The sequence below is a fragment of the Phaenicophaeus curvirostris genome, chromosome 1 (genome assembly GCF_032191515.1).
Source record: "Phaenicophaeus curvirostris isolate KB17595 chromosome 1, BPBGC_Pcur_1.0, whole genome shotgun sequence".
NCBI classification, from domain to species: domain Eukaryota; kingdom Metazoa; phylum Chordata; class Aves; order Cuculiformes; family Cuculidae; genus Phaenicophaeus; species Phaenicophaeus curvirostris.
The window spans coordinates 39,321,662-39,607,131 of NC_091392.1; the positions used below are offsets into that span (position 1 = coordinate 39,321,662).

Genomic DNA, 285,470 nt, shown 5'->3' on the forward strand with positions numbered 1-285,470 from the left:
AATATTTATGGCTAGATTTAATTATAATCTATTTCCTTTTCTTTTTCTATTTTTTTTTGAGACTGCCAATATAGTTAGATTCCGTAGAAGTGGTATTTTGGGAAAATAGCTGAATTGCTGATGTCTAGTCTTTAAACTTGAAACTGATCAAATCATCATTCTTCTTAAAATTCCTGAGCCTTCAGGTGAACTGAGACCTCATTTCACATTTTTTCTTGGAGAGTTAACTTTGGCATTGTTATTTTTCCTACTGGCAGACAATATGTTTATCTGATGACACCAGTTCAGATACTGGGTCCTTTAGCATCAATGTGGATCTCATAATAAAATTCTGAGAGCTGGAATAGTGCATTGGAAAGCTTATGTTCCTATAGTAGTAACTTTGCAACCCTTTATGTCTCTGAACAGAGATAACAATGCTGAATACTTGACTTGGGCTGAATTTTTGTCTAGAATTTGAAGGGGGGAAAAGGGGTTCTACCATTTTGAGAACATGATTAAGGAAAATACTTTTGTCTCATCTGCTGGTTAGTCTTTGAAAGTAGGCTAGCAAACTGCAAGGAGAGTCTCTTGTGAGGAAAAAGAGCAAAAGATTTTTGTAATGCACAACATAAGGAGTTTTTATTCTTGCATAGAATACAGGATATGGCACGTGACAGTGTATGATTTGCCTGCTGTCTCACTGGCTTGGGGAAGGGACTTGGCTACCAGATTTGCCTTTAGAGTCCCCTCTTCTCCAAAATACAAATCTGGAAACAGAGATAACCATTCCATCGCTTACTCTGTGATGGCCTATGGGTTACAAAAGTCCCTAGGTACTGCAGATGGGCTCATCTTCTCCTGAGAGGAGTCAGGAACAAGATCGCCCTTGCTCCAGAGCTGTGTGTGGGATGTGGTGCTTCATGCTGGGGAGGACAAGGACATTTCTTTTATTTTTGTGCAGGCAGTTGGCCCTAGACCACCGGGTTTGGCCCCAGAAGGCACATGTTTGGAACTCTTAGTTCTGGGAAAAGTCTTGAAAGAGCTTAAGTTAGAGCTCACAAACAAAAAGACTGTCAACTTTAGGGTATAAGGCTTCAGAAAGCCAGAACTATTTCTCTCCTTAGAAAAATTGTGTAGAAGAACTGAGCAATCTAGCAAGAAACCATATCAATTAGAGATGCACTTCAAATGTATTAAGTGCTATAAAAGTGTGAACTTCTGTGCAAAATGGAACAAAAATTGGTTGATATTATGGTACTGATATTTCTGTGTGTCATTTTCACTTCTGTAAAATTGTACCCTGTAATGTTCTAATTAATTAAGGAGTCAGGGAGTCTGCTGATTCCGCACTACTGTCTTTGTAGAAGTACAGGGATTGAGAATTGATGTTATAAAACACGAAAAACACAGTTGGAATATTAGATGGATAACAATGGTGAACACCATTTTCTTCATTCAGATGAACGATCCGATCATTTTGATTAATCATTCTCCTGTTGTGGTATACACTGACCAAGTTCCCTGCAGGGGCAAGCAGAAGTCCAGGATATGTTCTGCAGTCCTGGAAAGCACACCTAGGTGTGAGCATGAGGCTTTCCAATGCAGCCTTTATCTTGCTGTTCCTGAGAGCGAGGATGGAAGTAAGAAGTTTGAGCAGCCAGAAAACAAGTCTGTGCTAAGATTTGTTTCTTCCTGGCAAGCCGGTGTGTGCGTGCTCCCCCAGCACAGTGAAGTTGCGCTGGCTTCAGCAAAGATAGTTATTGTGACTAGCTGGTGAGTCCTGCACTGTCCCTCAATTAACAGGGCAGGAGAGCAGCCAAGCACTGTAGAACTACTCTGTTTCAGGACTTGATTTCTCGCTTTTTTTCTTACCAAGCCTTTGATTTTCCTCCTTCTCTGAGAGGGCTGACAGTTCTCTTGTGTTTTTGTAGCACCCTCTTTCCCTAGTTTCCTGGTAAGTACACCTTGCCATTCTCCCATCTTTGCCAATACTAGAGCCTCTCCGCTTCTTTCCCCCTCCTCCCTTGCAAGTTGTCTACCTGCCCATGGTGCTCCTAGCTCTCTTCACCTCATCTCCTGTGCAAAAAAGTGCTAATGGGCAGTTTTAAATCTTTCCTCTGTGTATGCTACATCTTGTGTCTGTAGCTTGAACCAGTGGATGGTGATGCAGCTGTGTTCAAATCGCAGGGGCCAGGATGACCTGTCCTTGCTGGAGGTCTGCTGGTGGTTAATGAGCAGTGCTGGGATGCTGCTCCCAGCTGTGGCAGGTGAAGCTGGGGAAGAAGGTGTAATGCGAGTTATTAATTGTGCATTTGCTTTAGCCCGCCTGATCCTGTAACTGAAAGTCTATTGTTGTCTTGAACCCTGGAGATTAAGGAGTAAAGATATTTGTAGGTACTTTGTCACTGGTGTTCGTATCAAGAGCTATTAAAAATAATGAGATACTGCAGCTTTACTAAAGATTTAAAAGGTTCTCCTTGCATCTCAGCATGAGGCTGATCTGAGCAGCTATCTTTACAACATCCCACAGTGTTTTGTCTTTATGAGTACATCTTGTTCTGCCTTGTTTCAGAAATCTGCTCTTAGCTCTAAGGTCTGCAGTTGTTGGCCTGTAATTAGTACTGATGTTATGATGCTATTACTGCACTGGTCTGAACTGCTGGCTGTTTTTAGATATAACCTTGTTCAGGTTTTTGTTGTGTAGCTTATTGCTCTCACCATGAATCAGCAGGCCACTAATTATAAAATAATGCTGTTTTTTAAAAACAATTAGTGCAGACTTATGTAGATACCAGCTAGCCCGTATTTACACAAGTGTATCCTTATATGAAGACTGTGGTCCAATCCCAAGTTGAGGGGGGATCGTGGTCAATATTCTCTTCTGTCTCATCTGTGGGTCAAGTAGTGGATTTACACTTAATCTGCAGAGAAATCAGATAGTTGGCATGCGCACAGGTCATGTAGGTAACATTTGCCATAGCTGAAACTGAACTGCTGGTTAAGAAGCTAAATAATATTAACATCTTGTTGAGAAAAAAACCAGGTTTCTTCCTTATGGAAGACTAATACAGGAAGCCCAATTTCCTGAGAGCTTGTGTGAAAACTAGGACGTGTACTGTGGCTCAACCCTACAGCTAATGTCTGAGTTCTCCTAACTTGCATCTTCTCTTTGAATTATAAAATGTTTGCCCTCCGGTAGCTGTGGCATCCTTGTCCCAGTTAGTATTAATCACGCATTGTACAGCTTTTGTAGGTAAGTGGCAGCTTTGTATTCTGGAGATCTTCTTTGAACACCCCTAGGTTTTATTCACAAATAAAATTGCATTCTCTTTCTTTCTCAGCACTGTTGTTAAAAAGAACTTGCTTTCCATTACACCTCTCAACCAAGACCAAGAGGTGCTAAATATAAAACCCCACTGAGCCTGGTGAAGAAAAAGCTCATGCAGCTGTTAAAGATACAGTCCTTAGTTCTGCAGGAGAAACTTCAAAGGCTTTAAAAACCCAGAGAGCAGGCAACTTTACTTAAAGGTGCAGGCTGAATGAGAGGTAATTAAAGCTAAATTAGAAACAGGCAGGTTCCATCTTTGATTTTAGAATCTTAGAATATACTTAACTCAGAAAGTAAGGCACAGAACCAGAAAAATCAAACTCAAGAAGCTACTTCCAATACAGTAGCATACTAAGCAAGTAATCACAAAGATTGAAATGGGGTCAGAAAACAAAATCAAATTCACCCTAAAATAAAGCTAGATCTTGAGAAAATTTTTCATAGAAAGAGAAATACTTAAAAAATGTAGCTTTGAAAAAATCACAGGAGTGAGAGCATGCAGTTCATCAGTTATGAAGTTGCATCTGATATGAATTATTCTTTATAATTTGATAGCATTCAGAAGTATCAACAACAATCAAGCCTTTATTTTTTTCTGTAGAATCTGTCAGTTTTACCTGCACTGTCTGCCTAATTATTGCTTAAATTTCAGGATTGTTATGATGATTAATTTATTCATTGTTTAAAGAACTTTGATGTTCTGGGCTTAAAGATGTCATCAATATAAAAATAATGATAAGCACTTACACTTTAGTAATATTTCTAGATTCAGTTAGTTATGAATCTCTCTACATGTGTCCCCTTGCACGTTTGTGAAAATGTGCACATTTTCATTTTGAGATTTCAATGATTTGTTCACTGCTCTAGTCTTTTACAACTTGCATCAGAAGGAAACAGAATGTTACAAAAACTGCGTTTCTGTAGAGTGTTATTTTAAGTCTTGCTTATGTTTCAACTGAGCAAGATACATCCTGAGAGATGGCTGACCGGGGATGAAACTGCTGCATGCCATGAATAGATAGTGCATGGCAAGCTGTGGGTTCAAGTCCGTGACCCCACTGTCTAGAGGGTTGCCAGTTGTTTTCCCGGTAGAAAACATGAGTGTGTTCTGCAGGTGGATAAAGGATGTTTCAGCCCTCATGTAGAAGGTCTGTATCCAGCTGTTGGAAAAGAGAAGACCTCAGGACTGGAGTGGCTGAACGTTGTGATGTTCAGTCACAAAACCTGAAGGTGTTGTAAGTGATCTGGAGAAAATGGAGCCAGGGCACTCCTGAGCACCTCCTGCTACAGCAATCATGGCCTTATTTCACTAGATGTGATCATCCTGTGGATGATCATGCCAAGCATGAAATGCTAATGTGGTTGTTCATTAGAATGAAAAACTGCCTCACTTCAATAAGAGACCGCAGCTGACAGAACAGGAATATTTCTCAGGCAGTTTTCTTCTCGCTGATTACTGAGCAATATACATTCCACAGGAAAGCAGAAGAGAAACCCTCCTAAAAAAATTCATTATTACGTAAATTGAAGCATGGGGGCTTTTTTAAATTTTTTTTTTTAGTTCTGAAAATATTTATTGTTCATAGGGAGACAAATATAGCTTTATTAACCCTGCAGGGAAATATTGCTGAAGGTCATCAACTGTTCTTAGTGTTTTATTTCTGAATGCGTATGTGTGAAAGTTCTAGGCCTCAATGAACTTTCTTAGTGATAAATAAAACTCCTTGTTTTGCTCCACTGCATAACGTGCTTGTTTTATATGAGCTGATTCTTGTAGCTTGTTTCTAAATTTTTTGGCATCAAGGCGCTCCTGTAATTTGAACTACCTCATCCCCAACTTGAATGGCAGCTGGTTAAGCCCTTCAGCTAGTGTCTCCTTTCCCCTTTATCTCCTTGCACCTGTGTGTGTGGGAGGACAGGAGGATCAGGAGGACTTCTTGGCTCCATGTGTGCCTTGCCTCCTTCTTGCTGCCCTGTGTCCTCTACTGCAGCTCCTAGATTCCTGGGCTGGCTGGGGTTCATTGTCAGGAGACTGCCACACACTTGACTCCCCAGCCTCTCTTCTGCTTCTCCCTATGCTAGAAGGTGCATAGGGCAGAAACCCCTCCTGCCCCATTCCTGCTTGCGGCTGTCTTAAGAAGTCAAAGTTATTTTATGCCAAACCTTGCATTTTGAGTTTTTGGCTTTCTTGGCCACTGGAAACCCACAAGTGCTGTATGTGGGAAGAATGGGTCTCCTGGAGTGTCCTGAAAAGAGAAAGGCTACTGACTCCTGTTGGGGTGCTCCAGAATTGAATACTAGATGCTGTCAATCAGTCTGCCTCTGTTTCCTGACAAAATAGAGCTTGAAGATTAATATGGCACTGGAAAAAAACTCCAGCTGCTTCTTATTTCTTCAGTAGGGGGTCTATCTGTCTAGCTGCCAGGTTGTGATATGGTTGTAAGTCTAGTTGCATTGACTCATATACTCTCTTTTCCTAATGATGCACAGAGATCAATTACCCATATGCTGTTTCCAGCGTGTGTATCTGCCTTTCTTGCAGTCTCTCCTGAGGGGTTGTTGACGTTCCTGTGGAGTGTGAGAAATGGATGGGACTCTTGCAAGCGACCTTTCTACTAATCTGCGAAGAGATCCTGACAAAGGAACTGTGAAATCATTTATATTCCTTTGTAGTTTTTTGTGATATATGCACATGTGAGATTTTTCTAAAGGGGTTTTAATTTCTTTTTGATTTCTCTGTTCAAGTGTGTCACACATATTCTCATTCTCTTATGGCTAATGTGTGGCTGGGAAAACTTTTTGGTGTCATGTCAAGACTGGAATAGAGAGGAGAGGAAGCTGACTCATTCTCAGTGCAGGTAAAGGCGTGGGAAAAATATCCTGAATACGCCTTCCCCCTTTACCCTGAGGCAGTCGTTGCCTCCATGGACCAATGAGGATCTCAGTTAGACCCCAAGATATGGCAAAGAATCAGCTTGTGCTCATCTATGGTACTTGTTTTATTCACGTTCATTTGCTACCCCTCACTGTTACTTACTAGAGATGCTTACAATGAATTACATATTCTTAGTTGCTCCACTAAGGACTAAGCAATGTACAACACTGTTAAACAGAGCATCTTGCTTCAATCATATTATGCTATGTTTTGCTTTCTTACTGAAGGCTTTTGACTTTTCATTAAATTAATATACTGATGTTAACCCTATGTGGACTGGAATCTGCATGGTTGAGAGAGAAATCCTATCTCAGCCCGTATTGCTACAGATGAAACGTAAAAGTGCTCAAGCTCATTGGATTCATTTTTCAAGGGAGCCACGTGGCTGGATCTGCTGGACCATTCACTCACAGCAACTAGAGCAGGACAGGCTGTGACGAGGCCCAGATATTGTGTTTATCAGTGCGGCCGCTCCTCATCCTTGCAGAGCATTCTTGCATCATCTGGCTTTAATAACATGCCGATTGCTAGATTAGAAAAGTGCTTCATTAACACTTGTTACTTTTATTAGGTTTGTTTTGACTGGACACAGTGACACATTAGGAAATTAAAGGACTTTCTGTACAGAAACAGAGTTAACATTCTTTATCTTAGCTTAACTTGGTAGAAGCACAATGATGCCACTGAACCTGGTTTTGCAATATCTTGGACTTCGAGCATTTATTCATTCTTAACTATATGAAACTTATTTATATGAACATATTGAACAGGCTGGATCAATGGGCTGAGGCCAATGGGATGAAGTTTAAGCAGGCCAAGCGCGGAGTTCTGCACTTGATGCATGGGATTATTGTGTCCCACTCCGGACTAGGGGAAGAGTGGCTAGGAAACTGCCTGGCAGAGAAGGACCTGGGGCTGTTGGTGGACAGCAAACTGAACATGAGCCAGCAGTGTGCCCGGGTAGCCAAGAAGGCAAATGGAATCCTGGCTTGTATCAGAAATAGAGTGGCCAGCAGGTCCAGGGAAGTGATTCTGCCCCTCTGCTCTGAAGTGGTGAGACAGCACCTCACATACTGTGTTCAGTTTTGGGCCCCTCATGACAAGAAAGACATTGAGGTCCTGGAACCTGTCCAGCAATGAAGCTGGTGAAGGGAATGGAGAACAAGTGTTATGAGGAGTGGCTGAGGGAACGGGGGTTGTTTAGCCTAGAGAAGAGGAGGCTGAGGGGAGACCTTATCACTGTCTACAACTACCTGAAAGGAGGTTGTGGAGAGGTGAGTGTTGGTCTCTTCTCCCAAGTGACAGGTGATAGGACAAGAGGGAATGGCCTCAAGCTGTGCCAGGGGAGGTTCAGATTGGACATCAGGAGAAATTTCTTCACTGAAAATGTTATCAAGCACTGGCACAGGCTGCCCATGGAGGTGATTGAATCACCACCTCTGCTGGTATTTAAAAGATGGGTAGATGAAGTGCTTAGGGATATAATTTAGTAGTGGACAGGTATGATTGGTCTTCATGGTCCCAAAGTTCTTTTTCAATCTAATGATTCTGTGATCTGTAATTCTCACTTATGCTGAACACATATTTTAAAATACTTAATTCTTCCCTCATTTAATTTTTTCAGAGTCTTATCATGGCAGAATAAGAAATGATTCATTGATAGTGTTGTGGCTTTGTCTTGTGGTACCACGTGCTTTCCAGTAAGCAGATAAGTTTTGCCTTTGTACTTTGTCAGGGTAACGCTCTTGTAAGAGGTGATGTGATGCTGACTTTTTAGGCTGGCTGATCTCTTAAAAGAATTGAATTGCAATCTGAGGCATGCACAGTGTATCAATAAATAGCAGTGTTGCTGTCTGCAGATATTTCTGTATTTCTGGGGTTTGGTTTGCTTAGATTTTTTTTTGTCTGTTTCATTACTGATACTTAATGAGGGAAGCAGAATTCTTAAAGGCAGCTAGGAGCTACCAGTTTGGATCACACTGGTAGTTCACCAACTGTAGTTGTAATCACGGCTAAGTGCATCAGGGGAAAGTATAGTAATATGCAGCATAGCATGTACTTCATAACTCGTTTCCACAAAAATTACCTGCTTAACCTCTTCTATCTGCTCCCCTTTTCCCCTCCAACTGCGAAGATGTACTTTCTATGATTATTTTCAAATTTTCTATTTGTAAGCTGCTCTGCTGTTCCTGGGCTGGTCTCATACAGAATTGTTTGAGTCCACAAGTCCTGCTTGTTCCCCTGTTCAAAGCCATTTCCTGACCCTTCAACTCAGGTCGTGACTGTCTGTGTAGACTTCGGTGGCAGCTGATCCTCAGGGAGCCATGACAGATACAGGATGTCTGAGAGATGTCTGTGAAAGGAGAGGAAATATCTTTAGGACAGAAAGAAACCCCGCAAGAAAAAGCAAGGAATAAGCAGATTTGGGAATTAATCTTGCATAGCAAGGAAATCAGGTATCAAATAGGGCTGGATGGAAACTTCTTTGAGCTTTATGTTCTTGGAATTTTAATTCTGTCAGATGACAGTGGGATGCATCTCAGGCTGAGTGGAAATACCTTTGCTGGCTATTTTTCTGTCCACCAGCTTCTAGTGAAGATTTTCTTGCCAGCTCACGTTCACCACTCCTTGCTGCATTCCTGGCTGCCTGTAAGTCAGATGTTCACAGCACAGTGTTGATGTTTCACATCACCCAAGTGAACCTAAAAGGGTTTCAAGGTACTTGATATCATCCAATCCATTCAATAGCTAAGCATAAAGGCTGTGAACTTTATTTCCTCCATCCATCAGGTGACAGCTACATGTTGAAACACGTGCTGATGCAGGAGACATATGTACAAGAGGTGAGCCTGGCTGTGCTATGCAGGCTGTACACTTCAACTAGTCCAGCTGAAAAAGCCATTGAATCAGGTATTTTTGTACATTCCTGTAAATAAAAAGAATTGCATCAAAATGCCTCTTCCTTGAATGCCAGAGGGGTCAGTCAGCAACCCAAGGCGGTGTCCTCGCCCACATCCTCAGTACTCAGGACAGCTGGTAGCTCCCCAAGGCTGGCTCTGAAAGCTGCTTCAGTCACTTCCTGCTGCACTCGTTCAGCCATGCTTGAGGCTTCTTCTGATGCTTCTCCAGGCTTCTCATGCTGAGCTGTCACTCATACACACATTTCTGACTAGAGCCGTTCTCTGCAGAGCTTCACTGTTCAAGGTTCAACAGCCTTTAGCCCTTCCCTTTAGGTTTGGGAGGGGAGGAGGGATGAATACATACATTTCTGTCAACAAACATCTGTCTCTAGCTAGCTGTTACTCAAGACAGCTCTGTGTCTCCAGCTCCTTTCCATCTATTTTTTAGATTTCTGTGAATTTTGAATTTTTTGTTTTGTTTTATTTTAATCCTTTTAGGAGTCTGACTAGATTACTTGTTTTACAAATCCCTGACTTTATTAATTTCAGCCAAAATTTTTCAATTACTTCTGATGTGCAGGTTTTGATGGGTCAACTGAAACTGCACTCTTTGCAAATAAACTGTTCATTAATATACTGACCCAGTTTTTTGTACTAGTCTAGCGTCCTATTTACAGCAAGTTGAAATCATGTATTTTACCTTGGTAAAATACATGTTTCCTGTGTTTGTTTTGGTTTTAATCAACTTTCACAGATTTTTATCCGTTGATAAATTTAACCCAGCTCTCATCGCTGTCATGAAGACACTGCTGTGGATTTATGTGATGTATGTGCATCTGTCAGTTTCAGTTTGATTGGAAAAGTTGAGTATCATCAGCTAAAACAGATTTGTCAAGTGGACATGCATTAGAAATTCAGGAGTACTTGCTGAAAAGGTTAAATGAACAGGGCAGCACTAAGTATTTTCCTTTCCCTGGGCTCTCCTCAGACTGAGTGGAAGAGATGGATGCTGTCCCCCAGATGGCTGCATGTTATGGATGAAGCCATTTATTATTATTTTATAATAATACTGTGGCTTGCGATGTCTTAAATAATTTTTTTTTTCCTGAATATGCAAGGAACAGTTTCCATCTTTGATAAAGATATTTTCTACTGTCTAATTTGATGTTACTAAAACAAGGCATTACTATCGAAACGGCCTTAAATGAGGCAGTTTGTGTAAGGACAGGAGAGCAACAAAACCAGAACAATGTGCCTCTAATACATACCCCCAAACCATGAAGATTATTTAAATATATTTCAAGAGCCTAGTTAGACTTGGTATCTTTTAATTAGAAACTTAACATTGAGCTGTACTAATGCCCATTTAACTTGAACCGTTACTAATACGTTTTCTAAATACACTTTTATGCAAGTTGTTACTTACCAGTTGCTGGAGGTAAGGGGATGTTGGGGAACCATACAAGCAGTTGTAGTCATGTCTGGGACTAATTGCCCCTCAGGGCTTGGGCTTGCCAATTGCATGGCTTTTGTCGTCTTCAGTGATTTATTTTCCACAGAATCAGAGTCAGAATATACGAAAGCAATCAAGTAGGTTTGTTTTTTAAAAGTATCATCTGTTGTTTGTTTTCAGCAAGTGCCGAGGCAATGGTATCTTTGGGCTGCTACAAATAGAGTCCAGTTCTTGGCTTAGTTGAAGTTTGTGACTTGAGTGAATTGTTTCTGCGAAGACACTCCACAATATTCATTAATTTTTAGCTACATCAAAGTTTGAGGGCAGGACATACAAATTCTTTGAGACAGCATTTAGATGTATTGCATCCACTTTGCCAACTTCTGTACTTAGCAGCTGTGAGTCAGACCTTCCAAAGTAATGAGATTAAAAACAGTGACTTTCTCTTTGCCATCTGTTTTATATGTCGTCAGGTGACACTCTTGAAAGATTTTTAGCTTTCATTTGTAATCATAAATTTTACACTATTAAAAAAAATAGGAAAGCTGAGAATCTTACTTACTTTTATCTTTCTGGGACTGGGAGCTTGAGAAATTCTAAATGTTGGGAAATTTTGATAAAATCAAGAGACCTGAGAGGGCTGCAGTGGGACAATAGAGCCTCCCTTTGGTCCTGCATGTGAGCCTGCAGGAGGGCTTGCATGCCGGTGATATCAAGGGATCAAAGTTTGTCAACGGATCAAGGCTTCCTGACCCAGGAATCCACAAGAACACAAGTCAGGTGGCTGACAAGTAAGTGACACTAGGGAAACATATACCATGAGCACAGTCACCTTGGAAAGTTTGTGTGGAATCCCAGCACTGCTTGCCCATATCCTCTATATTGACTAGCTGTGTATGGAGGGGGAGATGGTGATACTACTGCCTTCTGAACTGCAGGCAAACCCTGTCGAAAATTGATTGCTTGGCCCATGTGCAGCTGTACTGTAGAGACAGCTGGTCTTCACATACTGCTTCTGAGTTATATGCCACGAGAACTTTTATTCTTGGTATAGGAAAGGTCATGGTTTGACCTAACCTTTGTCTGCGACTGTTGCAGTCTTTATCTGCCCTTGAAGAAAATAGAAGAAAGTAATACGTGAATTTCCTCTCTGTCATTGAGTGTAGGGATTTACGTGTTCTTCATAGAGAACTCTGCAACATTAGAAAAACAGTGTTTATGTGATAGAGCTCCTGATAACATTCCAAGCTGGTTTTCAACTGCTTGTCAAAGCATTCTGAGCTATGAGGGCACAAGTATGAATCCTAAAATTAGCAATAGTGGTTTGCAGTTTCTGGCCCCCACAAGATTTTGTAGCTGCCACTAATAAGGAATGAAAATCAAAGGATGCTGTTAACTTTGTATAATTCTTACACAGTATCCAAATAGGAGAATGATTGGAGAGAATGTTAATAGAAAAATTAGTCTTGCATTTTACAGGAATATGGTAGGCAGTTGTTATTTTTCTGAATTTCCAAGTTTGCATTGCATTTGGAATTGATATTTCCTAACATGATTTAAAGAAGTTGTGAATGTGATTGTACTTCTGTGATTTTAAAAATGTGATTATCTTATCCCCGGGAAGATTTATACATTGCCTAAATGACACTCATTTTGGAAGCTGCTTGTGTTCTGCTGAAACGTCATTACTCCAAGGATGAAGAATGGCATGTATCAGAAACTCAGCAATGTAATTATGTGCAAGAATTCTGCTACAGCCTTTGGTGCTACAGTTTAGATCCAGGCCTTGAGGATTCAGACAGTATTACCTTACAAGTTACCTAGCCTGACTCGCCGCCGAATCTCTTCTCTGTAGTGTGCTCCCACCCTGTGGGAAATGCGAAGGCAGTGGCCAAAAGAGCATGTGTGCGATAAAACCATTTCCTTTCAGTATTTGTGTTACAGTCTCACTTCCTTTTTTTGGATGTGAACAAGTGAAAAGTGTCAGGTTTACATGCAGAACTCAAATATACTCTCTTGAATAGTTTAAGTAAGACTTGGTGACATGTATAAAAACACAAAACGCCAGCAACCAATCATCTGGTAGTTTCGGCATTTTGGTTATGATGCTCTGTGTCCATCCATGTGTAGTCCACAAGCTGCGTTCTGGAATTGGAGGAACTTTAGAAAAGACCATTTAGAGCAAAATATGTTGACTATACTGAAAGTTTGATTTCCCCACACCCGATGATGCTTTCACTTCATATCAGCTTTTTTTGCTTATGCGCTACGTACATGCTGTTCCCATGACTCTCCACCAGCACTCTGCATGCTAACAACCAGCTACTGCGTGGTGCTTATGGAAACAGGTTGGCTAGAGGGAAGGATGTCAAGGAGTGGAGACAAAAACCACACTGGGCATGCAAAGAGGGCTTGAGAGGAAGAGGTGGGTCACTGCCTTCTGCTTCTGTTCTGGCAGATGTATATGCTTAGATGTGCAAGACATTACATTTTTTTTTAAAGTACTAGAAGGGTATAGCAATGAGAGCTTTAATATTACGGAGGAACTGAGAAGATCTGGACCTGGGCTGAGATTTCAAGTAGGTATCATATTACTATATGCTCAGAGGAATATTAAAGTGGTGAATTGCCTGTACTTTTTACTCAACCCAGTATAACTCATTGGGAAAGGTAATCTGTCTTCAGAAGACCAAAGAAAATCAGAGGGGAAAATGAGACAATCGGGCAAAGGCTGAAGGAAGCCAGATTTTTCTCAAAAAAGGGATGTCTTTAGGTAAAAGTGAGAAGCCCATACTAAAACTGCTACAGGTAACTTTATTTTAGATCTTAAAACTCACATGGATTATATTGAAAGTAGCTAACAAAGTTATCTCTGTTCTTGTACCTCAGTCCAACTTAATTGCTGGCTACCAAAGCATATAAGAAAAATAGGACCAAATCTAAAGTATTGAGGATCCTAGAAATGTTCTATACTGGAGTAACTTAGGTATGTCAGGTTTTCTTGAATGAACTAGCACTATGCACTCCCCAGTGAACTTGTTTTAAGTCAGGACTTTGACCTTTCTGTGCTTTAATCAGCAAAAATTGTATTCTTTAAGTTTTAATCAAAATTAGGTATAGCCAATGACATTGTGTAACTTTTCTTTCTTAAAAATGGGATAATAATTAGCTATTTCTCCTTGTGCATTTCATGTGCTCACGTGGAGTGTGAACCAGCCCTCCTTGAAGCTGATTATTTTGCTAGAATGGCAGATGCTTATCTATGGTCTTCATCAAATGAAGACGTAGAGAAAAACTGGAATACTATGTTCAAGTGAAGGAGGACACTCTTCCTCTCTGTTTCCATACCTAATTTAAAGAATCCAGGCAGTTCGTAAGCTGGTGAGAACAGACATTTTGCCAATGTAAATTCCACTTATGAATTGAATACCTTATGTGTAAGTGTACCATGGCGATCTGAGCCAGTTAGATGCTTTAGATATTCCTCAGAACCTTCTTTCACAGGTGACACTGTGCAGCTCAGGTGGCAAGTCTTCCTCTTGTACCAGCAGCCCCAGGCACACGGCACAAAAGTAAGTGGAGATAGTGAGTGGGCCTGTGAGTTTGTGATCCCTGAGGAAATGACCTAGAAGAGGCTAAAGGCAAGTTTAGGTGCTGCTGGACCCCTGTGGCAGCCATTTGGCTTCTTCTGAAGAGTGGATCAGATATGACTGGTTGAGATAGTCCTTCAGCTCCCCACAGGCTTACATGGACATTCACCTTTTCTGTGGCTGTTAAGATACAGGAAACCCATTTGTGTATGTTGGAGTTTGGACATACTACTGAGGAGCCTTATGAGTGCACTGTTTGCAAAAAACAGTTTGGAGACCTGTGGTAAGGCTCCAGGCTTCTGGAAATCAGCTAAACTGTCTTGGTCTATTAATTTCTGCCTTTCCAAATCCCTGAGAGATATTTTTTTATCAGACAGAGTACAAGACACAGACTCAAAGACTTGCAGCTGAATTTTGTTGTTGACTCATTGCATGCCTATTAGTAAACCATCTGCAAATAAGATAATTGTCTGTAATTTGGGTTATGTTATCTAAAGACGTCCATTTCCATTGCTAAAAAATAAGCTTAATGCACATGACACAAGGATATTGTGTAGAATAACTCACTGTAACTAACTATTAAAGAGCTCTTTGCAGGTGTAGAGCGCTTGTTAGTGGCTAATTAGCATTCTTCAACTGTACTTCCAGTCATTAGAACTCCACTGTCCCAAATGAAACCAAATCAAGCTTTTATTCTAACATGTACATAGAGAATATTTTTTTTCCAGGCATAACTGTATGTAACTTGCCATTTGCTCTCATCTAATCCACTTTTTAGCTCTTAACAGCAAACTGAGTTCAGTCTCATCTGTCTCAGTAGCTCAGTTGCTCCCAGGCTTCACCCTGAAAACATTTGCACATAATTAATGCATTAAATCTCAATTTTATTTAACAGATCAACTGCCTCATCTCAAGCAGCTGAGGGGTGAAAGCCTTACTCTAAATGTAGAGGTTAAAAGTATCAGTATACGCCACACCCAGCAGGAAGCTTTTTAGAAAAGGGATATGATGGATTGACTGCTAGGGCAGTAGCTCACTTATTGCAGCTATTGCAAAGCTACAGAGACCCTTTCTCCAAAGTAAGAATGTGCTCTGTCTGTTCATCACCACAAAATGGCATGTGCTTCATCTCTGAATATACCAAGACACACTGAACTATGATAATAGAGGATTTTCTTTCATCTTTGTTTCACCAACTGGAGACAAGTTCCTTATTCACTTACTCAGAACAACTGTCGAAAGTAGCACAAAAGTGTTGATCATTATCTGTAATTTCACTGTGATGTTTATTAGAATGTTTCACAAAAGTGATTTCCCTTATGAGGCAATTTCATGCCTTACTACTTGCTAATGCATCTTACTGCTACTTTCAAACATACAATTTTAGAAGACGTTTCCACAAAAGCCTTTTCAGTTCCCAAATTTTAAAGTATTCGGTATACTCCAGTGTGAACATTATTAGGCTTTGGAAACTCTAGATCTAGTACGTTTACTTTTAAATTTCATTTTCTAGAAATACTAAAAACTCAGTTACTCATAGCAATATGTGATTGATGATACTTCTGCAGCCTGGTGGAATCCAGTTACTTGTTTAGGCAAAAATTCCCTTTTTGAGGGGTCATAGTAGAAGCACATTGTCCTGGAAGCAGTTTTCAGTGTTTTCATATTTTCTTCTCCTTGCATGTACTTAGTTGTTTCAGCATTCATTATACTGTGCTGAAATCCTGTCTTTATAAGCTCCATTTCTAATCCAGGTGAATGCCATATTCTCATTTGCACCCTTTCAGGTGTTGTGGCTGAGCTTGTGTTTAAGCAAGTAAGAAGATGCTTGACATAGAGCTCTTTGAAATTAAAAAAATCAACCTTTCTATTTACTTGTTTTGGGCTTTATATTGAGTTAACAGCATACTCCAGTCAATTGCAAAAGCAGCACAGCCTTTGCCCCAACTTTCCCTGCCTCAAACCTAGCAGAGAGCAGCTTGCCATTATTTCTTTCATCCTTCTGCCGGTGTTTTTCAGTTCAACCTGAATGCTGTCTGATGTTTCTGCCATGACATATATGTTTTAGAGTAAACAAGGTTTGTTTTAATTTCTCTAAGATAAATTACCTGGAAAAAAAAAATGTTGCTTGAAAAAACTAATTGCACTTAGTCAGTCTAAAGCACACCAGTTAGTCTGTCTCATTTCAGAGCTGGAGGCATGAGCCTGTTGCTTTGCTCTCTTGTCAAGGCTGTTCAGAGTGAGCGCCATGGAAAATGGGTACCTGCTCTATCAGGGCCAGCAAAGCAAAGGCATAGGCCATAGTACTGACCCCATCCAGGTGAGCTCTTGTGTTTCGTGCTACAGAAAGGAGCATGCTTGCTATGCCATCTGAATTGCGGATGAGCCAGGAAAATAAACAGGAATCATTCAGTTGTGCCCGAAGCTAAACGTATAACTTATTTAGCAGTGTGAAGTTTGTATTAATATGGAAGATGGAATGGTGCACGATCTGATGCTACTCAAATTTCTTAGTAGTTCTCAATTATGATGTATGGAAAGCTAGAAGCCCCTGAACTTAAATATTCTTGTATTTTAGTTAGTCTTGCTAGGTGTACATGTGAATTCAACAAAAGAACTTCTGTGTCCACAGATGAAAGTGTATCTGTGTAAATCCTCTCACCCCTTGCTCACCTTGAACTTCTAACTAGGACAAATTGGGAAAGGACATTGTGTTGGATTTGCAGTAAATTTTGTCCATGCACATATGATGTAAATATATGTCATGCCAGACAATAGTTGTATTATGTCACCCTGATTGAAAAATGGACTGCTGTATTAATAAGCTCCTGCCTATCATGATGTTAGTCTGCACAGTGCCATTGATTTAGCAGACTTTTAAGGCAAAGATTTATAACCCCTTTCCTCTTGGTAACTTTATTAAATCCAGATTGATCTTCCATCCAGAAATGTCAAGAAATCTGCCAGCAGCTTAGCAGTTAATGAGAATAATGATCTGCTGTAAAACAAATAACAGTGAATTAAAGTACAGGTCATGCCTGTATTTAGAAACATGATGTAGATAACTTTTTTCAGCTGTTCTTAATTCTTATCCTTAAAAAAGGACAGGGATACCAAGGAGAGTCTGTTAATTGTAATTGAACTCAGGTTCCTATCTAAGTGCTCAAAGATTTTGGCTCACAAACAGGGTCATCTTGTGCTAAGTCTGCTGCAGTAATTCCAGGCCCAAACTTTTCACTCTGCTGTTCTTCAAAGATTTCTGTCCTCGCTCCTGGGATTGCTTGGTTAATCATAAAGCTGCTGTAGATTTCCTTAAATTATAGCTGAATGCACTGGGAAAGACCAAGATCCATGCCAGTTCATATCATATGCCAGAGTGATGCAGCATCTACTTCACCAGAAGCTGAGCTGGTCCTGGAAGGAGGGAGGGAGGTATCTAAACTGGGCAGATTATTGGGTCAGAGAATTCTTCTGACCTTATCTAAGCTCATCTATACCTTTTAATGAGTCAGAGCTTTAATTCCCAGTGAATGAAAGGGATCAGCTCTGAGAGCATTTTATACTTGAGTATTTTTAAGAATTCAGTCCTTAAATTCTTAAGTTATTTTAATAGTAGGATTGGAGCTCCTGAATCACTTAGACTTTGCAGTGTTGTACTGAAAATACTGTAACTCCATTTAAAAATTCATGCAACTCAGGCACTATCTGTAGAAAATATACTCTACCAAAAAACATGCATACTCTGAGTAAATGTACTATTTCTGGTTCGCATTTATAATTAGAAGGGTTTTATTTTAAAGGTTAAATCTTTGACATTTACACTTTTGGACAAACATGGAAATGAAACTGTGTTATATTTTGGCATAAATTTTAACAGCACTTCTACTTTCCTTTCATGTTGACAAAGGCCATGTTCGTAAGATTTTATTTGCATAAAAGATAAGAAACATCCCTATTACTGTACCAGGAATGACAGGTGAAAGCATGACTGAAATCAGAGGCAAAGTGCTTGCTTAGTTTGGTGAAACTGGACTTTCCTAGTGTGCTTAAGAATAAATATGTTCTTTATAAAAAATCTTGTTCTTTCCCTTAGAATAAAACACTAGAATCTCTGAAGGACATGAGTGAAAACTGTCACCCTACTAACATGAGCTTCTAAACACTGTTGGAGACATTATTGCTTGAAAAATACGGTTTTATTTGCTTGGATCTTTCAGTGTGTGAAGATATATAAGTTATTTCTCATACGTGTACTGATATCAAAACTCAAAGTAATCATTGTCCTTGCCCATAGCAGGGTGTTTGGAACTAGATGATCTTTAAGATCCCTTCCAACCCTAACTATTCTGTGATTGTCAAATCCTGCGTGGGAGAACCTTAGAGCTCCCAGTCACTTGAATAGTCCCAGCTTCTTGCTTAGCCTCCAAAAGGGCACTCAAAAGGTCTTTCTCACTTGTTTTTTAAATATCAGGCCTTTCCTGACTTTCTCTGCTGTCTTCTCAGAGCTACCAAATCAGTCATCAGCTTCCATCCCTTGCTTCCATTGGCCACACCTATCTTGATTGCTCTCATCTTAGGCCAAGGGTACAAGCTGCATCTCTTCTAACACTCAGGAGATTTCTTGGTCAGTGGCTTCATACCAGTTCAGAAAGATGGGTTGCCATTTCCCAAATGAGTGTTATTTTCTAGGGATAAAATGGCAAATGGCTGCTCTGGCTATCTATAATGCTGCCCCCACTTCAGCTGGGGTGCCAGACCAACTATGAGATTTGAGTGGTTTGAGAACATCTTCTGATTTCAGATGAGTGTTTTTCATGCTGCTTATGTCTGTTCAAACACTGTATATTCTGTGCTCTGAGACATTTCCTGACCACTCAAATGAAATTTGTGATTAATTAGATATCATCAGGTTGAAATACAGTTAATTACAAAAACAGAGGTAATTGTTTCAAGGATGATGCTTGCATGTATAATTTTTTCCTGTTGCTTTTTCCCCTCTAATTCTACTGTTGAAAAACAATCTTGGTTTTGTTTTACTGTGGAAAGACAAAACTAGAGCTCAATTGCACACAAAATGTTGTCAAATGATAGTGTGAGAAAATGAAGAAAAATAAATAATTTTTTCACTACCTCTTTGAAATCTCATAAAGGCCCCTGACACTGGTAAATTTCAAACATTACCTTAAAAGTAGAACGTTGAAAAACAGGTACTTCTAGCAAGAAATGTCTGTAATTTCTCTTTATATTGTGTGAACCTCTGTCTTCTGAATGGAGAGGATTTTGGAGATGTCCAGTGTAGTAATACACACCTATTTTGCACATTATTGCATGGAACTTCACACCCAATTAGGTTTCTCTGGTATGTGGTATTTAGGTGGTGACTGCATTTCATTTATCAACTCCTAAGTTTTTATGCACATAAACATGACAAAAGTCATGCCAAAAGAAATGTCTGCACTTGGATTGAAATGATCCATTAATATGAAAGACCAAAAATATATCAACATCATTTGTATTCTATATATATGCATATGCTAAATAATTTTGTTTTCAGAGTGGATATGTTATAGCTTTCTGACTCTGAAATAATTACAAGCCTCAGCTCTAGCTGAAGAGTTAGTCACAGTGATTTAGCTCTGCCAGTAATGTTCCGAATATATTGAATATTAATACGATGTGGGGCAACATTAGTGAAGATGGAACTGTGGCTGTACTGCAAGTTCCCTTTCTAGACAGAAACGCTCATCTTTCTGTCAGTACTTGCACCCATCCATGTGTGTAAAACTGGGAAACACTATTAAAATCAGATCCTTATTTTCAGTAAAGAACATTTTTTTTAAAATGGCTCTCACAAAAGATTTCTATAGTCTTCAGTTTTCCAAGATCCGTGTGCTAGGTCCTATACCCATCCTCACACTGCTCTAATGTCGCAGTGCTCTTGGTACTTTCCAGTGCTGTGCTTAAGCAGCCTTGCTTTTTGTAAGACCAAAATGTGCAAGAAGTGGTTTATTTTATTGTTCTGACTATATTTTGCTAATATTTTGGTTTCTTCAGCTTTACTCAAAATGGCTAGCACTCACTGCTTCTTTTATTTTCCAGTGATATTTGCAGATACTTGAGTGTATCTGTAAATTCCAGTGTGGGTAACTAAAATAGCAATACAAATAAGCTTAAATACTTTATTTGGGAAACTTTGATATTGACTTATTCATAGATGATAATCAGTGTGAGCAACAATGACTATAGTCACCACTATAAATTATGATTGGAATAGCTTTTAAAATACTTATATATATACACCTCCAAATGGGGAGAAAGATGTTAAATATTTAGAGCAGTTGCTCAGAAGACATTCCGCACTGCACAAGCATATGTTACCTTAAAATAATGAAGGTTGTTGCTCCCCATTTTAGACAAGGCAGCAAAAACAGATAACCACATCCTTGCTGTGCATTTTGTGTTGTCAGCTGCAGCTTGGGGTTACCAAACCCACTAATTCATCATTCAGCAGAGACCCGAGCTAGCTTCAGCTGTAGGGTTTCTGCTGCCAGAGGTGAACCTGAACGCTCACACACTTCACTGCCTGTGGTGTCCTATTGAGCATGTCCTCTACAGGTTTTTACTGTCTGCAGAGGCTATCTGACTACTAAGATAATGTGTGATCACATAAAGCAAGCCTTTTTTTTCTTTAACTAAAGAGAATTCATATTTTCAGCCTTTTGGCCACTGAATTTTTTAACATTTTTCCTCATTCAAGTGAGTAGCAGTTTGCTGAATCTTACAGTAGATGTTCAGATGTAGCTTGTATGCAGAAAGCTGATGATGTTACATCTTCAGTGAATTACAAGGTAACAATTGAATTGATCGGAGTACAAGGACAGCATATTTACTACAGTAGTTTTTGTAATGAAGGAAGAGAAGAATACCTGTAGGTGGCAATAGTACCGAAGCTATAGGCACATGCCATTGTGGTTTTCTTAGTTAGTTGATTAACATCAAGATAATTTTCAAGTTAGCTTTCTGCAGTTCTGATAAAATAAACTCCTTTACCGATGCTGAAGGCCAGGGCAATGTGCCCTAATGTCTGACTGCAAATCTAAGTGCCAGATTCACCACACTGTCTAGCTTAGGCAAATTCATAGATAACTTTTATTTATTCTAAATTTTGTATCAACATTTGTCTATTTATTTCTGTAATTTCAATCAGTGAGTGCTGGCACAGATTTTTTTAACGCCAGTGTTGAGAGAAATGTGACATTTTATGATTAGTGTTATTTTAATTCTCAGTACAAAAGCTACAATAATATGATCTCAAATTAAAGAATTTTGTCAGTGAACTGAAAAGATAAAAACTCGTGTGTAGCCAAAATAAAACCCACAACACTGCATGGATGAGGGCCCAAGTTCTAGGCTGAGGTTGCTCTTTTGAGATGAACTTGTGTTGCTGACGTGTAACAGCAACATCTGAGGAACATGAGGATGCAGCTTTGAGGGCAACCAATGGAGAAGTTGTGCTGTAAGCATGAGCAGCGGCACAAGGGACCCTGTCAGGGTCAGCAGTTGATGGACTGGTGCACTCTGGGTTTCAGCAATGCTCAGGACAGACAGTCGTTTTACACATGACCTGTTGTAACCCAGGCTTGCTACGGAATAGCCTGGGAAGTATGACTGACACCAGGTCTGCTGTAATCAGAGCAACGTTCCTGTGGGTTGTGCAATGCTTTTCACAATGCACTTCTTGAGTACAAACACAGCTAAAGTGTCAGTAGTTACTAATTCAGGTGGTCACTGCAATATGATGCACTGGATTTATCACGGCAATAGCTGAAGACCAAATAGGATTATAGAAATATCGGTACAAAGTAATAAGCATTTCTTAATTTACAGTCTATATCACTATTTCTGCATCATTATTGCTTGGTATGTTATTTAAAAGCTTATTGAAAATTAAGTAAGATATTACTGTGACACAAATACTTTGCATTAGATGAGGCAATGCTAACTGAAGAGAAACATCTAAGTTCTGTTTAGAGCCCATTATCTGTGGCGGCATTTTTATTAAATCCCACGAAATGGGGAGGTGATACACCCACTCAAAGTTCGAATTGCCGCTAAAGTAACTTTGTCCAGAATATTATTTTCTGAAGGAATCTAATTTATGCATTCCAAGTACTTTCCTGGCTGATTGTAGTTCAGAATAAAGAACTTTTTTTTTGCAGACATTTAACCATTACCTTCAGCTGTGAATGCCCATTGCTCAGAGGAAAGTGTCCCTGTAATTATGCCACCATTTGAACTGGTGTTTTAATTAAGGCTCTTCTGCACATCAGTGTTAAATTAGGGAATGTTTGTTGTGCACCTGAATCCGCAGACTGAAATGAACAAGTCAAAGAAATAAACTCCATGTAAATAGTTGGAGAGTTATTTGAAACAATGAAGTAGTTGAAAGTGACTAACTGAAATCAAAGCAAAAGAGAGCAAGCCTGTTTTGACTCTGGGAACAGGAGGTGAGGTGGTAACTTTGTGACGTACTTTGTTGTGCTGATTTATTGTCATTAGTCATCCTGGTCGTCAAAACCCAAAATTCCACATCTGTTGATATTGTTACTTAGATGCTTGCAAAGGAAAGTTTGTGGTGGTGGTTTCAAGCATGGCTGTCATTTCTCTCTCTGTGATTCACTATACCTGACAAGACTTGTTGTCCTAGAAGGTTAGCAAGTTCTTCCTTGACATATTTTATCCCTCTTCTTTCAATTCTTTTTGCTCTACAGCTTCAAATAGTCTTGGTCTTTAAGAAAATGTTACGGTAGTGGAATTCCACAGTAAAATATCAGGAAAAATATAGCTAAGACTAAGCCCAAAACTGGTGTGTGTAGGTCATGTGTTTAATTATTGATCCTAATTTGTACAACCTTGTACCATATGCCTACTTTTTCAGCAGTCTTAGAGTACAGATTTGTGAAGGAACAATCATTGAATCACCAGGTTGGAAAATACCTGTGAGATAATCAACCCCAACTGTACCAGTCCACTACTAAATTATATCCCTAAGCACTTCATCTATCCGTCTTTTAAATACCACTGGGGATGGTCATTCAACCACCTCCACGGGCACCTTGTACCAGTGTTTGATTACCCTTTCAGTGAAAAAATTTTTCCTAATGTCCAGTCTGATCCTTCCCTGGCACAACTTGAGGCCATCCCCCTTTGTCCTATCACATGTAACTCGGGCAAAGAGACCAGTATCCGTGTCTCCACAACCTCCTTTCAGATAGTTGTAGATAGTGATAAGGTCTCCTCTCAGCCTCCTCTTCTCTAGGCTAAACAGCCCCTGTTCCCTCAGCCACTCCTCATAAGGATTGTTCTCCAGCCCCCTCACCAGCTTTGCTGTTCTTCTCTGGACGTACTCCAGGACCTCAATGTCTTTCTTGTGAGGTGCTCAAAACTGAACAGAATATTCAAGGTGCAATCTCACCAGTGCAGAATACAGGAGAGGAATCTGTTCCCTGGTCCTGCTGGCCACGCTGTTTCTGATACAAGGCAGGATTCTATTGGCCTTCTTGGCCACCTGGGCACACTGCTCCTCAGGGTGAGCTGGCTGTCAACCAACACCCCTGTGTCCTTCTCTGCCAGACAGATTTCTAGCCACTCTTCCCGAGGCCTGTAGCACTGCAAGGAGTTTTTGTGTCCCAAGTGCAGAACTCTGCACCTGACTTTGTTGATTCATGACAACATTACGACCTGCAAAGGTTAAGAAAAATGAGCAGCTAACATATTAAAGGAATTTTATAGCAGTAGTGGTGGGTGGAAACAACTTTAAAAACCTTTCTGTGAATCAGACACAAGTTTCTGTTGTCAGAGCTCTGAACTCATTTACAGAATGATGAACTTAACTGACCTTAATTACTCTGTTGTATAATGATCGTAAAAAAGGGAGAGGCTTGGAAAACACTGCCTTTGCTCTCCTTGTATAAATTCTGGGCAAGGAATTCCTGGGTTACACAGAAGTGGAAGTGGACTTCTTTGTGTCTACGTGCATGCTTCAAATCTGTGCTGTTTTGGTTTTATTTTTAATGATGTTTTGAAATGATTGTGAGAGAATTTAAAATCTTGACTTCATTACACAGGTTTTTTAACTGCTGAGGAACCTGGGGGACATTCAGCCCATGATAATTGTGCTGGGTAATGTATATAAATGGTTTACAGAGCAGCAGTAATGTTCTGAAAATACATTGCACTTTCTCAGTTTTACAGCATGGGTGGATCCTACCCATAAGCTACAAGAGTCGTAGAGGATATCAAAACATATTTCAGCGAGTTAGACTTTTGTTTGCTACGTTACCATTTTCCAACTTATTGTTGTTCTGTCTTGCACCACCTTTGGAGAGCTGGTCCATCCTGGGCCGTGGTAGGCACAGGATTGGGGAAAAACACACCTGAAGGTTTTGCCTTCAGGTCTCTCCTTGATGAGCATGTGTCTTTTGCCCTGCTCCAGGTTACCAAAGATAAGAATCAGGGGATGGTATTACTTCTGTCAGGAGGGTTGGGCCTCTCACAGTGGCAGAGTTTAAGAGCTCCGACCAAGCCATTTATCTCCTGTCTCTTTAAGGCACAGGTGGACGAGGTGCTGAGGGATATGGTTTAGTGTTTGGTAGGAACGGTTGGACTCGGTGATCCGGTGGGTCTCTTCCAACCTGGTTATTCTGTGATTCTGTGATTCTGTGACTTGATACCTCCTCCAAGTCTGGTGATATGCAACTAATAGACCCACCCTATCACCTGCCCTAAGCTTCCACTTGCACAGCCCACTGCATCCCCCGGAGGCATGGGAGTTTGCATGCAGCAAGAAGTCATGCTTGGTGTTGCTGCACAACCCTCATGCCGCACGTCCCAGGTAGCGCTGCCATGTCTCACTGGCTGCTCTCAGCAGCTAGTGTCTTTCCTGGGGAACTTATATCAGGGGTGATGGTGCATTTAAAAACTAACATCCTTCTTGTTCTGAAAAATGCAAACATACAGGCATTGCTTGAGTTTTCCCTATCTCTTGCTCTTCCCATAATGCTGCACTGCTCCATGTCCTATTGGTTTCTCCTCCCTCTGTGTCCAGATGCTGGTGCAACTCATGGGTTAAAAATAAGTCTTTTGAATGAGAAGCATGTTTACAACAACAGCAAACAAGGGAAACAAAAATAAATAGAAATTATTTTCTGGTTCACAGTTTCATTAATGTGTTCAGCTTTTAAGGAATTTCAGATTTTTATGAGGTAAACAACCCATCGCAGGCTACACAGACATTTCGAGTTACATAAAGATTGTAAGGCATAATGAAGTGTTTGTGCATACTCCTGCTCCTGGGGCTTTGAAAGGTTACTGCAGACTGCCCTTCCTGTTGTCATGTGTTTTATTTTCTTTCTTGGCAAGCACAGATGAAGGTGAAGGTAGCAGCTGTGGTAGGAGGCTGTCCACGAAGCGGGGAAGTTTTGTTGAAATGTTTTAGGTATCTATTTCCATTCTCATTCCCACCTGTGCCAAAGCAGATGCCAAGCGCTCTCTTATTTTGTCTGTCGGCTTCTTATGTAAGGTTCATCTCTGCTTCTTGTGTAAAGGCGTCTAAGTAAACCTCTGCTGCTGAGCCTATTCCCTTGTCCCTATCTCAGTCTCTATTTTGTAAAACTGCACCTGGTGAAGGGTAACAAAATTTTCCTTTCCCAATAACTTCCCATGACAGTCCCTGAGGTCCTGCACGAGTGGTGTAACATCTGAAAATATCTGAAAGACATAGCAACAGAAAGATGGAGGTACTGCTGGTCCACCTCTTTTCCTCCCTAGATGAACCAGAGCGAATCGGTCCTTGCTGGCCATTTATCCACAGTAACTGACATTAGTAAATAAGGCCACTGGCAGGTTTTAAGAGAAAAAAAAAAATGACTCAAGTATTTATCATATATCAGCGGAGGGAACAACATCTCTCTGCTAGGTTTCACCCCACCCCACAAGTAGACAGAGTGGGATGTGCAGCTGCATGTCAGCTCCTCAAGGACACAGTAGGTGACATCTACCAGTTCAGTCTCCTCCTCTGCTATTGCTGGAGGAAGGATCAGATGTTTAACTCAATGGCAAATGAAGCAATGTTGGACTGAAAGAAGTTGCTCGCTGTCCTCCACCTGGGAAAAGAAAACATTATTTTTGCCAGAACTGCAGCTAAAACATATGGCATGCATGTTGTTTTTATGTTTTTAGGCCTCCAGTTATCAGTAGACATTTGAAGATGAATGCTTACAGGTATAAATGGATTGTTTATGTTGAGTTCTTTCACCTCAGGGAAAATTTAAAACATGACACTGCTGGATTACAGCACACCAACAGATGCAGTGGATTGTTTCAGGCAAGGTTTCATGTGTCTTGCATTATCGCCTACACAGCAGATTGCTGAGTTTTGTTGCTGTGCTTAGCATCAGTTATAACTTGCTCAATGCCCAAGTGCTTTTAGCTTCCCTTGAAAACTGGCTGCTGCCATAAAATAACCCGATTTCTGTTGTTATAGCATTTAAATCACAAAGCGTGGTCAAAACAACCAGTCTATGCTGACAAGAATTTCCATCAGTACACAGCTATGGCATCAGTCTTCAGCTGAAGGAGGGGACCCAGTTAATAACATCTCTCTTCCTTACAATTTTTTTACAAATTCATCTAAGGCATCCATCCACTGTCTTTCTGAAATGCTGACAGAAATGAGATGAGTTGCAAATTGTCTGAGGGGTGAAATTCATCCTGTGCTGCCAGTGCTGCTGGATGAGGGAAAGGCTGTGGATGTGGTCTTCCTGGACCTCAGTAAAGCCTTTGACACAGTTTCTCACAGCATTCTGCTTGGGAAACTGTCAGCCTCTGGCCTGGACAGGCGCACACTCTCCTGGGTGGAAAACTGGTTTGCTGGCCGGGCCCAGAGAGTGGTGGGAAATGGTGCAAAATCCAACTGGAGGCCAGTGACAAGTGGGGTTCCCCAGGGCTCGGTGCTGGGTCCAGCCCTGTTCAATGTCTTTATCAATGACCTGGATGAAGGCATCGAGTGCACCCTTAGCAAGTTTGCAGACACTAAGCTGGGAGGAAGTGTCGATCTCCTGGAGGGTAGGGAGGCTCTGCAAAGGGATCTGAACAGGCTGGACCGCTGGGCTGAGTCCAAGGGCATGAGGTTTAACAAGGCCAAATGCCGGGTCCTGCACTTGGGGCACAACAACCCTGTGCAGTGCTACAGACTAGGAGAAGTCTGTCTAGAAAGCTGCCTGGAGGAGAGGGACCTGGGGGTGTTGGTTGACAGCCGACTGAATATGAGCCAGCAATATGCCCAGGTGGCCAAGAAGGCCAATGGCATCTTGGCTTGGATCAGACACGGTGTGACCAGCAGGTCCAGGGAGGTTATCCTCCCTCTGTACTCGGCACTGGTGAGACCGCTCCTCGAATCCTGTGTTCAGTTCTGGGCCCCTCACCACAAGAAGGATGTTGAGGCTCTGGAGCGAGTCCAGAGAAGAGCAACGAAGCTGGTGAAAGGGCTGGAGAACAAGTTTTATGAGGAGCAGCTGAGAGAGCTGGGGTTGTTTAGCCTGGAGAAGAGGAGGCTGAGGGTTGACCTTATTGCTCTCTACAACTACCTGAAAGGAGGTTGTAGAGAGGAGGGTGCTGGCCTCTTCTCCCAAGTGACAGGGGACAGGACAAGAGGGAATGGCCTCAAGCTCCACCCGGGGAGGTTCAGGCTGGACATTAGGAAAAAATTTTTCACAGAAAGGGTCATTGGGCACTGGAACAGGCTGCCCAGGGAGGTGGTTGAGTCACCTTCCCTGGAGGTGTTTAAGGCACGGGTGGACAAGGTGCTGAGGGGCATGGTTTAGTGTTTGATAGGAATGGTTGGACTCAATGATCTGGTGGCTCTCTTCCAACCTGATGATTCTATGAAAATACATGATGATACCCTTGACAGTGGTGAGGAGCCCAATGCAGAGAGAACTCAAAAAGTTCTGCTCTGGGAGCAGTGTCATCTCTCATTTGTTTAACTTTATCACTTAAATATATGTTTATATTATGTTAAAGAACAACTACTGTAAATAGCTTTTATATATATATATAATTAAAAATATTCTTCAGACTGATATTTGAAAGATTCCTCTATGTATCAAGTCTTTTAAGTAAGCCACACAATCAAAGGAAGTTGAATGTTAATAAAAGGTTGCAGCATGAGGCCTTTCAAACTCTCCAATTAGCAGTGTTAGTGCTGTGACCATGTCTGAAATGCAACTCTGGGTTTTCTTCAGTTATTTTGTTAGTGCCTCACCTTGAAACGCTCCAAATCTCTTTTAAGGAAAGACATATTAAAAATGTAGTGAAAAGAGCAAATAGATTATCCATGGAAGTTAAGTTTTATTAAATGATGGATGTGCTATATACCTGAGTAATGGATAATTCAGTAAAATATCAGTGTGCCTTTGAAATAACCTTACAGAAGAGCTGTTGGCCGTAAATTAAATCAATAACTTGTTTGTGCATATTTCTAAAATCTCAAAAATAGTTTCCATGTTCTCTGTCAGGTGCCACGTGATCTGACAAGGTCAGCATATTCTTCAAAGTATTTGCATAAACATATTGGTGCTTTTCCAAAATCTAAATGAAATTCAAAATCCAAAGAATTAGTCCCGAGTATCCGTTGCAGCAGGTATCTCACCTACATGGTAAATTGTGTCACGGCTGCTCTGGACTGATGCTGACCAGTACTGACAGCATCATCTACAAGATCTAACTAAATTGTGATATCCCTTGTGTAGGAACCCCTATTTATCCACATAGCAGCACGATAGGGTGATCCAATTTTTGAAGATCAAAATAAATTTAATTACTATAATTAGATTTGAATCAGAGAGGTATCGTACGTACAGGAGAACTAGAGACAAATTTCTGAAATTTCTTACAGGGAACAAGCTATCATCATGTGTTTGGCCCTAGGTAGCTTTTCTACATTCATTCAATAAAATCCTAGTAAATGGAAATGGGAAGAGCCAGCTAGAACAAACTATATATTTCTTCCCACCTCCTGAGACACTGTCCTGGTGGAAGAACTCCTGCTAGCTTGCAGACCACCTGTTAATATGAAACCACTGCAGCTGCTTAGTATTAAAACTGCAAGTTTTCATACAACTTCTAATATTTCTGATTCAAGAAATTATGCTATTGCATATTCTTCCTTTTACGTGTATATATATATATCTGTAAATATATATATCTGTAAATTCTAGCTTGGAATAGTTAGGCATGCATGAGTAACTGACTGAGGGCTCCATATCCAACATTCAAAGTTGTCCAAGTGGCACAGAATTTTGGTGAAAAGAATTTCAAATTTACTAGTGGCTGAAAGCAAGTTTTTATTGCACACTTTCAACATGACCATACTAAACTACAGATACTGATGCTGCATCTTATTTAAATGACTCTGCAGAACATGGGAAGAATTTGCTTGTTCCAATCACAGGACTGATTTTTTCCCCTACTTTAATGGCTGTCCACAATTCATTGAACTAAAACCCATCAGCAATAACAGAAAAAAAATTGAGGGGATGCTTAGTTGTTGAAAACTGGTAATGTTCACACAAGTGGAAAAGTTTGTCCCGATTTCATGACATTTTATAAGTTTGTTGCAAGAATTAATTATAAAAACCAGTTCAGAAACTTCTCCAATGAACCTGCAGCATGCAGAACAAGTCCACTTATTTTTTTCTTCTTTGGGTAACAATGCACCAAAACTAGTTCCTTTCTCAAAGAAACAGCTAACTTTCTTCCACTGCCCTGTTTTACTGTTCATCCAGCAGTGCCCAGCTGACAGCTGCTCAGGATTTTGGCAGACTGAAGGCCAGAGGGTGTGATGTGGATGTTTTCCTACACAGCTCACAGTGCCGCATGTTCCCCTGCAGACAAATTGCTGTGAGCACTGAGAAGGCATAAATTAATAATGTCTGTTTATACATATGCATGTCTGTAAAATACCTAATGAATAAAGAGAAGATAGCTCAAGAAATATATTTTTAACCACTAAGTTTGCTGTCTATAGTTTTTCTTATTTCTGAGATTACCGGTCAGTATGAACACGTGTTGAAAATAGTAGGGATTTATATGCTGGAAGCGTCATTCACGGGTACCAAGGAATGTTGGAAAACTATGAGGGGCGAAATGCTCATCTGCATATCTTCACAGATGCCCGTGTGTGTGTGTAGACCTAGAAGTTACAAAAGGAAACCAGATAGCTGTATCAAGATGTTTTTGAAGAATCAAGTCAAAAGAGGTTTTTCACAATGCAAACAAGTTGCAGGGAGGTTAGCTGTAAAAGGAAAAGGTATCCATAAATGGAAAACATTCTTTGTAGGGGGAAAACCTGCTGATTTGGGGTCTGTTAGTCTCTTCTGGTTTTAAATCACCATATGATTTTGATAGATAGGCTGAATACACCTTCCTGAGAGCAGTTACTAAATAGTTGTTTATGTTTATTCTCATCTTAAGAAGAGCATTCACTTTAATGTATTTAAATGCTTAGGGACATTGTTTAACTTTGAAATGTTTATTCTGCTGCCTGTCTCCATTCACTACAGAGGAGTACAGGAATTCCTTGCTGGTATAGTTGAGCTTATCTACTTCTTTTCTTTATTAGTGAAGCAAAGTTGCGTACAGATGAGTCCTTATTTCCTACCTTATACCTTATAAAAATAAATACGTTATGGTTTTGGGGAATAAACAAATGAAGTCCAGATAACCGAAGGAAATTACATTATGAGTAGCAAGAGGAAAGTTTATTCAGATTGAATGAAGCATCCCCTGGAGATGAGAGACAGTCTTGGAAAAGTGTGTAGCTTCCCTGCTGTGTCACTTATTTTAGTTATATATAAAGATTTTTTTCCCTTTGTAGTGAACGAGATAATAGTTTGCATATTTTACCAGATGCTTTATATCCACAGATGTTCTAATGCCACATTTGCATTATTCTTGGTCCTTCAGGCAGCACTGATAGTTTTCATCTTTCCCTCATCATAATTTGAGCAGCTGGTATTATGATACTCAATAAAATTGCTGATCTTGGCTTCACCAGAAGATTTACTCTGAAGCTTCTCGCTAGGATTTTGCTTGGATGAAGCTGTTTATTACATTTCTGAGGCCTGAATGCATCAATCTGTTACTGAAGTTTTGTTAGAAAATAGTTCATTCTAAATGTTTAACAGTTTTTCTTGGGGTGCCCAAGCTTTTACATATTTCCATAAATGTTAGATGGTTTGATATTTGACTGTATCCATACTCCACATCTTTTACAAGGATAATTAACCTTTATAAACATCCACAATATATTGGTGTTAAGAGCCTTTGGATACAAACATACCTGATATGATATGACACAATTAAACCCATGGCAACTAGAAATATGATTGCATGATGAACTTTAGTCTTTACTTCTGACTTCTGCTAGGTTCTGCCTTCTGCCCCCGGGCACAACTCCCTGCCCACCTTCCATAGGCAACACCACCTCTTGAGGATTTGTGCAGCCAGTCAGATGAGGGAGCTTATGAAACTAATATGAATGTATTTTTGCAATCTAATAATTTATTTTGTTTTGACAGAGATAGTTTTCACCTGGATCAGCTCTCTGACCACCTCTCCATTGTTGCATCCAAATTACAACCCATACTTAAGATATTGGGCCAAACACAGACATTAAAGGTACATCTCTCTGCCCTGATAATACATGTGTAGCATTACAGGCTACCAGTCAACAGCTCCATACATGAACTTTGAATCAGTGACATCCAAGCAGCCAGTGGTTTTTATTGCAGCTTAAATACATACTATAAACACTGCTCTGTCTACGTTACTGCCCGTAGGCAGCTCACACCGGTTGCTTCTAGGTTTGTGTAGTAACCAATCATTTCTGTTTATGGCCCTGAAGCCTCTGATACCTTCCCATGCTGTAGTTTCAAGGCCACTGATGTCAGCCAGTGACTGCGCTTTTAGAAGGCTGCACCTGTAGGTGGGGTTGGTCTTAATCTACACAACTGGGACATATATAGAGAGTGCCCTTTTGCAGCTGCTTGGTATTGCTTTCTGTGCAGTTACAGCAGAGCTACGGGTATGGGACCAGAGCGACTTTGCTTACCAGCCAAGGCAGAATTGTGGCTTTTAGCTTAAAAATTCTCAAACCATGCTAAGGGTTTCAACGGTGTAAAACGGAACTGCTGGAAAATGGTAGGTGGTTTGCACGAAAACTTGTGGTAGAGATTAAAAATAAGTGACATGAAAAACAAAAATGAAAATAAATCTATTTTAAGAGAGTTTTTTTTCCTGTTAAGTTTTCAAAGAGTGAAAGCATTGTGATATGTTGTTTTAAAAATTAGAAAACGTGAGAAAATGCATTATTTTAAAAAAGGACAATCTTTCATTGAAAGAAATGCAAGGTTCGGGTGAGTGGTAATGAAGAATGTGCTCTTTTGTTTCACAATTGTATCAGACCTGGGTACTTGATATGCTGAAAATCATTGGAATTGGTGAGCATCAGAGTGGGTTATGAGGTTGGCACTTTCCCTTTATGTCCTGTTTTTAAAATACCACTTGTTTCCAAAGGGATTGTTTTGATTTATGTAATAGGACTTCTTCCCAGGCTGTGTTACTTTGTAGTAACTTTTATATGCCTGAGCCCTAGAACTCTTACTTATTTATGATATACCATGTTGCTATTAGAGTTTTATGTTGCTATTAGTGTTTATATATTGTTGAAACCCTTTCTACTGAGACCTAATTATGAGTGTTTCAAAACCTACATTCAATAATTAATCTTTATAAGCAGAGTAGGAAGGAACTTTCAATCTCTCCCTTTATAATGCTTCAAATAAAATTGTTTATAAGGCTGTATATACCTGTGAGAAACATGCACAAACAGAAAGAAATTTAAGGAAACATTGTAAAAGAACAGTTTTACTATTAACCCTGTTATTATTGCAGATTTTATATCTGTTTTGATTTGTAAGGGTGTCTGTGAGATTCTTGTTGGTAATGTCATGACTTTTGTACTGGGCTTGAAAAATGGTCTGACACCTGTGAAACTTTTGGCCTGAGGCGGTTACAAAAGAGAAGTCGGGAGCTGCTCATAGCTCGAACAGAGGCAATTACTTGCCAACTTTCCAGAGCCAACCAACTCAAATCCTGCTGCCAAAACTGTTTTTTTCTTGAGGCAGGAAGAGGGACAGCTTCATCATTTGGTGACAGTTGCGGCTAGCTGATGGGCTAGAGGGGTTTCAGTTTCTTCCAGCCACAGATCTGTCTCGCTGCCGCAGGGTGTCTTCTGCTTGGGCCATCCAGGTGTCTGTGGACACCAAGGTTCTCTAAGTTTCCGTTACTTAGGATTGCTTTATGTACAAATGCTTAATCAGTATAGCTGTATCAATTAAGAAGGTAAAGAAAAATAAAACTCACTCTTCATAGATATAGCTTTAGTAAGAAAAGCTCAGTTAGAATTATCTCGGAAAAACAAGTTATTAATTTTGTTCTAGAAAATTGTATTCCTATATAGCAGAATAGGAATTTTTTATTCGCAAATGTTGTATCTCCACCATGCCATTTTCTAGAGATCTCATGATGTAACGTTTTCCATTCATGGAAGTTTAGGGAAAAATTCCCCATAAATGCTGGGGCTCTAACATGTATTGCTACAGTTTCCAAAAACATTGCAAGATGTGCTGCTTCCTATACATTCCCACTAAAACTCCAAAGATAAGAAAATTGAACTCCAGGGTATCTCATGCACTTGGTTGTATAAACAAAGCAGAAGACTTCAGACTTTCAGAAATCGTCCTCAGAATTTCTTAGTCAAGAATAGCTTATGAAATTATTATTTTAAAAGGCCCAAAAGGGTGAGTATATGTTTCAAATTCAGACTGACTTTTTCTTCTTAAAACCCTATTGTCTCACTGGCTTTTCTGAACCATCTGATAGCACCGAGATAGTTACAAACAGGAATCATCTTATATCTTATCACTTGCCTCTGTGGTCAACTAGTCACATGTATAAATGAGCTAAATCTAAATTCCTGTTCGAATCACAGTTTAAATAGTCTTAACTATATAGTTCTTATCCAGGATCATAGGCATACAGGTGCTGCAGTTTGATAGTGTTCAGAATGAATTCTTCCATGCAGGAAGTTACGTAGCTCTGCCCCGTTCTTTGGGTCATTAATACTGAGTGAATTTGCTGTGGAATATGCAGAAATATGCATATTGCATATGCCTTGCATATTGAAGCTCCTTGATAAATAACTATATTTAGATGAGTAAAAGGACTGTGTTGCTGGATAATTATAAATGATGTTACACATAAATGATGTTACATAGATATTTACTTCACATAATGCAAATGTCTGTGTTGTGCTGTTTTATTTCTTTGTCATTTGCTGCCTTTAAAATATTTGTTGTGGAATATGGCACTTGAAATATTTATTCCAAATACACATAGCGGCATTTGGGCTTTTATGCTTAGCTGTTGTCAATCTTTCAAGTCACTGTCACCCAAATCAGAGCTGAATGTCATATGTTTATGTCTGACATATTGAGAAGTAAAGTGGAAGGAGCTTTCTGGTTTTATTATGCTCATCTTAAATGGGCTTTTAACTCTATTTATCTAATGGCTTTTATTAATGCCCAGTTAACCCACCAGACACCCAACTCAGCACACTTGCCCATTCACATGCTTCTAAAGGAAAGCTTTCATATTGCACTGAATTAGATTTAGCAGAACTAAATTCAGATGATTTTTAGGTGGCTGAATTTGATAGAGGCGAGGGAACACAAACTTTACGTCCCTACAACTTGCATCTCTGCAGACAGAAAGTCACTGTAGTGAAAACCAAAGAGCTGTGTTGTAACAATGCTCAACAGGAAGAGGTGTAGGCTTACTTGTATAATCATTAATTTTTCTGTCCTCCCATAACCCATCTGTGTTTTCTGGTTGACTGGGAAAGGAGTCCTAATCCTGCATTTGACATTGTCTCTTGATATGGAAATAATTGATGTCATGCATTTAGCATGTCATAACTTATACAGAGCCACAGCCATGCAATGCATTTCGTGGACAAATAAAATTGACAGGTTCCTGTCCAGCACAATCTACAATCTCTGTGCGCAACCGACAGACACAAACTGAGCTGGGATATCTGTGAAGTTATGTCTGTAAAGCAGCAGGATGAAAGCTGTGGTGTATGGACTTACAGAGTCTTTAGGAGCTCGGATGTCAGCTATCCAGCTACATGCCACTTCAGGGCACACTGTGTGTGCTTCTTGGGCAGTGGGTAGAGGTGGCACATCCAGAGACCAACTCATTTGCTCCTGGGCTATGTCTAATTTGAGGGTTTGACTTGTTTGTTTTAATTTGGGATAAAAAGTCTCACTGATGTAACCACCAGGACATGCGGTAACAGGAGGCTCAGGCAGTCTGGTTTCTGGATGCAGTCTGAATGGTTTGGATGCAAGTTCACATTCAAATTTGGAATGGGGGTCCACATTTGTGCCAACAGGCTGCAGCTGTTGGTCCTGCATTCCTCACGAGAATATCAAAGTGGCCGATTCAGGACAGACAGGCTGGATACACCTATTCCCAGAAGGGCCCCAAATCACATACTATAAGGCAGAAAATTTGTAAGCTGATGAGCAGCAACCATTTTCATTGCCCAAGGGAGAATTCTGTACTTGCCACTGCAACATGGGTCATCTTTAGCATAAAATAGTTGGGCTCCAGGCAAGTTCTTGGGTATCAGAATAGCTGTCATTCAAGTCTGCTAAAAAGGTGACTCTTCTTCACATCATTTGAAGTGGAAAACACTGCCGCCATTCTGCAGGTAGTTTGCTGCCACAGTCATTCAGCAGCAGCAATGAGGACATACGTAGTGGAAGTTTCCTAGGCTGTACAAGAACAAGGAAAGGGCTTGAAATTGGCCCATCACATAGCAAGGGACAAAGGATAGTAGGCAGGGAGGCGAAAGAAGAGGGAGAACTTCTATTATTCTCAACTGGAATTTTTCACTCACTTCTCTACGCTTCACCCCCTATCAATGCACTCGTTACATACATAACAGTATAACCTCACTAATACGTAACAGTCCTAGTTTGGGAGTTTTTTTCCTGAAAGGAGGTTGTAGAGAGGAGGGTGCTGGCCTCTTCTCCCAAGTGACGGGGGACAGGACAAGAGGGAATGGCCTCAAGCTCTGCCAGGGGAGGTTTAGGCTGGACATTAGGAAAACATTTTTCACAGAAAGGGTCATTGGGCACTGGAACAGGCTGCCCAGGGAGGTGGTTGAGTCACCTTCCATGGAGGTGTTTAAAAGACAGGTGGATGAGGTGCTGAGGGGCATGGTTTAGTGTTTGATAGGAATGGTTGGACTCAATGATCCAGTGGGTCTCTTCCAACCTGGTGATTCTATGATTCCTGTGTAGAAAATGGATACTCGCAGGGTGTCCACGGCTGCTATGTCCTGAAAGCACACAAAACATCTCTTAATGAAGAGAGAACAGTGGAGGAGGGGAGTTGATCTTAAATTTTAGTTTGATGTCTGAATGTTTTTCAACATCTTTTGAATGAATGTCACAGGTTGGCAATGCAATATCTAAGTCTCAGTGTGATCCCTTGGTAGTTTATGTTGGGTACAGACGAGCAGAGTATCCTTTTTCCTGTGGGTGTGAAAGGCTCATGCTTTGGCTGATAAAATGAGAGCTGTGACAGTGCACTCACGGATAACCGCAAGACCGACGTCACTCAGCACCATCCCATTTGCTCTCAGAAATGGCACTGACAGTCTGTCATCACGTAGACCTTTTCCCTGGAGGCCGGTTGCTAAAAGCTTTTGGAAAAAGATTTGGAGGGCATGTTAAAAAGTCTCTCGTAAGAAGTCCCTGTATCCTGTTTAGAGTACAGATTGTGGAAAAAGGGACCTTCTTCCTGACTGTACCTTTGCCAACGGACTCTTGACACTGTATGTTTAATTTCTCCCAACAAACATCAGAAGACAATACTTAATAATAGCATTTTTAGTTCCAGAGAGCTCAAGGTTCTCCAGAGAAGAAAGAAGTGCTGTGCTTCTACTTTTAGAGATGCAGTGGGGAAAGTGAAGAGAACTAAAGAAAATTGCCTAGATCCAGATATATGGTAAAACTGGAAAGAGAACGTGGCTAGACCTCAGGCCAGCCTCCCCATGACAGAATCTCTACGCTTTCCATCTCTATAAAGGTTTCCTTTCTTGTGATACTTCCTAGTGTGTGTGTATGACCCCATCTAAGGGGTTACATTGTGTGGGAGTCAGGTTTTGCTAACTAATCCCTCTGCTGCTCCTCCTCCCTCTGTTGCCTGTATGTCAGTCAGCGTAGGTAATGCATGGGTCACAGGGGGAATTGCTTTGTCTCCTGCATGGGGTCCTGTAGCAGGAAATGGGTGGTAAAGATACAACTTGTGCAATGAAGAGTAAGACAGGCATAATCTATGGAAAGCTACCCCTCTAGGGATTTATTTTTCCTAAAACAGGGCAATGCAGGCAAATCTAACACTGATGTGTCTCCCTCTGAAAGCCAAGTACAGTTGTGTGTGCCCTTGTACGGTGATCTTAAGCCTAACCAAACCTTCCTTTCCTAGTTGGCATTATTTTTTAAAAGGTTACATTAAAAAGGTAGGCAAAACCACGTAAATATCAGGAATTAAGCACTGTGGGTCATGCCAGCATGCTGAAGTGAGGGAAAGCACTGGAAAATGATTAAATTGCTCTGTGCTTTTAAGGGCAGATGGGCAGTCAGTGAGGGCTTTTGAGGTATTTGAACTTTAAAATTGACACAATGGGTGGCTGGGATGATTTAACCCTTTTATTATTAATTTAAACCATAGAAACTGATTTTTAAAATACTTTGTGAGAAGAATGGAGCACAAGAGAATTAATCTATGGGCTACCACTTCTATCTGTATCACTGTCAGTCCACCCCATTTTCCTGCGAATATCTGGAAGGATTTGCTTTAGAAGGTTGAATGTTCAGTTAAGAGTAAGTGCAGCGTCTGAGAACAGCATTTATTCAAACTCTGTGGACTTTTGAAAATAACAGTGAGAAGTACTTGGTGAGGCTGTCAGAAGTCATGTCTCTGTTTTGGTGTGGGAAAAGGGAGTTGTACAAACCAGCTGAGTGTGAGAGAAGAAGTGGAGTTGTCTTTGGTGAGCCAAGAAAAGTGAAATACATTCTGCAAACATGCTATAGGATAAGTCTTTCTGCTGCTGCTGCAGGTCAGGGAGAACCTAGTGGCACACACGTGAGGGGAAAAGAGCAGCCTTTGGCCAGAGAATTGCATGGCACCATAGTTTGTTATGCACTAAACTTACATTCTGAAGACACAGATAATTTAACTCTAACATTTGAAATGAATCATTTATTAAGACATTTGCAAAGTGCGACACCTGCAGAGGCTGCTGAGATGGGAACAGCTCCTAATCCAGCATGTGTGGAAGGGCCCTCCTGATCTGCAGGACAATGCCTTTACTCAAACAGCTATTCCTGCTCCATCATAACTTGCTGCTGAGAACAGTAGTTGTTCCTAGTTGCCTGGACCACTGCCCTGTGGTCACAGCTCCTCCAGGAACCACCCAGTGCCAGGGTTTTTGCTGCTGTTGAAGGACACAGGAGCTGTTGTTGCTGGTATGTGTGGCAGCAACTGCTCCCACAGCATCCAAACAAATGGATCCATAGGCTTGACTGAAAGGTGTGAGTAATGCAACACTGAGGTCTTACAAGACTAGCTATGTCATCCTCTCTTCTTAGGAAAGACATTAAGGAGTTCTTTGTTTGTAAATACTACTGAGCCCAACCACACATGATATACCTCTAAAGAGATATTATGCATCCCTGTCTCTCTTCATCTTGAAGAGACGTTTCATCATTTTGTGGTTAGTCTGCTGCTATTATTTAAATAAAGCTGATATTATTTAAATAATCTCTTAAAGTTTTGAATAAACTATGATTAATAATAAGCCTTGTATTACTAAAAGAGCCAAGCATTTGAAAGCTTTTCCGTGCCCCTATTCCAAGTACTTACGCCCTCTATGCTTTGATCAAGTACATCTGGCAAGGCTTAAAAAAACTCCTGAAGGTTTCTGAGGAAATAAGGATGTTTCATCCTAGGTGCTGGAAACTGCACAGTCCCCTATGGAAAAGTACAATTCTGACTTCAGTGAAACGCCAGACCCACAACATTTGCCTATTTAATTTCTTACTGACCTTTGCCTCTTGCCCTCTGGCTGATTTGGAGTCACAAACCAGCTTTCATGTCGGAACTGAAGAACTAAAGAAATTTAGTTCCCATTTTTTTCCAGCATCCTTCCAACTTCAGCTATCTTGTTCCGCTGTGCAACAAGTACAGGAAGGGTGGCAAGCCATCACCTGTGTGCAAGTATCCTGTATTAGTGTGGTTATTTTGAATACTGCATTAGGCAAATAAGGCTTACCTTAGCAAATTTACTCACTCACTACTTAATTTGTCTATGAATTTGGGATAACTTTGTAAAAGCTGGTATTAGAGTTGAAGAAGAAACACATACCAAGAAGGTGAGGTCTAGGATTTAATTTTACTTGGGAATTTCAGGTCTCTCATTTTTGAAGATATCATTACATGAAAACAACAAAGAAGCCCTACCAGAGGCAATTAACCTCTGGTAGTAGTGATGTCTCAGATTATAAGATTCCAATAAAAACGTAAATGGTGGCACGGAAATACTTCTTTCAAAGCTGCAAGCTCCCTGTAGGATAGTTAGCTGTGTTGATATATGTACGTTTACATATGCTCTTGCCTTGGGACTGTTGCTGTCTCTGACTAGAGAAGAAAAGAAGAGACTTGTGCATGAGAATCATAAAAACTGTACTTAAAAGATGAAGTCCCACTGCTGTTGCAAGGGAGTCAGTCTGAAGGAACTCTGGATTTATTTTGTGTAACAAGGGAGAAGTGGTAACTTAACTATTCTACTTATTCTAGAAAAGAAAAATGCACATTTCCTGTACAACTTAATGGGTGATTATAAAAAACAGCCTTCTACTTACGCTTTTCAGGAGTTTAAAATGTGTTAAGTGTTAGGGATTTAAATGCATTCCTCAGCATAGGTGTTCTGAAGGTAAATGCAAGAATCAGTCAGGAACTCCACTCAACTCTTAGGAATTTAAGTACACTGGCATACACGTGCCCTGGAAAACAAGTTTTCCTTGAGTGTTCACAAGTGTGGTTTGCTAGGATGCTGAAGGGTTGCTCTCATCTGTGTCATGTGCAGAAATGGAGATTGAATTGGTTGCCATGCTTCACTGACCACTTTGGAAAATGCAGGCCCAGATTATTTAGTTGGTTTGACAGAATTTTTATAGTATGTTTATTGTGGAAACCTCTAGAGATCAAGGGCTTTCCAGCAGCAGTGCTCAGCTGTGTCCACCATGCCTTATGCTACTGTAAACAGTAATAGAATAGTAGATTATAATCAGAGAATGGTTTGGGTTGGAACGGAGCTTAGAGATCATCCAGTTCCCATCCCCCTGCCATAGGCAGGGGCTCATAGCCTCATCCCACCTGGTCTTGAACACTTCATGGGGCATCCATGACTTCTCCAGCCAATCTGTGCCAGTGCCTCACCACCCTAACAGTAAAACATTTCTTCTTAATATCTAATCTAGATATCCCTTCTCTGAGCTTAAAACCGTTATCCTTTATCCTATCACTACACTCCATCTTTCCTGTAGACCCCCTTTAAGAACTGGAAAGCTAATATCAAACTCTTGCAAGTGAATGTCCTCCAGGATAAACAACAATGCTTCCGGTTTCTTCCTTTCTTTCCCCTTTGGACTTCTGAACCTTTAGAACAGGCTATGTTTTGTGAAGTTTCACTGCAGCCACAGGGCCTAGATTCCTTTTAACAGATGACCTTCCTCCCTGCTTGAGGGTAACTTCATCCAAGAGCTGCAGTTTTAGCAAAAAGCCTGAACTGAAGCAGGGCTTTCAGCAGGAGGATTTGGACTGTCACCTCTGGGAGATCATCCTTGCCAAAACTCCCACTGCTCTCTCAGAAGTGCTGGCCTTCAAACTTTTTTTTAAAAAAACAGCAATTAATGGCTTAGACCCTGGCTACATCTTGCCACCCCCACACCTTAGGCATTCTCCCTTTTTCATAGAATCATTTGGTTGGAAAAGACCTTTGAGATCATTGAGTCTAACCGTACCTCTCCACTACTATACCATGCCCCTGAGCTACTCATCTTTCTGTCTTTTAAATACCTCCAGGGATGGGGACTCAACCACTTCCCTGGTTAGCCCGTTCCAGTGCCTGATAACGCTTTCAGTGAAGACATTTTTCCTAATATCTAGTCTAAACCTCCTCTGGTCCAACTTGAAGCCATTTCCTCTCATCCTATTGCTTGTTACTTGAGAAAAGAGACCAAGACCCACCTCTCTATAACCTCATTTCAGGTAGCTGTAGACTGTGGTAGTCTCCCTGCTTTTCTCTAGCCTAAACAACCCAAAATCCCTGAACTGCTCCTTCATCATAAGACTTGTTCTCCAGCCCCTTCACCAGCTTTGTTGCCCTTCTCAGAACACTCTCCAGTGCCTCAACATCCTTCTTGTAGTGAGGGGCCCAGAAGTGAACACAGTATTCGAGGTGCAGTCTCACCAGTGCCGAGTACAGAGGAAGAATGACTTCTTTGGTCCTGCTGGCCACACTGTTTCTGACACAGGCCAGATGCTATTGGCTTTCTTGGCCACCTGGGCACACTGCTGGCTCAGCCTGAGCTGGCTGTCAAGCAGCACCCCAGGTCCTTCTCTGGCAGGCAGCTTTCCGGCCACTCTTCCCAAGCCTGTAGCTTTGCTTTTGGGTGGAACTGTGGAGCTGATGGAGTGTAAGGAGGCTCTGCTAAGGTATCTGAATGGGCTGGACTGCTGAGCTGAGACCAATGGCTTGAGGTTTAATAAGGCCAAATGCTGGGTCCTGCACTTGGGGCACAACAACCCTGTGCAGTGCTACAGACTAGGAGAAGTCTGTCTAGAAAGCTGCCTGGAGGAGAGGGACCTGGGGGTGTTGGTTGACAGTGACTGAACATGAGCCAGCAGTGTGCCCAGGTGGCCAAGAAGGCCAATGGCATCTTGGCTTGGATCAGAAACGGCGTGACCAGCAGGTCCGGGGAGGTTATTCTCCCTCTGTACTCGGCACTGGTGAGACCGCTCCTCGAATCCTGTGTTCAGTTCTGGGCCCCTCACCACAAGAAGGATGTTGAGGCTCTGGAGCGAGTCCAGAGAAGAGCAACAAAGCTGGTGAAAGGGCTGGAGAACAAGTTTTATGAGGAGCAGCTGAGAGAGCTGGGGTTGTTTAGCCTGGAGAAGAGGAGGCTGAGGGTTGACCTTATTGCTCTCTACAACTACCTGAAAGGAGGTTGTAGAGAGGAGGGTGCTGGCCTCTTCTTCCAAGTGACGGGGGACAGGACAAGAGGGAATGGCCTCAAGCTCCACCCGGGGAGGTTCAGGCTGGACATTAGGAAAAAATTTTTCACAGAAAGGGTCATTGGGCACTGGCAGAGGCTGCCCAGGGAGGTGGTTGAGTCACCTTCCATGGAGGTGTTTAAAAGACAGGTGGATGAGGTGCTGAGGGGCATGGTTTAGTGTTTGATAGGAATGGTTGGACTCAATGATCCAGTGGGTCTCTTCCAACCTGGTGATTCTGTGCGGTTACAGAATTCCAAAGCGCAGGACTTTACACTTGGCCTCCTTAAACCTCATCCCGTTGGTCCCAACCCATCGATCCAGCTTGCCTAGATCCCTCCGCAGAGCCTCCCTGTCCTCAAGCTTGGTGTCACCCGTAAACTTAAGTGATGGACCGGGGCGCTGAGGGGTTAATCCGGTTGAGGAGCAAGCGGAGCGGCTGCTGTCGTCGTGCGGGAGGGTTCGGGCACGCCCGAAGGGGCGTGCCCGAACCCTCCCGCACGACGACAGCAGCCAGGAACCCCCTCAGCATCGCAGGCTGGGTTTTTTGGGGAAGAGAAGGCAGCAGCGATGCCGGGCAGCGACACGGCTCTGGCCGTGGATAGAACCTACTCGGATCCGGAGCGGCACCGGCGCCGCAAGACGCGGGTAAGGGCAGGGGAGCATCCTCGGAGGGGAGGAGCGTGGAGGGGCTGCCGGGCTCCGAGAGCGACCTGCGGCTCGGCTGTCGGTCTAGAGGGAAGTTTTCACCTGTGCTTCTTTCGTATTCCTGCCCTAAATACTCTTTGGTCTAAGAAAAATGGAGTGAAGGTGGTTGTTGACATAATAGAAACTGATGTTCGAGGCGTATCCACAATAGAAACTCTCTGGCGGCAAGAGGGATAGAGAACTTACTCACCACAGACAGCAGTGCTGGTCATTTAATGAAGTTACTCGGTGTCTGCTGAATACCTGGTTTTGGTATTGTTTCTTAAACTCTCTGTCTAATAAACTGTGGGTAAGTGATTGTATGTGGCAGCTGGGAATGATTAGGGCTCCCTTCTGAAGTTACTTACGAGAGGGATTTTGTAGGGATGGAGATCATAGAATCATAGAATAACCAGGTTGGAAGAGACCCAGCGGATCATCGAGTCCAACCATTCCTATCAAACACTAAACCATCATAGATCATCATAAACCATCATAGATCGAGAGAAAAGGTCTGCCTGTATGTATAAAGTAAGAATATATTGTATATCCATGATGCTTAACTTTATGGGACAGTTTTTCTTAAGGTAAAGCAAGAATATTCTGTATATTCATAATTAATAACTTTAAAGGATAGTTTTTCTTGTGGTCACATAAGAATATTCTGTATATCCATGATGAATAACTTCATAGGATAGTTTTTTTTATGGTAAAGTAAGAACACACTATACATCTATGATGCTTAACTTTATGGACTAGTTTTTCTTACGGTGAAGTAAGAACATACTCTGTATCCATGATGTATAGCTTTATGGACTAGTTTCTCTTATGGTCTGTTGTCAAGTTCATCTTTCTTACTGTTTTGATGTTTGTTCGTACAATAGATGGTAACCATTTACAGGCAGTGCTTGTGACCCTTTCACATATTTAGTAGCTTTTGTGGTGAGTGCCATGCTGATGAGGGTTGTTGGCGCTCTAGTTTATGCTCAGATTTCAAATTCTTACCTAAATCCTCATACAAGTGCAAAACAAATGGTTCTTTCTTCCCATACGCTTCAAAAAAGACATGAAGAAAAAGAAGGTTGCTCTAGCTGACTTGGGATATCAGCAGAAATTCTGCTTTCTGTGCTAAGATGAGATCTTTCATGTGTCAATAAATAAGCTTTAGAGTTTGAAGTGTAGAGACTAGCTTTTTGTGAAGGAAGACTGGTTTGGGGGGATTTGGTGGGAGCATTCTTGGTTTTTTTGTTTTGTTTTGCCTTGGTTTTTTTTTCCTGTACTGTACGTTAGCCATTCTTTCCATCCCTTCAGCTCATTAATTGCCAGTGCTGGAAAGGAGATGGTGTGCTTCAGATTGTTGCTGCATAAGGAAATGTTTTAAAAATAGGTAATGCTATGCACTGTATCTTTACTACTAGAGTCTACAGTGCTCTTCATACCATCAGCCAGGTGCATAAACTAGTCATAACCCAATTAAAATTTTTTTTATTTCCTTTGTTTTTCTCTTTGCAAGTTGAACTAAGTAGTTTTTCTTCATTGTTCTTGCTGTAAGAATAATAATGCACTACCTAGCTTCCTGTGGCCAGGGGAGAAAGTTGCATACCTTCAAGATTATTTTTGGCATGTTTAAGAGGTAAACCTGAAGGCTCTGCTCTATGCTTTTAAGCAGAATAGCTAGACTATAAAGTATCACAGCTAGCATTGAGTATTACATATTGTAGTTGTGTATTGAAAAATAAAAAAGCCTTAACCTTAAGACAATTCTATGAAAACATTGGGCTTCTATCTGATTTTTGGCTTTCTTTTTGTTAGATTTAGTCTCTCCTCCCCTTCCTGCAAGCATGAGAACTGGAAATGTAACAGTAACAAGTTTGTAGAGTCGTGTGTAATTGCATTGCTCCAGGGTTTGGGCTTTACAAGTTGTGTCAGATATCGCAGAACTTGTACTACAATTTCTAGGGTTGATAGCAGCAGGTTGTATGTTCCAGGTGATGGCAAGAGTTCCACATGTACTTATTCTGGACAAACAGGAATTTTTCCTGGGTAAATTGCCTGGATAACATCAACAATCCTCTTACCACTTTAACCAGCAGAGTGGGAATGGTCAGGAACTGGAGCAGCAGAAACTGATGGTATTATGTAAGAAAGAAGCAAGAAATTTGTTTTTCTTTTAGAGAATGAATAGAAAGCATCAGAGCAGCTGGAGTTAAAGCTGCCACTCCCAGACATTCCTGGAGAAAAGCAACGCAGGGCATGAATGCAGCAAAACAGAGCTGATGAGAGGACACTCAGAGAACCTGAACAAAATAAGGTTTGCTTGTGTAAAGAAAGTCTTGGAGTCTGTTTTGTTAGCAGGATAGGGATAGCGTATAGTAAATAGAGCAAGATACACTTAAAAAAGCCAAAAGGAAAGAGAAGTGTCAAACGAATTGCCAGATCTCTGTAGTCTGTATAATGTAGGCTACTGAGCCCATTTTTTTGGGCTGGCAGGTTTTGAAGGACTTCTCCAGCCTTACAGGTTACTGCATGCATCTTTCAAGTTAATCTAAGGATTTTTCTTAGGCGAAAACTAAGCCTGCTCTATGGACAGGCAAGAAGACAGTTCCAGAATTGCAGCTGTAAATACTGTAGGGAGTCATGACCAAATTCAGTTTGCAGAAGTGCTCAAACAGTTTAGGGTAAATATAGCCTTCTGAGTTTGTGAACAGCAGAATCGGAGGGGAAGAGGATTTAAAAATTCCTGCTGCCTCTTGAAAGCTCCTTCAGTGTAAGGCAACAGGTCTGTTCTGTTTCTTCTTTGAGGCCTTGTGAAGTATAAGATACCCTGGGCTTTGCTAACAACTCTCCTGTGGACCATATGCCACATTTTGTGTAAACTTCTAAGTATCTGAAAGAGAGAAAACACTTTAATGAAGAACAGCTGAATCATTCTTAACATGGGGGAGTCATTTTTGCCTAAGGAGGACAAGCATGTTGAGGGAGGGGCTGGATTCCTGTTCTCTTCCTTGGACAAGTCACAAGAGAGCCAAGCGATTCTCTGCTTGGCAGCACAGAGTGGGGCATACTACTTCTATTGCTTGTAGTGTAAATGTATTGGTGCCTTACAGTTTCGGTATTATTTGGTAGGTATAGATTTATGGTTGTGTGGTTACCTTTGTGCTGGTAAATCATCCCTCCCCCGCTTTAAGAGCAGTACCCTTCCAGAAGACTTTTCCTACCTCTGCTTGGCAATGATATCTAGTCTCTGTGATCAGGATTACTGCAGCTCGCTCAAATGGCACAGGTAGAATTGCAAGGCAGCTGTTCAAAATGTTTCAGTTCACCTTTGCTAATGCCAGGTGCTGCAGCTTACTGTGCTTCACATCCAGTACCAGTTGACTCCTGCAACAGTTCAAAAACTAATCCAAATCTTTCTAAATTAGGACCTAAGCCATGAATGAGGTAGAACAAGTTTTGGGAACAAGAGCTGTGCTTTTAGCAGTCATACACCAAGTTCTGTTTTGGCTGGAATGTATCTTGCAGAACAGCCAAATAGCATCATGGTGCTTTCTTAAGGGACTTGTTTTTGCAGTGAGTACTGTGGAAGACTAGAGGTGTTCAGATTCTGGCTGCATCTTGAGCAGTAAGTCCATGCCGAGATCTGTGCAATTGTAATAGTGACATTCCTGATGCTCAAAGTGGCTCTTGGCAGTGCTAACTTATGCATCATTGTATTGACTTTTGCTTCTAGAGCATTGTGTCAGGACTGCCTTTCAAGGCTCTTTTAAAACTGTGATCTCTGGATGCTCACCAGGTTGTCCTCTTTAGACTTCAGAAAACTGTGTACGATTTATTTTTGTCTTTTTACTGCAGATCAGAACATTGCTCTTTACTCTTGATCTCTTAGAACAATCCTCCGTGTTTTAACAGGTTTATCAATTTATGCATGTTGCTTTGTAGGAGAAAATTCCTTTTCTAGTACAACTAAAACATTTGAGTTCCTTCACTGCATCCCATCAGAAGTCTAAGCAGTAATAGGTCCTGCTTTTAACAAATACCAGATGCTTAAGACAGATGCAGGAAGTCCTAATGATGTAATTTCATGTACATTGGAATCTATTCAGAACTTTCTCTTATTAGCGGTAGACTTATGTTTGAAATTGTAAGAATTCTTCCTTTATTTAAAAAGCAACAAAAAAACCCTTATCTAGAACAGATGTGGCTTATTTATTAACAAATAGATAATCATAATTTCAATCTGCTTATGCTTTCAGCCTTAGTAAGACTAGAAATAGATTCTTACACGATCACACACAGAGAAAATGCTTACATTAAAAAAGAATATAGAAATCCCCTTGCTTTCTAGCACTGAAAAAACATTCTGTGGAATATCTGTTATTTTCCATGTCTCTTATGATCCCTCCCATTCATCTTGTCTATAAGCAAGGCAGTCTTTTTAATAATCTCTCCTCATATTGATGTCTTTCTAAGCCTCTAATCACTTTCATCATCTGTCCTTGAATTCACTTTATTTCTTAAAATCTTTAGTCTGTTTAGAGGAAATAACATAAAGGGACATAGAAGGGTCAGAAATGTAAAAGAAAAAAGGGGGCGGGGGAGCCCAAACAAAACCAAAACAGATGAAAAAACATCCCACTTGCAGTTTTAGGAGAAAGGGGGATTTAATCTCCTGGTGTTCCTTTAAATGCAAAGATTGCTGTAGAAAAAATGCGTGTTCTGGGCTTTTGTGACTTGTAACTAAACCTCCAGATATTTTGTGCTTGAAGAACTTACGCACACTTTTCCCACAATTTGCTCGTGTTTTGACATGAGATGAAGATAATTTGATGAGAGAGAATATTAAGACCTCTTAGCACTGGTTTTAAATCCACAGTGTATCTAGAAATGTGTGAAACCTGTCAAAGAATAGGCTGTACCATACAGGAGAATTGGGAAGAAGACAGGCAAGCCGCAACCGTCATGTGAACCAAAAAATAGACAGATTAGCTGGTTAGAACTGAAGAGAACCCTGGTTTGTTCATGTAAGTCAGTAATCATGTTTTGATTATTTTGTCATTGTAGAACTGTTTGTAAAACTGTAACAACTTCTTTTTTGATAGTGCCAGAAAGGAATGTTAGGAAGTTTAGAAAGTTTTTTTGTTATGCTTCGAGTGTTTTGATTAAATGCATCTAAAAGCTAAAGGTTGATGTTAGGTGCAATTTTTTGTTGTCAAATGAAATAAGAAGAAATTGCTGCAGTACAGCTTGATATGGTATTGCCGTGCTCCCCTGATCCTGCAAGGTGAACCTCTTTGATAGAGTAATAAGCCATAAAGGTTGTATTTTCACCCAATCCATCTTCTCCCTTCAAACCCAAGAAGAAAGTTTTAAACAGTAAGTAGAAGTGGAGATGCATGCATTTTTTTCAAGGTTAAAGCTGACTTGTAGTTTTGGAAGTTTTACGCTTAGATCTTTCATAGTTTTTGCTCTCCACGTGGAAAATTAATGTCTCTGAAGATTGTACACTATCTGTTTTCCTTTACTGTGCTTTCAATTTGTTCTTGTTGCAGTGGATAGTATTGCTTGTGGGACCTGGAACATCTATTATCACGTTTTAAATGTTAGGTGTATTAAAAATAACTGGCACTGGGGGAACATTTCCAACCTTCTGGTTTGCTTTGTTTTTGAAGGACACATAATTGTCCTTCTGACAGGTTGCAAGTGGTGATGGAAGGGGATGCCAGCAGCTCTGTCATCTCCATAGGTGAGATTTTAACTAGGCACTACCTGGCGCAGCATCTGCCTTTAAGATTTTGGCTGGATTTGATGTTTAATGTTGCCCAAGCTAAAAAGATTGCCACTGCCCATTGTCTGCTTTGGGTTGTTTTGGCACAATTAGCAAGTGTGGAGCTTTCATCTTCACCCCCAGAGTGACTGGTTTGGAAAAGAGCTATGTAGGAAATGAGTTTCTGTGTAGTGTTGGGAATGGTGAAATGTAATTCTCGCCTTCCACTTATGTGTCCAGATAGAGAAACTTTGCTAAAGAACATTTGCACTATTGCTAATAAGGGTGGCAAATACCTTTTACTATTGAAAGTTTTGTGCTCTTCCCTTAGTCTGAAAGAAGAGCAGAGGATTAATATGCAGAGCCAAAAATAATCCTGCTGTTCTAAAGCCTTGACATATGTGATCTGCTATGCAACTGGGATGCCTTGTAGTTGTGCAGCTAACCTTTTTCATGCACTCAGCATGTGCAGAGTCCTTTAAGGCAGCTTTTTATATCATTGTATGTAAGCTAAGCTTTAATTTAGGGACAAGGATGAGAGTGCAGGGATGTCTCTGCTGGCTTAGGTATAAAAAATATCTACGAATTGTGAGCAGTGATAGTGTTATTGTAGAAAGCTGAAATAAGACTTATTGTTTTCCAAAAAAAATCCAGAAACTTGTAATATTATTAACAACTGGTACACTTCATTATTGTTCTGTTTAGGTGTTGCCACTGGATAAAATTCTAGAGGGCAGAAGTTATGGAAACCCCTGATGGTAATATGTTCTTAGTTACCTCTATATGGGACACTGAGATGATGGTGTACTTCAATGGACCTTTGATATGCCAAATATTTGGTATAAGTTCTAAATACTTCTCAGTTAAGCTTTACTATGACAGGCACCTTTTCCTTACTTTACCTAAGTTTAGTTACAGTTACAGTCCCTTGTAAATGTTTGTTTCAGTAGCTCTGGATGAAGAAGTTAACCAGGGGTGCAAAGAATTAATATTGTGCTTTTGAATTAAAATAAAACTGTGATCCAAGTAATGCTGAATCCATTGGAAAATTTTGATTGTCTTCAGTGGGGCCAATACGAGATGCATTAGAACAGCCTTATGGAAAATTCTATATGTATTAAATGTTCTTTACAGGACAGTAGATACTACTTCCAAATTGTATTACAATCTCATCCAGCTTGAACCAGGATGCTGTAGGTGGGTTTTCATCTTTGTTTTTGTTTTGTAAATAAATGCTATTGTAGTGGGTGGGTTTGCCTAAAAATGTAAGGAAACCTGTTTAGCTTCCGGGCAAAAGTTGTGATGGAAAGAGAAACCAATATTTATCTAAGGACTGTAACAATTAAACACTCTGCTTATCTGTTATGTGATTTTTGTTAAAGTTAATAGGACTATGGCTTTCAAAAAGACACTTGCATTTACAAGATATTACACCGTTGGCTTCTCAATTATTAAATAAGATTTTTTTTCCTATTGACTTGCTAATCCTGTGTTTAAAGCGAGGCTTTTCATTTGAAGATGAAGCATTATGGTGGAGGTTGGTGTTTTTAAGATAGGGAAGACTACAGTGCCCTGGAGTTGGTTCATATGTACTGAAGGTGTTGATTTATAAGGTGAGGCAAGTGTTGCACAGAGCTGATGGAAGTGTAAGTCCTTCATTCTTAAGAATAACCTGATATTGCTTAGAAGATGAGATGAGTCAGTGCTTTGGGGTCTGTACATTACTAGTTTTTAAATCTAAGTGAATTTCTAAGTGGGCTTTCAGTGCTACACTGCAAGTATTACTGTGACGGGAAGAAAAACCTTGTTAGGGTGAATAGATGTAGCAAGTTTCTCTGTTTTTACAGCATTCAGTCCTTTTATTCCAAGTTATTCCAGTGTGTATAGAACAGAAATCACAATTAAGCCAGTGCTCATGGTTCAAATGGAAAACAACATAAATATGCAGAATTTGTGCTGCTGCATACCAGCATGTCTGTGCAGGTGAGTGACGCCCAAAGATCAAACTGACAGACCAATTAGAACTGACTCTTTATCATTTTTCTAATTCAAGGCAGCAGAGCTTAGTAGCATACTGTACTGCAAGTGTGCCAGGGACTTATCCACTGTGCAAGTGTGTTGGATTTGGTAGACTTTTGTACAGGGGGCTGGGAAAGCTTGGGGATGAAAGAGAGTGAAAGCATTTATTAGCAGGACCTGAGAAGGATTTAAGAAAGGAGAAAAATGAAGAGGATAAGAAGATCTTTAAAAACCAGCGAGCATTTTTCCTCTGTTTGCCAGTAGGTATATGAAGAAATTTGAGACTGTCTTTGTTGGCCCTTGGCTGTTTTTTTCCCATAAACTGTTTGGATGTGATTGCAAGTAATTTGTCTTGGGAAGCACCAAGAAGCATTACAGTCTGTTAGAGCTAGATGCTTACTGCTACTGGTAAAAGAGGTGTGCCATTGTTGGTCCTTCTGTTGTGTCTTTCCAGTTAAGTCCTATCATATTCGCTCTCTAGTACACAGAGAGATCCTATGAGCAAATCTTGTGTTTCTAAAGTTTATGAAACTGGCTTCTTATGGATTTCTACTGGAGGGGCATCTTTGTGTCTTGCAATATAAATTTAATGTGGAAAAAAAGATAGACCTTTCTTTTCTATGTGTTTCTTTTTCCCTCCAAGGAACTCTCTCTTCTTACCAGGGAAAGTCCTGTATTGCAGGTAGATTTGGGAGGATGAATAAGACATGAACTCACAAAGCTCAAACTGATGAAGTAGAATCTCTAGTGACATTCATAAAACTCGATGTCAAGCTTTTGTTTGTAATTTGTTGATGCCAGAAGCAATTATATTCTTTTAGGTTTGGGAAGCTAGGCTTTGAATGCAGTAGCTTACAATTGTTCTCTTATAAAATGTTTTGACTTCTGTTGCCACTTATCATGCGTATTTTAGGTGGGATTTCTCATTTACTAATGAATATGTACATTGCACGGTAGCAGACATGCAAACTGCTCTTTAATTTTGAAGAAGTACTCTTGTAATGAAGATACACCCACTTGTCATGTTTTGAAACAAATAGCCAAGCCCTTGTTTCAGTTATTCTTGTTCAGACTTGAGAGAGTCAGCTAGAATAATCTTCATGTGCTCTGTGCCATTATGTGGTGTGGCAGGTAATGTCAGAGAAGGTTGAAGTTCAGTGATTTGCTTGAGAAGAATCTGTGTTTTGAAATGAAGTCTGAATGAATGTTAGCCTGAGGCTTTGGTGACATAGTTGAGGCTCCTGTGGCAGCTCTCAGCCCTTGTGTAATGACGGGAATCATTTAACCTCTCTGAAGACAATGTGGTTTCTCCCAATGTGCACAGGAGATGGGGTGAATACTGTGAAGGATACTTATTGCAGAATCATTAGCCATCTGAGAGAACAGTTAAATAAAACCATCAAAACCAACAAACTAAAACCCTAAACACCTCCAAAAATATTCACTGGATGCACATTTCTGCTTTCTACATCGGGCAGATTTTAAGACTCTCTGGCATAGATGCTTCTTCCCTCCAAATTGCAGAAGTCTTGTATAACTTTGAAACTGGGCATTTGCTCTGAAGGTAGTCGTGTAGGGCACTGTCTGTGTCTGAGAGGGGTGTAGCTCTTGCATGTGATCTGTCTGATCTCTGTTGATTTGGTAGAAGCTTAGAAGCTTAAATCACATAAAGGTGGGCATCTGAATCTGAGTGAGACTAAACCCATTCTAAATAGCTGTGTGGCAGTGGATATTGCAGGCATTTGCATAAAAGATGCCAGTTTCACTATTTTTTGTACATTACAGAACTAGATGTATTTACTGAGTATCTAGGCATCTGTGCCAAACCAACTTTGTTCTTGAGTAGGACTTAAAAGTTCTTTTTATTAGGTGGAAAAGCAAAAGGCTTTTCTGGCTCTCCTTCTCGCACAGTGCATTTTTAATATTACTGAGTCTTCACTTTACTTATGCATAACTGCACTGTTTTGGGAAAACTTTTTTTTTTTAAAAAAAAATCTCTCTTTTGCCAGCTTTGCCCTTATTGATAGAAACCATTGGCCTTTGGCTACACAGAGATTTGGCAGTACAGGATGTTACCTTTCCTTTCCCCTCTTCTCTCTGCTTTGGCTCTATTGTAATTATTATAGAGTACTCCTGCTGTACTAATGTACAAAAATGCATTATTTTACTTATATCGTTAAGCCAGAATTAAATTGTGGAAAGGTTGCTTTTTTTTTTTTTTTAATATATATAAAGCAAGAAATGCGAAAAAATACCAATATGTGATTTGGAAAGAAGGAGAGTAAGCTTAAGTCTACCTTACTGTTGCAGATTGCTTCTGAAACATTGCTTCTATAAACCTGTAGGACTCTTATTACTTCTGGTAGCAGTATGTGCTTCTAATATTGTTGAGTTTGGCAGTATTTTGCACTTTAGGTGTACACTGAATGGGAATTAGACCAGTACTAACATCCATGTGTTGTCTTGTGGGAGGCCTGAGGCTGCAAGAAGAAACCTCTGTCAGGGTTTTCTTATCAGCTGTGTCCTGTCTTTAGGCAGATTAACAGCAACACTGGCTAATTTGAGTGGTGCAGGGTTAGGCCTTCTGCAGATGCTATTTGTAATTGTTTCATTAACAAAACCAGACGTTTATGAACTTTTAGCATGTCCGTAAGTAGTCAAAAGAGACAAGCTTTTCGTGATGGGAAGTGGGAGCACAGAGCTACAATGCAAAGTGTTTGTGTTGTCCTGTTTTTGAGGTATTTCTGATGCACGAGAGAAAAAAATCAGTAAGGTAAGCATCAGAAAGCTCAGAAATACAGAATGTGATTTTTAAAAAGCCTAAGGCAGAAATTTTTGTAGGAATTTTTAGAACGCGGAATTGGAAAGTGTGATTGAACTTGTTTGTGTATACATGGTACTACTTAAAATAAGCTGTTTTTCTCAGTACATTTTTGTGTTGGTTTAAGGAGTTCACCTTAGCCTTGCCTACCTTACAGCAAAAGAGGTACTGATAAGACATATCATAGAGTTTGTTATTCCTCATGTGTCTGTCAGACCTTAACCTTTTTCGCAGGTTCTGCCACTTAAAATGAACCCTCCCTAAGGAGGAAAAATCTAGTTTTCTAAGACTGGGATGTAAACTTGTGTAGTGTTTGAGCATATGCGGTGAGTCTTTATTGGCAATAAGTGCTGTGTGGCAAGTTTTCAATATCACTCTTACATGTTGTTTATATGAGACTGTTTTATGCCCAGACACTGGCAAGTATTAGTGCTGTTGTGTTCATTTTGTACAGTAAATGTGGCTTAAAAAGGAGCCCGTATGGCACAGTGGCAGGGGTAGAAAGATGAAGAAGGCTGAAATTTCAAGTGGAAAGACTGTCTTGGAGTACTGCTGTTGTATTAAAGCACGTATAGAATTTGTACTCAGTGGCTCCCACAGAAGTCCAAACATAACTTAACTTGCATTGATCCTGGCCTTCTAAAGACGCATGATACTGTGTCCCAATTCCTTTGAAACTTTTAGTCTTTATAATGCTCTCCTAATTTCCTCTATTCTAAGCCTCAGAATAAGAATTCTTTAATTCCCCTTGTGCATGCTTCTTCAGCACAATCTGTCTGTGAATTCCTGAAACTGTAATGTCTTCTTTTTGGAATGTGTCCTGTATTCTTCAGTACGTAATTGCTTTTGCTGTTCCTGAATGGACATTTTTAAGAGAACGGGGAAAAGGAGGGAGCAGGGGGAAAGGAGAAATTTCTTTATCTTCAGTGCTGTGTCTTGAATCAGTGTCTGTGATTTAAGGAAGTCTGGGCCTGACACTCATCACTCCTCAAGTGTAACTGTAGTTAATACGTGTGCCTGTGACCTCTAATAATATAGGGAGCTGCAGCATTGGTCCCTGTAGCTGCAGGCATATTGTTTATCTTGCTACTGTCCCTTGCTTTCTTTCTTTCTCTAGCTAAGAGGAAACAAAAATTGTTCAGCCTTATTCCATTATTACAGATGCCGATTGAATTAACTTGCACTGAAGCTGTTAGTATTGAAACTGAAATCTCAAGTGAAGACTTGGGTTAGAATTTGCATTCTTAAAAGTGAAGAAAGTAACTTTGTGTGTAAACTGGAACTCTCATACTGTTTTAGGCTTATGGGGGTTTTTTAATGTTTGTGTTTAATTGTAGCCCTTTATTTTTCTAAAATCAATTTGTACACCGCCTAGTAAGATAGCTTTAAAATAAAACATAGAGTTAAATTCATTTGTTAATATCCCTTGCACATTGCAGTAGAGTCTTAATTTCTATTTTTAAGAAGAAATTTTTTTCTCTGGTTACATCGGGTGTAGCTTGCTAATTTTAGGTGTGTGAACTCCTCCGGGTTTAGTGAGAGAATGTTTTCATAGCTGCATGTGAATGCTTGTTTAGAATTTATTACTCTATGGTTCTATGGTGGGCCAGTAATGTTGCTTATGATGTTATTTTGGTGGCTAACAGGCTGATGGACTGATAAATACATACTTTTATTAAAGCAGGGTTACGGAATTGGAAATAGAAAAAAAATTCTCATTCCAAGATGATGTTGAACAGTGTCATGACTTAATATAGTGAATTATCAAATCTGCGTGTGTTTTATTATGAATTATGTCAAGTCACCCCACTGTTCCCACCAAAGTAATGGACTGTCACTACTTGTAAAGCTCTTTTCTGACAAAGCGTGTTCTTCATGCAACGTGTCACTCTCAAGATAACTTTTTTCCCTAAATGGACTTAAATCTCCATGCTCTTGGTGTGCTTGTGTTGCTTTTGCAGGTGCCAAATAGAGTTTCTTAATTGCTAGACGTTAATTTAATATGTCCAGTTTGCACAAAATATGCAGTTTCAGTAGTAACAATTTTAAACTTTTGAGGTCATCTTTGTTTTGTGGGAGAGGAGAAAAGAGGACATAGATGTAATTCTATTGCCACAAAATATGCCATTGTATATTTTATTTTATAGATATGTACACACACATATATACACATATAAAATTTAAAATATTTATAACCTTTCTGTATTTTATGTATGTAATCTTTATTACCTTTTAGAAAAGTTAGCATAAACAGAACTGAAGGATGAATACTGGATTTATCTTAAGAAAAAAAAAATCTGGCTGATCTTTTCATCCAGTGTTGTGTTTGTCAAAAAAAATTAGTGTAAAATTACATCCTGCGAAATACAGGGAATTACTTTTCATTTTTCTCTGGGGCTATAATTCATATCTGTTCCTACAATTTTCCATCTCTGGGAAAACTTGTATAGAATTTGTAATTTATCAACTTCATTACAAAAGGGCAAAGTTGAGAGAATAGGGGTAAGGGCTGTGAAGATTAGGAAGTTGCCATTGATTGTTCATCTGGAAGCTACCACAAAAAAATATAGTTTTATTGCTGTTGGCTCTGGATATATCCTCTTTGGGGAATTAGTGGCCAGTGTGAATTACAATAGCAGCAGGCATTATTTATTTTTACAGTATTTTAGTGGCTGTATGTCTCCTACTCCTGCATATGACACCATGATTTTAGCCAGAAGTCTCATAAATTGAATTGCCTGTGGTGTTTGTGCTGAGATTTGGTAGCAAAGATTCTATGCTGCTGTATCAGTATTGATTTTTCATAACATTAAAGAAAACGCAGAAACCCTTTAAACAGCCCTAAAAGATTCCTCACATTACAACTCTAAAACCTGTCCAGAGCTTTAATGAAACTGATGCATCATTTTTCAGATTCTTTGGGCATTTTTTTTCTCAGGTTGAAGCATGCAGATTTCCCATTGCCTCCTGGACTAACCCCTCTCTTCTTTTCCTTCCGCATCCATTTAATTTTGGACTAATAGATTCTTGGCTCTTTTCATCTCTTTAGGTTTCATCTGTTTTGGATACCTTTAAATTATTTGTATCTGTTTCCAAAGTATTTACTTTTTTAATCCCTTAGAACTAGAAACAGTATGGTCTGAATAAATAAAAACCATGGATTTTATTTTCAGCCTTTGTGCTGGAGAGAGGACTGCAAGGAATCAGCAGGACCAGCCTCCAGGAGAACAGGTGTAGGAGCACTTTGTAAAAAAGAAAGGAATGCTCCTAGTAAATACAGACCTTAGTACAACCTCAGTGATGTGGAAGGCTTTAAAGCAAAGAGATCTCTGAGCAAATTTTCAAGGAGAGAATAATGATAGGCTTAAAGACTTGGAGGTAAATAGAAAATGAAATTAATTCAGCTTTTGGTTTAACCAGTGGTGGATCCTGCCATTTTATATAGTCTGGGTTTGGTTTTTTTAGCAACACCATGTCTGCTGAATGCCTTGTGCTTGGAATAGGAGTGTGATCCCAAGTGCAAGTACTTACTATGATACCACTGATAAACAATATGTGAAGCTGGAGGTTTCACAGGGAATTGGGAAGCAGGAGATACATGGGGTTAGAGGTTGTTATCTTGAAAAGCATCTGGTATAATTTTTCTTTAAGCAAATATAATTTTGTGCTATTACATTAATATTCATTTAATGTATGTCATCCTGCACCTACGTGCCAATAACAAGGACAAACAATTGAAATCAAGTTGAGTGTGAAAGAAAAGGATCTAACTGCAAGTAAAAATAGTAAATCAAGATAAAATTTATATTCTTGAGAATAATCTTGTTCTGAACTTGCATACCAAACACACATAGCAGGAAAAATACGTTACTTATTTGGAAAGGAACCATGATAAGTTTATGAATATAACTTCAATGTTAGGAGCCAGGAATTTCCTTTGAGTCCTTTGTTTCTGTCCTGGAAATTATTTTACATGTTTCCTGAGGCTGTTGCATCATTAAGATCGGTTGAAGTGAATACATTCTGCCTGATATATTTTACAGGAGACTGAAGGCTTCAGAGGTTATGAGCCCAGACATCTTGTGGAAACAATTTTCTTCTATCCTTACCAGCTATATCTCCATTCTTGTCTGGGTTGGAAGTTGGAGACAATCTGCCCATTATCCACTGGCTGGCATGCTGATCCATCAGTAGGCAGATAGTTTAAGATTATCTACAGAATATGCTTTCTTGCCCACCTTTCGGGCCAGAAAGGTTAAGCAAGGGACACTAACAAAAGTAGAGCCGTTATAAAGGACAGTTATGGACACTGGAGGAAGCATTTTAGGGACACAAGATAATCTGAGGGTTTGGAGGTGTGGAAAGTGAGAGGATCCAGTGTTGTGTCCAGTTCTGGAATTCTCAACATAAGGAGGATATGGAGCTGTTGGAACGAGTCCAGAGGAGCCTACAAAGATGATCAGAAGGCTGGAGCACCTCCCATACGAGGATAGGCTGGGACAGTTGGGGTTGTTCAGCCTGGAGAAGAGGCGGCTTCAAGGAGATCTTATAGCAACCTTCCAGTATCTGAAGGAGGCTTACAGGAAAGCTGGGGAGGGACTTTTGACAAGGGCATGTAATGACAGGATGAGGGGAGAGGGGGGTGGTTGGAGAGGGCAGATTTAGACTAGACATAAGGAGGAAATTCTGATGATGAAGATGGTGAGGCACTGGCACAGGTTGCCGAGGGAAGCTGTGGATGCCCCCTACCCTGGAATTGTTCAAGGCTGGGTTGGATGGGGTCTTGAGCAGCCTGGTCTAGTGGGAGGTGCCCATGATAGGAGGGTTGGGACTGGATGATCTTTAAGGTCCCTTCCAACCCATTCCATTCTGTGATCTGAGAAGGTGTTACGGGCATTGCTGTAGGAAACAAGTCTAAGTTCTATATGATACCACATTGCATTGTTTTTCCTGAACTTCTGCTGGATTGTTCAGGATAATAGAGCAGACTGTCCCTGACGCTTCTCTATCAATTCAATCGAATGTGTCCAAGGGAACACATCAATTGTTCCACGCTGCTGTTCAGGCTTAGCTACAGATCAAATCTGTAAGAGGTAGTGGATAGTTTTGCATTATGGAATATTTTCAGAAATTTTGGTTGTGGTAGAGAACTGTGAGGTCCCCAATCTCACATGCGTTTCTCCACACAGGAATGTATACAGGCTGGTATTTCAGTTCAAATGCAATTATTATGTTAAACTGTTTAGTGAACAATCCAATCAATTAAACAAAATTAAGGGTAACCTATCACTAAATGATATTAAACTGAAATATATATTCGCTCTGTAGCCATGTGTCCTAGCTACTGGTCCTGATACCTTCCAGGTGTACTGGAGAAAAGTGTTATGACAGGAATTGTGCTGCTGAAATTTGTAGCCTGGGTAATTGAAATCAACCACAAATTATTGCTTAAAAATTAGTAATGCTACATTAACACATAGATGTTCTTGCCCATCGTAGTCACCAGTTCAGGCATTAAGTCACAGCGTAACAGTAGATTAATGTTCCAGGGGCATCCGATCTGTTACTAAAAAATGGACTGGCTAGACTTTGTGTGCATATGTGGTCTTTAGCAGTGATTTAGAGATGCTTCTCAGAAAATTCATACATCTTGTCATAGTAATTGTTGATCTGTCAGTTGTCTGTTGCAAGGCAATTGGGTTGCTAGTGTCTTTAAAGCAGCTACTGGTATTCGCTTTTGAACTGTAGACAGCTTGCTTAATATGCAGGCTGTGCTGAGGGATGAGGTTTCCTCTTTAGCTTCTTTAGTAACCTTAGAAGCAGATACCTGTTTGCTGGCTGTGAGCACAGTCTGCATAGTCTGATGCTGCTGTCTTTGGGCTGACCATCAGTCTGTATGTAACCAGCCCTGCAAAAGAGTACTCTGTCTGTCTGTGTCTCTCTCTCCATGGAGACTAATTTTTAATCATCTGTGGTCTCCTCTCTATTGCATTGTTAACGATAATGACACCCTTCAGAAGGAAAATGGAATTAATGTGGGATCAAGTTATCCACCTGGTGGATAACTGGTGCTTATTCAGCCACTAATCAGATGTAATGTGTGCCTTCTAACAGTGTCTGTCTCTGTACTGTGGAGCTTTGCCACACAGGGCAGCTTTATAAGATAATTGGAATGAAGTTTTCATATCAGCAGGGTAGTGATAAAGTGACAAAAGTGTGTTAATAAGGAAAGTTTTATTAATGAACTGCCCGAAATGCTTGAGTGAAGGTGCTCTACCATCTTCAGTGTGTCATGTTGGAGTTTAAAAAGAGGAAACGAGCCTTGACAGATAGTGCTCTTTAGGAGCATTGGGGAGGCAAGTTTGGTTTGGACCCAACGTCCCAGCCAGCTCTCGTACTCTTAGCACCAAATAGGTGGCCAGAGAGAGCACTGTGAAGGAAGGTAGATGACTTCAAAATGAGATGATGTGCCTTTGGGAAGGGAAAACGGTTCAAGCAAAGAAGCATATTTTGACAGCAGACCACTTTGATGTGGTGCTTGGTATTACTCAAAGTGCTCCCTGCCATCACTGATGTGCACAGTTATTCTTGTATCCACTGCATTTTGATGTGCCTGTTTCCTATCACACTATTGTTCTCTTCATTGAGAACAAGTACCACAGGGAGTGTTTGCATTGGTGCATACAGAATGTTATTGACATTTTAGAAGAGGGCTATTTCCCTTTTATTTTAATTTTTTCTACCATTTCCATGATTGCATTTGTTATTGAAAACTAAAATATTAATTTTTAGCTTTAAACAACTGTTGATCTTGGGTTTTTTTCATCCGTGTTCCATGAGTTAATTTAAGATTCACGGGAAATTATTTAACTAAATTTAGGTATATGCTTCATGTGGCAGGGGATAAATGGAAAATTCTTGTCTATGTACATTTTGAACTCTCTCTCCAAGAACACAGCATGCTCATTGCTGTTTAGTGGTTTGGGTTTTTTTTTTCCTTTCACTAGGCACAGCTGATTCTGTTTGACAGTGTTGGAGGTGCACAGTATAGTTGATGTTTCTGATAATTTTTCTGATAATCTGGATTCATCCATGCTTGCAATTGCAAAAAGCCATTGATATTAGTCAAACATTTGAAATGCCTTTCTGCACTGCTTAGCTGCCACACGTTGTGGAAGACTGGGCCTTACTGAAGTAGCTCTGATTACTGCTTCTGAAACTCTGAATCTAGGTATCTTGACAGAGCTCTAGGGGTTTTCAGTAAACTTAATTCCTTTGCATGACATTAATATTTCACTTTTGAGAGCACTGAAGCAAGAAAATCATGACCTTGTTGCTTTTTTTGGAACAGATGGTTGTGTAGTACCTCACCAAGTGTTAAGTGTTTAACACCTTGCCTAAACTTTGCACACTTTCATTAAAAAAATTAAATCTGACTTTTAATAAGTGCTGGGCTTTGCTGCATACAAGGCTGGATATTGCAGGTAACTTTTTAGCTCTGGTTCAATATTTGCTTTCCAAGTGATAGACATCCATGTTGAGTCATAACCTGAAGAACTGAAAATTCAATTGATACAGAATTTTCTTTTCCAGATTTTTCCTATAAACTTTTTTAATAGCTGATGTAAAGAGCAGGATTGTCCAAGAAATCGTTCCAAGGGATGTAAGTTGTTTTGTGCACATCCTTGCTGTCCTCTGACAAGTTGATGTAAATCTGTCATGAATATACTTAATAGAAAAACCCTAAAATCAGTAGTTTTAAAATAACATGAAGCACTCAAGCCTAACAGTTAAAGTTGTTGTAATCAACATCTGGGGGTTCTTAAATGGGGAAGTATGCACAGAAAATGGTCAACAGTGACAAGCTTTCATGGCTTGATTTCAAACTAGAGTACAATCATCTCTCTTCTGTGGTGATTTATTTAGGTATATAAGGCAATTCCAGACTACCATGATTTTAGAGTTAACTAAATGGCATTACTTCCGTTATACATTTACTGAAGAGGTAAGAACAGTGTATGGAAATCAGGCTGTATTCCATACCATTTTTAACTTATTCCTGCCAATACTAAGTAGTGGTGCACGTGGTTTTTGGTAAGCTCCATTCAGGTCATGACTGGTGGTGAACATTACAGTACAGTTGCTCTTTCACTGAGAGAGATGTGGGGCTCAGCCCCTGCTGTTAAATAATGCACTGAAAGAAATGGTCCAAAACACAGGTTTACAACATAAGGATAAAAATTAGACTCAACATGTTTCATGAAATACTGCAGCATGAGTCAGCTGCTGAAGTAAGGAAAGGAGTCTGTTGGACACCTTGAGTGTTCCCTACCGTCTTGTTGGATAAACTGTTTGGGAACCTTTGTGTCTGAGGTGTGGAATCTGATCAAAGCCTATGTGCATCCTGAGGCAGGTTGGCCACAGCACTGTAGGGGCTCATGGCAACAAGTTCCCTGTTGAAGAATAACAAGAGCAAGCCCGAGAACACAAGGCAAACACTAGCATGCCCTCTTGCAGTGGTAGTGCATTTCTTTAAAACATATCTGTGATGTGAGGAGAGTTTTCCCCTTGCTGGAGCATGTTCTCACAGCCCTATGATCTTTTATAATATCTCCATAAATTTCAGGATCTGGTGGCCAGAGCTCTTCAAGACAGACAGGACAATGCCATTGTCTCAACTCATGAACTCGTGATTAACTGGTAAACTGTGTTTTGAAGCAAAGTCGTCGTATGTGGCATCCTCCCTTCCTCCAGGAAGGAGCAAAACTGGTTTTGCAGTGTCCTCCTTGAGCTTAATATTTAGAAAAATTCCAGGCCTTCCCGCTTCACCCAGAATAGCAAGTGGTTCAGCTTCCACATGCCAAAGTGGCTGCTGTCACCATTCATGGACTCCAGCCATGCCATGGATGAGATAAAGTGAAGACCTAAGAGCCTAGGTTATGATTTGCAGGTAGCAGAATCACTCTGCAAGGTGGCAGATGCCTGTGATACTAGGCTGAGGATGAAATTTCACCTGGGTTTGGTGCAGGAGCTGTGGCATCTAAATGTAAGTGCAGATCAAGTGTCTGTGGTTGTCGGAGACACATGTTGTTTAATTTAGGCTTAAGAGGAGTCCTTGAATGTTTCAACAACAAAAGTAGTTGTGACACTTACCTTCTGTGTGCAGGAGATCACAAAATCTTCATTTTGGAAACAAATGCTGAGCAGCCTCAGGAAGCTACATTGACCAAAAAGAGAAATAAATTGATCATGTTTTAATACTTGGAACTCATGATTGGGTTGGAAGAACAATGTGGTGATTAGTTTTTGTTCTTTTCATCTCTGGCTCCTATTGCCCACCAGTGTGTCTGTGTGCTTCAGGAGTACGGGGGAAAGGCAAATTACTATTGTTGAGTATAGTAATGGCATGACTATCTCCATACAAGCGTTCAGAGACAGTTTGTCACTGGGGCTTCTCTTGCAGCTAGTGGGGCTGGTTTAAGATTTGCCTTTTTGCAGGTCAGAAATACAGCTCAAATAGTTCTGGCAGGGATGTAGACATGCATGTAGATCTACCAGCTCTAACTTTTAAATTCTACTATTGAAAATGAGAATTTTTAGAAGGATCATAAACACATAGTACCCCAACTGTGAAACTTTTAGTCTAAAAATATTTTGACTTTGCTAGACTTGCTCGTGGTAAGGGATATTGGCAGGCTGCCAAGGCTGTAAGTAGTGATTTTATGTACATTCACATGTATCTGTCTCATACACAACCATTCTGCTAGTGCATCTACTGAATCCGTTAGATTTTATTTTAGTTGCACTGTGGGATTTTGTCTGACAGCAAGTTAACTACTTGTAGCTGGGTCTCTGCATTCTAGGCTGTAACAAATTTCTGTGGTTGGGTTAAAACTTGCATAGTGCCTACAGGGTTGTTGCAGTGTGTAATGAAAAGATACATCTTCTGGAACAATGCTCTTTACAGGAGTTATTTCCAGGAAGTTTCCATTCCTTTCTTTACATATAATAGTAAAACTGTAAGAAAACTTGTGATCAGTTCTGACACAAGTTTCAACCCTAACACATTAGGTAATCAAATATCTCAGTATTGTGGTATCTAAAACATAGTAAGAACTTCTTATTTGTTACCACATGTAAACCAGAAGCCATCTAGAGAACCTGAAGAGCAGTGTTAAAATGATATAAAATTCTCATTATGCCATGTCTTAAGTTATTTACACTCTGCTAGCCTCCAACCCCAGCTCTGCTCACTAAACAAGGATGCACGTACAGTGTTGTGCATGAATCTTTAAAAATTTGTATTGTGAAGTCAATATAAGAAAGTAAACATCGCCTTTGTCACAGTAAGAGGAGTGAAACAGCTTTTCAATAAAATGATAAATAAATGACAAATAGTTGGTTTTGCTAGTCTATTTTAAGCTACTTTAAATGTGCTTAAGAGTTGTTACATGGATATACTACACTATAATGGTCCCAGTATCTGTAGCTAAGCAAATCTGAAAATATTTGAACACGTAGCTGCTCTTCTTTTGGTGAATCATTGGCTTTCAGCCAGAAGACAGCCCTAATATGCCTTTTCAGTGATATTTACTGTACTTTTTGCTTTCAGGCTATATGGCTATTGTCTAAATATTGTTAAATTACACAGAGGAACACAACACCTGGTGTATATATTTCTGTACTGATCTTTAATTTTATAATACTCTTGTTAAAGCAGTAAATGAGCAAGAAAGATAATAAAAAGCAAATAAAAAGCCCGCAGACCAAGTGGATGAATAATTAACTATATCAGTTTATTCCATAAAGTTGAAATGATGCAGCGATGCCTGATTAGTACCAGAATAATATGTAGAGACAGATTTTTTTAAGTCTGAATTTGGAAAGCAAATCTGTACCTGGAGGGGCTACAAGAAAGCTGGGGAGGGACTGTTTAAAAAGGCTTGTATTGATAGGACGAGGGGCAGTGGGTATAAACTGGAGAAGGGCAGATTCAGACTAGACATAAGGAGGAATTTCCTCACTATGAGAGTGGCGAGGCACTGGCACAGGTTGCCCAGGGAAGCTGTGGCTGCCCCATCCCCGGAGGTGTTCAAGGCCAGGTTGGTTGTGGCCTTGGGTAGCCTGGTCTGGTGGGAGGTGTCCCTGCCCTTGGCAGGGTGGTTGGAACGGGATGATCTTCAAGGTCTCTTCTAACCCAAACTATTCTATGATTCTGGGTTTCTGTAATTAAAGAAGTGACTTGTGATTTGCTCTTTTGTCAGGGGGTGGGGGTCGGGGTGGGGGCAGAGTTCCTTGCATTCATGTTTGCATGGAAGGTCTTTGGCTGGTGCAAATCACTGCAACTCATTAAAGTTTCCCAAAGCATTTAATCAATGTTTTCAAATCTACAAGCCTCTTCCCTAGCTACCATAGAATATAAGTCATTCAGGCCAACTGGAGTTGGTGAAATGTTAAGTATTCTTGATTAACTGTGCTTTTGTGTTTTGTTTTTTTTGGTTTATTTCTTTTCCCCAAACATTTGTTTTATTATAAGCAGTGTTAAGTCTACAAGAACTAATTTTTTACGTGTATTTCTGTTCAGACTTAATGCCTGTAGCAAGTGCTTTTCTTAGCTTTGAAAACAGTTGATGTTCTGAAACGAGAATCCAAAGTGCAGCTAGGTTGGTGCATGCTACTTCTGTGTGCAAAAGGTGACACCTGTAGCCTATTTCTTCCATGTACTTTCGTATGCCAGCAGTCAGCTTGGATTGTAATGTACATACCAAGAACTAGAGGGCATAAGTTCAAGCAGCTTCATTTCAGTTTGCAGTATTATTTCTTCAACAACTCTTCCTCTGAATTCAGAGTTGTATCAGCAAAAGCTTCTTGACACAGCAGCAAATGTTGTTTTGGGAAGGGAGTCTCCACAATCTAACATAGCTATTATCCATGTGGCTCCTGAATCTTTGGCCTTGGCTGTAGTTGTCAAACTGGACACATGTTGTGGAATTTTCAGTGAGGTAATAGATAAAAGCAGTCCTTAGAAATGATGGAATTGAAGTCAAGATATGACAGACTTCATGGATGAGCGAAAAGCAGTAGTGAAAGAGTGTGGGACACGCTTGAGGAACTGTTGGCACCGCTGGCCTTGTGAAAGAGCTATCGTGTGATTTATGTGCTTCGCAAACTTGTCTGGGAACTGACTATAGGAAGTGAGTGTATTTGTCACTCTGTTTAGAAAGAGTATCTGGAAAATGGTTTTTCAACGTGTAATACAGTGCAGAATTAACTCACTGCGTGGAAGTTGTAATTAGGCTAGCATCGTATGGCTAATCTCATAGGAAGCACATGTTTGAGGATTCAGTAGTGGATTTAGAGCTTCATCTGCCTGTTGAGAGCGCTAAAAATCTGATTTATATTTGATATATGCAGGTTAAATTAAGGACATGACCAAATGAGACGTAAAGGGAAAAATATTTAGACAATTTTCTAATACCTCGATCTCTTAAAATTAGTATTGTGCTTTGGGGTTTGTTTTGCTTTTCCTCTTTCAAAGGTCTGAGGTCTCCTGTGTTGAATGTTAGGCTGTTTACTACAGAATCCCGGAGCCTGTAGCCAAGCAGAACTCCCTGCTCAGGTAGAGAGTTCTTGATCAGTGCAGTGGCAGTAACTGTGGCTGGACTCCAAGGACAGCAGGACTCTTGTCTGCTTCCTTTCCCACTGAGTTTTGCTTTGTTCCTTTTTTTTTTTTTTTTTGAGCTGTTGCTATGACTGAGTATGGTGATATGTTTATAAATCTTTTACACCAAAGCCAACCATGCGGTAAAGCATATCATTTTAGACTGTCTGAATACAAACTTGAAAGGAAAATAAAAAAGAAGTTATTTAGAAAGTTCAAAGGAGAGGGAGGCAGGCAGTGTATTGATTGCAGCTTCATTTCTAATCAAATCATTTTGGTGAATAAACTGCTTACACCTCCACGACTCTAAAACCAGAAAAATCTAATATGAGTTTAGTATGTAAGAAGTAGCATTAAGAGAGAATTGGCACCTAACGATTAAGTCTATGTGCTTTTGATAAACTCTGTTTAGCTTAAATGTAAACTGAACGCATGCTATTTTCTGCTGAGTTTTTTTTCTGAATGCTCTGAATTAAGATTACAAGCTGCCTTAAAAAAAACTATCAGATTTATTGCAGTACTATATCGCATAATAAAATTATATAGGGAAGGAGGTAGAAAACACGACTGAACATCTGTATCCTGCTTTAAATGGTTCTGTTGTGCTGTAATGGCCAAAAAATACGGAAAACAAGCATACCTGAGTTGGACAGCCTGTAACTTCATACAAAAGAGTCATAATGAGATGAGTTGTAACTGTTCAACTCTGGCAGCAGCTTGAGAGGGGCTCTCTTAGTTCTCCATGGTTAGGTAAGGGAATAGGTAACTTGTGATAAGCTGAAAAAGAACTCTTAAAAATGCTCTGAATCATCTTAGGCTCACTTGGCAGAGAAGTTGATTGGTGAGCTCTGAGACTCAGTTCCTGGAAGGTCTAAGCCATAGGTGGCCGGTGTTTGTGTGATAACTCAACCAGGCAGAGAAGAAATAACATTTGCTATTGTTTCAGAAGTGCTGTCCTCATCTGGCTAACATGAGTTATGGCTATATAAGAATCTGAAATTCCTATTTGCTTAATGAAGCTTTTGTTAGATATAATATGAATAATTTCTCTTACCATCTTTGCTTAGGCAGCGTAGGTATCTTATGCTAGTTCTTGACTAGATCCTGTGCCACCTTGAGCACAATTTTGCATAAACTAATGTAGTGAAGAAGTTGCATAGAGTTGGTGTATTATATTTTATGAATCCTCTCAATTACAATATCTAAGGTAAGGGGTTTTATTTTCATTATACTAAATGGATTTTAGATTAGCAACATGTTTTTAGCAGATTAAGATTGACCAACTTGAATACAGTTTTTTTTTCTTTTCTGTGTAATTTAATGTGCTGTGCAATGTACGGTTTCTGAGCACTTTCCAGTACTCTGTTAAACAAAGTCACTACTGTTTCTTGTGTGTGATTCTCATCTTGTAGCGCTGCATTTGGAAATGGTTTTTGTGTTGGATGGCAGAGAAAAAAACAGGGTTTTTTTGTTTGGCTTTCTTTTTTTTTTTCATTTAGTTTATGAGCGCTGAATTTGTAACTAAATTTTGTGCATAATACATGAAGATATGTTCACTGAATGTGCCCTATAGTTGGAGTAGAAGGCAGTGAGCTCATAATTCCTCATACCCGCAGGAATTGATCCTGTAGGGGTTCTTTCCATTGACATTGACCCTTGACATTTTAGTCCAAGCCAAACAGAGATGGATGTATTTTAAGTTTGCAAACATCTCTGAGAGGAAAAGGCTACTTTCATTTGCCAGCAGTACCCTGGCAATACATAATGGTTACTACTCAGGCTTGTTTGAAATTACATCGTGGGTTTTGTACCATACTCACAATTTTGTGAACCTTTGTTAAAGGCAATTATTTAAAAAATAATTTCTTTCTTTACCTTCAAAACTTAAACTAATTGTGATATAACACTTTTGTTACGAAGTAATACGGTGACATAGGTGTAATTTAACCTAAGTTATCTTCCAAAATTGTCTGTATTGCTAGCTCCGAGTAATTCAGTTTAATAAACCTCACTAACTAGGGAAGTGCATTTTTGAGATATGAATATTTTTAAGACTAGATAAAAGTTTTACTGCAAGGTTTTATTACTTTCTAATTGGGTGAATGTCTTCGATTGCAGTTAGACATGCCTTCTGCATATTGGGTTTTTAATTAATTGATGTTATCTTATTGACTTGTGGAATTTCTGTGCAATGCAGGCTTTTTTCTATGGGTTGAGGTATCTTCTGTAATGTCGGTTAGTACATGAAGTGAATGGTGTATACAAAACATTAAAGAATAAAGGAAAAAAATGGAGTATGGAGATGGCCCATCACTAAGTACCAATAGTGGGTTATTTTAATTCAATAAAATTGATACAACAGTCTCAACTGAACTTGGCTGAGAGAGAATAGAATGATAGGAAAGTTATTCATATTTAAAAAACCCAACCAAACAATAAAAACCAACCCCCCAGCCTCTTTTAGGAATGATTCATGCCAGTACAAACTCATAAGCATTTTAAAAGATCGTGTGAGAAACTAGTCAAAGTCCTGTACTATAGGCAGTGTTTTAATATATGGTGATTCCTTAAAGATGCTTAACTTAGGATCCTATTTAAAATTCTTTGCAGGCTTCTGAAAGGATTTGCTCCCTTTGCAACTAACAAATAGGCAATAGGTGCACACACAAAACATCTTTCTGGAGAGCGCAGATATACAAGCTGAAGTAGTTATTCACTGTGATGTGTTGCTGATATGTGCACATGGAGCCCCTTGAAAAAAGGAGGGTTCAGGGACATCTGCTTGTAGAGCCACACATCTTTAAAATGTTTGCTATTTATGTCTTTTTTTTCTGGAAAAATTATCCTTTTTTTGTGAATTCATATGTAGTTGTAACTATTAGAATTGATTGTTAGGGTGTTAAACTTAAAATACCATACGAAGAGCAGGTTCACCAGAAGGTGCATATCAGATTGAAACACTGCTTTATTTTTTTTACATAGATGTGAGATTTTGTATGGACTAGTACTTGCTTATCATATAATAATCTTATGTATATTTTCAAAAATATTTATAAAAGCATATTTTTACATGTACATTTATATAAACATAAATAAGAAGATAGTAAGCATACAAATAATATTTGAAGGCATTTCCTCCAGAGTAAGAAGCATTACAGTTGCTCTCCAAGGTTGTTTAGTTCTGTTCATAAATGGAAAGTGTCACCTGTGACCCAGTTTAGTAGCGTCACAGCAGCAGAAAGCCTTGTTCCATTACATTTTTACTTTTCAAAACAATGTTATTTTTATTAACTTGGGGGACAGTGTTGTATTTTCTTCCAGGAGGAGGATCTGCAGAGAGTTCTGTCTGAGCAGGACACTGTGGTTCTGTTGCCTTTTAGTGAAAAGAAACTAAACAATTTTTGTTATTTGAAAAAAAAAATACAAATAAGGAAACGCTTAAAGTTCTGGAGACAGATGGTTAAATCCATTGAATCTGCAGAGAATTTTGGTGCTTACTAAACTGCAATTAAGATGTTTTGTCCCGAGTTTATTCAGAGCAGCATTAATCAGTTATATATAGTAGCTTAAAATACCATTATCACAGCACTGGTTTTGAATCACAAATGACCTGTATAATAATACACCTGTGTGATTGCAGTTTTAGTTGCATCTTGCATAATGAAATACAGTTTTGTTAATTAAAAATAATTTTAATTTTTTTTAATTAAGTAGATTTCAAAATAAACTTTCATCTTTTTTCTTTTCTGGGCTTGTCTTTTTTTTTTTTTCCTTTCAGTATATGTAGGCCATTAAGCATGGCCAAAGATTATTTCTAGTGGCACAGTCTCTCTGCAGTTCTCTACCTTTGGGTTTGTTTGTGGTATTATGTACAAATACAAGCTGTAGATATCATGCATGGAACAGAAAAATGTACTCATGTAGTGAGGCAAACAGTGAATGTTTGCTTGTGTATAACCTTTAACAAACAAAGATGCCTTGTCAAAAGATGAACTGGTTATTATGGAGAGGTAAATAAAATGCTCTTCGAATGGAGATCCTTTTCTGAAGCACATCCTGAAGTATAAGTGCAGGTGAGTGGAGGAGGAAAGGGAAGGAAAGACCTTGTGATGTTTAGCAAACTTCCAAGCTCATACACTGTCAAGGAGGGTACCAGGTACTTAATAGAGAAGCAAAGCTTAGAGCCTCCAATATGTACAAACCAGAGAGATGGGAGGAATACCAGATATGTGTGAAGCCTTTTTAAAAAGGGATAAAAGCCACAGCTGTGAGCCTTCCAGCAGTTCTCATAACAGTGAAAAATGACATCTGAGCTGCTTATTGGGCAGCCTGTGGTTGTTAGTCACATAATGGTTGTTAGCCTTTTGATTAGGCCTTCGTATCAAAAAAATAAACTGGAAGTCCTGTTCTTAGGCAGAACTGCTGATATAACAGTAATGTATATTTTTGAGATTTTTACTTCATCAGCCCGATGTGACAAGAAGCAGGGGGAAAAAGGAAGCAGCAAGCAGGCTCCTTTGACGAAGTGACTTGGTTCATGTACAGGACAAGATGTTATTGTTTATATGCTCAGGATGTGCTGCCGCAGATGCAAACGAAAAGATCTTGTGCACGATGGAGCTATTGTTTTCTTGTTTATAAATGGAAGTTTTGCAATAGTTAAAACAAATAAGAGACTCTGTCTTGGGTCTTTTGTCTGTGATGGACAACCTGTCTGAATTTAGAGTGTTTTAGCTCTGAATGGTAGTAATTCCAAAATTCCCTGCTACTATAAACTCTTGATGTTCTTGTGACAAAATAGGTTTTATATAAATGTTGTAAACTCGAAGCAATAAAAAGCCATGAATTAGATGTTCCAAAATCAGTGTTGGGTTGTGGGTTTTATTTTGGTAGATCTGTAAATCACATATTTACATTTTTCTTAATATTACCCGTATTTTGGGGGAAGGAGGACTTGATTGGTTGTTCAATATTAAGTTAGATGTGGGAGTTACTCCTCTGTAACTGAGGGCAAGAAACTCCATAATGCTTCCTGGAAATCTCTGGTATGATTGTACAGTTCCAGGAGCTGGGATTTCAGGAAATACTTAGACAGTCTGAACAGTAATGAAATTAAAAGTTGACTGTGAAACAAAGAACTAAGTGGGGGAAGTAGGTGTCCTGTTGTAGCTTTATGAACGTGAAATATATCATTTGTGGTGTGAAGTTAGACAATGAAGGTATATGAAGGAAAGCACACTCGAAATCCCAAGTAGGAGGAAATGAGAAGCATATGCTGTAACTAGGAGAATTAGTTAGTCATGGCAGGGATGTGCCTGGCTTTTCATCACATTCTCATTCATAGAAAAGGATTTAATAATTGAAAATGTATAGCAGCTGGCTTTTCAGAGAGTAAATCATAGTATTCTGGAAAATTTCATTCTTGTAACCTACTGGAACGTCTTTAGAACAAGCAAGTTTATTATTGAATGGGAGGGGAAGGAAATGCATACAACTGGAGCAGGGAGGGGAGTAAGCACTTATTAGTTCAACTCACCTTTAATGTTTCTAAAAGTGAGTCTATAGGAAGTGATATAGAAGGTCTTGCAGCACTCTTCAAAATATGCCACCCCCACACTGATTCATGGTGGATCTATTTTGAGTGATGTGTGTCACGTGAAAGGTGTGGGAGTTGCTTTCAAAGCAAGTTCCCACTTGCTTTCAGTGGGAGTGCAGGCTTCTCATAAGCAATTCTCGATGGAGCCACCCGTGTAGCACCTGGGGCTCCCAAGCATTTCCTTATATTACTATGGAAACCCAAGGCAGAAGGAACATGCACATAAAATTTGCAATTACTTTGATTTGGAAGTAGGTATAGAGATATTCTATTGACTCTTTAATGGCACTTATCTACAGAGTGGAACTGATGTGAAGCAAAACAGTTAACTGTTGGATGTTAACTGTTGCCCGCTTAAACTTAAGCACGGTAAATCTGAGTATTAGTTCATTAATTCATTAGTAATGATTTCCTTAGCTAGGACAGTGATTTTCTTTTTTTTTTTTTTTTAAACATAACTGCTTGATAATAAATAGAAAGTAGCTTACCTACTTTCATAAAGACCTGTTGAAGTTTGCTGGGTCCAGGCAAATAGAAGTTGTTTGTATTGGAATTGATTTGCTCATGTCAGTTTTATGCTGAGGAACAACCTGGAACCTGAGTGCAGTTATGACATGGGAAACTTTTTAGTGGATGTTATTGGGTTTTGAAGAAGCTGGTGTTAGCAATGAAGCAGAAAACTGCTGCTTCCCCCCATTGTTCTCGTCTCCCGTTGTTGGTTTAATTTTGAAATAGTACTATATCTGAAGACTATCTACACATAAGAAGTGACCTGGTTAATTTGGCCTTAATTCAGTCCTTTAATTAGAAATTAGATAAAGGGTTATTTCTAGGATACTCCCAGTTTGAATTGAGCATGTCAACAGGATCTGGGGCAAAATAATGTTGGTGTGAACTTGGCTATTTGGGTTGCAGGTTATACATGGATATTTGGCATTGACCAAATTAAACAGAGAGAGTAAAAGCTGTCTTTCTACTACCACCAGTACTTACGTTTACATGCTTTATTTGAAATTTTTTTTGAGAATGAGTTTGTTTTAAAGCATTTTAAACTTTTTTTTTCTTAAAATAAAATTGCAAGCACATTTATATATTTCTTGAGGTGCCTATGCTTACAGCCTCAGCTCTGTGGTGCTAATAAAAAGAATTAAAATGGAGGAAAAGACAGGTGATCAAACTGGTTCTGAGAAGGGGTGGATTCTATATCTGAGGTCTTGCCTGATTTGCTTAGTATAATACCCGAATTTTTATAATTACCAGACGATGTTGGCATTAGGGGGAAATTTTTCAAAAGTATCCAAACTTCCACAGGCTGATCTGCTTCTGTATGATGCCTTACTTGTAAAATGCGTCTCCAGCGTTTGAATATTGAAGTGTGCAAAGGGTATCTGGGATTCTCTTTTACTACCACCTGGAATAAACCCCTAACGTGTGTTAGCAACATGCCTTACAGCTTTAATGTTTGTCTTTTTGATAGGTGATAGAGGAACTGGTGATGGTAAATGAACTACCTTCTGTGTTGTTTGACTCCAGCAGCGTTTGCCAGGTGGTCTCAGACAAATTGCTCCCACTGGGTCTCTAACTTTCCTGGTGAAAAAAAAGCAGAAGCAGGGTTTGCTGTCTCCCTCCATTTCTATATTCTCAGCCGTCTGCATGATTGTTAATATGATGTTCTGAATGTAAATACTTCTAGATATTACTACTAAGTAGCTCTTTAAATAAAACACGAGTAGAAGGTATTTTGCTGTAGCAAACTGTAGAGTGATTTGTGGGGGCTGTTTTTTATAGAATATAGAGCTTAATCATTATAAAAGGTTTTGGTTTAAGCATTCCATGAAAGACTCTTATGTGTTAAAATCCAGAGAAGTACTGAATTTGAAAGAGATTGTAAATCTCTCTTCCCAAACACATTTCTGCTTTGGAACATACTGAAAAAGTAACAAAACCTCCTCTCTGTACTGTTTTACCCGCTTGTCCTTCTGTTATATGTATACTTCTTGGGAAGAAGATAATTCCTCCTGATTATTTTCATTACTGTTCCTAAACCCTAAAAGCTTTCAAGCTGCCTTAATCCTATCTTGGATGTTTGTTAAGGGATTCTTTTTCTACGCATAATTCAGATACCCCTCTAAAAGTCTTATGAGATAGACTTAGATTGTCATCATAAGCTTTTGTTTACCTTGCACAGCTATGACTGCTGATGGCAATGATGCTGTTAAGGGAAAGGAAAAACAAAACTAAAAACTCAGTCACCTTTGAAATGAGCCTGTTTGTATAAGTAGATCATGTCGTATCTTTGTGGTTCTCTTCTGTTAGTGAGACAGCCCAAAAATGTGCGCTTGCTGGAGACTGATGCATACATGCAGTAAATGACTCTTGCAAATGCTTTTTTCTCTATGCTTCTTTCAGCCACTTCTTAAGAGTGTTAAAGAAATCTATGAAATAAACGGTAGAATTCAGTTTGACACCTAAACTGAGGTGGCTGAGCTCTCACTTATTGGCAAGCTATTGACACAGTCAGTGGTACAGAGGAAGTGATTCATCTGAGCTCCCATGAACGGTGCACTTGAGAGTGTGCTGCCCTAGCGTGGACTGCATGATTTCTGGGCTCTATTCATTATGGATTTCTTTCTCTCAAATGGATCCCACTCGGCATCTTTGAGGAAGAAATAACCTTTTGTGTCTGCTTTATGTTTAGCAACCAGAGGATAAGATGGCCAATCTACGCAGGCTGTTACACGTGATCATCTCACGCATTCAGCAGTTCCTGTCCATATGGAACCCCTTTCCATCAGTATTTGGGCACATGGGTCCTTTTATGCTCTGGGCTCGTTGTTAGTGTGGCTTGCAAATCTGAGCTTTGGGTTGCCTTTGCAGAGGCAGTTTACATGTGGATCATTCTGATGCCAATAAAATCCCCGTCTTTGCTGCTGTGATTGTGTTTTCAAAGCACTATTGTACTCTGAATGCTTTGTGAATGGCAGGTTGCCTTTTACCCAGGATTCCACTTGCTGTTTCAGATGGAAAGCATACCTGGCAATTCATGTGTAATGAAGGGTTCCTAGCAATGTGTTTGTGTTCACTGCACCAGTTAGTCTGCTGTCCCTTTTGAATCTCTGGACTTTGGTTTGGGGTGGGCTGCACAAACAGCCTGGCCATACAGCCAGGGAGCTGCTTGGCTCCTTGGAAAAAGGGAGGTAGGGGCAGAATAAAGCTGCATTACCTCTGAGAGGTACCTATCTAGTCATCTGTGGTGTCTGGCTCTGATGCAAGCAAAGAGCCTGAATTGCTGCACTCCTAATTCACTGTTCTTAAAAGCTAGTCTTTGAGCAGCGCAAACATTACAATTGGTTCCCAGCTGGGTTGTAGCAAAGCACATATGTGAACTGCTCCATAAAATGCAGTGGCCTTTCCAAGCCCCTGATTTCTTCTTTCAAGATAACATCAGCTATGGTTATCCCAGTAACCATGCGCAAATTGTTTTTTCCCTGTTTTTCTTTGGAGCTAGATCCTGGACATGCCTTTGGTATTTCCTCAGGCTCTGTGCTGATGCATTGCCTTTCTTATGTTACCATTTGTCTCAGGACTGCTTCCTTTCAACTGCTGCTAATCCCCAGCTCCCTGTTAATTGTTATCATGATAAGAGAGATAGATGTATGATGTTTCTAGTCTTTTTTCTTTAAGTGCTCCTCGCTTCCAAAAATATGGCTGGTCCCAGACAGGTTGCTCTGGCTAGTGGGGTTGCTACTCTTTGTGTGTGTATATATTTTTGTTTGTTTGTTTTCTTTTGGCAGCCACAATGAAAATCTTAATCAAATCAGTCTCTCAACAACTTCTTTATTATTAACAGCTGAGTGTCCTTGTCACGTGCTGGTGACCTGAGAGTCACAGGAGGAACAATGGCATGGATTGCATTCATCATCTCTTCCCATAGCATAGCTGTAGGGGCCCTGATGTAATCTGAGGGGGATGTGTGCCCAGTCTCCTGCACGTGGGAGCATTTCAGCCCACATCACAGGAGAGTGTGCCAGTCCCTGTGGGGATGAGGTAACATCCGTGACACCTACTGACAGTCATCTTCTTAGTATAAAGAACTAGATATTCAGTACAGCAGGAAGCGCACACCGAGTGTACAGTGCTTCAATAAGGTACACGGAGAGTAATTCTTCTCATATCAAGATGACACTGTTGTAGCAAGGAGGCTTTAGGATGGGATTTGAAGTTGGACCTCTGGTGTCTTGGGGTGACAGTAGTGTTGAGCTACAAATCAAACACAAATGGATCTTTCCTCAAGATAGAAGACAGGTGATAGGCCACTTGTCTAGAGATATCCAAGTCCTCTAGTCTCTGCTTGCTTCTAATGTAAACCAAATGAAACCAGACCAAAAGCAACAACCAAATGAAACCAAAACAAAAATAAGAACAAAGCCCCAAAACAAACCATCTTCTCTGCAAGTCCACACAAAAAGACCCCAACCAAAACAACCCCACAGGACCCCCAAAACCATGCTCTGACCACAGAAAGGTGTATTACATCAAGAGAAGATTTCAAGATCCTCTGTTGCTTGACCATTGCATCGTGATGGCAAGAGGATAACTGCCATTTTGGCCCACACAATCAGATAGAGGAACATCTTGGATATGTCTATTTTGCGCCTTTGGTGAGCTCAGAATCCAGTAAGCAAAAAAAAAATACTCCTAGTAGTGTTTTGGGAATTTAGACACAATTCTTTTCTAAACTTCACTGAATTAAAGCTGACCCTACAATTGGTTTTACTCATTTCAGAAGTAGACTTGCCACACGCTAACAGATTTCCTGAACTCCAGAGCACTGCGGCTTTCCGTAGATGTATTCCCTTGATGCTATTGTTCTTTTTATCTCTATTGATGTTGTGACCTTGAGTTCCAGGAAGGCAGGGGTTGCATGATGATTATAGACTTGCTGACCGCTAGAGACTTCAGTGAGAGAAAAGACATAAGGGAGAAGGGATCTGGTTTGGGCTTGTATCCAATTATTACAATATATTTTTAGGCTATTTTGTGCTAAGGAAGTAAACACTTAATGCTGTGTAAAGGTTAGAGAGAGACCCACCCATTCTTGGAAGTGTGTACAGCTTGTCCTGAGTGACATCAGTGATGGATCTATCTTGTGTGTATATGCAGTTCAGTGATTTATTTCAGTGTAATTTTGTGCCAAAGCTTATTCAAAAATGTCTTAAGTTGTTTCAGGAAACTGTTGTTTTATACTGAGCTTTTTGCCTTTACTGAATTTGTCCAGAACCAGTAAATCCATTTAAAGAAATAGTTGCAATATGGGGTACAGATCTAGTACTCAATGTTTTCAGCTGCCTGCCTTCATTGCTTTTCCTTGCTGTATGAGTCTTTGGAATGATACAACTAACCCATGTAAAACTATTTTTGCTTATATTAAAAGCATGTTTTAGCTACCACAACAGTGTTATGAATGTTATCACTTAAAGTAATCTGTAAAAGGCATTTTTTCCTATTAGTTATATTTCTAATATTTGTTCAATTAAAAATACAATAAAAATGGAAGATAGTTTTGACACTTGTGATTTTTATCACTTTTTAAATTACACGTTGCCCTGAATATAGAATGCCATCCATGCATGTTGTGTGCAAATACTAGAATGAGATTGCATCAATAAAATGTATCTTCTGTGATGCACACATGACTGGTAGTAGGAAATCATACACAATTTTTATATATTTATAAAATTAGTTGAACCTCTTTGTAAAAATTCAGCACCTTACTCTGCTCTCCCCCTCCTACTCTGCTCTCATGAGACCTCACCTGGAGTGATGTTCAGTTCTGGAGTCCTCAGCACAGGAAAGATATGGACCTTAAGTCCAGAAGAGGGCCACTAAGATGATCAGAGGACTGGAGCACCTCCCAAATGAGGACAGACAGAGAGCAGGGGTTCTTTAGCCTAGAGAAGGGGAGGCTCTGGGGAGACCTTTTAGCAGCATTCTGGTACGTTAAGGGGGCCTACAGGAAAGCTGATGATGGGCTCATTATCAGGGAGTGCAGTGATAGGATGAGGGGTAAGAGTTTTAAGCTGAAAGAGGGTAAATTTAGATTAGATTTTAGGAAGAAATTTTTTACTGTGAGGATGGTGAGGCACTGGCATAGGCTGCCCAGGCTGCCTCATCCCTGGAGGTGTTCAAGGCAAAGCTTGATGAGGCTTTGAGCAACATCATCTAAAGAAAGGTGCCTCTGTCCATGGCAGGAGGGTTGGGACTGGATGATATTCAAGTTCCCTTCCAACCCAAACTATTCTAGATCTATGTGGCTCAATATCAATTATTTTTAACGAAGTGTTAAAGTGCAGAGCTGTTGGGCCATAGCATTGGTTTAATCCTTGGAACAGAGTCCAAGTCTTAAAGGCCAACATTCACCATTATTCTCCAGAAGAAACTGTCAACTCCAGAATTCTTCAGTTTGGATTTTTCAAATGTTCATTTTTCTTAGAGGCTGGTGAATGTGAACCTTTATGTTACCTGGTGTGCACTCGGAGCAGAACAGTAGCAAAAGAAAAAAAACAAACTATAATCCTCAGTAATATAAGGATAAGAATATAAAGTAGGAGTAGAGATTATCTTGTCTCTGAAATGGTTAAATACTTTTCCAATTTTATGGCTATATTCCCCATTCTGTGTTGGTAGCTCGTTGGAAAGCGATAGACACAGAAAGAGAATAATTTTCCTGATCAATCCGTACATGATGCATATTATTAACAGTAGGACACTATGTCTGGTTCTTGAGCCTGTATTTTAAGAGCAAAACAGGAATACTGGAGACAATTTTCAGGAGGGCCAGCAAAGCTGTGCAAAGATGAGAAAACAAGCCTTACAACAATGCTTGATGGTGTGTTTATGTTTTTAATCAAGGAAAAGGTTGAATGATGAACACTGGACTTGTATGTGTGCATAGGTCTTGCTGCAAAATCTTCAATACTATAGACAATAATAACTGTGGTAGTTGGAAATTAAGCTTTTAACGTAGAATGTCAGCATTTTGAAGCAAAGAGTAGTTAAAGCATTTCACAAATGCATCTTTTAAAAGAGACTTTAATACAGCTTTTGTCTTGTCTCTGCAGTGGTATTGCCTGAGCAATTGTACTAGTTCCCTGTGGTCTTAGAAGTCTGAAACCCCGTTATGGCTAAAGCATTTGTTAAGCAGCTTCTATAGATACGATGTTGTGGCAGCTTTTATGAACTGTACCTCTTCATCACAGAGGCTAGCATGAGATGCTAGCAGGGATGAAGTTCTTCTGGTTAGGTCATTCTTGTCTCGTGACTCCGCCATGGCATTGACTCTATATAAAGAAACTTCTGTTTTGCTACTGTGAACTACTTCATATTGTGTGCAAACTACTTCATATTGTGTGCAAACTACTTCATATTGTGTGCTTGTTATAATTACCTGCAGAAAACGAAACTGAAAGTTGAATTTTAAAAGTAAAATTAAAATTCCATTTATTTCTTTCCTCTCTCCTCAGGTGGAAAGACATGACATGAATACCCTGAGTTTACCGCTTAACATTCGCCGTGGAGGCTCTGACACCAATCTGAACTTTGATGTACCAGATGGAGTCCTAGAGTTTCACAAAGTCAAACTCAGTGCAGATAGCTTGAAACAGAAAATCCTCAAGGTTACAGAACAAATCAAAGTTGAACAAACAGCTCGAGATGGAAATGTGGCTGAGTACTTGAAACTGGTAAACAGTGCAGACAAGCAACAGGCTGGGCGTATTAAACAAGTCTTTGAGAAAAAGAACCAGAAATCTGCCCACTCCATTGCCCAGCTGCAGAAGAAATTGGAACAGTATCACAAAAAGCTCAAGGATATTGAACAAAATGGATCTTCCAAAAGTACTAAGGATACTTCAAAAGATATTCAGCATGGAAAGTCTCGTGCTTCTGGACATGGAACAGAGAGCAACAAGTCGGGTGTGCCAGGGGTATCCTTGACACCACCTGTCTTTGTTTTCAGCAAGTCTAGAGAGTTTGCAAACCTGATCCGAAACAAATTTGGTAGTGCAGACAACATTGCTCATCTCAAAAATACCTTGGATGAATTTCGGCCTGAAACGAGCTCTAGAACATACGGGGGCAGTGCCACCATTGTTGCCAAACCAAAATATGTCAGTGATGATGAATGCTCAAGTGGGACCTCTGGCTCAGCAGATAGCAATGGCAATACTTCCTTTGGTCCTACTGTGTCAGGTACCCTGGACAGCCAGGGAAAGCTTTCCATGATTTTGGAGGAACTAAGGGAAATCAAGGAGACACAGTCCCAATTAGCTGACGATATTGAGAATTTAAAAGCACAATTTAAAAGAGACTATGGCTTTATTTCTCAGATGTTACAAGAGGAAAGATATAGGTATTTTTTTTAAGTGTTTTCTTGAAACGACTTTTGAATGAGTATAGAAGCTATTTGGGAAGTGTAAATGTGGGTGTGTGCTTGTGTGTATAATATTTCAGAAGCAAGAGGAAAAAATAATTCAAATCAGTATTTGGTACCAAAATGTTCTGCTCCTTCCGATAACTGAAAATACTCACAAAACATTAATATTTCCTATCAAATGATGTGGGAGTTTTGCCCTTTGTTGAAAGCTTGTCAGAAAACTCCCTCATCTGACATTTTACTGGCATTTTGTACTATGCGAGTACTGCATATAGGTGATGCCAATTGTTTTGTAACTGTTGTAAGAGTTCTGCTCTATTGCTACTTGAAAATGCTAACTAGTCTATGGTGTTGCAGAGCTGACTTACAGCTGATAAGTACACCCTTTAATACTGAGAACCTTGTCCAAATACTTGTGATACATTGCTGTCTTGTGGATGCAATGTCTCTTTGCACCCTAGTGTAACACACAGCTGTGAGATGTAATTTTAAGCACTGTGGCACATTTCCTCTTGCTTTTGTTGCTTGGCAATTAATTCCTTTATCATCCACTGTGGGAAGTGAGATATGCTTTACAAAGGGCTTGCACCTGCTGTACCTATACGCTATTTGTCACATCACTGGTTAAAGTAAGTGTTGGTTCTTGAAGTCTTTACTATGCTCATAGGGGAAAAAAACTTGGTATGAATTGCAATGTTTCCTTTGTTTACGCTTCTTGAAATACAAGGGGAGGCTGGGTGGATCTCAGGTGGTAACATGGGTTAGGAAAGAACACAGCAAATAGCTGACTGCACTCAGGACTTGGTTTCAGGAGAAGGCAGCGTGGCCTTTTCTGACATCTCACTGCCATTAAGATCTCCAGCCTCCTGCCAGCATTTCCACAGCTAGACAATATTGCCTCCACCATTTCTGTGCCAACTGTGCAGTGTTTGCCTGTGTGTGTGTTTTAAACCAAGTTACAAACTTGCCAAAAAAATTTTAGTTTTCTGATGGTTTACTTGAAATGGTTTGCTGTGCACAGACATGCCAGCACAGGCAGTAAATGAATGGCAGGACCTTGCAGTTGTGTTTGAAAAGGGATCCAGGGAACATATTTTTTTCTTTACTGGTGAGCTGTTTACTAGCTCAAGCTTACTTATGAAACCATATCTTCTTGTCTAAATGAAAAGTGAGAAATGGAAAAATGTGAGCTGGATATCCTTAACCACTGTTTATAGTTCATATAATTTGCCAAGGATGTTCAAATACTTGCTTTTAAAGACCCACTGCCAGCGAGGAACTCTCAAAAAAGGCTTTCAGTTTGCTGAGTAAATGCTTATGGAGAGTTTCCAAAGTTTTCACCGATTCTTGTGTGCTCTGTAATGCCAATCAGATGAATCTATAGTACACTGAAAAGTTACCTTTTAAAATGTTTAATTCTTTTCATGATTTAGCATTACTTCAATAGAATGCACTAAATTTAGACCTTTTTTCCTGATAAGATATGAAAGATTGGAAGACCAGTTAAATGACCTCACTGATCTTCATCAACATGAGACAGCAAACTTGAAACAAGAGCTAGCCAGCATAGAGGAGAAAGTGGCCTATCAGGCATATGAGCGATCACGAGATGTTCAGGTATTTGGTTTTTTTTCATGATAAAATTCTAACATTTTGTAGAAATCTTGTACTGTAAAACACTCGCCTCTTTCTACATCTTTGTATATAAGGTATCTGGGGAAAGTTTTAAGTCCATGTTTTGTCCGTTTTAAGATGAAAACCCAGTAAGTTTAAATCGATGACAGTCTCCATTTGTTACAAGAGATTCAGACTTTAATCTGCTGGAATTGATGATATAGCCTAGGCAGACTTGTGGATGAAGAATGGCCTGGTTTAATTTCTTCCATTAGCAGAGGAAGGAATTGAGTCTTCTTGTATTGTGTAAAATGCCACTTTTAACGATGTTGTGACACAAACTTCTTGTTCAGTCTTTCGACAATGTGTAATCGTATCACTGGCAAGGTTTATTATAAATTGAGTTTAACGTTAAAAATCAAGAGAGAAGTGATAAATAGACTTGTAGATTTGCCAGTTATAATTTGAGTTGTAAGCTGTGGTCACAATAGCTCCTATAATCAAAGCTATGGGATATGTTTACCTCAATGATCAGTTGTAGTCATGTCTGACTTCAGTCAAAGCCAGTAATAATTTCTACAAGTTTGTCCTGACAGTATGTAGTAACGTGCTTGAGTATTTATATGCAATATAAACATTTATATAATGCTTCAAAGTGTGATCAAACAGTGAAAAATGATGAAAACATTGTTTTGTCTTACCTTGGTTTTAAATTCACCAACAACTGAGGAATGCTCAAAGACTGCCCTTCATGTTGGTTTAGATGGTGAAAAAAAAACCCAAACCAAAACAACAAACCAGCCCTGTCCTGTACGCTGCTGTGCTCACATTTCTAAAAGTAGAGTGCACTGGCAGCGGGAGGATAACCCTGTTTTCTGACTGGTATGAGTGTCAGGAACCCCCCAGGAACAGAGTGGGAAAGGGATGATACTGAATCTACTGATATCAGAGTCCTTTGTAGGTTTCAAGAAGAGAGGTCTCTTGTGCAGGACTCCTTTCTGCAAAGGCATCTTGAGGATGTCACATTGGATGAGATCCAAGCTGTCTAGCAGAAGAGCTGTGAAATGTTCACTAACTCATTAGCAAAACCATGGAAGGGTGTCAGAGACTAAAACTAATTGAAGTGCTACGTTGAAACAGCCTTGTTTCTTTTATCTCTGTACAGTTGGGCCTGTTTAAACGTGTTTCTTTGGGGGTTTGGCAAATACCATAGGGTATGTGTGTTTAAGTTGTGGATATTTTAAGTAACAAGTGAACTTCCAAGTTCTCTGTGTCTAAGGGATGGGCAGATAATTTTTAAAACACTTATGTAGCCTCTCACTGCAGAAAACTGCAGGTATCAGACTTTTGTAACTGAACTTTCTTTAAAGCAGCACAGGTTGATTTGAGAATAACTTATGCTCAGAGTGGACCAGGAAAGTTATTCAGTGTGTAGTGAAGAGCAAGCATGAACCCTAAGGGACTTTGTGCCACCCGTTAAGATCTGTCTTCTGTATTATTGCTCTTATATTACTATCACTATTGTTTATTACTAATTCATAGAACAGTGAAAGAAGCAGCATTTTGTAAGGCGCTGTGCCACGTGCTTTGCACTGACTTTGGTGCCTGGCTGGTCCCACAGGAAGCCAGTCCAACTTGTTGAAGAAACAGAGAACTGGCCCAGACAAAGAAAGCTAATAACTGTGTGCAGTCGTTGTGCTTCTTTTTACTGTGATCAGGTGAACATCTCTGCCAGTGCAAAGAAAAGATTTGGAGTTTGAGTGTGTGGAAAGAAGGGATGCTGGGGCATAATTTTTCCCCTTTACACAATGGTAAAAGGTTATGTCAAGTTGATCAGTCTCATTAAATTATAGCCTTTCATTCTGTTACATACTGATGCCAAAGTCCCAGCTTCTGCTAAAAGGGGTATTTTGGCAAGTAAGTGTGAAACAGCTGGAAATTTTTCCATGTTTCTCTTTGAGTGTGGGCTTAAGGAACCATTTTACTCAAAGACCATTTTTAGTTCACCCTCAAGCAGAAGAGTAAGGTCTGCTTTCTTTAAAACAAGATGTGAAGTGGAATATTTTATGTCATACAGAGAATCCCGTGAAAGCATCACCACAGATTCCTCTACTGTCTCCACTGCATCCTGTTCACTTGGGGTATGGATTAATAAGCCTTCATGCTGATGGAGGGAGAAGGCAATCTCTTACTGAGGACTCCATCCCAGCACTGTGTGATGTGCAGCTTTCAGCAAAAAAGTAATTTAGACCAGAGAGGTGGTGAAGACTAAGTAGTACATGTTGCAAAGTAGATTTAAGTAGTATCACAGCAAGCCTGTACTACCCAAATGTTTTCTACAGCATATGCAAAAAAACTAACTTTGATGCTGTTTTAATACAGTGAAAGTTGCCATGGCAACAGTTGCCCAGTACTTTATCAAATCAGTATATGCAGAAAACATTATCTGTCATAAATGTGAGTGCTATGATACTTTTTTCTCAAGCATGAAAAATATAAAAACTACGTTTTGGACAGAGTTGTCAGACTTGATTATGCCTAAGCAGGCAGTGATACACGCGTGCACATATAGATACACATTTATTTTTAAGAGACTTGGTGGTTCATTCAAGTTTTAGAAGTCTATAATAAATTACACTTCTGATCTAGTTGATGGATGGCTCTGCAGCCAAAATGGGAAAAGTGGTGTATGGAAAGAACAGCTGCCCTAATTCTTGTTTTCTGTCTCCAGGAAGCCTTGGAATCATGCCAGACCCGGGTTTCAAAACTGGAGCTCCATCAGCAAGAACAGCAAGCACAGCAGTCTGAAACGGTTAATGCCAAAGTGCTCCTGGGGAAATGTATAAATGTTATCCTGGCCTTCATGACTGTCATCTTAGTGTGCGTTTCTACTATTGCAAAGTTCATTGCTCCTATGATGAAGAGCCGTTTTCATATCATCTGCACTTTTTTTGCAGTGACACTGCTGGCAATATTTTGTAAAAACTGGGATCATATCATTTGTGCCATAGAAAGGATGATTATACCAAGATGAAGCTGCTGGTCTGGCCTTCTTTTTCTTGGCATTTTTTTTGTCCTCTCCCCTCCCTGTTTTTTAAGTGTTGTGTGTATACAAATTATTTTTTATCAGTTTAAATGTGTAAACTGGATGGAGAAGGCTACAAAGACACTTGGAATATAAGGTGTAAATACGTATATGTGTACTTCTTGGCAGTCACTTGCCTGTTGAATCTGGTTGTGTCTAATTTGCTATGTCTGTGATGAACTGCTCACTTATGTCCATCTTCTGCCTTAATCAAAGGGGTTTTTCCACTTTATAAACCCATACCCACAAAAGATGGTATGATGCTCTGGGAGGGATCAAAGCAACTGCAACTGTCAAGCGTGCTTCTTACTAGACTGGAGTGCGAAGAGTGTGATTAGGAGGGAGTGCAACATAATGTATATCAGCCCTCATAGACTAATAAGTTAATTTTCTCTCTGAATCCAACTAGAATGATAAGCCAAATCATACAGTCATATGCATTAATAGTTCTTCTAAACTATTATATTATACTATATATATATTAAAAACACTGTATAGATTCTAAATTAATAGAGTATGTGTATTTGAGGTTTCTAGTTTTCGGGACTAGCAAAACTTGATGCTTCTGCTAGAAACCCTTTGCACAGAGAGTTTATTGTTTGTAAATTAGACTAGTGATGACTGTTGAGCACAGTTAGTTGTTGTTCTATCCTGGCACCATTCCTTATCACACTCGGGAAATGCATAAATGTGGCACAAGGCTTCCAAAGATGAAGTGGATTGAATTACAAGATCTCCAGGCCACTTTGTAAAGGAGCAAAGTAGCAAGTAATGGTGGGTAAGTTGCCAAGCAGACCAAAGCACTCACTCGCTTCAAGCCCTGCAACCTGCAAAGGGAAAGGAGTGCACAGAAAACTAACATTTAGGTTAGCCTTTGTTAGAACTGAATTGTTGGGGTGCTCTAACTGCATGCAAAGCAGATGGGTGGTGGGACTCTGGGTTCAGTGGATTTCTTTCTTGTGTCAGATTAAGGAATGTGGAAGAAGCATGAGTGAACAGGTCCTTAGGGAACAGGGAGTTAAACTTCTGTAAATATAAAAACACTGTGCAGACTCTCCTGACAAACATTCCTGAATATAATATATTAGCGTACAGTACCACTACTAGCAGAGAAGGTTGGGTTTGTTTTCTTACTGGATTTATTTTGCTTCACTTAAGAACTGCAAAAAAAAATTGCCTTGAAATCTGCTTGACTTTCAGCCATGATGTAAAATAAGATCTTTAATAAAAACAAAACAACCACCAAAACAAACCACCACAACCAGAATTCTTCACCACTCTCCATTAAACGAAACAAAACAAAAAAGACAGTGGGAAAAAAAGACAGTGTCTCCAGTTATTTGACATAAAGTATTTCTTACTTTGAAAATAATTGTCATGACAGATTTTCTTTTCAGTTGCAGTATTTGTTATGCTGGTTTTATGGGGGGGGGAGGGAACAGGCTAAATTGATGTGTATATTTGTTTTTAATCAAGTGCAATAGTTGGTTCAGAAATTCAAAAAACCTTATTCTGAGGAAAGGGAGCAGGGGAGAGGGGTAGGGAAAGAACTCTGACATTTTATCATCATTGGATTAACAGTGAATACGGTTACTTTTTGTGGCTTCAGAGAATAAAGGGAGGACAGAATTAACTACATAAATAATTATATGACTCAGCATTTAGAAAATTCAATTAAAACACTTTTAAGTCTCATTAAAGAATGTGCTACATCTTTGAACAGAGAAACTGGGAAGCATTGTGCTGGCTTGCAGGCAGTGGAAATGAATCAGATCAGGCACACCCGCGTTACCCTAACCCAGCCCTGCCTTACTGCCTTATCTTCAGAGGAAGGTGGGGTGGAAAGCAGAAGTCCTGCTGAGAGGGATATGCCTTTATTAAGCCCAAACTTACTAATGTGTTTATCCCTGGCTGTGTCAGGAACAATTATAGTATATACACATTCTCCTGTCCCTTTATGTTGGCTTTTTTATTCTTTGCTTTTACACCATGTTCGTGGTATCCTAGAAGAAGGAAAGAGGTGTATTATGTTATATGTAACTTTCCTGTCTTAATTGCTGCATGTGCCTTGCATATCTCTTAACCCATTTTGGCACTGTATGTGTGCATTGCAACAGGCCTTTACACCCAACTTCCAGGCACTTGCTCTTTGCCTCCTCTTACAGCCAGCTCATAAACTGAGGAGACTGCTTCCACCAATGCAACTCATAAACTTTATCTTCACAGGAAGTTCATTCCACAACGTTAAAACAATTAAAAGGAAAAATTTAGCTCTTCCCTAGCCTTTACATCACAAGAAAGGGCTTCTCTTGGTTAATTTTTATGCCCTTTTGATGTGTCCTCAGATCCTCTTGAACTTTTCCCCTGTTTTAGTATTAATTGCTCCCATCTTCATTTTTGAAAAGGCATATGTCTTTTCATAGTCTGTGTTTTACATTTCTTTAGCTAATGAGCGTGCTTCTATAGAATCCCTTCCTTTCTGAAGCCTTTTCCTAAATTCTACTGCCTGTTTTACTTATCAGCCTTAAGACTCTTATACCCCTCCTTTCCACAGGCCACAAGATCATACATCCGTTACAAAAAAACAACCCACAAACCAAAACAAGACAAGAGTCCTGGTACTTGTCCTCAGAAAGCTGTGACTCTTAATGTTGTTTTCTCACTGTCTTTATTATAATCTCCCATTATTTTATTCAGTTTGCACAGCCACGTTCTGGTGTGGCCACTTGAGAAAATTCTGTCTAGCACTTTGTTAAATGGATCCTGAAGGGTCCATGTGCAAGAAAGAAATACCACCTGTTAATAATTTTTACATAAGAAAAACTCCTTTGTCTGTTGCACGGTTACATGTTTAAAGATATAATAATTCCAGTTCCAGTGTATATAGTTAAAAGTGTAATGTTGGGTAGTCTCAAGGTCATGCAGGAAAAAGGTTAGTTGTTTTTCTTATAACGAAGGAAGATGATATGTTAAAAGCTGAGGACATGAAGGCTTCTGCTCCAAGGGCATCCTATTACAATCCTGAAAGATTATCTCAGTGCAAAATGAAGGTAGAACATAAAATCAGTGGGTTTATGAAAGATTGTTCACTGTCTTGATAAAATCTGACAGGGTCCAAATTGGAAACAGAAGGGTCTTGCATTTCCATATTGGCTTTATATCTGGCAGAGCTATAAAGGCTGCATAATATTACTTGTGTATATTTAAGCAACCTTACTGGTGCATATTAAAGCAACTCTAAGTGGTAGATGGGCACAGAGCTTCTCTGGGTTATTTTTCCTGCTGGATTTAAATCACTGGAGGATGTAACACACAAAAATTTATGCCTTGTTAGATCATCAGGCTGGAAGAAAAACAGCAAAAGAGGTAGATGGTTCTCTACCTCTAGAGACTTAAAGAGCTGATGACTAGTGAGGGCAAAGCTGGGACAAAAAGAGAGATGAGCCTTTTTGTTTCTTGCTGCTGTGAATCATTAGCTGCCCCTGAAACTACACTCTAGGCAGTTTCTGTGTAGAATGATGGGGCAGCTTCAGCACAGAAAGGTTCTTCCTAGCTTTTGCCTATAAGGAACAGATACAAACAGCACTGGGATGTGGCAGTGCAGGCTACCAGCTGTATCTGTGCTTGGGATCAAGAACAGGCTCTTGGCTGGGCTAGCCAGGGCTGACACCGTCACCACTAACTTTGGTATCAGAATAATTTCCATTTCTTAGGCTAGGATTATATGAGTGTATGTATCTGGCCTGCAGCCAGAGCCTTGCTTGCTGTGAAGGTATGCCTAAGCCAACCCAAACAGCTGCAAGACTTCTCTTAATGAGAAATTTGTTCAGCTTCTCAATCAATTAACTGTGTTCTGTCAGAATACTGTTTGCCTTTGTTCTCATAAAATGCATTAGACATTCTTCGTATACTCCTGACACTTACTCATCATGAGCCTCTGAAACACTCCCACTCAACAAGAAGTTGTCAGACAGTGTCTTTTCTGTGTGGTGGTGCCTGGTAGTCAATTATTTCACTTCACCTTGACAGTAGGTCTCCAACTGAAAAGCCCTTCAGTTAGGTCTTCATACCTGTTCTTTCTGCTCAGAGGTTCCTGGAGATTTAGATTCTTGTGAAGGCTAGCACAATTTTCCTGATCGCTCCCATTTCAGCATTCAAAACTTGTATAATGGATCCCTTCACTAGCTTCAACTATAACACCATTATTGTTGAACATCCAATTAGTCATTGACAGCACTGAATGAGACCCAGTTTAAATTCCTTCTCCTTTCTACTTTATATGTGTTTGTGAAACTTCTTATTTTACTGCAGTCCTGTGATGTCTACTCGTTCTGAATTCTTAGAGAAGCACTGTCAAATCTGACTGCTTCTTATTTAATATCAAAATGCTTGTGTTATGCAGTGCCTCTGCTGTAGGGTCACACATACATATCTCCTATCTACACTACATGAAGGATACTTAAAAGCCAATGGTTTTCTTTGAACGAATCGTGACTGCTTGTCTGGGGAAAAGGAATTCAATAGGTAAAGGCAGTTTGCTGCAGGGAAGATACTTAATCCACTGACTAGAAATTGAAGCTAGACAAATCCAGTATAAGCATAAGCTTCAGTTTTGTAATCCTAAGGGTTACAAGGTAATTATTAGCTGCTGTATAACATAAGCAAGGACACCAACATTTGATCTTAAAATTGAGTTAAAATTGATGAACAAGAAATTATTTTGCGGAAAAAAATAACACACAGAAGCCTGTGGTTCGTTTGGGTGGTATGGAAATCCATTTTGGAAACCAAGCCCCTTTCCACTGTGATATAGACATTTTACTTCTGTATTCAACGGTACAACAGAAGGTAAACACAGATTAATGTAATTAAACACTTTAATTTGGATAACAGAATTTAATCACTTCTGAAAGGCCATCTAGGAATAGCAATCAGGCAAGTTTATTCTCCTCCTTTTTAATCAAGCAAATTTTTTTTTTTGCTTTTTCATTTACTATCATGCCAGAATGTAGCCTTTAATTAATTATAGTGCTCCCCTTTAAAATGCAAGAGATTATAAAAGGCTTGTTTTCAGAAAAAGTTTGAATGGTCTTTCTGATGCTGAGTAAAATCCAGCAGAAATAATCAGACAATTTTACATTACAGCAATGAAAGACTAAGGAAAGTTTAATGTTAAAAGTTAATGGAATTTCTTATTTTTGCTGGAAAAGGAAACTGAGCAAACTGAGATGATGCTGTATATAAAGATTGCATGAGGACTAGTCAAGCTATCTTGTATGGTTGATTTGCTGTATGTTTACTGTATTGAGTTGTACTGCTGTTGGAAAGTTTTGCACAAAGCCACCTTTCCTTTATACCCAGGGAGTCTGGGTCTGGTAGTACTGAGGTGTACCAAAAATTGTTATTTTAATTGGCTAAAGTTAATTGTCTCAGTGTGTGATCTACAGTGTTTCTCATACCATTTTCATTTTGTGCAGCACTGTGGAAAGATGCAACTATGAAAATGTAATTTTTGTATATTTTGTTGTGTAGTCATGACTGCCTCTAAGGTGCCATTAACATTTTTTAAAATAAAAATATTTACATTTATTTGATGATGAACATTCTTTCTTAAACTTATTTTCTGATCACTCAAACTCCTATCATTTTTTTTTGTCAGTAACAAAGTTATTCAGCTGTCAATGGCTAAGTTATTCAGCTTTAAAATACTGGTGAAACCAAGCATTCTGCTCTGCTACAGTTTTGACCCAAACCAGTAATTTGATTTATATTTACAGCTCTGACATGGGAAAACTGCAATCACCAAATGAGATATCACCATTGCTCTTCACCAGAGCTTGTGTGAACATGCTATGCAAACATAATGCTGTTGTGCCAAGCAGTTGGACTCGCTTTGGATTATTTTTTTTGAAAACTGAATTGGAAACCTAAGCTGAATTTTGACATTATTGTCAGTAATCTTGGTCACGTTGTCAAAAATGCAATACTGATATGCCTAATAGTTAACATAGCCGACATAAAGCAAAAGATTTGCTTTTCTTTTTTCACAAAGCAGAGGTCTTGTCAGCTGGCACCAGCAGCTATTGGGAATGATATTATTTTCATACCAAGAACCGAGTAGAAACAGCGCAGTAACAGCAGGTTGCTTTACAATCATGCTGTGCTTCCCGCTTCCTCGTGTTCGTGGTCATGGCATACAGTGGCTCCCATGTCACCTGCAGACTTTCCAAGGTCTTGTCATGCTGAATTTTACACGGATGCCTGGAACTCAGTCTATATTGAGGCTAACTCCATTCACAAACAGCAGGTTCGTCCCCAGTCGCTGATGACTTCTGCTGATAAATTCTGCCCACTGCTGTCATGGGCCGAACAGCCCTGCTAACACACTGGTAAGCCTGACACTAAAAAAGGCATCTCCACACCATTGGTTCTCACAGTTATTCTTAACTCTGGCTTTGAAGAGTGCATAACACACCCTTGTAACTGTTTTAGCACCCGAAGTAGAAAGGCAAATAAGAAAATACAACAGTGCTGTTTAACTTAGCACAGAAAGAGAAGGGTCATATCCAAGTAGTGGTCACTGTACAGTATTAGGAATCACTAGATGAGATAAATCGACCTTACCAGCAGTGTACACTGAAAATACTTCATGTTTGTGGGCCCAGTACATCTAAGAAACAAATTTGTATGAATGTGCCAGAAACCATCTGAAGACACCCAAGATAACTTCTGCTACTACACTGCGTCTTATTTTTCAACACCACACAGAATCACAGAATCACTAGGTTGGAAAAGACCCAGTGGATCATTGAGTCCAACCATTCCTATCACTAAACCATGCCCCTCAGCACTTCATCCACCAATCTTTTAAACATCTCCAGGGAAGGTGACTCCACCACCTTGCTGAGCAGCCTGTTCCAGTGTCCAATGACCCTTTCCGTGAAAAGTTTTTTTCCTGATGTCAGGCCTGAATGTCCCCTGGCGGAGCTTGAGGCCAGTACCTCTTCTCCTGTCCTGTCACCAAAACCTGCTTTGAACAAGGTAGTTCATATACTGCTAGCAGCGCAGTTTAAACTTAGTGATAAGTGCTTCCTTAATGCATGTGCGCCATTGCTCTGCTTGTGCTACCACGGAAGAGTATAGCAATCATACGGTGGGTTCTGCCTTGCGTGGCAACTTACACAGAGTTGATGTAATTGAAAGCAGAAATTTCCACGCTGTATCCTCCTCAGTTCATGTTTAGACCATGGACTTACTTGACAACTCATTACTTTTGTGAAGTTACTTAGCAGATCGATGCTATGTTACCTTTGATGTGCAGCCTACTAGATTCAGACAGAAGTAAAGCAGAGAGGCTGAACTGTCCTGCCTTAGGACAAGCTTGAAGTTGGCCAGTTCGAAGCTGCTGAGAGAAGCATTGACATGCTTTTGACAGAACCTATAGGACATGAGATTGCATTTGATGTAGTCATGATCCCTTCAGCTGATGAACGTGTAGCTCTAACTTATGTGTGCACCTATGTGTGCAAATTTTGAAAATTTTTTTCTAATTAGTGTGTCTAGAGTGAAGTCAGTCTAACGGGAATGAAAGGACAGTCAGGACTAAAGCTTGTAATACAGGAGAACAATATACACAAATGTGAAATCTCCTTGCAGCCCAATAAATTCCCTGTGTGTTTTTCTGTTGAATACAATTTTAATAAGTTAGTACTTTTCTGGGAAACATCCTTTTCCCCCATAGCCACAGGCACATGGTTAAAGGAGAAGGACGCAGAAGATCATTATTTACAAGCACAAGATACTGTGTGGATGCTGACCAGAAAAGTAGAGACCACAATGCCTGTGTGACCAGAGGTCCCAAACAACACATTCACCCAAGTAATGGTTTCATAAGCTGCCTCCCGCTTTATATCTACTGATGTCCTATGTGCTAAAAATTACATTTCAGCCTTACTGAGTGCAACAGTAAAATCCCCTCTGAGTTTAACTGGGGAAAACTCTCTTCATAGCACTATGGCACTTAAAAGCAATTTCATCTTCTGATTTTGCAGTGGTGAAATTATTTTCTCAGGCAATCTACACACAACAATGTACCATTTTAACTCTCTACCACAAATAACACTATACACAGCCACAGACAGCTCTGCTGCAGTTTTATGAGATGATGGAACTATTTGGATGCTTTCAAGTTCTGCTGACTTAGAGGCAGAACAGAGTTTGTACTCCCAACACTAATTCCCCACTTGGCCTCTATCCTGCTTGATTGGATTCAGGTCAAGGTGACATAAACTAAGCACGGATTAAACTACAGGTATGACCAGCAGCATGTGTGCATAGCAGCAAAATCCTTCTCTAAAGATATGCCACTGGACTATGAGAGCTTGAGGATTTGCCTAATCTAGCATGTATTTTCAGCTTGATCAACCGAGGCAGCAAGGAGGTCTAAACAAGCTTTCAAGCTCATTAGGACATTTTCTGACCATACTTATACAGTATCTTCCTCCAAACAGTGTATCTGCAAAACACATCAAAATATTTTCTTGAGCTTCTCTACATATTTTACAGCTCTTCATAGGTTGCTTTCTGTGTGAGGATGAACCTTGCTGCTCTGTGAAATGCTGATCTACCCAGAACTAATACAAGATGACATGTGAAGAGAATAAATAATTTCTAACACTGTCAACCAAAACCCTTGACATCTCTAAATGAAATCTCTTTAATTTTAGTAGAGCCCCACACCTAATTTAAAGAGTGTACCTTAAAGAGTCTTCTTTTTTTTTCTTTTTGAAAATAAACTATTGAGGTATGTAGCTGCATAGATTTCTATTTCTACAAAAAGCCTGTGTTGTGGGAGATATTTCATAAAGGGGAATTTGCCACTCTTGGAATAACCCAGCATATTAGAAAGGTTTTATACCTGCTTCCTTTAGGCACTGTCTTAATTAGAAGAGTAAGACGGACATAAACAAAGAGAAATTAAAAAAAAAACAAATCCCAATACTTGTTTCCCCTCTCTCCTCAACAGAATCGCTTCTTTTCATACTCGCTTTTTTCTCTCTCTCTCTTTTTTTTTTTTTTATTTTATTTGTCTTGTAATACTTATAGTCTTCATTTTCTATCTGGTTCTCCCTCTTGCTCTCTAGGGTCTTTTCTTGATTGACCCTCCTCTCTCCCTGCTTTGTCCATAAGCTCCAAGCACCTGATTTCTATTCCTCCTTCCTTCAGCCATCTCCTCCTTCTGCCCTTGAAATGCATCTTGTTTCTTCCTTGTAGTCTACAAGACTTCTAGGTCAAGTCCATCTGAGTCACTACAGCAGCTCTATTTTTAAAGCAAGCAGAGGTGGGAGCAGGTTTTCAGCACTGTTTCTCACATTGCTGTGAGACATGGGGAAAGATGGACACAGATGGACACTGTGACAAAGAGCATCATTACCTCCCATACTTAAGAAATGCTATCAGGTGATGAACTACAAGTAACTGACTTAGTGGGCCTTTAGGGAAACAAGTACCCTTTTTCAAGAAATGTGAAAAACATGGATGCAAATAAAAAGCAACAAGATTTCCATCATCTTGAGTCATCCTTTTAGAATAAGATTCCACACTAGAAATTATTACAAAAAGAATTCACCATTATTCAAGAAATTAGCTGGCATGAGACACCCAACCCTGTCTGTTGCTTTTAGTTACCTAAATAATTTCAGATTTAGCAATTTTTTGCTATGTCCCCTGCAGAGTTCACACTGAGTGACCTAGATTCCTCAAGTCATGTTTCTCATGTAAATTAATTGTTTTCCAATAGATTATAACCATGTAATCCCAATATGAACAGACACCAGCCCAGAAAGCATCCAGCCCATGCTACCTTTCCTGCTAATGAGGCTGTCCAAGGGAGGAAGACTTCTCTTCTGTTTGACTTTAGTAAGCAGTAATAGTTGTTGAGCTGAAAGTGAAAAAGATAACTTAAAAATGAGTAAATTTCATATAATCATAGGATCATAGAACAGTCCGGGTTGGAAGGGATCTTCAAAGATCATGAAGTTCCAACACCGCTGCCATGGGCAGGGACACCTTCCACTAGGCCAGGTCACTCAAAGCCTCATCCGACCTGGTCTTGAACACCTCCAGGGATGGGGCAGCCACTTCTTCTCTGAACATTTGATACAGGAAATAAGAGTCAATATGCAACATCATAATACTTTTTAAAAGACTTCTTGCATTGTAAAACCATGTTGAACTACATCCTTTTTTTTTTTTTTCTTCATCAAAATGTGTTTTGCATCAAAATTAAATCTCAGTTCATTTTGGAAAGTAAGCTTTTAAGTTGTTATCTTTATTATTTCAGTGTAGGTATACATTGGTACTGATGAAATGCTCTTTATATTTCACTTCAAATATTGCAAAAAATAAATAAAAAAAAATTGTACAGCAACCTCAGTCAGCTTTGTCTGCCTTCCAGTGAAGCACAAAACTGCTGTCACTGTAGCTATGGGAGTGACTGCAACATGGTTTGGACACCTTCCTATTCACACAGCTTACAGCCACCTCTAGGGGGGCTCACTGTCATTGTCAATTCCAGAGCTGTATAAAACTACTGGCAAATTAAACGATTGGCTTTTTTTTCCTTGGTTATGTGTCTGTCATCAGTAATACCCACCTTCAAAGATACTAATCAAAGCCGATTTTAGTCTTTATTAAAGGATTGTTAATCTTATTACTGGAGTGTCAATAACAGTCTGAATGATCTCATGCTTTAATCAAAGAGATTTTGGAGAGAAACTGAGAAAGTTTACCAGAAGACTGCGTTTACAGTACTTCAGTTCCTCCTACAAGCTGATTTCTGTCAGTGACCATTGCCAGGAACACCTGGAATATATTGTCTTTGTACATGACCACATAAGCCAAAGTGCTCAGGCTGGTATTACTGACTGGATCACAGCTACTCGACACTGCTGAACACAGAATGAGACACACTTTTTCCCTCAGTCCAAAAGTGACAAACTCAGGTATCTGGGTATCATTGCTGCCAGCATGTCCTCCCTCCTGCCCCACCAGCACTATGGGCTCTGTTGCTTCCCCCTTCTTCAGAAGCAAAACCACAGTGACTGGCACAGAACTGCAGGAATTTGAAGAACAGTTGCTGGAGAACATCATGCATGGATGCCCCATTCTTAGAGGTGTTCAGGGCCAGATCGGATGGGCCTTAGATCAACCAGGTCTAGTGGAAGTTGTCCTGCCCATGGCAGGGGGGTTGGAACTGGATGATCTTTGAGGTCCTGTCACCTGAAATCAATAAAAACTTCCAAATCAAAGTGGTTGCCTCACCGCTCTCATAGTGAAGAAATTCCTCCTTATGTCTTGTCTAAATCATTATATTCATCATACCTCCATATTTTCCTTAACAGTGTAGTGGCAGGCAGTGATTTAGTGGCAGATATGAATGGTTGAACTCGATGATATCAGAGATCCTTTCCAACCCGGTGATTCTACGATTCTGTATCCCTGAGCACCTCATCTACCCTTCTTCTAAACACCTCCAGGGATGGGGACTCACCCACCTCCCTGGGCAGCCTCTTCCAGTGCTCGATAACCTTTGCGGTGGAGAAATATTTCCTAGTGTCCAATCTGAACCTCCCCTCGCGCAGCTTGAGGCCATTCCCCCTTGCCCTGTCACCTGTCAAGAGTGAAGAGACCAACACCCAGCTCTCCACAACCTCCTTTCAAATAGCAGTAGGGAGCAGTAAGGTCTGCCCTCAGCCTCCTCTTCTCCAGGCTGAACAACCCCAGCTCCCTCAGCCGCTCCTCATAAGACCTGTTCTCCGGCCCCTTGAGCAGCTTTATGAGCGCACAGGTCCTCTTTGGGCTCGGTGATCTCAAAGCTCTTTTCCAGCCAAGGGGAATCCGTGACTCACTCAAACTGCGAGGGGGCGTGGCCAGCGAGGCGCAGGGGGCGTGGCCAGCGAGGCGCAGGGGGCGTGGCCAGTGGGGCTGCGTGGCCGAGGGGGCGTGGCCAGCGAGGCGCAGGGGAGAGGCGAGCCCGTATCCCCGGCAACGGTGCCCCCGCCCCCCTCCGCGGCTCCCAGCATGCCCCGCGGCGCGCGGGCCCGCGGCGGCGGCGGCGGCGGGAGGTGAGAGGCGCGGCGCCATTTTTAAACCGCTGGGCGGCGGTGGCTGAGCGGGGGTGAGGGGCAGCGCTGAGGGGAAAGCCGGGTGAGGCGCCACCTCTTGACTGGGGCTTTATCCCGCGTCGTGCAGGCCTCTGCTGTGGCCCTGCTCGCTCCTCCCCTCCTGCGCCGTCGGTTACCGAGCAGAGAGCAAAAAAAAAAAAAAACAGGAGGGGAGGTCGGGAGCCCAACCCGGGGAGCGATCGCTTTTGTTGTGTGTCCCGTGTGGTGGAGCAGCCTGCTGCGGCCCGTGCTAGCTGCTCCCGGGCTTGGGAATTACTCGGCACGGCTGCTACAAGTAGTTAGTATTGCGAAAGTGAAGTATCTTTGATTTAAGCTAAAGTCGAGTTAAGTTTCATCTAAGTTATTGTGGTTTTCTGAAAGTTAGACAGAAACTCTCTCTGACGGTGTGTTTTCTTTGAAGCAGTGTTTTTCCAGACGCTGGTCGTTCTTTGAAGATGATAACGTCTTGTGTTCAGTGTGGTCTGTACTGAGCAGATGTCTCTTCTGTAATAACCTCTGTTTGCAGCCTTTTCCCATCTCAAATGAAAGTCAGGCAGAGCTGGAGCCAGCTCCAACTCAGCAAGAGTTTAGGCTGTTGTGAAGTTCAAAATAATATTACAATTAATCTTTGGATAGTAACAAAATATGCATAAGATTTTTAGGAAGCCATAAATATGCACGTAAGTGGGAAATACATTCTGTAACCAGCTCTTGTCTCATTGCATGATTGATGGAGTTTACTCTGTCTTGTTGCCTGGGCCTGATTTGATTTCTAAAACTCCAAAATGAGTCTTGGAGAGTTTATGTCCTGGCATTTTCAGTATCACAATCCCGAAGCAGCCAAGTTTGGGGTAGGAGGAGCCTGCTCAGAGCCAGGCTTTCAAATTGTTTACATTTCTATCCTTTCTTTTCCACTAGTGAACTGCAGCTGTGTGCTGTTCGAGGGTGATAGGCTGAGAGTGTTGGGGTTGTTCAGCGTAGAGAAGAGAAGGCTCTGGGAGACTTTGTATCGACCTTCTGGTAGTTAAAGGCCTACAGAAAAGCTGGGGAGATGCTCTTTAGCAGGGACAGGGCGAGGGGGAATGGTTTTAAACTGAAATATATTTAAATTAGACATTATGAAGAAATTTTTTTAATGTGGGGCTGGTGGGGCATTTGAACAGGTTGCCTGGAGAAATTGTAGACACCCCATCCTTGGAAGTGTTCAAAGCCAGGTTGAATGAACCTTTGAGCAACCTGGTCTAGTGGTGGTTGTCCCTGCCCATGGCAGGAGGGTTGGAACTGGGTAATATTATGGTTCCTTCCAACCTAAACCATTCTATGAAAAAATTATTTTTCTGCGCTTCTGGATATGACACCTGTGTTAGCATAGTTCCTCTGACCAAGTTGCTACATCCATAAGTCACAGGAAAATTAACTTACGGTGTCACAGTGACTGACACAACTTGCTTTATTTCTGACATGCTCTTTGTCTACATACTGTAAGGTGCATATGAGACTTATGTCCTATCTGAACATTTGTATTTTTTAGTCAATATGAAAAGGAAGTGATTTTTCACAAGAGTTTTCATTGTAGACTATAGAATTATTTGTGACTGCTTGCCCAAGTAAAACTGTGAATGAAATGAAAGTTGGGGAGAGGCTCTGTGAGGGAGTGCAATGATAGGATGAAGGGGTAGCAGTTTTTTACTGAAAGAGGGGAGATTTAGATTAGATGTTAGGAAGAAATTTTTTACTGTGAATGTGGTAAGGCACTGGAATAGGTTGTCCAGAGAAGTTGGGGAGTTGGAATTGAATGATCTTTAAGGTCCCTTCCAACCCATACCATTCTATGATTCTAGTGAGCAAAAGTTCCTCGTGCGTGTTTGCAAGTCTGTTGTGATGAAAAAAGTAGTAGAAAACATACATGACATATGTAGACTAGTAGTTCTTGAGTACAACTAGGTTTGTCAACTAGCTCCCATACAAAATTTCAGTTTGATCAGTAACTGCTGTCAGTTTGACTTAGCAGTGTATGTGCCTAAACCAAAAATTTTAATCCTGTGTAAAGGTATAACCTTGCTTGTTGCTTTTCAGCTGACAATTAACTGTATCTCTAGTATAAGACAGAAATTAAAAGGGGGATATGATGTGCCATGTGTAGACATGGACACTGAAATGTACGCTTAAGTGTAGTTGGAATTTGTACTTTGAATAGTGTTGTGGAGAAGTCGTAGTAGTTTGAATGAGACTGGTATCTTCTGTAATGTAGAAGTTGTACAGATATTCTCCAAAGTTTCTGCACTTGGGCATGCAAAGAGATTGTCACTGAATTCTCTGCAGTGACATCCGAGTAGCGTTCAGATTACGGAACATCCTATAATAAAGGTTTTCATGTTGCTCTTTGATATGTTTTTTTTTCCTTATATATATACACAATGTATACATATATATATGGATTTTTTTTTAAGGTGACTACTTTGGCTGTTGCAGGTTGCTGATGATGGATTAGTAGAATATGAACTATTGAAGTAATGGGAGGTATGCTATCATGTTTCTCATATTATATATAATTTTGGTTTGCTTTTTGATCACTTGGTGTTGATGGGAAGTCTAGCCTTTCATGAGTGTGTTGCATAGTCATTTAAGGTAGGATTTGTTTCACTTAACTTTGACTGCCTAAAGGCTGTGTATCTAGTCCAAGGCTGTGATTTCATGAAGATCTGGGCTCATAACGTGTCAACTTTCTGCTCCTGAAAGGAGAAAGCCTTGCTCCTCCTCCTGCCTTTTCACTTGGCTCTTTGTTCCATTCTCATAGCCAGTACCAGCTGCCTGCTTTCACTGGTGATGTTGTTGGATTTTTCCATGAGCTAGCGTGACTCACTGACCTCATAGAAAAACTGTTGAGTGTTCTCTGCTGAAGTGTGCTGGCTTCTTGAGTTAAATCAGTTCATGGAATTGTCTGGTGAATGACAAGTCTAGGAATGGGGATGAGGAAAGGAATGAAACCTCCCATTCCTGGTGACAGTGAGCTCTTTTATCGGATTACGCTTTTACGTTAGTTCATTATCTGGTCTTATTGCAGACTCTTAAGCAGGATGAGAAGGGGTGGTGTTTGAAGAGTCACTCTCATGAGGCTGTGCTTCCTTGGAGTGTCTCACTTATTCTTTCAGGCAAACAGTTTATTGTTTCACAAACACTTGACTGACTCAATTAGAAAAAAAGAAAAGAAAGAGCGTGTAAAGAGGTCTAGAGTTCTGACAGAAGAAGTCAAATGGGTTAAACTGTATGTTATGTGGAACAGCTGTCTGGCTTTCAACAGATTCTACTGAGAATTGTACTGCTTGAAAAAAACGGCACAAGACTAAATACTGTTATTTTTTCATCAGTGGTTGTAAAATTACATTTGTTGTTACATCTGCCTGTTTAAAACAGTGTTGAAATATGATAAATTCGTGGTTTTAAGTGTGGCTGTAGTATGGAAAGCAGAGCCATGTATGAGTTGTATGTGTCTCCCAGATGAATCAACATGCTGAAATTGTGTAATTTGGTTATGCCAGGTAAGCTAGAGGGAGGCCTTGTTGTTGTAAACAACATACAATAAAAATAAAAATTGTAATATAAATAAATACAGTTGTATTGATTTATTTGTATTTTTCTCTAAATGCAAGGATTCTTACTGTGTTACATGCTTGTAGCTAACAAAAGTTAAAATAATACAGCTGAAAAGTCTTGTAAAAGAAGAAAAGCCCTTTCTGTGCAGATACAATGATGTGCAGATATAAAGCAGAGATGTGAAGTAGGTCTTTAAGCAATGTTTTTCTCTGTATGAAAATAAACTGTTGGAGAAGAAAGGCAAAACAAAGGTGATTCTTGAAAATGTGATTAAGCTACTTCACTTAGCAATATTTTTTTTCTAGAATATCTAGCTATTTTTGCTACTGAATTTGTGTTTCCTAGATTTCAGGACCCTGCACCAGTACCTGTATACATATGCCTGCACAAAATGATGTTAAGATTTCATAGTATGAATTTGGGGCAATTGATAGAAACTTGCAGTTCTGTAACATAGCAAATACATGGATGGAGAATTGATTTGGTATAGTTTTATTTTCTGCAAAATATGTTCTGTGGTTCTCTACTTCTTGAACAGATCTTCAAGAGAGCAAGAAATTTTAACTAGTGTTCCTTTAAAGTATTTCTCAATAGTTTGGATGTAGTCTTGTGTAATTTTGAAGATTGTTTAAGGTCTGTTTATTGACTATGAGCAAGTGCCGTGGCCACTAGCAGAGAAGAAATTCTTATTAGTAATATACTTAACATCATTTAGGGCTCACAAATATTTTAACAACTGGCAGTTCACTGCCAGGAATTATTTTATGATGGGGGGAATGCTTTTTATTTTTAAGGATTGGAGTAGGTTAAATATTACAAGTTGCTATTAATGATTTCAAGGAATGAGCTCTTGTAATAAAATCGCTGTGTTAACTGTATTTGTTTCACAGTTGTCACCAGAAATGCAAATCATGAAACTTGCCACAAGATGTCCCTGCAAGCCCAAATAGTCTTGTTTCCTTAACTATATACTGCTTAGGTTTTTGATGTCTGAAACAATTGTTTTGTAACTACCTTTTCCCCCCTCTGTTCTTCCCTTTTTAGTTTTAATGACATTTTCATGCAGATAAATACATGACAAACAGGTGTGTCTTGCTTTATATTTAGTAGCAAAAGCTGTAAGGAGAGAATGTACTTCCCACCTGCAGCAGCTTGAAATTGAAAGTTCAAAAGGTTGCATTTCTATTTATCTTTTTCTTCTGGTTGATATCTCTCAGAAAACACTGCTTTTTGGATGTCTTTGACTTTATATCTCTTATGCCACTTCAGAAGTACTTCTTACTCAAGGAAGCTGCAGGATTCAGACCTGGCTTTAGATCCTGTGTTCCTAATTCTCAGCTTTGGGGTACGGTTTGGTAGTTACATTTGATATCTGTAGCTTATGAAAGCAAAGACAGAGAAAGTACTACTGCCTGGTCGTTGGCTCGTTTTGTTGTTTGTTTGTTTGTTGTTTTGTTTTAAGTTTTTTTTTTTTTTACAGTGATTGTGATAATTCTGTTGGTATGCTTAGATACTCTTAGAGATGTCTTGGGTTTTCTCTGTGTACAAGAACCATCTGTCTTCTCACATAGTTTATTGTCCTTAGGATCACTGACCACTTCTCTTCATACAGCTGTTAGCTTAACAATTGAAGATGTCTTCATATTGAGTTTGGAAATCGCTGTTGTCCTTTGTTTCTCAACAACCAACAAAATTCAGGAATGACAAATAGATGCTGTATAGATTAGAAGGTTCTTCTGAATTTGTGCTATTAATGTGTGACACTGATTGTGCATATAAGACAGTCACCGAGGAGAATGTTCTTTATTCTGTCTTCTTCCCCCTCATCATCTCACTGAATTTGGGTGAAGAAGAATGCAAAGTTGTTGTTGTCATTTTGCATGTACTAGCGTGGTAACTGGTAGATTTTCCTGTGACCTTTTTTCATCTTGGTGATGGAGGGAGGAAAAATAGGAGAGAAAACTGAAGTGGAAGACTTTTCTTGACGTTATGCCTTTTAGTGGAATGGGTGCTGATATGCAATGTTTATTTTCCTATATGGGGGATAAATTTTAATCTTGCCTATACTCCAGGGGTTTATAAAATGAAATGCAAGTGTTTAAGTTGGGTCCATAAAAGATTTAAAGAGAGGAATGGTAGGAAACACTATATGTTCAGCTGTGTCTGTAAAGAAGGTGAGAGATTTGCAGTGATGGAGATTTGACATTTTTCCTATTTTAGTGTTACTTTGTACAAAGTTAACACAGTATAAACTTTGAATGATACTTTGTATGCTTCAGACCTGGAGCTTTTTAGATACTGATTCAGTTGTGCCAAAAGGTAAGATGGCAGAGTAGTTGTTTTCAAAGTTTTGTAACTTCCCTAAAATTCGGTTACAGCTCTTCTTTCCCCAAATCCCTTGAAAGTGTCAGTATTGATCAGATTAATACATTTTACTTGTAACATTGGTAAGAACTAATGAGGCATATTAGAATACTTCCTCATTTCTTAGCATCTGTTGATTTGCAGCTTTCTCACACCAATCTGATATTGCTACATTAAACAAAACTCTTTCTGGAAAGGTCACAAGAAACCACCAGAAAAACTTTGAAAATGAGGAAGTGACATGTATCGGTGATATTTCAGGGTTGATCTTTGATATCTTCTAGAACGTCCATGAAGCCTTAACTCTTCTCCAGAGAGGGCTTAGTAAGAATTCAACAGTGAGAATTATCTGCTCTTCTTCCAGCTAAAATGATGGTATATTGAGTAGTACAACTTGTTGGGGTAGTGTGACAAACTGTGATAAGTAGTAGCAAAAGCTCTGTCAGATGTCTGTGGCCTCTGCTTGAACCCTACTTAACAAGGCATTATTAGGGCACTACCAGCATCATAGTTAGATTCTCAGTGTTCAGCATAAATAAAAATAACATTTTGTGTAATCTGTCAGAGATGCTTGTGTTTATTTTGTATTGACACAAGTAATCTCAGTGTTGAAGTTTATTCTGTGCTCCTGGAAGAGCTATTACTTTTGGGGACAGGCACAATGAGCAGAGAATTGCCCTTTCGGCAGGGGTTTCTAACCTGAGTTACTGCAAAGCCAGGATTTTTCTGTACTGAAAGCAAAAGAAAGACAGGAAATCTTTGAACTGTTAATGTACTTGATTGCTAATTATATGTTCTTGTATTTGTTCAGATGACTTGATCTTCTGGGATGTCCGCAGAAAAAGTGGATGGTGTTGCAGATTAGTTATAAGTTAATTTTTGTTTCATCTTGTCCATACTCATCGTGAACAGTCATCATAAAATGGATGCTTTGAGCAGTCTCCTTCCTCCCATGGCTGGAAATAGTGATACAGCTAATTCACAAGAATTACAAAAGCTTCTGATTGATGAAAAAATGCGATGTGAACACCATAAAGCAAATTATCAGACTATAAAGGCAGAACATCTAAGGTATGCTAGTTTAAACAAGTTTCTTCTTTTGAGCTGTTAGAAGGTGGAGCTAGGTGGAAGAGATTTGTGTATGTGTCTGTGTTAGCTATTTCTGTTTTAAAGAACAGATTTAAACATTGTTCATATTAGAAAATAGTTCAAAATACTTAAAGGCATTGCAGATTAGGTTTCTGAAATACATCTTTTGCTCATAAATATGGGATAACTTTTCAATATATTGCAGGAAGTATCAAGTTCTAACTTGATATTTATATGTTTGCTTCTACATTTGTGTCTTTTGACGTTTAAAATTAAATTTTAGAGTGTAAATATAAAATAAATACGTATTTTATCTTGCAGATTACAAGAGGAATATACAAAATCACAAGATGAACTGAAGCAATTGTTAGTTGAAAAGCAGACTATACATGACAAATTTCAGTGTCTTCTTGCTGAGTATCAAGAGGAGTTGCTAGGTAAAACACAGGAGCTGGAAAAACTGAAGATGCAGGTGAGATAATTTACTAGCAGGACCATGTGTATATTTCTATTTATGTAAAATATAAATGCCTAGCTTTCTGTATTTCAGATATCTTGAAATTCACCTAACCCCAATAATGTCACTCCTCTAGAGTGACTGTTGGTTGAAATTGTTTTCTTGTTTAATCTTCCAAAATCCTACTGGTATGTGCTCTGTTAATACTGAGACCCTCAGTCTCTGTCTGTGTTGTGCCTTTCTGTTATTACAGAGAGAATCATCTGCTCTGAAGGATAACTAGATGCTTAAACCTCTTAGGATAAATGACTGGAAAAAGAGATAATTGTTTCTCTTCTTGATGACAGCTTTCTTCATCAAAAAAAAAAACAAAAACCAAAAACAAACACGAAACAAACAAACTCTCAACATTAAAGATAATTTGAATGACACTTTCTGTAACTGCTTGTTTCTAACTAATTGTTAAACTAATGCAGGACACAGTGTTAGGAAACAAAAGTGACACCTAACAAAGGATCCCAGACTCTTATAGTGGAGATGTGCCTTGGTACTGTAACTAGAATTAGTTTTCAGGGACTTCAGGGTACAGCAAACTGGAAGAAAAGCAGAATAAATTGTAGTATGTCATGGGTTATGGATTAAATTTTTTTTAGTGTTTTTTCTTGGTAGATAATTTGCTGTGTTAACCATATCCAAGAAAACTTAAGAAAATACCATGCAGCATTGAGACTAAGGCAGGGAATCTTTCTTGATGTTAGTTTCATTTCAAACCAGTATCCGTGTATCTGTTGAAGAAACTTATTTGATGTGTTTTACAAATAATTGGTTTGATATTGCTGATTTTAATTCTTTGGGGCTGCTTTACTTACTGTTTAATTTTTTCCAAACACCAATTCTTTATAGAATCATAGAAAGGTTTGGGTTTGAAGGGACCTTAAAAATCATCCAGTTACAACCGCCCTGCTATGGGCAGGGACACCTCCCACTACACCAGGTCTTTATCTTTTGTTTGAGACCACTTCTCCTTACCCTCCTACCCCACAAAGGAGATAAATCTCCTGGCAATTCAACTTGACATTTGTATTGCTTCTGCAAGTAAATACTGACATTTAAAATGCTTCTCTTATCTTCCCAGAATATTTTTAGTTCACTATTAAGTTGTTTTTTTTTTTTTGCTTCTTTAACTGCTATTTAAAATTTCTTAGAAAACCGTAGAAAATTGAGTATTCCTAAACCCGTATTTGAAATACTTAATTCCTATCACAGTGTAAATAAATTAATGTGACTAGTTATTTATGATACCTTTCTGTCTTAAGGTGCTAACGCCTCAAAAATTGGAACTATTAAAAGCACAGATACAGCAGGAATTGGAATCTGTTATGACAGAACGTTATCGGAAGCTAGAAAATGTAAGTAGTAAGTACTGAAATTCTGTTTCGTTTAGAGTAATGATTAGCAGTTTGTAGTTCCTAAAATTTTAGGAAATTGAAACTGAAAGGGGAGCAATGCATGACATTCTTTGTCTGGTACTGTTGCCCCAGGCAGTGAAGGTTGAAACCCTGGAAGAGGGAGGAGTAAGGGGGATGCAGTTCATCAAATGCAATTCATGAAATGATAGGAACATAGCATTTGACATTTGAAGGAAATAAATCTGAAAACATCTCTGATTGATGTTCTTGGTTTGGTTTTCTTTTTTCTAACTTAGGAAGTGGAAAAATACAGAACGGATTATAACAAACTTCGTTATGAACATACTTTTCTGAAATCAGAATTTGAACATCAGAAAGAAGAATATGCACGTATTTTAGAAGAGAAGAAAATAAAATATGAGGCTGAGGTACATAGAATGTTATGGTAGCTTAAAATGTGTCTGATGACAAAGCTGCTTGAACGTTGTGAAAACGTTGGTACTTGATGGGTTGTCGGTTTGACACCATTTCATAATGTAGTGTTTGTTTCCGTTCTCTTAATTCTCAAAACACTTGTATGACATAGCCTAAAGCAGTCTCTCTAGGTCTGTTCCGTGATGTGTCGCAATATTGTTTGTGCTGTTATTAGTAAGAATAGACTTGTCTCTGATAAATGACTTGTTCCAGTAGCTTTGTGAAGTTCGTTCTTTAATTGCATTTGGGATGGAATTTTAGACATTACACTAATCTGAAATTAATAAGTTATTTGAGCAACAGTGGTAAGTTTAATATTTAAATTACTTATCTGGCAACTATTCCAAGAAGAAGGCAGCAGAAGATATTGTTAATACCAGACAAGGATGCATTTTGCAGCTAAGTCAGATTATGACAGTGGTGGTCAAAATGACACTGACAGCATTGGTAACTATTTCAGTTGTATTAACTCTTGAATAAATCATTAATTTTCTGTTTCAGAATTGGGCTTTCAAAAGTGTAGCTAAATAAATTGCCAGCTTATTTAAGTTTTAAATATATGCAGCAGTGTAAATGAAGGTTGCATATGTCATTTGCATATTCATTTATGTATTTGTCTGGGAGCATGTATCCTAAGATGCCAGATTTGAATGTATTAGTCCAAACATGAGAGACAAATCAAAGCAATCATCCCTTTCAAAATCAATCCAAATTTGGAAATGCAATGCATTAAAAACAGAGCAGTTGTCTTTCCTGGAGCTAAACCCACATGCTGCTTTACAGTCTGCTTTCTTGTGAACTTGTTGAGTTTGTGATAGTCCTGCAGCTAATTAACACCCTTATTGAGAATAAAACTACCTTGAGCCTAGGGCATGACGTGATCTAGTTTCTCTCTTACAGCCTTTTTAAACTTTCATGCCATTTAGCACAAGGTGGCTACAAAAATATCCTAACTCTTAAGTGATGGCTTGGGCATGTGATGCAATAACTGTTTGAATCTCCCCATAAAAAGAGACTTGGAGGGCTTTTGATGCAGAAATTGGCTTTGCTCTGTAACTGATGCAACTTCTAAAAGCGCTGCTGCAGATCAGAGTTTGCACTAGTCTCCAAATATCAAGAGAACCCTTACATACGTTTCTTTCTCACTCTGTTGCCTTGGTAATACATTCATTCCACATAACTTATTTTGGAACACTGGAATCTCTATATTTGTTTTAGTTACAGCATCAAGATTAGTTTGTACCTATCATAATACCTCATAACAGAAAGACTGGATTTTTTTGCTTTATTTTCTGTCTAACAGGGCCTAATCATGTTGGCTGTCTTAAGTTACTAGCAGATTTCAGTTCTCTTGTGGTTAAAGGATTGTGGAATCATATTATAAGTTGGAGGATACCTCCTTCTAGTCCAATGTCCTGCTTAAAATGTTGAAGTGTAATGAGGTCAGGTTGCTCAGGGCCATGTTCAGTTGAGTCTTGAACATCTGTGATGGAGATTCCACAACCTTTCTGTGCAAGATGTTCCAGTATTTAACGATCTTCATGGTAAACTTTTTCCTAATATCTAGTTGGGATTGCAAATGTTCCCCCTTGTCTGTTGCCTCTCTTCCCATCACCATGCATCTCCTTCTTTTCTCCAAGCTGAAGAGATACTGCTCTCTCAACCTGTCCTTAGATCATGTTCTGCAGCCCCCTAACTGTCTTGGTGGCCATCCGCTGGACTTGCTCCAGTTTGTCATTAATCTTTGTACTGGACACAAATTCCAGATGTAGTCTTACAAATACTGGGAAGGGGACAAAGGATCACTTCCCAGGATCTGTGAGCTATCCCTCTGCCAAGTTGCAGCTGGTCATCTTTGCTGTCAGGGTACTCTACTGACTAATGTTCAGCTTCTTGTCCACTAGGACCCTTAGATCGCTTTCCATGGAGCTGCTTCCTAGACAGTTGCCCTTAGCCTGTGCTGTTGTACTGGGTTACTCCATACCAGATACGTGATTTGTACTTGCTCTTGTTGAAAAGGTTGTAGTTAGGCTATTCTTTTAGCTTGTTCAGATCACTCTGAATAACAGTTCTGCTTTCCAGCACATTGACCACTTACCCCCCAGTTTGGTGTCACCCACAAGATTGCTGAAAGTGCTCTATGCCCATCATCTGTGTCACCAGGGACATCAATCAGTATTGGACCCTGTATCGATCCCAGAAAGACCACACTAGTCCACTAGGCTTAGCACCACTGATTGTCACTCACTGAGCCTGGCATCCCAGCCCATTTTCCACCCACTTTATCATCCATTTTTCCAACCCATGTCTCACCAGTTTGGTGAGAGAAAACATAGTGGGAGACTATCAAAGGTATTGTTAAAATCAAGCTATGAGATGCACTGCCCTCTCCTTGTCTGCAGTGCTAATCACCTCTTTCTAGAAAGCAGAAAGTAGGTCAGGTGTGATTTGCCCTTAGGTAAACCCTGCTTTCCATCACTTTCTTTCATGTGTTTAGAAATGGCTTTTAAGATGTTTTGCTTCATAACCTTGACAGAGACTGTTGTGAAGCTGACTGTCCTGTAGTTATCTGAATCCTTCTTCTTGACCTTTTTGCTGCTCTTGCTGATGGCTGTGCTGTCTGCCTGTTTCCAGTAATCGGGAACCTCCTCTAATTGCCATGACTTTTCAATGATGATAGAGGATAGCCTTGTTCGTGATGATAGCAGTGAGCTCCTTCAAAATGCTTGGGTTCATTCCAAGGAACTGTGTGTCCAGTGGATTAAACAATCCTTAACGTTTTCTTCCTCTACTCTGGATACTGCTTTACTCCCACAGAATGCTCAGGCACTTAGGGACATCTGAGGCCCAAGGACAAGCCTTATTGGTGAAAATTGAAGAAAAAAAGGGTATTGAAGAATGTCTCTGATTTTCTTACTCTAAGAAACAAAATAACTATGAATGTAACTTCTTAATATTTTAAATGCACATTGCTACTCTTTCCTGAATTGCCAACTGCTGTACTTGTTTCTGCCTGACATCTAACCAATCTACTTTTTTTTCTGATTAACAACTATCAGATTGCAAGGCTGGATAAAGATAAAGAAGAACTCCGTAATCAGCTGCTTAGTGTTGATCCCACGAGGGATAGTAAACGTGTGGAGGCACTCTCTAGAGAAAAGGCACAATTGTGTCAGAAATTAAAAGGCTTGGAAGCAGAAGTAGCAGAACTAAGAGCAGAAAGAGACTGTTGTGGTGTGCAAGCAGAAAATGTTCAAAGAGTACAAGTACGGCAGTTAGCTGAGATGCAGGCTCTGACAAGGTCTCTAGAGGTAAGTTTATTATTTTTTAAAAAAACTGATGCTTTGCAGAGTGTAGGGAGAGTAACACTTGGCCTGATAGAATTGTCCCTGAAGTCACTGATGATTTTGCTGTTGACTCTTCTATTTGAATTTATTTCAGATTTAAAATCAAATGGTAGGTACATTGGGAGTCATGTACTGTCAATTCAAACTTGGAAGGGTGAAGAGCTCAACTGAGAGATCCTGTTGAATGATCTCATTTCTGAACACGTGAGTCATCCCTGTTTGCAGTCAGCAAGATGCTCACGTCAGCACTTGTCACTTGGCTGGAGTCAGAAACTGATGACAATGTGTTAATAATTTGCTACAGTGAATTTTTAATTTTTTTTTAAAAAATGGCTTATGATGCTCTGCTATTTCTTTAATCTTTTCCTCATGTGTCATCTTCTTTCTTGCTTATCTGTGTCTCTCCTTTCACCAACACATTACTGCAATTGTTTAGTTCTTGGCTGTTACTCTCCCTTAAGGAACCTGCAGTTTTTCTGCCCTGTTGTGTGTTTCCCAGGGTTCCACTGAATTCCTCATCTGTGGTCTTCAGTCCTTTTGTCAGTTCTTGTTTTCTCTTTAAGTAGTGAGTCTTTCCATGGAGATTTCTTGCACAGTTGCAGCATACAGATAGATGGTTCATTTTTTCCTTTTTACTGTAATCAGTGCTGTACACCTTGTGTTGCAAAACATTCCGATCACCACTTAAAAAGTGCTGAAATATTCTTAATTTGAAAAACTTTTTAAAAAGTCCTGCTTGAAATAGGTCAGTTTGGAAAAAGGCAGGTGAAATCATAGAATAGATTACCATTTTGATACTTAGTAAAACTGCATTTTATTTCCTCTCCATGATGTTGATTCTTCAGTTAATATAACTGCGTAGGCCAAAATATGATACCTTTTTGAGCACCACTTATAGTCATATTGGTGTTTACAGCCTAGTAATTTACTGGTAGGAATACCTGCCTCCTAGATAAGGCAGATTACCTCTTTCTCTTGTTAAGTAGGATTGAAAATGTGTGTGATTCTGTGCAGGCAGCGTTAGTGAAAACAGTGTGACTTCTGAGTAAAATTCTAGACCCTTGTTGTATTAGAACATATTGTAGAGTAAAGACAATACTTGTGTTGTATTATTATATAATATAAAGGGTCAGTAATCTGAAACTTCAGATCAATCGAACCTTTCAAGTGCATAGCAAGACAGCCCTGCTCCAAAGATCTTACAAATATGTCCTTTATTCAAGGCAGAAAAGAAGTCTGCTGAGCTACAGATTGATCGAATTGAGAAAGAACTGCGGACAAGTCATGAACAAAACATTCTCTTAACTAGCAAACTTCACAAATCTGAACGAGAAGTCAATTCCTTAGCTGCTCAAGTAAGTGCTATTATGATATCTGAAATACATTTTTCATATCCTGTTATGTTTAAGATTTTCTGTTTCCATTTTACATTAAGAATAATGTAAGTGTCACAAGTTGTGACTTAAAATAGATTTGGATTTTTTTTTGCAATTTCAGTTGGAAGATATAGGCTATGTGGTTTTACAGGCAAGTCCCTCCCTAAAAGAATCTCTAAAGATGGAGATTATGCTCTTTTTATTTCATTTTCTAGTTACTTTTTCTAAACAGAACAAGGCTCAAAATGGTGTCTGTATATTCATGATTTTTGTACTCATGAAAATAGCCAGCCTTATTTGATGTAAGCAAGCATTACTTTTTCACAAAATGTGTGAGGTGCAGTAGAGCTTTAAATTGATTTTTTTTTATTACTATTATTATTTAAATGGAGTTAATCCTTTGAATTGGCTGTGTTAGCTTAACTTTAGGAAGCAAGCTACACTGGAATCAACTGTGGAGATTTAGGTTATGCTAGAAGCAGGATAGTCAGGTTAGCCTGGCATTCTTTGGCTAAGGCCAGCATAGCCTGTACAGAAACATTTCTGTACAGCACCACATTGTGTCATTTGAAGTAGATAATTGTCTTGCAAGATGCTTGAGCGTCTTGGTTTTTGGGTTGGCAACAGATCTTGGAGCTTCTATTGTATGTGTATATGCTTTTTTTTAATCTTCAGGAATTTCTAGAAAAATATTAGAGAAAGCTTCTAGTTTAGGGAAAACCTGAAAGGTGCTTAAGACGTTTGACCTAATTGTTTAGTGCTTCAGCATAGGTTAGTATGGATGCCAGATTCAGAGTTTTACCTGGTTGTAAGGACTCCTCAGTTACACAACTTAGATCCTTAATGCATTTTCAAATGTGATTATTTGAATAAACAAGAAAAATCAGAACACTAGTAAACTGGTCTACCTTCAAATGTTGCAGAATAGTTACATTACTTTATGTAAATTTCAATCAGGATACTAGTCCTTACAAAATAGTTACTTAGGTAAATATTAGTTACATGCTATTTCTTATTCTCTCCTTTCTGAAGAAAATATGGTGTAAAAAATTTTTATCACAACTCTCAGTTCCTGGTAGCAAATTTAATCCCCTGCGTTTTCTTAGCTTTCTGGAGGGGCTTCAGTTAGTTCTGAACTAACTATAAAACCAGTAATTTTGTTCTTGTATATCTAGCTGAATGGAGAATGAAGCTTTCTATTGTCTTAAAGCTATCCTGCATTTCTGAATATACTTTCCAAAATAACACTAACGGGCACTTTTATGGGCATGGCAGTTAATACTGTCATAATACACCTCAAGAAAGATACAACGCAGGAGGAAAACCAGCTTCTACTGTAGTTGTTCTTTAACAGTCACAGATTTCGTTCAAAACAGGCTTTACAGTGGGCATTAGTGTGAATCATTTCATTTTGATCCCTAATCCAAAGAAAGTTCTACTTTGCCCTAAGAATAGGATATACCTATACCAATATTTAAAACCTCTTTATACAATGAGTCATACTTGTGTCCCATATGTAATAAATGGGAGAGGAAAACTTGTTAAATATTTTTTAATCAATTGTCTGTCAGAACATATTGAAGGCTGTCTTTTTGTATCACCTGGTGCTCTCTGTTCGTCTCCAGAAGTACGAGAGCATTAAAATATTCAGTGGGGTTGCTTGAAGGGAGGAAGAATTCTATCCTGCTCTATACCCTTTCTGCACCCATTCAGAATTATTCTCAAGCACAGGTGCATGCATTTGTCTTCTGGATTTTGTGCCTTAAAAAAAGCCACCTTAAATCTTTGCAATTTGCTCTGAAATGTTCTCAACTTAGTATTTAAGCAACCAAATCCACCGCGTAGTTACTTAATAAGCTACTATGTCATTCTTAGCCTTTTGCCACTTGTATATGCTAGCAGGTTGTAATGACATTTGTCATTGTGAATGGATTTTCATTATAAGAGCTTTCCTCTAAGATATTTCTCATTGACCGTGTAATTACTTCGTACAAATGCCTAAACTATAGAAAGTTTCTGTGCAAGCAGTAATTGTCTTTGATTTGATGTTCTTAAAGCTCCTGCTTTTATAATGCCTTTCAATGTGTGACACAGCTGTAGAGCAGTATTTGATTTAAAATACATTTTAGAAATATGAAGACTTGGTTTTTTGCACAAGTAGTTTTACATTCCAGAAGGTCAGGGGGATTAAAAGTAGATACCAAGTTGAATTTACTTGGGGGAGCAATTGACAATCTGGTTTTGCATATCACTGTTTTCTTAAGGAGATCAATTTATCTTTCTTTTAGCTTTACTTTGAGGGATCTTTACACGTACTTAGTTTCTGACTAAACTGTTGTGCTGATGCTTGAGTTAGCAAGGCATTAGGGTCTTTATGCAGTTTGGATCAGCTTCACAGCAAGACATTTCTAATGAGTAGTATTTTCAGAAATACCCCAATATGTAGAATGTGTAGCATTCAGAAAACAAGTTTTCAGATCCAATCCCTCTCATCTGTGTGTCTATCAGCAAGGCTTCTTATAAGAGTAACTTTTCTATGCTGTAGCTTGTAATAACTGGCTAGTTAAAGATGAAATACATGTCAATAGTCAGACAGCCTGGTCCCGGGAATATTTGAGCACTTTAATGTTTTTCAGTCAGGGAATATATAAAACTTGCATTTCAAGACAACTGGCAACTCATTCAATAATCTTCAGTGTGTGACCAGAGCAATTAATAAAGTCCTGTAATAGCACTGATTATTATTTGGGGAATCAGATCATGTCAATACCTTTAATGTGACAGTAACTACATAATTGTCATTAAAAATTACCTATAAAAGTGGATATTCTGGACTGGCTTTCAGGAAAGCAGTAGATGAAAAAAATATTGAAGATACATTTAAAGTAAGTATAATCCACAATTATTTTGTGGATTTTCTTATTAGCAAAGTATCACCTGAAAAACTTGCAGTAAAGCTGGGAAAAAAATATATTCATCTTAGTTGGTTTGGGTTCTTTTCTAATTCATAGGTAGAAGAACTTAAACATTCACATAAACTGGAAGTAATAAATGTCAAACTGGAGGCAGCAGTAACAAAGAGTGAGGTAGAAAAGGAGAGGAACAAGATTCAGAGTGAAATGGACGGTAAAATATGCAATTAATTTCTAATTTTATTTTATTTTATTTTTTACCTCTTAATTGCAATACTATAATTATTTTTCCTCCAAACATTTTTCAGCAGCCTTCACCTTCTGGTCCATCTCATAGTTCTGAAAATTCATTTTTGTATCTAAAATACCTGTGCTGTTTTGCTTGGACCGCTAGATTGAAAACAACAGCTACAGAACAGTTCTGCATTTATGTAAACTAGTGAATCTGTGACACACTTCGAGCATGATGTTTTAAATCGCATAGTTCATAGAGCTATTTTTTTCCTATTATTGCAAAATTAGTGTCTTCAGCACTCTCCTTGAAACCTTTAGGTACCATAGGGCTTCAGTGATTTTTTTTTTTTTTAATCGTGTGTCCATGGAAATGTTAACAGTTGTGAAACAAAATACAATTTCTAGCTTGTTCTTTGAAGAAAGCAAGTGATGGTCTAAGCTACCTAATCCAGGTGAGCCTGGAGGTGGCCTGAAACAGCCTTCTTGCATGAAAAGTCCAAAGCTTTCTAGTGCTAGTTATGTGCCAATGATTTAAATCACTACACAGTTTTAAAGTGAATTGTCCTCACCAGTTTCCCATAAACTCAAGCCAGTACTTTCATCTTCCTGAATCAATTGTTTCTGTTCGCTGGGATTAATATTAAAATTCTGAGGGCAACCAAAAGTGGTGATTTCTGTATCAACAATGCGCTTATGTTGCGAACTAAAAGTGTAGGACCTTGTGAAACATGAAGCTTGTACAGACAAGATTTAAGCTAACCTGAAGTTGCCATGGAATCCAGTTTGTGTCACTGAATTAGCTAAATAATCAGGAATCCTTGTTGAAGCATGTTGTCTTATTTACCAGTGAACGTAGATGTCTTGGTCACAAGTTTTTAATTTGCATCTTCTACTCATGTATATGGAGTCATAATTTTAGAATTGGCTCATTTTGTAATGTCAGAGGATTAAAATGGGAGATTTGTTATAGCATGGTTTCACTAGTAAGCAGTTGCTGTCAGCTGTAAACTTTTCCATAAAAAGAAAATAAGTTTTCCTGCTTCACATTTACATAGCTATTATGGAAACCTTTTTGTAATCCAGATACAATTGCTTAGCAGAAATTGCTTTGGAGTTAAAATCTATAATAATATCAACTGATTAATTCCTTTTGTATGTTAATAGATAAGAGATTCCAGTGTAATGGTTACTTTTTGAAAGGTTTTCAAGTGTTGCTTTTAACACTAGAGAAAGGGCATGGCTCTTCTGTTTCTTTTGGGATTTTTTTCCCCCCCATTCGTTCATTGTCAGATAAATTGTGATTTTTAGCTCCCTTTTATCAATTTATGAATACTGGATTTCATCAGATATCAATAATGGCATCTGAACTTTTTTTTTTAATGTATAATGCAGGATTGCTGTCAGACAAGGAAATTCTTCAGGCAGCTGTTGAACATCATAAGGTGCTTTTAGTAGAAAAGGATCAGGAGCTCATTCGTAAAGTGCAAGCTGCCAAAGAGGAAGCTTTTGAAAAAATTGCAGCCTTACAGGATGAAAAGTATGTTTGTTGATTTACTGCTCAACTTATAAAAGAGAAGCATCTTGAGTAAATTCTAAAAATATCATTTTTTAGCAACTAAACACTTCTGGCATTTTGTTGTGATTCTTATGTACATGTTAAATATTGTCTCAGGTTAGAACTTGAGAACAGATTAGCTGATCTAGAGAAAATGAAACTAGAACAAGATACCTGGAGGCAATCTGAAAAGGATCAATATGAAGAGAAACTACGTGTGGTACAGACGGCGGAAGAATCTAGCAAAAAGGAACTTCAGCGTTTGCGGTAGTGTGTTTTTTCTAGCCTTAACACAAATTTCTCATTTCCCTCTCCCCGCCCCCCTTGACTTTATTTACAGGAGTCAGTATACAAGTTTGCTATTAACAGACAGACAGATGTTCATTATGGCAAGTTAAACAAAATGATCTTTTTTTACGTTGTGTAAAGCAAGGGCAGAATTAAAAATGTGCCACTTAAAATGTTTGGCATGCTTTCTTTTTTCTCATCCAAACCTTTAAAAATTATGTTATTTTAATAAACATGAAAGGACATAATTTTTCAATACTTGTGCATGTTAAAATCGGGTCCGTGCTGGCTGCTGGCATTGCCCCAGCATTAGAATAAACCATTTCTCTTTCCACTATGGCAATGTATCAGCAACTGGCAAACTGGGACCCTAACACAATCTTTGAGGTGGCTGTTCTAGTTCTCAGTGAGGTTATTTTACTCTAGTATTCGTATGAAGGTCAGTATGTTAAAATGAGCAAAAGTCATACTCCAAAGGCAAACAAATCAATGTATTTTTTACTCCTATATCTATTCTAATAATCAATAAAAATGTCTTTTAAATCATTATTTAATTAAATGTATATCAGCCTTTCAACTTATGTAATATTTTCTATTGTCAGACTGATTTGTCCTGATTTCTAACATCTGTATTTTAATTAGATAAAAATAAGGATGTCTTATACAATTTTAGATTAAAAATTCAACAACAAGCTATTCAGGCAGAGGAGTTGGAAGAAAAGAAACGTGAAAGTGCTGATCTGAAACAGGTACGGTTTTATTGCATTGTTATGTTTTATAGAGAAATACAGTCTTTCCTGCAGTTGCTATGTCCAGTATTTGAAGATTAGTTTGTATTTCTAAGACTTTTTTTGCAGAGAGACAAAATGCGTGCAATAGATATTTAAAACCCAAAGTGTTCAGAAACCAGTCATGCTTCCCTGGACATTTATAAATGGATTACAGCTTTTTGCTTCGTGTGTTCTGTGGATACTAAGGATTTCAGAGCTGAATGTTGATAGACTGGTCTATTGGATAGAGTTATGCACTATTTAACTGGAGATTCAGTTTCCATGGAGACTTATAAATTGTTTCTAGGTAATGCTTTGCATTTACACTGTATCTCTCATCTGAGGTTCTTCAAGTGCTTAACAGATGTTTCGTAAATGAATAAACTAGCGTAAAGAGGTGTATTTCTATTGCAGAGTGAATTGATGGCACTGTTGAAAATAAAACCTAATTCTTTTAACCCCTGGTTGCCCATGATGTTGTTTAGTAGGTAAGAATATAGCTGTGCACCAAAGTAATCTGCAAGCTGTGTGCATTTGAAGTTCAGGGCAATATTTTTTTTTTTGCCTCTTGAAATCAGAAATTGGGGGTATTTGAGTGCGCACGTAGTAAGAGGAAAGGGAAGTCATCTTTTCTATGTGCTGGCTGTGGAGGTTGGACTTCTCAGGCTCTATACTTACTTGTTTTTGTGAACTGGTTGGTAGTGCCAGTGCAGGCTGTAATGCATTGTGCATTATGAAAGAGAAGAGTCTGGGATGGCTCCACAGCTCAGCTACCAACTGTGGTGCTCTAGTTCTGTTCAGCCCTGGGGCTTAATATGAATTTCTTACGGTCTGGGGGACACATCAATGACTGAAGACTTCTGCCTTCCTTTCTCTTTCTCATTTTAACTACAATAGAAAACCTTTGTCTAATAGTGATGTACTGTAAAGCTTCTGGAGAAGCTGTTGAGTAAGGAGAAAAGGAACAAATAAGAAAGGCGTATGAAAAGCTAGTGCAGCCAGTTGGTGTCTGCATTTTGCTCTATCCCAGTATCTCAAAATTAATTATTAGTTATTTGCATACCTTCTCAAATGGAAAAATTTAATTTCTTTGTAGCAAATTCACAACATGCAGCTCCAGCTTGCCTCGCTTTCTCAATCAGAAAATGATTTGCTGGAGTCTAATCAGAAGCTGAAGGAAATAATAGAAAGATTGAAACAAGAATGTCAACATGCAAGGACTCAGGCAGAAAAAGCTCAGCTGGAGACAGAGAAGTATTTTTTTCTTCCTTTTACCTTTACTTTTCATATTGCTTGTGTTCCTGTCACATGCATAACTTATGGATTTTAGAGTCTGAATAAAATTGGAAATTAAAAATGAACAGGCAGTAGTGGACAATTTTAAAAACAGCTCTACCTTCTCTTATGCAGTGTGTGTATAAAAGCTTTGCTTGTGATAACGTCAAAAATAGGAGTTTGCTTCTGTTTGTCTGTTGCAATTCTTTACTAGTGAAATATACCATGTGTATGAAATTAAATCTGATTTATACTGAAGTGAATATCAAACTTATTAGTTTCAGTGGATCTAGAGTTTCACATACAGCTCTTTTAAAGATGTTTAAGCAATAAGGGTGAAAAAAGCATTTAAGCATTGTATTATGCTTCGGTAATGTTTCAGGGACCCAGTCTGTATATGTGTGTGTATATGCTCCTCCTCCTCCACCCCCCCAATCCTTTTAGCTAACAGGAGGCAAATAAAAGCTTATTGAATATCTTCTAGTTGCTCTCATCAAAATTAAAAATCATCACTTTTCTTTTTTTTCACAAGCTAGACCACATACAGTCAAAATATGCTAATAAATTCTGAAGGAATGTAGGAAGTATGTAGATACTGGGATATGCACCAAGGCCTAGTTTGAGTAGGTTCGAACCATGCAAAGGCCTAAGTAGACAGCATATGTCGTTGGTGGTGTGTGTTCAGCTGGAATGTTGTCTTGGAACCATATTGATGGGAGCTTCCTGTTGTGTTGGTGTTTGTTCCAGTTGGCAACACAAAGTCTGTACTTCCCTGTTACAAAGGCGTAGTAGAACGCATGGGGCAGCAACCTATTCTCTTATGTCTTACCTCCCAAACAGACATGGTAATGGTCAGTTTTTCTGACTAGTGATGCCTGGTATAGCCTTCTCCTCTTCTGTTCCAGTGTGATTATTTGATCTGAATGTAGATGTTTTCTGTGAATGGTTTGGCAGCATGCCAAGCCAATAAGCAGCCAACAATTACTTGACTTACTGGAGTCAGCATTCAAAGTTTACCTCATTGTTGAAGAAGAGTGAGAATGACGTTAATGCACAGGTTTGAATATTGTTAGTTGCAATTAGATTGTTAGCACAATCAAATGTAAATCAGATACTTCAAGTATATAAAGACAGGAGTTGTGAAAGGATGCATCTATTTTAAGAGCCTTAAGGCATTAATCTTTTAACCTGATTTTTTCAAAGGACTTTAGAGTACAAACGTATAGAATGGATGGAAGAGAAGCATGCGCTGACTCAGTGCATCACAGAGAAAGAGGAGAAATACAACCGAGTGAAGAAAAAGCTGTGTCGAGCTGCTGTTGCTCAGAAAAAGGCATGTTTACTCCTCCTTTATGAATGATACAGCTTACGAAAAAATCAGCTTTACTTTGGCTAGCTAGAGTTGTTTTAATATGAAGAGTTTATTTGCAGTCTACTATATGTAATAAATTAGATCAGGTTCTTCAAGGTTAGCATAGAGTTACGTTGAAGTGATATGGAAAACAATATTGCAGCCAACAACTTTGCTATGATGTCATCAGAGATTTTGTGAGGCTTTTTTTGTGTGCTCATGTGTATGGTTATTTAAGAGGTGAACTGCTTGACTAGTAAAGGATGATGTTTTGGATACTACACAAGTGATGTTCTACATTTCCTTGATGGAATATCGACATTTTCGGTCTTCTCCTAAGCTTGCTTTTTATGAAATAACTTGAAAGGAAAAGCTGATTAATTGTTTGTGAAAGCTCAAGATTAATTGGCAATTCTATATGTTGGACATATATATGTTATGAAACCTGCTAGCTTTTAAGGGTGTTAAAAGTTAAAGGTCAACATGAGCAAAAAATAAAAGCACACTTTTGGTCATATTTTTACTTATTTATACTTGGTCATTTAGAGAACGAATAACTCTTGCATACAGTTGGTATTTGTTAGTACAGGATGTCACTGGCCAAGGAGTGACTGACAGCTCTGCATCTTTCAGTTACAGCTATGGATCATTTCCTACCTCTTTTGTTTCCCATCATGGGGAACTTCATTCGAATCCTTCAAACACCACAGCAGTTCTTAAGGAAGGAAAATCCTGAAAACTGTCACAGCTTAAAACAGTGAACAGTGTAGATTTTTATTTTTGCAGGATCTGATCTATCAAGGCATTACTAAGTTCTGTTTGAAATGTCTGTTTGACAGAGAAAGACTCTCAATGATAATAAACAAAGAAGGACTGAAGAGAAACTAGAACTTTTGGAAGCCATGGTAGAAGAACTAGAAAAAGAAAACCAAGTGCTAAACAGGTAATGAACTTTGCTTTTTCTTGTCTTGAAACATGATGTGTCCAAGGCCTGACTGACAAATATGAAGACAGAAGATGCGTGACGGTTTAGTAACTAAACAGCATTTTCAGCACTAGAATTCTTTGAATGGAGTCTACTTGGGATGAGCAGCTGAGAGCTTATAAGACAACTGTAGGGCTGTCTCTCTGGGGAGAAACAAGGGAAAAATATCTGACAAGATGCAGTTGCAGGAATCCCTTCAAAAGAAGGAATTTTGTAAAGCAGGAGGCGTGGCAGTGAAGCAGTGTTAAGAGTTGAAAGCACACTATGTAAAACTAAATAGAAGACAGGAAAGGAAAAGGTGTTAGAATTCAGGAGAAACAGACTTGACATCATCTTTGAAAGACAAACTCCTATTTTTTTTCTCTTCATTGAGCACCTCTGGAAGATTTGATGCAAATAATTTAATGTGGCTGCTATGGCTCACAACTGTGAATGCTATTGAAAGCTTAATTTATTCCAGGGAAATCCTACTCTGTAATACAGCAGATAGCTTAATGTGTAGAAGGACTTCTAGATGAAATGTTTGGGCAGAAGAATATACACAGATTTCCCTCCTTCTAGTTTTCCTGGTATATTATTTGCCTGTCTATGCATAATAAGCATAGACTACTCGTGGAGGGGGATGCTTCTGTGTTGGGATAATAAAGATTTTGAGCAATATGATATCTCCTTTTTCCTAGGCAGAACGCTTCCTATGAAGATTATGCACGCCTCCAAAAGAGACTGAAGGACTTGCAACGTAGACACAATGAATTCCGGAGATTAATTCTGAATCCTAACATACCGCCCCTCAATCCATTCAGTATGATGTCATCATCTGCCTTGCCTCCTGAGCCTGAAGTGTCCTTCCCCCTTCTTCAGGTGGTGATTATTACAAGTTGTGAAACTAACAAAAGGAAAGAGGTTACTGGCACCATCCTTTGTTACAGACATTAGTCTTAAGGAAGGAGCGTTTGATCAGAAGAGGGAAACAGATGAATGCTTCTAGTGATGTTCCTTTCCTTGCAATAGGATGGAGTTCTTGAAAGACAAATGATACATTACAGAATGTAACAAGCAGACAGTTTTAACCAGCTTCTCTGTACTTTGTTCTTCTGACAGGCTTTAAATAGGTTGTTCTGGGCCAGAAATACTATGGTGTTGGTCTCACACCATGGTTTCATAATTAAAATGCAGTATTGTTGCTCTCGGTTGCTCGTGTGGTTAAGAGTTTTACTTACTCTGGTGAGCTGCTCAGGGTGCAGATCTCTCTGGCTGAGGTTGACCAGGCTGACTTTACGGATTCTTGGTAACTCAGATCCTCAGCTCTGTGTGCCTCTTCACCTGAGAGGAGGAATGCCTGCATGTGTACATTTTGCTGATACTATTTGTCATGAATGTCAGAACAATGCCCACAAAACATCAAAGAGTAAAATTTAATGAACAAGGATATTTTCATAGAATCATTAGGTTGGAAAAGACCTTAGAGGTCATCAACTCCAACCATATCTGTCTAAAAATAAATCAGTTCCCCAAGTACCTCATCTTACCTGCCTTTTAAATACCTTCAGGGGTGGTGACTTTACTATCTCTCTGGGCAGCCTGTTCCAGTGCTTGATAACCCTTTCTGTGAAAGGGTCCTACCACATATCACGTGGAAGAAGAGACCAACACCCACCTCTCTGCAACCTTCTTTTAGGTAGCTGTAAAGAGCAATAAAGCTCCCCTCAGCCTCCTCTTCTCCAAGCTAAACAACCCCATTTCCCTCAGCTGCTCCCCATAAGACTTGTTCTCCAGCCCCTTCACCAGCTTCGTTGCTCTTCTCTGGACATGCTCCAGGACCTCACTGTCTTCCTTATAGGGAGGGGCCCAAAACTAAACAGTATTCAAGGTGCAGCCTTGCCAGTGCAGAGTACAAGAGAAGAATCACTTCTGTGGTCCTGCTGTCTGCACCATTTCTGATACAGGCCAAGATGCTATTGGCCTTCTTGGCCACCTGGGCACACTGCTGGCTCAGGTTGAACTGGCTGTCAACCAACACCCCCAGGTCCTTCTCTGCCAGGCAGCTTTCCAGCCACTCTTCCCCAAGCCTGTAGTGCTGCACGGGGTTTTTGTGTCCCAGGTGCAGGACTCTGCACTTGGCCTTGTTAAGCCTCATCCCATTGGCCTCGGCCCATTGATCCAGCCTGTTCAGATATCTCTGTAGATCTTCCCTACCCTTCAGCAGATGGACACTTCCTCCCAGTTTAGTATTGTCCACAAACTTGCTAAGGTTGCCCTCGATCCCCTCATCCAGGTCATTAATAAAGGTATTGAACAGGACTGGACCCAGCACTGAGCTGCCAGGAACACCACTTGTGACTGGCTTTTGGACTTGACAATTTTAGTTTTAAAATCATTAATAAAAGACAGTGAAATTACTGCTCATTCTGGTCCCTTATATGTGTGCAAAATATAATAGAGCTACTTTTGGGTTTTTTTTTTGTAATTTCAAGGAGGAACAGCATCAACGAGAGCTTTCTCTGCTTCGCAAGCGGTTGGAAGAACTAGAAACCACACAGAGAAAACAGCTGCAAGATCTTGGACCGTCCAGGGAGCGATTAATGGTGGGTGCATACGGAGGCTCAGCTAGAAACATGATCACTGGAGAAGATAATGCAGAAAGTCAGGACACCAAATAAAATGACAAACTCCATGTGCTGTTCTCAGTAGTGTATCCTTTGTGCGTGCTTTTAATATCTTGCCAAAACCATGAGTGTATGTGCCTGAATAGCATAAACTATTTTCTGCATAGTTTTCTATTTATTTTTGATAGACTGCCATAGATTATCAAAGAGAATGGTGCAAAACATGGGATGATTAACTGTTTTGAAATGTTTTTATAGAAATTATGTAAAATTTGAAAGTTAAAACTCAGCAAACAACTTAAAAAAATCAAGGTTTGGGTTGTGCTGACATTTAAAATAAAAATTAAAATAAATTTTTTTAATCAACCCTATAAAACTTATTTGCTAGAAGTTAGTGTGTCTGTGTGGAGTTTTCTGGGTTGCTGTTTTTTAAGCAATGCTGTAATCCACATATAGATTGTTATTTTGGAATTCCCAGGTAGATGGAGAATTGAAGAGTATAATCAGGAGCCTACATTTCAGGAAAGCAAGCTTCAAGCTCTTCAAGGAGTTAGTAGGACCCCCTGGGACATGGTCCTCAGGGACAAGGGAGCAGAACAGAGTTGGCAGATATTTAAGGATGCTTTCCATAAAGTGTAAGCCCTCAGTCCCCAGATGCAGGAAATCAGGCAGGGAAGGAAAGAGACCAGCATGACTGAGTCAAAACCTACTGGCCAAACTCAAGAAGGAGAGGGAAAGCCTTGGAGGGCAGAAAAAGGATATAATCAAGAAGAATAATGACAGTTATCTACTGGTTTGTGGTCTCTCTCTCCCAGCTTGTCTCAGGCTCTGCACAAGACGGCGATTTCCTGTGCCTGCAGCACCATCTCCTAAAAGAACTGTTATCTGGTTACCCTCAGTTTTAACATTTTTTTTTTCCTTTATAACAGCATCATCACACTCTCGGAGCCTTAAAGCAATGAAGTAGTTGTGCTGCTCCCGAAGGCGGTGTGGGTGTGCAGCTGGTGCTGCATCTTCAGCCTGGCTGTGGCTGGTCCCACTCCCCAGAGGCGGGACGGTTGCCAGGCACCCTCATGCCAGGGAACCTGCCAAGTACCCCCTCCCTGCCTTGGGCCCTGCAGGGAGCTCACTGCTCTCCAGATGCTGGGTGTCAGGCCAGCACCTCTCTGCCCCCAGCACCTCCTGAGGCTGCATTCCACCTTCCTTTTCTTGTGCTTCCCTGACCAGAGAGTGATGGAGGAATTTGTAATGCGGGGTAGTGACCTGCATGGCTCTGCCTTGAAGCCTGGCAGGGCTGGAACTGCAGCAGTGACACCAGCTCAGCTGACACCAATGTTCCTTGCATGCATTGCTCCAAGGTGTGCTTTCTTACTTGTAACCGCTCCAGGGAGACCTTGTAGCAGCCTTCCGGTACTTGAAGGGGGTCTACAAGAAAGTTGGGGAGGGGCTTTTCATCAGGGATTGCAGTGACAGGACTAAGGGGAATGGTTATGAAGCTGGAAGAGGGGAGATTTAGATTAGATATTAGGAAGGCATTTTTTACTGTGAGAGTGGTGAGGCACTGGAACAGGTTGCCCAGAGAAGTCGTGGCTGCCCTGTCCCTGGAGGTGTTCAAGGCCAGGTTGGATGGAGCTTTGGGCAGCCCGGTCTGGTGGGAGGTGTTGGAACTGGATGATCTTTAAGGTCCCTTCCACCCTGAACCATTCTATGGCGATTCTATGATTTTAAAGTACACAAGTTAATCAAAATAACCTCCAAATGCGTTTTATTCTAGATAAACCCATACAAACACCAACATGTATTTGTCATTTGCACTTTTTTTAACCATTCATTTTAAACAACAGGTTAACTTCTGTACAACAGGAAATACTTTACACATCAGTTAAGGTTTGACTTCAAACTAGATGACAGTAAAATAATGCTCTGTAAGCTAGTGTTAGAAAATACGCTGTTTGCCGTAGCAGTTTGCCTGTAAACATGTGAAAAATAAGTTAAAGAGAAGTTTGCTTTCCTTTCAGAGAACGTTGTTAGAATTGTTGGGTTGCTGTAATACAGCTTGAGTCAGAGGTGGTTCTTTTTGTCCGTGTAACAGTGAATTGCAAATACGGAAGGTGTGCCAATGTTTTATGTGCTGACCCAAACCTACCAGAAGAGCCACAATCACTTAATTATACTTCACATCACTTCGTGAGATCCACTCGATGGGTTACAAAGTCCCAGCATGAGTTTAAATGGTTTACTAACAGAGTGACGCTGTTTAGGAGGCTTGAATAAAAGGCAATAATCCTATTCCAGGCCGTAAGCTAAAGCTACAGGGCCTGCTTCAACACATACTTAATCTCTAGAAATCATTAAAGCTATTGTAGCAAACAAGCAGTAGTACAAATACAGAATAGGACTGATTTTTCATTTCCTCATCATATAAACACATATAGTGAAGTTCACAGGATCAGACCCACGCAAACAGATTATATTTTACAGCTTTTCAAGCAGAAACGTTGGAGCTGGTTGGATTTTTTTCTGCCTGTACAGAAGGTTACTGTTGAACAAAACTATTAGAGGTCATTCAGATGCACTGCCAGCGAACACCTGGAGTAGAGTGGAATTGCTGAGATGTCTAACTGGTAAGAGCAATCTTCTCTTGCCCCTCCTTTTATCATAATTGCTGTGCTTTTTTCATTATTTATTTGATGCTGCTTTAAAAAGTTAGGTTAAGAACAATAAAAATCAAGCCCTTAAGTACAGGTTTTCTAAGCTTAAGTGCTACTCAAGCCACGGTCCACTCCTTTAGGACAGAGGGCAAGATGGGTTGGGGTGGGATGGGTGTTTTTTTCCAGTTAAAATTAAACTTAGCATAATAGATTGTGCCAGGCAGAGAAGAGAATTGCTGAAAGTACTGCAACATTGTAGTGCAGTTTCCTGAACAAAGCCATACATTCCATCAAGTATAAAGTGTAAACTTAATAGCAAGTGTAAGACTTGAATTAAAAAAAAACCCAAAACAAAACAGAAAGCCATCACAGTATGGGTTGGTGGCTCCCCTCTCTGATATGCAGAAGGTACAACTTGTGCAATCACACGGTAGGGGGGAAGCAGACCAGTAGGCAACGTGTTTTTGTGTTTGCTTTTTTCCCCACTTTGACAGGTGGCCTTGCTTCTGCCAAAGCGTGGTTAGCAATCGCCGGCACTGGCCAGCCACGTGCCGTGGGATTGTGCCTGGTACCAGGTTCTGGTAACCTTTGCAACCAAACCAGCCAGCTCCAGTATTGTTGTGCTGCAGTCTCTGGGCTCCCCCAAAGCAGCCGTGCACGCTAATAAATTTAGAGCGCTCTGCTGCCAGGGAGCCCTGCGTAGGCATTTCTGGCTGGTCACAGCCCCAGCATAGGCTCGCTATGCTAAAAAAGGGCAATCTGTGCTATTCACAGCCCATGGCACCCTCGTCGCTGCCAAGGCAGGGGACAGCTCTTCCCTCTGCTGTGGGCCACCACACACCACCACTTGCTTCTGGTGGTGGGTCCCTATGGAAAGAGGTGGGAATGTGTCTCCATCTCATCAATGCCTTACCTCAACTCCAAGGGATGGCTGCAACCTTAATAAGTGCCTCTGCCTGGCTGAAGCAGAGTCTATGGCAACAAAACATTTCAGGGCTGTAGTGGAGGGCAGGACTGTGCTTGTGTGGGAGCAGAGCCAGAGCTACGGCTGCTCCTCCGTAGCCACTGCAGCAGCCTCTTTGCAGCAGCATGGCCACGCACCAGCTTCCCAGCTGGGCTAACTTCAGCCACTAATGCAAAGCTAAGGAACACTCTGCTTTGAAAATAGCCGAGCCTCAAACACCACCGAAGCAGGACTAAGGCAGTTACCTCCTCCCCTAGATTTGTATCAGTTTCTCATACACAGTCAGAGATAACAGCCGTCCTCCTGTCTTTTATGTATTATTAAACTGACCCTCTTTTGACAAAACCTTTGTGTGGACAACCTGAAAAAAACTATGCTGGCTTTAGATATGTGAGGCCCTTGGACATGGACGGCCAGGACTGTCAGCACTGAGGCATGGGCCACACACCTGAGTACAGGTTTGTGCACCAAAATGCAGCCATCGTCAACTGCATCACCAAATCACGATGGTGCTCCGATGCGGCGCAGCTGCACGGAGGTTTCACGTGTGAAGCTGCTCACAAATGTTTCACAGCTTATTTAAGGATGGAAAGGTAGAAATGTAAACACAGACTGATGCCAGCCTAGCGACTTTCTCCAAAAGCTTCTCCTCCTTCCCGCTCAGTGGTTGGCTTTGCTTTGCACGTGGAATTTCTAACCTAAGGAAAAGAAGTCCTGTCATGTGGCATTCAGGCTTCAAACCTCGGACTCACTTTTTCTGCTAAACACACTTAGGATAAGTGTCACTTTGGTGCTGATTTTTTTTTTTTTTGAACAGGAACCAGTGTACATTTATGTGGAAGGAAGGAAACTGCAGCTGACCCGTATTCTGAAGCCGGCGCTCATCCTCAGTTTGCCAAGGCTGCTGAAAGGATGTGGCGAAACATCAGCTTTCTCTCTTAAAAAAAAGAGCTAAGCAATTTACAAGTTCATGTGGGCAACTCTGAACTTGCAATGTATTTTGTGCATCTCCTGCAAGTTTTTAAGTAAGCAGAAAGCTTATTTAGGTAGGATTTTTGAACCCAAAGATATATGTATTCATGTACCTAAAAAAGCTGGCTGTGCCGACGCTAGACTCACTTTTGCGTGCCCATGTCTGAATATCTACCCCTGCCCGTACTTCATTCCCAAACGTAGATATCACTTGGAATGGTCAAAGTGGAGAAGAGTGTCCAAATGTTTCAAACCCTGTACATATAGTCAGTCAAAACAGTTTCGGGAGCAATAGCGCTTATTTAAAATCCCCCACAGTGATGCTGTGAGTCAGTGCTTTGCTCAAAGCCATTTGCATTTTTTCTTTTCATCAAATAAGGCTTTTACTTGCTGGAGCTGTTTCTGGACTTCTTCAAACCCCCGTTCTCGCTCGAGTTTGCTGACAATCTGTTAACAATTAGCAAAAAAAGAGAATAATTTTTTAGTGCTTATTTTACTTGCTGTTTTTTAAAGCCTGTTTTCCATATTCCAGCTACTGGCAGAAAAATCCATCTGAATGCCTGCCTAAATGTAAACATTCTTTTCTGACTTTAACACTTTATTTTGGTATTTTTCCTTTCAAGTCATTATGATTACAGGCTTTGCAACACTTCCACAAAGAATGACAGAGCCAAGCAAAAAAACCCAAACAAATCCAACACATGTTCATTGCTCTAAGTGTGAGGCGAGGCCAGCGCTTTAGTTTTACCCCAGAGCAGATTTGCAAGTGATATTTTATTTCTTTTCCTCTGCCCTATAAACAGAGGGCAATGTGCTGCCTGCCTTCCTCTAACTGTCCCACTTGGCACTGGCCCAGCTGATGGGAAGGAGCCCTGCTGCTGTCTGAAACTCTTTGCTGGCAACTTTACAAAGTGACTGAGCTCTCAGCTGCTCCCAGTCAAAAGCCAGAGGGGGAAAGAGCAGAGGAAAGGTTTCCTTTTAAGGAAGGGGTTAGTTTAGGCAATACTAGCTTCAAAAATGCAGAAATGGGTGCCAAGATTAGAAAGTATTCTGAAGGCTCCTGTGTCAACAATTTTAATGAGCTTAATAAAGTGTAGTGCCATTCTGAGCATCCTCCCAAGATTCTTTTAAGAGGCAAAGATTTGATGCCGAACCCAGATAATTTGAGATGTTAGAGATCAGAAGTGGCAGGCTAGCTAACAGGTGACTGAGAGCTGGATGATTACAGCAAGCGCTGATGCTCTGCTGCTGGGGATGAAAGGGAGAGAGGTCTGGTTGCTGGGAGACCCAGACAACCTGCTGGAAGTGGTAAGGAAGCCTTCAGGCAACATACCCCAGCTGGCTCTTATCTTTGTCCCTGCGTAGGAACACACAAGCCTCTGTTAAGGATGCCGAGCAAAATGCAGTGGAGGATCCTAGCATGAAAAGTGGAGGGCTGAGATTTCCTTAAAAAGCAGCTTAGAGGTAGCCTAAGACTAAGTGCTTTCCATTGAGAAAAGATTTCTTTTGTTGCCAATAGCAGGGACTGGAAGCTACAGCTTCTTTTCTTTAAGAGAAAGACTGTTAGAACAGAGCACAAGAGGGCTCTGACAGGAAAGAAGCAGACACCTCTTGCTGTAAGGCTGTGTGCTCCGCTGAGGTGTTTCTACGGACTGTTAAATCGAGATTCCTGGTGCTACAGCCTAATCTGATTTCTGAATCTCCAAGGAAATGGAGCGCATGCACAGGGGTTCTGACAGGCATTAGCAGATACCCTGCAAACACAGCAAAACAAGAAGTCAAGGACTTCTAACTGCAGGGAGAATTTTCTTGCTACTCTCTCTGAAACACAGTGGTGACAGCAAAGGTACACTTACAAATCTTGGGCCTGCGACCCCTCCAAGAGGCAGGGGCTCCAGCTGCACCACTTGCTCCACACAGCTCAGCAGGAGGAGCAGCCTTGGCTGCAGCACTGAGGGGCTCTGGAGAGGCACCCAGCAACTTACACACCAGGCCAGACCCTTGTTACCTTGTCAAGCCCAACTTGCAAGCCCAAGGTAGCAATTTAACATTAGGGGCTTAAGCAGGAAAAGCAGACATGCTTACCTCATCATAGTATTTCACTATGTATCTGTAGATTTCAATCAAGGCCACTTTCTCATTAAATTCATTTTCATGTTTCTAAAACAGAAAACAGTTCTGCTCAGAGACTTCTCCTTTTCAGAAATTCTAATGTGAAAGAAAATGTTGTCACTTCTCCACTATACCTTAGATTCCTGAGTTAGAAATTCCTCAACCTCTGCAGTGGTCAATGGAGGCAGATCCCTGATGGCTTTATAGTACGCTTTCACCTCCTTCTTGTAGAGTGGAATGTCTTTAGCGTAGAGAAGTTTATTTGTTGGTGCTTCCTTAAAAGAAAATATTTGAAGCCTTGTCAATTTTCACAGCACAGATTTCCTTAGGTTCCACCTCCACACAGTTAATTGCATCTAATTGTGTCTGTTCTCTGTGTGACTCACGTCTCTTTGTGGTGGTTATAAGCGAGGAATCAAGGTTATGAAATAAAGATGAAGACCAGGCAGAGGGCCTCAGTAATAGTGCATTGTGTTTCATGACAGTTACCATATTATTATTTCTATAGGCATCAGGAGCGATAAACATTTGTCCTTTACACATGCTTTTCTTTCTTATTTCCTCCTCACCCTGCTCTGGACTTGAAAGATTGTGAAAGCTGAGCCAAAGGGCTTGTGAAGCTGATATCTCATTTCCATACAGGATACGGCCATGCTGTGGAAATCTCCCCTAGGGTAATATGCCAGAGAGTCTTCCTGGATCCTGTGCTGGCAGAGGTTCCCCTAAAACTCTTTGATCCCTTCTACTCCATTTGCTCAGGGGTTTGAGAGTGTGGAGAACCGACTGCCAGCTATGCACCAGCTACGCACACCCAAAGGGATTTATTTTTTTTCTCCCTAGATGTTCAACAACCCAGGTCTGACAAAAACAAGGCAGCTTCAGGCTCATCCAAGGAAATAAATGCTGATGTTTGTGTTAGGAGCTGAAGCCCCATCTGGAAACCAAGTTTTCAGAATGTAAAAGTGGGGGCTGGTAGTTTCCTGTCACTGTTCTAGTTTAAATTCTGAGGAAAAATGACACAACCATGTGATATCTTGTCACTAGTGTTTCCACTGTGTGATTAAATGATTTAAATGTTTGTTTTCTAGGCGGCTAAAAAATGCTTTAAGATAAAAGGCTAAAAATCATGAAAGTAATTTTAGTAATTTTAGTACTAAAAGGCCACAAGATGGTGTTTACTGCACTGCAAACCTTTATCAGGTTTCAGCATCCCTTTTAAAATCGCTAATGGGAGCTGTTGTAGCAACAGTGCTTCACGATGGATGTTAAACATAGAAACCTAACAGACCGTGCTCATTTGCAGTTTTTCCATCAAGTGATTAGTTTTAATTCATGACACCTCATGCCTAAAATAAGATGTAAGTAAGTATATTATTTGTTATTTACCTTTAAAACATGAGCAGTTCCTATCATATAGGAAATTAGTCCATTTTTATATATTTTTTTTTTTTAGGTTAAATATTCCTTAGTTTGGTCTGTTTTTCTTGTTAGTATGAGCCTGAACAAATTATTTCAGCACTGGTCCAAAGAAAAGGAAAATACCTTAAGGAAAAATGAAGTACTTCAGATCTCCAGAGTTTCTGGACAATGTACTAAAGAGCTTTTAAATGTAAAATTTCTGGACTTGTTACTCCAGCAAATAATTGTTCATGTAGAAAGGGAGCAGCTGATACATGTTAAAGGAACTATTTCAAAATTCAGAGGTCTTTCAAGTATTCTTACAGCTCCCAGTAGCTTACTATGTGTGTTTTCTGCACATTGGTGTGTGGCAGACAAAATCTGGACTACTTATTAAATAATGTTAATACTTCAAAGACTTCTGTTTAAAAAATCTTTAAACTTCATTAAAATCTTACAATATCTGTAAATACACTTAAACATATTCTATAAACACACTGCACAGGAACTAACTGCAGAGAATACAAGCAGCAGTTAGCTACAGATATGGCATTCTAGTAGCTGTATCTGTGTACTCCAGTGAATTCTTCGAAATCTTGTGAGATGGAGTAACAAGGAATGGAAACACGGCTTAATTACACCACTGACAGTTCTGCCTCTGATGTCAGCAGATCCAGGACTTCATCCCTCAAATTATACAGTTGAAAAAGATATCAGTAGAGAAATGAGTGAGACTGGAGGGGCAGCATTACCTTCCCCAGTGTCTGTTCTGCTAGAGAAAAGGCATCCATGAATGCTTGTGCAATTACAGACAAACAGCCATCTATATGTGAAGTCTTCTTAATATCAAAGACAAACTGGGGATTCTTCAGTATGTTGACCCAGAAGCGAAGAGGAAGGCTAAAGAGAGAAAGAACAAGCATTGTTAAAATTAATCACTCGGATAGCACAACTGCTTTAAAATGGCAGTTTAATTGCACTGCACTCACGGGAAGCAGCACATTTCTGGGCTGCTTATTCATGCTAAGAAAGGGATCAGGAAACAAAGGCTACAGAGCAAAGACATTAGTCAGTCACACATCCATCTTCATATAATTCACAACCTGCAGCTACTTCTCCCTGAGCGTGAAGTCAGCATGCAGACTCAGAACTCCTGGCAGCTATGGTGATTTGTATTGGTATCAATTCAATATACTAAAATTAATGGGGACCACAAAGACAAATCACATCTTCATTTAGACATGCCAAAATCTTATTTTTCTGATCCCTGGTGACCTGTTCCATCTTGGCAGCTACATTTTCAGAGTACGCACAGCCCTGCGCATATTATACAAACATACCTGTTGGTTTTCCATATATGGACCACATCAGGGTCAGTAATTTTTTTGCTCTCAGCCTGGGCATCCAGAAAGTCAAAAAAGTACTTGATGGCAACAGGTGCTTTATTGTTGGGTAAACTCCAAATGCTCCTGAAGAGCTTTTCAACAACTGAATGAATTGCAACCTAAAAAGCGAGAAAATGAACAGTGCTTTTATTACACAAGAAAAGAACAGCATTTCTTGTCTCAGAGAGCTGAGTGTGCCCCTTAGCAACCACACACAGAAACTACTATATGCTTGTAGAAAGCCTCTAGGCCATACGTTATTGGCAATCAAAACAATCAGTAATAAAAATGCAACTACAAATACACCCTTAATGAGCTGCTTTGAAATGTCACATGTCCTGTCACTTCACTGACAGAAGAACCGTGGTGAACTTTGTGATAAATTGTAGGTGGAAGGAATCACAAGTTGAGCTTCCTGCACAAAGACCACATCAAACAACATCAGCTCTTTGGATACATTGGCACTGTTGCTAAAGGCATTTAGAATTTGTGACTGGAAGTAAGATGGAGGTAGGCAAAAGAAGTTGAACCAGTTTTCTAGGGCGCTGGTCTTCATGGTGCCATCTGAGACACATGTTGAACAATGTGCTCATCATCACTTCACAGTCAAGTGACCGTGGTACTTGATCTAATTCCAGGATAACAGCCTTGGGTAGCATATAAAGGCACTGAAATTAGAGAGAACTGAAAACTGGGTATTTCTGATCCAGAAGTGAAGCTATTTGTCTCACAAAAACAAGGGCTTGGTTGCCGATGAGCTCTCTGACATCATCACAAAAAATTCATAAGTAGAGGCAAACAAAGGAAAAAACTGTTCCATGCTCTTATTCTTCACGTCTGTTCTGAAGCTCAAGTTTAACTGAATTTTCTCTCAATAAGAAGGATTTAAGTGTATCCCAGGGCCTTGATGTGTTACTGGCCAGTGCAATTCACATGGCAAACTCTGCAACTGTGTCCATGTGCATGAGAGAGAGAGACACACAAAGAGATGTGGTTCTATGCAATTTCCTTTAGTGCATGGCATATGATAAGTGGAATTTCATAGTGAAGGATATCACAGCACTATTGTTCAGAGCACTACCCTACTCTGGAGAAAGAGATGATTACTTTAAAGCCCTTTAAAGGACTTTTTTTCAGAGCCTGATCTTTTCTTTTGTGCTTCATTCTTCTCCCATAAGGTATGACTGGGTTATTCCAACAGCTCCTAAGGGCTTGCATTACTTTCCACAGCTAATGAGAAGTGACCAGTCTTCACTCTCACTTTGGGTAGTGCCCCGAATTACTTCAGTTGCTATCAACAATCTAATTAAATAATGATTGATACATTTTTAAATGTGAGAAGGCCATAATCATCATCCCTTTGGGCCTCTTGTATCGCACAGTTCTTAGGGTTGTGCACAGATTAATATTTCACATAATATGCTGTTGCAAAGAGTTTTACAACCCTTTTGAGTAAGACAAGAACAAGATGACATTACCGGAGGGAGTGAACAGGGCTTATTCCTAAGGAATGTGCATTGCATAAATTAGGTAATCTTATTATAAATCCTAAGGACCTTGTTTTTTTAAAATTAATCTAGTTATTTTGGATGCTTAATATGAGACCCTAAAGGATTATTTCATTTCATGGTCAGTATTTTGTGAAACTCTCTGGGAGCAGAAACTCTGCAAATGCTACTAGAAAGTGAGGAGATGTTCTCACTTTATGGGACTCAGTGGCAAAACTCAATTTCTGTAAGCTCAATAACTACTTTTTTTTGCTTAACTTGAGAAAAAAGGTTGTGCTTACTGAGGAGATACAGAGTGTGCGTAACAGACAATTTTAGAACTCTAGCATCAGAAAACCTGAAATGTGGCCATCTTTGCAAATGATCATAATCCGTAGTTAACACAGTGATTTTTATAGGCTGCCTTTTTAGTTAACATTCGATACACATGCAGGAAGACTGTGTAATTTCTGCTTTATTTTCTACTTCTGCTGTGCCAAACTAGCCATGCTTAACAGCAGCCCTCCCTCAAAATAAGGACTTTGCAGGTTACCTTGGTTGACAGAAGCTTTGTCAGATACATTTCTTTCACTTTGAATTTTTGCTTTCCTTTGTGACCTGCTCCTTTCACATCCTTGTTTGCTTCAGAGTCTGGTAAAATCTGTCATGAAGAGATTAGAGAGATTACACAGATACAAATGCTTCTCAGTATTAAACCTATCAATTAACAGTGTACTGGCTGAACTCACCAAATGACAGTGTTCATCCGAGTAGTCCACATCTGAAAAACAGAAAGCAGAGAGCAAACAGGCATTAATGAAACAGGCAGCTCCAGCAGTGAATTCTGCTGGGCTCTGGGCTGTGCAGGACAGTGCATGGGAAGATGCCAAGCAAGCAGGCTCAGTGTTACCCTTTCCTGCCTGCAGCATGGGGGAAGCCTTTGAGACATGCACAGGTCCTGGCTGACCTCCCCAGTGCCAACCTGTAGCTTGGACCACTAAGCTAAGGCATCATCATCTGCTGCTGCTGGGATAAGCTGGCAGCAAATCACAGCTCCTCTGAAAGGAGGACAACAGACAGGAGATGAGACGATTGCACTGCTTTACACTCTGTTAAGAGTACTCAGCGCAGACAGGCTGAGGTAGGTGATTGAGAACACACAACCATGTTCTTGCCAAGGGAGAGAGCAATGCCATCCCAGTGACTTGCACCTCAGAGACGCTTCTATCCTAACTCTTGATGTCTTCTTTGAAGGTGACGTGAATTACATGCATTCTTTTGTTACGCCTGTCTCTGGACAGTGCATTGCTATATGTGACGTTCAAGAATGGGCATCAGAGAAGGGCACGTTCCCTGTGGTGGCCTCACCAGTCCACACTTGGTGTCACCTGGGCTCCCCTGTCTAAGAGTCTGCATCTTTAAACATCTGTCTGCTAAGGACTCTAAGTCCTTCTATCCTTCTTTACTTTGCCTTCTTCCCTTCTCCTCGTCCCACTGTGCCTGCCAGAGGCCCAAAGCCAGGGTAACACAGCTCTTCATGTGGCTCAGCTACACCAAAATGCCCATTTTCCTGACCTCCTATTGACCAAGATGCAACCTGTCATAGCTCAGCTCTCTGCATTCCAAGACTGTCCTCCACGAATAATTAAACAGATCACAGTTCCTTTGTTACCTGATCGCGTATTTGTCTTCTTTTTAAAAACTTTTATGGTTGCTCCATTTGAAATCTGGAAGAAAAAATACAGATGTATCTTGCTGAAACAAAAGTGTCTAGAATTCACAAAACTCTGTTTCATTTCCTCTCTCAAGACTGTGGCAGTGCAGGACAGTGCCAGTCTGCTTAGTTCTCCCCATGATGTGCAGGGTCCTCAGCAGGCAGCCAGGGCTGGGCTTTCAGAAGTGGGCAGAAGCTACAGTTTGTTAGCCTCACCTGGCAAGGTGAGAAGGTAGCAGTTCCAACAAGCTTTTAATGCTTTTTCCATTTCTTTGCTTTTTCTGGTTCAGCCCCTAATTGTACATTTTTGCTTTCATGTACTGCTTTGTGCTGCTTCTTGCACCCATCTTTCTACAGACTGCCTGGACTAAATTTTCTGGCTCCAATGCAACAGGATCTTCTGGGAAAGTGAAGAAGGGAGGGGAACTTCTCTTCTGGCCCCCTTTCTTCCAGCTCAGTCCATTCCAGAGCTTTCCTCCTATGCCCTATGGAGGTGCCATGTTGAGGGTCCAGTCTAGCGCTCCCAAGAACTATTTTCAAACTTCAGTTCCCAAGTCAGCAAAATATTTAAGCCCCATGGACTGAAAGGTCAAGATCCATATCTAGCTACCTTGGGATTTCTAGGAAGCACTTCCCCCTCCTTTCCTGAATTTGTAGTGCTGCCAGGATAGTAACTATTATCTTTAAAAGAAACTGGCAAGTCATGCTTTTATTGTCAAAGAGTAACTTGGAGAAAGAGAAAAACGGCTCCCACTAAGAAATACGCCAGTGCGCTGCTGTCAAATGCTGGGTCTTGCCAAGTGCTAGTATACTTCCCTCTATAATTACAAAAACAACTGGCCAGTTCTAGGAAGGGATCTCTGCCAAAATAATTTAAGTGTTTTTTAAACCTTGGCAGTCAGCCCGGTGTGAGAAACCAGTTTAAGCACTAAGATACTCTATCAAAAGCTGCGTCTTGTGCCAAAGAAATCTGCACTTACACTTGCTCCTGGAAAGTAAACGTGATTTATTTTATAAATATGATTTTTTGCAGGGTTTCCATTTATCATACAGTGTTTCAGAGCTCTTTCAGACAACACAGAGCACTTTAAAACCACACTACAGGTGGGAACATGCTCTAAGGCTAGCTTGTGAGGTGACACAAACACCCAGAGAGAACAAGAGTCCTCCTACTTGGCCCTGAAAAGGAACAGGTTCCTACAGGAACAGGGCTAACCAGAAGTTTACTCCTTCCCAAAGTGGCATGAGCAGTGCGTTGCCTTCACTCCCTCTCCAAGAAGCAGGAGAACAGCTCAGTGCTGATTACATACCTGCTGCTGTTCTGAGGGAGATGCACAGGACTTGGAGGGAAAGCTGTTCTTCCCTCCAGGAATCAGAAGCATTGCTGCAGTGCAGCCATGATCCAAGCCCCAACTTTGGGTTTTCTTTCTGGGACAAATGCTGCTTTTAGCACTGAGTGGAATGTGCTTTCCCTTCTTTATGATTACTGCACTGACATCCATACTTTATCTGATGTGTTACTGCAGAGGACAAACGGGGAGAGGAGGGATCTGTTCAGATCCAGACAGCATGTAGAACAGAAACTTTGCAAAACAGAAGATGTAATGGTGTGGTGCTCTGTCACTTCCTTGTTCTCCCTATAACCTCCTCCTCCCATCCTCCCTATAACCCAGTTCCAGTTACACGCTCAGATCTACATTCAGGTTCACTCTCTGTGGCTGAATCTGCTCCTGGAAAGTGTGATGCCGCTATAGGCTGAGAAATTTTGAGACTGGACAACAGATCTGAAAGCAGTTCTCTAGCTCTCTTCTTGTGTGGGAAACAGGACATCATGATAATCAGGAACTTTCTTGTCAAGGCTTGTGGTTATTCTCATGCAAACAGTAGTGCAGACCTCAGAAATAACCACATCAATAATCCTATTAGGAGACAAAAATTAGAGCAAAAGGAGCACACAAGTCATAGACACATGCAAGTCTAGTAAGTGCAGTGGATTTGTTTCTATCAAAAACTACACAAAAATGCAAACATCCCCTACTCGCACATTTTAAAAAACCATGTAGAAACAAAGCCTCCTTTTTCAAGAGTGGCTGATATTTCTGAGACCTGTACATGCTCCAGTACTATAAAAAGACTTGATGGTTCTACCTATTTTTTAAAATCTGGTTACTGTCTTAGCATTTAAGGCTGGCAAACAAACAAAAAGCCAGACTTGCCACAAAACTCTCAGCACTGTTGAATTCTAAGTTGGAATTCCTCAGGCAATGTTACTACCCTCACACTGTGTACGCAATGTTCCCTTTTCTTGCTGACTAAATACCTTCACATTCCTTTTTGCATTAATACGTGTACAAGAAAATAAACTAGATATACTAATGGTTAATGGCTCACACTTGCCACTAAGCCAATCACTAAAATGCCGCTAAGCTTCTGCCTAAAGCTTACACTATTTTGCCACTGTCAGAAAAAAGTGAACTAAAATATGTAACAGAGATACCCAGCACAATTTCCATAAAGCAGCTGCTAAGCTATAATTAGTGTAGTTACAGCTTTGCACAAACAACTGAACCTCCAACCTAACTTGCATCTGCTTGTAGAAACCACAGAGGAAAACAAGGGCTTGGACAAAGACACCCAGGGATGGCAGCGACCAACTGGAGCAGACTCGTTCGCCGTGAGCCATGACTTGTCATGTGCTTGGGAAATGCAAAAATCTGCCAGGTAAAACTAGGGAGCACTTGCAATAACTGCCTGCGGTAAAGTGGGTGGCTACTATCACATTAGACAGAAGTTCAAATATCTCATCAGATTCAAATCTATGTTGACCTTTGTTGCCTAGACTCTGACTGCGCTGCTACAACGTTCTAATTTGTACAAAATCTTTAGAAGCGGAGGGAAGTCCCATGCTAATTTGCAGATAAGATTCAAGAGAGACACAGGAAAAGCTGCACTTAAGACACGGGATGGTGACTCAAGACATCTGGGTTTACCACTGCCTCCCTGGGAGGTGAGGAGAGCAACAAACGCCCACAGAAATCTTTAAAGTGAGTCCAAATGAGCTTGCTACAGATCTGAGCAGGCTTGTACTAAGCCCAGTCTACAAACAGTCCTGCTAGGAGTCCTTGTTCCTCGCTGTGGATGGCACACTGTTTGCTCCTGCAGACAGCAACGTATTCAGGGCTGGCTCAGGTTTCTCAGCACCACACTGCTTTGCATGGCACAGACCTGCACTCATCAGCAAAACTTCTAAATTAGTAAAAGTTGATTATCATGTTAACGTCAGACTTTCAAATTCAACAATAAGGCAAAACCAAAGCTCACTAAAGGCACTCAGCATATTAACTTCATTTCCAAAATCTATCTGTAGTGTCAAAATGTGAGCTACTGTATCTCTCGAGGCAAATCATCTGCTCTACGTTTAACCCCAGCCTCTCGCCCTCTGCTTTGACCAGTGTCAGTGGAAACTCCCTAGACAGGCAATGCTGCTGCTTGTGCTTTTGCAATGTGCTACATCCAGAAGGATTCTGCCACCAGTTGCTACCTTGCGTGTTCTTCCAATGATGGACAGATGATTGCAGCGCTGAATATGACTGGTTTACAGGTGCAATTGGAAGTGGAGGGGAAAACCTATGGTACAAGTGGTAATAGTACATGGAAGCAGAAACAGAGAGATAAAGGAAAGGGGACTGACACAGGAGGTGTCACAGTTTACCTGGTGTGCTTAACCCTGCAACCCTGCAATAAGAAAACATCTGAAAAATAACAGAAAACATGACTCATTGGCAAGAAAGTTATGTTACACATTTCTTTCCTTCCGTTGATGATGCACAGCTCTCTCTTCAAGATTTTGATCAATCAAGATACTTCTGTGCAGACAGCATTTGGGAGCTGGGGAGAAACTGCCTCTCAATTTATTGGTATAGCTTCCGTGCTTACCTCGTAATGACCGATGGTATTTAGCTTCCTTATCCCATCCTCCATCACCTCTGAGGAGCCATCAATATCTAACAGTTCTCTTGACTGCTCCTCAGACATAAGTTCTGCAGGATGACAGCAACAAAAAACAATTACATCCCAATGGCATTCTCACTATACAGGTGCTTGTAAAGAAAACAACACCTAATTATTTTTTTACCAGTGGCTCCTAACTGAGCTGTTTCTCTGTGTCTTTGTGCTAGGTCACATGAGAGTGGTTTTGCACTCCCATGCTATAGATTTGTTTTCTACTGTGACAGCCTGGATGGCTTCCATTACTGCAGACAATTGGCACTTCACTTTGTCTTGGTCAAGGCAGAGTTTTTGATGGTGCTTTCACCTAATTTCACCTAATCTAGCTTTTCTGTTGCACAAGCATGCCACGGTCTTATGGTCACATTGGAACTAAAGGAATCACAAAAATCAGCTGTAGGAGACTGAGAGTATTTGTGAGGGGTGGTCAGGCACTTATGGTGGATATAAACATCAGATATGAAAGTAAATTATCCTCACTTGCTGACACAGAGTCTGAGAAGGTGAGGAAATATCAACATCTTAGGGAGCACATCTAAAAGGTGACAAATGCCACAACGCAGAATTTTTTAGATTTCATATTGCAGCACATGGGAAGTGGTATGTTAGCAGCTACAGGGCTCTATCTGACCTTGGATTCTTGAAAACCTAACAAGAAAAAGTGGCTCAACTCATCTGCTGGAATGGCCTTATTTACAGCCTGTAGATACTGTACATATCTTTGTGAGTCAAATGTGAACTATCACACAAACCTAATCTGACTGTAAATAAATTATGTTTGTGGGTTCTCCTGATGAAAAGAAACATAGGCCTCTTGCAAGGAAGGGTGGTAGGAGGAATAGTAGGTAGGGACTAAAGTACTTGGTAATTATTATGTGTCATCTTGCCTGCTGACAAAATTTATCGACCAGCTCTACTCAGGTGGACAGACCACCTTACTTAACCGGAACATATAAATTATACCTGTTCAATAAATAACATGTGTTGGTTAACTGCATGCTGAAATGCTTGCAGAAGCAAAGCAGGAGTAGTTCCAATGTTCTAACTGGTAGCAGAAATGATCTAGTATTTCTCTAGAAATTCCTTACAAAAGCTGCCTAAGCACTAAAAATGAAAGCCAAAGGTAGGAATTCCTTACAAGGAAACTCCACAGACAGACCAGTGAGCTCCATAAAAATATAACGCAGTGACACTCTCTTACCAAGGCCAATTTCATCCAGCTGAAGACCATAGAGAAAGCCATTCTTATTAAGGAAAGCCTGAAGACTCTTTTCCTTGGCTTGGCCTATGGTGTCACAGTCCAGAACATTAACTTGGATAGTTTGACAGGCATCTCCACTCTCATTTTCTGGGATTTTTTCAAAGATAATATTCACAGTCTGGGGAAATAAATATATGTTATTCTGACTTACAGGGAAACCTACTCCTGATGGCAAAACACAAGAGATTTTCAGCATATTTATTATTAAAGCTATTTCAAATAAAGATTATTTGAAAGAATTACACAAAGAAGCATTTAGAATTCCTCATGTTCAAAGAATCAAATATGCATAGTTATATATTTCCAAGAGTGTATTTTGTAGTCGCTTTTGTGCAAATCTGTTTCAGTGAATTACCAGAAAAAGACAGGAGATCAGGAAAAATTACAATGCATGTTCTAAAAAAAGCAGATCTTTTATTTAAGATGAATACCTTAAAAATGAAACTGCAGGCAACTACAGATCTGATAAGGTTGCTAAGTAAGTCGTCATGGTAAGGATGATTGATTTTTAGTGGATAGGAAGCAGTGTTAAAATGCATATTTACACCAGCAGATTATGCTGAGTACCTTATATTATACAAAAAATTCATCTCCCCTGGAGACATTAATGTCTGTCTGCATACAGCTGTCTCTCTAGAGGCAGCAGAGACAGGGCCGCTGCAAAAGCAGTCGAATGGGAAAGCAAGTTGCAGCAGACAGAACCCAAAGTGGTCCTGATCTGCACAGAAAAGCGTCATCTGTTCTATTAGTTCTTACTCCAGGCCAGGCACCTCCAATCATTTCCAGTTTCACAGCCTGCTCCTTGCAGAGAAATCACTGTTCAGCTACATGGATACAGATGTTCTGCTGGACATGCCTTAGGACAGAATTAAGCATTTTAGGTGCTGGCACTTGACTGCAAGTGGCATAGAAAAATCCACATACTTGAACAATTCCAGGTATTGGACATTTCTGGTATAATACATCTTTTAATTGAAATGTGAGTACTGCAGGTGTGACTCACTAAAGGAGTGATTGTTAAAAGAGGAAGCAATTAAAAAAAAATTTTTCCCTGCTGTCATGTGAAGGAAAGAACTTCTGTCCAGGTTGCTGCAGGGACAATTCTTCTCTCTTCTTAGACCAACAGGTAGTTATTAATACTTGTTGAATGCTATTTTCTGCTTATTACCCAGCAAGAGTGAAAATTATGACACACTGATGGTGAAAAAAAAGTCATCCAATGATACATAACTTTACTGTTTTTACAGAAGCAAAACCAGCATTAAAAGCAGGATTACAAAACTACAAAGATCAGGATTTAACATAGACTAGGATGTAACTTAAGTAACTGAGAATAACTTAATCAGGACACCAAGATGTTTAATTGTGAGGAAAATGAGTCCATGGAAAAGACAGACGGAACAGAAGAGGAGGAGGTGGGGAATGGTGCCCGCAGAAGGAGAAGCAGACTGGATGCCATGCCTCAGGTTGGGATTTCATGTGGAAAATTAGCAAAAAAATATATTGGCACAAGAATGATGGAGTCATGCTTGGTTGGGCTCACAGACCAAATGAACAGACAGCAGTCCTGTCCTTGACTTAGATTGCCCTGAGCTCATGGTCTTGTAGGATAAAAATATGGTCAGGAACTAGCTGTACTTTGTCTTTGGAAAACTCATTTCAGTCATAGTCTTCCTATTCCAGTCTCTGAACTGATTTTCTGGTATAGCTATTCACATTTTTACCGATGTTGATTCTTTACATTCTGGGAAGCATTTATTCCCTTAGTTGACCCTTTCCTCCTAACATTATTCCTACACTGCAATATTCATGTTCCTTCTTCTCCTTCATTTCCTCTTCCTTTCAGGCTGTCAAAAGAAACTCTCTGTTTCTCTGCTGCAATTCCCTTTCAGCACATGCTCTCACACAGATTGCACATAAATGTGCAGCCCTTTCAGTTATTAGCATGCGAGTGTCCTCCCACCCCTGCTAAACTCATTGTAGGATGACACGACTGTAAAGAGAGAGTAGCAGTCCTTTATGTAGACAGAATACAAGTCATTTATGGACTCCCTAATCAAAGTATCCACAACATGAGGATAATAACAACACTTTACAACTCAAAAAAGTGGTCAGATGGGAAGAAATACTTAAACGCGTAAAAGTCTCTAAACCAAGAGAGCCAGGCATTTTTGTTGATATGATTTCCTGCAGAATTTAATTTTAAGTGATGAAGCAATTGATGGGGAGCTAGGAAAGCCAATTATTATTAAGTCTTCCCTCTGTAGCTCAAGTTTTCATAAATCAGATTCAACCTGTCTGACAGCACAATCCCTGGCTTTATAAACCATTAATCAGAAGCTGACAGTCACAATCATTGCATTTAGACATGAAGTGTAGAACTGGGAAAAGAAACAGAAATGACTGTAAAATTATGAAAGCCCTTTTATGATCAGCTCTGAAGGTCAGAAAACATTTAAAAGAAATCACAGGGGACCCATGGAAGTCCCAAGGAAATATCATTAGGCCTTTTCCTAAGCTCTCTCACTTTGCAAAGGAAACCAAAATACAAGTTAACCCAGGGAAAGATTCAGAAGGAAATTACAGAACATGTGGTTCAACCTAGTAATATCTAGAGTTGACACTTCGTTCATTAGAAATTAGTGGTCAGCAACACAAAGTCACAGTGCTCTTCAGCAAAGGCTTAACACAGGCTACAAGAACTGTTAAAGGCTATTTAAGGAGAACAAGACAAGCATCTGCAACTACTTATACAGGAACTAGCTTGGAACCTAGCTAGAAGATAGGAACAAATTTTAAAAACATTTTTTTCACTCATGCAGTGACAGAAATAATGACATTTGAAGACAATGATTACAGATGTTTTTTCAGATTTGTAGTTTTCTTGGAAATTAGTAAAGCTGTTAATAACCATAGCAGATAATATGAGATGTGGTTTAGTAAAGAAATGTGATAATACTGTATTTTCTTAGAAGTAAAGAAAAATAATTTGAAATATTCAAGGGTTCTTGTATATTACCCTGTTCTCTATTCAGCTATGCATCTCAACAAAGGATATTTCCATTTATCAGACAGACTGAAAACACAAGAAAACCTTTTGATAGGTAAAAGTTAGAGAATTTATGTAAAGGAGACAGCACCGTGATGTGCAGCACAACAAAACTGCCTTAAACCTATTCCCGTCTCCCAGACTGTGAAATACAATAAACAGGAAAAGTCAGATTGATTGTATGATCCTCTCACAGGAGCCAGAACAGTTACCCGTGAAGAGGTTCTACAACAGCTATCAAATTCACATAGCAAATATTACAGGGATTAAAGTTGGGCTAGATGGGCACTACGCAAAGCAAGGGTTGTACACTCGATGCTACTCAAACTCTATCTAATTCAGAAGACTCCCCTGTAGCCAACATCTGCACTGCTCGCTTCCCAGCGAGGCCTGTTGTGTCGTTTTCTGCAGACAAAAATCCCCATATGTCACATACTTTTAATAGCTTCCTTATCTCTCACAAAGTGTGACTAATAATAACACAACCGTGGCATCTTATTATGAAATTGGGTTCCCTCTCTCTGCTTTACGCCCTTACAGCCCTCCCACTTCTTTTAACACTCTTCTTTCAACTCATAAAGCAGTTGAACACTTTAAAGAACCTTCCACCGTATGGCTTTGCTTCAGTTTCAGTAAAAGGCTGCTGGCTGAACAGGTGAATTAGATAATTTCTTCCAACCTAAAAATACAACCTCATTTCAGTAAAGAATTCAACAGCAGTGACTACTCAAAGGAATGCTGGAGCACCAAGTGTACCACATGAAGAAGTCTCCTCTGTTTTTTAAAAGGAGAGATTCCACTGAGAACTTCACCCATGCCCAGCTGCCACTGTGCAGCTTTTCTATTTAAAATGAAACACTTCAGTGAAACGCTAACACTCAGCTGTGCACTGCGCTTTCTCATCAGTCACTAAGCAAATTATCCAACGAAGAGTGCAGCTGCTTGTCTGCCTGTGAGAAAGCAGTCTTGCTTCCTCAGGCTGTGAAAAGGCTCCATGACACATCCAAGTCTCTTTCAAGGAGGTTCTGTTTCTCAATACTCAAATACAAGCACAGTATGAAACCACACAGCTCCTCAGCTCGTACTGGACAAGTGCTTTTAGAAGCATCTTTCCTTCAATTCCTCTGCTTGAGTATTTACTTCAGCAGCCCATTTCTGTTCAATATCTGACCCTCTCCAGCAGAGAGGGGTAACAGGAGGGCATTGGCTGATCCCAGTGTCTGTGACCTTTTTAAAAAAGGCATGGGGCTCAGCCAAGGGACAGCTCTTCAAAACCAACATGTTTCTTAGTTCTCTTTTTTCTTCCCCTGTTATAAATGACCTACATTTTAGAAAATATCTCCTGTCCTTCCTTCTTTCTCCAAGTCCAGTGCTTCTTCTTTCTCCTGCTCCAAGAGTTTATCTGTGTAGAGGTATGTTTAGGAGAAGACCTGTGGAGTTCCCCCTGATTTTTAGGAGCCTGTGTATATAATGCTTTTACTGGTTTGGAACTGAAGCACCAATGCTGAAAGAAGAGATTTGCGTGCAGCATGCCTACAGCCTTGTTTGTGCCCTGCCCCTGATTTCAGAGCTGAACTCCCTACCAGTTGCATTCCTGCATCTTCAAGTGCCTGCATAGCTTTAAAATCTGGACACTGAGTGTCTGCAGACATGCTTCAGTACCTTTCCATCACCCAGGTTTTAGCTGTGTTCTTATACTTTGCTCTGGACAGGTGGGTTTTAATGCACTGCTATTGGAAAGGGGCAAAATAAAATACCAACAAAATACTGCAAGACTCAGAATGTAACTGCAGCAAGAAAATGTGTAAATGCATTTGAAAACTCAGTTCAGAATTTATTCTATTTAGAAAACAAAACTGTCAATCTTTTAGGCAGAAATTTTCTTCTGCCTACCTGTACCTACCTACAGGTCCTGTATGTCATTGCAGTGCATGTGAAGTGGAGTTGGTGAAAGAAGAAAAGTGGATTCCTTCCATTTTAGTATCCTATAAAGTGCTAATCTTGAAAAAAACAAACGTGTGCAGCTGGCCTTCTTCCCCAGTGCAGATAGCCTCATTGTTCCACCTAAATCTCTTCCACAGCATGGTTTTAGTTTATAGTGTTAATCTTAGACAAAACATCAAACAAAACTCTTTCTCTGGCCAACCAGAACTAGAGTCCTTGGGCTCCATCTCTGTAATTTCACTGCAGGATCCTCTCTCCGTTTCAGGTGGCTTTAAAGGGAACATTGAACCACTTCCCAGCTAAGTCAAATAAACTGCTGAACCTTAGTGGGGAAATCTGACTTATTAATCCTGTAACACAGAATCACAGAATCACAGAATAACCAGGTTGGAAGAGACTCACCGGATCATCGAGTCCAACCGTTCCTATCAAACACTAAACCATATCCCTCAGCACCTCGTCCACCCGTGCCTTAAACACCTCCAGGGAAGGTGAATCAACCACCTCCCTGGGCAGCCTCTGCCAGTGCCCAATGACCCTTTCTGTAAAGAATTTTTTCCTAACGTCTAGCCTAAACCTCCCCCGGCGGAGCTTGAGGCCATTCCCTCTTGTCCTGTCCCCTGTCACTTGGGAGAAGAGGCCAGCTCCCTCCTCTCCACAACCTCCTTTCAGGTAGTTGTAGAGAGCAATGAGGTCTCCCCTCAGCCTCCTCTTCTCCAGGCTAAACACCCCCAGCTCTCTCAGCCGCTCCTCATAAGGCCTGTTCTCCAGCCCCCTCACCAGCTTCGTTGCTCTTCTCTGGACTCTCTCCAGAGCCTCAACATCCTTCTTGTGGTGAGGGGCCCAGAACTGAACACAGGATTCGAGGAGCGGTCTCACCAGTGCCGAGTACAGAGGGAGGATAACCTCCCTGGACCTGCTGGTCACGCCGTTTCTGATCCAAGCCAAGATGCCATTGGCCTTCTTGGCCACCTGGGCACACTGCTGGCTCATATTCAGTCGGCTGTCAACCAACACACCCAGGTCCCTCTCCTCCAGGCAGCTTTCTAGACAGACTTCTCCTAGTCTGTAACAGTATCAGTATCTCCTATTTGAAAGCAGGAATATGAATCATAAAAGCAGCAAGCAAAGTCCAGGAATGGATATCTTCTCTCTCACTTCCTCATCCACCTGCAGACAACCTTCCCCACCAATACCACGTCCTTCAGACCACTTCTCTCTCCTCTTCGCTGCAAGCTGCCCACAAGACCCTGTCAGTGACTGCATGCATAGAAGTAGCACTAGGAAAAGTATTTAAGGCAGCGTTCAGCAGTTTCAGTGTCAGCTATTCCCCCAAGGTGCTCTCAGTTTGAATTTGTGCTATAAATAAGAAAAGTCAATCAATTCCACAGGACCAGATGTTCCTGCACAGTCTACTAGTAACAGGCATGTTGAGCTCGCTTGAAAATTGTTGCTCTGAGATAACTACTGGGTTTTGTATCTTATGGCTATATATAGCAATATATTTAAACTTGTCCTGGATCCCAATTGCCTGCCAGAATGCAGTGTATAAACAAGGAAACCAAAGATATGGTATTATGCATTTGAATTTTAGTCACAAAATTCCTTTACCAAACGCACACTGTGGTAATTGAGCTTGAAGTACCTTCAAAGGAAGCTTTCAACAACAGCTTTGTAAATAGCTATAAGAAGATTTGACTACAACTTTGTCAGTCCAAGATCTTTAAGCAGAAATTCAGAAATGTTTCACAGAACGGTTGTGAACTTCCTATGTGACCCAGGGAGTGAAGTCAAATGGATTGCTGACCAATATTTCCAGGGTCATGTAGTCTACTCCAGTATGTGGCATCTTAGGACCTCCAGGCTCATTTTACAAAAATGGAAGACGGGCAGACCTGGATCTTCCAGCCCTATCTGAGGCTCAGGATATTGGCTCTGAAAAGGACTGAATTCTTCTCCAAAGCCACTTGCAATGTCCATGCCTTGGCCATTGCTGCCCTGGCAGTTTCTGCTGCCAAGCTCTGCAGCCCGCTATCCAGTCACACTTCTCATAATCCTAAGTATGTCTGGTAACTCTGAAAGGAAGCCATGAGCTAAGAAGCAAGGAAGCTATGGAAGTGACTCAAAATTAAGATTTTTAACTTCTGACTCAAAATCACTTGGAAATTCTGGGCAGAAAATTGCTTATTAAAAAAGTCACAATTTTTACATGCTCTAAAGTGCAATAGTCCTTGCTGCCCTTTCTCCCTTCAGTGTCAGAGTAACAATCACTAAAGGAATACCAGCTTTCAAAGAACTCTGCATGCAATTGTAAAATAGGAAGCACTTCATAGCTGCTTTGAGAAAGGCAAGCAATTTATGATAAAGTGCAGAAACTTTGCTAGACTTCCCAGATACCTTGTTTTTAACCAAGCAACTAATTAAAATCCACCACACTGTAACTTTGCAAATTTGGAGCTAATTTGGAGCTAACAACATGGAACCCTTTAGCAAATTATTGCTGCCTGAGGATTAGACACGAGTAAACACAAACAAAAAATAAAACCTCTGCATTCCATTCTTTTATTCATTGAAAAAGTGTAATTTAGTATAAATTCTAAGCGTATGTTTATATTTCTTTAAAATAAGAAGGAATTTTATTACCCTGAGACTTCATTAAACCTAACCTTTGGTGATTAAAGCCTACTGTGAAGCAAAGAGTGAATGCTATTTGTGAAATGTATATTGGTGAAATACCAGCTAGTTAAACTCTATCGTATTTTGGAACTTTGTCAGCAATAACAGCTTTATTATCTGGGTAGTTAACCATCACCTTAGTATCTAAGACCCTTAATGTGGCTTTCTAGAAAAAGAGAAAACACTGTAGTTGTCCGGAGGGAACACAAGCATGCAAACATACCACTGTTTTGAATTCAGACACTTGCCACAGCAGCCAGTCTTCATTAAGCGTGTACAGGGCTTTGCAAGTTATCGCGTCAACAGGTCCTTTGTTTATCCTCTGATTGAGGGTTGTCACTAGCAAATAGAAAGGTTCACCAATTGTCTCCTAGGGCAGGAAACAAACACAAGGAACATGTTTACTTTTCTAATTATTAAATGCGCATGAATATCTGGAAAAAAAATCAAGCGTAAAAAATTAAGTTATTTCCTCTTAACCAACTTGCTATCTTGCAATTAGAAAAGAAAATCCCTCTGAGCAGATTTATCTAGTTGTTTGTTTAACCTCCATCCTTTGCTTTTTGGTGTGAAAGTCTCATGCAAATAGCCAGGGACAGCTGGAGTGTGTGGCAAGACAACTCACAGCCCCTTGCTGTGCACAAGCACTCTACAGACAAGCTGCTCCTACTCCACCTGGCAGACACTTCCTAGTTCCACCAGAGTGGGCGGGGGGTGAGACATGAATGTGTTCACACACATACTTCAGCTATTTTTTTCCTTTTTCAGTCTTGTGAGAAAACAAGCTAACAACTAGTTTCCTTCTGAATTGGCACCTCCCCTTGTTGTCCCTGGTAAAAAGCCTTGCGAGCAAGCCGGTGGAACATACACTGGAGCATCAGTGAAAGAGGAAATGAAACTGGGGCTTCTTGGTCCTGCCCGAACCCCAAGCTTCTGGAAAGCACCTGAGAAAGGGAGAGGGGATCATTGTTTTCATGTGATGCCATTCCTGCATCCTGGCTAAGGCATCTACTAGCACAGCTCTGTAAAAAAGACTGGTGTGTTGAGAACAAAACTCTGACAGTTCCTTGGCTCTCTCCTGGGGTTTCAGGAAACTAGCATGAGCTTCTGAGCCTCAAACAATTCTGGTGCTGTATTAATGCAAGGACTGATATGAAAAATACTAACAGTGCGATACCATTACCCTAGTAAGAGAGACAGAGAGAAAACCCAAGCTCTGAAACCAAGAACAAAGTGCTACCAAGTGGGCTAAAAGAAACAAACAGTACAACGAAAGAAAATTCTTATTTTGTTTCCATTGATTGAGTTTAGTTCTTGAAACCTGCAACGCTGTTAGGAGATTAAAAAGTTTGGAAAGAAGCTTAGATTTCCAAAAGATGGTATTCCTTAAAGCTCTATTACGTGGTAACTTTCCAACAGCTCACATAGAAAGGTACAGCTGCATTTTAAAAAGTTCGCCAGTCTCAGTATCACAATACATCTCATGGAGTTGAAATAACATTTGACATAAGAAAAGGATATGCTAGAACTGCAAGATTACCCAAATCTCAGCCAAATGAATGACATAATCATGGCTTACAGATGCGCTCTTTTCATACATCCCATTGATGATAGCTAGCTAAGTCATCTAAACTAGAAAAGTGCACATTAATAATGTTAAATGTCAGATTGAATACTTTAAACTGATCCTTCTAAAGACCCCTATGGAAGAAATCGGTTTAAAAGATTCTTTGTGAATCATACATAGTGAAAAGATGTACACATACCCGGAGAAATCCAGAGAGACATACAGACATCCAGTTTGTCAGCAATTTTTCTACCACAGATTCAGTTCGTCTGAGCAGGAGCTTAGGCTGTACGTTGCTTGACTGTTCCATCAAGTCCTTTGTCAACACTTCCAAAATGTGGGTTAGATAAACTAGCTTAGTTTGTAGTGCAATAGTCAAGAAGGATGCAAACAAGCACCTGTAAAAAAAAAAAAAAAAAGAAAGAAAAGGAATGCTATAATATTTGGAACTTTTCTTCTCAGTTATCTTTAATAAATGACACATATTGTAGTGCAGTTCATATCCTAAGTTTTCCCTCCTCAGGCACAGAAACTGTCCACTGATCTCTAGAAAAATATAAAAAATGCAAATCCATCTGCTTGTGATTATTTTTTAAACACGGAATTTGTGTCTCTAAATATAATTCCACAGAACAACACCTGCTTCAGTGACAGAACATTTCTAAACTGTAGAGCTGCTGATCTAACTGCAGGAAGTGTTTACAGTTTTGAAGTGAGTTTTTCTGCTCCTCTGCCTCTTTGTTTACAAGTACAAACATTCTGATTTCCCTTTAATGACTTGTTTTACTGGCAATGTTTTTTCTTCTTCAGTGTGCGCAGATGGAGAAGATGGAAAATGCTCTGGAGTAATGCAAGCTTGTTTTGCAAGAAGTAGAAATTACATTTGTGTGCTACAATCCATGTTGTGGTTTCCTGCTAATTTTTTTGTCTTGAAGGTGATAAGCATAATCATACTATACCTGTCTTTCACAGTGAAATTTTTCTGCTTTTCAAGGGTGTGAATGAGAGTAACAAGAAAGTTCTTGTTACAAATTAAAGCATGCAACATGTTGAAGCTTTCATCCTTGCTCGTTTGGTCTCTGCTCTGGAATAGTTAAACAAAAATAAGCAAACTGTAGTTTGGCTATGATGGATTCTTAATGGTCAGAAAAATGGTATGCAACATATGGGATAAGATCCTGGCCTCATTCAGATCAGTGGGAATTTTGCATTTCTTTCATGGGTCTTAGGATTTTAATGAAGATGCAGTTGTGTCTGTGTACAACACAGAATACACACATGCAAAGAATACATTTTCTGTCATACACACAAAGAAATGCCAATAGTTAAGTTTGCCTGTCATTTCCCATAACTAGATTCTGTTTATTTTATTTAAATAAGTCATAATGTATTTTGAATAACAGGATTTCACATATCATATTCCTTTTATATATAAATCAACGTAACTCTCCTCATGGGGGAAAAAGAACATACGGAAAATGCGATCTGATGTGTTTTAGGACAACAATGAGATAAGGGATACATTCACTCTTGAAAAAATATGTATTAATTAAGGCATATCACACTACATCAACTTACCTGTGGCATGTCTTCACTGAAGATGGATGCAAAGCCTCCTGACTAAAATATAAGACAGGTGATATTTATCATTCTTACTTATACCAAAAGTCTCTAACACATGTACGTTAAATGCGCCAAGCATGTTCCTGATGGCATACAATGGGAAATAAAACAATGGAAATGCTGGCTTCTAAGGAGGCTACAATATAAACCCGCCACATAATAATTTCTGCAAAGGTACTAGCAAGGTTCACTGAAAAGTGGACTCTCAAAGATAATCTGGTATTGACTTCAGTGTTACCGTGTGTGTCACTCTATGCTGCCAAGCTGTACTAGCACTTAAGTCAACAAATGCTCTGCAGGAAAAGCTTTTTGTTAACCTCATCTGCAAATGTGCTGATGTGCAAGAGGTGCTGCAGGCTGTGTCCTTCTTGTATGGCAATGATAGCCTTTGGTATATGGGGTTTCTGTAACGGAGTGACACTTCAGTTCATCTGCCTCCATTCATTTCAAGGCACTTTATGAATGTTCACTAATGAACTCTCCAGGAGGTCCATGCTGTCATTCTCCAGAGAGGCACAGGTGCCACCACATATCTAGTCCCAGTGAAAGCTCTCACAGCATTGGGAAGCTACCATGTCAATGCCTCTTGTCTGACTCCTACAGCCTGTAAGGTCCCAACACAGCTGCATGTTCCTAAGGCAGCACCCTTGAGCAACAAATTCACACTAGTAACAATTACTGCTTTATCTGGGATGCTGACAGCCTCTAGTTTTCTTAAAGACCCATAGAATCACAGAATGATTCAGGTTGGAAGGGACCTTCCAAGTAATGACCTAGTCCAACTCCCTGCCATGGGCAGGGACATCTTCCACTAGATCAAGTTGCTCAAAGTCCCATCCTATATGACCTTACCAGGGATGGGTCATCCACAACTTCTCTGGTTAACCTGCTTCAGTGTACTGACCCCCTCATCATAAAAAATTTCTTCCCTATGTCCAATCTAAAACTATCCTCTTTCAGTTTAAAACCATTGCACCTCATCCTGGCACTACAGGCCCTGGTAAAAAGTCACTCTCTATCCTTCTTGTAAGACCCCTTTAAGTACTGAAAAGCTGCAGTATGGTCTCTGCAGATCCTTCTCTTCTCCAGGCTGAACAACCTCAGTTTGCTCAGGCTTTCTTCATGAGAGGTGTCCCAGCCCTCTCACCATTTTTGTGGCCTTCCTTTTGGACTTGCTCTAACACGTCCACGTCTTCTTTGTGCTAGGAACTCCAGAGCTGGATGCAATACTTCTGATGGGGTCTCACCAGAGCAAAGTAGAGGGGGAGAATCACCTCCCTCCATCTGCTGATCACATTTCTTTTGATGCAGCCCGAGGTGCAATTGGCTTTCTGGGCTGCAAGCTCACATTGTCAGCTCACATCTGTTTTTTCAATAATATATATCTGATTTTTCAATAATATATATCTGATTTTTCATCCCTCCCTTTTTCTCATGCCTCATGTTCTCTTCTTCCCTACCATGCTCTTATTCCTCCACTGGCAATTTCCATTTTTGCAGAACTTCTTCAGCACCCCTAACATCACCTACCAATAAAACACACATAGAATGAAAAAAAATGGAATGAAGTTAAAAGCTAGAAATGCTTGTGAACAGGAAGCAAGCATGGTAGTGTCAAAGCGAACAGTGTGGGAAATTGAGGGAAAACAGAAATAATCATCCAAATTCAATTCATAAAGCAAAAATCAGGCTGAACGTAAGGAATATTGTAAGAATAGATGGAAAAACCATTTAACACCTAAAAGCATTAAGCATAAAACAAAAGCTATCAAGGCAGATTAAACAGCAAACTGAAGCAACGGGAAGCAAGAAGCTCAAAATGAAAATGGGGTCCATCATTCAATTTTAGCTATCTCACTCTCTCTTTAAGCAGCTCATGTCTTCCTGAGACAGATGTCTCAGGCAAGTGGGATGAATTACTTTCTTGAGCTGCCTGTCTCTGCACTGACTACAGAAGATGCTCCGTGAGCAGCTTTGATGTCCATGTTTAAACAGCTTAGAACAGATAAAACAAAGCTCATCAAACACACTGGAAGGCAGAAAGAGTACAATACAGACATCATTTAGACACATGAGGTTAGTGAAGGAAGTGGTGGTTTGTCATTTCGACCCTTCTACCAACCATTTTGACACTCAATCTAGTGTCAGAATCTAATCCTTCTGACTCACAATCTAGTATCCCATTGCCTTCTCTATTAATCTCTAGTATTTGCTTAGCAGAGCACAGCTATCCTACCACATTCATAAAGCAGAAGGCATGTTTGGACACTCCTGCAATGTAAACAGTAAGTACATAGCAGGAAAAATTGGTACACAGTGCATTCAATAACTTGCCTGACACCATGTGCCTGTAGAGAGCTAATAGTGTCAAGTACGTCTTTGTGGTAAGAGTATTTCAAACTGAGACAAGATCTAATTGGAAGCATCTCCAGGATGCATAGCAGTGTGAGGCTCACGAAAGCAAAAGGAGAGCCCTTCCCTTTCTGACCTCACCTCATGTAACAGAGTGTTAAACTTCACGCCTTTCTTTTATTTCCTTTTTATTTGCTTGAAGCAGAGCATTTCTACTCAGACAGCTTCTACAGATTGTTGCTGTTTTGACAGACTATCACCAGGAAAAGATAATTTCCTAAAAATAAAACCACTCTTTTAATGCTATAATGCCTGGCAACAAAACAAACTGAAAGGAAAGAGGTGCAGAAAGTAAGGTTTCCTCCATCCACTTTCTTCAAACCTCCTAACAACTCCACACAAATTAGACTCAGGGCATTATAAAAGTACCAGAAGAGATATTCCTAGTTTCCTTTGGTATGAGAACTGGACTCAAAGTGTACAAAGACTACCCATATTTAATTGTTAAATATTATTCTGCCTTCATATCTGGCATTTGGTGCTGTACAAAAAAAAAAAAAAAGGCCCTGATTCTATCACTATCACATGTGTTTATCACAACGAGCTTCTAGTGGGATCACACACAGAGATAAACTGAAACAGTCTGCAGCCAAAACTGCGGGACTGAGCCGCAGCAGTGGTGAGTAATAGATGAAGACCAGTAGATAATTCACATACATACCACTTATACCCTAAAACACCACAGCACTAACCAAGCTTTTCTACTCATTGTGTCAGTTACACAGCAAAATATCACCAGCTGCGATCACAGCTTTTGCCAATTAGTAAATGCCAGAAAGCACTGGTTAACATCATGATATAATTTTGAAAGCTGTAGCAAATACATTTATCAGCATCACAATGTGCCACATATGCAAAAGAAAGAGCAAGAGAAGCAAAACATGCAAGAGAAGACCATTTTGGTCCTTTTGGTCCTCTAAGGCAGTGGCGCAAACTGCTCTAAAGAACAATGAAAATATCCACCTCAAAACTGGACAGCACTTAAGTTTTTAAGTCATTTTTAAGCATTTGACCTGCACTCCTTTGAATCAAGGTCTTACCATTTCTATCAGCAGCTTGGAGTAGAAAGTCAGCATGATCTTAGAGCCATTTCTTCATACCACAAGTCTAATTAGGAAGTGTCATGGTGTTAGCTAGCATGCTAGCCAGCCTGACTGTTACTTTAATTAGCTATAGCATGAAAAGTGAAAGCATGAGAAGAAGAAAAGCAATGGATAAATTATAGCTTAGTTAGGATGGCCTGAAAGGCAAGCAGCTGAGTGTGGCTGGGTGAATAATTAATGGATGCACACACAACCCTTGAAAATTCAACAGTGGTTCTTTATCTACATCATTTAGGCTTAGATAAACATAGAGATGTACAATCTTAAGTGTCTTTTAGTAATTCTTGATTTAAGAGAGGTTTCTTGTGAAAACAATGTGCAGTTACTGCACTATTTGATCCTGACCTTCCTAGCTCTTTTATTACTAGGCAGAGCTGACAACTGAAAGATTTGTAAATATTTACCTCTGGAAAGAAAGTTCTAAGAGCAAAGTGCTTGTAGTCAAGGAAGGGAACGGTTCCAAAACTATCCACCACATCCAATTCATCCATCTGCAGTTCAGCAAATCCTGAAAAAGCATCGCCCCCCAGGAGAGTTAGTTTAGTTGACACAAAATAGTCTTCACAGTTCTAAATTTGCCTCAATAGATGTTCCTTAAAACACAGTTTCAGGGAAGAGGGGTTGTTTTTCTAGATGAAGCTCTTACGAGTGGAAAAGTACCAGTCCATTTTTTTTCCACTCTTGTTGAAGGAAATATTACATGCAATCCTATTAGTTTAGTGCTATCTACTACTGCAGTGCATGCCAACATTAAAGAGGAACTCAGATACCACACAAAAATATTCTAACAGCTATAAAATTAAAATGTTTATATAATGTGAGATTCTTGACAGTTTCAGTTCAGCATTTATACTGTATTTAAGCTCTATAAAGCTCTTTAGACCTACCCTCGCGTATTTCTTTCCGAATCTCATATTCCAGCAGTTCAAGTTGCTGACTCTGTTTACGAGTTAACTCTTTGGATTTGTATCTAGTGACTATGAATGCCACTACAAAGGAAGAAAAATAAGATTCTGAGTACAGAAGTTGCAGAACAGACAAAAGCTATACAAGACATATTTTAATATTTTAAGAAACATAAAGATTAATACACAATTGCAGTCTCCAGGATTACTGTTCCTGCTGCAGTCAGTGTGCTAGTACCCATGAGCCCCGTTATCTGGATCTAAACCTACATGTGTAATAAAACCCATTCCTTGTAACAAGGTCTTTGAATCATCAGCGTAACTTTATTTGAAAGTACAGCACACCCACAGTTTGTACAGCTTTGTACAAACTGCACAGTGAGACATAGGATCTAATAACCACTGCTACTACTAGCAGCCCACTTAAAGGAGCACTCACTAAACAGGAAAACCAGTTTTTTTGAACAGGAAATCCACTTCCAGATTGTTAACTTCTCTAAAGTTTATTTTGAGAGAGAGAAGGCATGAGATATAGTTCCTGTAAAGCTAATGGACTTTTTTAAAAAGAAACCAAACTAAACCAAAGAAGAACAAATCCCCAAGCTTACTATAATAAATGGAAATTCATCAAATATATAACCAGGGCAAAATATTCAGAAAAAAGAAGTGACAAGAAGAGCAGAGGACAACTATTTACCCCCCCTCAACTTAGTTATGATCCACGAATTCATTAATGGTGCAAATAAGACTGAGCAGAACCACCAGCAGTTAGTTAGGGAACACATCCCCCAGGGATGGGAGAGAAGCCCAGCTCTGACAGCTGGGGAGGCCCAAGCTGTGACACAATGATGTCTGTTCTATAGTGTCCCTCACTAAATCATGGTGACGTGGTGAGCAGTCCCAGCAGGACAGCAAAAAAACCTACTGTTTTGTAACATGCTGTAGTCTGACAAGATGGACTCGTATCACCAGACCAGAGTTAACTTTGTCTACTCCTACTAGGAACAGGGGAAAACCACATGACTATGACAATACCAAACATTTACGTGTGAATGTATATGTGTTTGTGTGTCACAATTACAGTCTTCAGCAAATCAAGAACTGAAAACATATTATTGCACTCACCTATAATGACACCCACTACAATAGGTAGCAAAATAAGAACGTATAAATATATATGTGATGATGTTGGTTTGACTTCATGCTCAAAATTTCCTAATTTGACCTGAAGAAAAATAATGGCTGTGTTAATAGAGGATGGTTAATACCAGTGCTTAAAATGACATTTCATGTATATAAAAAAAAATATATGTACTTCAGGCACATGAAGGATCCTCATTCTGCAGATTATTGAGAAATGAGCAGCAATTTGGGAAAACACATATGAACCAACACAAACTTAACTTTCATTATATTTGATGTTCAAAGCTGGATAACAGAACAGTGAGAAAAAAAATCTGGAGGTCTACATGCAGCACCAAAACTTTGCCATTGCTCTCACTGCAAACTAGAGCCCTTAAATGGCAAGATCTGGCCTCTGGCTGGCCAAATGACTCATGCACTTCATAATCGCTACTAAATATTCTTGTATTTTAAAGCAAGGAAAGCATATGCTGATAGTTAAAAACATTCCTTTGAACTCACAGCATTACTCTCCTGAGCAGAAAATTAAGATAAGACTCACTCTAATAACAAGGGAAGTAAAATTTTTGGTAGACGCCTGTCCCACAACCCTCTTCCCTATTTCTTTGCTGAAGTTTCAACTTCCTCATGTAGGATGTAGGCGTTCCTGAAGGTCCACTCAAGAACAAATATAACATGCAAGACATGTACAACATCCACCAAAAGCCACTGGGCTTGTCAAAGTCAAGACAGGCATTAATTCTTAGGAATACACGAAAGCACTGAAGTCTGCCAGATGCCAAACTGAGGCATTCACCACTGATAATTATGGCTGAAAAAAAATTCACAAAGGAGGATCTCAGAGAGGACTGTGAAAGCACATAAATAAAGGGTAGCTAAGACTATAAACAGACTAGAAATAAAAATACACTTGGAAAAAGAACACCACCAAGTGCCAGGGATAGCAAAGAGCCTGAGGTAATTGAAAAGGAGAGTTAGGTTGAAATTATTTTGGGTTACAGCAGGGAAGGCGGAGATCTGGTGATTTCAGTCACTGGCCTGTCACAGGAGGTGAGCAGTTAGGGCAGCTGGACACTGCCAACTGGATAGTCACATCACTGCTACATGGACACGGCATTAATTTCATTTTCTTTTCATACTTAGATTATCTTCAATATTTACCATAACCTTCCTACTCAATGGCCCCATTTCTTTACTTATGTTTTATTTATCTTGCTTATAGATCATGGACTAAATAAGGAATACCTGAATTCATCTGATTCCTTTTCCTAAATTAATTTCATTCTTCCTGCATGACATTATAAAGCCTCCTCTGGAATGGTAATTTCTCTGAGCTGTATGTCATCAGCACATGTCATTAGTGCATGCCTTATTTTTGTGCCCAAGACAGTAGTGATACTAAATAATATCTGTATGAAACTCAGCATTGCCAGAAGTCAGCTCTTCATGTACAGCATCCAGTTTTCCTAACCCCTACCATCTTCATAATCAGTATGTTAAGTAGTTTACTGAATGACTTCCAGGTACATGTGATCTGCTTCTTTTTTTTTTTTGTTGAGGACATCACTCATCTTACCAACTAAAAGTATCTAGCATAATCTGATTTTATTAAAAAGAAGTTAACAATTGTTTTCCATTTACCTCCAGGTCTTTTATGAGTCCCTCATTTAAAATGCATTACAGAGCTTTACACAGGATCAAATCAGCAAGTCCCTATTTGTCTAGCTGTTATTTTTTTCTTTGTTTCTTTTAAATACTGGTATTGTATTTGCTGCTCTCCAGTAACACAGTACCTCTTTTGACTCTACAGTTTTATTTAACATCTTTCCTACTAAGCCTACAACAACATGTGCCAGTTTTTTCTCAGCGTTATGATAGGAATGATCCTGTTCCAGCTGTCTTGAGCCCCTTAACTTATCTCAATCTTGCTTGTGTCACAAAAATGGCATTTTCCTCTTTGACACCTCCATTCAGACTGATTATCCCGTCTTTGACCCCACACTCAATATCCCCTTTCATCCTGAAAACTCAAGTAAAATATACATTTATTCTTAAGAGGTATCTTTCATACCCAGCCTCTCCTTTCTTCAGAGTGGTCCTACTTCTTCTATGATGATTTACTTAGAAGATTGAAGCAACACATGATGATTTCCTACTTCTAGATTTTTCTTGATGTTGGAAAAAAACAATTTTTAAGGTACCAGAAGTGAAATGCTGCATTCTCACTATCGCATTTGATCTGCCTTAGTGAAGTGTTGACCTTTCCACGAGTCACTCCTATGAAGCTCGCAGGATGAGCATGTGATACTGCAAGGCAATGTTAATATTTGAATGCAACACCCATCTCAGAAAGGCTTTTCCATGCCATAACTGGCTCAGATGGCAGGATCCACAGATGGGGGATCAGTTAACAGTGATAGGAGATTGAGAATAGCTTCGTTAATCTTTACTATGAGCCATATGCCTTGAAGTCAATACAGTTATTTCAGTTTTATACCACCATACACTGTGATAAGAGTCTGGCATCATTTTTCTCCTTCATATATGGTGATGACTGCTTTTTAAAAAATTCATATCTTCTTCTTATTCATGGAGCAAATATCTTAAGCTGCCATTTAGCTTTGACATCCATGCTAACGTTCTTATGTTTGGGGCTGGCTTTGTGCCATATGTTCATAGCATTTTGTCCTCCCTGCTGAATTTTCCCCTCTTTTTCATCCAGAAATGCTTCTCTTCTGTCTTAGTGGCGATCACTATGCACTGTTCAAGACTCTTATCTGCTTTAGTGGGAAAAAGTGAATGGGAGGACATAATCCTTTTCCTCATGCCCACACTGCAGCAGTGGATTGCTTACAGATCTAAGATCAGGGGCTCTCCTGAAGCCAGTGATTCCTTACTGGTGATGTCTGTGCTGCAGTCAGAGGTCAGACAAGGTACTGCTCTCCTGGATCCCTGCAGCAATGAGCTCAGCTTGGACTGCAAAGCCAACTCTGACACTACAGCAGTCACCAGAGAGCGAATGAACTCAGTACTGTTAGTGGTACCTAAACTAGGCAGCCATGCTTAGATGTGAGGAAGATAACCAGACTATCAAGTACCAGGAGAACAAAAAAGATATGTGGCTCCTCTCTCTATAAACAGTATTCATGACCAGAGCATTATTGTCACATTTCACTACATTTGCAGAAACATCCAAACATTGTTAAGTTGCAACAAAAGGGATTTCTACTTACAAAAACTTTCACTGTGGAAAAGTCAATCTTGTCTGTTCCTTCCCTTTTGAATTTGCACAGTATGGTGCTGCGGTCTGGTTTTTTGGTAATATTTTGGACGTTGAACCATATCTTTTTCGTCTGTGCACCATTCATATATGACAGATAAACTTCTACCTCAGTTTTGGAAATATTCAACTTGTCATTTTCTTTCTAAAGGGAAAAAAATGAAGATAATAAAGAGTCACTACATACAGTAAGAAGCAAAATGATCCGCAACTCCTATTTTAAAAAAAGAATTACAGTTTATTACTTTCAAACTTACATATATTTTTAATTCCAGATCAGGATCCAGCTCAGTGTGCAGCTGGTAGTTAATGAACACTGGGTCAGGGTGATAGTGCAGTTTGACACACGGTATAAAGGTAGTTTCCACTTTTAACATCATATCCACAGCTTTACCCTCTGTCGCATAGCTCAGGCTTGGCGTTAAGTAATGATATTCAGATTCATTTCCAGGACACCTAGAGACCTAGAAATGCAATAGCAAAGCTGTAACAGTCATTAGGCACTCAACAGTGGATACTATTACAAACAGACGCACTCAAAATCTTTTTAACATCATCTTGACTTCACACAGCTATCTGCTAAACCTCTTCTCTGAGATCAGGGCTGCATGCCGAGCACCTGGGCAAGTTTCTGTGCTGAGCTTGTGTCTACCTTTAAGCACATTTATCACACACTCCGCACGCTGCTTTAAGGCTGATTGCACACTGCTAAGGCAGCTATTTCCTGCAGTGAGACGGGAATAGTGACAGTGATTACTCCTTCCTTCCCCTCAGTGCAGGTGAAAAGAAGAGCAGGGTGAGCTCTCCAGCACCACTAGGCACTGGCTCCCCCCACCTTAACTCGTGAGAGAGGGGAGTTGCTACAGCCACCTCATTGGTTACACCATGAGGTGCTGTTGCTTTTTTCTGGTCTGTGCTACAAGCAAAAGAGGCAACAGGGTGCCCACCTCCTCACGGCCTCGGAGGAAGGGTTTTGTCACAAAATCAACTCCTATCTCCCGCCACTTGCTGAGGCAGTGGCACCACTGGGGTTCTCCACACAAAGACAGAGAGAGGTACATCAACCTCTCCTCTGACAGACCCATGTATGAAGGCTGAGGAGGCTTAAAAGGGACTGATTTGGTGCAAGTCTCTAAAGCACAGAAAAAAGGCTCAGAGAATTATGCGGGAGAGTAGCTTATGTGTGTCCATGATTCCATACTGAGAATGTATGCAACTGTAATCCTACAAGTGGTCATATTTATTTCAGTACGGTGACTTATGTGTGTCAGCAAGTGTTTGAAAAATACTGAAATCCTCCTGAAACCTTAGGAATAAAACCTAATCCCTTAAGAGATCCCTATTTGGTATTGTAAAGGAGATTAAGACTTACGGTGAGGTTAGATCTCTGATCGTCTGAAATAATCACACTGTCCACCACATTAAAATTTCTACCCTTTGTAGTAATTCTGCGACCACCACTGTTAAAAAAATAAAAAGGTAGGGAGGGGTGCAGAGAGGGAGGTTAATATTATCTGTTTTCCCTTAGGTAAGTCCTGCATTAAGGCTTCAGCTATGAATAAACTATACATGTGCATTTTGCTTTGGATGCAGCCAAAATAATAAAGTCAAACTGCAGGGCAAGATACTTGAGCTATGCAGCATACTTCCATCTTTTCCTCATAACGTAATGGTAAATGTTTTTGCTACCGCAAAAACAAATGATAGCATACACGTGCATACTCCTTTTCAAGGACTCCCTATCTTCTTTTTAATTCATGAAGCCAAAGAACTACCTGGTGATTAAGTATTATGTCTTGAAGACATGGTATTTCACTGCCCCAGAGCAGCCCCACCTGTGTTTAAGTCTTGCCTTCTTCAGGACAAACCGATGGTGCCGGGCACCTCTCAGGAACCATTCTCGGCAGAGCTCAGACCATCTGTCTCAGCACACACAATCTGAGGGCTCTGTCTCTCAATCTCCGCTGAACACAGTTGGAGTGGTTTAAGGTATTATTAATTTCCAGCTGCCTGAGCTGGCCCTCACCTGGAGATGAGGGCACGCATACTAGCTGCTCAGCTGCTGCAGCTGCCAGCCCAACTTATGACCTCAAATCCACACCTGACAGGGCTTGAGACCAAGATTAGGAACCTCGAAGTGGGTAAAAGTGTGCAGGCAGAGGGATAGGTGGAAAGCTGTGCTTGAGAATATCTTAAAACTACACTGTAAGTCTTTCAGTGGAACCATGACTCCTCCACAGAACATAGAAGAGGCTTGAAAAGGGCTCTTTTAGCTTTAGGGAACCCAGTCCTTCAGCAAGTCTGTGCATATCACTGATTATTTTCACTTCACTTCCAATTCACTAATACTTTATTCTGTTTCAGAGGCGAAGTATATATTAGTATCAAGAAATCAAAGTTAATTGGAGTCTGAATTTATGTGTGCTAGCCACATTTTATATTTGGTTTTAGTATGAGGAAACTAATTTTGACTTCTACAAAGGACATCTGGGGTGGGCAGGAAGGAGTTTACAGAATCCTGCAGAACACAGAATCCATCTTGTGGCTACCATGACCCTATCTGTATGTTAAATGTTAAATCTGTTCACCAGTGTAAATTCATCCTCCACAATAAGTTACAGCAGTCATCCAAGTTTACAGCAGCTGCAGTTTGGCCAAGGAAGGAGGCTTGTATTGGCTCAGTGGGACTATATTTTAATAGATACATAAGAAGTATAGAAAGATAAATTTACCTGATCCAGGAGGTGTTTGGTGTGATTCCAGAACATGATGGCAGTGAAACATAATGTAGGGTCACCGGTGGTGAACATTTTTTCCCATTAGCCTGTATACATATACTTTTGGCTTCTTTACGTGTTGGTGGGAGAGCAAATGTCATTTGCGTATCGTTTAGCACATTTCTAACTTTAATGCTGGAGGAGAAAGAAAACAGTTAGAAGCTAAAACACAGATGCCTCTATGCTACTCTTTGGTGTTACTACACAAAGCCTATAACCTAAAGCAAAGGATGACGAGAGAAGGGGGATGAATTTCTCTTTAAGCTGCCAGATGGAGGTGGATAGAGACAGCAGGGACTTGAAAAGACAAAACAGGACATCTTTTGAATGCAGTTGCTATGTGTGACAATAATAACTGAAGATGGTACAGATATTAGTCTTATGGTCTTGCTATGTAATGCAATATGTGATTTTGCTGTGTAAACTACATACTTTGCAGTATACCAATACATTAGCTACTCAAGAATAAGAATCTTCAGTTTCCTTTTCTTCTTTTTCCTTCTCTTTCACTCTTCCCCCCTGCTTTCTCCCTTTCTTCCTCTCTTTCCTCTTTGTCTGTACTTGCTCTCTTTCCTTTCCTTCCCTTCCCTCTCTCCACTCTTCTCTCCTTTTGTTTTCCATGGTCCCCAAGAAATTCATGGTTGAACTAAAAATTGAACTGTACCATATGAACGCTTTTTCAAGCGCTAGCCATGTAAAATGGGGTTGGTAATCACAAGCAGACACTGCAGCTGCACCTGAAAATAACTGATTCAGAATCAGACAGCCTAATTATCTAGGGGGATACACTGTGCAATCATCAACAGAGAAAAATACATGCTGTTGCATGAGAGATTCCCTTCCCTCGCATGGTGTCTGTGCTTTCACAAGCAGAATCCTAGAATATATGGGGGATGTCTCGAAGCAGAGGAGAGTCAAACAAAAGCTAAGGATTTCCTGTGACCCAACATATTGTTGCCTGCTGCAAGGCACAGAGGGCCACAGATACAGAGCTGCCATAACCACTGCTGAGAGCTGCCCACCTACCCATCCATCCCTTATATTGTACCCAAACACCAAACTCATTACCATCTTTTGGGAATTTAAAGTGGAAGTATAACTAAAGAGTGCAGAGCATCCTCCCATCTGCTGAGGACAGATCCATGACAACTGTTCACACAATTCTACTGCTAGGGCAAACTGGGCTCTTTTTTCACCATGCAAAATAAACAGCATTATTTTTCAGAACTTAACTCACATCTCTGGTTTACAGCCAGTGATTCCAGTCAGTATCAGTTTTATGCCTGATGCGCGTGTAAAGTTTTCTCCTTTGACTGTTATCTCACTTTTGCCTAATGTAGAAATCCACAAAGGTTCAATGGAATGAATGCTGATATGCTATTAGAAAACAAAGCAAACCAAAATCTGGTTATAAAAGGGCCTGACAGTTAAACAACAGCTGCAAAAACAATCACGATTTAGGAATGCAGGTGTTATGGCACTGGGATACATGTATCAGTAATTTCAAATATTGTTAAGCACAACCCTGGGAAGTACTGTCAATAACCACTTATTTACAAGCCAACTATTTTTAGCTATATATTTTATATTTCAATTTATCCCATAACCAAGTTGCCCACAGGAATCACAATCTAACCTACAGGAAGGTAAGTATCACAAAAACCCAGCTTGAAATGATACATTTTGTGTGACTGTTGAAGAACTAAGAAAAAATACAAGACAAAACCCTTGGTACTGTCACTATGAGAGATCAGAGAAACAAATAAAGGCATCTCTTAAGATCTGAAAAGGGGAAGCAGGGTCAAATCCTAGAATGAAGTGTCGAGCAAAAGCCCCAGAATTAGCTTTACTAGAAAGTTTTTTCAAAGTCATACACAGAGCTAAAGGTACAACACAACTGCAGGGATTTTTAATATCTCATTTTGATGCTAAGAAGTTTACAAAACTATTTTCCAGCATTTAAGAATAAACCTGGTTTACTCTGATGCTGTCACAATCTTATATAAATGTGGCCAATTTTAAATTGTGTTTTTCTTTGTGTATCTTTACATTTACTTATTCTAACTTACTAACACTACTGAGCAAGAAGAGAGTTTTTTTTTACCCCAGTGCATTTACTTGATACATTTGGCAACATCTCCTGTTTAATCAATTTTCCTTCTTTCCCAGTTTTATAACCAACACAGTTAGTTTCCTCTCCATGGATCTTTTAGACAACAAACTGAAAACATTCAAAAAAACCAGGAAAATACACATGTGAAACCACAAACTGTTTGGGACCTTCTCAGGCAAATGATTTCTAGCTTGCTTTGAGACTGCCTTTAATACTAGTTTAAAATGAGTTTTTAGAGCATTGTAATTATCCTGATTTTTGCTGTGCACCTGTGGATACACCCACTGGGCAGTTCAGCCTTTCTTATCCTGAGAAGGGCTCTGGTACCTCAAGAAAAGTCCTTGTCACAGGGTTTTTCTCCTCACTAATCATTGTTCCCACATGCATCCATGGATCACTGAATGTCAGAGCGCTCTGGAGCAAACGTGAGACCTCTCACAACAGATGGAAAGCTGCAACTCATGCCTTAGGAAAGGACAAGAGAGTGCAAAGCCTGGGGCCAGAGGGCCTGCAAAAGGGCCTCCAAGGTGACCTCTGGTATGGATAATGGAAGAGGGCAAAGAAAGCTCCTGACAAACAGCCTGAGGGGGAAAATTCACTCCCATTCTGACCCGGGGATCAGTTTAACCCTTAGTATGCAAGCAGGACAACTGAAGCAGAAATGTGAGAGATTAAAGCCACTGAAGTATCAGTGATTTTCTCCACAGTGACCCATTCCTCTGCTCATGCTCAGCCTTCAGTGCACCAAGAACTGTCAATCTCCTCATATAACTAGTACGGAAAGGAGTAAGACACTACTTACGGGCTCTCACTGGTAACTAGCAGGGAGCCCTGATGCACAGGACGAACCCACTATCTCACAAACACAGGGAGAACCCCCAGAGCTGCATCAAGGCTTTGAGTCCAGCTGAGAGAAAAGCCAGGCACCCCCTGCCCAGGGGTACAGCAGGATGCTGCAGCACCCCAGGGTTTGTGCTGGTCTCTCCAGCAGTAACCACCCCACCGGGCACCTTCGCTTATCTTGCCTTGTTTCTTTTGTCACACCAAGAAGAAATGGCAGTTAGAACGGTTTACGCTGGAATTTTCCGCCTCCCCTGACAACATGCCTACACAACTACATGACATGGACTGCTCCCTGTGTCCTGCCTGGGACTGATGGCATCAGCACAGTCACTTGCAGTGCTGGCTTTCAGCTACTTGAGACTGCATCCTGGCTTCACCACCATGATCTGCGACACCTTCCTCAGCAGCAAAAGAAATCATTAATTTCCTTATGCGGGAGGGACCAAGCATCCTTGCTAGAATCTGTGGTGCTCATTTCCCCAGCACCCAGAGAGCTGATGACCTTTCATTCACTGCTTCACGGGGGGGAAGAAACACCCAGCAGCGAGAGATTAGGGAGACAGCAGAGAATCAGTAGGATATTTATAAAAATCACTAGTAAAGAGGCATGTGATGAAAGTGTAAACATGCAGAGAGACATACAGCAAGCATGCGACAGGACCTCAGGTAATGTAAATCAGCACAGCTCTGTCAACTTCAATAGAGCTCCACATTTCTGAGCAGCAGCCCCCATCCCAGCCTAATGCTTTCCTGGGGCTGTGTAAACAGTGACAGCCACATCCTCAGAGGTGTGGTTAGCGTGGCTGCAGGTCACAGTGAGGTATCTGGCAGCAGCCCAGGTTATGCAGCTTCTGCTGCCCTGGGGAGCTCAGCCTTTGCCACCCTGGTTAGTTCATCCCTACTCTGGCACAGACCCTCCTAGAGTGCTAGCACAGCGCCCTGCAGCTGTGCGAAGAACTGGATCGGGGAACTGGCCCAGATGAAAAACAACCTGCAGAAAGAAAACTGTTATTTCCAGCCAAATCAGTTCCCCAGCCAAGCAGACTTGCACAACCACTCCAACTGCTGCTCTGGCCCAGGGAGGGGGAAGGTGCATAAATGGAAACGAGCAGCTGGAGTCAGGAGGAGGGCTGGAGATGCCACTGAAAAAAAAGTGTATTAATCTAATGCTCAGCTGGGGTTGTGGGAAAACACAAATCCTTTCTCAGCCCTCCAATAAGTTCTCCTTAAAGCATGATCAGTCAAAGGAGAGCAGGATTTCAAATGCAATTTCAAGCCCTCTGAATGGATCAATCACTTCTAAATAAACATCTGCCTTTGGACTGCCTCTAGTGCTTTCACTGCCTTGTCCATCACTGTCTTTCCAAGATAAGGCATGTGGAAGAAAGCCATCTCCCAGGCAATTCCAACTATTTACCAATGTCAAATTAATGCACTTGGAAGCAGAGCAAAGAAGAGTTCCCTCTGTTCTTTCACCAGGCATAATGCTTTATATGCAGACCAAATCCAGAATATTAATGCTCAGAAGCAAAAGCATTACCATCCCACTTGTCCCCGTGAAAAACAAAATGAATTTTGTGATTTTGTTTAAGAAACCACAGCTGAACAGCTGAGTTTAGGAGGTAATTCCTGTCCTCACAGGTAAAAGTTTGCGTAGTTCTAACGAAAGACTTAGAGATAAGAATAAAATCACTATTTATACCAACCGTGCTATCACTCACAGAAAAGCAGAAACCAAAAAGTGTAGGCAGGAAATCTCTATGCACATACTCATCAGTCAAATTTCTCTTCGCTACTCATTTCTTTCCTAACACCTGCATGTCAAAAGCAACCACCAATAACAAGATCACTCAGTTTTATGAAAAAATAAAACAATATATGCACAATGAAGAATGAAGGGATAACCTTGTGGTTAAATGGTTGACATATGAGGCAAATCATAGAATCATGGAATAACCAGGTTGGAAGAGACCCACCGGATCATCGAGTCCAACCATTCCTATCAAACACTAAACCATGCCCCTTAGCACCTCAATACAGTCAGCTCACACACAGTCTCTATGATACCAATAGAGAACTCAATGGCCAAATTCAGAAAGTACTTTGGCACCAGTGACACTCCTTCCTTTCCATTAATCCATATTGAGCAGGACAGATGGAGAGTAGCTCCATACCCAGTTTTGTCTATAGTCTGGAAGCAAGGAAATTTTTTTTTGAAGTGTGAACCAAGCATTTACTAAAATCCAGGGATTTCAGCTGCTGGATGTATCCTCTAGCTCCCTGTTTGTTACACAGAAATTGGGTATCCTATTGTCCCTCTCCTTCTGCTCTGCTGGCAGCTGTGTTCCAGGAGAAGCTGTGATCTCGTTGCATAAAATGAGGAAGAGGTTCGAGACTCTGAAACCTAGTTTCACAGAGTTGTCTGTGACAGCAGAACTCCAACATGCATTTAAGTCTAGGTAAGAGATTAAGCCTGAGATGTTCAGCTTACACATGCCTTCAGCATGCTGGCTCCTGTGAAGTGCCTAAATACAGCATTCAGGGGCTTTGGCATTTAAAGCAATATTGTAAAATATGCACCTAGAGGTAGGCACATGACTATTGAGGTGTTTACTGTCTCAGTGCCTGGATCTGAAATACAAATATTTGTTCGTACCTTTAAGCAACAGCAAAGCACTAAGAAAATATAGCATAAATACAAGTTCTGTATTGTCATTCTGCATAACCAACTGACTGCCATCCCATCCATATCTCTATTCTTCCTGCAAAGTCCTCTCACTTTACATAAATTTCTCCTCCAACCCACCTAACCCAAATGATTCTAATCATAAAATGCTAACTAACCTCTGTTTTCTGCGCAGTGGTGATCCCCTTGGAAGCAGTTTCATTACAACTATCCTGAAAAAAATCAGCATTTCTCCATGTCAGGACAAGGAAGAGACAGACTGCTGTTCAGATGTAAAAAATACAAGGAGAAGGCATGATGGGGGATTCCAGCCATCCCCAACAAACTTCACCTGGCAGGTGGTGGCAGGAGAGACACGCATCCATTTACAGCTGGTGCACTCACCCTTGTGTATACACCGTGAGCAGCTGGTAACACAGAAAACAGAATTTTTGTAAGACAAAGGACTCAATCTAGATTCAGACATGAATTTGAAATTTCAAGTGACAGAAAAAGCACAAACCCAAGAGAACAACCTGGCAAACGTAATGAAATCTGTAAAACACATAACCTGCATTTACCCTCCAAAACTATTGTTCTGTTATGCTTATTCTGAGGACAAATTTAGTATGAAATACAATCTGTGCTGTGATTGAGAGTCATATATTTCCAAAAAGCATGAAGCAGACGGAACACTTTGGGTTTCATTTTGCTGTGGTTTTCTCTTGTACATAAGGGACCAGACAGTACATTTTAACCAGAAAAGGGCAGAAAGCCATCATTGATTCTTTCACAGCTTGCCTGAACTTCTGTTCTGTGCATGCAGTGCTAGCAAATATTGCTAGTTTGCTATTGCCTTTCCCTATCAAAAAATAGGGCTTTTTGTCCCTATCTTGCTTTGCAATGCATCTATCACTATGAAGGAGAGCCAAGTGTAGCACAGGCCCTCTCCATACATGCTGAGAAATGCTCTGATTCAGAGAAAGACCTATGTTCCTATGTTGCTCCAGGGACAGGGAAGTCCTGTGCAACTTCCTAAAAAGCCGGAATTCAATTCCATCCCAGAGGCCTAGGAATTAGCCTCTTTGCATAGGAGAGGAGCATTCTGAATGACAACACTGTAGTCACCTACAGCATACGTAAGCCATATCTTTCTAAGCTTTAACAACCATATATCATAAAGAGTTAGGCCACGTACTGAGCACAAATGCTTCCTACTGCGAATTCTCAGCAGAAAATGTGGCTCTGAAGAATAATGCGTACAGAACAATAGGTATACATTATTCCTATTAGCAGATTAGATGTTATTTTCTGGTTTAATTGTATTCATGTTATCCACAGACCATATCTAAATTGCATCTGGCTCTAACAAAAAACTGTTCCACAAAGTGACTTTTACAGAATCTCTTGATTCCTTTGATCGAGGTCTTATCCTGAATACCAGGACTCCACCTTTTTCACAAGGACAAAAGGATTTTAATATCATTGTGACTTCCTTTATTATCTATCTCTTCAGGGATTTGTTATAAATTCAGTCATTGTAATGACTCTCCTACAGTGACCTGCCAGGGTCCCATTAAAGAAATGTTACCTGCTTTCTAAGTACAACAGAAAAAGAGAAGTAGGAAATGAGCCAAGAAAAGGAATTTGATCATCTTTAGTGACAGGAAGGAACAACTCTCTGTGGCCAGTGCTCTGCAGGACAAATTTCCCTGGGGACAATTCACTGTGGGGAGCAATGACAGTTAGAGTTAGGCTGAGGGTCAGGGATAGGGTTAGAGCTATCCTCGTGGAGAGCTGGCCACAGAGAGCTATCCTGGACCCCTTCAGTAAAATGTATTTCCTTAATTAATACAAAAAATGAATTATCATACTTCACACACACACACATAAACCCCTCAGTAAACTTCAACAGGAACCAAGTTCTTACTTTTTCAACTGAAATGTTTGTGTGATATTCCAAGAGCTTGAGGACAGCGATGCTTCAAGAAGTAGACAATCTGGAAAAATGTTACTGTTAGACGTATGCTGGATATTATGAAAAATAACTGAAAAAACAATAATTAAGTTGAAAGCTCATGTGCCTTTAGCTGTTCTCTAAATGGTTTGCACCATCTCATACACATTTTCACTCACATTTCTGACTGAGAAAAGTTAAACTTTGTCCTTCCATAGCACCCTTCAGCTGAGTTATTCCAAGACTTTATGCACACTCATTAATTAAACTTAATACCGCCAGACATGACATAAAAAAGTAATGTTCTTGTCAGGATACAGATAAGGAAATGCTACCATGGAGCAGAGATATAAAATCATCTCCCAAAGAGCACGCAGTGGTATACTGTGACACAGTCAGACCCCCAAATCAAGCCTTCTAACATAACAGACTGTCCTAATGTGAAAGACACCAACATACCATACTTCTCTCTCTTTCTGTCTGAGACTTGGTTTCAAAGTCTTCTTTTGTAATCTATGCAGTAGCAATTTTCTTCCTATTTAAATCTTTTATGATTGCATGAGTCAATTTGCCATTATTTCAGCTAGCAATTACTATACCGACAATTCACTGGCAGCTGTGGAATGAAAGAGTATCTTCTCCCATGAGCAGAATACCACATCGAAAAGCAGAGTTAGATATATACCACTTAAGCCATGGTCCCTTTCATCTGTGAGCCTGCAGATGTGTACGTCTGCAAAATGAATGACTGTCTGAGATCAAACAAAACCCATGTGTGCAGACTTCTCTGGCTTCTATGCTAAGAAGTAGACAGCTTTTTAATCCAGGAAAGTTACCCAGATTTAAAGTATACCTACCTTGCAAAGGTAGAGAAAGCTTTGCCTTTATCACAAGCTGGTTTGTTCAGATGAAAACCAGCTTTGGCTACGTCTATATTGTCATAAGTATCTCCTGCTCCACACATTATCATGCCACTTGGATGCTCACTGCAAAGGTCACCTGCACTGCTTGTTAGAAACAGCCCTCGAGACTGGTCATGTGCTTAAATACCTTTCTAAATGGATAGCAAAGACTCTGATGTTAAAAAGTATTGCACTGCTTGAAGATGTGTATGAACACATACAGACATTCTGAAATCCTTTACCGAGCACCTATTTCCATCTCCAGAAATCTACCTGTCTGCAGAAATATAACATGTTGGGCACAAAATTGCCTAAATCATTTGCCTAGGTCATTATATGAGAAGGATCTCAAGACATGAGCTACTGAAAAATACTATTTTACTAGGAGTAGTAAGTAAAAGTAAGGAATTTATCTTCTGGTAGAGAACTTTGAAGTTTGTATAAATACTGACAAGTATGGTCTCCTGATTTTGTCTGTGTTGAAATTATTGGAACTCATTGTTTTCTGTATGGCCTGGGCTGACCTTTGAAAAGATACCAGATTGCACTGAGTAGGAGGTATTTCCAAAAAATTGTTTTCCAGAAATGGTACCTGAAGGGGTTTTGCAAGTGCATCTTCTTGTGAGACTGAGGTCAATTTACACAAGGTACCATATAAACAGTCAACATAACTTCCACACTTGTGTTATCCACTAATATATCTCAGCTCATCAAAGCATGTGAATGGCAACAATACTGGCAGACACAGGTTAAGCTCACAGTCTCCTGGTAAACACTGTCAAAGAGCTCATCTCTGTGACAGAAGACAAACTAGCTTCAGTAACACTATACTCCGAAAACCTTCTTACCTTGGAGTAAGAGAAATTCATAGACCAAGAAGACAGAAAATCAAACCAATGTATTCCATAATTATAAGAAAACATGGTTTGGGGGACTAGGTGAATAAAGGACATATTTTTTTTCTTCTTTAATGCATCTGCCCTTCTTAAAAATGCATTAATAGTGTTTACTAAAGACAGCTTAATAGATCAGAATATTCATGGATATAATCCTAACTATCACTTGCTAGTGACAAAGTCTTTTTTTCTCCATTCCCAGATCAATAATGGACAAGAACTCAACACACAGCACTTGCATGATGCCAAAGGAGCTTTTCCTATACACAGGCCATAGTCTGAGCTCCTGAGATCCCAACATTTTAGGGGCAAGGATCCCTGAGAAAGCAAGTTCTGCAGCACTGAGCTCTTCAGAACAATAGGCCATTTTTACGATCCGATTAACTTTTCATTCCTCTTTCTACACAAAGCTATTACAAAAGAATCAGGTTCATGCAGTGTATTACACATCTTTTGGTCTATATTATCTAGGAAAAGATAAAGGTGAGCATTTAAATGAATTTTCCGTTTTCTCTTCAAGTCATTTAAGAAAAAATGGTATTCTTCACCTTGCTATCTTTTTCCCTCAGTTTAGGTTAAAACTGTCTTGTATTCTAGTATAAGCAACTTTAAAAAGGTACAAGGTCAGTATGTATTCAAAAAGCTTTGTGCATCTATACAGACCTTTGAAGGAATGCAAGAGCTATGTTCTCCTCCTGTTACTCAAATAAGACCCTACTGTGAATGAACATCATCTGATCTTTGGGACCAAAGCCTAGAGAATTACTTAAAAGTCTAGGCATTCAGCAATACACCATCTCATTCCAAAAACTGTATTTGTCTATAAGATGCACAAACTAGATCACATGCATCACACATCCAATATATATGGCTCAGGTCTCTCATCCTGAGAACTACTGGCTAACACAGTAGTATAAGAATTATTGCAAAAGGATTCAACCAGTAATTCAGAAAGATTAATGAAATCCAGCCAAAAAGATGTACCAGCTAAACTGCCCCAGAACCATATTTTTTTCTGCTAACATTCTACATGGGACAATCAGTTTCTCACAAGCATCTAAGTTAGGTTGAACAGTTAATTGAATGTTAAGATTATTTATTATATAGACATTCATAGTCAGATTCTCCTCTTATTTATTCTAGCAGAGTTTCTTGCAAAAACAAATTCAGTTTGCAGATAAGAGAAATGTCAAGATGGGTTAATTTGTCAAGGTGGAGCACTGGATCAGCAGTGCTTCCATAGCTCCAGACAGCTTGATTGTCATTGCAGCTATCTTAAGTTTCCTTTAACAGCAATTAAGGGCACTATATAAATACACTCCTAATACTAAAAGGCTGCACTGCTACAAGCTGAACTGAAAAAGCTGTTTCTAGCCATAGGTTAACAAGTTTTATAACTTCTAGAAAGGATTCCATATTGACAAATCTTTAATTATCAAGAACAGTGTGAGTATACCTAAATCACTTGATAAAACAGGAACATTTCTTTCCCAATGATATTTAATAAAAAGCATTAGCTACTCTCACACTCATTAAGCCTGCATCTATAGTCAGTTCTCCTCAGGAATAAAGGACAGTGAACAAACATTAAACACATGTAAAAGTAAAACATACCATTATCAGTTATCACTGAAGTGGTTAGATTGCAGAAACAGAATGAATTTTTCAGCACTACATTTTCATAATATATTTCCACAGGTTTTACAATTTTTATCACGCAGGAAGTGAGGGGTGTGCTTATGCTGGCATTTACAGCAATCTAGAAAACAACAAAACCAAGAATGCAACAGATCTCTTGAAATGCTTGTTAAGTCGTTGCCTTGTCTTTACAGAAAACTATAAAGTATGGAATGTACAAAACGAATACTTTTGTGGTGGAAGCAGACAAGCCACTAGGTAGTCTCTCAAAGGAGAGAACATCTCCTAGATGAAGCAGCAATACAGAGTTCTGAAAGGAACAGCATTGCTTACTTCCAGAAATTAAATGGATCAGTAAGGTGAGGGGAACAATCTGGAATAATTTGGGGTTTTAAAACAAAAGTTCTGCTATAATAGTGTTTTATGCTGTTATAGTCCATTAAAAACATTTGATCAAGAACATACAAATCTTCACAGAGAGACAATATTTGCATCCATAAGCAAAGTGCACTTAATTATGAAACAGAACTTGTCCTCTAATGAATTATCCTTTGTTTCTGGCTGTGAGTACTTTACAAATATGATCGCATTAGTGCATTCAATCAGGAACCAGAAACAATAGCATGCAGATTAAGTGGCCAGTCACAATACTTGATAATCAAATATTCAAGGCTGTGCGTGCTGTGAACAGATACTGAGTAAATACTAATATCAAACACTTAAAGATGCATTTGTGTTAGCATATGTGTCACAGTGAATGCTTTGCAACTTGTTACAAAGCTCAGAACTTACATAATGCACTTGATATATAGTCACTGGAAACATTAAAATAGCTGATAAAGTGATATAATGGAAACACTGCCTTTATCAGCATAGTGAATTTTTGACTCAGTATGATAAAGAGCAGATTCAGGATAAATTTTATAGGAGAGGAAGAGAACATCTATCTGATTGACAAATTCAGCTTGCTGGGATTTCTAATACATTTGCCATTTGTTGAGATAAGAGGAACTAATATATGGAACATGACGACAACAGAAGGGAAGCTACAATAAGTGACAATATAACACATTTAAAGTCACAATGAACAAACACGCATAAAACTGGGTGTACGTACCTGATTTTTGGCAGGGAAACTTAGCAGGATTTTCAGATCTTTATCAGCTGCATGTGAAATGTTATACCAACCTTTTATGCTGTTTGAACGTGTACAATTTTCTTTTAATGTGCACCTAAAAGTATACATAAAATTACACTAGCTTCCTTGTGATGGCTTTGACTTCAGACACTGTACTTCAACTTATTTAATGTCATTGATTTTTTACAGGAACATGATTGATTTTTTACAGGAATATGGTTACAACTGAATAAAGCTTCAGGAAAACAATCAGAAAAATCTTCCGCTTATCAAAATAAATTATGATGCATCGATATATGCTCCAGGGTCCTGATTAAGTCAATGAGACTCAAGCAAATATTAGACCCTTGGCCAACAACAGCAAACTTGACAGCCAGAGAAGTAATTCATCACACCCAATTTTTGATTGCTTCACTCTGGAGCACTAGATCTGATCCCCCCAGTTCCCTCTACACTCATTGGGGAGAAATATGCTCTTTCAGGGTGCAATTCACCTAACCTATTGTAGACATTAATAGAAAAATGAAATTAATCATACTACATAAGCTGCTCCTCCCTTGCAAAGAGTAAAAGAGAAGGGGATGAAGCTCAGATGTAGAGCTATGCTACAAATGCATACAGATGACGAGATGCATCCTCCTTGCTAACGTCCCCTGTTGTCCACTGATGTGAAAAGTAATCTTTCCCTTTTATGTCAGTGCATTTGGTTGAAAACACTGGGTTTGAAAAGGTGGTTCAAAATAACTTTCTCTGTCTTGAAGAATAAAATCCATTTCAGAAGTAGGAAGGTATGAAATAAATAAAAAAGTACAGATGCCAAACTGTAGGAAATAGAAACTCTACAACAGAAAATTAAGGAAGAATGAGGCAACACTGGGATATACAAGTACTAGAATGGTTATACGTATTAAAAATGTGCGATAAAAAGGAGAACATGGGCATACAAATCAGACAGGCAGTCATTCAGTTTGAAAGGCTATTCTTTAAAATACTGTCTGCTGTGGAGAGTTAATGAACAACCCATAGATTAACTTCAAGTAATTTCAAATGGCAATCAAAAGCAAGAAAGTGCTAACTATACATATCTTAATATTTTAAGATTGAATATTTATAAATCAATGTAACATTTAATATTTTTTTAATAATACTACTTTTCTACCAAACATAGAAGCACGTATAGCTTCAATCATGTGATCAGTAGCATGTGCCTTAATGAACTATTTCTTCACTAAAAACTGCAAACTAGCACATACATGCAAAACATGGGCCTTTTTCACGAGGAGCTCACTGTATAAATGTATTTCACAAACAATGTGTTTTCTCTCCATAAAGAATAACACAAGAATGACTTTCAAGAAAAATATCCACCACTTTTCAAAATGCCCAGAATAACCCCACAAACCATGGAAACCATCTTCTCTGTAGATCAAGATGCTGGCACGTGGAATGCAGTTAAGCGCAAGGTCACTTCCTTCGTGGTCTAACTCAGGAAACTGAGTTCCTGCTGTGCAAGAACCTGGTGAGGCTTTGCATCTGAAAACATTTGGATCATAACTATACTGTAAGAAATTGGGACTGTGCCTGCCATATTTCATATTTTCTTAAGCAGGACAAATTTCAATTTCATTATAGCTCTCTTCACCTCACTGAGATCACAAAGGTCCATTAGCACCGGTTTTAGACCCACAGAGGACAGGATCTGTCATCAACAGTGCATAAACCAGATGCTCACACATGTACAGGCAGATAATACAGATACTGGCGATGGTGCATTTCAGTGATGCTAAAATTAAAATCTTCAAAACCAAAACTGCTTACAAAGCCGAATGTTTAAAATTGTCCTAGGACAAAGTCACTTGCCTTCTTTACACTGCTGAGGAACACAAGCAGTGAACTCATTTCCCTCATCTACAATGAATAATCTGATAGTTTAATGGCAAAAAAAGTAATGACACCCAGGACCTAGGGTTGTGCTTGTCTCCATGCCAGGAAAAATGTGTCTTTTGTTGCTCTAAAAGCTGACCTTTAACACGCAAACAATGTGCAATGGAGAACAGTCTTTTCACAGGAAGCAGTCGCAAAGAGGGAAGTAGAGTATCTGATGCCCCTCAGCATAAATTCTTACAATTACCCTGCACAAGCCAAGACTAATATGAATTTCACTCACATAAAGATGAGATTATTTTGTTATATCCTTATTTTTGGACTATTTATATTGTTTACAAGCACACTGGAATGAATACAACAGATAAATATTATCTGGAACAACATCGTTCTGAAAATTAACACACTCAAACAACAGCGTTAAGAATGGAAAAATAGCAATATCAAAATGTTGATATCAATGTTAAAGCAGCTGAAAGTTCTGGACACTGGTTTTCTTGGAAAAGTGGACTGGCCTGGGCCCTATACAAGTATGAAGGCATAAGGTATGAAACCCTAGTATCAGATTTCAGACTTGAAATGTATAGAGAGACAAGCAGAGTCAAGAGCCCTTTTAATCTTTCTCAGCATGCTAGTCTTTATACTACTAAAGATCTCTCTTCACAACTGGAATAGAGCTCCTCTCTATAATACATAATACCTAGGCATACCAGCTCATTCATATTTACTTAAGTCTCTGCTTCACTAATCTTCTATTAACTACAGATCCTATTAAGTTTACCCTCTCTACCTTGCTAAAGCATACTGATTTTCTCATGGAATGAAAACACGGTTTCAGAGAAAGTGTTGGCTTCCTTTTCCAATGCACCAGCCACTGAATGACGTCCACAGATGTCACACCCACTGACCAAATTAAAAAATAAGTTGTTCACAACAGATAACTAAGACAAATTGTGTTAGTTCCATATGGAAATAATACTACAAGGCACTGATGTTTTACACTGTTTTTTTCCATATGGAATATGGAAATATCTGTAAAACATCAGTGCCTTGTATTGAATAATTTCAGCATACCTCAGGTAAAACTGATTCACTAGAGAAAAATCTATAAACAATACTATGAATAACTCTTTTGAGTGATAGTAAGCGAAAACAAAAACTTATATTTTGTCCCTATAGAAAAGAGAGAAACAGGAACACTAGGACCATTTTGTTTCATTTTGGTTTCACCTGCAACAAGATGAGCAGATTTTTTCATCAAATTACTGGATTCGAGTTCACGCTACCTTTAAAATGAAGCACTGCTCCTAAGTTTTCATTTAAAAAAAGGGTGCATATTTAATATAAAATTTATTTCCCAGTAGGTGTATCTCAAAATTCTTATGGAATATATTGCTTTAGTGGACATGTCTGGATTTCTATTAGAATACTGGCTAAAAACATGTCTTTCTCTTTTTCTAAAGCTTCTCTCAGAGCTCCCTCTTAGTGAAACCCAGTATTTTATGATGCTAAGTGCTTAACGGTGAAAAATTATGTGGGTGTTGAATGGGATTCATATTATAGTAAATAATTCTTTTCTCCAAAAGAGTAAATTATTTCTGTTTCAATCAGATGGAAACTTTTGGTGATTTCCCTTCTAAACAGGGGATTTACTGACTAATAACTGTTACTCACAGACTTCTTCTAAAAGCCTGAAAAGCTTAACATTGTAACATATACGGTTTATAACAACCTATTAAAAGAGAGTTTGAAGGAAACACTTAGAGAATAAACATCTGCTCTTTTCTAGTAACTACCTTTGCAAACACTAGCAGAGCTTCTGCAAAACCACATAAACATTGAAACAAACCGAAAGGTAGTATTACCCTTCTAAAAGAAGGCTTCTAGTGTAATTCCTCAAAAATCAACCTTAGAAACACTTTTGTTTAATGTTTTAATCATGGATGAACTGGCATGAAAGAAGATTTACTCTATTGACATCTGCTGATGAGACAAAGTCAGGAACATTACCATGCAGAGGAAGATAAGAATATCACACGGGAAAACTTGGATAACCTTGAAATGGGATGAGATTTCAAAGCATGAACGTGTACCAAGAGCAACAAAAATCTCACAGCTCACATGTGCTATAGACTGGAAACTCTTCAGCTGGAAAGAAAACAAAGAAAGAAAAGGACCTGGGGCCATTATTTGATCATGGATTATTGTGACCCATCAATGTGATGCAGTCACAAAAAGGACATTTGTGATCCCAGAACACTTCCTGGACAAACTGATTAAGCATCATTGAGCAAGGCACAACTGAATACTGTGACAGCCCTAACTATCCTTGTCTTAAAGGATGTATAAAGTTCACAGAAGGGATACTGGAGTGGAAGTAAGAAAGGAGTGTTTCCTGTGACAGGAGCTTAGAAAAGTTACCCGCTTTAGCACACTGAAATGAAAGTGAAAAAGGAGACTGCTTTCACAAAAACATTGAGGAGACAAGTGTGAGGGAGGGGGAATACCTATTTAAGCCAAAGTGATGTATGTAAGCACCAGAACAAATGAGTGTAACCTGTCCATGAACATACACGTGATGAAAATGAGCAGACAGATTTTAACCAGCAGAATGACGAGACTCTCAGACAGCCACACAACTACGTTAGGGAGGACAAAAAGCCTAACTAAATTCAGAATGGTCTGTGATTTGTTTATGAGTAGGTTTACACGATGTGGTTGCTTGCAATTGCCAAGATTAGGCTCAATGACACAGAACTTTCGGCACTACAGGACAACGACATAGCTTTCAAACCTGATTCAAAGAAAACAGCAAAACTAATAAATCAAATGTGAGGATGGAGTGCTTAGAAAGAAATTGTCCCCTAAACTAAACCAAAGACAGTGGTTCCAAAGCAAGGAACTATGAGTACTGAAGGCAACAGAGCACACTTTCCCTCTTCTCACACACAAGATGCTCCTAGTTACTAAGATGTTTCAAGCGTGAGTATACAGTTTTATTTCTCAATCAATCTGGAAAGCAAAAACATCTGTTCTAAACCTAGATTAATTTCTTCTTTTTTAGCTCAACATATATTTTATGGGTAGATCTCAAAAATTGGAGGGTTAATACAGTCTTTAAAAGATGCAGAGCTCCCTTTCACACGACAAGTGTCTCACATTTATGACTGATTCCATAAAAATTCAGTAGGTATAACCTTGATACCGAATAGCTCCAAGCCAGTCAAAATGTATACTGACTAATAATTCATTGCTTTTATATGAAAACCAAAATACAAAAAAATACCTTTGATTCAAAGAACACCACCCACAGTAGGGATCCTTTGCAGATAAGCATTCTCGCTCGGAAACGTATCTACCACAATTTGCAACTGGTATTCTTCTCACCTAAAAAGAATGCAGTGACACATTGAATTAAAAGAGCCCCCAGAAACTGGGAATTTGAGGGTTACCATTAAAAATCTGACAGCAACCAAGCACAATCCCTTCAGGAAACTTTCCTTATGTGCTCCTCTCTGCTAGATGACCTTTGAATAGAAATATGCAGCCTATTTTACACACGCTGTATTTTGCCATCAGATGATGAAACTCCGCTGACAATGACAAGACCAGCATGGGCAGAGTAATGCAGGAAAGACTAATTAGCATAATGAATTATAGATAACAATAGAAAAAAGGTATATTTTACAAATAATGTTCTGCTTAGCAGAACATTGTTTTCTGCTCATCATAACTGAGATTTTTAAATGACTGATGAAGGTGCATCCAAAAATGCATGCGCAAAACAAAATGCATCTGTGTTTGCATCACCATGTCAGGTAACTGCATGTGCACACTAGAACAAACACATGCAACTACTTAGCATGCATGAAAATGCCATTTCAATAAGTTAATGTAGATAATTGTGGCTATATTGTATGTAGCTATACTTGTACATTCAGCTCGAATATCCTAGCCAGCCATTTTCAGAAAAGGAAAGGAGAAAGAAAAAGAGAAAGCTGATTACAAATAGTGAATACAAATACAAATAATGTTATTAATAACAATGTTGATTAAAAATATTAGTAAGAAAAATATTCCTAATTCAAACCATTTTTTACAGATGTGCAAGAACTAAAAGTTCCAATAATTTGTGAATAGAAAAAAGGATACATGGCTTTATGCAAAACTACACTTACTGATTTTTCCTGTCATATCTTGTAAAATTCAATTTATTTGAAGGTTTCAGTTCAGAAACCAGCCAACATTTTAGACTACTAGCAAGTTTTAAAAGACAGGGTAGAAGCCTTATTTAGGCTCCAAGAGAAGATCAGAGAGAGGCATTTATACCTAAAAGCTGTTCTTCCTCTGTAACAATTTGCTCTTTTAACAAAGATAAAGAAAATTCAAGTCTTTACTACAAATACGTACATACGCTTTTGACTGAAAATTTGATCCCTCCTGCATTTGTAACAGTTTACACCAGTCAAGAGTTCTCCTACCAACTTACCCACTCTCTCAGATGGCAGGCTAAAGTGCTACATTCACTATTGGAAAAGTGATTTCGTTGTAAATGAAAGTAATCAAGTGTTGGGTGAAATCCTGTCCAGCTAAGATGGACAACTAGCCCTTATGTTTTCACTGCTATCTTCCCTGCTTCTGGTGAGATAAAGGAATTTTTTGAGTTGATGCTTGGGAGCTTTGCTGCAGGGTGTGCTGCAACAATTGCACCAGCTCCTGGGAGACGCTTTCTGCTTGAGATGCAGCTCTGATGCATTTGCTTGCATGCAGTAGGTCCCAGTGACCGCTGAATTCATTGGCCTCACTGTATATACATGTTAATCGCTTCCAATTGTGCTTTTGTTTTGTTTTCAACTCTAAGCCTAACTAAAGAGGATGAAAAAATTATCACTGATTTCAGGAGAACTAAGACTTCAAATCCATCTCTCAAATGAAGAGTTTTCTCCACATTAGAAACTCCCTAACTGACTATTAAACCCTAGCCTACCAACACCTGGATTGCCAGTTCAGAGGAACTTGGTATTCAAGGAGCCTACAAGTTTTGTTTGTACCTCCAATCCTGATTCTGCATGATGCCTCCAGGAAAAACAAAGACTCTCCCCACAGAATGACATAAAATAAGCATGAGATTAAGGGCATAGCAACAGTGAACAGCACTAGCAGCAACAGTGGGCAGCGCTGTGACAGTGGAGTCTTGTCTGAGCTCTACACAAATGAAGCCCAAACTTAGACAACATAACCAACTATTAGATGCAAAGTTGGTAACTGCAGTTTGGATATTTGAGGTCTAACTCTGACCCAAATTGATGCTTCACTTATAAAGTGGCAGAAATCCTTAAAGCAGTAGTTTACTTGAATCTACTATCTTATTTAATACCATGCTTACCTTACTGGCAGAGGACAGATAGATGTAATTATTATCTACTGGATCAAGTCGAAGTTTGGGGAAAATGGAGGTTTCTTCCTCAATTTCATATAAAACCTCTGGGCAATTAGATTCCATATCCTCATTAAGAATAGCCTAAAACACATGAAACTAAATTATTCACAAGTCCTTTTATTGATCAGTCAGCTTTTTAAACAAAAGCCTCATTTCAGCCACATCAGAGCTTCTGCAATTATTTACTGTGCCCTGATTCAATTCACCTACTGCACTGGTTTAGTGTATGAAACATCCCTCCCACCAAGTATGTTCCTGATTGACAGAGAAATTGAATGTGGAAGAGACACCTATATCACAAAGTCATAATACGTTTAAGTACTCCTATGAACAGTGAAGAAAGTATTAGCCTTCAGAAAACAAATTAACATCCAGACACTCACAATGTAAAAATAAACCTATGCAAGTTACTGACAACTGTCTTCAGGACATGTGGCTTCTGTGACTATACATATGAGGTGGTATGTCTTTTTCTTACCTTGCCCAACTCCACCATTTTCCACCTCCCTTCTCACAGAATTCAAGAGAACCAGAGACCACAGAAACTTTATTTTGCAAGTTGATATGCACACTAACATTGTCATAAGGTTTCCCATAAGCATAACTAAACAAGAGAGATGTGTTCATGATCTCCACTGTGCTAAGGGGGCATGGAAGACTTCAATTTCATTTTTCGTTATCAAAAGCACAGTGAAATCAGATAGGCAAAAGCTTTTCAAGCTCTCTACTCTATTCCTCTCCAACTGCCTGCTTATTAAAAACAAAAAATGAGAGTCTTCCTTTGCACCGTAGTCAGGAAATGCACATTCTTGCAAAACCCTGAAAAAAATTAAAGAATAAATAACATTTGATGGATGGTTGAGAAGTTTGATAATGAGATAAGATGACTTTCACTTCCAGGTGATTGATTTAAGCTAGCGCAGGTCAACTATTCAGAAGCTAAGGCAAAATGAATCTTGACTTTTTCTCCCTAACAGACAGCGATTCACATCACACAGATAGGCAAACAAACAAGTAAATATGTTGCCCTTCCATGTTCCTCAAATCTATAATATTTAATACTTCTACTGCAAAAATCAAAGCAAGGAAGGCAACAAAAGACAGAGCAACCAAGAACTCCGGAGTCCACAAATTGAATTGTGGACATTAGCAGTTTAATGAAAAGTTTCCATGAATTTTAAGCAGGGTACATAATTGCTTTTGAAAATTATCTTGCTCTCCAAGAAACAATATAGCAGTTACTTCACAAACAAACAAAAACCAAATAGAGATTCAGGGGATTATATCTGTTTATAATACAGAGCCTAAACGGGGAAACATTTACCACTTGAATACAGGAGCAGCTGATGCAGAAGGGGAGAACTGCCACACTTAGCTTACCTTCAGTAACTGTCCATCGTCTGTTCCCAAAAAGAGAACTATCTGATTCAAAACAACTGTACCATAAACAGCCACTAATCCAGAGTGAATCACGGTAGGTAGTTTCTTGATTGATCGTGCATCCTGAAAATCAGACATAAGAGAAAACTATTACAAAATCAGTCACCTATACTGCAAAATGTTATGAAAGAGAAAGAGAAGAATCCCTGGAAAGATTCACAGAGGAATCAACTTTGGACAATACTTTGGGGAACATTTTAATTCTAAACAATTTCTGAGCAACATGTCATTGGAAATGGCACGTAAACCACGAAACTACTTCTTTTTTATACATAGAAACTGGGCATATCTGTGATAGAGATTATATTTACTGCAGCTAAATCACTGACCTCAGTAGGACACAGGCTTAGCCTAACTGCATCAACTTCCTTTGCAACAGACCTTCTCTTTTTGGGGGGACATAATGAACTGGGCTTATTCTGAATTGCCAGTTCTTCTCAATGAAGCCATGCTTTGCCATCCCCTGATGCACATACCATGAAGGCTATAGATATACTCAGCAACCACCTTCAAAGGTATGCAGATATTCTGGAGAAATGAAGCACTTCAAACATGCAGATAAGCTAAGAGAGTGTGGCTTGTTCAGCTTAGAGAAGAAAAGTCTCTGGAGAGAAGTTATAGCAGCCCTCCGTATTTAAAAGGGGCCTACAGGAAAGACAGGGAGGGGGTCATTATCAGGGAGCGCAGGGATAGGATGAGAGGTAATGGTTTTAAGCAGAACGAGATTTTGGATTGGGTATTTAGATCTAGATTGGATATTAGGAAGAATATTTTCACTGTGAGGATGGTGAGGCACTGCAACAGGTTGCCCAGAGAAGTCATGGATGCCCCATTCCTGGAGGTGTTCGAGGCCAGGTTGGATGAGCTTTAAGCAGCCTGATCTAGTAGAAGGTGTCCCTGCCCATGCCAGGGGGGTTGGAACTGGGTGATCTTTAAGATCCCTTCCAACAAAACCAGTCTATGATTCTATGACTCTTTTTGTGTGCGTATGTCAGAAAATGCAGAGTTTCATCCTCCCCTTTCTGGTTTCCTACTTTACACTAAAGGAAGTTGAGACTTGTATATTACATAAACATAAAAATGAGATAAAGCAGCATGAAGTTCATGCCAGAGAGAACATAAAAGTATCTCTACGCACTTAAAAATCAACATGTTACCTCCAGTTGTCCATCCAAGCTGGAGGAAATTAAGTGACAAACACATGTAAGCAGCTCATGAAAGAAAACATGCAGGAAATCCCTGTGTCTTGTGGAAAGAAACACAAAACCAAAGTACGCAGACTAAAGAAGATCAAAGGCTGAAAGGAAGCACTGATGTGAGAGAATAAGGTCATTCACCAGGTGAGAGATGGTCTCTGCCCCACACCTCCTACAAGCCGAGGTATCTCCTTAGCAAGCAGTACCTCAGTTTTGCAGTTCCGTAATTGAGTCATGCAATCTCCATATTAGATGTTGTCAAACGTGTGAACCCACCTGGTCTCCAAATGGGCCCAACCCCAGCCATGTTCTACGTCCCCTCCCCCTCTATTCGTAGACTTTCTAGTGAACTTAAGGAGATGATGTACTTAGAAAATGGTTTGTAAATCTAACTACTTACCTGCCACTTCTCAAAGTTAGGAAGCAAATCCATAACGCAGTAACAGCTGAATTCAACTCTTGCATGTTAGGATGCTGGCTTAACCCCAAAAAGTCTTTCCACATAGAATTTCTTTTTCTAAACTGCAGTCCTAGGCCAATTAAATTCTTTTTCAGTCATCTGAATTGTTTTAATTAGCTTGCAAGAACAACCACTTGGAGTAAAAGAAGACTTGATTAACTTTCATATTTCAAGATGGGTTTTTTTGTCTTGCAGCAGGAATAAGACACAGGAACTGTCATGTACTGGCACAGAACCTCCGTAAAACCCACTTAGGCATGAGACTTCAATACCATGGAGGTCTGGTTTGGATATGGTGGGTGAAAAAAGTGATTGCATGCTTTTTAATGTGGAAAAGGTTAACTCACTTTTTTATTAGATCAGAGGGTAAGAAAACTCCAGCACTGGTGCACATAATGGGCATTCACTCAGGCTAAGGAGTGAGGAGGTGTAGCTTCCAGGCTTTCATCTCCACCAGAAATAAGACTTATTTTTCTGCAGTGCACCATGTAGTAGTGTAAAGAAAACAAACCACCCTAGGTTCCTCACAGGCTCTATAATAATATCAAGAAGAGAGGAGGACTCAGCCAGTCTCTGAAAAGCTTTGCTGCCAGATTTTATTTTGACCCACATACTAGTAAAATAACTAGTGTCATATCAGTGTATTCTAATCATCTGACTGAAGAACCAGTACTGACAAGTGTGGAAGCCTCCTCCCCTCACTCTGCTAGCTAGAGGGAGGGTCAGTGCAACATTGAGCTAACATGGATAAGAAGATGGGGAATTTAGATGGTGGGCAGTCACAAAAAAATTGCCTTCTCTTTTATGCAACCTATTTCTCCAGTTTGTCCATTCCCTCCAGGGTGCAGCTGCTGCTTTCACCTCCTGTCACCCCTCTTCCATGTGCGTTTATTTTTTTAACAAGCCCTTTTGCCTCTTCCACTGTGACTAATGGGGTTAAAGCACTGTAGGGCCTTCCCAAGCTTTTTCTTTCACAGCCAAAGCCATCCTTAAAAACACATCTACAGTCTAAACTTCCTTTATACTTGAAGAGTCACTCATCTCCACGATTATCTATCTGTCTGTCCTGTAACATTTTCAGGCTTCTAAGAAAACAAGAAAAGCAAAAGAAAAGACAATATAGCTCTAGACGAGAATTTTTTAATTCTTCAGTCCCACCCTCTGTTCTGTTCTACAGCCCCTCAAAATCTTCACGTGCACAGGTAAGCCTAGAGATCTCCTGAATTAACTTACATTTTGCTTTTAAGTTCATCCCACTATGCTGTTTGGTTTTTAGCATGAGAGGTATTTATACTCATTTTCTATTTTGCATCTCATTTTCAGATTTATCTCTGTATGATTCCAGCTGCAGCAACCATATTCACACGTCTGCTTTCTGTCTTGATTTCCTCCTGATTATTTTACATTGTGTGCCTCAGAGGGAAGGGCAGCATTTTTAGCTCACGCAGCACTCATCATATTGCAGCTGGCCAAAAAGTAAAAATAAAGGGTTTGAGCAGCAGAGCGAATGAACAGATGCAGCTATTCAAAAGGACACAAGATTTGTGGAGAGTATATAGCAATATTTAACATTGGAACAATATCTATATATTTTTCCAAGAGGGAAAAAAACCAACTTTGGAACCTCATTACTCTTTCTTAACTTAACCACTCTACAACCTCCTGCATTATTTTTTATTATATCAGTGGGTAACAAACTTCAATATCGGTGTATGCTGTGAGTCTTTATTACAGCTAAGGAATGAGGAGATGAACTTTTCCAAAATTTTATTTCCATGAGGTTTTTTAATCTGTGCATTGCATAGCAACGCTAGGTGGACAAACCATCCCAGGTGAGCAGACCAAAAAAAGGCAGGGAGGATGACCAGGAAATGAGAGGGTCTTCACAGAGACCTTGTAGAGAAAAGATCACGAGTCTTGTGATGCAAGGCAGGAAGGACAGTCAGAGGATATGCTTGAGCAAGAGGTTGATGGAGACTTCTGAGATGGGAAAGACAAGATATTTACGACTACTTGCAGCAGCATAAACACTCCTTCTCTGCCCTCAGATCTGTTTACAGAATTGATAAAGTGTCCTAATAACCAATGAGGGAGAACAAGCTCCATTAAGAAAGGCTTTGAAACCAACTGAGCTTGAACAGAGCATCAGCAGAGAGCAAGAGGAAGTGGTGGGTGACTGTGGTTGGAGATTCCCTCCTGTGAAGGATGAAGGCACACAACTGCTAAAACATCATGCTATTACACAACATATTTCCTTTTATTTAGGGGCCCTGATCCATTACATTGCAGAGAGACTGCCAATGATGTTCCATTCCCTGGACCACTACTGATTGTTGCGCATCCAGGTGGACACCAAAGACATTGCCTAGATCAGGTCAGGACTATAGAGCTCTGAGGGCAACGATGGGACCCCAGGCTTTGTTAACCCTGTGGGGTCAGTGAAGCATGATGCTCTTCTGGATTTGCTACTCACAAACAAGGAAGAACTGACTGGAGATGTGACAATCAATGGCAGCCTTCACTGTAGGAACTACACAACAACTGAGGTCAGGACCCTGAGGGCATTGAGGAAAGAACAGCAGAGCACAGATGCAGAGACCAGGCTTCAGCTTATTCGGGGAACTGGTTAGTAGGAGCCCCTCAGAGGCAGCTTTGGAGGCAAATGGAGCTCAGGAAAAGTAGCAGGTCTTTCAGGGCAACACCCTCCAAGCACAAAACTCAGGAAAAGAGGGAGACGTATCAGGAGATGGCCCTTAGCTAAGCAGAAAGTCATGGCTGAACAATGCAGAAAAACAGTATAGAGAAGTTGAAGCAGGAACAAACAACTAAGGAGGAACTGCCTGGACACATACGGATGGGGTTAGGAAAGCCCCAGCTCACCTGGTGTTGAAACTGGAAAGGGATCTTATGGGCAACAAGAAGCACTTCTACCACCATGTGAGCAATATAAGAATAAACAATGAAAATGTGCACCAGCTGCTGAATAGATCAGGTGATTTACTGACAGTGGATGTAGATAAGGCTCTGACTTCACCAGCAAGGTCTTGTGGTTCTTTGTACCTACAGAGTTCAAGAAGGAGACAAACTATGAGTACTGGAAGAGAATTAAGCCAGGGATCTCTTCAGAATATCAGCTTACAGAAGTCCCAGGGGAACTGGATGGGATGGGATCTGTAGGAAGATGCTGAGAGACTGTCTGATGACACTGTAAGGCCACTCTTCCATATTTCAGAAGTTATGGAGATCAGGGGAAGTCCCCAACAACTGAATAAAGGCAAATAATGCTCCTATCTTCAAAAAACTGAAGACAGGAAGGATGACCTGGGGAACTACACACTGGTTAGTCTCACTTTTTCACTGGGAAAATCATGGAACAAATCCTCTTGGAAGTCATTTCTAGGCATAAGAAGAAGAAAGTGATGGGGAAAAGGCAGCATGCACCATGGATAAATCATGTCTGACCAGCCTGATTGCCTTTGGTGATGAAATGACTCAATTTGTGGAGGAGGAGAGAACAGCGGATGCCATTTACTTCAACTTTAGCAAGACTCTTGACCGTTTCCCACATCATCCCTGCATACAACTTGAGACATCACAATTTCAACAGGGGAACTACTGGGCGAGTGGAAAAAGTAGCATGGATCATCAGGCTCAAAGGGTTACGGTTTTTACTCTACCTAGACACTGGTTACAGGTGAAATTCCTCAGGGAATCTACTCTGGGACATGTCTTGCTCTGTATCTTTCTCAATGACTTGATAGACACTGAAGACACTGAAAGCTTCTGGGTTAAGCTACAGATGACATTAAAATAAGTTGTCACGTTTGAGTGCAGGGCTGCCATTCAGACGGATCTAGATAGGCTACAGGAATGGCCCAACAGGAACCCCAAGAAATTCAGCTAGGACAAATGCAAAATCCTGCACGTGGGATGGACTAACCCCCTGCGATGGTGCAGACTGGGGAGCAGCTCTGTGAAAAGGATACAAGGTCCTGGAGGGCAGTAAGCTAAACGTTGTATCCAGGCAGCTATGAAGGTTAACAACATCCTGGGCTGTATTGACAGGAGCATAGCCAGATCAAGCAAGGAAAGTGATTATCCTCCTTTACTTGGCACATGTTCAGTTGTGTCTGGGATACTGCGCTCGGTTCTGGGACCCTCAGTACAGCACTGATCTTAATAAATTGAGCAAGTTCAGCAGTGGGGCACTGCAGTGGTCAGAGCCTGGAGCACCTGCCCTATGAGGAAAGGATGAGGGAACTGGGCTCATTCAGCCTACAGAAAAGACAGTTTCAGAGAGACCAGAGAAACACAGCCAGACTCTCAACTGAGGTTTATGCAGTACAACAAGAGAAAATGACTGGAAGTGAAACAGGAGATGTTTCTAAAGGACAGAAGATAAAAAACCCCCCTCACTATGATGGCAATTAAGCAGAACAGGTTGTCTGGAGAAGTTGTGCAGTCTCCATCCCCGGAGGTTTCAAGATCTGATAGGGCAAAGCACAGAGCAACATCGTCTGATCTCAGTGCTGACCCTGCTGTAAGAAGAGGTCTGGACTAAACATTTCCTCAGAGGTTCTTTCCAACCTGAAGGATTCGGTAATCCTAAGGAAGCAAATCCTCTGTTCAAGAGACCCCCAGGCTCTCAGAAATTTCTGTTAAGATCACCTGCTGAAGCCAGATGACTAAAAGCAACACTTCTTCCTACTGACAATGTGAGTGTTTACAAGTCTTCTATGACTGACTTCTCATAACAAGCAGGGATGAACTGAAAATTCATTGTAGCCAGACAGAAGTATTCACTCTAGAAACATTAACTCTAGAAATATGTCAAACATTAGATGAAATACTAGCAGTCTGGTAATACACAGGAGATGACTTTACTACTAGAAAATTAACTGCAGTATCAATTTTGATACCAAATTATATTTACAAGTCTGTAATTCTTTCCTTAAATAAAAGACCATGAATCATTTTGGAATTAGTTACCACACAAATTCCAATGTCAATCCTGTAAATTAATGGCCGTGATTAAACTGATATGAACCCTGTTGGCTTAAAAATCTCATTTCAGTAGAGTTCATCCCAGCTAAAAATTGTCCTAGGGTTCCGAACTATGCTTGATAAATGAAGGGGCATATACCAACCTATGTATTTATCCCCCACTGAAAAATGCAAAAATGCAAAGAACAGAATCTTATATACCTTTACTTGCATTAAATAGCAGATGAAAAACCCACCAAGACAGCTTAACATTCAATAGTTATCACAGCTACTTAGCCTTTACAGATCATAACATAAACACCTTAATGTAAACTACAGCAACTTCTCTCTGTCATACAGGTATATGCCTAACACTTGTTTGGATTTTCTCTCTGAAAAACTGTAGAACCCTTTTCTTCCCATGCAACTTTTTTTTCATGGCAAATCTAATTTCCAGATTTGTCATTGTGGTTAGGTAGCATCCTACAACTCTCTCTCGTTGATGTTACCTAAATTGAGCACTTCTCCAACTCCTCCACTTGGCTGTGATCCACAAGAGCCTGGGATCTCTGGGAGAGATCTAAGATTCTAGTAGCTCATGTTCAGCCATGGGACAGCAGAAGGAAAGGCCTTCTTAAAGCTCATTAGCCATCAGACAAGTTTGTGACAAATTCCGTCATTCCTCCTATATATGGGCTACAGAGCTTCGGTTTAGTAATTGATCTGATCCACCAAAAGTGTTTATTAGTGCTCAGTCAGGTTTCTGAAAAGAATGAGATTTGGCAAATTTACAGTTATTAACTAAGGAAATTGTGAAGAAGATACTCAAATTCATTAACACATGCACCTCGACAGTGTGTATAATTAAATACAATAAAATCTAAAAGATATATGGATTAGAGGAACACAACCCGAATATAAAACTGCAAAATGTTTTCAGAGCACTTTCATCGTAGACACCACTTGCCTCCTGCTAGTTAGGGATCATGTTTTTGGGAATCCATTATTATATATGCCCAGATTAAACACATCCAAGTAGTACAACATGCTTTGTGTACAGTACTTCTCAAATAAAATGAGAATTAGCTAGTTGCCACAACCAGCAATTCCACAGAATTTATCATGTACCTTTTTATAAAGCTGGTAAGCAAGGATCTTAAAAATTACTAATTTTCAATGACAGACTCAAATCCAGTGTTAAAACTTTGGCCTAATTAGTAATGCAAGCCCAAAGAGATTACACACCTACAATGAGTTCCTACAGGATGCAGAGCAATTTGTTTCCAATACAGTGAAGTACTCAAGTTCACGCTTAACTTTAAATGCATGGGCAGTTCCTCTGCAGATGATGGAACTACTTACATGCCTAATGTTAAGTATGCCCTTAAATGCTTCACTGGGTTAGAGCCAAAGAGCTCAGTACCTTGCAAGAATAAGTTTAGAGTAGAACATGCAGCAGTAGCGTAGCAGAGAATTCAGGACCACAAATATCTTGGGCTAAGTCTGTCTTGCAATGTGCTACTGAGAAGCACAGTGCCAACCCAGTGCAAATACCAGCCGCAGTGAACGTGCAGACAGGTAAGAGGATGTCTTGCCTAAAGGTAATCAGAATAAATACAGAAATCTGAAGAATGATAAGATAAGAAGGAAAACAAACCGCCACTACTCCCTAATGCATACTCTAACTATAAACTGTATTCCTGCAGCGGAAAAAAAAACGTACTTTCAGTTCCTACATAACCTGACAGTCCATATCCACGATCCATGTACCTCATCACATCACACCTGAGCTCCAGAATTCAAGTGTACCCAACAAAGAAGACTAAGACCCACAGTACCTCGTAATACATGGCATCTGCAATGCAGAAGTTAGGCTTACACTCAGCATGGTCCATCTGCCGCAAACACCAAACAGGTCTTGCACTCCAGCCAGTCTTAACGCTGCAACACATTAATTTGCTCAGTACCAACACTGTCTTTAAAAGACTGGGCTTTGAAGCTCATGCTAAGCACCGTTGCTGGCTGCCATTCCTACACACTATACTACAACCTACTTATCACAGCCCCCTGCTTCGAGGCATTCCTTTCTGGCCAGAGTCACTGCTAACTATAGCACACACTTCTCCTACAAGCTATGCGCTGACGGTCATGCTGCACACCACCTTCCTGCCAGTTCAGAAACCCGTGCGCTTCTGAGCCCAAGAAGAGCGTGTTCCACGTTTGCAGGCACTCCCATGATTTGGTGAGAGACAGTAGAAGAATCTTGACTAAAACAACACAGAAGCAGCAGCATATGGGGCTGTCATCTCCAAACTTACTCTGCAGTAGCCTAGCCTAACCTTCTGTAGTATGAAAAACATATTAAAGCTGAACTACATGCATTTATTTCTGTGTTTATACACTATAAGCACATATAATTAGCTGAAAAAGGGAGTCTAATTAGCCATGTAATATTACAGGTCATATTACTAAGTAACACCCAGATGTCCTGCTATCTCACAAAATATTAAAATGCCCCTTTCCTGTCAGTGGCAAACTGTATTTATTGTCGTGTCAAAATATCATGGAAAATAATATCACCATAGTTAGGGACACAATATCAAGGAAACAATCCTTTTAATTAAGGTTGGGATTCTTCAGCATTATACCCAAATACAATCTACATTTCCCAGAGAGACATGATAGTGACTTTGGAGTCACAGAAGTCTGTTCTGAGTCAGAACAATTCTTAAGCAAGTGGATAATGGATTTTTCATTTTCAATCACTGGGAGGCAATAGGGACACCAGTCAGGCAGAAATACCTGTCTTACCTTACCTGCATTATGCCACTTTGTGAAATCCACGAGACTCTTCTGGAATAGTGTGGGGCTTTGGAAACTGTTTATAAAGGATCTGCTGCCCAAGGAGATTTCTCTTATTTTATTGCTTTCAAGGCTCAGAAAGTATCTCATGAGGAAACTCCACAAGTAATTAGAAACAAGGAATACAAATTAAAAATCCAACTAGTAAATGGGTATTTTGGGAGGAGAATGAGACTTCAAATTAATTCAGCAAGTTTGCCTTGTGAGAGCACAGCAATCATGCAGTAAGCTATAAACTGGCACTGAAAATCAAAGGATTGGCTCCGGCTCTGCTGCGAGAGTTTCACTATTTACTTCAGCACAGTTGTTTCACCCACATATGGGGTTCTCATTCATAACTACATCCTCTAACACCGGCAATAGGAGACTGAATTGCACATGCCCTCTGGTAGTTTGCATTTGGAAGAATCTCGACACTGTGCTGTGCTGTGCTTTGCTATGGGCTAGATTTGGGAATTTAAGGAGCGACAGTAAATCTACTGCGCTTCTTACAAGGAGTTTCCAACAAATTCCTATTGTAACACAGCACGGATTCAGGGGTTAAGCTCCAAAGTCCCTGGATGGTGGGGGAGCTGCAAAAGGCCAGGGCTTGCTTTATGATGGCTTCCTTGATCCCTTCTATGCTTGTCCCCAATACTTTACAGCGTCGTTCCTTTTTCTGCAGCTCTGCAAAGACTTCTGAGCGTGACTTAAAAGCATGGATGGGCCTTGCAAAAGTACCTTCTTCTCCTGAATTACATTTTTAGCTTTTTACAGCTACTGAGGCCACAGCCTTGCCCACCCTGCCCTCCGTGTACACAGCCCAGCCTCAAAAGGAGGAAGGAACTGAAGCGAAAGTGTTAGAGAAGTAGGTGACCAGGGGATCTCCATGGGATACCATGCCTGTGAAAATGTAACCGCTGCAGCAAAAAAGACATATCGCCTATAGCAGTCTGCTGTGGACAGGGGTTTGAGGGACTGGCTATGAGCCCTCTCAAGCAAGGCCAGTCTTAAGAGGTTTGGGAAACACCTACCACGAACAAGCACCCACAAATCACAAGTGAGCAACGGGGATAACACCGCACACAGCACAGTGCACAGCGGTCAATCGGATGGGCTTTTTTTCATTTCTGATGTAGCTGTAATGACATGAGATGTGAACACACAGAATGGGGTAGGAGATGCTCTATCTAGGCTGTATGGAAAACACGATGAAGTATGACTAATCCTCGATAGCAAAGAGCACATTGAGTGAGAAGCTTGAGACTCAGGTCTGACCCAGGGTGCCCTCAGGTGCTCCCTCAGACACGTCTTTCCCGACATGTAGGTGGGAAGGACATCCCAGTGTCTGCCAAGGGATCAGATTTTTAGAAAGCGCTGGAGAAATCGTTAGGGCTCACAGAGCCAGGTCTGGTGCATGAAGTTCCCCATGAACTTCACGCGCCTTCAGGTCAGGGTCACCCCACAAATCATGCACAATGACACCAGCCACAACAACAGTGTCAGCAACGGCGCGCAGGAGGAAAGTTTAGCGAAACAACACCCAGACTTACACAACCCTTTCCGTTCATGATGAAGTGTGTGGACGCGCAGGCTTGCTTCTCCATCTCCTCCATCCCGAAGATACAGACGGCGGTGGTGTTCCAGGCCTTGTCACCGCGGCTGTGGTGGAAAACACCCACCCACCAGCCCCGCTCACCCTGGCGGACCAGGCTGGAGGAAACGATGAGGCTCCTGCACCCGCAGTCCAAATAAACTTGCCCCCGCATGGTGAGGCCACCCTGCGCGGGGTGCAGCTGCTGCAGGACAGCCATGCTCGGCAGCTCCGTGTCGTTGCCCGACCTGGCCTTCCAGGTGTAGTAGGGGAAGAAGAGGTGATTGCCCCACCGGAGCGCGTCGACGAAATGCAACGGCTCCTTCTTGCGCTTGATGATGCCCAGCTCCTCCCTGGACACCAGCTCGGCCACGCTGCGCACCGTGATGACCGTCGCCTCGTCCGACTGGGAGGGCTGGCAGTCCAGGCGGTTCCCGTAGTGCCCGGCCGAGTAGGTGGCCGCCACGGCCAGGTACCAGGTGCCGGCCAGCTGGAAGACGACGCCGGCGGTGGAGCCATCGGGCCGGCAGCTGACCACCTCGCTGCGGTTGAGGCGCTGCCGGTAGGACGGCCGCTCCCACACCTGGCAGGTGCCGTCCTTCTGCGTCCAGCCGGCCAGCAGCACGCCCGCGCCGCCGTCCTCCTCGTAGGGCAGCAGCAGGTTGCTGCGCATCCCCGGCGGCTCCGCGCATCCCTGCCCGGGCGCGGGCACCACGCGGCGCCGCGGCCGCAGCTCGGGCCACAGCTCGTAGAGGCAGCTGCCGCCCGCCACCAGCACGGCGCCGCCGCTCACCTCGATGTTCTCGATGGGGGCCCCCGGCAGCTCGAAGCTCTGCGGGCCGCCGGCGCCCGCCAGCGCCGCCAGCAGGGGCAGCGCCCAGCGCAGCGCCATGGGCGCGGGCTGCGCTCGGGGCGCCTCGGGCGGCGGCGGCGTTGGCGGCGGCGGCGGCGGGGGGCGCCGCTCCCAGCGCCCGGGATGCCGCGCGGGCGGCGAGCGCCTCTCGCGGGGCGGGGAGGCGGCACGGCGGAGGCGGGCCGGGCTCCGCCGGGAGGGCGCCGCGCCGCCGCTCTCCGCCCGCCCCCCGGCCCCGCCGCGCCGCCTCGCCGCGCCGAACGAGCCCCCGGCCGCGCGCGGGGACCGGCCCGGGGGCGGCACCGCACCCGCCTCGCCCCCGGCGGCGAGACCTCGCCCGGCCGCGGCCGGGGCCGCCGCGCCCTCCTGACTGAGAGACCCCTGCCCGGCGCCGGCCGCCGCTGGGGACACGGTGTGCCCGGCACCGCTCCCTGATGGGGACCCCGTGCCTGGCACCGGTCACTGATGGGAACCGTGTGCCCATCACCAGTCGCTGATGGGGACCCCGTGTGCCCAGCACCGGTCACTGATAGGGACCCCGCGCCCAGTACCTGCCCATCTGATGAGGACCCGGTGTGACCAGCACCCCTCCCTGATGGGGACCCTGATGTGTCCAGCACCGGTCGCCGATGGGGACCCCGTTCCCAGCATCCCTCGCTGATGGGGACCCGGAGTGCCCAGCATCGCTCCCTGATGGGAGATCCCAGTGTGCCCAGCACCGGTCCCTGATGGGGACCCCGTGCCCAGCCCCGGTCACTAAGGGAGACCCCAGTGTGCCCAGTCCCCCCTCCCTGATGGGGACCCCTCCGGAGCAGCGCGCCCCCCACCCACTCCGCTTCTCCAAAGAGAGGGCGGGGGCGAAAGCTGCTGATCCGCGGGTGGGCGCAGGGTCAGGCTGCTTGTCTCTTGTACAGTGGCCTCGAAAGGCGTCTAAAATCTAGGGGGGAAAAAAAAAAGAAGTAGCGGAAGATGTGGACTAAAATCATTACGCAATTCTTCTTCTTGCCAAATGCAAAGAGATGCTCTACCTACTGTCAGGGTGGGCGCAGCTCCCGGGCACCGGCAGCGCCCGCTCTGCCCGCTGCGAGCCTAGAAACGTCGCTCCCACCCGTTCGAACAGGCTGCAGAGCAAATAGAACCCTCGAGGCTGCCACCGGGAAGGCTGGGGAGTCGGATCTCTAAGAACCTCAAGGTAGAACAAAGGCTCTAGGCTTTCCCCCGAGGTCGGCAGGGCAGACAAAAAGCCCTGCCCTCTCCAGCTGCTGCTGCGAGCTGGATGCCCTCCCAAGGAGCCTTCCCAGGGGAAGGGCAGCACCACCGATTCGCTTTATTTCCCACTGGATCATGGCAGGAATAAGGCTCAACAAACATGAGCTGTCAGCAGACGGTAAGGGATCGTTTCACTGAATTTTAAATGAAAAACTGGTTTATGAAAGGTAGCAAAGATGCATTTTAGTGGTCTCTCCTGGGGAGCTCGGGGAGCTCTGGGTGAGGATGGGCATAGGGCCTGCTGCCGCTCTGACTGAGAAGAGGATGTAATGTTCGAAAACAAGAGAGCGGTTGAACCTCCGTTTGCACTGCTTTTATCTTAAAGTAGCTTTACTGCAGGAATAAGTGGAACTATTAGGAAATGGAACCTCTGTAAATGAGTCAAGCACAACATTTTCAAATAGGAAGTGCAACGTAGTTAGCAATTTTTATTATCTTTCTCCATTACTGTACCCAGCAGCAGTTACTGTGCAAGGGCTGATGTTGCCCTGGTCAGCAAAAATATTTGACTATCTTGCAGCAATCAGCATCTAGGACAAATATTACTATGAACTTCAGAGCCCTCCACAACTCATTTGCTTTTCTCTTGTACAGTGGCTCCAAAATGCATCCAAAATCTGCAAAAAGTAGCAGATGATGTGGAACAGAATCATTGCACAATTCTTCTCCTTGCCAGATGCAAAGAGATGCTCTACCAACTAACAATTGCTGCCTGCAGCTCCCCGTGCAGGACAGAATTTCTAGTCAAAGTGTAAGCAAAATAAATTGTCATGCTGATATTACCAAAATAGGTTCTGTACGGAAAATGAATTTATACAGCTTTGCAAAGGAGGCTGAATATGTCATGCTGGAGTGCATTATACACTACCTTGCCTTCTAGTTGCTCTTCAGTGCAAATATAAATCTTTCAGTGATCTGTGTCTTGCTCACAATCTACAAGGCATTAGCCTTGAGAATGGATGCCAACCTCCTATCTGCAAGGCATTGGCCAAAGAGCATATCCAGCAATAGATCTACTTCCATGAACTTCCTTCTCTTAGCAAAACTAATGAACTCTGCATTTGTTGGCTTTCAGGACTGACCAAATGACTCATTTCTCAGGCTTTATGCTTAAAATAAGACACATGTACTTTAACAAGTGACTGATTTGCTTAAATGGGTGAGGCCAGGCCTATTCTAGTCTTAGAGAACTGCGATGGCTCGTAAGGCTGCAGGCTCCTCTGAATGCCAAACCAGCAGTGTTTTGCTTCAAATTTTGTTTTTCTAGGACCTGAGAAGACTGGGCTGCATATGGCTGCTGTCACAAGAAAACAGTATATTTGTGGGGGATAGCAGAGTACCACAATGGGATGGGATGGGCTAGGGTGGGAATAGGATGGGATAAAGTAGGATAAGATAGGATAGGGTAGTATAGGATAGGACAAGGTAGGAGATTGCAAACCATCTGTCCCAAGGACAGCCATCAGAGCCCTATTCTGCAGACTCTTCCCTGCTTGCATCACTTTTCTGTGTCTGCTCTCTCCTTCCCCCTCCCAGGCAACCGGTAGCTCAGATCAGAACTTCATCTTGCAACGTTTAATTTTACATACACTTCTGACAGCCATTGAAGCAGCTTTGCACTGAGAATTAGTGCATGGGGTTTTGCTCGTGTGTGGCCCAGTTCTTGAAGTGACAAAATATTCTCAGTTCCTTTCAAAGCCCCTAAAGTAAACAGGAGGTCCTATCTTCAACACCTTCTTCTAGAGATACCCATCAGGATACTGGAGGAGTTGAACTGCTGTTGTTATGGACGTTGCAGGTTTATTTTGTAATGCTGCAGAGTATGATATTTGTTATTAATACAGCAGATCAGAAAACAGCGCAATCAGTTCACAATCAGTTCATGTTGGAACTAGATGGTCTTCAAATTTCTCTTATAACCCAAATCGTTCTGTGATACTTTTATAAAAACTAAGCAGACAACGGCAAATCGTCTTGCTGTATTTTCTTGGCTGTCAGTTCCAAAGTCGGTGCTTTTACCTTATTGTTGCACTGTGTTTTATTTTTCAGGCACTGAAGAAAGGGCAGACAAGGGAGCCTGCCTGATAATGTTAGACTTTACAAAGCGTTGCTGCCTCACTCTGGCACTCCAACCAAAATTTCTAAAAAAGCTGGGGAACCAAATAGAGTTTCCTTCCCTGTCCTAAGCAATCTTTATATATTTCAGCGGGGCGTATGAGATCTGAAGTTAGAATGTGAATCACACCAGGACTTGGATCTACACACACAATTTAAAGAGCTCCCATTTAGATCTTCAGTGTTAGGCAGAACACATCCTGAATTAACTTACCATTGCTTTCCCACTACAATTCATCTGCCAGCTTCCCTCCTCCTTATTTCTCATCTGCATGCTAAATTTCTCTGAATGTATGACTCCATAGAGAATCTGACAAAATATAACTGAGTGAATGAGTTTTATTTTTTTCTGTTTAGTTTATTTAGCTAATTTTGATTCCCTGTTTTGAAACTCCAATCCCAGTTAAGATTTGAATTGATTTATTTATTTAATGCCTGCAGTTACCTTAGCTTGGTTCTAAAATGCTTGGGTTTTTTTCTCGAAGGATAAATAATCTTCCATTTGCAAAGTAATGTTAACATGCATTATATCTTCTCTGTAATACTTGAAATAACTGCTTTTCTTATTACATAGTTAAGTCAATTTTGTACTGTAACTAAGTGTTGACAAAATAAAAAGGAAATGCTGGGCAGTTTTTCAAAAGACTTTGCTGAGAAGGATTCCCATGGTTGGTAAGTGCATTTGAATACTGAAACTGAGTTTACAGATTTGGATTTTAGTTCTGCTTTTTCAGTTTTGTTTCTATGCATAATTTGATCTAAAAGTTACTGACCCTTCTGCATTTTTATAGTGGTCTTCACAATGAGGAAATGACAGACAGAAGAACAGGCACCTTTGTGTCTCTGGAGAGGAAATTCCAGTTGCTATTGCAAAAAGTGAGCAATTAACTGTGAAAGGTCTGCAAACAATGCAATCGAAGGTAGAGGACATAGACCTGAATTAATAAATGCACTAGTCACATGTTTGCCTGTATTGAAACATTCACAGGTGCAAGTAGTTTCTGTGTTGTGGGAGGCAGAGGGGTAGAATGGAAGGAGAGAGAAAGAAAAAAAGGAAGGAAGGTTTTAATCCTATCTTCATTATAAATGCTATAAAAAAATTTGATAAGAAAGCAGGAAACCACAATTATAGATGTAAACCACATTTTTTTCTATTGCATTCTGTTTCATTTCTTTTTTTCTATGATATTTTTGAGATATAGTGGAAAGTTACACAAAAGGAACTAAGGAATATACACTAAGGAAAAATATAGTTTGTTCTTCTCTACACTGAAAAATGTTCGTAATCTAAAGCAATACTGAGAAGGTTGATTTCTTATCAGAAACACAAGCTGGAAACCTGGCCTCTAGGTGATCTGTGCCAGAGCATTCCTCGTAACATTAGACAAGACAAATAATTTTCTGAACTCCATGTTTGTCTTCTTTGTTTATGAAAGAAGTAGAATTACCTACCTTTCATGGAAGCTCTGGGAATCCACACCAATAAAGGCATTATATGCATGGGAAATAGAGTTACAGGATTACAGGAAGGCAGATGTGCCATACAGGTAACATCAGAACTAAAAATAATGGGGTTCTATCCTCAGTTTATCTTAACTTCCAGAGCTGATACGTATCAACAGCTGTTTTACTTAAGTTATGTTTTCTTTTTATTTTATTCATTATAAAGTTTGTTTCATGGTATTCAGCAAAATAATGTCTCCGTGCATTAACTAATAGGAATGAGAGTTGAACAGTATCCATTTTTTTTCCTTCACCACTGGTAGGTTTCATGGGTGATGCTGTCTGACTTAAACTGCACTGAAGCAGAATGGTGCAACTGGATGGTGGCGGTCAAAGCATGGTAATATACCTGCAACTTGTATTTGCTGGTATATTTGCATCTGCTGTTTAGATGCACACAAAGAGTGCCTGGCACAGAAGGGCTTCCAGACAGAGAGCTTTGCTCATAGTCACTTAGGCACGGGTTTAGTGTATCAGTGTATCTATCTCACCAACATCTAAGGCAGTGCAAAATAAGGAAGGCACAAACATGTCTCAAAACCATGGTAGGTCCTTCCATCCTCTGTTGGTATGCTTTCATTTTTCTGCCAGGACTTGAGCAAGAGTAAAGCTTTGTGAGTGTGATTATGGAAACCGGAGAGACTATAAGGATAATGCTGGGATTTACTGAGGAAAAGACATTGAACCATAGAGGATGAGAAAGATGTGAGGCTGGTGAGGGAAAGGGAACAATATCGTTTGAGATAAGAAAAAGCAGAGCTTAGATAAATCTGGAAGGAAGGCTCTTAACAGCCAATGAGGGCTTTGGTATTGTAACTCCTTAGACATCTCTATGGGGTGGTGCCATCTGTAGCCACCAGTGATATGTCTGTGGGCTCCAACAAAAATATTGCTTTGCTGGAGTCCCCCTAATGTGTCTGAGCTCCTTGCCCGGGAGATGCTCCCTTCTGATGAAGTGCTGGAGCTATTTGCAACTCCTGTGCATCTCTGATGTAGCAGAGTGCTCTGGATGCTGGTTAATGGGAACATCCATGCATGAATGCAGCAAGTTATAACCAAAAAACAGCCTTCAACTAACCAGGGCTGGACATTTAGGGATGGATTCTGACTATTTGAATGTGGTCCTTGAGAAAAATTTTAATGGAAGAAGTGAGCATAGAGAATGGCAATGCTTTTGGAAAGGAGCTTCATGACCTTAAGGTGGGAGTATATGACATGGAAACCTGCAGGAACTTATGACCCAAGAAGCTCTTTCCAGTGCTTCATTCTTATGTCAGGCCAAGAAAGGTGGTGCTTGGTGTTACTTAAACGCTTTTAGATGTGACCCAACCTCTTGACCTCCCTGTGTCTTCAGTCAGTGATAAAAACCATAGAGTGGAAGAGCCTAAGATCTAAAGTGAGGTGTGAAACAACAGTCGTTTTGATTAAATGAGAAACAGGCAAATGCTGTATGATGTGGCCCTTCTGGTATAAGCAAAAATACAAACCAGAAACTTCCACACCAACTCAGTTCCTCAGCATTAGAAAGATACTCCCTGAGTAAAACAATGACAAGTTTAATCTGCTGCATTGAATTGCACCAGTAGGAAATGAAGCTATCAAGAGCCTGTCCTAAACTCCTCTTCATTTTCCCCTTTGGACCTTTACATCTGCAGAGGAGATACTCATCCGAAGACATACAAAACCATTTCAAACAAAATCCGCTGGATCAGCACATTTGCTCTTTAAGCTGTCTAAACCCCATCTGATTTTAATGAGACAGCTGTAGGATAGATTGCACAGGCTTTTCTGCTGGCAGATCTGAAGGGATGATGAATTCAAGTGAAGGGATGTAGTGGTAAACAGCTGGGCATGGGCCAAGAAGTGGTAAAGGAAATGGTGGCTGACCTCCCAAGAGTCTGGGTATGTCTCTGTTTATGTGTTGTTGATATGAACTGACGCTGGGAGATGTGTGCATCTCTTTCACAAATGCCTTGAATGCTACTTAATTTACCTTTTTATTAAAGACTCATCAATGTCATTAAGACTATCTAGCACAAAAACACCATAGCACTGTCTTGCATCAATGAAGCCGTTTGCAGAGTCTCCATCTGCCTAAATCCTTAGTATTTTTCTATCTCTGGCACTCTTCTCTTATTCAGTTTTGTCCTCACCTTATTAGTTTCTAACAAACATAATAATTATTGGATGTACTAACAAGTTTTAATGGATAAGTTTTGCAAGAGCTTTTAAAAATAGAGATTTTTGCTGCTGAATTCAAGAAACTTTCACCTAGTAGGGTTTGAAAAGCCTGTGTCATTCCACTAGTAAGTACCTTCAAGGCATAGAAAAGTTAAAGTGAGTGCTAAAATTTGTTCATCAAATTTATTTCAAATCAAACTTGGAATACTCAGAGTTGAAAAAAAAAAGAAAGGTGCTCATATTTAGGGAATAAGATGCCATAATCTTCCTCAGGGACAAACAAAATGAAGGACTGCTTTAAAGAATAGTCATCTCAACTTTAATTACAGACCTGGTATGGGAGCTGTTGTAACATTATTGCATATCGATATGCTCCAGAATTGGAATAGGTTCTGAATGGATCAAGTACGATTTATTTCCAATGTTCTTTTCTCTGATTTCCCAGAATTATACCAATTTTGTGCAATCCCACTGCAGATGTGAGTAAACACAGTTGCTGTTATTTATAACTGGTTTGTGTTTGTGGTCGTTAATCTGCTCACAGGCAGAGTTTCATAATCCGACACATAGACATCACTTGGAAATTGAGTCAAATTACAGGTAAATACCACTGTAGCAGATAGACAGGAATATTTGTTAACTTTAATGGAATGGTACTAAACGCTATTGGAGACAAAGAAACAATCCTTAGTTGTATGTAGTTTCCAAAGCATTCAAATACCCTTCCACCAATTCTGACAGTGGATGTCACTTTGCAACCACGTGAAGTGCTACTTTTGCTTGCTGTTAGGCACATTTGCATCAGTTGGATCTAAACTCATATTCTAAGTCTACCCTTTAGCACAATGACACTGACGTTGCATCCTTTACTTTCTAGTATGTGGACAAAAAGATGACAGCATACCAAACCTGCTTGGCCTGGGCAGTTTGGGAAAAGGATCCTCCACAACCTTCAGAAATTCCAGTTCCCTCCATGAGTCTTTCTTCCTTCAGCCTGGGAGCCTGATCATCCTACAGTCCTACCATCGTAGAGCCCAGGTATTACCTACAGGAGAGAGCCCATCTGAAGTGCACAGGCCTCCACATACCCAATACAAATACAAATTCAAATACTTACCTATGTTAAAGAAAGGTGACATATATCTGCAGAAAAGCATCTTGGATTTTTCTTCTGTAAGTAAGGGTTTAAACAACACACACTGGTGCTAGGTAGGTTAATAGAGATGCACGGAATTAGAATTGATTTTGGAATAGAAAACAAAATGTTTTTCCAAATGCTTGTTCATTTAAGGGATTGTGTAACTAAACACCTATTTATGTATGTGTCTATTTCTCCTTGCATACTGGCCTCTATATTTTGAAATGGTGTTGGTGAAAGAAAGAAAAATAACTGTACTGTGTCCCAAAGCTGAAGATCTATGCAGTTATGCTGTGAAATGAATGGCATATCAGGAAAAAATAACTTTGCAATTAGCTGTGCATAGGAAGGCAATGAAAGATGCTAGCTCCACTCAGGGGGCAACCTGAAAACTCTTCTGGTGTTCAGACCAGTCTTGATCTCTTGCTGCTGCTTGACCATTCCTCCCTGACTCCATGGCTGGTTTCCACAGCAAGTCTTCAAGGAAAGGTAAAAGCTGACCCAAGTTTAACTTCTTATTCTTCATTCTGGCAATTGTTTTTCGTGTATCTCAGCCTCACTTCCCTCGTTTTGTTTGTGCTGAAGAGGCTTGTGCTGGGAAACAGGACATGAAAGGCAGGAAAGCTAGCCCAGTGCTGCAGGGTATTCAGTGCCTCCAGCCTGCGATCTGCAAGCTGATTTTTTTTTTCTTCTGTCATCTAAGAGGAATCAAAAAGACAACAGAGGCAAAGGCAGACTTGGCACATATGAAAAAATCAATTTCTACAGAGAATATTTTTCCAAGTTGCCTGGGTATGAGCAATCTTTGAATGAATATTTAAAAAAAAAAACATTATCTTCACAAAAGGAGTACTAAGGTAGTATTTTCATTGGTTTAATGAGAGACTGATTAATTAAGTTAGTCAAATTAATTAACCTAATGAAATTAACCAAGAGAACTCCCAGTTTTGTGTCCAGAGGCTACAAAGATAGCTTCCAACTAATGATCTCCTCAGTGCTCCCACCCTGATCTAGTAGACACAAGATATACACTACATTTGCCACCAGAGAGCAGTGGAATTAAGTAGTTTAATTACAACAACAGTTGTTTTTAATTAGTGACTTAAGCTAAATGCAGGAGCTTGCCTCTCCTTGAATGCTGTTGAATAGTATTGCCTCTGAAGGGAACAGGGACAAACCCCTCGATTTGGTATGAATTTCCTTGAAATAATTCCTTTCTCCCCCCTAATATTTCCCTTCACTTTATTCATTCTGAGAAGGATCTGATTGAATTTTCATTGTCTCTGATGATTCACCATGAAATTTAGCCAGAAGAACCTGTTAATTGATGTTTGTACCCCCAGTACATCACTCTGGAATACCATTTAGAAAGCCTGTCTCTATTCTTTTCATTGTTGCCATTTTTGCAACTACAGGTCTAACAGACAGATTGCTCTATTTCCTTCCTTCCTTCCTTCCTTCCTTCCTTCCTTCCTTCCTTCCTTCCTTCCTTCCTTCCTTATCTACAAATGTATCCAGAATCTCTTACGTTCTCTCTATCCTCTAACTTCAGTAACTCATCAAATAATCCACTAAAATATGTCCCATTCAAACAACTCTTTGGGTGTTATGATGATACCACTCATACAAAGTGAAATGTCAACTGTACAGTCTGAAACTGAATAAGAGCTTAAATTACTGAAGCATACCATGTTTTAAAACCTTCCATGACTTAATCTATACAAAAGGACAACAGATGTGGTAGCTTTTTTTGTGTGTGTGTGAAGAGTATATTGGTTTTAATGTTCTGTTTGAAGTATAACAGAGGCAGGTCCTCAGCTGGTATAAAATGTCGCAAGTATGCTGTGGTCAATGAAGCAATAGCAGTTTATCCCAAAGGAGGATCTGAAACAGAGGAGAATAATTAGTCTGAATTAAAAGAAAAAAAAAGTCGCAATTGTTTGTCTGCAAAATTAATGCCTGAAGGATGGTGGTGTTCTTTCTTTATCCATATTGTCTATATATGTACCATATTACCTCATAATCTCTATATTCATTAATTCACCAAATAATCTATTGTGAGACCTTTCATCCAAATAATCCTCCAGATAACATGAGCCTAAGCCAAAGATACATGTTGAAATAAAATGCCACTACATAATAGTATAAAATACGTGATAATGACCCAGAAGCTCAGAGCTCATCCTGGTGCAGAATTTACCCTCATGAGAACTAGTTTTCTACATAATCACTTCTGTTAAGTATTTCTGTGAACATTCAACATGTACAAAAAGCCGTTGAGTCATCGCTTTTTTTTTTTAAAAAAAAAAAAGAAGAAATAGGCGTATGTGCAGTTAGACCTGGATTCGAAAAAACAGTTCAAGAATTAGAACCATTACAGAAGCATGTGGAGGCCAGTCAGTTGTTCAAAGATTGAAATGAGAAGCTTTCTTTTTACGAAGCGAAGGGATGCAAAAAATTCAATATTTGCAGGACTGCTCTGGATTAACATGGTTTGCCAGCCCAGATGTCTCTTCCTTTGGAAGAGTAGCAGTAAATAAAGTCTCCCCCTTTTCAAGGTTTTTAGAGTCTCTTAATGCAAACTAAGGAAAATGCTTGCCAAAATTGACCCATAGGTGATGTAGATCAGCATAAAGTCAACATTTAACAGCTGTTTTTGGAAGTCTCATGGGGTCATTTGTTTGCAATGAGTGCTGGCAGCCATCAGGCTGGGAGGGGCTTCAAACATTTGGTGGACTGGATTATAATTCAAAAACATCTTTACAAACTGCAGAAGTAGCCTTGGGGAAAAGTAGAATGAGATTAAATAAAGGAAAAGAAAAACCCACGTGATTTCTTTGGCTGTAAAACATACGGTTAGAAAGATGACACAAATTCCTTGAAAGTAGAAAGTTCCACATGTAACAGAAAAGTTTTACAGAAAAGGATCCATAGGGTGTCCTATCACAAGCTGGAATATAAGTCAACAGCATCATGCTTTTGTGCAAAATCACTCGGAGATGAAGCTTCTGGATGATCAGAAATATTGCCTGCAAGAGCATGAAGTAATCCTTCTGCTCTACTCAGCAGTGGCAAGGTTGCAGCTGATGTGTTGTCTCTGGTTTTGAGCATTGCCTTTCAAGAAGGAGAATCAGTAGAAAGTAACAAAAAACAGACTGAGACTTTGAAGACAAGACTGGATTAATTAAGATTGTTTGGAATTTGTTTTTCTCCAGAGGAAAAGAGAAAAGGGCAAACTGAGAAGGGTTGCAATGATCTTCAGCTATGCAACAGGAAACTGTTTGTTCCCCTTTGTCTGCGGTTGATTGCATGACAATGATTGCTTACAGTGAGTAAGCTTAAGATTTGACATTAGGAAATGTCAGGAAAGTGAAGACTAGAAGACTTTACCAGTGGGCAGTATTTAAGAAAAAACTCTTGGTCAGGATTGACAGGCAGAGTTGGTCTTTCCTGAGTGTTTCTATGACATCCCACCAAATTTACAATTGATGTTCTGACTCCATCTTGCTGAAAAAAAATGGACCTGAGCAGACATGAATAAAGAATAACATAAAGGGATATGTGCATGTATATATTGGAATAACACCAATTATTGGGGAAGATGTGTTATGCATTCGCATTTCACATTTTCATTCCAAACTCAGGTCAATCATATTCTGTACGATGATAGGATGGCATTTGCTTCTATCTCCCATTCTCTGCCAGCCCCCTGCGTTTATAATTCATTCTCCCCCTTCAAATATTTTTTGGGGGACTGGGGAAAGGGGTTCTTACTCTTTGATCCTGATCAAATATCCTGCGTTTTACAGGTATTAGGGAAAATCTTTCACAAACTCACTCGGGGATGCTGACCTCTCACTAACCACTGTGAGAAAAGGGAAGGTCCCTTGTAGCGCGACAGCTGCAGAGGCCACTAAGCTCGAGCAACGCAAAACAAGGTCAAGATTTTGCAGGCAGAACATTTTCAAAGTATTGACTGGGGAAATTGATGAGAAAATATCTCACTAATGCATATTTATTAAAGCTAGAAGAATTATCTCAGATATGAAAGACAGTAATTACTGAAGCATGAAAAAGGGATGTAGATACTCTTTTAAGTACAATTTTAAATGCAACACAAACTTTATGTCATGTATTAATCAGCACTTTTTAAATTGACCTCAACTAAGCTGCAAGTTTTTTGTGCATTTAATGGACTTAAGACAGAATATGACTTTACATTTGCAACAAAGAAGTATCACTGTTCTTGGGGAATTGGATAATTTTTCTTCTTTTTTGGTTTGTAATCAGTGTAGAAAGTTCTTTCCTGTCAGTCAGAGATGTCTAGAGTCTAAAAATTTCAGCCACAACTAGAAATCATAGAAAATAGAGATGAACAGTACTTTGAGAAGACTATCCTCTATCCTCTTACTCGTGATGGAGGAACAGCTAGAAGTAAATACTTCTCAATGGATTTTTGTCTCTCCTATCTGTAAGAAACATTAGTTTTGAGGAGTCCTCTGCCTCCCAAGATGAGCTATTCTTGTTCTTCATTAACCATACAGACAGAGCAAGCTGAACAATGTCTTCTCTGGCTATGTAGGAAACTGTCACTAAGGGTTTCCTGTCCCAGCCTGCTCTCTGAGGTGTCTGTCCAGCAGCTGGAGAGTGGAAATGGAGAAAGCCCCAGTGCATCAAGCCCACGATCCAGCCTGTGAAAGTACCCGTGAAGGTGGATGGCTGGTACAAATTTGCTTCTGCTATGGTAGAGAAAACCCCGGAAGAGGGGTGGGAGTTAGATACTAGGATGTCTCCAGATGTTTGCTTCTTCCTAATTCCAACACCTTCCACTTAGAGGTGACCGTTCATATGGCAGGATATTTTCTTGGCCAGTGGTTCCCAAAGAAGGAACAACTCACCAAAGTGAGGATGACAACTGCAACTAGTTGAGCCTTAGATGTGTTTCTCTCTGGTGCTTAAAATCTGGTGTGGTAAGAGGGACACTTATAAGCAGGAAGAACAACTAGAACAGAAAGCAGTTTGGAAACTGTCCCTCCAGGCATTTATCTCGGTGCAGAAGGGACAGAACAACATTACACCTGCTGGTGTGAACTTTTAAAGCTCTTTATGCTGAATGTGCTTGACAACTTCCCCTTAAGCTTCATAGATGCTTTACGAGGGCAGTGGTGATCTGTAGTTGTGACCACAAGCTGGCAGACAAGGTCTGGGCTGTAGTGAACCCTCAGCAAATGCTTACTCTCACTGCCTCTCTGCATCAGCCAGCTTTTCCTGTTCTTAAACAGCACATGGTGCTTTCTGCTGCTCCTTCCCACCTTTCCACACACCAGGTTATATTTCTGAACTATCACAGGTGGCAACATATTTGCAGCTGCCTGCACCTCACACCACCTGTGTTCATTATCTTGTGTGAAGTGTGGTTTTCATGTAAGTAGTGATCTTACACTGCCTTGAAAATGTTATTTTACTTTTATGTGGTGCAGTAAGAACTGAGTATTTAGAAATAGATTTCATATTACAGTAAGATGTTTCTGGCTGCTATTGTCTGAGCAGGTGCCCCTCTGTGGACAAGCACCCTGAGATCAGCCCTCACAGTCCTGAAAGGGTGCCAAGATCAGTCTGACAGCCACAAGGTTGTGCACCGAGAAACTCATGTCTCGGGGAAGCCTCTGATAGTTTTTCCAGCAGCAGGGAAGATACAGCAGCAGAAGCCTTCCTAGACACACTTAAGGGATGCATATCTCCAGTTAACATAGGTCACACCCATGCTATTGCAGCGCTGCCGCCCCTGTCACTTGGACCAGGGGAATGGAGTCTGCAGGGGAGTGTAAACATCACCTGCCCTCGGGTCTACATGGGGTGGATGCATTCAGAAGGCCAGCATTTCAGCCCCAATGTTTCCTCCACAAACGCTGATTCATGAAGTGTTGATAAAGCACAGCTAAAAGTCAGCTTTTAAATAGTGAATGATGTGGACCACAAATAGTGGACTCTTGGTGTTGATATTCTGTGCCTCCCCATTTGCTTTCCTACCAAATGCTCCATGTGCATGTGCGCACACACAGAGGTATGCAATTATATGTAACAAATTTGTATGTATATAAATAGAAATATATATAAGTCAAAGGCAGGGAATATTGCAGTATTTTATAGCATAGACTATCTATAGCCAGGAGCTCACTGCAGACATTTTGCTTCTTATTCACAATTACGTGGATCACATCTCTTCCCACAAGTTGTTATATAACTCTCCCATGGCAACTGCAGCAGTTGCATAGGAAATTAATATTAGGAAAATACGTATATTTAGCTATTTCAGTGAAAAAGGGTGTATTTCAAGGGTAATTAGATACCTCAATGACTAACTCTTTTAGTACTCATGAGACAGATCGGAATGAGTTTCCCCTTGCTAGGATCGACCTGAGCTTAGCCGTAAGAGTTTTTTTCTGGTGGGCAGGAGTACATTGGAGCTGGGAAATCTTTGGGCTACTAAAATTTGCAGTCTATATTTCAGCCACTGGGTGCCGCTACCAATTCAGTTGACAAACCTAGTTTCTCTGGCAAATACGAGCTTGAATTTTAACAGCATGCCTTGTTCTAACTGAGCCTGAGACAGTAAGTATTGTCAGGCTGCCTGTTGTCTGAAGCTTCATACAATAACCTTTTTCTCATAGTTGCCAATGGGCTTCAGTTCAGCTGCAGTCAAGATGTTTTCTCACAAAAGAGTGGCTTTTTATTAGAGTGCACAAGTAAAGGTGAGCAGAATTAATAATAAAAAGACATAAAAGAGAACTTTATTTCATAAACACCATATGGTTATAGAGGGTCAAACCCCCTGATCCTTACAATATGATTCAAGATGAAGCCACTGAAAATCAGCTATGCATCTCTGCTGTTATAGACAATCACAGAATCACAGAATAGTTTAGGTTGGAAAAGAACTTTAAGATCGTAAAGTCAAATCACAAACCTAATATTGCCAAGTCCACCACTAAACCATGTCCCTAAGCACCATGTCTACATGTCTTTTAAATACTTTCAGGGATGGTGACTCAATTGCTTCCCTGGGCAGCCTCTTTCAGTGCTTGACAACCCTTTCAGCAAAGAATTTTTTTCTAATATCTCCCCTGGCACAACCTGAGGCCATTTCATCTTGTCCTATTGCTTGTTACTTGGGAGAAGATACCACCCACCTCTTCACAACCTCCTTTCAGGTAGCTGTAGAGAGTGGTAAGGTCTCCCCTGAGCTTCCTCTTCTCCAGACTCAACAACCCGAGTTCCCTCAGCTGCTTCTCATAAGACTTGTTCTCCAGACCCTTCAGAAGCTTCATTGTGCTTCTCTGCACACACTCCAGCACCTCAAGGTCTTTCTTGTAGTGAGGGGCCAGAAACTGAACACAGTATTTGAGGAGCAGTCTCGAGTACAAAGGGACAGTCACTTCCCTACTCCTGCTGGCCACAGTACTTCAGATACAAGCCAGTGGGCTATTGGCCTTCTTGGCCACCTGGGCACACTACTGGCTCATGTTCAGCACCTGTTGACCAACACCCCCACGTCCTTCTCCTCCAGGCAGCTTTCTAGACACTCTTCCCCAAGCCTGTAGCTCTGCATGGGGCTGTTGTGACCCACTTAGCCTTGTTGAACCCCACACAACTAATCCCGGCCTATTGATCCAGCCTGCCCAGATCTCTGTGTGGTGCCTTCCTTCACTCAAACGTATCAACACTTCCTCCCAACTTTGTGTTATCCGCAAACTTACTGGGGGTGCACCGTCATGGGTAAAGATATCAAACAGAACCAGCTCCAACAGTGAGCCCTGGGGAACACTATTTGTGACTGGTCACCAACTGGATTTCACTCCATCCACCACAACTCTTTGTGTCCAGCCGTCCAGACAGTTTTTTACCCAGCAAAGAGTACACCCATTTAAGCCATGAGCAGCCAGCTTTTCCAGGAGAATGCTGTGGGAAATGGTGTCAACGGCTTTACTGAAGCAAATTACAAATTCATAAGAAGTATTAGTATTAGGTGATCAAATAATCGTGTTCCAAAATTCAAATATCTCCTCCATCATCATTAGAAAAATGCTGTTTCAGATATACTTTTTTAAATCAACTACAGGGTTTTTAAAAAAACACTTCTCACATTACCCTCCCTATTTTAATGATCTTTGTTCTGTTGGGAACTGATGGATGTGCATGGAATAATGATACCTTCAGACCTAAGAACATTTATTTGCAGTCCTCAGTGGTTAGGAAAATGCATATTTTCTAACACAGGAAAAGCATACATCTCATCATATACAACTGCTTACTGAAAAGCCCATCAGCATTTTGCAGCATATTCAGTTAGAGGGAAAAAATGTGATGCTATTGAGTCATCTCTCCAACATCAGCCGGGTAGGTGCCAGCTGAAAACCACTGACAGAGCACTCACCTAGGTCTCCTCTGAGATGCAATGACAAAAGGCAGGGACAAAAGGATGTGATGGGAATCCTTTGTTGGGAGAGCAGAGAAAAAGAGGGGAGCAGTGGTAGTAGATATGCAGGGGACAGGTGGTTGAATTAAGAGGTGCCAGATTTAAGGGAAAAGGGGCATGGGCATATAATATTACCAATTTTCTCTAGTGAGCCTTTCTTACAAAACAATTGGCAACCACTGACATACAGTTCATGGTTCTGCGGGCGATAGAGGCCATGTTGTCATCCTAGAGTTCATAAATTTTTCCTGGAAGTCATAACTTCTTGAATGCTGCTGGCATATGACCAAATCAGATATAATGTCACCAATCCTCTGCCTGAAATTGATCTATGAAAGTGCAGCATGGCGAGAGCCTGACAAATAACCTCACAGACCTGTTCTTGATTGTGGAGTGTATTTCATATTTTAAGCAGAAATTTGCCCCTATTCATAGCTAGTTGCTTTCACTTGCCTGATATTAGCTCATGCAACAGTGAGTTTCAGGCATGCATTTCAATGTCAAGTCTTTGAAAAGAATTTCACATTTTTCTCTTAGTTATATATCACCTTGTTTCACTTCCCTGTGTTCTGCAAAATCCTGGATTTTAAAAAGTAAATAAAAGAAATTAAGGGCGGCTTCATGCCATTTCCGTGCAAGGTACGAGACTGATGTTCCCACAGGAAAATAGTCTGCTCAGTTCCCTAAATGTAAGCTCAATAAAAATCCCCAGATTCTCATTAAATTGCTGGAATGTGTCAGACTGTAGAAATCAAAACACTCTGCTGAAATCGTTCAGAGAAAGCTCTGGCAGTCTCCTGCCTGATGTGTGCGTGAGTGTGTGCATGTATGTAGGCACAAGTGTACCCCTCCTACCCTACTCCATGGCAGCTCAGCTGCTGGTATTAGATATGAGTGGTCCACGGCTGTTATTTCGTTTTGAAAAACATGAAGCAGTTTGGTGTTTGCTCTCTATCAAGAGGAATGCACCTTCAAAAACACTCAATTCCTCTTCTAAACTAATTCACATTGTTCAGGCAAGTCAAATCACCATATTTAAACTCTATTTTTCTCCCCAGAGAGGTGTTGCAATGGGGTTTTATTTGTATGAGCTATTTACTCATAGGTTCACTAACACCATGTGAAGTCATTATTGCTATCTGTGAACTCGTGTCCTGAGAGAACTGATGGCCCCCAAAACCTCATTTCTTGGGGTAAGCAGCTCCTTTTGAAGCCCAGGGCTCTGCATCCTCTTGCCTCTCCCTTGTGAGGACTTTGATGCAAGAGACCATTTCACTGACGCCTAGAGTAGGAGCTGGGTGGACACTAGCAGTTGCTGGAGATGAACGGGCACTTGACCCTATTTCCAAACGTAATGGTGTTGTCTTTTCACAGACTGATAAACATGTCCACTTTTCCTTAATAAAACTCTCTCTGCTTGTATCATTTCTCCCCTGCCTGCTCGCAGCAGGTGTAAGGGCAGGTATAGCCTTTAGCTTTTGCAGGTCTCAGGATGTGGACTCAAGTTACTACAAGCCATTTGGCAGATGATTGACAATTGCACTCACAAAGGTGGGAAAGAACAATATTTATTTAAAGAATTAAGCTGATGATGAGTTCAACAGAAGCATGGGCGAGAAGGCAGTGACATAGCCCAGCTCCCACAGGATTTGCCAGCAGATAGCTGTAGATAAACTTTAGATATTTGGGCTAAAGAAAAACAAGTTATGTCCTTCAGAGTTTTTCTAGTTAGAGCACCAGTCAAACTGGACTGTGCTCATTTTAAAAGATCACAGGGGCAAAAGTGCGAATGAATGGAAGGCGGCCTGACTCAGCCAGACACCTTTTATTGATGTCCCATACAGGCAAGCTGGAAAGGACAGGAATCTGATTTCCTGAAAAAGAAAGGTGCCATGGCCTTCTGTAGCAGACTGGACAATAAACAAGTGAGAGATCTACCAGACTCCTCAGCAGGAGGAAGAGCCTGCCCACTTTCACACGTGCTGCTGAGCAAATACACTGCCTTTGCTGCAATCCAAAGATACAGTGCCTGAGCCTCCTTCCCACTACCAGCTACGCAAACACAGCACAGCAACAGCAGGCTTTGGCTGAAGATGGCACAGCTCTTGCAAAAATATCAGTGCTATTGCTTCTTGCCTAAAACCGATCTGGTTATTCCTGAAATGCATTGCAGAAAAAATCGTCGTCTGACTGCCTATTGAAGATCTTATTCTGACTCAAACCCAACAAGTGCTTGAGCCTGCAGGATAATTTGAATGCTTTAGTGTTCCTTATTCCATGTGGATGGTCCCAAAATTGGGGCCTGAACCTAACTGCCATTGCAATTAGTGGTTTCAGGGGAACAAAGAAGGGTCTCTGTTTACTGCAATGAGACTGGTAAGATGATCTATTTCCCAGCCCTAAGCTCCCACTGGTCCAATAATAACCAATAACTAGGATTTCCATCACTTGCATCCTCTGGGAGACACTTATATATCACTGATTAATATTGCAAGTTTCCTTGTTATGCGCCTACCATAAACCTGGCATATCAAAGAGTGCTGACAGCTTACTGAAGAAAAGGATACTGAGCAGAGATGGACAGGAATTTTTCAACAAAACAGCATGTCAACATCTAAAGAAAACAATAGGACTGCCAGTGAAAATTTAATGAGGAAGGTATTTTGGAGAGGGAGGCATCCACTTCCAACTGATGGGTACCCCAGGGGGAGGGATGTTATCTGGCAAGCAGGAAACTACCGGTCATCGACTTTGTGCCTGGGTGTCAACCTCCGTGCTGCCCCACTAGAGCTGCTGCCTGCAATATAAATTGTGGGCATACTCCCTGCAAAGCCAATGTGCCAGATGGCATCCTCCCTTCCCAAATTAGAAATGATGTGTGTTGGCAGAAACTCCTTGTGGAGCAGGAAATGTCTGCGTGATGCTTCCTGCTCCCTTCCCAGAAGATCTCCTGGCTGCCTCACTGCTGCCTGAGCTCCCAGCTCCCACCAGCATCAGAACCCAGTAAGAACTTAGAGAAACAAGTCTGTATAGCTGAGTGCTCTGTTCCCACCATTTTACTTCCAGTGCTTCAGAATTCTCCTTGATTATGTGCTACAGAGGCAGTGATAGTTTTGCAGATCTAATTTGATATCATATGGTTGAATCCTTAAAAGTAAACCATGTTGATTGTACCTGGAAGAAAAAAAACCACCCACATCTTGTAATATATTCTTTTAACAAACAACTTTCTAAGTTTTGAATTATTTACAGGCAGTTTCCACAACAAGATACTTAGAACCAAAGGGATACTTTTGACAAAAAATAGGAGATAAATTAGATGTAGCATTTCAGTCCTGTGGCAGTGATATTATAATCACTCTTTTAGCCTGGAACTGCTCACCTGATTTCCATAGAACCATTTGAGAGGAATGGCCAGCCTGTTCCCTTATGGGAAGACCAACTTTCACCTATTAACTAAAGCACTCACAACAGGTGTAAACAACTTTCCATTAGAGGAAAAGGTTCCCGATACATTAGACGACATCACACTTTAACCTTCCAAGATCTAATTTAATTCCTAGGATCAATAGCTCATGTTACTAATATATTTTGCCAAAACCCTGGGATCATGTCCTACATATTACAGTAATTCTTTCCAGAAGAATTTCAATTTGTAAATAATGAAGAGCTCATACAACTCCTTCTGTTAGCAGTGCTGCCGGGCCTTTTGCCAGTTTGTAAGCTGAAGAATTCTGGTGTTTAGTGCTCCCATCTGTTCAGAAAGCCTGAGGGTGAGTAGTTATCAAAAGCAATATGTGGGCTTTTTTATTCCATGTCTGAGATTTTATGACACACTTCGTCACAAAACATGCCACTGGGGAGAAGAGATTTCCCTCCTCCCGAGTCTCTCTGCCTAGGGAACCTCTGAAGTCCCACACACTTGCTTTTTGCCCAGTCTTGATCTAAACAGACCAAAATATGCACAAATATCTAATAATTCCTATCCTGATGCCTCCAATAGAAATATGACCAAATGTTTCACAGTTAAGAAAGAATTAAAATCTCAGGCATGTATATACTCAGTGCAGAGGAATTAGATAAAAACAGCTCTGTTTGAACGAAGGCTTTGAAGGCAGCCCTGCTGTCAAGGTATAAGGAAGCTGTTGTTTCCCAAATAAACTCTGCAAATGTACCTTTCTGCTGCATCAAGGTTAGGAAGGTGAGGGCTCCGTTCCCAGTGGGGATGGCAGGGCACACAGCGGGTGGACATGGGGCTGCAGGCAACCTGACTGCTCCAGGGGGACTACCTGCCTGCTGCAAGCTGGTCTGATCCGCCCCTGAAATTACTTCTCTTGCTGGCTTTCAGGCAGGACACCTCAACCCTCCCAGTTTGGATGTGCTCCAGCATAAAGATTATTCTCCACAAGTGATCATTTCATTAGATGTCACTCAGGACACCTAAGGGCAGGTAGTTTGACAGCTACAAACTCTCTGCATGCTGTGTCAATGGACTGTTTGACATCTATCCTCTGTTTCACCACAGGAGCTCCCTCTTCTCCTGCTGAAGGTGCTCTGTGTCTTCCCCAGGGGCAAGTGGGTCAAGCTGGGGTAGCATTCGTATGGCATCTCCTGCAAGCTCTCTCTGTAGAGCTTGCACAAAAATAAAGGTTGTCGTTGGCTTCTCCTGCTGTCAGCACAGGAGATGGTGAAGATGTCAATGGGGCAGCTCCAGGGCTGGTGGCCTTCACTGCAGAAAGCAGAGGTGCGAAGCATCAGTCTTTGTAGAAACCTCTTCCTGGTTCATCAAAACCCCATCCTGCGCTCCAGTGTGATGCCAGGGTATAGAAAGAGTAGTTCCTCCCTCTTCTTTTTACTTCTTTAGGAAAGATTAAAAGTAAAAATTAAGAAGCTGAACTCTGAATTGGACAAAACAAGGAAAAAAACTCTGAGAAGCCTTAGGTGACAAGTAGATTTTAAACTGTTATTTAAGGCTTCCACTTTGAGGACACCAGCATCTTTGGGGTTTGCTCATGGCCTGCTTTAACTCGGAAGACTCACTGTCAACATAATCGCAACCAAGATCCTAAACGTTTACTGAAGTTTCTGATCTGTTTGTTGTAAATGTTTAGTGTTGTAAATGTTGATAGTTTTTGTTAGGTTCATCCACTGAAAAACTGGTGGTTCCATGTAGCTGTGTTTTAGCACAGCAGAAAACAAACAAAATCCAAATGAACTCTATTACAAAAATTAAAACCAGTACTACGAATTCAAACAGGCTTCATCTTTGAAGAAGCCTGGCATGGCAGCCACAAGGTGAAAAAGAAGTGTCAAAACACAAGCCTGGAAAGGAGCTCCAAAGAATGATTTTTTTACACCCTTTTATCTCCAAATCTGCCAGTTTCCATATTCATTAGATACAGTCTGCAAGTATGACTCCACAGTAACTGAGAGTACCACGTTTGACTGGTTTCATATAATTTTGCCTTCATCTACTTTGCAATATCATTATGATAGTGAAACAACCTCCACACAACCCTGCACACGTCCACTTGAAAGTCAGACCAGCTAGTCTCATTAAAATAACCCTCATCTGTTAAAAGTGTCAGAGCTGCTTTTCTTTCCCCTAGTCACAATGCATTCCAGTCCTAATGAACCAGCACAGCAAGAGGTTTATTACCCTCTTGCTCAGTTAGAAACCAAGAAAAAACAGTGCACATCATCTGAAAGCCGTTCTGCTTTGTATTTGCTATCAGATCTTCTAATGCACCACAGCTAATTAGACCTTTGCCTTACAGACCCCCAGTTCTTCTCTTACTGCAGTCCTTCACTTCCAGCTTTAGTTGACTTATGTAGTGCAAGTGAACAAGTCTGGTTTTGTTATATTTCCTGGCTTAGGAGGGATTATTTGGAAAGCGATGAGAAGAACCTAAACCCAGTACCTGAGTGAGTCTTAGGCACTTATTCCTCTTTTTCATTTAAATGAGAGGCCCACATTTGAAATATCCTTGAAAGCCGAGGCCTTAAGGGCAGGAAATTGTACATTTAGGGTTTTATCCTCAAGCTGGTAGAAATCATCGTAACTCCAGCCATGCGTGCGGCTGGGATAATGAGTAACACCACAGCCGGCAGTCAGTGGCCAAGCCATCCCCAGGCATATGAGGCTGTGGCTGCTGCTCCCTGCTCAAGGGGCTGTGCTCAGCATGCCTGGGGAAGCCCGCGCTCTGCCCATTCTGGCACCATGGTAGGTTCAAGATGCTCAGCAGTTGACGGGGAGAGGTGAGGTGCAAGGAAAGTCACCATGCTCTGGGGGATCTAGCAGCTCCTGGAGCCCCCCAGCTGGCTGAAGGTGGCAGGGTTGGAGTGTCCCACGCAATATCTTCTGGGAGATAATGCTCTTAGCATTCACCATGGGTGCGAAGGGTAGAGTCCAACAGATTGGGCATGGGCTTTGGCTCCTTGCCACCACTGGGTAAGGTCGTCGGCAAGGAATTGATTCATCTCTCTGTGTGGCTGATTTAGCCAACTCATAGTGCTGCAAGCGGGCTGCCTGGCAGAGCAAACACACACAGCACTGGCCCTGTGAGGTGTCAAGAGACATTTTATTTGCTTGCTTGTTTTCTTTCATTTTCAAAGAGAACCCCTTTCCCCCTTTCTCCACAGGATTTCAGCTTGGGCAGAAAGCACGTCTGTAGAGCAGCATGATGTGCCATGAAAGGCCTTACAGAAATATACATCTCTGCAATTACAGAGATTAGGGATAGAAGCACAGTGCATCCTGTGGGAAAAGGGAAGGCTTTGGAGGTACTGCTTAAAAAGTGAAAAATTCTCTTTCAGCAACCAAGAAAGCATGTAAGTACTGACTGGCAGCACAAGCTTTGTATCTATAGCTTATAATTTAGAAAGTTTGACTTCCTGGAAATTAATTGAACACATCTTTTCCAAATAAATACACCGTCATCAAGGATCCAATGGATGAATTCATGCTTTTGTATACTCTGCAGCATGGTGCTTGCCATCTGTGACACTTGGGTACAATTTCTCTGCAAGACTTGTTGGCATTTGAAAACCTGAAGATTTTGGGTTGGTTTTTTTTCCATCTGAAGATGAGCTACAGGAACTCCAGTTTTATTTAGTTGAATACTGAATTAAATGCATGTGATTTGTTTGTCTTCAGTTGTCAGCTTTAAATTTTACAGTTGACAGCTGCAAGGAGGTACCGAGTTGTTTGTATTTCCCAGCCACTCCATAGTCAGCTGCAAGCTCAGGCTCTGGGGTGTCTATTTTAAAGATTTCTTCAAAATCTTGAAAACTGGCCTAGTGTCTTCATCTTAAATGTGTGCTGAGCTGTGGTAGAGGGTGCAATGGGCACAGGAAGCTTCCATAGAGAAAGTCAGAATTCCCAGGGGTTAGCCCTTCCAGAGGTGTGAGCTGTATCAGCTAAGGTTGGTATGCGCTCTGAAGTCATATTTAAGTCAAGGTTTTATCTGCAAGACTCTTGGAAAGCTCAATATTAAAATCCAACCACAACAATCTTTCTGAGTTCGTTAGACCTTTCTATGCAACGTACCAAAACTTTTCTTTTAAAGACCGTAAGGAAAGGGAACTCAAAACACAGGAACAAATTTATGACACCATTTTAGAATAGTTTTCTAAAGCAGCCATTAAAGGGTCACTGCCAACTGGAAAATTACTAGAGTTTTATTAATTAACAGGATAATGACTTAAACCCACTTTCAGATCTTATGCTTATCAGGTTTGCATATTTCTCATTGATTTAAGAAGCAGTTCCCTGAGCAGAAGGCTTGATGAGCTTTGGTTACTTTTTCCTCAGTGACTAATGACATTCTGCATCTCACATGATGCAAGCTCTGACTGAAGCATTTCCTATGGCTGCAATATTTAAACTTCCCTTCTCCTGAGTGGCTTCCTTGTCTAGTATTAGTGCTTCAAGCTCACATTGAGAGCACTGCTTTAGGACTTTCTCCTGCACTCAGTCACAAAAAGATCATGATACCTGCAGGAATTTAATAGATTTAAGAATTCCCCATCTAACTTTGATATGGCTGCAACTGGCCGAAAGTCATCAACAAGGACAAGGAGAAAGACAGATCTCTAGGCTGTAATCACATGAAGACTCAGATGTCTGTAGGAAATTCAACTGAAAATAGGTTGTCTGTAAGCTCTTGCTGAGTGACTGTCCCACCCCAAGCCACAGCATATCCTCATTAAAGGACTACATTAAGAAATGGGAAAACCAACTTAAAAGTCATGTCAAAGGTCCAAAACAGGCTACGTAAAGCTGATATTTTTCGCCAGTGTAGTCGCCTTGAGCATTGCTTGTCACTGCTATAAGTCTGGAATCATAACCTTGAAGTCACCATTTCATCTCCCTCTCTGTTGTTTTGTTCAAGCTCCCTTTCTCTTCCTTTTCTTCAGGGTTTATACACGCATTTATAAAATCAACTGAATGAACATCGTGTATATACATGCACAAGAACACGCACACTTGTTGAAATGTAAAATCCATAGTAGTAAGTTCTTAGTGTTAGATTGTTATTTCCAGCATTCCTAACAATTCATGCTACATATATATATTTGAAAATACATATGTATGGTACATATTGGGTAACTGTTCCTTTAAGATGCCAGAAATGAGGCAGCCGGAGTTCAGTTTAGGCAATACAGTAGGCTGTGTGTAGGCAGTGGGAAGCAACTTAGAATATGAATCCTGGCTTAGCTTTGATGTGATCTCCACTGAAGTTGATGGAGTTGCTGTGGATTTACACTGCTGTTTTCGAGAGCAGCACTTGGCACAGAGCCCTGTGGCTCAGCCTTTATAATACATATAAAATATCATCTAATTGTACTTGCATCTACAAGATTAACCTAGCTGCTGAGATTTCTACATTTAAATAGCTATGAAATATGTTGTGTAATCCCTGTGAATGAAGTTTTTGAACACGTTTTGGGCAGTGCTGTGGTGGCCATCTACACTAGATTCATTACCCACTGGTGGGCTGACAGTATCAGCACTAACACTGGTTTGCAATGTCTCCTGTGCAGTCAAATCAAGCCAAAGTGAACCACTTCAAAGCAAGGATGTGTGGAAGGCAAAAATTTCTGACTCATTCTCCCCTGAAGGAGAAGGTGTAATGCTGGCATGTGTGTGGCTCTCCTCCCACGTGCCTTCCTCTCCCCGGATCTCTCCTTGTTGATACTTTAACAAGCTTCCTAACATAGAAATAGGGATTTACATATACAAGTTCAACAGCTCTTGCTACTTGTTCCTCAAGAGACTGAGATGTCTCTTTGTAACATCACAACTACTCGCTGTGAATGTGATCAAACGTTGGGTTGACACATGGGAAGATTTATAGCTAAGGCAAAGATGAGTGAGTTTGATGGGAGGGTTTACTGTGATCTTAATCTGTGCTGGTTTGTTCCCAGCTAGCTTCGCGTGGAGTCCCCAGCTTATGTGAACTCAGAAATCACAGCTGGATAAAAAGAAGGCATGTATTACCATGTATTACCATGCCTTCTCCCTTGGGTTAACCCAAATCTTGAAAGTCACAAGTCTGGCCTCTTTTAAAACTGTAGAAAGCAGGATGTAAATACAAACAGACAAGAACACATACGGATGTGAGAAAAGCTGGATTTATAACACAAGCCCAGCAACAGGTGAGCTCTATAACAAGCTTGATTAGAACTAAGAAGTCTAATTAAGCAGCAGCTGAACAAAGAACAATTCAACTTTGTACTCATAATGCTCTACTTAGAAAGAGTAAAGAATCCAGCCAGCTTCTACCGAAATTAAAGACATATTTATAAACAGAATTGTTTCTAACAAGAAGACAAATCTCATCCTTGTGTAACTGTCCTGAGGTCAATGGAGAACCCCAAGAGATTAATTAAAACCAGAATGTTCATAAAAGTTTTCTGTGATGTGCCAGCTGCTCTTAAACAGGGAATCACGTTAACGGTTTCTCCACAAGCATGTTATGAGATCAGCTCCTTTTATTCAGCAATTCTGCTGTTCAGAAACAGTGGTTTTAATGATTTTATTTTTTTTTTACAAAACCAATATTCCCTAGTAATGTTTGAAAAAAAAAAAAAACTAAAACCCAACACTCTTTGGCTGGAATCTAAATCTCTAATTTGTTCTGTTGCTGTTCTGGAAGTTCTGGAATCTGGTCGGTTTTTGTTTTTCTTTTTATTATAATTTGCATAAACATCCTTGATCTGTAGAAATTATAAGGGCATTTTAAGTCATTGATTAAAAAAGTTTACTGTTTTAGTTAGATATGTCTTCGAAAAGAAGTCAAAATAAAAATGTAGTCTTAGTCACATTTGAGGCAGATTTCCAAATCAAGACTTCATGTTTATGTGTTTAAAATTATTTTGAAAAGCTTTTTCTATTTTTGATGGAAATTGCACTGCTTATTTAAACAATTCTCTCCAGTTTCTTTTAATTTAACACCAAATAGTATACATAAAGCCTATAGAAATCCATTAAAATAATTTGCTTTAAGACACTTATCCATTTGAAGGAATATTCTCAAAGCTTCTCTTATTCATTTTAGCAGCCTTAAGAAATAGCTCATAATAAATTTGTCATGTATCAATAATCCTGCCCAGCTCGTGATTTTCCTTCCAAATTTCTTTGCTTTGTAAAGGAACTGAATTTGCTTATGAGACTTTCCCAGTTCCCTGAACTTCCAACAAAAATTTGTTTAGGTAAAAAAATATCAAAAACTAATTTCCATTTCAGTATGTTATTGTAGTTTGCTATATATTTTTAATCTAAGTGAATGGTATTACATTAGTATTGTCTATTAACCTCTCATTCCTAAATCTCAGGTATTTTTCTAACTCAAAGTAAAGTATGGACATAAAATACAGTGAAGCAGTACATGCAGGAGCAAGAGGGTAGAATACAAGTATCAGCACAGTGAAACAAAAGCAGCAATTGTAGAGGTCAGATTTTACACCTCTGAAAACTGAAAATTTCAATTTTTTTTTCTGTCTCTACTGTTCATTGTTTTGGAAGATCTTTAGAACATACAGTTATGGGAAGATACGCATTTGTGGCTTGAGGCACCACTGTAATATTTGACAAGGAGATATAAGAAGGATTATAAAAGAGGGACACCCTGCTGTACATTTCTAGACCTATTTTGTGTCACAACAAAAGACCTCTATAAAAATGTTACATCATACAGCACAGTTTCTGGAAGTTTAAGAACTGGATGCAAACCCTTGTAGTTCATTTATTATATAAAATCATAATGACTTACTACTGACTATTAATTTTAGACTGTAAGAAGCTCTGTTTTAGGAATGTCTTGACTGGCCTTCCACAGGCTTATTTGCACAGACAGAAAGGAAGCTGCTGAACTTTGAGCAAATTCAGAACCATCTTAGATTGTGTAGGGACTTCAGGCCTTGCTCCTCAAAGCATTTTATATACAAAACTGTTTTAATGCATTCATAGTTGCATTCCTGCTGGCTTGATGCAACTGGTAGTCCATGCTTCTCTGGGCACAGCCTGTCTCATTTTTGAAGTAGCAGAGTGCAATAGACAGCAGTCAAAAAAAGCCTCAATCCAGTTGCCAGGGATGTCCAGTGGGACTCTTCTATGCCATCAGTTTTGGTTGGATTTCGTCAAAATCAAAATGATTTCCAAAACCATTCCGCCTTGGCATAACTCCATTTTTTCCAGTACCTGTATTTCCAGCCTCAGAGGAAGCACACCTGAGTAGCCCTCTTTTGATGATGCCTCTGTGGTGTTCCAGCATGGATAATGTATTGTCTCACATTTTCTGCAGGCATCTGCTTAATGGGCACCAATGTTCTGTTTCTTCTTTCCGCAGTCAGCAGCACAAGGACAGCAGTCACTGTGCTGCCACGACACCAACACAGCCGTCCACAAGTGCCCAAGAGGAAACATGGAAGGCAACATTAGGCAACATTCCTCACCTCCTGATGCCTGCCTTGGGGTATCTCAGCCTTCCCATATGTCTTTCCTCCTTTTGCTTCTTACCTTTCCCATATACCTACCCAGATCAGATTCTGTGAGATGCCATAGGAAGAGATACCTCTTTCATCTCCACCGAGGCTGTTTTCATTGCTTCTACAGTCCCACACTGTATGAGGAGAGGCTGTGAGCAAGAAAAGCAGGAAACAAAATAAAGCCAAATATAATTCATTGTGTCACAGCACTTCTCCGCATCTTGGAGCCAGACATGGTGCAGGAAAGAACAAGTCAAGGTATGAATGGCCCTTTCCTCCTTGTAAACCCCCAAGCTGTAAATATGAACAATGAAGGATTTATATAAGTCCATGAACCCAAAACAACTGTTGGAAGTTATGTATCTAGTGCAATAGCTTCTTCATAAATAGAGCAGCATCAACACCAGTGAACCTTAGCAATGAGTTCACATTTCTGTTTCCCTCAGCATCTTTTCAAACCTTGACTTCCATTGATTTAATTCTAATTTCACCTTCCTAATGGGCACTTTCTCCATACCTCTTTCTTGTATTTCAGGGTTAGTTGCAGGTTGTTCCTTTGCCTATTCCACCAACGTTGACCTTGTGCTCATTTAAGGAATACTCAATAAGCAAGAAACAACTCCCTCCTCATCCCTCCACAAATCACTCAGTGAACTATATGGTAATTGATTTTTGGAAGTGACCTCATAGTTTCCTAATTTTGTGGGGTGATCTGAAGAATAATTCTATTATAACCACAACACATAAATGCCTTGAAAGTACTCAGCTGAAACCTATAACCACAGATGATTCCTCTGCTGTTGGAAGCTAAAATGTAGCCCACATTTGTAAGTGACAAATTATAGGATAATAATAACCTTTGTGGAGTTAGATATCCCAGAACACATGATGCCAAGAGACAATAAAAATGACTATGTAAGGATGATATGCAGAAGTACTATTTATATGAAGTGACTGTACATTCAAAAGAAAATCAAAATAAAACACAATACTTCTCCAGCAACATTTTACCATGAGTAAATGCTCACTTGAGAACTGTACTTTTGAATTTTTAGAAGTATGGATAGATTTTCCCAGCACAAGCACATATTGCTGCAGTCTTCCTCTAAACCCCCTACCTCTCTCTTTGAATGGTAGATAGGTTTGATCTGATCACTGCTAATTTGCTGGTTGCTAACAGTAAAAATAGCTTTTGACATCACATAAATGTTTCAAGATTGCAGTTGGGTTTTTTTTGCCACCTCTGGATTCTTTTTTTTTTTCCATCTTATTCTTCTTTTTGTGGTACATGGCCATGAGGCTTATTCACTTTATAAAAGGCTCTAAGTGAATGAGTTTTGCTACGGAAATCTTCTAATAGCTTAGTTTTCTGGCTATTTCATAACGACACACTGAAGAGGTGTCACCATTTCACCATTCTGAAGAAAGCGGTTTGGAGGGTGACTACACTTCTCTCAAATTCCTTTATGTCAGGTACTCTTCATAGAACCATAGAATGGTTTGGATTGGAACCTTAAAGACCCAATTCCAACCCCTTTGACATGGGCAGGGACACTTCCCACTACATCAGGTTGCTCAAAGCCTCATCCAGCCTGACCTTGAACACCTCCAGGGATGGGGCATCCACAGCTTCTCTGGGCAACCTGTTGCAGTGCCCCATCAGCCTCACAGTAAAAAAGTTCTTCCTAATTTCTAATCAGTCTTCCCTCTTTCAGCTTAAAATCATTACCCCTCATCCTATCCCTGTACCCCATGATAAATAGCCCCTCCACAGCTTTCCTGCAGGCTCCCTTTAAGTACTGGAAGGCCACGATAAGGTCTTCACTTCCCCAGGCTGAACAAGTCCAACTGTCTCAGACTGTCCTCATATGGGAAGTGTTCCAGTCCTCTGATCATCTTTGTGGCCCTCCTCTGGACTCACTCTAATAGATCCATGTCCTTCCTGTGCTGAGGACTCAAGAACTAAATGCGTTGCTCCAGATGAGGTCTCACGTGAGCAGAGGGAAGAAGCAGAATCATCTCCCTCACCCTGCTGGTTGCACTTGTGATGCAGCCCAGGATAGGATTGGCTATCTGGGTTGCAAGTACACATTGCTGGCTCTTGTTGAGTTTCTTACTGTTGATCCTTCCCCTTGTTTGTTCACTCTACCTGTGCAGTTCATGCTGGATATATAATTTATGTACAATTTTAATAATTTTAAGTGAATGAGTAATGCAGCGAAGACTATTATTTTAATTGAATGAGTACTTTTATTATCTGAGGGCACCTAAACCTTTTGAGCCTTTCATAGCTACTTCAGAGGGACCCATCAGAAGATTTTCCAGCATGTGTCTACCTTGCATAATCATCAGAGTTATCCCAGTAAAAATACTGAATTCAGAGTGGGAAGTGGTAGCTTGAGATATGTTGAAATCTCTGTGAATAACAACATGGGATGGTCAGTTAAAGATAAACCTAATACTTATACAATTTGTGTTGAACATGATCACAGCAGTCCAGAAAGCAGGAGTGCTGCAACTTTCATTAAACATAGCTGTTATACTGCATAGCACCAACCTCTTAAATCTCTGTAACGAGCTTCAGGCATTTCAAGAAAGTCAGAAATAAGTATGACTTTGTAAAGTATTGCTACTTCATGCATATATCCATTTTCAGCAGTTAAAGACACCATCAACAGTCCCTTTTTCTACTTACTGCCTCTGATTTACTGGCTGACTTTGTTATTTCCTTTGTGTGGTTTATAGGACATAATTATTTAAAATGGAAAAGAGAGAACGTCTAATAGAAATTTTTCTGCAGACAGTTTCTGCTTTATATTTATTTAGTTCACCAGTCTCTCACATCAAGGAAGATGTACTGGCTTGCAGAGGGAATAAAAATGGCAGAACTGTGATGAAAACAAGCAATAAATAGTGAAGGATATATTACCAAATCATTCATTATTTCAGCCATGTAGTTTCTGTAGTATAAAATCAAAACAGAAATTAAGCCATCACTTGCAAAATGCATCAAAGGCCCTTGTGACTGTAGGGACCCAACTCAAGATTTATATGCCTTTTAAAGTAAACAGTCTCTTTGAGAAACAATAATTCAACCGTCCAACTCCAAAAAGGAGTGCTTTGTTTCATTTTCAGGTTATTTAACCCCATTTTCAAGATGCCTCCATCAATTCCAAAAAGAAAACAGTTTAGAAATGAGAAGTCCAGATGTTTTCTATTGAAAATGTTTAAATTATGCTACCCCCACTACCAAAATCAGAATTTTCTCTGCGATACATGTCACACGTGTAAAAGACACCATGCCTTACAGAGCCCAGTTTACAAACTGACTCTGGTTTACATGTTACTTAGGCTCGTTTTATTCAAGTGTGTATTATTTGCCAACCCTTAATGAGAAGATATGCATCTGTCCGTGAGTTACTACGTCTTTATACTTCCCTTGATGAGGGGGTTCTGTAGCAACATCAAATGCAGGGCAAGGAGGATGAAAGAGAAATTGTCCCAGTTTTTGTTTGGAAGATGGGCACCAGAGAGCAGCAGTTCCCAGGATGTGGAGAGCTGTCAGCCAGCAGAGTAGCTCCCGCTGTAGTCAGCATTTATTGTGGGAAACAGAGCTGCAATTTGCATTCTTCAAACGAGTTATTTTAGTTTGAAAGTGAGTTTTTTGTATTATTAACAACAACTGTGACCATTTTATAGACTAAAATTTTTAATGTGTGCTAGAGTGAGCTCATCACACCTTTCCCTCATTTCTCTTTTAGGGATTTCCAAGTCTGTGAATTTTTGATGTCTGGAAGAGAAAATGCTAATCCAAATGTTAGATATGGCCCAGGAGAACCCTGGCATGCCTGGTGGTGGAAGACCCTGACACTTACCCTTTAAGGTTGTTGAAGCTTCATCAGTAACATCTTGGGCTTGTGTTATTATTTTCTTCCTTCTAATTACAACACACTCCTGTTTTCTACCCAAACGTGCTACCTGTGCATCTCTCTGGGTTGAGGATTTACTACTTTTTAATATAACAGACTTCAGTCTTGGAGAATTACCAGCTACTTTGAGCCATTTGGAAGTATGAGAGAACCTTGCTCCTTTCCTCTGAGGTTTTCCACGCACCTGAGCATCAGTACAACCATCAGGCTACCTCCCTCTTGCCTTAGCACTGCCAAATAACTAATTGCTAAAGTGAACAAAAACACAGAGAGAATTTAAATATGATGTGCTAGGTTAGAACAAGGGTCCATCTATCCCATCTGGCTGCAGCAGATGCAGGGGGACTCCAGGAGAAACAGGCCGAGTATAATCCCTACATTGTTATATTTTCCTAGTTTCTGCAAATCAGAGATTAAGGACTTGCTGAACAGCACTGCTGTCTGACAGCCACAGATCTCACTTCATGTAGCCACCTGATTTTATTTCGAACCTGTTTAGATGCTAGACCTCTGCAGTATCCTATGGCACTCCCTTAATTTTATGTATTCTCTGTGGAAAAGTATTCTTTCTGTTTATTTTAGACACATTATTTAAGCTTTCTGCAGGATGATCCTAGCTCTTGTGTCGCGAAAAACTTAATTGTTTCCTTCTCCTCTTCCCTGTATCCTTTTTATACATCTTGAGTGTGTCCTGTTTGGACCTTCTTTTTCTAAGGGTAGCAGTCTTCATATATTAAGCTTTATTTTGCATAGAAGCCTCTGCTCATTTTTGTTACATTTCTTTCTTAAGTTTTCTGATTCTTTATGAGACAGAAGCTGAGGCAGAAGTCAATCCTGTCTCTAAGTTGTGACAGTATCGTTAGCATAATGCTGGTTTCTCAGTCCATCCCTAAGGTTGCTGGCACTTTTGACGATGAAAAGTTGTCAAGCACATGTCTCTGGAGGAATGTCCTAAGGTTTCCCTCACATCCAAAACAAAACCAGCCAAATTTGGATCTGATCATGGCCTAAGTGTACTTAGGATGACACTCTTACAGTGTACTGCCTCATATTTATCAAGGATGAATTTTATCTCCCGTATTATCACCTACTCACCGTGATGCAAACTTTTAAAATTCTACAGTCTGCTTTGGTTTCATTTGTCCTGACTATTTTCAAAACACCAGCAAGCTTTCTCCCCTTGCTGTTCTCCAGCTTTTCTAGGTGATTTGTGGCCATTCCAAGCCAGAGACCCTTGGGATTCCATGAGTAACTACTCCAGGAAGAACAGCGACCCTTTATTCCTGCCTGTGCTTCCGTCTCCTTAGAGCAGTTATTAATGCACAGCAATCTCCCCTTGACATTAGGTTTCTGTAAGACTGTTTGGGAAGGGATATTATAGGAGGGTTTAGGAATCCAAATGTAATTTTTTTGCTCAAGTCACCCCTGTCTACAAGCGCAGTAATCCTTTCAAAGAACTGTACACGATTTGTGAGGCATGATTTCTTTGTTTATGAATCCTGTTCACTATCTCCAGTAAGTTGTATATATTCACATCTACTAATTCTGCTCATTATTATAACTTCCATCAGTCTGCCTCAGCAGGAAGTCAAATTTACAATTCTCTGGTTTCCTGGCTCCCCTCCGGAGATTATTTTAAAAATTGAGGCCACATTTGCCACCTTCCATTACTGTGGAACCCTGGCCAATGTAAGCGATAGGTTACACACTACTGTGAAAAGTTCAGCAATTTTATATTTGAATTCCCTTAGATCCCTCAAACGATTGCTACCTGCTCCTGGCAATGCATTACTACTTGCTTTATTGATTTGCTCTAAAATCTCTCTGCTGACTGTTCAATTTGACACAACTCCTCAGCCTCACCCCTGTAAACAAAGACTTTGTTGTGCAAACTTCCTTAAGCCTCTCCATGCTGAATCCTGACACAAAAATTCCTTTTGGCTTTATTTCTTTTTATTTTTCTTTTTTGATTCTCTTTCTTCTTCTTTTTCCTATCAGGATATACCTTCTTGTCTGTTTTCATTTGGAGTCAACTTGAATTTTTCACTTCTAGGCAGTTCCTTTACTCCAAAGTCCAATCATAAAGGTTATTACATCTTTTATTTTTCAGCCTGAGTTTGAGTCTTTTTTGTAGGTGTGTGCTTACTCAGACTCTGATAATGAATCTATAAAAAAAGCCCTTTTAAGAAGCTTCCTTGTTTTTATTAATATTGAAGTACCACGATAATATAATTGAGGTTTTGATGTTTTTTCTCAACAGAATGTTGAGCTTCAGTAACCTAGGCACTACGGAGTAACTTTCCTACAATTATATATTGAACTGTATCTTGTACAATGCCCACAAGATTCTTTTTTCTTGCACATACCTACTAATCATCTAGAGGAAGATTTTTTTTCACTTTTCTTCAGAAAGCACATTTACGGTATCTACAACTTTTGTCTCATTATGATGCCTGTAATAACATTACTCCATTTTCATCAGGATAAGCAATGACTGAAATTCTCTATTATTGTTCTGTTTCTGATTCTGGAGGCTGTGGTCACCACTGTGTTCCAGTAATGTGGACCGTTGCCCAGGTATTAATGTATTACCCGAATTTCAATCCACTTTGGTACCCTAGGACTTGCTGACGTGGATGAATTAATCATGTTATTTGACTGCCAAGGCTTTCTTTTACACATATACTATTTCTTCACCAGCACAGACATACACAGTCATACTTTCTGGTATCGTTTTTATGTCAGTGTTACATTAATTTTCTTTTCTTCTTCCCAGTTCACATACAATCTCACATAAAAATATCTTAATGAAGACCTGAGCATTTCTGTCCATCTGTCACTGGTTTTAGACCATTATATTTGCCTACAGGCCTTATGCATTTTTGCTCTTATTCTCATTACATTCTCTGTTTGATTGTATTCTTGTTTGTTCTTCAATAGTGCCCAATGATTTTACTGACTTCTTTTGCATATTATTTTTCTGGAAGACAGAGATTTGATCTCTTCCCCTCTGGAAGATGAATCATCCTAAACTGGGTGTGATTGTTCATTTTCAATCTTTCAGTCTTACACATCTATAAGCTTTTTAAAGTGAAGTTTTCCAAACTTAAATTTACTTGCAAAAAAAATTACGGAATTCCATTAGGCTGATACTGATGAGACTATTTACAAACTGGTCTGTCTAAATAAAGGTAGAAATTGTGTTCTGTGCTGAAGTGTCCTTGTTCTTTTCTAATTTATTTGGTTGCTAACACTAATCTAGTAACAATTCAAATGTTCTCCATGACCACTGGATGACTGGCTTTAACAAAATCTGAACTGGTTACTATAAGGCAATCCAAGTAACAGCAATAGCAGAGCTGAAGTCCCTTGGAAATGCATGCTTCTCTTAGAAATTTTAAGAAAGACAGATGGAAGTATATCAGGGTGGCATAAGCTAATGTAAATTACACCCGATACCACAGTCATTTGAATTCCACAATCCTTTGTTTTTCTTTTTTTTTTCAATGCCTCAGAGAAGCATGCTACCTAGCAGAACTACTTCAAAGAGACTATATTGAAAGCTTCACTGACTTCAGCAGAGCAGTTCCTCCTTCTGGCCCTCATCCTGTCAACTGATCTGGTCCAGAGTGGGCAGAGGCTGTGCGAACATGGATTCTTGCTTGGCTCTGAGGTCCTAGGAGAAGGTAGACTCCTTGCTGGAGTTGGGTGCCATGTAGACCTGCCTTTAAGATCTCGTCTCAGTGCTGTTCATCTTCTCAATGGGAGTAATTTCTCATGTTCTTACCCAAGTTCCTCAATTCAGAAACATAAAAATTAAACATAATTACTATATCACTGTTAATTTTCAGTTCTAGAGTATTGGTAATGACAAACTATTCAATATGTATATGTGCATATATACATCTATGCATGCATGTATTTGTGAATGTAAAGCGTACATGAACACACAGATACAGACACGTGTTCTGGCCCTTGCACACAGAAAACCACTAATTATACATTTTTAAAGGAGAACAGAAAAAGAAATAAACTTTTTGTGGGCACTGGGACCATAATGGAGCACAGCAGGAGAAGGTAAAGAGCAGCAATGATTTGAGAAAACGTCAGTGAAGCAAATAATCAATCCTGTAAAATGTCATGGAAAAAATTAATCATGTAAGCTAAACCATTTGAAAACATAAGGATCTCTCCTTGCTTCATGGGGAGTCTGAAGAAAAGTCTCTAGACAACAATTTTCTTATCCCAATTTATTTAATCTCCTCCTGGATTTAGCTCATTTTTGGCTAACCTTGCACAAATTGTGTGCATATGTGCAAGTATATATATTTTATAAAGCATGTAACCATATATATACACATTCATTTATATCTGTATCTTTGAGCTCAACACTTTTTCACAACGAACATGCCTTTGTAATGTAAAGGTAAGTCAAAGTGCTGTTTGTTTTAAAGGCAAAGGGACTTTTCAGGGCAATACATTAAGCGCAAATGTTGAAGCTTGTGGCAGGCGAGCCTAGCTGTTGCATACCTCGGGAAGGAAGAGAAACGCTCCAAAATCCTCCATGAAAGCAGAGTGAGCATGGTAAGGAGGGGAAAAAGAAGTCCAGAAAACCAACACAGGACTGAAAAAACAGAAGTATATCTCCCTGAATCTATGAGATTTAACTGTTACAGGGTTTAAAGCCAAAGAGACAACCTTGTCTTGCTCTGTTTGCATTTGGTTAGTTGTCTTTAAGTGATTGAAGGGCAGAAGTGAGTCACAAGGCTGTGATAAAGCTGAGAAGTTTGCATAGGATCACTGTTAGCAACAGATAGGCAAAAAGCTTCTCAAAGTCCTAGGGATCTTTGAATAGAGCAGCAGGCACTGAGCTGACAAAAGTCTCAATACAAAAATAAAATTGAATTGTCATTTTTCTTATCAAAAATAAATGCACTTTAATTGGTTTAGTTTAAATGCATTTAAGGAATCATCATGACCTATATTAACTCCTGTTCTTATGCTATAAACCTTTAGGTTATGTAAGGAACACTATTTAGCCAGTATATATTTGCTTATATTAAATTTACATAGAAGTCAATTACTTATGGAATCACTGACTGAGCTCTGGAAGCAGAATTTGCAAAAGCATGAAATTTCTTTTTGGCAATCTGTGGTCTCTTCTGCTGGAAGTATATTTTCTCCCTATCAGATGTGTTCAATTCAATAGCTACTTCAATAATGTAATTGAGAAACCAGCTGGGATTTGAAAAAAGCAAAAACCCTGGTTTCCTCTTCCAATTTATTTATAAAAATGAGGTGTGAGAGGGCGACATCTATTAGTTCTAAAATGCTGAAGAACATGCTGATCAGAAACTATTAGTTTGATTAATTTTCTGTGAATAATGCTTTCTTTGTCTAAGGTATCATTCTGTTGTAAATGCATAGCATGTTCCAATTAAAACTTTACTTGTTCATTCAGCACAGGAATTGTATTTTTAAGCTATGTATTTAATGTGTATATGGCATATCACCTTGGCTACCAGAAAAGGAAATACCAGTTGTAGTTATGGACTAGTTTTCGTAACAAACCAACATATTTTAAGAGCTACCAATCAGTGAGAATAAGTTTGTGTTTAGGAGAATAAACCTAAAATCCAAATATAAATATAAAGTAAAAATCAAATTAAAAAGGATTATTTGATTTATGGTTAAAATTTCAAATCATCTGATGCTGGCCTGCCATGGACAGCACAAGATGTCTCTGTTTGGCCAGAACCTGGCTCAAGGACAGGTTCAGAGAGAACTGATGTGCCCTGTAATGGCCTTAGCGCTGGACAGCCTGGCTGTGGCTGCAGTTTCCCTGCTTGACACGCTGGCCAGCAAAGCTTCTGGCTTTTTCTTTATAACCTTTGCTAGTCCTGAAATAATCAGAAGATAGACACCCAAGTCAAAAGCTCGGTTAAAGATTGTGTAGCCTTTAAAGGCTACATGTTAGAACTGTTAACTTGGGAGGACAAATGCATTTTAAACCCAAGTCGTATTTTATGGGGTTATTGGGTTCTGTATTGATTTCAAAAAGGAGCAAGTTGTGACTTCTATTACAAGCAGCTAACTTTGCAGAGTCATAGACAGATTTGAAATCAGTTGCCTAACACTGTCCCCTAGTCCATCACAAACGCTTTCATTCTGGCCTGCCAATCATTTGGGGGGGGGTTCTTCAGTTAGCACTTGATTAAAACATGCCTTCTTCAAGGCCATGCATTTCTGATATGAATACATTAAGATATGAGAACTTCACTATGCCCACAGCAGTCTGGCCCACTGTTAAACAATCTCATTGGTCAAAAATCTCTATTTTATGTCTAATTCAAGTTTATATTGAGTCAGCTTCCAGTCACTGAACTTGTACCCTTTCTCATTTGATCTGAGAGCACTTTTGTAGCTAGTTTTTCCATCTCCTGAAAGAATTTATATGCTATAACAAATTATTTACACATGCTTTCCTGCTTAATTGTCTCTTGCTGGCAGAAGCTCTGTTACAGCAGTCAGGACAGACACTGATATTTTAGTACCTTGAATAAAAATGCAAACCGCATGCTCACATTTGTAGATGAGAAGCCAGACTATTGTTCTTGATAAAAGAGTAAGTCTTCACTATTTTAAAAAGCACATATTTTTTAATTATTTGTAACGGTGCTCGAATAGAAAGATAAACCAGCTGGAGAGGAGCCTGGGTGCTGCTGGGGCGGGTGCAGCTCCCAGGGCACCTGCTGTCACTGCCTCAGCCCTAGACTTGCTGCTTTCTCTCTCTTTTCTGGAACCACAGATAAGAAACTTGTTCAAACCAGATTGCCAGAGTTTATTTATTGTACTTTATTAAGCGTACCCTTTTTAAGCTCTTTAAACAAAGAGGCACTTCATAGCAAATCTCTACTGGTTCCTCTGTCAAAACCCTGTGACCTTTTGCAGTTCAGCAGTGATTGAAGAGCATTTTCTGAGCCTGAAAAGCTCCTGCTCTTCCTCATTTGTTGACCTGCACACCACAGGGAATAAGCTTGGCAGCCCTTGTCTCTCCACTCTGCTCACTGGTTTAATTTGGGGTGGTTAATGCTCTGTAGCCCAGAGTGTAACTCTCTCTGCAAAGCTACCTGAATTAGCACCAAACATGCACTCTGTCTGCCATTGTGGTCTTTTAGGAAAGCACATTTTAAGGCTCCTGAGGGAGTTGGGTGAGACCCTATTGGATGGGAGATGAAGATGGGAGAGAATTGGTGGGGTGGAAGGAAAGATCCATGCTGGCCTCACCGTGACGCTGGATGCTAGAGGTGGTGGGTCCTTGCCTTCCACTGAAGGCCCAGCTCTCCCTGCTGGGAACAATCACAAACCTGGTTCCCAAATGCTTCATCTGAGTCTCCTGTGGGCTCATGATGCCATGTCAGTTCATCTGAGGGATAGTCAGGGTGAGCAACTGCTTTGAACAGGTGTGTCCCAGTCCTTTAGAATTTGACCCAAGTTTTTCCTTCTCAGTTCAAAGGCTACTTTTAAACATCATAAAACTGTTTGAAAAAATGATTCTAGTGTTATCATTGCAGGGCCTGCTGCTGCCCAGCCTCCCACCTGGGCACTGCTGGCTGTTCTGTTCACACTCTCCCTCTAGTGCCACGTTTATCTGTTTTTCACTCTGACTCCCTCTCCTCATTCTTATCTTCATTTGTATCCCATAATAATTTGATTTCTCCCTGTTTTCTTTTCCTTTCTTCTGAGAGGGAAAAAAGGATAGACAGTGGCAATGTAGATGCTACTTAGGGATAGTGTGTAGTCCTCAGTGTTCTGTTTTCCAGTTCTCCTTAGCATCCGCAGTTGTTATGTTAGGCTTACTACAATGTACCTCCATGCCTGCTATCTTTAGTGTTGTTTTATGGTTGCACTATAAACCACTTTAAACGTATAAGTTGCCATTTTCTAACTCCATTGTGTCTTCTTGCATGGGGAATGTTTTCAAATCTATCAAGAAGGAAGACATCTCAGTACACTGTCTTTGACATCTGCCATGCATGTTTCTGGTTTTCCTTATGGGTAGCTAATGGCTTGAAAATTAATAGAAATCTCTTTATGCCATGCCATTTCAAGTTACTGTTCTTTTTAATTTCCTTGCAGCATCTCCTTGACTCTAGCCAAATCTATAATCTTATTTGCACTATTGATTTTGGTAACATCCCAGAGTACAGTGTGTCCAAACTAAGCAGAGGGGTAAGTAGCATGCAGAAGAGTCTTTCAACAGTGAGTCACCAAATAAAAGGCTGCCCTGGTCACTGCATTATCAAGGTACTCATAGTTCTGCATTTTTCAGTGCAAGGCACAGAAATCTACCTTTTCCTTAATTAATCAGGCAAACAAACATCTGACAGTTTCCTTGTTCATAATTTCCAAGACAACTCTTGCATGGAGAACACTTTCTGCCTACATTTTCTCTTCAGGACATGACAACATCAGTCTTCATTTGCTGTCTTTCTCTTGCTTACTGCGGCTGTTCTGCTGTGATACATCTGATGCCTTATGGGCTTGTGGTCAGTTTCAGAAAATGTCTGAATTTTTGGTGTTGTCTTAGCTTCTGCTTTGACTTTGCAGTGATGGCTAGCCATTTCCTCGGGCAATGGCTTCAGCTATCTAAACATCAGAAGATATTTAAATGTTCCTTCTTATGGCCCAAATGAAGGTATCTGTATGCACTGAGTTTATACAGGTCTGTGCTGACTGACTGATGCCATGCACTGTAGTAATATTGTCAGAAGTCTGACACAGAACACAATGACATCTGTCAATTTGCATAAAAACTGAAGTCTACAAGCTGCTCTGGCATTCTCATCTTATGTTCACTTATTTTTATTAGATTCATTTAAAACTCCATTGTCAATGTGTCTCTTAAAAGATGAAGCCAGTAGGTGGCCCAGTTTCCAAACCCCATTATCACCTAAGAGAGATTTGTTGATTTGTTGCTCTCGTGTCTTGACATCAAAAACGCAGCCATGCAGCTGCATTCAGTAAGTCCAGCTCCTGGCTGGGAGCAGCAAGCTGTTATTTATTGCACGTGCAATTTTTGTGTGAAGGAACTTCTGTCTGTGATGTAAACGTTTTCCAGGAAACTGGGGCATGGCACTGTGCGTTCAAAGGCAGTTAATGACTTGTTGGAAGCCTACTGAAGTATGGAAAGAGTCATTAAAGATGATGTTCATCTTGCTTATTTCAGCCTCCTCCAGTGCAAATACCCGTGTTTGAGAGAGCTGCTTGAGGAAATCATTCTGGAGAAAGCATGATTCATCTGATCTCCTTGAGATATTGCTTTAGTATATGGCCAGTATAGCCTGGAAATTTGTGTGAAATGTTCATTGGCTCTAAAGGGAATGTAGATCCTAGTACCAGCTGTTGATATCTACATTAGAGATATCCACATTTGGTCAGACAAACCCTACTTTTCCAGATGGACATGAGACTTTTTAGACCCTTCATTCTTAGCTTCAACAAAGCTTCTCCAGCAATGGTTTAAAGGGAGGAAGATTCAGATATCTTCCAGCTAATGGAAGGTAAAGAAATAGATGGTGAGTTAAAGATAAATAATCTCCAAACTCTGATCTCAGCTACCAAAAGAGTTAGCTGGGTTCGTTGCTGTTCAGGCCCAGATTCATGAACCCCGCATGGAGAACCAGGACAGAGTGAGAAACAAGGCCAAGGAGTGGTGGCAATGTCAAGGTGTGTCTCCTGCCCTGGGGAACTTGGTTTGAAGGATGGCAGCTCAGGAGCCTGGAGGAAATGGAGTTGTCCTCTGCTCAGGTCTCTGAGTGTGGCAGGGCAGCAGCAACCTCCTCTGAGCTCTGAGGTCCCAAAGGATGTTTGTTGGGACTCCCTGTAAATGAGGCCTCTGCTTGTTTTGCATCATTCTGCTCCGTTACGCTTCTTTTATTACAACCTCATTACATGGAAATTGAGTGTTAAACTAGCATAAAACCACCAGTGTGGAGTGAGGAATTGGGATCCTCCCATTTTTATGCATATAGTTATGCCATGAGCCAAACTGTGGGTTTCATATTTTGAAACTCTTGGCCTTAGGCTTTATATATGTATTGCTGTGGCATAAGTGTAGGTTTGATGCTGTCTCACCAGGCAGCATATTGGAAAAACATAGCAATATTGTTTGACTCTGGGAAAAGCCAGTGCCTTGAGTAAAGAAAACACGGAGTTTGCCTGTCTGACAACTCCCCTTTCTGCTGAAGGGGACGGCTGCCACTCCAGTCCAGAGGAAGAGAGGAGAAAAAGAAAACACGAAACCAAGGAGGAATGCAACAACCCCAGGCATGACCACAGCGTCAGTGTGTGGTGTCCCACAGCCAGCCCTTGGGAGAACCAGGGATGCGGGTGGCGAGGCCATTACCAGGGGAGATGACTGACGCTGCCTCCTGATTTCTCTGAGCCTCCTGGAGCCCAGGCACCGGGAGCTTTTGCTCCCTTCACATCCTGAGAGCAGTTGCTCCTCCCCAAGAATAGGAGATTTGCAAGTATGCAATTTGAAAAAGGAAGACTGCACGGGCAGTAGTTAAGGAATGTGGCCCCAGGGTGGTCTTGCTGCAATAAGGAGGGCACTGGGAAGGGCCAAGGGAAGCTGCTCATACCTGAGGCCAACCCTTTATGGAGAGACACCACAGCAAGCCTTCACAGACAAGCTGTTGGCAGAAATGTTTGGCAGTTTTGTTGCCTGAGGCGAGGAAGACCTTTCTCAGGATGCCCTGCCAGCTTCCGAGGATGGTGTTACATGCCACCACAAATGCCCTAGGACAAGGGGATATCATTGTTCTCTAGGTTAATTATAATTGACATTTGAATAAAAAATCCTTCATCCCTCACCCCACTGATCCTTTTGCTATTTGATTCCAGCGCATACGTCTAAAATTAGGCCTTTGAAAGTACTTTGTGGCTGGGGTTGTAAACGGTATATTTTCCTAAGACTACTGCTCTCAAGGCTGATGTTTTACCATCTTGTGACTTGGCTCATGGCCAGAATTGCATCTGCATAAATCTGGGACAAGAAAGCTCAGTAATACACTGTGACTTGAATAACAAAGGAGCTGCAAAAAATCCATTAAAGCGTATCAGGTTCATTTAAACAATGAACATTATTATTTAACCCTTAGACTTGTGCCAGTCAGAGTGTAGGAAATAAATGCTCTGTAGTCCAGGTTCTACCTTGTTTTCAGTATTATCCCCTCATGAGGTTTCCTTGAGACACCAGCAGATACATTTGGACACATAACCTCAGTTCAGCCCTGCATAGATGCAACAGGACCTGCTGTCATTTTGTGCATTGGGGAGGGGGAAAATTGCTTTCTCCTTCATTATTAACAGCCTGCACATCTCACTTAGCCGGCATCTTCAGAACACACAAGCTATTTTTTTGTGCAATTATTTTTTTAATGACCACCAATTACATAAAATTAAAAAGTAGTCCACTAAAGTATCTGCACAACTCAGACCTGAGTTTTGCATAGGCAAAGATTTGGCTTCAGATCACATTTCTGTGGGACATTCCCTGAAGGGTATCTCAAAATAAAACCAGACTATTTAAAAAAACAGATTTCTATTTTTGTTACATTTTCTAATTTTAGTTTCCATTCTGGGCCCCAGGACTTTTGTGGGTCTTGAACACTAAATGGACTGATAAGAGAGGATGAGTTTCTCCAATGCAATCTGTCTCCTTTGATCGAAAGCTTGTTTACTTGAAGAAGCTAGTAATGCATATGTTATGGGTGAATGCAAAGGGCAGTAGCACTTGGTCCTTGGACAATCACCTTGTGTGCATCTAAAATACATGCTGTCATGCAATTTATGCTGATCCCTTTGGTAGTAGATTACCACAAACTGAAAAAACAATTGCAGCAAGGAGTAAGGGTGAGATACATTTACGTTCACACTTTCTCATCCCCTCAAACACCCACCTGTCTGTCCTTCGTCCTGTTTTTCCTCTGATATCAGGGTAACACCACTGTTATTTAATCTCTAGTGTGTGGTGCACAACAATGTCTTGTGTGATGCTATATTAGCTCCCTCCAAGCCTGCCTTTTTTAGGTCTTCGCTCTTCTCCCTGCATTTTAGCCGCCTTTTACTGTGGTACCATTCTTGTCATTCCTTCTGATATTTTTGTCTTTGAGTTTCTCCACATCCTGTCATTAAGTGATTTCTTGAAGCCACACTATGAACCCCTGTTATTTTCTTTCCCTCTAAGTGCTTGTCTTTGTCCACCACCTCAGCTAAGATACCCAGGATAATGCTTTGATGTTTGCAATAGCTAAAAAAAGTGAAGACCGTAGAGAATTTAGGCATTCCAGTGCCATGATTTCACTACCAAATCATTGATGGAAGCAGTATGGCCTGAAGAACAAGAGCTGACCAGGAAGGCAGGTCTCACTTGCCCTCTAGTTCTTGTATGACCCAAAACAGTCACTTAAATCCCTCTCCTCCAGTTTCTCCAGCTGTAGGTTGATGCTGACAGGGTGAGAGAAGTACTATAAGTGACATATAATTATTGGAATTGCTTGCTTGATTTCAGGCCATGCCATTTCATTTCTCTGGAGACAGAGGTCAGGGAGGGGGTTCGTGAGAAGGAAATTCCACATTGCTGGAAGGTGTTGATGGCATTTCCATTACTGATGGAGAAGTGTGTAAAATAAATGCCACAAAGTTAAAAAAAAATTACACAAGTGGTTTTATATATTAATTTTCTCCTTTTCTATCCCACCAGTCTGAATTCTTTGCATGTATTTACCTTGTCAGCTAAAAATCGCCTCAGGGCTGCAGATGGAATATTTGTGATGATTCATATTACTCCACTTAAAGGAAGACAGGTTGCCCTTCAAGCCAGCTTTCGACTATTTCTCTTGACTACCTCTAGACCTCATAATACCCTTCACTGGAGTTCTAGAAGATATGAACAATGCAGGTGGACTCTGTACATGGCCCAGGGCCTGGAGGAGGCTTCAGCTTGCTGTAGACACTCCCAGGTTAGAGACACTGGAGTCCTATAAATGGTTCTTGGTCTGTCAATATTGAGCTGTCTCTGCTGTCAGTCATTTATGGGCTCTCCAGACTTGTACTGCAAGTGCAAACCTCCACTTGACATCTCTCCTTGGGATTCCAGCTCCCTGCTTCCCTGAGAGCAAGTGTCACCACCGGAAATGTGCCACCACTTTCCTGCCAATCTCACCGCTGATGCTAACCTGTTAGCACCTTCCATGCTCATGCAAGCCAATGGACTCATGCATTTGGACAACTTCACTTCAGTGCTTCTTGTGCAAAGGGCAAGAAAGACAAGATCACATTAAGATACTCCAGCAGGAAAAGGTTTGCTGTGCTAGTGAAATTGAGGATCCTTTTTCTGGTGCGGTACAGAAGTCCTTGTGTAGTTTTCATACTACCATGGAGCATGCCATTTCTTGCTGCAGCACCATGTACTTGCCCATCCCAGCATCTCTGAGTCCCTCTCAGGACCAGCACACCGTGCACAAATGGCTCTCTCCTCTCCCTGCAGAGGAGCTGTGCCTCGATTTTGCAGCACTGAGATGCTGTAGCCCTTCCCCCAGCCCAGGGTCTGCTGGGCAGGTTGATCTAGACTCCACTTACCACCTGCAATTCTTGTGGAGCTGGGGATTGCAAGGCTGCTCCACACTGTGGGTTAAGGGTCAGGTTGTTGAGATCTTTCATCTTCCTTGGATTCATCCAACTTACTACAGGAGACAGAAATCTCTGCCTGCCATCTGGGTCTGCACTTGGGTTTGGGACACTACAGAGATGGCAAAGGGTTGTCAGCCTCAGACTATTACCCTGGCTGCTCTTCCACATGGGCACCAATGTTACTGCCAGGGACTTCAAACACATTCCGGAAAGACTACATGGATTTTGGATGCTGGTTAAGGTCACGGGTGCCTAGGTTGTGTCTTCACAATCTGGTTGGTAAAGAGGAACTACAACATCATTGGAATAACTGGGACATGTATGAACAGCTCACACAGCTGAAGTGCTATGGTGGGTAGACACTAGGTCTTCAGGAAAGACAGACAGGGCCATAAGGGATGTGGATGCATATAGGTAATGGAGCAGCTCTGATATATAGAGTTCCTCAATGGGCTAGACTGCAGGCTGGGTGAGACTTTGTGGATCAGGACAGGGGTGAGTAATCGGTAATGGCAACAGTCTGGTGGGAGTTTGTTAATGACAACTTAATTGAGGTGAGGAAGAAGAGGAAGCCTTCTTTAAGCAACTTGGATATATTTCTGAATCACATACTCTGACTCTTACGGGAGATTTTAACTTCCTTGATGTACGCAAGAAGAGCACTTGAGAGGGTTGCAGGCAAACCAGGACATTTCTGGAACATGTCGGGTTAAACAGCTTGACACAGACACTAGATAAACCAACCTGGGATCACATATGCCCACACTCTGGATCTGCTGTTCACAAAGCATTCATATTGGTTGGGGGAGGGATAATCAAAGGTATGCTTGGTTATGAAGGTCTGGAAATAGTCAAATTAAAGATACTAAAGAGAGTTGGAAAGAGCAGACTACAGACCATGGACTTCAGAAGAGCGGAGAGTTCAGTTTCTTCAGGTAATTGTTAAGTTGGATCCTATAGGAACCAGCTCTAAAGGGCAAAAAAGCTCAGGAAAACCACAAGTCTTTACTGATAATCTCTTCCAAGCACAAAACCATCCCAGTGTGCAGGAAAATAAACAGATGTATCAGGAAACTGTCTTAAGTCAGCAGACAACTCATGACTGGGCTGCAATGCAAAGACTGGATGTAGGGAGAAACTTTTTCACATCAGGACAGTCATTCACTTGGTGCCCAGAGAGGTTGTGCAGTCTCCACACTTGGAGGTTTTAAGGTTCCAGGTGGATGAGGTGCTCAGGGACATGGTATAGTGGTTGTTAGGAGTGGTTGGACTCGATGATCCTGGAGGTCTTTTCATACCTAGTGATTCCGTGATTCTGTGAAATAGTTAACATGGTGAGACTACCTGAAACTCTATCATCAACGTCAGAATGACCACTGAAGCCCAATGAACTTCCAGCATAACACCACTGAGTAAGTGTGAGCCTAAGGCTCTCTTTTTAGCCTTTTAATCTGCCTTCAGGAAGGCAGCAGCTTTGGAAAGGAAAGTCTGAATGTTGGAGATACTAATAACACTGCCAAAGAATGCTGGAGTGATGTAAAGATGACTGTATGCATCTACTCAGTCTCTATCTTTGTACAGAAATAGCTATAAGTCCTACCAGTAGCTTAAGAGATATTTTCATTTAAAAATAGGGAGTCATGACATCACTGACATGAAGAGAAACTAAGCAAGACAGCTATTACTGCCCTCAGCTTTCTGTGTTAAAAATCAGATCTTCTTTTTTCAAGAACAGTCCTTCATGGAGTACTGAACATTGTTTGTTTTTCAAGGATGATGGAGTAAAGCTTTGTATCGGTCCAATCTTTAATATGTGGAGATCAGCTTATCTTATTGGGCAGGCTGCCAAAAGTGATTACAGCTGCAGAAACTCTACGTTTGAACAGGGATTTTATCAAAACACTCACATCTGGAAAAAGGCCAAGAAAAACAGTGGCTGGAAAGAGTGGAAATTATGCCTCAAAAATGGGATGAGAAGCTGTGGAATAATTATTCAAAAGCTATGTGAACATGAACATCTGCCAGGTGACCAAAACTGCCATCTGAATAAGGCATTATCCACAGTTAGACCAGATTTAACTAAACAAGCCATTCCACTAGGCATAATTTCACATTTTCCATCCTTATAGTTTTTCTATCAAATGTGGATACCCCAAGACAACTATAAATTCATACCCTATCTTAATACACACTAGCCTCCCCTTGTAGACAAACCCTTAGAAACAGAGTCAGCTCCACCAGTGTGAACAAAGTAATGCTTATTTAATATGCTACAAGATGAGGAAGTGATTCAGTGATCACTGCAAACAAAAGAGGGTAAATACACCGCTGGCTATTGGAGTAGACTTTTAGCAATCCAGGCATCCATTACATATTTTTAGCCAAAAACACAGAAATAAATCCATAGGCACCCACTTCATATATCAGTATGTGCCCTCCACAGACTATGAGAGCACTGTGTGCAAAAGTAATTTCTCAAACACTACTGAAGGCATTTTTTCCACTAATGTGAGAAAAGGGGGGAAAGGGTACAAGACTTTTTCCATCTCAGTTGTGTTCCACAAAACAGCTGTCCACAGTCATAAGCATCAGGCACCCAGAACACCTGGGGTCTTCCAAGAGACATTAATCATAGCCAGTCGGGGAGGAGAGACATGTGAACACCAGCGTCAGGAGGACTGGCTCTGTGCATGGAGCCAGGGGATTGCTCTTTGAAGCTGACATGAGACTGCTGCTCCAGCTTGCTTTTTGCTAATGCTCCAGAAGGAAGTCTGCACCAGCCAGAATTCCTCCAAGGATTTGGGGGCAGCAAGGGCTGTAAAAAAACATGTTAGTTGGTTTCAGACCACAGTCTGCATCTGTGTAGCAAGATGCTGTTTGCATATGGGTAAATGCAGGATCTCTATTCCCTTTGCTCTTTTCAATACAGTCTGCGAGTTCACAGAGAGAACCTTAAATGCAGATGTAGCTGGAAAACCTTGCCTTTTGAAACAACACTTCTCTTTTGTTAATTCCTTCTGGAGTGTATTGCCTGGACTGAAAAGTTTACAAGTTCCGGAGTTTCGATTAGTTTTGCCTACATCACAAATCATAAGTTAGAGAAAGAACTCATGATCAGGTCATCTGGTTTATCTACCAGTACAACATTTCGCATAAAGATGAGACAGAATGCTTTTCAGTTGCTTGTTTACTTCAAAGGGAGCATTTGTTAATGGCAAAGAAAATATTCTCATGATATTCTGGCACAACTTGAGCCCCTGTAGATTGTAATAGATACATAAAGTGGGAATATGAGCACGCATGTGTGTACATTTGTATGTGCATTCACCTTTGTATGTGTGTGCAACAAAAGGAACAACCAATGAGAAGGATAGAACCAAAATTAAGTGCTTTATACACATAGGGCATGTTCATGCAGACAGGTGCAGACAGATGTGGCCTCCTCTGCAGGGCCTGTTAGCTTTGGCATAGAACTGACAGAAAATGGTTCAATGGTTTCCAGACCAGAAGCGGCTCCCATTTGATCAGCTCAGAGGATGGCAGATGAGCATACTTGTCTGGGCCTGTCCATGTAGACATGCCCAAACTCACCTCCAGACTTTCAAAATATCCTTGAAATGGAAAGGAGCTTTTCCAGTTAGGACCTAAAATAATCATTTCCTGGCATAACATGCATACTTGGTAAAGTGTTTAATAGGGGAGAAAGACAAGAATGACAGTAGAAACCAAAATTATATGATGATGAAATGAGTTGTTTAAGCAGGGCTCACTTACCAATAAACCACGGCAAATCTCCAGCCCAAGGTCAGCTGTTTATTTCCAAAACTGAAGAGGGACATGAAATATACAGAGTAGAATTCAGCAGAGCTCAAAGGAGAAGAGTGCAAAAGGAGGAGAAAAGTAATAGTTAATTCCCTTTGTGAGATTTCCAAAGTGAGATTTCCTTTGAGTGCCCAGGATGCCACTGGCAGTGTTTCTCTCCTTTTTAGCTCTCTGGCTTTTGGAGACAACGAAGTGCAAAGTCATCATGGACACTAGCATGACCAGTGATCAAATGTACCTTGAGCCATATAATCAGAGCCATGGGTCCATGGTCTATCTAAAGGCAGCAAAGAGGACAAGTCACTTGCAGATACTGCATTTAGTGTGGTGAGAAGTGAAATTGAGGGTGAGTAATGTGAATTACACCTTATGATTAGTGTGTGTCTCCTTCTATTGACTGTAGCAGATGAGAAGCTTAATCTAACTCACCTGAAGTCAGAGAAGATGAATCTCAACCTAAAGGAAGTAAAAGAAAGAAGGAAGGTAAATAATGTTCATGGAGGATTCTATACACACTGGGTCCACCTTTGTCTCTGATGTAAGTCTAAGAGTGTCTTAGAGATCAATGCAGGTCAACATATCTGAAAGTTTTGTAGCTGAAACAAAGGCCTCAAATGACTATCCTCAATTGAAGTAGAACTTCAAGACAAGACTGTTGGAACACACAGACTTGCTTTTCATCAGCTCTTCATCTTGCAGTCCATATTCCTTGTCTAAGTAAGTATGTCTTCATATTTCAAAGTCACCACTTCTTTTTACGCTGGTGCTAACATTCAGAGGCTTAACAGAAAATTGCATTTTGCATCATGTATTTCCTCTACTTATACAGATATTGTCAGGTCAAATTGCTAAAAAAAACCCCACCTCTCTTACTCCTTCTAAGAGTCTTAATTTAGGCTTTTTCCATTACCCAGTTTAGCAATGAATGAAGGTCAGATTCACCTCCAGGCTTCCTTTAACAAACAATCTGCCCATGATGTAATCTGAGACACACTGGTATTTGTAGTACGGCATAGTGAACAAACCTGACGCTTGCTAGTTTTCTGTTTATCACCACTTACCTGACCATATCTGGCTGAAATAATGCCAGATGTAGCGACAACCTTGACCGTCCCCGTGCAGGTTCTGACCAAGGGCTGGACTCAAGAGTCTAACGCTTACAATGCAGAGGGATCGATGCGCACTGCAGGTCTGTTTGCCTCAGTGCTGCTCTTGCTGGTCCAACAAATGAACTCCTTATGTTAGGGAAAGTGAGCAATAATAAGCATGCTTAAAATAAAGGCTTTAATAATGTGGTAGAAGGACCATCCTTTCCCCTTCACCCCATAGGTGAGATCAAAAATGTTAGTGCTGTAATCCCTTTTCAGGTAAGATAAAGCAAATGAGATTGGCTTGGTAAAAAGACTAGCATGGAGAGCAAGAAAATTTGCTGTGTACCATAAAAATGGTATGTATTAGAATGTCTGGCTGAAAAAGCCAATAAAACATAGCAAGTGAAAGAGAAATCACTTCCACAGCAGCAGCAGCTAATTATGCTGCTGGACTGTAAGGCCTGAAGGCATCACTATGCCCTGTGGGATGAACAGTCCAAGCCTGCATTATGGCTTGTTGTGCATGTGATTGGTAAAGACTGGCTGTGGTTAATCCTAGTCCCTATCCACTGTTTTAACTGAGATCCCTAGCAGTGCTCTTTGGGAATGAAATGAATGTTCAGCTTTGAAACACCCCTCCACCCGTTGGCCCTCCACCCCTTTTCCCAGAGCAACCTTTGTGAAAAGTCACTGAAAAGCTAACATCATGGCACCAGGATTATTTTAGATGAGGACCAGCTGTGATTAGGAAATGGCTATCATCTGAAAATCCATAATTACTAGAATAACTAATGTTAATGTATTCCACTTGGCCTAGGCTATCCGTGCCGGAGATTATCGCAGTTTAAAAAAAGCAAAATGAAAAGCCTGAAGCGGTTGTGTTTCTCCAGGAATTTTTTTCTTTTTTTTTAACAAGTGTTTCATTTATGAAGTCCAGATTTTAGTATCCTGCACAGCCACAAGACAACTAGGCCTACCCCAAATTGATCAAAATGGAATTTTTCCATTGGGTTCAGTGTTCCATTGACTATCCAAACATCTGTTTTGTGGTTCGTTCAACCTTATAAGTCAATAGGATGTTAACCTTCTTTATACACAAAAGCTGAAGCAGTGCCAATGATTTAACTTCCTAGGAAGATGGAAGACCCTCTCTCAAGCTGTAAATTCTTCTGGACCATGCCCAAAGTGAAAAATGTAAATCACCACAGTGGAAACATGGCAAACGTGATTTTCTGTCTAAGCAAGGGCAGTCTTAACTTTGGAAAATAATCAGATTCTTTCTTAGAAACACCTTCAATGACAATGAAGAAAAATCTTTCAGAAAATTACTTTGGAAATTAAGCAGCCTCTTCCTTATGCAATTTTTCCAGTAATTTTCTGGGGGATTTGTCTTTTTTGCCATTGTATGTACTTCTAAGTCAGGAAAAATCTCTTCTTTAAGAACAAAGCCAGGAAAAGCACTCGTTAATGTGTTGCAAGCTTTCTTTCTTTACACTATTTTCCAAATAATCCCATTCCTTCCTTTCCCTGAAACCAAATTGTTAGCCTGTGCAGAGGTGGACCTGGGGGGGTGGGTAGGGACAAGGGAAATTATAGGCACCGGTCCTGCCTCCACAGCCAGCATTGTCCTGCTTAGGAAGCAACCACTTGCATCTACAGCCAGTGCTGCAGATATGTGGGACTGTCCCACTGTGGGACAAGAATTCCTTCTCTGTTAAAAAAGATGAAGGCTCTACTGAGAACAATGACGTCTTAACAATCTTATCATTCACTTTCAAATCTAATAGTTTCCTTGAGGAAGGTGCAGCCCCTTACTTTTTACTGCTCTTTGTGTATGTTTTATGGGCTCCTCACACTGCAGCATAACCCTTAATAAGTGATCAAATTTAACTGTCCATGCCTCTACCTTCCTTCTTCTCTCCCTGCAATTTTGTCCAATAAAACAATCTAGGAAAATCCTAGCTCCCCTTGACATGGACTTCTTCATCTCTTGAAATCTGAGAACCGTCATGAGCAAGTTTTGTCACTTGTGACACAATGTGATGCCGAATCGGTGTTGCGCAGTTTGGGTTTACATACTGAGGGATGCAGAATGGACGGAAAGGCAAGTCTGGAGAGGCTCTGAAAGTGCAGTAAGACTTTCACAGCATTTGGTGGAGGAAATGGGTATCTTAAACAAGCAGAAATTAAGCAGAAATGGCAGCATCTGCAGGGCAGAGGTGCAGAAGCAAAACAGAGGAATGGAGCAGCCAGAGAACTGCAGGGAGGGGAGGGGGTGAGTGGCAGGGTGAAGTAGGAGTGCAGGAAAGATGTGGATGTGGAGGAAGGGAATGTGGGAAGCACATGATGCCATAAAGCAGCAGTTTCTGTAGAAGGGTTCACAAGTCCGGAAGGGCAAACAGAAGTAGTTGAGTGACACGGGAAGTGGGATTGTAAGTAAAGAAGTTTGGAAGCTGTTGCCAAATACCCATTGAAGTTTAGGAACAGGAAAGCAGCTCCTGCTCTGATTCAGTCTGGAAATCTTGTTGTGTCTTCCATAAATTCTCACAGCAAATGTTTCAGGGGAAGGTGTAAGAGTTCTAAGTTGGTGCAGATGAAAATGCGTCTGTATGCGGGTTGGGAGAAACAACCTAACTGCATTGCCCTGATATCAGCGGAGGTCAGAAACATGCCACAAGTGGTAGAGTTCATTAGGGACTCAGAAAGCTTCCTTAGACTCTGCATAAAATTGGTTGTCTTGGGAGGGTGAGCCACTTCAGTACCTCCTGAGTCACTCTGGCACTTTATTGCTAGAAACTGGCTCAAGTTTTAGAGAATGAGATTTGGCATCTTTCTTCAACACTGTTTTCAATATACATGCTATCTGGAAATATACTTTATCCACATACACGCTTTGTGTTTTTTCAAATCTTAGGTCTCAGCTAAAGAGAGTTCCCATGGCAATAAACATCCCAATGATGAATCTGTTGAAGAAAATATTCCTTTTATCCCTCTCAAATTTCTTGTTCTTTACATGTCAGTGACCTGTTATTAGAAGGGAGAAAGAACTACACACGTCTCCTACCTAGTGTAAACAATCCAAATCTCCCTTATACTTTCATAGACATCAAGGCACACAGTAAATAGAAAAGGTGAAGATCATCACAGGCATAAACACAGCAGGGTTTTGCAATAGCAGGAAGATCAGATGAATGTAACTTTTTCTCAGCAACTAATAGAACCACCCAAAACACAACTCTTGCTATTAATGACATTAACTCCTACACAGGCATTTTCTAGAAGAGAAAAATAGCAGGGTAGAGACAGTCCACAGGACCCTATGATGTGTTACGAGAGGCACTCTAAGTGCAGTGGGTAGAGAAAGCAACTATAAGGGAGGATTTTTTTAATTTGATTCTATGTAGGAACATGGAAATGAAGGTGACCTATACAAGTGTCACCATGATATGACATATCCTACAGCTCTTAAAAAAAGCAGGAAGAGAAAAGACCAAAATAAAGAGAATGGACTTAAGAAAGCAGCCCTCAAAATACTCAGAGATCTAGCTGGCAAGATCAACATAGAAAACAAATGCAAGGGAGAAAAGATTGAGGGAAAGTCCCTGAGCATAACAGTAAGGTCAAAAGTGTGATCTACCCAGTGAGGAGTATGGCTAGAATTGAGTGTCAGAGGCAAACTTGTATAAATCATGAGCTTAATAAAAGGTCAACATTGTTTTCATCATTATAAGGGAACAGAGGAATTACAAGGCAGTTGCTTTTCTTCAGTTCTTAGAAAAATGATGGAGCAAGAAATCAAACAATCTGGGGCATGTGGAAGATAAAAAGCAGATGAATGACACCTAACAAGGAACTGTTATGTCAAACTAACATAATTTACCCTCTGTGGCAGGGTGACAGGTCTTGTTGGTTAGAAGGAGGAAGTTACTCGTGCATACCTTTAGTTTATCAAGGCTTTCAACATGCCGTGCATGACCTTCCCATAAATAATCATGGAAAAAAAAGGAGTAGATAAATGTAAGGAAGCACCATAACTGGTTAAAATCATGTACTCAGAGAGCAGTGATCAACAGCTCATTCTCAAATTTACAAAAAGTATCTGCTGAGGTTCAGTAGTGTCTGTACAGTGTCCAGCACTACTCAAGATTTTCAACAGTTACTTACATGAGAGAGCAGACATATGCTTTTTAATTACATGAATGACTAAACTGGGAGAAGCTGCAGTGATGACAGAGGACAAGACAGGAAGGTAGAACCATCTTGACAGACTGAAGAAATGGCTTGGAAGAAATAGAGTGCAACTGGAAAAGGATAAATTAAAAGTTTTAGTAACTAAATAAGAATAGCAAACTTCAGAAACATATGAGGGGAACAACCGATCAAAGCAGGGTAGTGCAGCTTGGGGGTATAGGAGTCTGAAAATTCACTACTAATCAAGAATTCAGACACAAAATAGACAACAGCTGTGTTATGATGGATAAAAATGACCAGTCTGTGAATTATGATGTAATTCTTCTGCTATATGTGGTGCTGGTAAGGTTGTGTCCCATTCACATCTCAGTGATTCATGGATTTGTCCTCTAGGGGCTGGTAGTGAGTCTGGTTGGAGGAATTCAGCTTAGAACAGAGGAGACTCAAGTGAGAAGTGATGAGTCCTTAAATACTTTGTTATGAATCCTAAGACACACATAAGCCACTAAACATAAAAATAAATCTTTAAATATGAAAAAAAAGTCACAGGAAACGAACAAACTCTTCTTGGTGTCTTCTGCGGATTGGATAAAGGGTATACCAGGCATCACAGCAAAGAAGATAGGTTACTCATCAGGAAAATTTCTGCAATAGTAAGGACTGTGCAGCACTGGAGCAGACTGACAAAGGAGAACAGTGAAGTCTCCATCCCTGAAGCTTTTAAAAAAGGACTGGGCAAGCATCATGCCAGGAATGTTGTGTTAATTAATCTTTCTGTACTTCCTTCTTTGAATCACCAACAATTTTATTATCTTACAATCCACCCTAATTTCCAAAACATCAGTAAATGTAGTGAATAATACAGGCAACAGGACAGGATCTCCTGCCTTTTAACATTTTATTATAATGAAAACAAACCTTTACCTCTACCCGCTGCTTTCTGTCTCCTGCACAATATTCAGATCATGGTAATGCTCTGGCTCTCACTTTTCCACTCTTCAGCTGCTTGGGGTGAGGCCTGAATAGGACTCCTTAGAAATCTAAATTATTCTGCTTCCAGATGTCTTACTGGTCTAGGTTCTGTAAGATTTTCAACAGTTCTGATGTACAAATATTGCAATTAGTGATTATTGCCCGATTCTTCCTTGATGTTGGCTAAATAATGGATAAACTTGCCACTTGATGTCCTCAGGCACACAAAAAGCTTTCCTTTTCACCCCATCAGCCTCCTTAAGGGGTGGAGTGCCTTCCCAGTCTTGGATATACTACCTGAACGTAGTAACAAACAACTTTTTTAGTTTTCTCCAACTTCTCAGTGGTGATATTTCCTCAGCAGCTTCATCTCATCCTTAGGAAAAGAACTAACATGATCAGTGGTAAAGACTTCCACTGAAACATAACTTAAATTGTAAGAAATACCCTTGTCGTCCTTTAGTTATTTCCTTCGATCCCTGGAGCTGTCACAGGCCAATAGATGCTTTCCTACATCTATCATTTCTGATAGATTTAAGAAAACATCTTTTTATCTTTATTGTTTTTTTTAGCTATATTCATTTCAAGCCGATGTTGATCCTTCTGATTTCCTGGTAATTTATCACCTACCATAATTTATAATCCTGTTTATTGCCCTCAGGAGGGTCAGATTTCCAAATGTTGAAGGACTGGCTCAAGTTACCTCTTAAATCTTGCCACTTGACATTCCTCTGCCCCGTCTGGTTCCCTTTTATTCAACTGTAGGCATATCTTCTGACACTATATAACTGTTTTGAGCCGGTGATGTTCTAGGGATTTAATTTAATTTTAAAGCCTTTTAAACTAACCTGTTCACCTTATTTTTCAATGCTTAGCAGAACCATGTCACTTTCCAGTGTTTTATTTTCCCTTTGTGAGTCTGATTATATGGTTGTCTCTAATTATTTAGTATTCAGCTACAGTAATTTTCTTTGAATTAACTCCTGTGTGTTAATTAAGATTGAATCAGGAAGTTTCCCTCTGATGTGTAAGCTCTTGTACTAGTTACTCTAATATCCAACACTTGCATACAAGAAACCATCTCTCTAGAGTCTGTGCAAGGTCCCCATGCTGTGGGTAGGCTGATGAACTCCCCTACCATTGCTTCTTCCCTGCTGCCAGGCTCATTTCTGACTGCACGCTCCTTCCTTTCATCTGGAGATGCACCGTTTCACCACGAACTTGCTATCTATCTGGCAATGCCATTTTTCTTTGCATTCATGAGGACATTATAAGCTTCTCCTTTCTCTCTAAAGGTTGTGCATGTGTAGGTTCTTCTCAAGTTGGTGTTTTGTCAGTAACACTTATTAAGTTGTGTCTGCACAACCTACAGCTATTAATTGCCCTCCTAGCTAAGGGGGCCATAGATTTCAGGCAGCAAGGACAGGCCGGCCACAGCATGCTGCTGGACAGGAGGAAACCCCTGCTTCCCTTATAAGCTCTGGAAAACCTTCCATTTCTCACATCTATCTTGCAGGGACGAGGAAAGCCCTTGTCCCAAGGGGTACAAGGACCTCTGTGCAAGGGTCCAGCCACCCATAAGGGTAAGGAGAGACAACAGCTCAACTCACGGTGTTTTGCTTAGCTAACAAAGAGTCCTTCAGAGAAACAGTTCACTGCTGTCAGTAGTGTTGGGGTTGCCTGGTCTGATGTGCCTGTATTTCAGTCCTGAGCAGATGATGTGTCTCGTTAAGAGGAGAATATAGGCAACTATTAATACACTTCTTTTGAAGAGTTCTCATCTGAGGAGTTGATCCCATTAAATGCATCTGCAGCAGCCTAGGCAGTCACGAACATCTGCTCAAGAGGCTGCCATAATGAGGTGATGCCTCCTCCCCACCGTGCATTGTCCGTTACGCTCCGTTGGCGACACACGTTCGTCTGGTTTTGGCAGGAACATGTTGCACAACATTCGGCACTAATCAGGAGGATGCACTAGGTGCATGGACACATAAACCCTCCTGGCGTCAGGTTACATGTTACACAGCTGTTTAAATTGTTGGGAGGCTTTCCCTCAGTGGTTCTTTTATATGGTTTATATGGTGTGAAGGGAGCATTACTCTTGAAGGGACTTAAAGATCTTGGCCCAGTTTGTCTGTGGTCTTTAAAGATCCCATGACGCTTTTCGCAAGAGCTGGAGAATTAATCTCGTTATGCTGCTTAAATTTCAGTGGGGAGAATTATATTTTGCTTTTCTAGCCTTTCTCTTTCTGTGCTCTGCTTTGTATATTCAGGAATTATTAATATCTTTTATAGCATTTTAAATGTACACTGTGTGTGGCACTGTGAATGGAAATCTGAGGGGTTAATCTCAAAGGAAAATCCTATCCTGAACAGTTTATGTGCTGGAAATAGATCATGGTAACAGGCAAGAGGCAGCACTGGCAGCTAACATATGGGCATTGTGAATATTCAATAAGAAAGCACATCAAGTTAAAGTGCTGCTAAGTACATAAAATATTTTTTTAATTCCAATACGATTTTCAAAGTACTTTTTTATTAAAAAAAAATAAATATTTTCCTCAAAAGCTTGTTTCTTTGACATGATGATGGAGTTGAGAGGATTACAGACCTCAAATCTGACTATACCATGAATATATGTCAGAAAACAACTTGGTTTATGTCAGTGTAATCAAAAGCAGAATCTGTCCCTCAGAAGCACTCATGTGGCAAAGTGTGTTAGCCGGTTGGTTGTCTCACACTCACATTCTTTCTCAACGTAAGAAACAATCAAATGCCAAATTTGCGGAAATAATATGGCTTTGTGTAACAGGGACATAATTTCCACTAAATAAAAGGTGATGAAATGAGGGGAAATGAAATAGAAAGAGTTGTTCAAAATGCAGGAAGAAAAATGGGCAGTGAGGAAGAAAGAGCCTAAAAACCCTCAATTAATTTTTAATAACTGTCATAGGGCATACCTAAAGGTTTTCTACAGTAAATAACAAACGCAATTCAATTACTGAAGACAGGAAGACTATCAGCACCACAGACTGTGTCTGTCCCTAAAATGCGCTTTCTATAAGAAGTGGTAGCACCTTCCAGACCAGGCCCTGGATGCTGTTTATGCCACTCCCTAATATCCACATTGTGCCCCAAATGGCATGTCGAAGAGGATATTTTCTCTCAGGCAGGTCAGCCAGCAAGCCATGAGCCACCCACTGCCCACCTCTCCTGCCTCACGGCTCTCCAGCTTGGGCTGCATCCCTAGCTGGGCTCTGCTCAGCCCCACAGCCCCCTCCCTGCTCCCTCTTGCGTGGCCAAGTTTGGGGAGCAGCATGTAGCATCTCCCTCTACTACAGCAGACAAAGTAGGGGAGCGTAGGAGATGCATTTGGGCAGGGCCATCGGTGTAAAGTGCTCCTCTAAAACCACTGGCAAAGAACCTTAAATTCAAATGGCATGTTCCCTCTGCTTCAGGAGCGGGGAGGTGGAATGCCAGAAATGTTTTTGCTTCATGTCTAATAAGCAGTAAATGAATTTTATTATTTACCTTAAGTCATAAACCCCTATGCTAGCTTTCAGAGCTGCTGCAATTCTGCAGTACATTAGATAACATTGTGTCATGGGGAAATACAGAGCTTCCTGAAGTTCAAACTGCCAAATGACACCCAATCGCTATTGTTCAAAAATTGCAGGAGGGTTGTAACTGTAACAGATGACTCCGGGAAACTGTGCTGAAGTGCTGTAGTCAAATACCATCAAGCATTAGTAATCACATAGTGGGGCCATTCTGATTTCACAGAAGCTGGAATTAGGTTTGGAGCTGTATACTCTGATTTCTCTTTGATTTGACATGAGCCACGATGTGTATCGTTAGCTGCTTCTGTTCCAGGCTGCACAGAGGAAGCCTTCAATCTAGTCAGTGTGTTAAAAACCTAATACGATGCTGCTGTAGGAAAAAATAGTGGCTTTTAAGTGAGGAAGCCTACACTTGGGCATGAGTTTCAGGCTAGAGGCTGTTATTCGTTTGTAGTCTAAGCACACAAGGCAAAGATGTACTCTAATACTTGTCCTGCAGATGACAGATAAAATACAGGGGCCATGTAGTTCGCTGGGGCTGACACGGGAACAGGAACGTGCTGCAGCTTCAAGGCTGTGTTTTCCTGTAGGAACCAAGCAAAGTCTTAAGAACCAAATACAGGCATGCTTGCTCCCAACTTTTGCTTTGCAAGTCCAGCTTCCTGATGCACACAACTGACATGCAACAAGAGGTACGTAATTGCTGGCTCCTAATGGAGGGGAAGAGGGTTTGCAGCAGACTTACTGTCTAAAATGAGGACATTTCCACTTAGAGTGAAAAACAGAAAATGTCAATTCCCAGGGACTCAAAAGGAAACAAGGGATTATTCCAACATTTAGGAAACTTCCTTAGTTCACTGGAAAGATTTCACAACTCTAAATCTGACACCTTCTTCGAGTCTTGCAAAGCTCATAAGCCTTTCCTCTGGACTCGTGGGCCAACTCGTACTTCTGCACAAACTCATCTTGCCAAGGCAAAGGGGGTCCTCTGGCTACCTTGCCAGCAGCTTGGGAGCCCATAGCGATGGTGATGAGCAAGTCACCCCAAAATTTAATGTCCTGGTGCCACCTGACATATTCAGTGACAGTAACAGTGTCTGGGCTAAAATTGGCACGGGCATTTTCTGTATGACATGCTCTTCACTGTCTTCTCACCCAAACAGGGCAATTAAAGTGATCAGATTTGTTCCCTGTTAGCAGCAGGCATTGCCTTCAGTCCCGTATCCCACCCTGCTCAGCAGTAATATTGCACGCCAGATGTAAGCACTGATGGGTCCCTCCCCTTAGCAGGGCCAGCAATCCAGGACAGATCTGTTTCTGAACTAAACACACTGGACACTTGCTTTACAACAGTTAAAGGAAAAGCCCGTGTGACTTTGGATACTTCTGAGCAGATTTTTCATCAGCTTTAGTCTAATAAGTAAAATATTAATGATAGCCCAAATGTTTCCTGCAGGAGTTGAAAGACAGTTTTTGAAGCAGACTCAGGCTGTGAGTTCAGTCTTCCAGCCTTTGTCTCATTCAGTTTTGCTAAATACTGCTAATTTTCATTTTCTCACAAGCACTGCAGACAGACACAGACGAGTGCTTGTAAGCTTTCTGTCATACACAACCCAGAGATAATTAAAACCTTATTATTACATGCTTGAAAAGCACAGACAATTTCTCCATCTCCCCAAAACTGAAATATTTACCACAGCTGCTTTTAACAAAACCTGACTTGTGCACTTCACTGCCTTTGAAAAATGTTAGGTCCAAATGAATAGAACTGCAATGTAACTGAGAGGAGAAAATGGGCACTTGCATGTCCTTTCTCTCCTACTTTCATATGAACACACACAGAATTAGGAAACTGAGGAGCCAAATTTCTGTTAAATACTTTCGTTTGCATTTCCTTGAGCCTTTGTGAATGATGATGGAAATTCTATAAGCTTTTGTACAAGTAAAATAATGATAAAAATGATGTTACTCCCCCCAACACTTATACTCTGAATGCTAATAATATTAGGTATTGTTTTGCATACCCTGTGCTTCGTAATCAGAGAAGATAGCAAGGCTTTGTAATTTTGAGTCTTGAAAGCACTTGGCTATCTGCTGCCAGTTGGAGCAGCACTAATCCAAAATAATTCTATTACGTGCAGTTGTTTCACATTTGTTCCATAATGTGGCCATTAATTTTGCCACCAAGGAAGCTTATCCCTACTGGAATTTAGTTGATAATGGTGGAGCTTTTACTGCACAGGGCTGCACATCAGGGCAAGAAAGTAAAATAATCAGCTCTGCACCACAGAGAACTGGAATGCGCACCCATAATCAAATAATGAAAGTGTCCCAGCAAGTGATGACCGAGATCAATATCTATCCTAAGATTTCTTTATCCAGTGAGGGTAAATGAGGGATCTCCATGTGACTTTACCCAGGGAAAGATCTTCCCAGACTCCTGCAAAACTGCCTATCAGAGATCAGTGCAGGGCAGCTGTGCCAGGAGGTACAGACCTGGCTTGTGAACCTGGAGGTGAGGATTAAGAGGTGCTGCTGGGGGTAAGATTTACCTGACTTTTTTGTCCCATTTAGGATTTTTTGCCTTGTAAAGTGACTTCACATCACTTCTTTTTTTTTTTATTTTAACCTAGCAGACTCCTCCTTTCCTTCATGCAGAGAATCAGGTGTTCACACTTGTTTCAGTCCATCAGATTTGGCATTTCACTTTGCCTTTGGCTTAAAGTGAAATCCAAATGTGAAGCTCCACAATGTGGTCTAAATTTGTTTGATGCATAGAACAAATCCTTGGATGTTAAAGACATTTAAACACTGTGGTTAGAAATAAAACTTGCCACAGTTTATTTGGTTCACAGTCATCACTCTCAGTGCTGCACTCAGCAACAAACCCTAGGGACCAGGATTTTTGTCTTGCTGGCAATGCCCCAGCCTGCTAGGTAACAAGGTTGCCACCAACAGTGATAAAATGAGCTGTGGCTTGGCAGCGTACTCTTTGTTCACCTCAGCTCAAATCAAGCCATCAGCCAGAGCAATACTAGTGGGTTGGAGATGTCAAGTGCTGTGAGGGCAGTGGGGGCATCTGACCAGTCCAAACCTACCTGTTAAGGGAAAAAAAACAACCCTTCAGACATCCAGCACTCCAGCTGTGTTCCAGGATTCTGCATGTGGGACTAAGAACTGGTGATATTTAGACTTGCTTTCACTAGTTCATCACAAGGTCCTCCAGGTAGTGGTGTGCCTTTCTGCCTCTGATTAGCTATCCCTGCATGACCAAAACACCACATTTGGCCACCCCTTTCCTACCTTTCAGCTCTGTGAATGATTCTGCAGTTCAGATGGTCAGAGGGCTTAATGGTGAAGAGCCATTAGTGTCGTCCAACCTTCTTCCAGTGCTTGGCTGACCTGACAACCTGAAGAGAGAAGCAAGTAACAGAGATCTTTACTACTTTGACTAATGTGTGATGGACCTCCTGAGTTATTTTTCACTAAGCTGTGAAGTCTTCTCTGGAGATATTCAAAACCTGCCTGGATGCATTCCTGTGCAACCTGCTTCAGGTGAATCTGCCATAGCAGGGGTATTGGACTAGGCAATCTCCCGAGGTCCCTTCCAGCCCCAACCATTCTGTGATTCTGCAAAGTTTGTTTTAAAAGCACATGTTGGAGTTACATGGAACCTGCCCCTATTGCCAGGCAGTGGAGAGGAAGGAAAGGGCAATGCCCATGCTGCCCAAAGCCTATCTTCCACTTCCTCTTCCAATGACTCGTTCTCCTCATGATTCCCTTTATTCGCAGTCTCCTGTTGGTAGGCATTATTGCATGCAGCTCTTACAACAAAAAAATAAGAGCCTTTCTTTTAATTTACCTTGTGTATGATGAAGTTAAAAATCTCTTATTGTGTTTCATTAAATCTTTTGTAACAGGATTAGATACAGCCATGCAGTAACAGCACTGTAAATAAGTTATGACTTAAGGGCAATTTTTTAGAACACCTGTCTTAGTGATTTATCATAGCTCAGGGCAAGCTGTCTTCCCCGATCCATGCCAGCTTGAGGCCATCAATATTACAACCTTAAAGCTTTACCTCTGTGGGCTGCAGTGTTTCCCCCTTTAGGGTGCATCAGACCTTTCATTTTATCTTCAAATCTACTGCTGACCTTAAAGGCCATTTTCAAAAAACACTTGAGCACTTTTGAACAAAAGAACTTACCTTTGCTCATGCTCTTACTATTTTTATGTGTTACTGTTGATAGATTTTCAACTTTTGCATCCACCTATTAAGACAGGAGGACAAGTTCAAGATCCAGGGCTGCATCTCAAAAGCAGAGATTTTTCAATGACCAGTCTTAAATTGGTAAATGCAGCAAAGCCTCTAAAGACTGAGTATAGTTATAGCGATACTGAAGTGCTAAAAATGAATAGTTTCTCCATAGGACCAGCTAAATGAATGTTTCCCGACTGAACTCTGCCCCTGCAAAAGCTTTACTGACATGAACTAATATGAGGAAAGAAAAATCAAAGCCATGGGAGATGCATAAAAGCCTCTGTTTCTTAAGGATTTCAGGTGTGTAGTCTCTTTTGAAACAAATAAAAATTAAAGGTGTTTAGATACCTGCCACTTACGGATTTTAAAGCTTATTAGATGCTTGCACACTTTTAAAGAGTTGGTTCTAAGGTTATTTTTGCTCTTCTTGCTTTTAAAGCCAACAGGACTGACGTGGTACTGAGGTTTTCACTGTAGCTCCGCTGCCAGAAGGTGAAAATCTGCATGTCATTTTTGGCATCGGCTGCCTGACACCTGGCCTAGGAATGAAAGCGTTACTAGGCTTACTGTCATCAGTGCTACCTAGTTCATTGGGTTGCCAAAAACTGAACAACTCTCACAATCAGTACAAATTAAACAGAGGAAATCTGCATGAGCAGATGCAATTTTGGCACCATTCAGTTTTTGCTGAATTACCAGCATCAGGAGCATACCAGAGAACACATTCAGTGCCATTCCAGGTCTTACCAGAAAGGCACATGTCCAGGAGGAAAAGGGGCAAAGCATCCCATCACACACACATCCCTTCACTCAGGTTCTCCACCTGGCCCACAGTGCAAGAACCTTGCAGAATGGGCACCTGGAGACATCTCAGGTGCCATGTGACCTTGCTTGGGGGGCCCCCTTTACACAAAGTGATGCCACATGTGGGGCACAGCTCCATGCTGGGACAATGACTCCAAACATCCTCAACTATTTGCAGAGACCTCTTTGCTACCTGGTGGGGCTGCTGTCTCCTCTCTACTCCAAAGGGCAGGGATGAGTGTGTTTTTTGAAAGTGTGTTTATGGCAGCTCCCATGCTCCTCCAAACAAGCCCTGTGCAGGCTGACAGGACAATAGGGAATGGCTTCAAGCTCTGCCAGGGGAGGTTCAGGCTTGATATCAGGAAAACTTTTTCACGGAAAGGGTCATTGGGCACTGGAACGGCTGCCCAGGGAGGTGGTTGAGTCACGTTCCGTGGAGGCGTTTAAAGGACGGGTATATGAGGTGCTGAGGGGTATGGTTTAGTGATTGATGGGAATGGTTGGACTCCATGATCCAGTGATTCTGTGAGAAACAAGGGGATGATGCCTGAGCATCTCCATAGCCTTGGTGGGTGGGGGGTGTGTGTGAAAGGGGCTCAGGCTTCCTGAGAGGTATGGGGATGTTCCCACTGCTTGCCATGGCCCACAGTCTGGCTCTGGGCTTGCAGGACAATAGCAGAATGGCAGCCAGGGCTTGAGAAAAATTCGATATTGGAAAAAAGCTCTCCATCTTTGCTGGTGGAAGTGTCAGCAGGGCTGGTCTGGGGCCAGGGGCAGGCTGCTGCTTCAGACTGCAGCCTGCTTTGCCTCATTAGCACTAGCTTTAAATAGAGGAGCTTGTCTGGCAAAAGCATCAGTTTTTACTCACTTCCTAAAGGGAAAAAACGCTTATTGTGATTTTCCATAACTGATGGTATTATCTGAGAGGATAATTGTTGGGTGTAACAACAAATATTCCTGTTCTCCATAGAACCGGCAGATTTCAGGAATGAATAGGGGATTCTTGTTCAAACAGTTACCCCTGATGGGTTCCAGCTCCTTCCCTGAGACAAGGTTGGCAGCTTGTCACACCAGCTTAGGACTCCTGTGCTTCTCAAACACAGGACTCATTTCAAGGCTGTTCCAAAGATTGGCAAGCCTGCAAGGCAGCAGTTGTGATCCTTATCCTCTCCTGTGTTTGGTTGGTTTGTTTGTTTTTAATCAATATGAATGATTTAATTGGTTGTGGTGAGGACCACCGTATAGAAAAAACTAGAGACCACTCCCTGTGTGAGCTATAAGACAGACAACATGGGTGTTTTTTCCAAACACTCAAGTGAACCTTTGAGCCCTCTCTCAGCCCTTGCTGCCTCCACAGACATAACCAAGGGGAGGCACTTTGCTACCACCATGCTGACACCAAAACCAGCGCAGGCTAAATCAAAGGAGCCAGAAGGGAAAGTAAATCAAAAGACAGTGATGGAACAAGAGAACGTGCCTATGCACTAGCAATCCTGGTGTGTATTAGGTTGCATGGCTGCTCTGGCCGGAGTGTGCCAGATGAGCAGGTGCAGACAGACTTATGTTCTTCTGCCAGTGTGCCACGGATATAAGCCACCTCTGGATAAATCCTGTGTTAGCACAGCACTGACCACAACATATTAACCTGGCAAGAGCAGGTGTTTGGGATGAGGATTTGCTCGCATCTGTTTGCTTCTGACTTCAAAGACATGCTTTGGGAAGGGCCACTCTGTAGGGTGAACTTTGCTTTTCTAAGGTTTCCAGTTCTCTTGTCATTGCATCCTGATGTCTTTCACAGAATTGCTGAAGACCTGCCACCTGTGGCCTTGGGCAAGTGTAGATGGCTTTCTAGTATGGCTCACCTGGTTGTTATTTATTCAACAAGCTAAATTTCCCCCTTGTATCATTGCAAAAACTGAATGGGAGAGTGAACTTTCAGCTTCTTGCTCGATAAATCTAAATGGAAAGGCCTCAGGACAAGTGCTTTGGCTTTGAAAAGGTGCTGGCACCTTACAGCTCATCCAGAGAAGAGGTCAGCCAGTGCAGGTGTAAGCAACCAGGCAGCTAAAGTTGAATGCATTACCCTGCATGGTCTGCACGAATTTGTAGGGTCTGTCCATACGCAGAGCTGCAGGGAATGAAGATGAACCCCCTACTTAGCAGGAAGAAGGTTTGTGAGCAAGTGGGACACAAAGAGCCATCTTAGCAGAGAGTTTGTGAAAACTTCCTACTTTCTCTGTGTGGTTGCCCTATTTGCTGAAGGAGCAGTTATTGCCTTTTCCTTGTGTGTTGTCTCTGTCTATCTTGTTTTAATTTCATAGAATAGAATCATAGAATCATAGAACGGTTTGGGTTGGAAGGGACCTTAAAGATCATCTAGTTCCAGCCCCCCGGCCATGGGCAGGGATATCCCACTATATCAGGTTACCCAAGATTCCTCTTTATCTGTTACAAAACAAAGAAAGACTTAATTGTGCTGTGTTTACTTGCTAGGTACCTGCTTCTATGAGTGATTTTGTAATTCCAGGATAAGTAAGCAGCAACTCAAAACAGTGTGAAAAATGGAAGAGAGAAGGAGAAGAAACACATAAGTGGTGACTTGAGCATAAGACAGAGGGAGAAACAGGTATTCTAGCTGTCAAAAGTCTGAAATGGGAAAATACCATCTTCTTGGGCCACAAAACATGAAAAACCAGAAAAAAAATCCATGCATTTTTCAGATACGGTGTCTGTGATTTTCTGTGTCCATTTGTGGTATGATGTGTGCATACGCACACCACTCTCAATAATACAGTTCCATAAGCAAGTCATTTTAGTAACGCATTCCTGCAAAAAGCAGGCAGAAACAGCTTCAGGATTTGCTCCAGCAGCCAACTCAGTGTAGCATCTACTGTATCAAGCAAGAGACAACAGAGGCCACCTTGTGTGGCAGCTGGACAGGGAGCCAGGGTGAGATATCAGGTCACAGCATCTGCTCAGGCCCTTATGCTGCTCCAAAACATGAAGAGCTATAAAGCAGAGTGAAAGCTGAAGCCATTGCCCAGGGGTTTACCCTTGAATCCTCCAGTGAGATCAAGCTCTCATTCCAGACTCAGACCTACTCCATGTGAGATGACTCATTGACACAAGTCTAAGAACTAAAGCACTTCTTCTCGTTATTGACACCATTCAAGTTTCTCTTGTTTTAGGCCAAGATTTTTTTAAAAATAAACAAACACACTTTTTATTTTAAGCACAACTCTGCATTTTTTCCCAAGAGCCTTCAAACAAAAAATTCTTATGTGAGTGTACCAGAAGACATTTGAGTTTCAAAATCACCCTTCAAGATAACCACAAAAAAAGGAGAAGAAGGAAGGAAATCAGGAAGACAAAAATGGTCTCCTGTTACATGAGAGGGCAAGAAGTTGTCATTTGCACTGCAGCTCTTGTCTCTTATGTGAGCCCAGCATGTTCCAGCAGTGCCTTCAACCTAAGTGCTATTTGATTAGGAAGCTGGAATTAAGTGGCTACCACTTAAACAGTAGTCTACCAGACTAAACTATGGGATTTTAATTGAGACACTTCCCTATAAGGAACAGTAAGGGCACTGAGAACAAGCACTATGTGGTGGATTAGCTCCCAGGCTGGAGCCAGGTCTCTGAAGGAACATCAGCTGGATGTCCCCTGGCCTTACTCTCTGCCCATCCAAGCTGCCAGGCGCTGCCATGCAGACATGAGTGTTTCAGGGAAAGAGTCTTGGCCACACCCGCTGCTGTTCTTACTGGCTTACATGCAGCATAGGCAAGTCTGATCTTGAGAGCAGCCCTATGGCATCTCGCACCAGCCAGCGTAGTCATAACCGTGATGGTCCAGGAAGGAGCAGCACAGTAGAGAGAAGCGTCCTCTTTAACAGAAGCAAGGAAAACTGCTGGAGCACATGAGGAGGACCTCTTTCAAGTATGTGGACTTAAAGGAGTTCATGAACTTTACAGTTTGCATGAAGAAGGGTAAAGAATTGTATCCATGGCCTACAGAATAGGGTATACTGATGATTTGCTGTCAACGTAAGCTAGGCAGAGGTGTCTGGAAAATAGCAAACCATGCTAATGAGAGGTGAATAGATAGTCCACTGACTCAACAGCAGAAACTATGGGCAGTTGCTGCTCAGTCGGGAGGAGATGAAGAATGAAAGATTGGTCTAAAAGGCGTTATAAGCATGCGTTGTTCCAGGTGCAGCACAATGGAGGCCACACCACTTCCTTGGGAATTTATGTTCTCTGTAAGCATTCTCTTCCTTCCCTCACCTTTGTCCCCTTGTGCCACAGCAAATCTAGTTCCCATCTTCAAGCTCCAACAACTACTCCCTGCTACAAGACTTTGAATTCCTCCAGCATCAACTAGATTACTTGCTTTCCTTACGTCATTATCCACTTTCTGTATCAGCTGTTTTCTTTGTCCTTCAGTTGTGACTGGACAGAAGGCAGTACATGTCATATAGTGTTATAAAGGTTAAATAAAATAATCACTCCACTGCATAAAAGTTATCCTCTCAGGCAGACCATCATTGAGAATTCTACCTCATGGTCACATGTGATGGAATCTAGACAACCTTTTCAAACCTGTGAAGAAGGGGCTGACGGACGCATAGGGACAGCACAGTTGCATAAATGAAATAAATTACTTTAGGAAACTAGCCTATGAAAGAGCTCACTGCTAGACATGAAATCAAACAAAACAAAGAGCTTGGTTTAATTTGAGAAGAATTTGCAATCTGGCTTTTGTGGTTTTCTGCAGGGAAGACTTTGATGAAGGTTTGAATTCCAATCAGGGATGTAGGCACAAGAAAAGAACTAGTCTCCTCCTTTAGGTGATGGAAAAAGTCAAACTTGCTAGCCCAGCAGACTGGTACAGGAGAACTGCCCTGCTCAGAGCCCGTCATACATGCCCAGTGCAGGTCTATCTTTCTGCCTGGCTTGGAATGATGCCAGGGCCAGACACAGCCTCCTCTGTCACACCTGCCCTGGAGAACTGCAGAGACACATGGAGCAGATCCGCCCCAAGGCAAGGCCCATGCACCAGCATAATCCCCACCCTCAACCTTTAGATACCAGGTCTCCTGTCCTACGTGATGGAGTACACCATGTGTACTCCACAGCTGTCTAGAGCTCCTTTTGGTGGTAGTGAAAGGGATTGTAGGCAGTTTTAATCAGCATAGTCTTTCAAAAAATGAGCACAGGACTCTTTGTAGGCTTGTGGGTTAAGCTACTGGTCTACTTTGATCATGCGTTTGCAAGAGAATCAGCCAGGAAAGTTTTCTGTAATAGTTTAATTTTGTACTCACAACTGTGGCACATGAATGGCAGTCTCCACAACAAATTGCCATAGCTTTGCAAATCCTATTAAGATTTCTGTCCATCAGAGGGTTTATTTCCCTTTCTCACTAGCATGGGCATGTCAATGATTGTCTTAATAAATCTGACATCTATACACCTTGCAGCATTCCTGCCTTGACAAGCACTTAGGTTTTCAGTTGTTTATTTTATTTACTACCAGTGGTTTTCGACCTCCTCTAAGCTCCTGGTTACACTCTTCCAAAATCTATTGCACTTCATAGTAGTGTTTACATAAACCTCTGTATTATCCAAATACTACCTGCAGTTGTTACTCCAATGGCATCTTGAGCATCCGACTCTTGAAATGTTTGCAAGTGATCTGCTTTGTTCTGTGATCACCTTAAACTGCTTGCACACAGCTGCTAAAAGAGTTTCCAAGTGTATTTGTCTGTTTGGGGAAGTTTGCCATCCAAACACCATTGCTTTTCTAATGCAATTAGAATGGAGCCCTGTTAAAGGATTTTCACCTGACACTGGGTAACTCTAGGCTTGCTTTATTTACAACCATCACTTCAGCGAGTGGCAAAGGCCTACACAAAATCATCAGATATTTGCATAGCATTATACAATAGGTATTGTCTTTGAAAAGTTCTTGGTGTTTTTCCATGTGCTCCTAGTTCTTTATCCTTCATTAACTGAAAAGTCCACGTAAGTCCACCTTAATTATTCATCTCTGTTGTCTCATTTTGGTTCTCCCTCAGAAGTGATGCTTCAGCGGGACATGTTCCTCCTCCGGTCAAAAAAAAAATTAATACCTGTGTTCTAAGTCTGACATTTCTTACACAATCTGTTGATTCAGCCGGGCTGGGGCTATACATGGGACCATTGAACAGTCTTAGTTGTCATAAAGACTGATTTCCAACACCTGTTCTTATTATATTCTTAATACAATACTCTATTTATCACAATAAAATATCAATAATGTCAAAGTCCTACACGGATATATTTATCATGTTTTCTCATTTCCCTTAACAAGCCCTATGGGGAGCAAGAAGGCCTGAAATCCCCCTGTGTTCAAAAGTGGGTCCCAAGGGTCTAACTCCTGCTGTTTCATGACGTTTCAGCTCTCTGATTCTCCCTTGCAGGTGCTATAAAGCTGAAGGATAGTTTCCAATTCTCAATGGATAGCCAGGAACAGTGCAACATAAGAACAAGGGGCAGGAGCAAGACTTGGAGATAGCTCAGATATAATGGAGCAAACTGATAGCCACAACAAGACCTCCGTACCAGGAAAACCAGAAGAACAAGAGCTAAATGCAACCTTTTCTAGCATACACTGTGATGTGTGAGTTAGAGTCATCCAGGACACGGGCAAGTCAGCCAGGAGATGCTCACGCTTTTGGTCTCTCTTATAGTAAAGGAAGAATCTCAGCCCCTTTTTTAAAAGTACTATAAATTTAATAATATTTTTTTTAAAAAAGCAGCATTGAAGTGGTATAACTAGAGATGCAATGAAGTGAAAACTGTCAGCTGTGACAAATTACCCTGCTGCAGACAACCCACTGATGAAAAGCTCTCCTTTTAATAAATTCCTTTATAGACATTCCTTTATAGACCCCTGACACGCAGGCAGAGTGTCATTTTCCACCACCCCCACTTTTCACATAAGTTTCATAGCATTCTTCCTGGTTGCCTCTGCCTTATATTGAAAGTATTTACATGTACAGTGGACTTAGCATTGATCTCCAGGCCTCTTTGGAATTACTAAAACAAATTACAAATGATGCAATCTGATGGTATGAAATGAATAACCTCTGCAAATGGCATGGTGTGCGCTAGCCTGTTTGCTGCATTAGTCACACACACACGCTTCTGTTCAGCAAAGTGCTGCCAAATATTCTGACCACACCCAGAAAGAAACATGAAAATATTCCTCCCAGGAAAACAGAAAGCTTATTTTAGTTAAATTTTTAAATGACGTGATGGCCAGCAAACTAGATTTACACTGAAAGAGAGGAAAAAAAAAAAAAAGCAAGCAGTATAGCCCTCCTTCCTCAAAAAGGAATTATAAATCATTCAAAGGGGTATTTATTTACTGGGCTATTACAAAAAATGCAGATAGATGCTGGATGCATATAAGCATATTCAAGTGCATGTGTGGATTTAGGAGTAATGGTATGCATACATATCAGACAAGTGCATTGCATATCATTAATGTCCCTTTGAGGTTTTCAGACTGTAAGAACACTGAAAAAAAGAAAAAGAAAAAAGATCAGTCCGGTTAGGTCAGCCCGGTGTCTTGACTTGTAGAGTTGCCAATAAGAGATACTTTGGAAAGACTATAAGAAAGCAAGCGAGCAAATATAGAGTGATCTTACGCTTCCATCAGTCAAGCAGGGACTGTGGGGACTGCCTAAGCTAGAGGCTACGTCTGGAGCCCAGTTTTTAATAGCTTCAGAGATACTTACTGCTCAGGTGGTCTCTTGCACAATGGGGAGCTTCACCTTGTAAAAAGCGAAGGAGGAACAGCCCCAGGGGCTGCACTTGGCTGCTGCAGAGAGCTACCACTTGTCCCAACTTCTCCAGGGAGCCCCTACTTTGGAGTGTAATGAGCCCTGGGTTTCTTTGCTGAGACAGCCGACAAAAGTAATCATAATTAATATAAATTGTGGTGATGGACTCCCTAATTCTGCTCAGAGAGGTTATTATATAGCTATTAGACTGCAACAAAACGTGGCTACTACTGATCTGGGCTGGTTTGAATTAATGACCCATAAATGAAAGACACTATATCCTATTAACAGCCTGCCAAGCCACGCCAGATCCCATTACTTTGGTTTATTTGTAACCCATCAGAGAGGACCCAATGCAAATCCAGATCTGGAGTTGATCCAGAGCCACTCCAAAAGGCACCTCTACAATCTCTCTCACATGGTAGAGCAGTGTCTGCCCAGTGCCACCAGCAGTGGAGCAATGTTTATTTCCATGAGGTTTTGTTCACACAGACACATGAAAGGGACAATGGTGGAAAGGGACTGGTGAGACGTGAAGAGGGACTCAGACCTGCACTTTACAAAAGCATTTGCCGCACTGATGTCATGTTGTGAAATATAAATAAGAGACACTTACCTTAAACTTGCAGCTCTGGTCAGTGTGTGTCCGTGGTTTGTACTTCACTGGTTTCAGCTGCCAAAACAGGGGTGAGTCTGGCAATGGCAAGGGTGCAGGTCACAAGTGCAATGTGGGGACAAGCCCCAGCAGGTGCTGCCCATTGCCTGAAACTTGGAGCCCCTCTTCCTGCTGCTCAACTGGAGCCCGTGGGATCCTCCAGCCAGGTCAAGGCTATCACTGCAGGACCTTCCCAGGGCATGTTTCAACCCCACTTCCCACCTGCCACACAATTAACGAGGTACCACAGTGAAAGCTTCATATTATCATGTTAATTCCAGCAATAAAGTGATCAGGGAATACCAGGAATACCATGCTGGGAGTGAGTTATGATTGTGGGTGGCTCTGCCAGTGGTGGCAGCTGACACTGGCGACTGTCTATGGAATAGCCCATGTAGGTTCTGTGCCAGGCTGACAGCCCAGTTGTGTTCTCCTGCAGGTTTTCCTACCTGCTTGCTGCTGGAGACTGCAAGGAAGGACAAGCATATCAGCTGGCTGGGATGATCCTCAAAATAAAAATTAAAAAATCACACCTTGCCTCTCTATTGTTCCCAGCTGATGTGAAAGGAGGAGAAGGGGGAGAAAAGGCAGCAACTCCCCCCAGCCCCTTGTGGCCCGGTTCCTGAAAGAGCAGCAGCAGCAGCAGCTGTCTTGGCGTCTGGCTGCAGCCTTGATCCAGTCCAGGCTTTCTGCAGATCCCTACTGGAAGGAAGCCATTTTTCTTGAGTGTATTTCCAAGAAACAGTTGACAGGCTTGGCACAGCTATTCCTGGAAATGTTCAATAGGTCATCTTCTGGAAGAGAGTGCTGACTGATGGAATTGAACAGATCTTGTTCTGCGCACTACGCACTGCTCGCTCCCTCTCTTGCGACTGCTTGGCGTTCGCCTTTGCACCGTGCCAGGCTCCTGCCACCTTGGCATGCCCCCACCCCAGCTTCAGCAGCACACCCCCCTTGCACCCAACCCGCTCTGCACCCAAGCGTCCCACTGCATTCGGGGTGCTGTGAGCCGTATTTCCCTCCTGGCAGTGCCACTGGTGCTGTCCCACACTGTCAGAACAATTGCTGCATGAAGGTGAACGGTCCCAGAATATAAATCATGGCACACACAGCAGTGCAGTGGCAAACTTGTGCGTGTACACACACACACACACACACACGCACGCACGCACTTGGCAGCTGGGAGCACGGCAACACAGGCTGTCTGACCAAACTGTCCCTGCTTTTCCCTGGCTACTCCTCTGAGCTGAGGCATAAGCCAGAGACGGGCTTTTAGCTTTTGCAATGTGCTGCTGCTTGCCAGCAGTGAGAAAGCACGGGGTGAAGTCATGCTAGGAGAAAGTTGCTTAAGGTGAGGCATGCCAGTGAGGAAAAAGAAACAAAGATCCCTGTTGGGTGGTTTCTTCAGTGCTTCTCCTGCCTTTAACCTGCTCGTGGTTATAATTGCCCTGGCGAGATCTATTTCCTTTGCTGATTTTGGGGTGGATCCTGGCACCACTTGCTAGCTGAGGAAGAGGTCTTGGACAGTGATCACGGCCCAGCATGAGTCAGGGCAGGTCCGGATGTCTCACTGGCACTCACGCCCAGGGCGAGGAAGTTCTGCCATGTGCTGGGGGGGTTCTGCAAGCAGGGGCGGTCATCCAGCCTCCTTGGCATCTGTTCACCTGCCTCAGCATGTAGAGAGCGCCAGGGGTTGTTCCCTTGGGGCACCAGCTAGGGAAGAAAGGTGCTCCATTTCAGAAAAGCATGTACGTTTACTCCCTACAAAGTGCCATAGCCTTGTTTTGCTGCATCCTGCCCAAGCCTGGCTGCAAAGAGAGCTGGGTTCTCACCCTGCATCTTAGCTCCAGGGTCAGGCTTGACCTCTGTCCACGACAGGCATTTGCTCCCCATGTTCAAAGAGGTTTAGCGTGGATGGCTGGGTTTAATACCAACCTAGGTGGCTCCTTATCGTGTTAAAGGATCTTTGCTTGTGTATCAGCACAGCTCAGCAGGTATGTGCTGATACCACCAATAGCGTCCATCTAATGCTCCCTGTCCCATGAGAGGAGCATGATCAGGGCTTGTCTTCATGTCCCTCCCTGGCAGTGTGTGATGGATAAGAGCTGGGAGGGACAATGGAGAAGCCGAGCTGGGATGCGGTGCAGAGAGCCAACCTCGCCTCTGGGCTGTGGTGATTCTGTAAGTTAAATACTGTCTCTGCCCTGAGTCCCATGAGCTTTTTTCTCTTCTGCAGCTTGTGAATGCAGCTGTTCACTAACATTATTTCTAAATAATGCTTTTCAGGTTCTGTGTTGTCCCCCTTCAACCCTATCCACAAATAATGTGCTTGCTCTCTTCCAGGGATTAAATTTCGTCCATATCTGTAAAAACATCAAGAAAAAACATACTCGGCTCAAACTGTTGCCAGGGCTGGCACCAGACCCACTAATTCCCCAGGCAGAGGCTCAGGGAAACCGTCCCTTCCCCCTTCTCATATCTTATATACTTTGTACTGCTGCGTGATTTCCCCTTTATTGCCCTGTTCTTGATTCCCTGTGGCCCAGAGCTCATCTTTTCTACACTGTGGGTTCCTAAGACTAGCTCAGCATAAAAGTGCAGAGGTGTTTTAAGACAGGAAAAATAAGGACTGGCAGGTAGTCTTTGTGCTAGCAATGCAAACAGGGGTGAACAATGGAGACTCAGTCCCCACACCTCTGAAGCACACAAACTCCACATCTTCCCATTCCCTATTAGATGTTGCAAGTCTCCTCCATTTGAAAAAAATAAAGCTTTTTTTTCAAGGAGAAAGTAAATCCACTGCCCCTGTTTCTGGGTTAGCAGTGAGGTTTGAAGAGGGACTAAGCTGACCTCACAGTCACTGGAGAAATCAGGCCACTGACTCCGTACTAGAAGCCTCCCAAAGAGGACTATGGCACTATGGCTTTTAACCCCATTATAAATGTAGGAATCAGCTGTGAAATTTAGCTCAAAACAAAGACTTCCCCAAAGCCGGGGAAGGTTGTGAAATGAAAGGTTCATTGTAGAGAAATTTTTTCAAAGGAAGAAAGTTGTAGTCTTTCTAAACAGAGAGTAGGAACACATCTTGACTCTTTAGGCTTTAGTCTCTCCATCCAAAGCGTGGGACTGAGGAATGCTTCTCCCATAGACACCCTTTTATGTGTGGGTGCAGGTTCCTGCTCCAGCATGTCAGGATGAGAGTCATGCCTGTGACTTCCCTCCCTCTTTTCCTTGCCCCAGCCTCTCATCTGCTGAAGTTAATCCCAGGCATACACACACCACAAACCTACTGCTGTATTTATCTAAAATGAGCTCACTGTGGGGTGCACTTGCTCTGCAGCATTGACAAAGCTGTGTTTTTCCAAATCTGTGCTTTCTAATCCTTTTTGGATGCATCAATAAAGATTTTAGATCATCATTTGCTACTAGCTTAATTACTGGTTGTCAACACTCAGCAAACATTTCAAACACCCAACAGTGGGAAACACCCTGTCACATACAGTACACAAAACAAGCTCTTGAAAAAAGGTTTCTAGAATAAAAAAGGAGTCATTCATAGTGATGATTTTCAGGGTCCTTGCCTCCTAGCAGGTGGACATACAGGAAAATGTGCAAAAATCCTTTACCCAGCATTTATTCATTCATGCAGAAAAGGCTTCTCAGAAACTAGTTCTCAGTTGGGCACCTGTGGGAGCAGCTGCTGTGCCTTCCTGGGGGCCTGGGGCTCCCAGTCCAGCAGGGGAGGCTGCAGCTCTGCGCTCCCCTGGGCAGGGCAGAGCAATGGGAGGACCACCTGGAGCTGGTGGCTTTGCAGGGCCACGTGAGGCTGCAGACTGCACCTTTCACTTGACCTTCAAGACACCACTTCTTTAAGGTGAAACTTGCCAAGTCTGCATGAAAAACAGTTTATGACTAAATGTAAGTAGGCTGGGGTAAGAATAGGGAAGGGATGTAGCAGAAAGGTACAAGCTGTGTTTTTCTGAGTAGCTGCAGAACCTCTTCTCTTGCTGAGAAAGAAATCCTAGCTTACAGTTTGGGACAGGATTCACATGTATATTTTTTAAATTGTACAGTGCTTATTAATAGAAAGTGCTTTCCTTCCCTAGACCTAGATTCCCTATAGCTCAGTGTCTGCTGACTGGCAGCTAACAGTCAGTGTTGCTTTGTTATTTTTGTTCAGAGTAGTGTTTTTTTAGTAGCTATTAAGAAACGTCTCTTCCATTTTACTTGCCTTTGTATCTCTTCACTGTCTGGCCAGCTTGTGGCTGATAATTCTCAGTGACTCACAGACAAAACCTATTAAAAAAAAAAAACAACAAACCCTAAGCAGTGACGCACCAGATGTGCAGTGAAATTTTAAAAACATGCTATGACTTTTTAGGAATACATGCAATTAATATTAAACAGATGCCTGAAGTTTCCTGCACAGCTGTTTCTCTATTACGTGTCATGACTTTTAATGGCACAGAGGTGAGACACACAGACATGAGGAAATGCAAGACTATTCCAAATTCAAGCTTTTAAAATTCTAGCAACAAAGAGGGAAATAAAATAAAAAGCCAAACCACCAAACCTCTCACAAGGCACAAAATGGAACATTTTTGCTTGAGTGCTTCACAAAAGCAGACAGTGATGTATCTCAGTCAAGGTAACATAGATGATCTACTGCTTGGTAGTTTTATCACCTTTGTTAGGCACTCTTGTCTTTACTGGCTCCCTCCAAAGTATCTGTTTTCATAGCAGAGTTCCACTCTGTGTTTATACACAGCAAGGATTAGAACTGGATTACAAGGCAGCATTTTGTTCCAGAATCCCTCTTGCTGTGTGTGAACTGTTTATACAAACCAAGTAAGTCTTTTTCCAAGGAAGCTTGTCTACCAAGCTTCAATTTCCTTTTATTGGATACATGAGCCATTTATTACCCCCCCTGAAAGGCCTCCCTGAAACTCACGTTGTCAGGACCGCCACAGCTGGTGAGGTGGCAGCAGTTCTGTAGAGGCCATCAGTGTTGGCAGACAGAACCACTACAAACTGAAAGCACCTTGTCTCAAAAATGGGGACTTTGGGCTGGGATTGATTTAATCTTACATGAGGGATGGGATTAATCTCAATTAATGTACCCACCCACAGCTGAGCTAGTCATCAATTATTGTCACTGGGGTATGATTTCATCTCATCCTAGCAAAAACATAAGCAAAGGCAGATGAATTGCACACAAAAGGTGCCTGCTTCTCTCCCTTGACTACAGAATGATGTGACAAGGATCAGTTCTGATGTAGATGTCTCTATGGTAGATGTCTAAAGCTAGATGGATCCTTCTCTGGCTTTCTAATGTTAAATGGTTGGCCAAAGCAAATCATCTATGTTCCCTCGACAGCCAGTGAAAAACAGATCCCTCCAGAAGATGTCAGCAACATCTCTCTAACAGGTGGGTTGAGCTGCCTGCCAACAGTGTCCATCTTCATTCTGCTGTCTGTGGGAATAAGCCCAGGCTACATGCCTGATCTTTAGCTGGTGAAAGCTAGAAGGGGTGAAGTCAGGTGTCCATCTCATAGGATTACCTTGCTTCAGGATCACACCCTCACCCATGAGCTCTGTAAGGCCTCAGCTCACCCTTTGGCTGACATGTTACAAGTGCATTGGTGCTTTTGTGTTTCCTCGGATATCTTTTCTGGCTCCAGGGTTAGGCAGTTACAGTGACAAAGGAAAGCCTCTGGAGGCTAAGCAGCTTCACCCCAGCCACCCTACGGGCCCTTACCCATAGCGTCAGTTCCACCTCCTACCTACTGCCCTCTCACTCAAGTAGATCTTTTGTGGCCCCACATTCCTCCAGCAGCAGCTGCTGCCACTCCTTGTGTCCCTTTGGAGGCTCATTATTATTCTGATATTTGCTCTCTCGCTATTCATCGTGCCTTCTGTGGGGACCCACAGCCTGTTTATCAGCTACCAGGAGCGTGCTTTCTGGGCTGAAAAGCAATTTCCTTTTCTCCTCTTATTGCAGGAGCCTAAGAAGGATTTGATTTATGCCATCAGTTTTAGATTTAAAAATCTTCAGCTTCACCTAGGTACATTTCCTGGAGATCGGCAATGCTTAGTATAGTAAGCATTTAGTAATGCTTAACAGATGAGCAATTCTGTTATGCCATATGATCATTTCTTATATACCAGGTCTGGATTTTTCCTACGAAGTCAGTTATAGCAATTGTCAAATAGTGCCATTCATCTTTTCCTCTTTCTCTTACCATGCTTTTGCTCCCAGGAGAGTTCACAGTAGCAAATGTGGGAGTCCTTCAATGTTCCTTCTGATCAGGTGCACTTCTGCCTTTACTTTAGTGCGGCACTCTTACTTTGTTGTCGTAATGGCCCTTAAAGACACAAATATTTTCCAACATGCTCAAGTACAGGAGAACACAAAGGCAAATGCTGGCTTTTAAATGAAAAACACGGCCGCCTGCCAGGGGAAGTGGTATTCACTGCCACATGGATAGCTGAAACTCAATGGGCCACACCTGTTGGTGGGTTTCTTCTGGGCTCATCAGAAGTATGAGCCATCATGAAAACTCATACTGATGATGTCCGTGGTGGGGCAGGCGGGGTGGGAAGGGTCATAAGTGTGGGTTGGGCCCACCACAGGCACACAGCAAAGCAGCACCCTGAGGAGCAAGCAGGAGCACAGGGACCAGAGCTCACACATTCCTCTTCTACAAGTTGGGAACAGATTCCCCAGAGAGGTGGTAGATGCCCCATTCCTGGCAACATTCAGGGTCAGCCTGGATGGGGCTCTGAGAAACTTGATCAGTCGGAAGATGTCCCTGTGCATTGCAGGGGAGTTGGACTAGATGACTCTTAAAGACCCCTTCCAACTCATATTACTCAGCTCAAGGTAACTTTTTTAATAATATTTATAAGAACAACCTGCATTTCTAAGACAAGACACTCAGGAGATGTTTTGAAGCAGCTGATGTTTCTGTTGACTTATTTTGGTTCCCAAGGAACCAGACATTTCACCTGCCAGTTTCTTGGAGCAAGGTTGTGTGTCAGCTCACAGCCCTGCACCAGAGCCAGGCGAGCCCCTCGCAGACTCCAAGTAGCAGGCAGGTTTCTCTATCCGAGGGAGCCTGACTTTCCCATGATATTCTCCAGTCCCACCAAAGCTGCACCCAGTGGCTTGGGTGGTTAAACACATTCCAAACCTGGGGCTTAAATGCTATCAGGAGGCCTAGGATGGGGTCACTGAGCCTCTTCATCCAGCCCTGCACAGTGTATGTTCCAACGTTGTCCTGGTGCTCCTGTTCCTTATGTGGGGAGGCAGTGATGGTCACACGCCCCTTGGGTAGCTCTGGGTGGGCAGCAGCTGTGACCAGAAGTGTTTTCTGTTGGCTGTGCTTGGCCAGGAGCCTGCTGGCACCTCTTTTAGGTGACGACTTTGCTTCAGTCACTCATGGCTTGTCACCTCGCCAGGATGCACGCCTCATGGGATTAACTTTTGGAAATCGCAGCTGCGTGCCCTGTGAGCAATGTCCCTTCTAGGAAAGCACATTAAACGTGGAGCCAGCCCATCAGCTCGATTTCAGGGTGAAATCTGATGAGTTGGTTGTGTCTGCCTGGGAAAAATTAAAAAACAGAGAAAGAATAATCTTACCTGCCGTGGTATCTGCTGGTTTCAGAGGACACTTCTTCCAACATGCAGCCTCATGGCAAGGATGGGGAGTCAGCAAGCAGGGATCTGGGGCACCACTGAGGATGGGTGGTGCTGGAAGTAAGCCCTCTGGGAGCTCTGGAGCTCATTCCCTCCTCTCCTGATCTCTTCTTTCTTGTCCTTTACATGCTCACACACACATGTCCCTCTCTGACCTGTTTGCTATTCTGTCTATACCAGGGGTCCAGGGGCTGACTCACCAGAGCCCTAGGCTGACATGGAAATGGAGAAGCTGAAAACCCATGACACAAAGCCCAGTCAGCAGCTGAAACAGAAAAATCACAGTCCTCAAATACACAACAGGCTCGTCAGCCAGACTCAGGGCTTCCTTTCCTGTCTGGTTTTCTTCAGATATTTGCTATTACTCTTGACTGCTTCTGTGATGTGGCTCTTGCTTTAGATAGTTACTTTCAGAGGTTTGGAGTTGTGAGTTTTTTTCCAGAGTCCTGTGGGACCCAAATACTTGGTGCTGAGTGAGAAAACCAGCGTATATCACAGAGGAAAACCTCTGATCACCTCTTCAAGGTGCGTGTCAACACACTTTGACCCGTGGCTGAAAAGCACACCCATGCTCCTCAGAGCTCCCTCTGCTCTGCAGAGGTTTCAGTTCCTCCACACTGCTTGCCATGGCCGTTTGCTCAGACAGCAAGCCCCAAGCGTACATTAAGTAAATAATCTTGGGCTCTCTATGCCTTCATCAAACTCCACTCATCAGAAGTCTGCATCACTCTACAAGTTGCAGCCTGAAGTGGTTTCTCAAATGTTGCAAAGCCAGGACCAGCAATAGAGAGAAAGAATATGTAATTAGCTGAGGCTCATTTCACATGCAGACCTCAGACCCGACAGCAGAAAGAGTCCAGCACAAGGCAAGTAAAATTCCTTCAGAAGGTTTGATTTCCCAGGTCCCTACATGGCTTGTTGTTAATACAGAGAGTTTTCTCAGAAGTCTTTATTACCCAGAACCCGGGTGTGTTCTGATCGCATGCTGCTTCTTGGAAATTACTGGGAGGCAACTTACTGGGAGGTAATTCTAGATGGGAATCTGAACAAAAGGTGTTGCTCAAGCATTTTGAAGGATAATTGAGCACTTGTTATGCAGTTTGTTTAATAACCTGAAAGATGGATCCTTATCAGGACTCTCCACATGCTCTTGTTATTCAATTGTTTTCTTATTTAAACAAGGACTAGCAAATGCAACCATAAAAATAAAACTACCTCAAAAAACAAAAAATAAGGCAGTATAACTGAGGTGTACCTGCTTAGATAATTGAAAGTTATACTTTCCTGTTATTATGTCTCTATATTCTCTTATTTACAGGGCTGATGGCTGTCTATTGGGCTTTCAAGGGCAGTGACTGTGTCATTCCTGTTAAGGTGCCATGAAGGCAAATGTAGTTGTCAGCTCATCCTGACCAGCCTCAGCCAAGGAGGAACACATTCAGCCCCTTCCTAGAGTTCATAGGGTGAAGCTGGGAAGCATCACCCTGCTGGTGGAGAAAGTATCACTAAAAAAATCAAAACTAACGTGAAAGGAATATAATATGTGTCTGCTTCCCAAGGAACGGTGTTCAGCATGCATAGGGAAAAGCCCCTACTCTAGCTTGTGGGGATAACTGAAGTATTCCCTTCAGGATAAGCCAAAACTAACAGTGCAAAGATTAGAGTCAATAAAAATAAAATAGCTTATGCTTGATATCACAGTGAACAGCAACGTGCGTATGTCCCAGCTACTAGAAGAGTCTGCATATCTTAAAAGTCAGAGGGCTACTACTGAGGTTCACATCTGAACAATATGCCAACCTGGCAGGCTCATTTACAGCTGCTGAATGGCCCAGTACGAGCATCCTGATTACAGGGCAAAATTCACTCCACCAGCACGGAAATCAAACCAAGAAGCAAGTGCTGGATCAGCTCCAAATTTAAGGGGTGGGAAAAAAGGGTATTATTAACCAGAAAATAACTCTGACACTGGAAATATGTATCTTCAACTATGAAAACTGCCTATGGGATCTGCACTTAAGCAGTGCTCTCAGATAAGGTGTTGACCTATCCTGCCCCAAGCCTGTTCACAGAGGTGACTCTGTCATGCAGAAACAGGACTTTGGGCAGTTAAATATTATGCCTAGACATACATTCTTCAAAAAGGGCCATGACAGCACGCACAGGACAGAGTAATAATTAGCCAGTCAGTGAAAACAGTCTCTGAGTGTATGCTGCAAGATGCTGCTAAGGAGGTCTCTGTGTTCTCTCTCTGTGAATGAGCTTGCTGCTGATGTGGAGGAGGTCTGGGTGACATCCCAGGAAGATGATGGCCTTTATGCACACATCATGTGAAAGTTAAAGCCAGCCATAGGAAAGCACAGTGCCTCCCAGGGTCTAAAGAGTTTGTCCCTTTCTGGGAAGAGGGTAGTTCCAAGACCTTGGCTCATTCAATCCTCTTTGCCCTTTTCTAAGTCTGATAGCAATGGCTGGTTCTGAGTAGGTCAGGTGTGAAAACTGTAAAAAAAAGAAGAAAGAAAATCCACAGACTGCCACTAGGTTGTGGTTCTTTTGGGTCAATAGTGGCTTTGGATCCTTGATCTCAAGGTGGAAAACTCCATGAATCTATTAACAATGTCCTAAGCCATCAAATCCCTCCTCTTAGGGGATAATTCAGATTCCAGAACTAAAAGTTATCTTGGTTTTGAAGACACACCAATATCCTCTGCTGAATAGCACCACTTCTCTCTTCTTTTGCCTTTCTCATGATGCCTACTTTGAAGTGAATAGCACAAAGTAGCACTTGAGGCAGTGGAAAAGAGGACCCCATAACCTAGAGTGCTTACTACGCACACAAAACCCCCTTTCCTTTTTATTGCCCCGCATCCATAAAGCCTGATTTTCAAAGGGAGGTAGTAAAAGGACCATGCTTCATCAGGTTCCAATTAAAGAAGGCCTAGTCCAAAGCGCATTGAAGTTAATAAGAGACTTTCTGTCTCACTGCTGTTAGGGCTTGGACCAGACATCAGTATCAGAAATGGTATCTGTAACCCATGCAGATGTTTTAATGGAGTAACTGCTGCAGGAGTGCCGGGAATCTTCCTGCATCATTATCAGCTATACTGACCTTTTAGTTCTCCCCAACAGCTTCAAAGGGGAATCGCCAAATCATCTTCTTTTCACAACCATAATGCTAGGTACAGAAGTGAATTCTGCTAAAACACATCCTTCTCTTTCTGACCTGGAAAGATGTTTTGAAAGATAATTTTTATTTCCTCCAAATGTTCCTATTTTGAGGAAATCATTTCGAAAACCCACTGTATTCAGACAAAAAAAAAAAACAAAACCCAAAACATTGGATTTATTTTTAGGTCTAATTATCAGGTGACAGAAAAACGCTTTGAAAGTCAAGATTCTTTTAATTTAGTGAAATCTGGAAAAAACTTTTGAAAATTCATTGTAAAGCCACAAAACTTTTAAGAACTGCCTTTTCAGCTCTGCTTTTCTATGCCTTGGCATTTGTCTATGGCTATAGAGAATATAGAAGCTTATAAAGAGATTAGCTCTCAGAGATTGTTTTTCCTTCCAGTAAGAAACAAAATTGCTAGCATGACCACATTTAGCATCAGATGAGTGTGCCTTTTATGTTTTTTGAATAGAATATGACTTTGTTTATTTTTTCAGCCTTTTGCAAAATGTTTTATTCCATAGATCAATGGCTGTCATAATATACGTCTCAAGATGGAAATTTCCTCTGCATCACCTGGGAGAAGCAGCTCAAAGATGACTGCATTTTCATTTCACTCTACACTCTAGCCACTCTTAAATGCAGCCTAAAGCCTCCTTGGCATGCTTCTGCCCTAAGGAGATCCCTCCTTTGTGATCATCCATGCAGTTTTATACAGGTGGGAAGTAGGGCTCTTAGAGCTTGCCTATTGCTATGCTAAGAGCCCACCTATACTTTCAGAGTAGAAAACAGCTTTTATAAAGCCTACTTACCACATAGGAGAGTTAAAGAAGATCTCAAAGCCTCCTTTAAAGACCAAGGAAGAAAATCAATTAGTACTTCTGCCAAGGACTAGAAGTTAAGCCATCCATTTCAATGGAAAGTCCAGCAGGGGCCACCTTTACTCTTTCCTCTCTCAGGGCTCCTAAACATTACCACAAATAAGCAGATAGCAATAATACCGTTTTCACTAGGAAGGCTTTTTCAACACTGGTTAAAAAACCCAAACATATCAGAGAGCAGTTGGCGCTGGCTAACCTTTGCCCGTGAGACCACGCACTAACCTGGAGTCATCATGTGCCTTGCTGCAAACCATGAGTAACGGAAGAGGGATGAGTCCTTGCTGGAGGTTCCCCTTGGCTGTAAGCCTGTTCAGTCCACCAGTTCTGGGGGCACAGTGGGCAGGGAGGGCAGGAGCCCCTGCACCACCCCCCTGTTGTCACCCAAACTGGTGGCCCAAGGGAACTGAAGCAAAGGGAGAGGATAGGGAAATTTGTTCACTGAGTTGTCTTGTTTCTGAACAATACTCAAGTCATAGGCTTGTCTATGAGTGAGATTTAAATAAATAACATTTGGTCTCCAATTAACCAGAGAATAACAAACCTTTTGGCTGTCCTAAGAGAGAATAAGAGGTCTTGCTATACATCTGAAGAATTAAATTGTCTTAATTGCATCCTTGTGCAAAATAAAGCATTACATACAGAAGAAAAATATTTTTAAGTGAATGGAAAAATCCACTTGGTTAAAGGAATACTACTGTCAAGTTAAATGTGTCCTTGCATTTGTGTGGTGCAAAAACAAGCTTTAATAACACTGAAGAGTCTAGTAGGAACATTTCCATGAATTTCAAAGCAACAGTAATGGAAATAATCTCATAAAAATAGTAGACGTCTCCCTTCAATATTTGCAGCTGAAGTATTAGAGCATTAATTTAGGGCCTGGGAATGTGAAAGTAACTATAAATTATGAACTAAGTGCTTTGTTCTACAACATGAGAGGCCAGGTTTTAAATTCCTTGTCTAGCTGTGGCTCCTGTAATTTCAGCAGCACTGCTGGGATGCAGAATTCAGCCCACCTAAAGATCAATTTAAACAGAGAAATTATATGATATGTTACTCACTCATCAGGTTTCCAGCAGCTCATAGTAGATAGATACATAGAAGGATACCTGACTTATAAGGAAGGCTTCTTTGGCATGACACTTCATACCTACTCCAGGCTATTTTCTGAACCATTAAAAAGACATAAATAAATTATGTATGGATAATCTGACATTGGTCTTATGAATGAAGAACATCAAATTCAAAGTTCACCCAAATAAGAAGGTAGCAGGGCCCCATGAGTGTGGCTGTTACACTGCTTTACTACCTGGACTGGTTGTGTTCCAGGAGCACTGTGCTCATTCTGCGTTAACTGGGAATGACTCCCATGGAGACTGGTCTGTGTTAAGGCTTGTTCTGTGCTGGATGAGAACAAGACGAGGCAATTGCCAGCTTCTTCCTCTAACTCATATTTTCAGTTTCTCCTGCTCCCCATCTCCAGCTTTTTGTTCCTTCGAACTGCTGCCAGAGATATTGCTTTGCCCCTGTTCCCTGACATGCAGACCATGCTCCTGCCCATCTCACTGGCTGAATCACTACAGAGTCCTCATCACAATACCTATGCTGGGCTGCACTCATGCCAAATGTCTATACACCTGTGTCACATTAAACAGGTGAGATTCTAGCAGGTGACTAAGGAAACCCTCCCAGCGAGTCACAAGATTCAAAATCTCAGACTTGGTTGACGGTTTATGACTAAAGGATGAAATATGTGTCCTTATATGTGGTTTTGCCACAGGTCAGAATCCAGTTACCTGTGAGGACCTCCTTAGAGACTGATACTCACAACGTTAATGAAGGCAGCCACTTGCAGCAAAGCTAGTCAGAGACAACTTTGCACTGCTGGAAGCAGTTAAGTAGTTTAATTCAAGTGACAGACTAAAACAATTTTGGAATTGCCTTGATAAATCCACTGCTGCATTAGCACTTATAACTGGTTAACAAGTAGATATATAGCAAGTAACAGTAAGAACTCGAGTTAGTAGTTATTTTCCTGGAGTAACATCTGACAGAGTCAGAGGTACATGATTCTTACCAAGACATTTCTTCTTGGTGGAGGAAGAGAGGTCCAGGCCCATCAACCCGTCCATTGGATAAGGTGGTTTAAATGTTTAAATTTTATACCTGTTGAAAACCTTTCAGCACCTCTCGGCGAGGCATGGCTAAGTCAATTATTATGTGTTGACTGGACTTTGGCAGGGCCACTAGTGTTGTTAGAACCTGGGACTCAGTCACTCCCCATGGCTTCAAGGCAGGGAGCTCAGTACATGCTTTTGGGTTTTTTATCTGAAGTAACACCAGGCTGGGAGACATTCAACTCACCCCAGGTACCACTTAGTTGATATGAATGTGAGACCACCACCCAATCTATCTGCTTTACCAGATGCAATTGTCTGGTGCTGGCCTTCCCTTTTGCCAACCATTCTTTTTTGTAACAATCAAGCTTATTTTTTCACAGGGTCTAATAAATGTATTATACCTCAACCTGACGTAGGATAACTTTCAATTGAAACAAAGAATATGCTGTCAGTAAAGCATCATGAAACAGAAAAATACATAATACGATGGCATAACTTGATTTACATTGTTTATTAGGAATTTGTTGATAGACTTGAACTCTGTAAGTAGCCATATCCTATTTATGATTAGTTAAGATCTGAGTGAGGTATAACAGGATCACAACTGACTGAAGGTCAAAACTGTATACAGAAGATTAAAACCAAAAGATCGCCAGATCAGTTTGGGACAAGCAGGAGCTAATCCTGCCAGGATACATTTTCTGTTTCCGTGCTTCTGAAAGTCAAGGCAGACAGGATTTCCTTAAAATCTCTTTTTCTTTCATAATTTCCCAGATGTCTTCCAAAATCTGATTACAGGAAGAATTAAAAAAAAAAAAAGGCAGTAAAGTTCATTCTTGCCCCAGTAAAGACTTCTGACACAGCTGTTTAGCTGTTAAATTATATGGGGCAGATATTGTAGGATGGGAAGTTACTTGGCAATGACTTTGTAGATGAAACAGGCTACCGCAATTTGCTCATAAATAAACTTGGAAATTCTGCATCCAGACTTTATTCCTCATTTACTGTACAGCAAACTGCTCAGGGAGAATGAAAATGTATCCTGCTTCTTATCATCAGGCCTCAGAGAGCAGTTGGGCACATCCTTGCTTTTGGATACATACCCTGTGCAATGATCCCCATTTACCCAGCCAGCAAAAACCTCAGTTTCTTCCAGCAGGAAGAAAATCTCCTTGATAGGAGGGAAGGAGGAGAGAAGAC

The 285,470-nt window shown here is 40.8% G+C and overlaps 3 protein-coding genes and 2 long non-coding RNA genes across 9 annotated transcripts; 2 read left to right on the forward strand and 3 right to left on the reverse strand.

The window, feature by feature from the left end:
* Window positions 1–13,107: 13,107 nt before the first annotated feature.
* On the forward strand, window positions 13,108–91,003 carry TMCC3 (transmembrane and coiled-coil domain family 3). Of its 3 annotated transcripts, none has more exons than XM_069853493.1 (4): window positions 13,108–13,177; window positions 79,793–80,679; window positions 82,185–82,320; window positions 85,049–91,003. In XM_069853493.1, exons 2-4 carry the CDS (start codon window positions 79,808–79,810, stop codon window positions 85,349–85,351), a joined length of 1,311 nt encoding a protein of 436 aa, XP_069709594.1. In that variant the 5' UTR covers window positions 13,108–13,177; window positions 79,793–79,807; the 3' UTR covers window positions 85,352–91,003. The 3 variants fall into 3 exon arrangements, with proteins under 3 accessions (XP_069709594.1, XP_069709586.1, XP_069709578.1); XM_069853485.1 differs by lacking the exon at window positions 13,108–13,177 and adding an exon at window positions 32,429–32,449; XM_069853477.1 differs by lacking the exon at window positions 13,108–13,177 and adding an exon at window positions 43,255–43,369.
* Window positions 91,004–97,456: 6,453 nt separating this feature from the next.
* Window positions 97,457–123,950, forward strand: CEP83 (centrosomal protein 83). 3 transcript variants are annotated; one of them, XM_069853242.1, is made up of 16 exons: window positions 97,457–97,527; window positions 104,336–104,595; window positions 104,935–105,085; window positions 106,387–106,479; window positions 106,776–106,907; window positions 110,013–110,264; window positions 111,524–111,655; window positions 114,688–114,802; window positions 116,215–116,359; window positions 116,495–116,644; window positions 117,339–117,414; window positions 118,532–118,689; window positions 119,914–120,043; window positions 120,901–121,004; window positions 121,727–121,907; window positions 123,521–123,950. In XM_069853242.1, exons 2-16 carry the CDS (start codon window positions 104,447–104,449, stop codon window positions 123,704–123,706), a joined length of 2,154 nt encoding a protein of 717 aa, XP_069709343.1. In that variant the 5' UTR covers window positions 97,457–97,527; window positions 104,336–104,446; the 3' UTR covers window positions 123,707–123,950. The 3 variants fall into 3 exon arrangements, with proteins under 3 accessions (XP_069709343.1, XP_069709347.1, XP_069709350.1); XM_069853246.1 differs by having other exon boundaries at window positions 123,524–123,950; XM_069853249.1 differs by lacking the exon at window positions 123,521–123,950 and having other exon boundaries at window positions 121,731–121,896.
* A 1,450-nt stretch (window positions 123,951–125,400) lies between these two features.
* PLXNC1 (plexin C1) lies at window positions 125,401–196,968 on the reverse strand. Its single transcript, XM_069853262.1, has 31 exons — window positions 196,033–196,968; window positions 184,940–185,062; window positions 183,506–183,640; window positions 181,406–181,506; window positions 176,215–176,329; window positions 175,074–175,218; window positions 171,635–171,704; window positions 170,057–170,132; window positions 169,884–169,937; window positions 165,321–165,460; window positions 164,039–164,218; window positions 162,679–162,766; window positions 161,564–161,770; window positions 161,260–161,451; window positions 158,009–158,108; window positions 156,866–156,967; window positions 156,383–156,486; window positions 152,419–152,460; window positions 151,800–151,924; window positions 151,040–151,238; window positions 149,497–149,643; window positions 141,545–141,722; window positions 140,272–140,375; window positions 136,294–136,348; window positions 135,371–135,402; window positions 135,175–135,282; window positions 133,090–133,253; window positions 132,502–132,649; window positions 130,486–130,626; window positions 130,325–130,399; window positions 125,401–128,686 (listed from the first exon to the last, which is right to left on the reverse strand). The coding sequence occupies exons 1-31, from the start codon at window positions 196,963–196,965 to the stop codon at window positions 128,582–128,584; spliced, it is 4,488 nt and encodes a 1,495-aa protein (XP_069709363.1). The 5' UTR covers window positions 196,966–196,968; the 3' UTR covers window positions 125,401–128,581.
* Window positions 196,969–245,502: 48,534 nt separating this feature from the next.
* Window positions 245,503–260,264, reverse strand: LOC138716604 (uncharacterized). Its single transcript, XR_011336691.1, has 4 exons — window positions 260,166–260,264; window positions 247,478–247,504; window positions 247,001–247,051; window positions 245,503–246,041 (listed from the first exon to the last, which is right to left on the reverse strand). It is a non-coding gene; the product is annotated as an uncharacterized lncRNA (long non-coding RNA).
* A 14,374-nt stretch (window positions 260,265–274,638) lies between these two features.
* On the reverse strand, window positions 274,639–278,265 carry LOC138716605 (uncharacterized). Its single transcript, XR_011336692.1, has 3 exons — window positions 278,050–278,265; window positions 276,650–276,772; window positions 274,639–274,703 (listed from the first exon to the last, which is right to left on the reverse strand). It is a non-coding gene; the product is annotated as an uncharacterized lncRNA (long non-coding RNA).
* Between the last annotated feature and the right edge of the window lie 7,205 nt (window positions 278,266–285,470).

Coding starts and splice junctions, on each gene's coding strand:
- TMCC3 (XM_069853477.1), top strand. CDS start 43,292: ATGCCGGGCAGCGACACGGCTCTGGCCGTGGATAGAACCTACTCGGAT. Junction 43,370..79,792: donor ACCGGCGCCGCAAGACGCGG/GTAAGGGCAGGG, acceptor CTCTCTCCTCAG/GTGGAAAGACATGACATGAA. Junction 80,680..82,184: donor TTACAAGAGGAAAGATATAG/GTATTTTTTTTA, acceptor TTTCCTGATAAG/ATATGAAAGATTGGAAGACC.
- CEP83 (XM_069853242.1), top strand. CDS start 104,447: ATGGATGCTTTGAGCAGTCTCCTTCCTCCCATGGCTGGAAATAGTGAT. Junction 106,480..106,775: donor GTTATCGGAAGCTAGAAAAT/GTAAGTAGTAAG, acceptor TTTCTAACTTAG/GAAGTGGAAAAATACAGAAC. Junction 121,908..123,520: donor TGTCCTTCCCCCTTCTTCAG/GTGGTGATTATT, acceptor TGTAATTTCAAG/GAGGAACAGCATCAACGAGA.
- PLXNC1 (XM_069853262.1), bottom strand. CDS start 196,965: ATGGCGCTGCGCTGGGCGCTGCCCCTGCTGGCGGCGCTGGCGGGCGCC. Junction 162,767..164,038: donor CCAAACACCTCCTGGATCAG/GTAAATTTATCT, acceptor TTTTTTTAACAG/TGGTGGTCGCAGAATTACTA. Junction 161,452..161,563: donor ATCTGGAATTAAAAATATAT/GTAAGTTTGAAA, acceptor TTTTCCCTTTAG/AAAGAAAATGACAAGTTGAA.